The following is a 236,364-nucleotide window of genomic DNA, read 5'->3' on the forward strand; positions in this document are numbered from 1 at the left end:
CCCGATATCCAAACCCCTACAACACTACTCATCACTGTAGATCAATTTTAAACCATCACTTGAACATCCTTCACTCTGGCAATAACTTAAAGGTGATGTTCCCACGGGCACCGTCTGTCGCGTTCTTGCGTCAGACTACTTTACCTAATATACCGGTCTTCTCCAGCATCCCGAAAAGCCCTCTTTTAATTTAGCCCTTTAAGCCCTTAAATAAATAAGGGCCCTTAAAGCCCTTTAATTTTTTGTAACAAATGTGGTATGCAGTATATTGGTGAATCATTTCATTCCCTACGCGAGAGGTTCTATGGACACAAAGGAGACATCGTTCATAAACGTCCAATTCCTGTGTCCACGCATTTCAATACTATCAATCATGGTATCAGTACTATACTATTCCCATACTATCGAGGAGTACTCTAGTGGTGAACGAATTGTTGCCTTGTAGACGTTATCCTGAGATCCTTAGACGCGTTCTGTAGTTTACGTCGTACTAAATACAATTTCTTTTTGCTGCGGAACATATGCTATCTATGCGTTTCGACCATCACAGTTTGCTGGTTAATCTTACTTCAAGATACATATATTTATCAACTTTATTAATAGGCGTGTCACAAATATTATAAGGATAACAAAGAGGTTGTCTTTTTGTCGTTACGCACACATACGCTGTTTTTGTGGCAATGAATGTTACGTGTCATTCGAAGCACCAATATTCTAAACGCCTGGGACATTGACCTATGCGTTCTTGATCATTAATTGTTAAAATATGTGTAAACAAAATGCAATCATCTGCAAACATGCGTATAGAAACATCACGACCCAGAAACTCTGGCAGGTCATTTTTGTAAACCAAGTATAGCAGGGGCCCTAATACTGATACTTGAGGAATTCTGGACTTCCAAGGAGCCTGACAATACACAACCTATATCAACAAACTGCGTGCGGCCGCTCAAGTATGCTTGAATTCACTTAATGAGTTGGGATGGGACACCTATACGTTCTAATTTTAAGAGAGCTTGTTGTGGGGGGCCTTGTGGAAGGCTTTGGAGTTGTCAAGAAGAATTACGTCTACCTACCATCCTCTATCTAGAGCTAACAAACTCGTGAACCGTTGTTACGAGTTGAGCAACTGTAGGATGTCCCCTCCTCAATCAATACTGAAACTCTGACAAAATATTGTGTTCCTTCGAAAATTATGCTAGAGACTTGGCTATTACGTGTTCCAAATTGTTTACCTGTGACAGATGTTAAGGATATGGGGCGGTGATTCTGAATGTGTGACCGGTCTCCCTTCTTGAATACTGGTTTTACTCGTGCAACTCGCCAGTCGACTGAGACCGCATTGTACGTGAGAGAAGTCCGGAATATTACCATAAAAACCTTGCCAGAGCTTCAGCATACCTACGTACAACAACAACTTTATTTTGAGATGCAGAGTGGGGACATACCTACATAAAAACTAGAGATGGGACGAATCCAGAATTTCGCGAATCCGAATCCGAATCCGAATCCAAGGAAGGTTCTGCGAATCCACGAATCTTACGAATCTCGAATCTTTCGAATCCTTTCTTTATAAAGAGTTTAAAAAGCCGAGAGAAAGAAAAAGAACTTCTACTGGAGAGTGTTTTGAAGCAGAATATGATATACTTAGGTTTAATGGAATAAAAAATAATAATACTTCAGTTTCGGGAGGAAGTATACCCATATAGTTTACTTAACATATTTAACATATTGTTCATCGACTACAAGAAATACATATTCTCGAGCCTGATTTATTTCCATGAAGCTAAAGCAACAATCAAAAGCAAAACCATATTAACTTTAAACTTGTAATGTAACAGTTCCTGCCTGAACTCTTTCAGTCCAGAGCAATGTAAACAAACAAACAAGAAAACACCTGTCGGTCAATGAGGCTTTCGGCGGTCTTCGGAGGTGCCAATTTTAAAAAAGAAACGAACACACGTGGTCGGTGGATTCGAAAGATTCGATTCGCCGTTTTGGGCACTGGGATTCGGATTCCCGAATCTCGAATCCCTGCCTAGGATTCGTGGATTCGAGGATTCGCGGATTCGATTGGCACATCCCTAATAAAAACCAATGGACCAATCGATTTCTTGATATCCAAATTCAGGAGCATGGGAAGTACACCAGAATATGTGACTCTAATGTTTATGCGTGGGCCGTTTTCCTCTACGATGGGTGCGATATCTATTGCTGTCACTGAAAATACTTTGGAAATATCCGTGAAATATACCCGTTACAGTTGGTTTGTCAGCTATGATGGTGCCGTTATGTGTAATCCGTTCGGCACACTTCTTGTTATCTGGGAGGTAGTGCCAGCATTTTTGCGTGGTTTGTTCCGTGAAAGTGGAAACTCTGTTTGACAGGGACAATTCTTTCGATTGTCGCAACTTCCCGTGTAAAGCCGCTTCAAGCTGAGAAAGAACGTTTCTGTCAGCATTCCGCCTTTTACGTTGTTTTTAGTTTATGTTTTAGGTGATCCACATATTTTTCAGTCCCACTCGCTTCTTCTTTTTAGGTATAAAGTTGTCCAAACAATAGCGACAGTGCGCTTTCAATTTGTTCCATAGCGCATTAATGTCAGCGCCTGAGAATTATTCTAGTGTCTGATTTAAGTACTCAACAACCTTGATGTCTTCTCCTCCATTGAAATTTTTCGCAAGGATATGTTTACGCGGCAATGTATCATTTCGTCTATTCGCTGTACACACTAGATACGCTAGTTTGTGTGTCCGATATTCCCACATCGGTAGAAACTGGAACGCTGTTAATAGAGTTGCTAATGAATACAATGTCTAACGGGAGGACCATGTATTCGTTACTCTAGTATAGGTTCGTTAACGGTCTGTGTTAAGTCATAAGCGAATGCAACATCTAGAAGTATTTCGGAACTCTGTACTTCACTGTTGCCACTCATAAGAGCGTTCCAGTCAATTTCTCCAAGGTTAAAATCACCAACAATCAGAATTTGTTGACTTCGATAGTGGTTCACATATCATACAATCCTTGCAAAAATTGCGAGGATGACTGGAGGCCTATACAGGGGTCTTCGCCTAGCGTGATAAAAAATTCTAACTGGCGACGTACCCGCCGGAGGATTGTGGGACTTTCGGCAATTACCTTCTGGAATCTTATGCCGCCATTGAGGAAGGCTTTGGACAATTTTTAATTGCAGGGAATTTATTTTTTCAATTGAACTTTGAAAATTGCCAAGCGAACCTCACTTTTTTACAGAAAAATGAAGCCCTCCACAGATAACCGCAGACCCAGCAAGAACTATGCTCAGTATCGCAAAAGAAATAGTCGAAAAAATTCCGTTTTAGCCCCGCCTGCTTGATTGTCACAAGGAAGCGCGCGCGAAATGTGTTTCTAGAGGAGGAAGTGTCCCCGCCTTCATTTGTTTTCCCTTCTTTGTGGTAAGACGGTTGTTTTGTTTTCTTTGTGAAATTATGAGTTGACCTTTCATGTCATCTACACATCACGCCACCCTCATCATCTTATATTTGTTTTTACTTCATCTTTGTGATATATTTTGATTTAGGAATAGGAAGCCGACCTTCGGTCAGGCTGACCTTTCCGAAATAAACGTATATCCCCTCCCTGTGATAAGAAGACGGTTCTCACTAGTATCAAGGTCAAAGCCGGGGAAAGAAAGGTAAAACAAGAGGCGGGAACACTTCTTCCTCTCCCTGCACCTTCCGTGCCCTCTTCTTTGCGACAATCAAGCAGGCGGGGCTTAAGCGGAATTTTTACTTTTTTTTTTTACTATTTCTGTTGCGATACTGTGCATAGTTTTTGTTGGGAGTGTGGTTACCCATGGAGGACTTCATATTTCTGTAAACAATGTGAGGTTCCCGTGGCAATTTTCAAAATTCAATTGAAAATAATAAATTTCTCTCAATTACAAATTGTCCGAAGCCTTCCTAAATGGCGGCAAAAGTTTCCAGAAGGTAATTGTCGAAAGTCACACAATCCTCCGGCTAGTACGACGCCAGTTAGAATTTTTTATCATTTCAGGTGAAACACCCTGTATACTCCAATTATTACAAAGACATTACCTGAATAATTTATTTTACAGCACATACTTTCATGTTCAACAACTTGCTCTGGTGTAATGACCCAATTCAATGTTTTAACACGATGACAACACAACCTCCTCTAGATACACGATCTCTTCTGTTAACATTGTAGGATGGTGGAAATGCAATCTGTGCATGCCGAGTTAAGCCATGTCTCAGTGATGATAGCAACATGCTGATCATAGCATAGCAAGATATATTCAAGTTTCTCACATTTGTTCGCAATACTCCGAGCATTGACGCATACAAACCGAAGTTTTTTTTGTTTTTTTTATTCTCACGCTGTCACTTAAAATTTGAGGAAGGTGATTTCACTGGACTACGTGCATTTTTATGGTCATCCCAAACGTATAAGGCATTATCAACTTTGAGTTTGTCATGAATCAGCTTTTACTTTGCATCCATTTTTCTTTTCCTCGACGGCACTTTACCGTAAACACTTCCGTTTACGAAGTGTTTCTCACGAAAAATCATCTCTAACGTAGAACTTGGTTTCCTTCAGTTTGTTCGCATTTTTCATTACGGTTTCTTTTCCCCTAAATTACTGGAAGTAAAGAACAACCGGCCTATCGCCTCTTGCGCTCCAAGTGGTGGACCTTACCAAGAGACTTGCATGTTACTCCTAGCCTCTATTCGAAGGGCTCATTAATAACTTTTTTTTTAAAGTTCCCAGTTGACTCTGTACTACTCTCTTATATGCCGTGGACAATCAGGTTCGAACGGCGGGATCCGTCTTGAAGGGCGACTAGCATATACTCATGAGCCTTGCAAACAAGAAACAAACAACAATAACAAGCATGCAAAAAGTGCAAAGCTCGCAAACAACATACATGCATACCACATGCAAACATGGTGCAAATGTATTGTGCATGCAAATAAATATTGCGGTACTTGCATTGTACAACATGGAAAATATCTATGTCGCGGATGCTGTTTCAGAAGAACTTAGAACTCAGCAATTGAAAGCGACGTTTAGTCTACATCCTGTTTCCTGAGCCGCTGCATGCAGCTGTGATAGTCGAAACCCGACAAGTCATATCTGAACGTACATTGTACATCATGTTTTTGAAACCTAACATAAAACTCATTAACGTTTCCTTGTTAGGAGGTCACGTCCGGAACTGTGAAAGCCGAACCCAGCAAACCATAGCTAGGCATAACGATGTAATGTGAGCTGTTACGGATGGCGAATTTTGAATTTTGATTTTCGCCACGAAACAAAGAAGCGAAGAGGAGGTCGGGGACTGTACGTGTGTAGTTTGGGGTGCACGCGGCACGACCTTCGAATAGATTCATTCTTTTTCCTTTTGCTTTTACTGGTTTCAGATGGATGAAAAGTAATTCCTAGTATCATGTGCTTTGAGCCTTCTTCGTTAGTAACGTTCTTAACGTTGCCAATTGCCACTCCTTCATAGTGATGCAGAAACCCGGGAATATCAATATACCAACACATTGGATCGAGAATGTGGCAATGGAACGGCTGAAGGTAAGACGTGCGATCCTGCTGGGCAAGCAGTGTTCTACCCGTTTCCGAAACATGGTATCGCGATACGGATACCCATTACTTTAGTAAAAAGTAGCGAACTACCGATATCGATACTTTTTTTAAGGTAACGGACTACCGCTACTAAAAAAATAACGCGATACTTTGCCCGATTCCTCGCTGGAAATACGAAGATGCAACATGGGAAATATCCCTCACGTGAATACACCATTTGTATAATGGCGAATTGAGAGACGACAGTTCTGCAGCAAAAACACAGCATATTTATTATGTAGCTTAGGTACATTGGTTGACTCTTACCAATACCTGATCCTCAAAGTTTCCTTCTGTCATCCTAGCAGGCCATGGTTTCTCCGGGAACTGAGAGAGATATGACAACTACTTTAGTGTCAGACCCACATATACCATGGTCTGGAGTCCAATGACCAAAGAAATCTGTCCAATAAATTTGAAATTGAATTTGAGCTAAACAATGCCACAGAAAATGTGAGCGTGGAACGGTGCGACACGGCAGAAAAGTAAAAGTTAGAGCGCAGTGTCAGGGACATGACCTTTGTTCGCCACGGAAGTTTCAGCAGAGCCACATTCTTCTGAATCAAAGCTCTCCTCCAACGGTCAATCCCTTCAGTCTAGGAAATAAGTAGAACATTTCTCAGGTATAACAGCTGTTACGGAAGACTAGAGCATACACTCTTAACTCGGTACCCTTTATTTTAACTTTTAGCAACGTGTAACCTTTATATAACGCAGATTTCAAACCATCGTAGAAGTTACATGTCGGATGCCTCTATTTAGAGGTTAAAAACGACTTGTAACCGGACATTATAGGGGCAATAGAGGTTATTTCTGAGTATAACCCAAACCCAGTCGTCGTAACTTATAAATGTACCCTTTATACGGACGTTTTAACTTCTAAGCGAAAGCCGCGTCTGCTTTTCCTTAGTGTTTGTTTTTCTTCTTTGTTTGCAAAGTAACTTTTATAAAATGTGTTGCTCAAACGTTACTTTATAACTTCTGAAATAGAAGGTAAAATATTGAGATTTTTACCCTTTACTAAAGGTTACTAGATTAAGAGTGTATTACTGGAGCTGACTACAATTCTTTTGTTGAGTCCAACGCCGCTATTTCATTCAGGTTCGAGGAAAAAAAATAACATGCGTGTCCACATGTTTCTTGTGGAGCGCCGGGCGAGTGACCATGAATAAAAGTGAGAAATATGGCCGGCGAAGAAAGGGTGAGGTCACTGAAAAAGTATCGGTATCGGCAACGATACGGAGATCCCGTCACTGTAAATATGTAACGAAAATACTTTTCCGATATCGATTTAAAAAATTATCACGATCCGCACTTCGATACTAAGAAAAATATCGATTACAGTGACGGCGTTAGTTGTGACGGTGTTACTTACAACACTAGTGGCAAGTGCATTAGGGTAGACAGTGACGTGAAAACTCTTCTTGATGCTGACGACTCCACGCCAGAGTACCTGACACAATGCATCGATGGAGTGACGCTACTAAACGAAGCCTTAAGGCAAATGAACACAGCGTTGGATCCGCTCCTCCTTATTGAAGAGCTGGAAAAGGAATCGACAACCAGTTCTGATTATCACGAAGATGCGGTTAAGACGCATTCTCTGCTGAGCTACCGTCTACAACACCGGAACGAGAGTCAGCTTCCTCTGTCAGCGTATAGTACAGCTACAGCACAACCGGAATCAGCGACAGCTGAGCTGTCCGCTGGAACAAACCCAGCAAGGAGCGGGATTAAGTTGCCTAATCTGGAGTTGCCAAAGTTCAACGGAGACTTCCGCAGCCGCAGAGTTTGGGCTATTCTCCTTTCTATATATACTTTCTTGCTTCCACTGCGGTCTCAACAGGGGTCGTTGACACCGTGGAGCACTGAAAACTGAGCACCCGCACCCCGCTCTAGACACACTGTCCGTGCCGACTCAAGTTCATGTCATCTCCCTGTGCTCCACAGACGGTGCCACCTCTGACGAAACGTCCGTCCCAGCAGGGACGGCACGCTCAAGTTATAAACATATTATCCAGGTGCAGCCATAGAGCTTCAGGTTTTTTTCATTTGCATATGCACTTTCTGACTTGTAGTGCGACCTCCATAAGTGTCGCTCACACCGTGGAACACTGATGTCTCACCGCGACACACTCTTCGTGCCGACTCAAGAGCGTGTCGGTCGAAGCGATGGGGTAACTTCGGCTATCATCCTGGCGGTTACCGTGGTAGAGGAAGAATCCCAATTCGGCGGTGAATATTTTATGGCACGCGCGCGTTTCAGGATTTTTTAAAACATAAAATGGCTTCCAACGAGGATTGTCTCATTTTCTGCTATATCGCTTTTGCCCAAAATTCCCCAATTAAAGAATTAATTAAATGGATTTTAGGTAACTAGTCATCTTGTATTTACATACTCTCTTCGCAGGAATGTCCGCCTGTCCGTATAACCCAACTGCAAAAGCGCCACTTAAGCTGCTCTCATAGCTTTTTATAAAAAAAAATTTAAAAAATCAGCAAGGGATCAACCAACCAAGAATCAACCAAAGATTCAACCTTGTGCCTGCTCTACACATTCTTGCTCTTGAGGATAGAAAAAGCACCCTGTAGTTTTCTGAGTTGTACAAGCGCAAATAATTTTCGCTGTGTCCTTGTTTTGCTCAACTAAATGAATTTTTGTGCCATACATCATAGCAGTTTTGTTTTTGACGCAATAAATAATTATCCACGTTTGATTAAGACAGCATACATTTATGCGTGTAGATTACTGCCATTCGACAGCGTAAATAAGGGAGATAAATCCGGGAGTAAATCCGTAAATAAGGGAGGAAAAGCGTAAATCAGGTTCGAGGGCGTAAATAAATTTCACTGCTTACTTTGCACTGCAAAAAGGAATTTGCGTGCGTGGCGCAGATTATAGCTATTATGCTATTCAAGCAAGAAGTAATTATCATGCTTGTCCGCAGAGTTGTGGCACACCTACCCCTAAAGTTGGCTTCACCTGCGTACTCTCCACCATCCATTGAAGTTCCGCATTCCATCTGCTTTCGATAGAATAACCGTTGGCACAGAGAGTTAGAAACGAGTGTCCACGTCTAGGTGTGACCATAGAAGGTTTCTGGATTGTACACAAGTGGAATGGAAGCGCGAGACTATCACGTTTTTTTTTTTTTTTCCTGGGAAGACTCATTTTCGCCGTGTTGGCTTCATGGAAAAATACATTGGCATGTCTTTGTCTTTTAATTACGTCAAAACCAAGGCGTGCCCAAAAAGTGTCCACTTCGGACATGAAAGGGGCACCTGTCTTCAGCGCTCTGCAACTTTGTGCACAGATGCAGGAGGCCCCAATTTTTTTTCCCGTGACGAAGGTAGTACACAATAGACGGTTATAAGATAGACGTAATATATATATATATATATATATATATATATATATTCAATAAGGATCAGAAGTGGAGACAGTGCTTCTACAGGACAAGGTATAAAAGGGGAACTTTATGAAAAACTAAGAGGGGGTATTCGACGTTTAGACAGCAGCGCTGTCTTCAACAGGAATGGGATATTATGGTGACGCAAGACAATTCCAAAGAATGAGAGGGGAATATGTACAAGGGGAGAGGGCAGCACACGTGCTTTGTCAAACAAAGGTAAAAGGGTACAATGAATCACAGGCAGTCATGTTCTTCGCCGGAGGGCAATGATTTCCTGGGGTGACTAACCGGGGAGTCTGAAAAAGATACCAAAGAGTGTATGTATTCTGAGAGAATTAGGAATTTAGGTTGCGAACAGTTGAGAGGACGCCGGGGTCCTTTTCACTTTTATAAGTTATATAAGTTCCCCTTTTATGCCTTGTCCTGTAGAAGCACTGTCCCCACTTCTGATCCTTATTGAATAACTTTATTTTTCGTGGTCAACCGCATTCCTTTATTTCAACTTATATATATATATATATATATATATATATATATATATATATATATATATATAACATAGATAGATATAAGATAGATGGCTTTCATAACATTGTAACCTAATCCCTCACCGATGTCGTGTTGCGTTGTTGGCTCCGTGGTATAGTGGGCAAGTTCGGCATTGGGCAAGTGGGCATTCGCGTTCCAAGGTCACATTTGGTTTTATTTTGTTTATATATATTTTTCACATTTCATGTCTTATTTTGTTTTCATTTCAGTTATTAAATCTGGAATAACCGCAAATTCTGGAATAATAAGGCGCTACATCAGATGATATGCACAAGAACTCAAGCTCGCAGAGGTTAAAAAGAGCATGTGCAGCATTTGATGGCAAAACATTCCATTCTCGGATGAGACACTGTAGAGGTGGATAGAAGAAATATGCTGGTGAGCTGAACTGTGGTTGCAATTTGAGTTCATGGTAAACATAACTAGAAATAAAGTGTGATGGTCTGAAATATGGAGAAGCCGAATGGGAACAACAACGTAAGCTTTTGCTGAGCGGAGATAACATACCTTCATTAAAAATACACACATTCTTAGAATTCAGGGACACTTGCTCATAAAATTGGCGTCACCTGCCTGCACATCACTTCCCGTAGGCGCGACGTAATTAAATGGTTTAAGATATCAGAGAACACTAAAGGTTGGTTGCACTGTAGTGTCCACACTTGAAAGTGTGGTTTCGTTCCCGCCTGTCCCTGTAGACGCTGAGCAGCTGATCATGCGTCAGTATGACTCGCTTAACTTGCGTAGCTGAAGCTCCTGTGTCTCAGCGATACCCCAGCAGTTGGCGCATGCCTTACGAGCTGTTGTGTACGTTACGTTGCTCCCTTGCTGGAATCTGGTATAGACGACTCTGATCCGAGTGTGTTTTAAGGACACGTATGGTATGTGATGTCGAAAAAGGCTTCAGGATACGAACGTGGGATTCTGTCTCCAAAGGCGCGGCATATGATGCAACAGAACCTCCTCGTAATAATATAAATAATTTATTGGCTTTACGTCGCGAGACAGTTGCGATCATGAGCGACGCCTCTGTGGGTTAATTGTTGCCCAGCTGAGTGAGTCCTCAAGGTTTCTTTAACGTGCGCCGAAACCTCGATACACGGCACACCACATTTAACGTCCCTCGCGGAGTGTCTCAGCAAGTTGTACCTTTCCACTAAGTTGCCACCGTCCTCGGCCGGGTTTGAACACGCGATCTTGGGATCAACAGGCGGGCACGCTACCGACTGAGCCATCGACGGCTGCTACTAACAAGAAGCACTTCATGTATTGAACACATGTAGGCTTGCGAGAAGACAAATAGAAATACGCAGCACAGCGCGTATCCTCTGTCCAATACTCTCTCTTTCGTTGAGCATTGTGGAGCTTGTGAGAAGCTTTGCAAAACATTGGGTGTCCTAATGTGAATGGAAATACCTCAGGACGAGAGCCACCGATATTTCGAACATAATCTGTTTTTCTTAACCGTCCGCATCATTGGCATGATATTGAAAGGCTTAGGAATGACGTTTTAATGGTTCATTGGTATCGTGAGTCATCGGCGCGGAGGGTAAGAAAAATCAATTCAGTCTTTTACGACGGTGGTTCACGAATTGCGTCCGTAAGCGGCTTTGTTAGAGTGCTGAAAGGGATTACGTGAATGAAGGCAGCATTAGTTGGTTAGCACCAGACAAGTATACTTATAGTATAGCCTCAAGTATCACACAAACTGTGCATTTCTGCAAATATTGATGCTAGCTTGCCGTGGTTTCGACATAGCAGTAGACCATCATTAGCGCCACCTTTAAGATATCGTATATGCATGAATCAATCTCAAGATTTTATGACTCAGTTTTATCTGTTCATATGCTGTGCTAGGCCGCTTCAAAGGCCACGTTATCTATGGTTTCCTGAAGCTCCTCACTTATCATTGTTACTCAGCGTAAGCTATCAAAACAGGACCGAAGTGCGTAGAAGATAGTGCGCCGTGGCGTTCTGAAGTGGAGTATTCCGTGTGGAGATCGAACAGAAAACCTCACTATATAAGTGGCTCAAGGAAAGCGATTCTCTCGTTTGTGGACACAAGTTGCTTGAAATCTGTTGTCATTCTACTGAGGGATGAGTAAAGGCATCATCGTCAAAATGAAATTGATCGTATTTGCTTTCGTATCATGCTGCTTGTTAGGTGAGCGCAGCGGATACTTTTTAGAAGTTCAGTGTCATATTTTGTTAGTGTGCATGTGTTTCTTTTGTTGGTTTGTTGTAAGCGGTCGTGACGTGTACGTCGGATATATATTTCCTACACAGATGACAAGACAGAGTGTATTTGTTTCTGAAAGGCGTGTTTGTGACCGATGCTGGTAGCCACGCGGAGAATATGTATCTTCCTGTCGTCACAATCTGCCGGAGATTTCTCGCGCGCCATGAGGTCGAAATTGTCCGCAGTTCTAACTATCGGCATGTGCAGCATATTGCCGGAAAAATGTAGGCTGACTTACCTCGCATGTAAATTACTCCCAATCATATATTATTATTTATAAAAATAATACTCTGAAAGGCCTGGCTGAACATTTACTAGTATGCCTTAAAGGAGCACTGTGGTGACCCCAAAAATATTTTTCTTTTTTGGCTTCGGCATGTCCTGCAACGAATAAAATGAGCTCCTGCGAGAGAGCGACAAGCCCAGGTGAACTACAGAGCACGGGAGAGGTATCTGTTCCGCACACTTTTAAAAAATCATTCACTCATAAGAAGAGCGTATTATGCTATGTTTTGGTGAACCAGTTTTATTGTCTGATGCTTGGTTTGCAATAAATACTATCGCATTGAAAATTTATAAAAACTATTATATTATTATTTCGAGCTGGTAAGGGGGCCTGTATCACTTCCTGAAACCTTGTGTGAAAGGTGCATTTCTGCCTACGCTTAAGTATAAAGATGAAAGACACTGAAAAGGTTAGCCAGCTGTAGGACTCGAAGTCACATCTTCTGGATTACCGATCCAGGGCTCTACCAATTGAGCTAAGCTAACACGCCTTCTCAGCGACTTCCAGGGTTCGACCTCTGAAGGGACAAACCAGTCACTCTCTCTCACTCATCCTCCTTTCACACTTACTTTTTTGCACACTCATACACACATTCATACGACAGGGGTCGACACAAGCGGCAAATGTTGAACATGAGAGAACTGATGTTCTGAGGCTGGAACAACATACAAGGGACAATCACATACAAGTCCTCAAGTTGAGTAAGAAATTAACGATGAAAGATTAAAGTCACCGAAAAGGTTAGCCAGCTGGTGGACTCGGGTAATCTCCCGGTAATCCAGAAGATGTGGGTTCGAGTCCTACAGCTGGCTAACCTTTTCGGTGACTTTCATCTTTCATCCTTAAAGGGGCCGTAAACAGGCCACAAAACATTTCGGAAATAATGATACCCCATGAAAGAACGCATATCATAATGCTCAAATATACATTTCGTTCGGATTGTGCCAGCTCATTGACCCATATAACTGCTTTCAAAGATGAGTAACCAGCGAGCCTCTCTCCACCACGCATACGTCACATGGCTACGGTGCGTCTTGCCGTCCAATCGGGGGCCGAGCTGCGCACATGACGTCTCAATTTGCCAGCCAATAAACATACTTCGTTATCAGCTGTGAGTCGGAGCGCTCAGTTTGTTTGTGTGAAACGATGTTTGGCGCTCCGTGGTTCCGAAATTCAGTGTCACGTAATCTTCAACATCTCCGGCTGGCGCAAACGTGAACAGTTCGGCTGCTATCACATGACGCGATTCGAACCTGGGGTCCTCCCAGTCACGACGTGACATGGCCAGCACGCTATCCACTGTACCACGCGAGCTGGTGACGCGAAGCCGCGTGGCTCAAACCAAAGTACGACAGCCCAGTTGTCAGAACAATTCGAAGATGACGAAGATGTTCCATCGCGCACCTTCTCATAGACCTACCTAAGATTCCGGAACTGTAGTCCCGGATATTCATTCGCGCTCGTGGTGTGCTGCGTGCTACTGCCCAGAAAACGTAGTGCGCGTATGATACCTAAATTAAACGCTTTTTTTTTTCAGTTTGAGGCTGTAACTGTTTAGATTTTGAATAGAAGAGGGTTCACGTTCATCTAGTCCAATTCCGCATTTGAAATAAAATCATACGTGGTACACTCGATCGTAATTGGTGAGGAAAGCGCTACGTCAAAATGACGTAAAGTTAGAGCGCGGGGCGGAGCTAAAATGCGAAACAGTGCAGTGAATATTTCATCCGTGTGCAAGCGCCTTTTGTTTTTGAGCGTTAGTAATTGCAAGGAGTTTTCACTGCATAAGTTTCAATAATATAACACAAAGAAATGTGCACCTTTTGTACCTGTTTACGGCCCCTTTAATTTCTTAGGCAACTTCAGGCCTTGTATGTTGTTCCAGTCTCAGAACATCCCGACCAAATCCTGGTTGTTCCCCTTGTGGTAACAAACGCCGCCCAACATGTCATTTCATTAGTTGATGTACATTTATCTTGAGCAGCTCAAATTATTTTACTTTCGAAATCCGACAGGGGTTGCACTGCAACTCTTTTAACATGTGTTACCTTGTTATGTGCACTAAATGCTGTATTCAATATATCGGAGAAACTACGAACACAATGAGGGAAAGGTTTTACGACCATACGTCCGATATTGTTAATAACCATACTACACCCGTCTCTACACATTTTAACCTCCCTGGACACGCTTTGGATACAGACCTCAAAATCGTTATCCTTGAATCGAGTTATCAGGCCCACTACAATTATTTAACCCGTAAATATTATTGCTCTCGTAAAATAAAATAAAATAATGACAAACACGCACACACACAAACTGTAAAACAACTCAACATTTTTCTTTCCATACTCTCTTGGTTTTACTCTCTCCTGAGACCACCTCTGTCTTCACATTCTCACGGTCCACTGGTCACCTTTGTACTCCGCACCTGTGTCCTCATTCCGTCACCGTAGCCCCCCTTTTTATCCTTAATTCCTGGAACGTCACCTCCATGCGTTCTCGTTTCCCGGATAAGTCTTTGGACTCGCGTTATGTTGCGCTTCTGATACCCCTTCGTTTGTATTTATGTTCTTTTCATTTTTACCTGTATTTACATCCTTTCCATCACCCTGTTACCCTCTTATAGGAAAACTCCCCCGTCGACTGTATATATGTTCCTGTACAATGTTCATATTTTTTTAACCTGAAGAAGTGCAGTCTCGTGCACGAAAGTCTTGTTACCATGTGTAAATAAATAAGTTGCTCCTACCGTTTAATATCACTCTTTGATCTACTCATGATATCAGATAAGATATGATATCCGTGGCCTATAGCGCCCCAAGCAGCACAATGTACTGAAAGTCGAGTGCAATAGGGGTGGGCGGGATGTATCTTATCAATGTCCTTTAGTTTCAGGAGTCTGTTCAACCACTTCCACCTACCCGTCCACCCCTACTGCACTCGACTTTCAGTACATTTTGCTGCTTGGGGCACGTGCCTCACTTGTTGTTCAGTCATTGCGCACTCTAGATAACGAACGAAGCTAGATAAGCGGCACAAAGGGCTACTGGGGCATTTCCGAGCGCCTGTAGCTTGATACTAGTTGGCCTCAGTAACCTATCTTCATCAAAATGAAGCTCATCCTCATTGCTTTCATGTCATGCCTCTCGCTAGGTAAGTTCAACTTGTTTTTCTGTGTGTGTAAGAGCGTTGTGGCCATGAGGTGGCGGAGTTCGCTGCTGACAAATATGTGGACAAACCTTCGGCTGAGACAATTTTTTACCGGTTTTCAAACATGCCTCGCTCTGACAAATCCGTGTTCCGTTCTCATGTTGCGAGTGGGAATTAAGCACGATTCACACTGCAGCGATTTGTTGCGTGCAGATACCTGCGTGCGAATGCGTGCGACATAAGCAATCAGCCGTGCTGTCCACATACAGGATAGTCCACCAATCACGATACGAATTCATAGTAAAATTTCCAGAATTGTGGGACACGTACTCTTAGAGTTGGCTTTACCTGCATACTCGCCGCTCTCCATTGAAGCCATGCACTCCATCTTCTTTCGATAGAATATCGTTTAGCACGGACGGTTAGCAACAAGTGTCCACATCTAGGTGTGACGACGGAGTTTTTTTTTTTTTTTTTTTGAAACCGGAAGTGGAAGCGGAGATACATGCTGTCAAGGAATTTCTTTTCTCCTTTCAGGAACATTTGCCACATATTGGTACCATTTTTATTTCATATTGCTGCTGAACGCTATAAAGACGAGGACTTTAGAAGGAACACAACACACGCGCTAACTTCCAACTCTGGAAGTTAGCGAATGTGTTGTGTTCCCTCTTAAGTCCTCGTCTTTATAGCGCTCAGCAGCAGTATGGCCTCATACCAACAAGCCAAAATTTCGTCACTCTTCCATTTTTACTTCATTTCAGTTGACGAAAATTTAATTTCTTGAATTGAACTCAGAAATTACCGAAGTCGCCCTAACGTTTTCTTTGCGCAAACGGGTTCGTCGTCGCCATTTTACTCATTGTAACACCTGATAAGACACGTAACGCAACCACAATTTGAAATAAATTCGCCGAAAATCCGCAGGAATGAGTCCTTGGCTCCGCCTCTTGTTTGTCGGCTCTTGCAAAGCGCGACGAAAGGATGTTACATTCACACGCCGTACGAGGGGGCGAGTGTCAGAATCCCAACGAACAGAACAAATACGCGGGCTAAAAACCAGAGCTATTGCATCAAAAACAAGGTCAGCAGAAGTTTTGACAGGCAGGTAAGGAAATAAATTTTTGGAGCGTTGTAACTCCGGTCTCGTATTGTCTGTCAATTTAACCTCCTTTCGTCGCACTTTGGTGCTCAAACTGGAGCCGACAAAAAAGAAACAGGCGGAGTCATGGACTCATTTCCGCGGATATAGACGAATTTAGTTCAGCAATTCTCGTTGCCTTACGGTTCTTACCAGGTGCTATAGTGAGTAAAATGACCACGAAGAACCCATTTCCGCAAATAAAACGAAAGGTAGACTTTGCAAATTTTGGAGTTCAATTCGAGAAATTAAATTGCCGTCGTCTGAAATGAAATAAAAATGGTACCGATGTGAAAAAGAGTAGAAACGGAGTCTAACTGGTGGTACATGATGAAAATGACTAAACTCCGAGACAAGGAATGCACAGACGACCGCAAACGGATTCTCGATGAGTGCGCTGAGAATGTGTTTATGATCGGATGTATATTACTTGTCTCGGGCTTTAATCATTTCTATTATGGTACCGGTATGTGGCAAATGTTGCTGGCAGAAAAAAAAATCCCTTTACCGCATGTCTGTCCATTGCCTACGCTACTGACAATGAATTTATCCCGTTGTTGGCGACCCCACCCTCTATATGCATTTACCGCAAGTGTCCGCGAAGCGTTATAGTAGAATATTTGACGTACACGTTTGAGTCTGTCGTGAAAGAAACTGCTGTTAGTTCGAATGAGTGTAATGAACCGCGCATCGTGTTTCTTAACACATTCATGTGCTCCATGTTTGCAGCGGCCACCATATTGAAATTAATGTCACACATAGAACGAGAAGCACTTCAACAGACATGTGTTGAAGGCGGCGATTGATAATCCGGGTTCTCGCCCAAAGCGGCAGAAAAACTTCAGCTCGGGCGAAATCCTTGCGCTGTGTTGTTGCCACCGAATGATGAATCAAACCGAAAAAAATTCTAAGCATGCAAACATTTATCGTTAGCAAGACATTTGTGTAGCTGTCTGGCATTTCATCAGTACTAACATTACATTGATAAATAATTACATCATCAGTCCTGGACAAGATCCAGCAGATTTACCACATTGCTACAGTAATGTGGAGTAATGTGGAGTAAGCTGCTATTCAGCTAAAATGTCCTGTGGCCATTATTGTGTTTCTAGCACTGATATTTCCGTGCAATGAGGTTCGAAATGTGTCCAAAAGATGCCGAAAATGCGCAAAAAGTCCAACACGCCATCTAGCTGATGCGTACGTAACCAAGGCAGCGTTCCCTTGAGTTTGAGAAAGCACATGAAACTAAGCGAGCACAACGAAGTGTGCTTGCTCAAACTCGACGCGGTGACGCCTTTTTTTCAGAAGAGGCTGTATACTACTAAGCACCATATGTACCTTTTTTTTCATTTTTTTTTCAGGTTTTGTTGCACCAGAGTGCAATAATGAAACATTAATGGATGCCTCCATCCGGTGCGGTGAAAGATATTTTCACGATGAAGGCCTAACTACTCCAAGACCCGCAAACGAGCTAGAGCCTGAACATATCAGTCCTGAGATGCATAAAATAGCCTGCTGGTAACCGTTTTCTTATAAACAGTAATCCTACACAGCAACATCATAATTCTCTGCTTTTCGTAATTTTTGTTAATGATATTGGTAATGTCGTCCAACACTCTAAGCTTCTCTTGTACGCCGATGATATTAAGTTGTTTTTAAGTATACGGGATACTGTGGATTGCTCTCTTCTTCAGAGTGATATTTCAAACGTAAACAATTGGTGTTGGGAAAATGGACTTATGATCAATCCCGCCAAGACCAAAGCCTTGACAGTGACAGGAAAAAAGACAGTGTGAAAGTGAATTACACCATTGACGGTACTGCCATCGAACGTGTGTCTATCGTTCGAGACTTGGGTGTCTACGTAGACTGTTCTTTATCTTTCCTAGGACATGTGCGTTTGTTGGTTAGGGATTCAACAAGACTTTTTGGAATTCTTTGCCGTGTAATGAGTCACTTCCGTGACTTTCATTGTCTTGTGTATTTATACTGTACTAATGTACGCACGAAACTTGAGTTCGCCTCCGTAGTATGGAATGGATTATCGAACAGTTCTTCTGGACAACTTGAATGTGTGCAGCAGCGTCTTGTGGGGGTCGTGTATGATAGATATTTTAGGAGAAGTTGTTATTTTGACTATTTGTCAATATTGTCTAGGATCGGTGTGGGCACGCTGTATGGTAGGAGGTGTGTGCGTGACGCTATCTTCCTATTTAAAGTTATCAATGGTATGTTGTCTTCTCAGGAATTTTTATCTTCTTTGTCGTTCAAGGCTCCGCTTAGGCGTTCTCGACTGTTACTGCTCTTTTATGCGTTGATGCCGTCCATTATGTCCCCGTCGTCCAGGCTACAATTAAGATTTAACACTTTACCGTACCATGTTGACCTTTTTGGTAGTGTTACCTTGTATAAGCATTCTGTTGTTGACTACTTAGAATATTGTCTTCCATGATGATTGGTGTTTTATTTTAAGTGCAACATTTTAAGGCTTTTAGCTGTTATGTGCACTTTCTAAGAATAAAAATAAAATAATAATAATAATAAAGAATATCCCTCAGAGCATCGAATATCAATACACCCACATAATTTGTATTTCGCATAGCTTACCCTTCGCTACATCTAGACAGCTGTTCCGTCTCTACTGAGCAACACACTCTCCTCTTTATTCCATGCAACCCGCACAAAAACTGTCTGAGAGCTATAACGTGTTCGACAAGAAACCTAACCTCAGTTTGTTTCGATTAGCAACATGTAGAATTTCTCTTCGTGATGACTATAGAAATCGTTAGCTGTCACGCCTGAGTTGACTTCATGCTCATGAGTTCCTACGTTTTTTTTTTTTTTTTTTGCTTTATTCCTACCTCGACTGGCCATAGCGCCCACAGACGACCAAGCATAAAAGCATAGGAAGGCCCTTCCAGACGGCCGAAGAAATACCACGGGATGCTAACTTATTACATGAAGCAGGTTATCAGTTACCTTTATACGTTCCTCGAAGACGACAGTTAGTGAGCAGTTTTGTAGAAACAGTAATATCTGCACCATTTCCCCTTTCCTTTCTCTATCCGCCCGTTGTGTTCTCTAACGGTCATATGTACGATGCTTTCTCCAGTGGACTGGAATACAACAAGCATTGCTTGCCGGAAGTACTCAAAGGAGAAGGATGTGAAGCTGAGCTGAGTCAAATTCTTCTCAAGACAGAGAAGGACATCGAAGCTCTGTTTAAAACACTAAAGTGCAAATACGTGTGCAACAGCAACAGCGCTGCAAGCAGTATATATCCTATATGGTTTGTGGCAACTATGGTATCAGTGATGTCAATGGTTCAGGTCGCAACAGTTTAAATGTAGCGACTGGTCATAGTCCCTGCTGGCTTTAATCGTTGATTGTCTTGTCCTAGTTGACAAAATTATCGAAATAAAGGCGGTACTGCGACCACGAGCGGTATTGAGACCACGAGTGTTTTCTTGAACCAGGAGCGGGCACACAGGACACAGAAACCTGTGTTCAAACATCAAAAGAAGTTATGCGCCAATATGACGTGTTAGTGCTTGTAGACTTGGCCTACTTGTTTGTCAGATGTAATCTTGTGAAGAAGCAAGTGTGCCTCTTTTATGCCAGTTATGTCTGTTTTTTTGAACAACAGACGCAGCCTCGCAAAAGCTGCGTCCTTTCACCATGAATAATATATGTTGAAGGAGTGAGACCAGAAAGTATGAAGAGCAGAGAATTGAGCGAAGGAACGACAGTGGGATACGTGTGGAAGCAAGCGAAGCCTAGCAAGAGAAAAAGCCCCACTCAGTAGCGTGCACAAATGCTTTCTGTTTGCTCGGTTGGGCTTTCCATGTTCTCTATGATTTGTACATGATTTTGTGACTTTTACATGATATTTAAGCATTGTTTTAATGAACGAATGAATGAATGAACGAACGAACGTGTTGAATGCGCCCAGGAACGGCCGCAGGAACCTTGATGTTGGCGCGCTATCGAATTACAGCAACGTGTACAAGTGATATATACATATGATATGCAGCGACACATTAAAGTGATAAAAAGAACAAAGGTAACAATGCAATAATCGAACGCACATGAAGGTGGGAAAGAATGGGCGTACATACAGAAGATGGACATTTGGGGGACATGATAGAAGAAAATGATAATTGTGGAAGAGGCACCAAAATTGCAATTTATTTGAATCAATACGTGAGACAGTGAAATGATAACGAAAGGTCACTAAACAATAAAACTGAAGGCACCAAGAGCAAATAGGCCGGTGAAGGCAACTGAAGTTACGGTAAGGAAGATGTTACGCTTAAATTCATCATAGGATGAAAACATATCACATGAGGAAAAAAAGGAGTTTAGCAAAATTTGGCAGCCTGCGAGTGGGATTGGCAGCCTGGGATTGCGAAGGGCTCCACAAGAATAGCAGACATTTATGCGGCATATCAAGAATGGGGAGTCAAGAATAGAATGTGCACACTTGTAAAGGAATGTGGCATCACCAATTTGACGCCGCGATGTCAGGGGGAGGAGTTGAAAGTATCTTTCAACTCCTCCATGCATGTCTAGAGACATGGGTAGTCGAACGATTCAAAGCCAGGGATATCCCGGAGGTAGAAGACGTGAATAGAGTGAAGTGTACGTTTCTGAACAACAACAAGCGTTAATTTCTGAATGGTCGGCGATTTTTACGTGTTTTCTGTAACTGTTTAGGACTGTAACTGTTAGTGGAGCACATTGTCTTGTACTCCGATTGTAACATGAATTACCAAACTGAACCAATGGTAAGTCCCGATAAATTGAGTTTTCCAAACAGCTCCCCCGATATAAATAGGTGTGACCCGATGATTTTCAGACTACCTGGTATTTTCAATTCGATTTTTTAACATGTTCACCTAAGATTTCGATACAAAGGAAAATACCATCGCATACCATTTCTACTTAGATATACAGGGTATTTGATCTAACGTGTCCAGAAATTATATTTAAAACGAGTGATCAAAGAAAAGCAAGTGGTACTTTTTTGCTACTTCAGTAAGAAACAGGTACTCCTTCACCAGTAGCACCTGTTTCATAGTCAAGTAGCTCAAAAGTAGCGTTCGTCTCCCTTTTATCGCTCACTTTAAATAAAATTTCTGGACACGTTCGAGCAAACACCCTGTATATATTGCGTTGTGATTGAATTTTGTAATTTCGGGGTTGTCGTTGCAGAGGCACACCACGTTCATTGATACGAACGTGTATAAAGCCTGGTCCGCACTATTGCGTTTCCATGAGTCCGTCCGTCAGCGTTTGTGTGTAACGCACGCATGAGTTTCCAATTCACATCCACACTTGCGCGAGAGACAGCTTACAGCCGACGATATGAAGTGAAGTAAAAGAGGATAACAGCGCGCGGCGGCATGGCTAGCAACACGCCCCAGGGGCGTGTTAATTGCTAGCATCGCGTGAAGGTCGCAGCGTCGTAACGCCGTCCGTGCTCGTTTAGATGGCGGAGTTACGATGCCGCGATCTTCTGGCGATGCCAGCAACGCGCCCCAGGGGAAGCGACCGGCATTTCCTGCGTTGCTACGTCAAAAATTAAACTCGGCGGACCTATACGTCCGTCGCTTTCGAAGAGGCTTGCGTCGCAGACAGACGCAACGCTGACAGAGGCATTGACGTGCGTACTAGATGTGCGTACTAGGCTTAAGGGTGACCCACTATCACGTGACCGCGTGCTTGTCAATTCGCTACCTGATTCTCGTGATGTATTCTTTGATTCCCATTCTACCTTTAAAAAGCTATTGTGTCTGTTCTTCTGGCACTGTAACTTGAATTGAGTCAGTCTTATCTACTGTATATATCAAACTCACCTCGGGGAAACCTCCTCTTACTCCTTCAGCTTCTCTCCTGAATCTTTCCATTGTCTTCGAATGTAACATATATTCCCACCGATGGTTATAGATACATATATTGTATATTCAGTATATTCTCTCCTCGTGATATATATATATATATAGTGAGGGGAAAAAGCCATTAAAGAAACAAGTACATGACACTAGACGTGTTTGAAATTCAAAACTACAGGTTAAGATGGCTTCTATGGCTGCACGCAGAGAAACAGATACTCATGGAACGATGCGACAGCACCAGATGACACGTGTGTCGCCGTGTTTGCGGCTCGTCAGCTCTGGGTAGCTGCGCATCGTTCGCAATTGGCAAACCAGGGGTCGCTCAGCAACTTCGACCTCGTAAAGTGATGGGTCCTTGGCCACCTGACAAGAGGGATGCTGCCTTGTCAGCGCTTATAAAATTTATTCAGAGCACTGCGTTGGAGTCACTCTATTAGGACCGTATGATGCATTGTGCGCTACGGTAATGGATGATTTGGCGTTTAGCCGATATTTATGGCGAAAGCCGGCGCGGTTTTTACTTTTGCCTTCTTTCTTTTTTGTTTCATTCTTTTTTTGCTTTGGGGAGTCTGTTCATAGGAGTAGCCGAATTATTCGCGCTGAATTCAATCTCCCCGTATTATTTGTTTCGTCAACATCAACATACCTTCAAGTGTAATAGAAATATTATATAAATCAGAATAAAAATGCCCGCCATGTGCTACATTTTCTTGTTGCAATAAGCAACATGTGATGATACCAGGTTGGTTGTCTTCTATAAACACCATGGAAGAAATGCAAAGGGCAAAAACACAAATATTTCGTCCGCGTCTGAGTTATCAGTATCCTATACCTTGAACGAGTCATTATGCTATGTCCCCCTGAATGGGTGACGTGTGGTTGTCACCTGTGGTTTCTGGATGTCTTACATATCCTGGCCTCGCCATACATATCCTGTTGATGGCCTATCATGCCTTGCATGATAGGCAACAACAACAATTTTATTATGAGATGATGAATGGGGAGTTTCAGTGCTAGGGTCGATACTCTACCACATTGCTGGTGGTGATGCGGGGAATGAAACAATGAGCCCCTTCACAATAAGGATCGAAGTCCTATGGTATCCAGAAAGGTGAACAGAGCTTTGAGAACAGAACGTTGGTGGGCTGGACGCGGCCAGAGACCAAGGGATGTTGTGAGAGAGAGGGGCGAGAGTCCAGCTCGTTAAGGGATCCGGAGAATACGGTTCGGGAAGGTGGGTAGTGTGGGCAATGGAGAAGAATGTGCTCTTATCTTCTACAGCACCGCAGTGACAGCATTGGGAAGTGTGAACTTCTATCAAGCGGTGACGCAAACTGCACTGTAAAAGCCACACCGAGGCGCATTCGATGAACTAATGCGGCATTTTGACGAGAGGTATGTCGAGGCATGCGAAAAGCGAGCGCTGGATCAACTCTGCTCAGCGTGGCTAGGGGGAGAATGCCAGCGGTCCATTAGCGGGAAGCCAGGGGAGTCACGAGGCGTCGAAGTACGGAACGACGATCACCTCTCAGCAGCACAATACGCTTCCGTCTCCGAGACAAGAGAGCTGCTTCACGGGCGCTGCTGGCCTGTTCATTCTCTTCGACACCGCAGTGGGCTGGAACCCCCTCGAGAACCAGTCTGTGCCCTGCTTCGTAGGTTGTAAGCCATTAACACATCCATCACCAACGGTGCGGATGAGCTTCGGATGCAAGAATTTTCAATTACTTGCAACGCAGAGATCATTCAGTCAGTGAACACGACCCATTCCCGTGGGGTAAAATTAACGATGTGCTGCAGAAAGAAAAGTATGGCAAAGAGTTCCGCAGCTGGGGATGAGGTTTTATGCGAAAGGCGACGTCTTTCCATTACACCTTCGGATGGGATGACGAATGCCGAGTTGCGCCATGGGTGTATGCTGCGGCAGAGGTAGAAAACTTCGTGTCTACCAGAGTATAAAAATGGGCTCGAAGGACTTGAGGGAGAACCTGATCTCTTCGTTTCTGGAGGTCCGGAAGACGTACGAAGGTGGGTGGCACAGGCAGAGACCGGGGGCGTCCGGCGGTGTGACGTCCTTAGATATGAAGCCAGTGAGAGCCCGACGTGTCCTCTGCTCTACTCGACGGAAATCACTTTCAGGACGGTACTGAATTTTTCTGAGGACTGGGTGATGGGGAATGTGCACACGCAAACGTAAGAAGTGCCGAGACTTTTCACGCTCACGTAGAACATCCACCGGGAGTTGACCAGCCTCAGCCAGGACCTGCCGTGTTTCAGCCATTCTTGGGACTCCAAGGCAGCGGCAAATGCATTTTCGCATTTCGCAAATGCATTTCGAGGCATTTTTAGGGCGATAGGTCCATCCCGAGTCGCGTGAGGTACAGATGGACATTATTTAAGCCTAGCTGCAAACGGCGCTGAATGGCTGGTCGTGACTTGCCTACTGTCCAAAGGGCAACGTCATCGGCGTACACAGAGAATGCTACTTTGCGAGGAATTATCGATTTTAGGCCTGCCATTACCACATTAAAGAGTGTAGGACTCAGAATGCTTCTTTGGTGTACGCCTTGATGAACTGGATGCTTAGGGCTTTGGTCGTGGGATGTGCGGACAGCGACAATTCGGTCCGTAAGGAAATCGTGGAGCCAGCTGAAGAGTCGACCAGATACTCCAAAAAACTGCAAGGCGTGCAGCACACAAATGTGCGAAACGGTATCATAGGCGCGCTTGATGTCCAGGAAAACTGATACAACGATCCGCCGATGTGCATGATCATGTTGGACTCTAGAAACGAGGTCGAGAACTGGATCCATGGAGCTTCGGCGGCGACGAAAGCCTGCCATTTCATCAAGGAACGCACCTTGCTTTTCGATCCACCAGTCGAGACGATGCGAAACCATTCTCTCCATCAGTTTTCCCACACAGGTTGTCAAGCTCACAGGACGAAAAAAGGACAGGTCATTTGGGGGTTTGCCTGGTTTCAGGACGGGAAAAACTAATGCCTCATTCCAGGTAGGTGGTAGGAATCTCCGTTACCAAGACGTACTATAAACATGAAGGAGAGCTTGGAGTGACCGCCCATCAAGGGTTCGCAGTGCGGCATAAATGATTTTATCTGGTCCCGGGCATGAGCCCACATTCAATCAACGCTCTATTTAGCTGGATTGGAGTGAAGTCGCGGTCCTCCAGTGGACGGGGCCAGTCTTGGTGAATTTCGGCCGTCAAGCTCTGGACAAAACTGCTGTGTACCGCAGTCGTCGAAGCAGCCGTGGGTGTCGTTAGTGCAACGAAGAAATCTGTCGCTAGCGTCTTCTCGTTTATACCCTTGGCTTGGCTTGGCGTCGTCCTGGTTTGTGGGCAATATCACCACGAGCGTGCACTAATTAAAGTCTCTATGCAACGCATTGACAAGGGCCGTTCAACCTCGCGAAGATCCTCGGACCGTGGTCGACCGCTGCCCACCAAATGCAAGGCCTTCGTCTTCTTGCGGAGTACTTGTGCTCCACCGGTCTGGTGACGGCTCTCTAAAAGCCCCCATCAACGCAATAGGGCAGTGTACCGCCTCAGCGGCGGTGATTCGCCCACCCCATCATCATCCAATGTATGTGTGTGTGTGTGTGTGTGTGTCTAGAGGATTATTTTGTGGTTTACGCATCCTTCAGAGCTCGAACTGTCCTCCAGATCTTTGTGGCCTGGTCAAATGGTGAAAGGTGTTGACAAAACTTACGCCAACGCTTCCGGTTTTCTTTCTTAAGTTCTGGAGTTAATGTAGCTTTCATCCGGCGATATGCTACAATGTGAGAAAGTTGCCCTGTTCGACGAGCCATTCTTTCTGCTCGGCGACGTAACGCCCTAAGGTGGTTAATTGCTGGAGAATGGAATGACCGACGTGGCTTGTTACCCTTTTAGACAAGACCACCGCGTCCTGAATGGCGTAACGAATGGCTTGCGAGAGCGCCTATGGGGACATACCGGTGTGCACAGATGTTCGGAGGCCGGCACGAAAGAGTCTCCAGTTCGTGAAAGTAATCAGTCCAGTAGTGGGTGAGAGAGGCAGTCTATCGTCCCAAATATATAAAGGAAAGTGGTCATTACCTCGGGTGTCGACATCGGCAGCGCACGACAAGTAGCGAATTATGTCCGCTGAGCACCACGAAAGATCCAATACATCGAGTGACGTTGGTGATCGCATATAAGGTGGCTGTCGGCTGTTAAGTAGGCACATGTGAGCATTCTCCATTGCTTCCAACAACCTCATTCCCCGGCCGTCGGTCCTATTCACCACGCCGTATGATGACCATTGAAGTCACCCAGCACGAGAGCAGCGGATTCCAGTGAATTGAATTAGCGTTCGAGGTCAGTCCACGGAACCTGTACCGCAGGACATAGATAGATACTGACGACTGTTAACAGCATGTGCCCAAAGCGGATCTTGCAGGTGACATAATCATAAGAGCGATGACAAACTGACCCTATGGGTTCAGCAACGAGGTCATGACAAACGTATAGCGCTGTTCTGCTCTCAGAGGATTGATGAGAACGATACGATAGATTGTATATCCATTAACGCGGTGTGCAGCATCCATGCCATGTTCGCATACAGCTATGAGAGGGAAGCTGTACTGTTGTAAATGAGATTTAAAATCAGAGAGCTTGTTTAGTAGGCTGCAAGTGTTCCACTGCATCGCTATGGCCTTTCTATATAATTCCATCATGATAGGCCATCAACAGATAGTAAGGCAAGGACACACACACACACACACCTAAAAGCAATGATAATGTGGTGGGTCATCCTCCGCCGTTATGGCGGTACAGTGCCCCATTGCGCTTGTGGAAGGGATGACAAAGTGATGATGATGGAAAGGTGTCCTATTAGAGTTCGTCCATTATTTTAGTGCTGGAGAGGAACTCAGCAACACCTCGTAGGCCTTGCATCATATGTGAGGGGTCCGACCAAGGCAAAGACAAAGCACAGCACTGCCGCCTCTTTTACACAGCAGGCTGGTCAAACTTCTCCCCGCTGTAAAAACCCACACGCAGGACTGCCTCAACCGCTTCTCTGTTGTCATCCCGTTCTACCACCAGCTTTCCCACAACCTGAACAAGGTGGCCGAGAAACTCCGCGTCTGCCTTGTGTTTTCTAACAACTTCAAGCTCTCCCGACTGACCCCTTTCTCCAAGTCCCCAGCCCACTCCACAAAACACAGCAACCCGACATTGATTGCCAAAAATGCGATGTTTATTCGATTCCCTTTTTCATGTGAACCTGTGTCCATCGGACAGAAGTCTCGTTGCATCAACGACTGGCTCAGAGAACACAGGAGGAACATGAAGCAACAATGCTGGAGTTTCGAAGTCTTCTCCCATCTGTCGCGGTGCCCTCTAGCAACCCTCTTTGGTCCAGCACGACCACTGTCTGTCGTGAAACCGCCGACAATAAAAGACTCTTCAGCGAAACAGTCGCTATTTTAACAACCGACCGTTGCGTGAGTAAGCCCACGCTTTCTCTTGCGGGGGCGCTTCGTGACCTTACCTCTCATTCTTCCCCTCTGCCTCCGTGTCCTAAATAAATAACTCATTTGCTGGTTTTGAGCCTTCGTGTCGTGCCCTTCTTCTTGTTATACTTGTTACTCTTAGGTTTCACAATTGGGCGAAGATCAGTGAGGTTCCCGAAAAGTGCGTATTTTTGCAAATGCGGCAACTTCGCCAACTGGACCAAACGCACGGTATTCAGAACCTAGGATGCAATGCGAACCATCACCAACAGTATGCGAAGAAATTCAGTTGAATGCGTTAAATAGTGATGACTAGTGCCGTGCGAATATTCGAATTTTTCGAATATCGAAGCGAATACTTATATGTTCTATTCCAATTCCGAAGCGAACACGAATTTGGGTATTCGAATTGCGAAACGAATCGAATGCTTCTTCCATAACGAATTTATTGGAATAGTTGCCGCGCAAAAATCCACGCAAGAACAAACAATTCATCTACAGCGAAACCGCCAGAAACACTGTCTAAGCGCATTAGTACACCCGTCCTAGCTCTTTCGTTAAAGTGGGACTCCGCAACAAAATCGCCACACAGGTTGTGGTATATTCGTAACCTTTCTTGTTCCTAACATATCTCGTTCCAAAACTGCGCAGGTTTTATTCCAATGAATTTATTAACAAGCGAGCGCTTCGCCTGTGTGAAGCGAGAGGGCACTGAAAGCAACATACAGCTGACGTCATTCGGCATCCGACAATGGAGAACGCAGGTTTCCAAGCAGACGACAATGCTGAGTGACGTCGCGGCATCGTCCTCCGGACGAACCGTCCCTACGACGGTTCGTCCGTGCTGAGACCCGGGCTCCGGGCACAGAGCAGAAACCCTACGTTTCTGCTCTTCGCATTTCTGTTTGGGTTTCCTATTGTCATCATTTACGAATAAATTGGTCGCGCAAAATGAATGCGGACGTTGTATTCGGTATCGAGAGGGTGGTTCGTGTTTGGTTTGATGCTTAGTTTTTTTTTTTTTTCGAATCCTTGCGAAGTCTCTTTTTAAGCCAAAACGAGGTGACGCAGCACTCTGTTTCGTGCTCGAATGGGGCAGGCAAAGGGCCTCATACCAGAGGAATTGATAGAGAGCGAGTGTAATTCCTGCGATGAATACCTCGAGTCAGTCACTACGATCCAGTTTCTTGTGTGTTCCGCACTAGACTCCTCGACCGCACCTCGATCCTTGGCTCCGGCAAGTGACGGCGTTCGAGCTACAGGACCTCAACGATCCTTCTCAGGAGATGGCGTTAGTCTCGGAGTCACTGTACCGATGCTGCGGATCGACACCTTTAGCGGCGACCTATATAAATGGTAGGGGTTCTGGGACCAGTTCCGTGCGAGTATTCATGAAAACGAACGCCTCACTGACGTCAACAAGCTGAAGTACTTGGTTTCCCTCGTTTCTGAGTCAGCAGCTCGTGCCATTGAAGGTCTTTTAATTAGCGATGAGAACTACACGACTGCCGTGGACATACTCCAGAAGCGATTTGGGAAGGACGACCTTCCTGTGACCGAAGACATGGGGCGCCTTTTCGAGCTCAGGACTGTTCGGTCCAGTACCGACGTAAAGGGGATGCGTGAGCTCCACGAGACTGTTACGGTGCGCATCAGAAACCTGGAGAGCTTAAACGTTGCAACAAACCAATACGCCATTCCGCTTCGGCAGGTCATCTTGAAGAAGATTGCTAGGAACCTCGAAATGGACTTCTACCGAACCACTGACAAAGGCAAGGACACCAACGGCGACTTTTTATCATCCCTACTAGATTTCCTGGAAAGTGAGATTGAATGTCGTGAACGAGCCCGAAGGGAGGCAGGTGACGTTCCGAAGCGCAGGGAGCCGACCCCAGCCTCAGCACCTTGGCTGACAGCAACCGCGTCGTCTGTCGCAGATCCAGCACCTGCAGTGGCTGCAGGCCGTTGTCCTCGAATGCACCTCCTTCCCACAGAGATTTCTCACACGTTGAAGGAGATATGGCGCTTGTATACCGCTGCAAATTAAATATACCTGTTCTCTGCTAACTCCGCCTATGCTTCCAAACTGTTCCATTTTGCAGCTATACGCTTCTTATTAGTTTGGGTTCTAGAGTTACTTGCTTGGTATTCGAATATCCAAATTGGCTATTCGCTCCGTATTTTCTTCGGCGATGAAACTCCCCATTCATGATCTCAAAATAAAGTTGTTGTTGTATTCGCTTCGGCCCTATAACTATTTGCTTGGGTTTTCAAACCACTATTCGCACGGGTCTAGCTATGACGATACGTTCCGTCAAACTTCATAAGAAACGTTGTAGTCGAAACGTCTGCATCTGAATGATATGTCACTGTCAATATGTCCTAGGGACTAGGATTTAATATATATTGGAAATAAACAATTGGCGTGGTCGACCGAACCATCCTATCGGGTTCGGCGTGAAGTCCCCCTATATTTCCATCACAAGGAAGTGATGTCGAGTGCACACACGCTTGCTTGCGCACTGATCATTTCTCATGGATGGGAAATTTGACATATGTCAGTGTTGTGCGACTGGTACTGGGCAGCGTGAACTTGAACGGGGCACCTGAGCAAACCGACATCTATAAACACACGTGCGCTCGTCTTCATAAAGCAAAGTGCTGCATGATACGAAGTGTACCCGAGATGTAAAGCATCTTACCTGGAGGTGCCATGGCAGAAAATGCAGTAATTTTATTAATCTTGACGCTTATAACATCCCATTCGTATTCGACTGATGCAGAACAGATGAGAATGTGCTACAGTGGAAAAATAAGTAAGTGTGTTTTATTGCATGCGTCAACCAAAACGTAGCTTGCCACTGCGAGTCATCCCAGCCCCAAAGCCTGGCTGGGCCCGTAGCAAACAGGCTACGTCATATGTTTCTAGGTAGTCATTATTAAGTACGGACTGTAAGTGAACTGTAACTGAAATCAATGACGTCCCCTCTGAGCATGTATTTTGTAATTTAATGGAACCTAGCAGCGATTGAGTCGTCGAGATTTTTAACAATGTCACTAGCAGCATATTACAGTCTGCACATACGAGCACAATTTCTCTTCATTTTGTTTGCGCCACAATTGAACTCGGAGCGGTGTACAGACCTAAGCAGAGAGAGAGAGAGAGAGAGCACGCACGGGAGAGCAATCCCCACGAGAAATCATGTTTCGGCTAACCAAGCTCGTACTTTATACTAAAGATGGAGTATAAAGAACTGAAAATAGACGGACTTCCACAGGCTACCAGACACAGTGATGTCACTCGAGGCACTGAGAAGTGTCACTGCATAAGCTTCCCCTTGGGAGTATTGCCTGTATTGACAACTAGCTTCTATGCACCGAAACTAGAAAGCTCTGACTTACTTTAGATCATTGAATAATCAGACCAGATGTCTGGGATCTGTAACCGGTGGTCTCGAAAAGACCGTCGTAAACTTTTATTAATTACGACTGTATGTGGGTCACCCGCGCGGAACATTCGCCATACGTCTAGTGAATTGAATAACCAGCAGCCAGCAGTGCTGCATATGCAGGCTTTTTGGCATGATGATGTGGTCGTGAGAACCCAGAATCACTTGGGGACTCATATCGACTTTAGTGACGAAGGCTATCAGAAAAGGAGGATGTAAGGACCTTCGACGCGAGGAGTGGACGACGGCTGCCACCGCCAAGGCACAATATGGCCTGAAAAAAAAATAAAAATAAAAACAGTGTGTACCCCATCAAAAATAGTACAACACGTTTCTGCAATTGCTCATGTATAAGGTGTTGGACTACCATTTAGCCTAAAATGAATTCAATGAGTATCAGAGTGACTGAGGTATAGAGGGACAAACCTGGGAAATTTTTGCCAGTTCCCTTGGTTTCCTTGCATTTCAGGGCCATACCATACGCTTTACGCCGCTAATATTAGTGTCAAACGATAGAGCACACTTTAATTATTCTAAAGACAATACATTTAAGAAAATGCTTCCACCCATTTAGGGTGAACGAGAGGACATATTTGCGATTTTTTTGCAATGAGAGGCAACTGTTCATGTGCCGAATTGATGTTTTGTCGACGAACTCAAAGAACGCTGGTAGGTGCCTAGGTTTGTGAAAAAGTTCAAGGTGGGAAATGGCGCCGAGAATTTCCTACTCTCCATTTCGGGAATGGGTAATCACACGAGGTTCGTTCAGAGCCTCATTCAACATTTCTTTCTTTCTTTTTTTTTTTTGCTGAGATGAGAAATGGTCAATCTCCACCCTTGATCAATTCAAGTGGAATTCCCCGGGTGTGGATACAACGGATGCTTCGGAAACAGCTCTCGCGGCATGTTGAGCACAGATAGTGTCTGGTAGTGACACGCTGATCGCATTTCTTCTAGCCTTTGTAAAAGGTTATCCCCGGCACAACAGAAGTGGATAACTGTTTAGTGCGAAGCTTTTGTAATAGCGGGAACACTAGGGCAACGAGGTACTTGGCTATACGGAGCAGGAATCAAACTCAGGACTACACATAACACGCTGATTTCGCGCACCATTGTGGATCGTCAAGCGCACGACTCAGACAATGGGCACCATCGCTAAAAAATACGATATTGAAACACGGTATATTTATTTATTTACTCTCAGGGCAAGAAGCGTTAGAGAGGGGAGTGGATTGCCAAAAGGTTACAAGCAACATGACAGCAATAAGAACTCACTGTGTTAGGAAATTTCACATTTGGGTGACAAAATCACAGATGGCTGTTTTAAATAGATTAATGGATGAAATCGATGTGAGACAACCAGGAAGGTGGTTTCATTCCTGGCTTGTACGGGGAATAAAATAATTGGCGAAATATGTAGCATGCGAAATACGTACATGCACTTTTTGGCGATGATTGTTGCGGTGGGAGATCTATGTGGGAGGACGGATGAGATTCGTTCCCAGCGGGTCATTGTGGTAATAGATTGTATGAAAAAATCAGCCGGGAAATTTTCCGGCGCACCCGAATGTCAGTTAGCTAAGGGTTAATTTTCATAGAAGTGACACTTGTGGTACGTTGATAGTTCCCGGTGATGAAACGCGCAGCTCTGTTTGGATGGTTTCGAGTGCGTTAGTAAGCATTATCTGAGTGGATCCCAGACGGAAGCTGCGTACTCGAGTTTAGGTTGAACGATGGATTTATACAGGGTTAGCTTGAGGTGAGAACGTGCGTGATGACAGTTACGTCAAATGTAACCCAGAGAACGTTTAGCGTTGCTAGCTATAAAGTCAGTGTGATTTTTCCAATACAAGTCTGATGAAATGAACACACCTAGATATTTATAATGCCGAACTCTTTCTAATGCAATGTTGTCCACTGTGTAAGACTGGCGACATTCCTGGTTTCGTGAGATATGAATGTGCTTACATTTGTTAATATTAAGTTGCATACCCCATGTGTTACACCTTGTTAGTATATTATTAAGGTCTGTCTGAAGGAGTACGTATCAGCATTACACGAAATCTCTTTGTAAAGAACGCAATCGTCAGCAAATAATCGAATAGTCGAGGAAGAAACGCATATATATTAAGAAAAGTAAGGGACCAAGTACAGAGCCCATGGGGCACACAGGACAAAACAGCGGCAAGGTTAGAATATGTATCATTAACTGTGACGTATTGACTGCATCCAGATAAAAAGGAATCAATCCATGTTAATACATTACAATCAATGCTTAGTACACTAAGTTTCTGCAGAAGGAGCCGGTGTGAAACCTTGTCGAATGATTTTTTGAAGTCTAGAAACACACAATCCGTCTGTGATCCGTTATCAAAGGCACAAATGAGTTCGTGTACCAATGATATCAACTGCATTTCGCAGGAGAAATTCTTGCGAAATTCTTGCTGGGCGTTGTGAAAAAACGAGTTCTGTCGAAGAAATTGTGCTAAGTGTGAATAGATTATATGTTCAAGGATTTTGCATGGTATACTCGTTATCGAAATGGAACGGTAGTTATATAAGATTGTTTGTTACCTAATTTATTCATTTGGTAATTTGTATTAATGATCCACGGAACGCAACAGCGGATGAGCTATCCCGAGCCAAAGCAGGAGGTAACCTGCAATAGTCTGGGGACAGGTTGTCAATATAATTGAGCCTCTGTATGCAATAAAGGAATAAGTCGAAAAATCACAAAGCGAGAAAACTGCAAGTCAAGATTTGGCAAAGTAATTGCGGATGAGTTTCCTCGAATAACCCAAATGCAAAATGTGTAACATATATGCATGTGTCTACTCCACATGCAAGCCCCGTTAGCATCGTTTCTGGGTGTGGGACTTAGCAGAAACTGAACAAAACACAGCAGCATGACATATACCCTTCTTCTATATAACACCGCACGGGCAGGGTACGGGCGAACTTACGTTTGTGCAGTGGAACAGGTTAGATCGTGATTATCGTGCTGCTAAACACGCACAATCTTGAAAATAATGTTCTGTATGGCCAGCAAAGTATGACTTATTAGCATAGTGCTCATGTTTTTTTTTGCTATTACAACGCTCAGCAGTACTGCTGATACGGTCACGTGAGGTAGGAAGAACATGTTTTTCGAGTTGAAGACAAAATTTATTTCTGCATCGTAGCAAAATATAAGCTACACCATTTATATGCTTGTGTAGAAAAGGGGCCTGATCTTGCTGTCAGTCCCATTGACACACATGCATTTCCCGTTTCTCATCCTCCTATAGCGAGTCAATAAACTGCAATACGGTCCAAAATTTTCTTTCACAGGTACATACTGGTACGTAGATATCATTGCAACAAAAATAGTAAAAAGGGGATAATTCCACTTATCCACTTATTGCATACAGGGGTTCAATTGTGGGGAATTGTGGTGTAGTTCACACGTTAGTGGGTTTTGGGAAATGACTGTGTGGTACTTGGGAAAGCCTGTAGCGACACAATCCCTTCCTCCCAAAAGGGATGCACCAAAATTATTCGAAGCAGGGATAGCGTACATCGAAAACAAGTTGTCAGCCTGTTACCGTGCCGGTATTCACAGTAACTTGATCGATTCAATAAAGCTTAAAAGGACAGCTCTCCCCAAGCATTAATTAGTATATTTTTATTAGCACGGGGAAAGCATTTTCTAATTTACCGAATGCCTTCTTCACTATTCAGCGACTTGAGCTTTCAATTGAGCATGAGCATTAAAAGTCAAAATTTATGCGTCAGTATGATGACATTGTGAGTACAACGGAGCGTTCCGTTTCACCTCGCATCCTCCCCGTGAATGATGTGCTTCAATCATACCCGCAGCGAACTATTGGCATGACACATAACGCTGTGGAGAATGTGTGAGGGGGAGGGGGGGGGGCTCACATGTAAACATCCTAGCGGAGCGTCACGGAAATATCACGCGAGCTGCCGGGAAGATTCTCCTACTTTCTGCGGGCCCGCTGCCGGATCTCACCAGAAAATACGGATCGCTCTGAAATACATCAATGTCGTGCGAAGGGGGTCGCAAGGGAATTGTCTGAAGGCTGGTGCTCATGCCAGATGGTGAAAGAAATGCTGTAAAAAGCCTAGGACACCGGTTAATAAACATTGTAGACAGGACAACTGCAGATTCGCAACTGAAACTTTATTTGATAGACTTATATGATTAACACTGGCGGATTACTTCCGGTAGAGTGAGCGCCACACAACCGGAGTACAATACGCACAAATATTTTACATGACCCTGAACAAGTACTTTGGGAAATTTTCTTATATAGACCCTGCGTCACGTGTGTCAAAGTGGGCCAAGACAATCTAACTTCAAGTTAGTTAGCGTCTTCCAGGCATGTTTATTTCATTGCGGGAGCGAAGAGGGAGAAAGGACTTCAAGAAATTGTGGTACCGCTCGTTATGTGAAAGTTTAGGTTTGGAGCCCTGTGCTGTGTTCCCACTCGCGTTCGATATCTCTTCGGCGTACCATCCTGACACGAACCACAGGAAAGGCTGACACGAATCACAAATTGCCCAACTTGGTCAAGCATCCGATGAACCGTATACTTCCTACATTGAAGGCATGCTTGAGCTGTGCCATGGAACATACCGAAATGATCAAACATCCCGCAAGAATCAAGCGAGGTCTAAATCTCTGAGGAAGCTGTGGCGGCCCGTGGAAGACGACGACGACGCGCCTCTGCTGCCACGCGCTGCGGCGCTGGCACGGCAGTTCTACCGGCACCGTCCTAGCGTGAGGCCACGTCCATCTGCCCGCTGGGACATTCCATCATCGCCGGTCAGGACTCATGTAGGGGAACACCACCTCCTCTACATTTGGTGACCCGAATAACGAACACCATGTTCGGCGTAATTCGGCCATTCACCATCCCAAATTCTTCGGCAAACCAGCAGCGAACCACCCTCTAGCAGGCAAGGCGCACCGGTTCCACCGGGGACCCGCAGGAAGACCACAGTAAGCTGTCTTTCCGGCCTCCACCTGCTTCATGATGATCCTCCTCGGCACTTCTCTGGCGGCAACCGGCATTCACGCTGTCGTACCGGTCGCGGTACTGTCGCACACTCATCAACGCACTCACCCAGCAACAATCAGCACTCAACAACTCAATCACTCAGCAACAATCAACGCTCGGCAGCAATTTCTCAGCAAGCCCTCAGCGCAGTCAACAAGGGCTCAACGCACTCAGCAGACAATCAGCAACCACTCAAGCACCCAACTACTCAACCAATCGGCATTCACATCTCACCACTGGAACCCGCCCGGATCGCAGCACTCTTGTTCCCGCCATCCTGCTGCTGCTGCATCAACAGCCACAAGCACAAGCCGTAGCTCCAATCGTCCACCATCCACGAGTCGTCCTCATTCTCCTCTTCATGGTATCGACGCGGACCTCAACCGCATTCACCGCTCCGCGTCTGAGGGGGCGGGAGTGATGTAGCGGCCCGTGGAAGACGACGACGACGCGCCTCTGCTGCCACGCGCTACGGCGCTGGCACGTCAGTTCTACCGGCACCGTCCTAGCGTGAGGCTACGTCCATCTGCCCGCTGGGACATTCCATCATCGCCGGTCAGGACTCATGTAGGGGAACACCACCTCCTCTACAAAGCTATACAGGCTATCGTGATCAAAGCTCGGTCGGCAGTCGCAGGGATACTCGCCGTCTCCAGACTATCAGGGTACGCGAAATGCACGTGCTCTCATCGGCCTCTACATACTCGCTATAAGAGAGGCTCCTAGGCCTACTGCCCTCTCAGAAAACACGGTTGGCGTTGGTACGCCTAGTCCCACCCCAGTCAAACAATTCGTTCGTGGATATTAGAAAAGATTTTGTGACCATTAGCTAGCTCTTGTGCATGTGCTACACTCTAAACCCAGTGACGGATACGTGTCATCTGATCAACGGGCACATTCTTTTTCTTAAATGTGCCAGATGACTTCGAGAGACTCGCCGTGGCTGCGAAAGCTGTAGGCACTCCGCGCCCCCTGAAGCAACAGGTACGGCATACCTGCTGACGCCAGGAGCAACAGTGCACCGGCCGTTTTGAAGGGTTACTCGTGCCCGCTGTTATGCGAGTCGCATAGTGCCTGTCGAGCTCCCGCCTAGAAAGATGGCCTCCACGCTTAGTAGAGGAAATATAGAAAGTTAACGCACCAAGGATATCGAACATGCAACACTAAATTTTATTCGCATGTACATACATTCAAATTGATCATCCAGTACATCATCGTGTGCCGAATGGAAAGCATACACGGTTCACTTAACTCCGACGCACACATATCGAACACACGTTGCACCGACACACAACTCATCCGATGCACCAGGCAGTCACCGCAAAGCTCAATCAAGACCCCCCTTACTGACGAACACGACAGTTCCTCATAGGAAATGGCCGACGAAGGATTGTCTACGGAAGTTCCACCGGACATGCTTCGATGTGAGAAGCCGTTCCAATTTTGCAGACACATGTCTGACCGTTGAGACAGATCTGCAAAGAAACTGAAGTTAATATCAGGCTAGAAGTCTTCCACCGTGAAAGCTGGTACAGTACACCATTTTGTAACTCAAGTCCTTGCCATCGATGCAGTCCCACGGTCATCTGGAATAAAAGAGTACGATTAGCCTCAATAGTAATGTACACCGTCGCTTGTAGACGATCCTCTCCTACCACCATTTGCAATGCGTCCACCGATGTTTGCAACAGAACATACTCCGATGGTTAAGTAGAAGTAAAATGTCTGCGTCGTACGATGCATCACAGTTAGGTTGACCTACCTTTCTTGTTCTTAAGCAAACATTCTAATGCACGGTTGTCATCCTTGTCAACGGCGAGGCTGCAACGTAGCTAAGGGCGGGAAGGCGTAGAATCAAGGAAGTCACTGCGGAAGAATACGCGATGCCGTATCATTCCTCACCAGAGCGGAGCAACGTAGAACGCTCCAACAAAGGCACACATAATCAGCCGGCACACGAAATATTCAACAAGCACACGAGTACACAGCTCATGAGGCACACATATTGTTCAGCGGCTACACAAATTAATCAAGAGGCACAAAGTCGCCTCATGCAGATGTGACTGCTATGTACCGGCTGCCCTTCCGGAGGGAACTTTTTGAACTGGCACGTGTCCGTCACAGGATTTAGTGTGTAGCGGAGACTTTCTTGCGGGAAATCATGCCAACACAACTTTGAGTTGGAATACTTAGACTGCGAGATTTTACTATAATCAAACTCAAACTCACAATGCACTACAAACAAAGTAATGCAATGTCACATCTTGCTATGCAGACCCAGACAAATCATAGGAAGAGAACACAGGAAGCCATATATGCAATACTTCAGCCCGACGTCAAATCAACGAACAAGTACAAGTCGTACTTGTAACGTACAAGTATAAGTCGTGCGTTAAGGAGTGCTCCAGGAATGGTGTACATGTGCTACAGAACACTAAGCTAAGCAAGTGATGCTGGCTGAAATCAGCCTTTGTGCGGCTAATAAATCATGATTTATACTTTTTTTTTTTTACTGTCTGCCGCACGTGCACATGTAGCACTAACACCGTCAACGGGATAGGGGAGCTGTTGATTCCGCTGTATGTGACAGCGAACTCGTCATTATCGAACAGTTGACGGCGGTGATTTCCCCGCTATTGCTTCGTTTCTCACGCGTCTTCTCCGTCTTCCATATACGGCGCGTTCAGTCTGAAAGTCATACCCCATGCCACCAGGAGCCGAAGGTCTTGTCCCGATGTCTTGTCCCAATGTCGAATTTGCTATGAGTGTGGATAGGTAGATGGAGACAGTACATAACTTACTTCAGCTTGCACTATCCGATTGTGTGTTTTAGCAATAGACAGCCCACCTCATGACTAGGATACAAATAACGCTTGCCTAGAAAAAGAGCTTTGAGGTTTCTCGCCGAGTATTGCGTGTGCAATCCTTACGAGACGCTTGACCAGAAAATAAAAGGAGCTTGGCATTTTTTATTTATTTTTTTATTGTGCGACCACATGCCTCGTGATTATGCCAAGAGAACAGTAAAACAGGGACCTGAAGAATGTGAAATAATTATATATGTATTTATGTGACGTTCTAGGACATGTTTTATGACTACTTGTTTTACTGGAACTACCCATAATGTTTGGGAACCAACGAACTTTGATAGGGTTATAAAGCCATGTGCTATGCCGTAATTTGAACATTATTTTACAGCTTAGCTAGATAGGGTAGTATATTTCTTCTTCTATTACTTTTTCCTCATAGTACATATATCAATTTAAATAGAAGTTCAAAAATTGTTTAGATGTGGACAATAGAGGTAGGGGTATGAATTAAAACGGGTCTTTATTAAGCTTTAAACTGGACCTGATGGTAGCCCCAAGCTTTGTAGTCCGATTTCACGTTGAAGACTGCCAGCTCATTCCCCACGCATCGGCTTCGCAGCTTGAGCATTTATGGTAGCACGTCCAGTCTGATGTCAGCACATTTGACCTTAGAAGTAAGCCCAGGACGCATAATGTCTTGTCATCTTGTCCCAGGACGCATTGTCATATGTCTTCTTGCTGTCCTTTCTCGATATCTCTGTACGCCGCCCACAGTCGCACGATGATTCGCAGTGCTAACAAGTAATACAGAAAAGGCAAGCAAAGCGCGCTGTAGTCACTGTCTTGTTCAGAGCGTATTCAGTTGATGTGAATCTGGCAGGTATAGAAATTTGTCTACGATGCTCGTGTACATTTTAGCGAAAAATAGCCCCAGAGTGATCATAAAGTTTGTTCTGTTTCATTATCGCCCAAGACCCGATGGTACTGGCACGCATGGGTCGCGTTGCCACAGAAACCCTGATGTCTTGCAAGAATGAAATCATAGCAAACAACGTCAACTCCTCGATAGTCAAGGTAGGTGCAACCAAAAGCTTCCTTTATGCGAAGTGAGGCAGTCGTCGAAAACGACAAGGCTACTCCACGAACCCGCACTTTTTGATTGGTGGCCAAACTAGTAACCATTACCTACACTGACACCAAACGCCTTGGCAAGTGTCATCTTTTGGACGGACTGGACACGCCCGCACATTCCCCATACTGATTCCTGAATTTTTTCCGTGCTACACACTTGGTTCAACCGCGTCCTTATTTCTTCTTGAAAGTTCGTTGCCTCACTTGGTAACGACATGTCGGGCCTCAATTGGTAACGTGTCCATTCATTGACCCATAGGTAGAAACACTGGCTGAGGGCGCAAGGAATTTAGTGTCATAGTACAGGTTGCTGAAGGTTACAGTCTCGAGCGGTCCTCCTTGAAGTTGTACCGCATCGTTCATTTTGTGTAGATGTCATACGTAAAATTTCACAATAAATAAGAGAAGTACAACGAACAGCACATTCGTATCTGGTTTCCGTTCCGCGGTGACGTACGCATGACCTGCTCCACTTTTGCGGGCGTCATGTGAGTAAAATAGCGAGATGACGGTTATAAAAAACAATTCTGAGATGCGATGAAACGTAAAGAAATAGTAATGGCCCGAATGGGTGGCTCGATTGCTCGTCAGAGCGAAACTGAGAACTTAGTGAAAGTAAAGTCATGACTCTGAAAGCGCTGGGTATTGTTAATATGAATTATTCTTCGCGCGTTAAATTGTCCGTCTTCGTCTTTTGTCTTCGTGATTGTACATGTAGAGAAATAAATAAAGTTTGGCGTATGACGAGCGTGAAGCTCTGACATTCCCAGCCATCACGAGATAGAGGTTGGACGTGTCCTTGGCTTATCGTTATCTGCAACGAAGGTTATGGGCCCAGATATCACCTCGGCTATAGGTAAGCATTAAATAGGTGACCGTCAATCCTAATCACAGAAGATGGCAGAAGGATTACCTACGTCTCAATTCGAAAAGTTGGAGGGAAGCAACTACCCTACGTGGAGGTACAAGCTTACAGTCTACTTGGAGGCAAAGGGTCTATGGACCGCAATTGAAGATAACCCCCGGATGATGATGCGCAGAGAACAGCTTGGCAGAAGAAGGATCAAGAGGCCCTGAACGCAAAGTACAGATTTTATCCACAAGTCAAGCCTGTTACGTCATCAACCAAGCCACCGCGAAAGGCGTTTGGTTGAAACTGCAGGAAACGAATCGAGGTCGAGTCCTGAAACGGAACATCACCGTGAAGCGTGAGTTGAACGCCATAAAGTGGAAAAAAGATGAGACTGCTACTCAGTACATGCAACGCGTAGAGGCCATTGGTGAACAATTACGAGCACTGGGTGAGTCTATTGTGGACCCTGAGACAGCGTCAATAGCCATTCAGGGATTGCCAAGAACGTACCACGGTGTTGCCCGAGCTTTCGACATATGTGCCATAGCGGATCTCACCACCGAAAAAGTTAGGTGCGCACTCGTCCAGGGGGAGACACGGTGCCACATATTCCAAAACGGTTATGGCAGCGAGGCAGCGCATGATGCGAGACTTGGCACTGCGAGACGAAATGGTGCCAAGAGGAGTGTACAGTGCTTCAGCTGTGGGAAGTTAGGACACATCGCTCGACGTTGTTCAGAAAAATCATCTAGTCAACCGTTCAGCAACAAAGGAGGAAGCGACACGCGACCCAACCGCAGTTCCTTCAGAGGGAAATACAACGCAAGGGTTGCTTGAGTCAAGGAGAATCAGCACACAGTGACTAACCACGCATTGAATTCCTTCGCTTTCAAGGTTGAAGAGCACGGCACACACAGTAGCGGATAAAATGGTTGGTCCGTCGACTCCGGGGCTAGCAGCCACATGACAGGTTGTCGGGATATTCTGAAAGTATTTCGGCAAGATCACGAGAAGGTGGTTACACTCGCTGACGGCAAAACCATACGAAGAGATGGCATTGGAAACGTCACGTTCGAGGTAAAAAATGGCCAGGCAAGAATTTTCTGAATGCGATGGACGACCTGCATGTCCCAGGTATGGCCGATAACTTGCTTTCAGTCTCTAAGCTGAAGAAGAATGGGATGGACGTGACATTCAAAGGAGACTGCTATCACGTGTATCGTGGCAAAATTTCGTTTTCGACACTGTCAAGGAAGAAGGAATATACAGGTTGCATGCAAAAATAATTCCAGAGAGTCGGCAAGCTCAGCAAGCACGCCTACACAGTACGGAATTATGGCATCGTCGAATGGGTCACTTAAATGTTCCATGTCTTGTGCAAATGTCACAAAGTGGAATCGTTCGAGGTATCCCGAACTTGAAATCAATGCAACTGGGGTGTAAGGAATGCTCTATGGGAAAGCACATAAGGAGTTCCTTTAAGACATCGGGTCATCGACCGGCGACTGGACTATTGGAACTGATACATGTTGACGTATGTGGTCCGTTTCCAGTAACTTCGCTTAGAGGGAGTCGCTACATGCTTGTGATCGTCGATGACAACAGCTGTCGATTAGCAACACAATTTTTCAAGTATAAAGGTGAACCTGCAGAGTGTCTAATAGAGTATATTAATGAAGCTGAAGTTCAAACCGGAAGCATTCTGAAGAGAGTTAGAACAGACAACGGTGCCGAGCTCACAAATCGACAACTCGAAGTCTTCTTCAAGCAAAAGGGGGTCGTCCACGAAAGGATTGTGCCATTCTCGCCAGCACAAAACGGAGTGGCGGAAAGAATGAATCGGACGCTTGTTGAGACAGGAAGAACGCTACTGAAACAAGCTGAGCTGCCCCTGGAATTTTGGGCTGAAGCTATAAACACTGCAGCATATATACGTAACAGGTGTCCAAAAGAAGTTATCCGTGGGAGAATACTAGAAGAAATTTACACGGGCAGAGTCCAATCTGTACGATACTTTCGCATTTTCGGTTGCCTGGCTTATGCTTGGATTCCCGAACGCTACCGAACGAAACTGCAACCCAAGGACAAGGAAGCAATTTTTCTGGGGGTACTGTGAGACACAAAAAGATGTCGACTGTTCGATCCAGTCACAAAAAAGGTATTCGTTAGCAGAGACTTAGTTTCTTGAGGATGACAAGGGATCGACGTTGTTGGAACAACAAGCCCGCTCGGAATGCTACAATTCTGTAAGTTATGTCGCCATCAATACCGTCTGTCCGGACGACAATTCATTAGGATCAGAAGATGGCCAAGCAAGTAGCGGAAGCGGTGAATTCGAAACCGCAGACGACGTCTCAGATAAGGGTACGGTAGACGCATCCGAGTTAATGCAGTCCGAAGACGAAATCGAGCACCAACCCCAAGATGTACTTCGCAGGTCAGCGAGGATCAGAGCACAGCCTGATCGCCTGCAAGTGGATCCAAATAAGAAAAGCTACTGTCAGAACGTAGAAATTCAGGAACTCATCGTGGAGCTAACGACACATCAAGGCAATGTCCGCCCCTCAAGGAATTCAGTGGGAGAAGGCAATGAAAGAAGAGCTGTCCTCACATGACCAAATGAATACTTGGACACTTATCCCGAAAAAGACAGGAATGGAGGTAGTAAAATCGAAATGGGTTCATAGAGTCAAAAGAGGAGTAAGCGGAGAAATCGAAATGTATATGGCTCGTGTGGTTGCTGTAGGAAGCTCACAAGTACAGGGAATCGATTATTTCGAAACGTTTTCTCCAGTCATAAAACTCACCAGTCTACGATTGCTTCTCGCAATCGCAAACGAAGAAGGAGTGGTGATGCGCCAATTAGACGTCAGGACAGCATACCTTCACGGGAAACTAGAAGAGGGACATGAGAGAACTAATGTTCTGAGGCTGGAACGACATAGAAGGGACAAATACATACAAAGCCTCAATTTGCCTAAGAAATTAACGATGAAAGATGAAAGTCACTGAACAGGTTAGCCAGCCGCTGGAGTCGAACCCATATCTTCTGGATTGCCGGTCCAGGGCTCTTCCAATTGAGCTAAGCTAACACGCCTTCTCAGCGACTTCCAGGGTGCGTCATCTGAAGGGACAAACCAGCCACTCTCTCTCACTCATCATCCTTTCACTCTTACATTTTTGCTCACTCACACACATTCATCCCACGGGATCGACGCAGGCGGCAACTGTTGAACATGAGAGAACTCATGTTCTGAGGCTGGAACGACATAGAAGGGACAAATACATACTAAGCCTCATTTTGCCTAAGAAATTAACGATGAAAGATGAAAGTCACCGAAAAGGTTAGCCAGCTGTAGGAGTCGAACCCACATCTTCTGGATTGCCGGTCCAGGGCTCTACCAATTGAACTAAGCTAACACGCCTTCTCAGCGACTTCCAGGGTGCGTCATCTGAAGGGACAAACCAGCCACTCTCTCTCTCACTCATCATCCTTTCACTCTTACATTTTTGCTCACTCACAAACATTCATACCACGGGATCGACGCAGGCGGTAACTGTTGAACATGAGAGAACTGATGTTCTGAGGCTGGAACGACATAGAAGGGACAAATACATACAAAGCCTCATTTTGCCTAAGAAATTAACGATGAAAGATGAATGTCGCTGAAAAGGTTAGCCAGCTGTAGGAGTCGAACCCACATCTTCTGGATTGCCGGTCCAGGGCTCTACCAATTGAACTAAGCTAACACGCCTTCTCAGCGACTTCCAGGGTGTGTCATCTGAAGGGACAAACCAGCCACTCTCTCCCTCACTCATCATCCTTTCACTCTTACATTTTTGCTCACTCACACACATTCATACCACGGGATCGACGCAGGCGGCAACTGTTGAACATGAGAGAACTGATGTTCTGAGGCTGGAACGACATAGAAGGGACAAATACATACAAAGCCTCATTTTGCCTAAGAAATTAACGATGAAAGATGAATGTCGCTGAAAAGGTTAGCCAGCTGTAGGAGTCGAACCCACATCTTCTGGATTGCCGGTCCAGGGCTCTACCAATTGAACTAAGCTAACACGCCTTCTCAGCGACTTCCAGGGTGTGTCATCTGAAGGGACAAACCAGCCACTCTCTCTCTCACTCATCATCCTTTCACTCTTACATTTTTGCTCACTCACACACATTCATACCACGGGATCGACGCAGGCGGCAACTGTTGAACATGAGAGAACTGATGTTCTGAGGCTGGAACGGCATAGAAGGGACAAATACATACAAAGCCTCATTTTGCCTAAGAAATTAACGATGAAAGATGAAAGTCACCGAAAAGGTTAGCCAGCTGTAGGAGTCGAACCCACATCTTCTGGATTGCCGGTCCAGGGCCCTACCAATTGAACTAAGCTAACACGCCTTCTCAGCGACTTCCAGGGTGCGTCATCTGAAGGGACAAACCAGCCACTCACTGTCACTCATCATCCTTTCACTCTTACATTTTTGCTCACTCACACACATTCATACCACGAGATCGACGCAGGCGGCAACTGTTGAACATGAGAGAAGCCCTGGACCGGCAATCCAGAAGATGTGGGTTCGTAGGAGTTGTTGATGTTGTGAACCAGTCAACGAGCACTGAAGAACGCAATCGACATCCTTGGGAAGAAAATTGAGTTGAAGGACCTTGGAGAGCCAAAGTATATCCTAGGAATAGAAGTAAACCAAGAGAAGGAAGATCGAAGTATTTCTATCAGCCAGAAGAAATATATTGGCGGAGTTCTTGAACGTTTCAACATGGACAACTGTTAGACAATTTCGACGCCAATGGAGCACGGTCAGGTCAAAGGAAGTGAAGTTTCACGAGAAGAAGAGACCACAAGTCGGGATAATCTACCCTGCCAGAGCCTCATACACTCTAAATCGTTTTACACCTTAAAAGGTGTAAATCAAAATGTTCATGGCGCACACCTTTTAAGGTGTATTTTAACACCCTCATGGCAATTGGGGTGTAAAGGGTGTAACGCCGAATAAACTGTTGGGTTTGTGGCAATATGCTGGTAACTGTGTTTTCACAATTACCAGCATATTGCGTATAATCACAATGAGGTCCGTATATGTATGCACATCAAGGTGACTAAATATGTGTGTAAACATGCACAGCCGACATACTGACAATCATGTATGGCGTGGCAGCTGTGCATGGCAATGAAGCATGGCAGCTGTATATAGCTTTTCGTGAAACTGTAGACCTTCTCATGAGCAGGCACCTCCCCCATATGCATGTTCATTGCTTAGAACGCTGTATTTATTCGCTGCATATTTCTTCAAGGCTTTGCAGTGTTGTACCCACCGATATCTAACCCCTGTAAAATGCATTACGTTGTTCATTATCCGCGACTCATCAAGATGTTTGGTCCTTTCCTATCTGTATATGTGTACGCGTTTCGAAGGGAAACACCACCATTTTAAATGTTGCTAGAAAAAATCAACATTTTAAGAACATAACCCTTTCATTAGCCAGAAGACATCAATTTTATGAAATGTATGTGTGGTTGCAGCCCTTCATGAGAAATGCCACATCTACTAATGGTTCCAAGGAGATACTACTTCAACATGCCCCAGAAGCAATTCAGAGTTACATTCATGATTGTGATATTCACGCAGAATCTATAGTCTATGTGAAAAGTGCAGTTGATAATGATAACGCATTTGCTATTGGCTTGCCAAAAAATCTTCCGAGGGAGACTTACCCGTGTTCATTGAGATTGCAGGCATACATGTTATTAACTCTGATACAATTTTCCTCATACAAACATTAACTACAGTTGAGTATGATGAGCATTATCATGTATTTGTTCTGTCTTGCAATAAAGAGCAACGTGTTTTAAGAAATTTAAGCTCTATCTCAACAGATCTTCTAAATCTGCATGCATTACTAGATGGTAGACGTGTTGTAAATCCAGGGCATGCACTTTTGTAATGTAACTTCCTGCTCCCTGTTGTTGTATATATTTACTTTTGTTCATGTGAACGAAAACAAACGTACTCCCTTTCTACACCCAGGCGACACACTATCACCATATATTTCACCTAAGGGTGTAGTACACCATTGTTACACCCTCAGGAACTTCCAAAACAAAGTTGTAGGGTGTGAAAGGGGTGTGATCGTTGTTAATACACCTATTTTACACCTTTAAAGGTGTGAAACGATTTAGAGTGTAGGTAGTCTTATGTACCTCGTGCAAGGAACTCGTCCTGATATTGCATTCGCAGTAAACTACTTAAGTCAGTCTAACAAAGATTTCACGACACAGCACTGGAAGATGGCTAAACGAGTCGTACGTTATTTGCAAGGTACGCGAAATGCTGCAATAGCAATCGCTGCTTGTCAAGAACCTATCATCGGATATTCAGACGCGAGCTGGAACGAGGCTAACTCAGGAAGATCAAGAAGTGCTTATGTTTTCATAATGTCCAAAGGAGCGACTACTTGGAAGTCAGTGAAACAACCAACGGTAGCACTTTCGACCTGCGAGTCAGAATACGTCGCTCTAACTGATGCCATGAAAGAAGGAAAGCGGCTAAATATTTTTTTGAAGGAACTTGGTTTCGAAAGTTATGGTGCCAGCGCGATGACCATGAGATCTGACTATCAGTCTGCAATCAGGATGATTGAAAATCCAGTCCAACACCAACGGTCTGAGCATATCAACCTCAAGTACGTGTACATTAGCAACCAGGTTGAGAACGGGGATTTTGTTGAGGAATATTTCCCAGCACAGGACATGTTCACAGATGGGCTAACGAAACCAGTCCCAAGAGGAAATACTTTGTTTTGTGCGAACAGATGTGGTTTAAACATACAGTAAGGGTTACTTAACGCAAGTGGGAGTGTGTTACTAAGAATTATTATTCGCGATTTAAACTGGTCTGTCTTTGTCTTTTGTCTTCGTCATTTTCCATGTAGAGAAAGAAAGAAGGTTTGGCGTATGACGAGCGTGAAGCTCGGTTTAATTTAGTTAGGCAAACCTCGCCTACCAACCTTCTGCCCTCAAAGCTCTTTCGACCTTTTTGGACACCGCAGGACTTCGATCCTTATGGTGCAGGAGCTCTTTATTTCATTCCACCATCACATCAGCAACGGAGTAAGCTATCGCCCTTGGTGATCAAACTCCCCATTTATCATCTCAAAATCGAGTTGTTGTTGACCTTCAGAACCGGAGGCTTGTCTGGGCCGCAAATATCAGTACCTACTCCAATCATCTCCAAAGCACCTAGTCCTCTCAAGTGAAATGAATGCTGCACTTCTAGCGCTCCTAATCGGCGTGTACTTTTACTTTTTCTTTTTCTTTTTTTTTTTGATGGTGGTGATTTTAATGTTAGAAGTTTCTCGAAAGCTGTATATTCCACAGGTATCTCTTGTTCGGCTGTAGAATCCGATTCGTGATTAAAAGCGTTAAAACCCCAGTGCCGGGGAGCAAAAAAGACAGACACAGACACATGCACATGCAGTGCATGTGTCTGTGTCTGTCTTTTAAGCTCCCCGGCACTTAGGTTTTAACGCTTTTAATTATGATTCCAGAAAAGCGAACATCCCAATGTTTAACCCTTTTTGAATACGTTTTGCTAAGGAGAACACTTCCCCACAGGTGCAGAGGCTTGTATTAAACTTGACGAAGGTGCTTCGTACAACCATTTAATGTGCTCGTCCCGACCACTGTACGCAACAACAGTGAAAATGTGACCATTTAAAATGGTTTTTCCGCATGTGCGTGCCTGCGCAAAACACGGCATAACTGCGCCGCTCTCAAAACTCTACTTTTCCCTTCTTACCGAAAGGCCAAATCCAAGGTAAGATATGAGTCGGTGTCTTGGGTATTTAGGAGTTTTTATCGAGTAGTTACAGAAATAAATACAGAAAATTGGTATTTAAATATAACTATCAATACATTTTACGTATGTTTTTAGATACAAAATACAAATGCAATAATTTGTAGTTTAAATACTATTTGATATACAATGTACTGGGCATCCCTTGGCAGAAATAACCCGTGACCGTGCTAATTCATTTCCACTTATTCGCACTGCGGACAGGGATAGCTGACAGGGGAGGAACTCGAGGAAGTATGGCTGAGCAAATACAGAGCTGAGCAGGGAGTGAGTTAGGATGAGTGAGCATACGGAGAGATGGTCGGGAATGAAATTAGCATGTGTGAGTAAACCTCGAGAAGAGCAGGGAAGAAGCAGTGAGTGAGCGAGTATGAGCGCGCAAAGAAAGAGCTCCGCGACGAGTGAGTGAGCAAACAAGAAGCTGAGCGGGATGTGAGAGAGAAGGAGTAGGCAAGAGCCACAAAGCCCATCCCTGGCTTCTAGCACCACCATGTAACAATATCCAAGTTTATTATTAATTTAACAATGTCCAAGTTTATTTTTCAGAACTAGATATGTCAGAAACTGCCAGCTTAAATTTTTTAGTGTGAGGACAGTAATTTTCAGAAAATGTATGTTGAGATATGTAGAAATGAGGTCACTTGATTTACGAATATTTGTCGAGAATGTGACATTAAACACTTAGATTTATTCAGGTACAATTATGAGTGTGAATGCACAATTTCAAATTACTTGTGAGGCCTCCTGAAGACACATGGATGCCATAAACGTGACAATAATTCCCTCTGGAAGTACATCGTACAAGTATACGGAATACCTCGTATTTCTTTCCGCTCTTCCTCCCGTAGCTTAGGTTAGTTTCCCTGTTTCAACCCCAAATCTAGTCGTGAAGTATTCGTTCGTTGTGCTGCCCCTGGCATTATTTTGCAAACTATCGGATGTGCTGGTGCAATATTTCTCCTTGTTTCTCCGAGTACACACCCTTGTTGAACTTGAACACTTCTATGTGCGAGTGTAGAACCTGCAGTTTTGGTGACGTTCTGCATCCTATCCTCTGGTACACTCTTAGAAATGAACTTCACCGCATAGCACGCTCCTAGCCAACCATCATCTCGAATGATATCGTTGTCTGCACTGATTTGTTGAAAACTGGAGGCGTACGCCTTTTTTGTGACAATTACGAACAGCATAAGTGTCACAAAAAAGGCGTACGCCTCCCGTTTTCAACAAATCAGGGCAGATAACGACATCATTCGAGATTATGACTGGCTTGGAGCGTGCTATGCGGTGAAGTTCATTTCTAAGAGTGTAGGTGTGGAGAAGGCTATCAACCATTCTTTGTAATAATCTACATTGTGATTAGGCAAGATATCATTAATTACACCGTGGAAACGCATCTCTTCTTCTCTTCCTAATGATTGCTTCCTTGAATTCCTCGTCCCGCATTAATTTTTCTCACCTGGGGCCCTATCCTGGTCAAAATAATCTACCTCGATTACTTTAAATTTCTTCTGTCATTGGTGCACAATCGAAAAAGGCGTGAATATCAAAAGTGGTTGATACGTTCTATCAACCAATCGCCCCACGTGTTACCTTGGAAAGCGACCCGCCTTATCGGTGTTTCCTTCTGAGAATCTGAAGGCCACACCTGTGATCTGCCTGCCCTGCCTTGTTGATTCGGTTCTTTGGTGTCGGACACAGAAAACTCTACCGGCGTAAAACTGAATTTCGTGGAAAATGCGCGGAAAAGCACGCTCGTAATTTCATTTTTTGCTGTTTGTCATTTTTCTTGACGTACAGTTGTGCAAGACGGCAATGTTTGTGTGACACCGTGATTGTACTTGGTATTTATAATTCGGGATGTGCCCGTGAGATGGCGCTGATGGCAGGCAACAAAACGATAAAAGCGCGAAGGGCCATTGCAAAGGGTCGAACGGACAGTATGGAGCGAGCTGTAAAGGCGTTTATGAGAAATCGGTTCGTGTTTTAAATCTTGAGCTTTATTTATGAGATTTTCTTTATATTTTTCTGTCTGTTCGTGTGCTCGATATGCTAAATGATAATTCTCATTTCAGTATGCTTCTTTTGCTTGTGAGCTGTGGGAGTGGTAATGATACCGCAAATGAGCGTTGATAGTTATACTCAACGAACAGTGAACTTTGATCGATGAGTTTTTTGTGTGCACACCGCTACGTTGCAATGACATTGATTGTACGACGTACAGCTCTGGTGACGCTTCGAAAAGCCCGCCACTTTCACGCATACGATGCCGCGATCGCTGCAGAGAAACGGTGTTACGCGGTGCTTTTCTATCATTATTAAACAAAAACAAAGAAAGATATGAATTTTTTGTTGTGACGAGCACATTCAGACTTTATACAACACGATAAACGGAAATGCACATGCGGACCCATCACGAAACCCATCGCCGCTCAAAGTAATCGACCCTCTTTCGCTACATTACTTTTCAGCTTTGAAACTAATCTTTTACGTCATTGTTAACTCAAAATGACGTGGGGTCACGGTCCGAGATTAGGACCGAGAGGCTGCGAAGGAAAACTAGGTGTAGATTTCAATTGAAACGGGCGGGATTTAAGGGCGGAGTAGTTCGTGGCAGCCCCGCCATACAGTTTGTGACGTAAAGTAATCGAGGCCGATTATTTTTGACGAGGAAATGGCCCCTGAGGACCCACGGAAATTCCACCCCTGACGTTTTCCCTCTGACAGTTTTGGACACTTTTCGGGCACTTCGACGCTTCAGTATTGTGACGAAGCAAGACGCTTTGTCAAATCACTCAGCCCTATAGTTTGACATGAAGAGTTGATACGATGATATTCTTCTGTCTCAGAAGTGGCTGACACTTCGCGTCTTCATTTATCTTTTTTTTACGCCGACAATGAAGTGGTACCCCTTTGGTCGTGTTGTAGTGCGAGATAGTATCTCAGCTGTCCCGTAAGCACAGAAAGCATGGGCTCTTCATGTAGCCTCCGTGGAAGCCTACTTATCCACTCATTTTGAAGTCGCCTATTACCACGAACTTCATATTTCGCTCTGCTCTTCTGTACCTCGGGCTTCGAGAGTTCACCAGAAGGAGCCACAAACCAGATGCGGTGCCATTTTTTTCTCTTGGTCCCGCACGGGTACGCCAAAATATTCATTCTGTGAACGGTAGAAATTGTTACCTTCCGTGATTATGTGCTTAACTGAGTCGGTGCTCAAGAATACACTCAACACGTCCCAAAATGAGACTGGGTTGTGGTTACAGCCACGAGACGACGCCATCGTTAAAAGATGAAGGAAAAGCGAGAGCGCGTACGTTGCCACACCGTAATACAGCACAACAGAGAAAGAAAGTTTGTTGTTGATGTTGACCGAAAAATAATGAGGAGAGTTTGAATTCATTCATTGAGATTCGTTATGTTATATGACAGAAAGAAAGTTTAGCTGCAAGCGTGACCAGTCACGAAATGTTAATGCGATCGAATTAACGAGATCGAACTTCAAAATCAAAGTAAACGAACAAAAACTGTCTTTAGTTACATGGTGCAACGAAACGAGTCGAAAAAAAAAACGTTTTCGGCGATCGATGATACATAAAATTGCCAGCACGCAAACACGTGCACTAAGTGCAACTCACTGAACTTCCCTCTGTGCTTATGTAATATGTTGTTTAAAAGCATCCTTCGCAATACTCAAATGGCGTCGGTAGATATTTTCAAAATATTGGAGGCTTTCTGCTGCATTTGTTCCTATGAGCTGATAGTAGTCTTCCCGGTTTTGAAGACATTTGGGTTACTCACTTTTCAACGTACACGCTTAGACCAGCGCGAGAATTTATGGGTAGGCACTTTTCTAAAGTAACTAGTCTTAAAAGCAACCTACACCTGCAACACCCAGAAAAAGAGTTGTAGTATACTGCAACTGCTTTTTTGAGAGTACACCCTTGCTACATATATCACACCCTTGGGAGTATACAATTACTCTCTATCCTAAGGCGGGGTATCTGCACTCTCCCCATAGAGTGTACGGATACTCTCGTTAGGGAGTCTCCTCACTCCCTTATTAGGGTTGCCAATGCACTGTGAGGAGAGTATAGTAACACTTATGAAAGGAGTACCGTAACACCTTGAGAGGAGTATAGTAGCTCCCGTGAAGTGAGTGTCGCTACGCCTTGACGGGGATTTGCAGTCTTTAGGGATAGCCCTTCACGTGGCAGTAAACACCGTGCAAAATCGCACGTTGGTGTTCGAAAGATGTTAGCAGAACGGAAGTACGCAGTGGACCAGTCGTTGGAAGAACAAAACTCGACAACGACCGTCTTCTTTGTCAGGCATGAGACAACTAAATCATTGTATTTTGTGACAGAGAGAAAAGCACTCGTTCCACGAAATCAGCAGGTGATGATCAGTGATTTACCAGACGCGGGATATTCGTACACCAACGAAAGGCATGTACAGGACGGGGGAGTCAGCCAAGACATATGCAAATGGAAGTTGAAGAATTGAGAGTCTTAATAGGTGATACTTGCGTTTATTTAGAAGGTACACAAATTCCACAATAGATAGACAACCAGAATTAATCATAAACTTGTCTTAAACCGTGCTGCACTTCTGATAATCAGTTTAAATAGCGTTTGTCAGTTACACCATACAATTGCAATGCATGCAGGAGAACATGTGTGACCTGCAAAAGATGTAGCACAGCGGGTTTTACACAAGACTACTAGCACCACAAAACGAACTTCATGATCTGTGAATATAGTTTCAAGCGCATGAAGCAACGCGTCTCCAAAGGGCTAAACGCATGGAGCGTTTTCCCGACGTTTTCAGGACGCGCGCGCGCTCGGCGTGCGTGTGACCTCGTAAAAACCAGTTTTTCAACGCGCGCGGAGGGTGTACGCCGGAATCTGTCGACTACAGACAATCACGCGCGTCTGGGCGCGTTTTCCGAAAAGTAGGCAGAACCATGGCCGTCGTGCGGCAGACAAGGTGGCGTATGAGCAGCTCGCATAAATTTTTGGGGCATTATCCATCACACTAAATTTACGTGAACATTTTAATGGTATCTGGAATGAAGGAACGCAGGAACCACAGGAAAGAAGAGCATCTGCACGTTCTAACAGATATTTGTGGTCGACGAATATAGCAACAGTGGCGCGCGTTACTCGCTCCGTACACGTCCCATGCGTTTCGGGTGGTCGCCTCGCTGGCGTTTCTTCGCCGCGTGTGCAAGGCCATGGCGTACGCGCGACGTTTTGACGCTGAGAAAACGTCCAATGCGTTTCGGCCTTGAGAGAGGCGCCTTCGAGCAAAAAATGTCGCTTCTTGCCCCGTGTCTCATCTTGCCCCATCTTACCCTACATCCCGCGCACATGTATATTAAGTAAAAAAAGATTATATACATTAACGTTTCGTAACACACCTAGTAAGGCTTGTTTTTAACTGTTCCACAGGTGCCACAAATATGGTTAGTATGAATATTCTTGTGGGGAAAGCAAAGTGACGAGGTCTGTAGAATACAAGAGCTCCTTCCACATCTGTGCTTAATAAAGATGTCAGAGTAGAGGCGTATATCGTTTAAAAAGCAAAGTTCAAAGTGCTTTCACGATGCCCAACATACGTCCATGTATCTGAAATAGACTTTTCTGGGAGATTCACTGTTCACCGGATCGACAAATGACTAGGAAATGCTGGTCCACAGTACGTCCCCTGGATGTCAATGGCATCTGTGGCCAAGTCTGTGGGATAGCCCTATATCCGAAATGGGATATCCTGTAGACATTTTCTGGGCGCATTTGGTTTAGTGGGTCCACGTCCTTTTATGTTATTCTCATTATACAGTTGAGCTGCAGCGGTTGTAGGTAATATTTTTTTTGTAAACGAGCAATTACCTATTTACTTATTTATATACCTCAAATGCCAAGAGGCATTACATGAGTGGGGTTAACAGAGAAAAGAGGGAACAAATAGTAACAGAAACGAACATGAGACAAATAGCACGCAAGCAGTTAAGAAACAAATCATAACAAATAAAACATTTCGCACTGCTTCACGAAATGTTCATGAGATGCTGCAGCTACAACATTCGCAGGGAGGGCATTCCACTCCCGAATGGATGTTTGCATTGGGGAGTAATAAAAGTAATTAATGTGATCAAAAGCTGCTTGCAGTTTACATAAATGATCAACTCGGCTTGAGGAGTGATGAGCCATTTGCAAATAATGAGACCCATGATGGAAAAGTTGATACATGAATGAGAGTCTCCGTATTTTTCTTCGATTTTCTAACATGGCAATGAGTTGCATTTTTTTTAAATCTCTGATACCCTGCCTGTCATATTTGTTATATCTATAACGGACAGCTTTGTTCTGAATGGACTCAAGCTCATCAATGAGGTACTTCTGATAGACTCCATTTGAGCGACGCGTACAATTTAACTGCGGGTGAAGCTAAATACAACGATCTCATAGGAAACTCAATACCTGATTACCTTTGACATATTTCTGTGATATGATTGTTCGAAGTCAGGACGCTCGTAAGATGAACACCTAGGTATCTAAAACTAGCTACATTTTCAATTACTTTACTCTTTAAGTGGTAGTCATACAAAATTCGTTTCTTTGCCCTCGAAAAGACCATACACTTTGTTTTTGACACATTCGCCTCCATTAACCATTCATCGCACTACTTTTGGATCTAACTGCAATGTCGTACGGTCATCTTCAGACCTGACTGACCGAAAAGAACAGCATCATCAGCATAAAGCCTAATACACGAATGAATTGAAGAGGGTATGTCGTTTACGTAAATTAAAAATAGTAACGGCCCTAAAACCGATCCCTGGGCTACACCTGATATTACCACAGAAGAGTCCGAAACAAATTTCCCCACTTAACACACTCAGTCCTGTTCTGTAAACATGCAGATATCCAATTAATTATATTAGTGTGAAGATTAAAAGTATAAATCTTTTGAATCAGACGACAGTGAGGTACGCGATCAAATGCATTTTTAAAGTCTATAAATATCGCATCTACTTCGTTACCATTATTAAGAGACGTAAGTAGTATAGCAGTTATGAGAGTCAGCCCATAGCAACGGCCCCCCAGGCTCCTAGCACCGGCCAAGCGCGTCTGCGCCGACTTTTCCCGCGATTTTTCTCCCGTGCGTGACAGGCGGCGCCCGGGTGGAGGGCTGCTCGCGCGCTTACCGGTGGGCGGCGCGTGGCCAGAGGGATGCGCGTGCACTTATCGTAGCGTATTTTTCAGCCTGGCCGACTTTTTTCGCCATTTTTCCGTCTGGGCCGACTTCCCGCACAATTTTTTTTCGTCTACAACAGGTGTGCAGTTTACATGCAAGTATAGACATGCAAAGGATAGCCATACACAAAAGTACAAGTGAAAATATATTTATTAATGCCAATTATATTGCCAATTGTAATGCCAATAGTGCTGCCAGTTGTGATGCCAATCAGGTGAAGGAGAAAAACCCAGCCGAAAAACCTTCACGACCTGAAGCAGAAGAAATAACCCAGGACAGTACGTGTAAAGAATATACATAATTTATTCGCTATTAATATTTCATGTCATCAGATTCTGAAAGAAAACGTAATATCAACATTCATCAAATTGCTTTCCAATTGTTACGAAGCCCCCCGCACCAACGACCTGAATGATGACTTATTATTGTATGAAACTACATTCGCATTCAATAATACATTCAATACTGCGGCCACACTGGATAATCTGAAAAAGACACATTTTAATATCAACAACCATACTTGAGTCAATGGAAGACCATGGGACACGAATGACAAGAACGACACGAACACAAGATGAAATAAAATCTATAACACTACAAAGAAGATAGTCTTAATGAATATGATTACAATCAAAATTACAAGTTTCATCATAAAAAATATTCCTATACGTGACCACCATAGTGGAACTCTAACGGTACCGCCCGCTTTTGTACGCCTCCCAAACCTTCTGGAAAGAAGAGATCAGGTCCCCCCTCAAGTCCTCCGAGCCCATTTTCATGCTCTGGTAGACGACCAGTTTTCTACGTTTACGGCAGCATATACTGACGGCGCATCCCGAAACAACAAGTCCGCCTCAGCCTTCGTCATTCCATCCGAAGGCGTCGTGCACGGAAGACGCCTTTCACATCCAACCTCCTCCACAGCTGCGGAACTCTATGCCATCCTTTTCTTTCTACAACACATCGCTGATTTTCCACCCCGGGAATGGGCAGTCATTACAGACTCCAAATCTGCACTTCAAGCAATTGAAAATTCCGGCATACGAGGCCCATCCGCACCCCTAGTCACAGACGTGTTAATGGCTTACCACACAATCTACGCCGCAGGCCAGAGGCTAGTTCTCCAGTGGGTTCCAGCCCATTGTGGTGTCGTGGGGAACGAGCAGGCCGACAGAGCCGCAGAAGCAGCACTCTCGTATCGGCAACGGACCCGTATTGTTCTGCTGAGAGGAGACCGCCGTTCAATTCTGCGACGCCTAGTGACACCCCTGGCTTCCCGCCAACGGACAACCGACATTCTTCCCCCCTCTATGTTGAACAGAGTTGATCCCACGCTCGCTTTCCGCATGCCACGAAACACCTCTCGTCAAGATGCTGCATTAATCCACCGAATGCGCCTCGATGTGGCCTTTACAGCTCAGTGGCGTTACCACTTGAGACAAGTTGACTCTCCCACCTGCTGCCACTGTGGTGCTCTTGAGGATCTGGAGCACATTCTTCTTCATTGCCCTCACTACGAACCTTCCCGAACCACACTCTCCGAGTCTCTTCGTCAGCTGGACTCTCGCCCTTTCTCCCTATCGAAACTGCTTGGTCCCTGGCCCAATCCAGCCCAGCAACGCTCTGCGCTAAAAGCTCTTCTGACATTTCTGGACACCATCGGACTTCGATCGTTATTGTGAAGGGGCTCGTTACTTTATTCCCTCGATTCCATCCAGCAATGGGGTAGAGTATCGCCTGTGGCGATGAAACTCCCCACTCTCCAAGGTCGAAAATAAAGTTGTTGTTGTTGGAACTCTAATCACAAGTTCCGATAGATGTATGTAGTTAATTGTGGACAGCAGAGAACCTGGAAAACCATGGGACACGAATGACAAGAACGGCACGAACACAAGAGGAGATAAAATCTATCACACCACATTTAACGAAAGAAGATAGTCTTAATCAAAACAAGAAAGGAGGAGAATAATCTATCATTTTCAAACTCATAAAATCATCCTCGTGACACAATCTAATCGAACACTATACAATTTTCATTCTAAGACACACTACAAAGCTTAATTTGTTTCATGAATCCAACACAAAAAATAGTTATGTTAAAAATGAACTTCACCACGTAGCACGCTCCTAGCGAACAACCAGCTCTACTGATATCTACCCTGATTTGTTGAAGAGGGGTGCCCATAGATGTATGTAATTAATTTTGGACAGCAGAGACCCTGGAAGACCAGGGAACACGAACGGTAAGAACGACACGAACACAAAAGGAAATAAAATCTAAACCACTACAAAGAAGATATTTTTAATCAACATGATTACAATCAAAATTACAAGTTATATTATAAAAAGTCAAATATTGCTATACGTGAGAACCATTATTGCAATAGCCGGAAGTTCTGATAGTTGTATGTAATTAATTGTGAACAGCAGAGGCCCTGGAAGACCATGGGACAAGACGACAAGAACGACACCAACACAAGAGGAAATAAAATCTATAACACCACATTTATCAAAGAAGATATTCTTAATCAAAACAACAGAGGAAGAGAATAATCTATCATTTAACTATCATAAAATCATCCTCGTGACTTAATCTAGTCGAACACCATACAATTTTCATTCTAACCACACTTTCACACTACCAACCATACTTTGTTTTATGAATCCAACACAGAGAATAGATATATTAAGTTAATAATAAGTTAATTAGTTAATAGTTAAGTTAATTAATATGAAGTTCACCGCATAGCACGCTCCTAGCCAACAACCGGCTCTAATAATATCTGCCCTGTATTTTTTTTAAGACGGCAGGCGTACGCCTGTTTTGTGACAGCTATGAACATTCCGAGTACAATAGGGAAGATAAGTTGATTATTCCAACATTACACAACTTTTAGTTAATCAATTTCTGATTAAGTGTATAACATAGACTAGAATAGCATAGAAGGAAATAATAAAAAACAACACAATCAACAGCTAGCATTAATATAGAGCGAAACCTGTAGCTCCTAGCCAACACGCACACATCAGATACATGCAATAGTGAAACAAATTATCAAAACAAGAAGCATTACAATCTAATACTGTGAATAGCACGGACTTAACGCTGAAGAACAGAGGGACACTCTAAGCTGCGCACCGTAAACAACAACAGAGGAAAATAATCTATCATTGAACCATCATAAAATCATCTTCGTGACTTAATCTAATCGAACACGATACAATTTTCATTCTAACGAACGCTACAAACCTTGATGGGGGTATCCAAGACATAAGAAATTTGCACTGTTGTTCATCTCGGTTTTCACTCTTTTTGCTCAAAGCCGGGAGACTTTATGTCTCTATCTATATGACCAAAACGAAGCAACTCCCATGCTTTATCACTTAAAGGGTTGGGGGCTATATTCCTCCCTCCAGCAAACAAGGCGCTCTCGAAGTCAGATAAGATAGTACAAAGGCGATATATTATGAAACATGAAACATGTATATTATATATACATGAAAGAGTGCTCGCCAAAGTGAGCGAGCTAAAGCTTTCGTATTGTGAAATTACACATTCTACAACAAGATAGTACAAAGGCGATATATCTTATTGTGCAGCGCAAATAGTTGACGATATTATTCGTGGTGATCACTATCTTTTCGCATGCTCTCCTTGAAACGGAAGTCTTTCGTCAAAGTGGATAATATAGTCGGCTAAGTTTGTAGAGAGGTGTTATATTTTGTTGAACATGTAGAGGAAGTCCAAATTATTAGATTGCAACAATACTAAATCAAAAGCGAGAAACAAATTTAATTACATCAATTTTTGTAATAACTTGCAACAGAAACTTCTACATAGAAGAATCACACAGAAATACCAAATGTGAAATGCAACTCAGAGATATGAAGCATTCCCATCTTAGAGATTATTTTTACTGATGTCAATCGAGTGAAATATTGAAACAAATACAAGACAATAATTATTTCAGGTAGTAACTTCACAATTCATAGAATATTAGTCGAGTGAATACTTGAAACAAAGTCAAAACAATAATTAATTCGGACAAATCATTTCTAAGCAAGCGGCGTGAATACAGAATCATTGAAAGCACACGTTTTTTCTTGCAATAGGACAATTGTAATTTATCGGTATAAACGAGCATATGAATGAAACAATAAATGTAATCTTTGTCATCATTATAATGAATTCTACGCATCACAATGAAAAATACTTTGCATTTAGCATGGCTAGACTGAGAACAGTGATCGCTAAGAAAACGAATATTCCGCACTCTGTGTAAGAATTCTGATATGGAATGAGAGCTGACCATCACATAGGTTTTACCCGACTACACTCTGTGCAAGTTCAACACCCGAAGGATAGAATTGCCGGAGAAGGATCGGTCATTGAAATTTAGAGGCATGATACATCAGCACATGATTACAAAAAATGATCACTAATCTTTTGTGAAAACTTATCATATTTCATGAATTAAATTCCACAGTGCATGTATATTTCTCAACAGTTGCACTAGCCCAGACGTGGTAAAAGAAGAAAAGGCGTCTTTGACAAGCAACCTGATAGGAGTTCGGAATAAATATTTTCGTCAACACAGTTGTCCGTTTGTATGACTGGATAGGGAAAAGGAGCCGTCCAAGATAGGGCAAAACGGGAAATAAGGCAAGATAGCTGATTGCGGCGGGATAAGTCAAAGCGTTCGCGACACAGTGTCATCAACTTTTACAATTGCATTCTTGTTCAGTGCCTGCGAGGTGATACGAAGCCTTCGCGACAAGCGAATCTATTATCAAATGCCGCGATGTAAACGGAGGATTTTACAAGCATGAGGTGCAGGCGTAGTCTACATTTATAATCACGTATTCTTCGTAACACACGACACATAAACGTATATGAAATAATTTCCAAGTGGCAATCAGATTTTGGGACAAGCGGATCACACAACCGTCATCAGAAATGCTTAACCAATATCCAATGAAAATGAGCATTATGCATAAACACAATGGATATATATTATATTAATTATAATAAGCAGATCAGCACAGGTCACACATAAACGTAGATCCAATTCACAAAATATACTCGAGATTTCCCGTAGCCCATACTGAAAAACTACCACATTATTTTAGTGTCATAGCATCCGAGCACTACAAATGGAAAGGCCAGTTTTTAGCTCATAACGTTCTAAAACGCAAACTCTACACTAAAGATAATTTTCTTCTTTAAATTTTCAATGTGAAAACTGCACACTATTTCTTGCATTTTTTTAAAGATAAAGATTAAAAAGTTGTGCATATAGTCACACATACTATACAAGATATTTGATTGTGGCTTAAATGCTAAAATTTATCGATTCACATTCAGGAGAAGTGGTGACTACCACACATCAGTAGGAGTTTAATTAAAATTTGAACAGGTTTTGCGATTTACGATCAGTGTTGTAGAATGTGTAATTTCACAATACGAAAGCTTTAGCTCGCTCACTTTGGCGAGCACTCTTTCATGTATATATAATATACATGTTTCATGTTTCATAATATATCGCCTTTGTACTATCTTATCTGACTTCGAGAGCGCCCTGTTTGCTGGAGGAAGGAATATAGCCCCCAACCCTTTAAGTGATAAAGCATGGGAGTTGCTTCGTTTTGGTCATATAGATAGAGACATAAAGTCTCCCGGCTCTGAGCAAAAAGACTGAAAACCGATATGAAAACCGTGCATATTTTCTATGTCTTGGATACCTCCATCATGGCTTGCAGCGTTTGTTAGTATGAAAATTGTATTGTGTTCGATTAGATTAAGTCACGAAGATGATTTTAGGATGGTTCAATGATAGATTATTTTCCTCTGTTGTTGTTTACGTGGCGCCGCTTAGAGTGTTCCTCGGTTCTTCAGCGTCATGTCTGTGCTATTCACAGTATTAGATTGTAATATTTCTTGTTTTGGTAATTTGTTTCGCTATTGCAAGTATCTGATGTTTGCGTGTTGGCTAGGAGCTGCAGGTTTCGCTCTCTATTAATGCTAGCTGTTGATTGTGTTGTTTCTCATTATTTCCTTCTATGCTATTCTAGTCTATGTTATTCACTTAATCAGAAATTGATTAACTAAAGGTTGTGTAATGTTGGAATAATCAACTTATCTTCCCTATTGTACTCGAAATGTTCATAATTACGTACTAATAGGCGTACATAATAGGCGTACACCTCCCGTCTTCAAAAAAAAAAAAAAAAAGAAGAAACAGGGCAGATATTATTAGAGTCGGTTGTTGGCTACACTCTTAAAAATGAACTTCACCACATAGCACGCTCCTAGCCAACCATCAACCTGAATGACAACGTTCTCGCCCTAGATTTGTTGAAAACGGGAGGAGGAGCCTATTTTGTGCCCATTATGCACGGCACAAAATAGGCTCCTCCTCCCGTTTTCAACAAATCAGGGGCGAGAACGTTGTCATTCGGGATGGTGGTTGGCTAGGAGCGTGCTATATGGTGAAGTTCATTTTTAAGAGTGTAGGAGCGTGCTATGCGGTGAACTTTATATTAATTAACTTATTAACTTAATTATTAACTAATTAACTTATTAGTAACTTAATATATCTATTCTCTGTGTTGGATTCATAAAAGCAAAGTAGGGTTGGTAGTGTGTCTTAGAATGAACATTGTATGGTGTTCGACTAGGTTAAGTCACGAGGATGATTTTATAATAGTTAAATGATAGATTCTCTTCCTCTGCTGTTTTGATTAAGAATATCTTCTTTGATTAAATGTGGCGCTATAGATTTTATTTCCTCTTGTGTTCGTGTCGTTCTTGTCGTTCGCGTCCCATGGTCTTCCAGGGTCTCTGCAGTTCAAAATTAATTACATACATCTATGGCACCCCCTTCAACAAATCAGGGGGCTTAATCGTTTCACACGTTCAACTTAACGGCACGAGACAGCTGAACGAGTCGTTCAGGCTAACGAAACGAGCAACTTTATCGACGCTTTGCGTGGTCGCAATTTGTGCTCCTCGTGAAGCTTCTCCTTTGTGGTTATTTTGCACGTTGTGAGCGCTCACATGTTGTGATGTCACCGCCCTGAGTGAAGAGCAGGCTGGCAGCGAGGCTGCATCTTCTCTGACCAATAGGACTATTTCATTTGTTCCGACAGCTCGCATTCTCGTGCTCTCATACATGCTCATTGCGTTCCAATGTTCGTTCCCAGGCTCGTTCGTCATGTTCTTTTTCTTCCCGTCTCAATATATGGCTCGCTAGTCGTGTGAAAATAATTAACCAACATGTACGTCGCTGTAAGGATAATCGTCGAGCTATACGCAAAAAATGTAAATCATTTTCCTACCATGACGATGGTGACGGGTGAGAATGATCTTAAGTATGATACGATAACTAGTGTGTGCTGAGTTCTAGTTCACGTGGGAGTCCGAGACCAGAAAGGAAAGACGTAGTGGTATCAGAAGTATCAAAAGAAGAAAGAGGAGGAGGCTGCCCATTCTCCTCAACGTGTACTCTTATTTCATTACCTTTATGTAACTTTTTCTTTAAGCATGGAAGTACAACGCGCAGCCTTACAGTCAGGCTTCATAAACAGTGCGAAGAGCATTTCTTCCCGGACGGAACAACTTTACAAAATCGATCTGGTCTAGTTGAAAGGCATCCTGACGCCTAAAATAAAATAAATTCGCAGTGCAACAGTTTTCTAGTGAGCTTGAACAGAACGTCAGTGAACTGTTTTAATTCCATGTTAGCACCGCGAAGCAAGAGAATGTTATGAAACTATTCAAGACAATCGACCTCAGAAAATCCACAGAATCATTTGCTCTTCCTATCATTGCTACATCAACACTATATCCGCAATGTACTATTAAAGAGAACAATTCGAACACTACTATATGCATCCATTTCGCCTTTGTTGTTCATCACAACACCCGTAGCTATCAAGACGAAGTGAAGTACACGGTCACAAGTCCTCACAAACGGTGCGGAGAGCGGTTCTTGACGGACGGAAGAACTTTACAGAATCTGTCTCGTCCAGTTGAAAGGCATCCTGACGCCATCACGTCCATGGGGCACAGTTAGCTGCTTGCGTGATCGACCCAAGCGAAGAATCGTCCAGCCATCTTTCTTGGGCAGCTTCAACGTCAGCGTGTCGTTACGAATAACGAAACGAAGAAACTTATCGACGCCCTGCTGTGGCACAATCCCTGCTCCTCGTTTAGCTTCTTCGTTGAGGTTATCGTGCTTGTAACGAGCCGTTACGTGTTGTGACGTCACTGCCCTGAACGAACTACAGGTGGTGGTGGTGGTGGTGATGGTGAAAGGGCTTGCCGTTGTCGGCCTCACGTACAGCTACACGAACTACAGCTGCCAACGATGCTGTAATCTTGTCGACCAATGAGGTTGTTTAATTTTGTTTGGATAGCTCGCATGGTTTGTCTATGGCTTGTCGTCGTCACTTCTTCGTCTTCTTTCTCGTCTTCATCTGCATCTTCTCGAGAATATCTCACAGCCCTCATGTAACCACTGATGTAAATACGATGAAAGCATGTCATTTTGTACAGAGTCGTGGAGCAATACATGTTCGTTTCTGCAGAAATTCCGTACAAATCTCCAAATGAAGATGTTTCACATTCTAACGAGTGGGTAGACCCACTCGGAAGGCAAACGATCTAATTTGATCATAACTGGACCGAGAGATTACGCCCCTGTCACTTTAACGAAAAGAGAGCGTCATATACCACGTGCTCGAGCTCCCGAGTGCCTCGCGCCTCGTTAGATCATGAGCCATGTAGGCGATGAAGCCTGTGAGCACGTGAACACATTCGTTAGGCAGACGACACCGTCAGTCGTTACGCGAGCAAGAGATTACGCCTTTGTCCCGTTAACGAAAAATGCGCGTCACGTGAAACGTGTCACGTGTTCGTGTTAGCGACAGCTCCGCCCCTCGTTGGCTCGCGAACGATGGAAGTGATTAAGCCCCCAGGGTAGATATCAGTAGAGCTCGTTGTTGGCTAGGAGCGTGCTGTGTGGTGAAATTCATTTTTAACATAACTATTTTCTGTGTTGGATTCATGAAACAAAATAAGGTTTGTAGTGTCTCCTAGAATGAAAATTCTATAGTGTTCGATTAGATTGTGTCACGAGGATGATTTTAGGATTTTTAAAATGATAGATTATTCTCCTCCTCTATTGTTTGGGTAAGAGTATCTTCTTTGGTTACATGTGGTGTTATAGATTTTATTTCCTCTTGCGTTCGTGCCGTTCTTGTCATTCGTGTCCCATGGTCTTCCAGGTTCTCTGCTGTCCACAATTCATACATCTATCGGCACTTGTAATTAAAGCTCCACTATGGTGGTCACGTGTAATAATAATATATTTTTTTGATCATAACTGTAGTAGTAAGAGACACTAAAATAAAACTTGTAATCTTGATTGTAATCGTATTGATTAAGAATACCTTCGTTGTAGTGTTATATATTTTATTTTCTCTTGTGTTCGTGTCCCATGGTCTTCCAGAGATTCAAGTATGGTTGTTGATATTAAAATGTGTATTTTTCAGAATATCCAGTGTGGCCACAGTATTGAATGTATTATTGATTGCGAATGTAGTTTCATATAATAATAAGTCATCTTTCAGGTCGTTGGTGCGGGGGGCTCCGTAATTGAACAATTGGTATGCAATTTGATGAATGTTGATATTATGTTGTCTTTCAGAATCTGATGACTTGAAATATTAATAGCGAATAAATTATGTATATTCTTTACACATACTGTCCTGTGTTGTTTCTTCTGTTTCAGATCGTGAAGGTTTTTCGGCTGGGTTTTTCTCCTTAACCTGATTGGCATCACAACTGGCAGCACTATTGGCATTACAATTGGCAATAGAATTGGCATTATTAAATATATTTTCATTTGTACTTTTGTGTATTGCTATCCTTTGCGTGTCTATACTTGCACGTAAACTGCACACCTCTTGTAGCGGAAAAAAAATTGAGGGAAGTCGGCCCAGGTTGGAAAGTGGCGAAAGAAGTCGGCCCAGGCCGAAAAATACGCTACGATAAGCGCATGCGCAGCCCTCCGGCCACGCGCCGCACACCGGTAAGCGCACGAGTAACCCTCCACCCGGGCAGTGCCTGTCGCGCACGGGAAAAAAATCGCGCAAAAAGTCGGCGCAGACGCGCTTGACCGTTGCTAGGGGCCTGGGCCATTGCTATGGGCTAACTCTCATAACTGCTATACTCCTCAAGTGTACGAAGTTGGGGTAGTTGGTAGCTTGACATATTGTTGAATGCAGCAAGAAACAACACAAGGAAGAACGAAGTTGACACCACGGCTGCTTACTCACAACTAACAGAACATTTATTGCGGGATGGACAAGGAAAATAAAGCATTTACAACGAACAGGTTTGAAACACGAATAAGATCCACTATCCCCCCCCCCTGTTAACACATATGCTTAAAGCTAACCCCCGTCACTATCTAACAATTTCACACATTCCACGCATGGCTGACAAAGTACCACATCAAAGACGCGAATGCAGATATGCTATCTCTTCCAAAGACAGATCAATGGACGCCTGGCTTAGACACATATCCCCGTTCTTTATTATTAAAGATGCTTCAGCTACCTCCCTTGCTATCCTTTGCTTTAGCGTAGTTTTTTTCCTCTGTGCGTCCAAAAAGTGGCCTGCACCCGCATGTTCGACAGTGAACGGCAATGTGTCCTGAGGGCGTTGAATTGGACACCGCTGCCCTATGTTCAAGCAGCCGTGTGTTGAGGCATCGCCCCGTTTGCCCAATACATCGTCGTTCACATCATCATATGAGAGCGGTATGCTGTAAACAACTTGCTGTCGGCAACTCACAATAGCTTTGTGCTGCACTTTACATTCACCTGGGGGCTTAGGGTTGTTGACTCTAGAACACAAAACCTGAAGCTTCATAAGAGCAGTCAAAACTACTGGAACCCCGTGCCTTTTAACCACATTTTTGAAATTGTGAGACAAGGTATGAATGTATGGCATTATTATAGGCCTGCCCCTCAACTCGCTACGCAGACTTCGTTATTCCTTGTGTTGTTTCTTGCTGCATTCAACAATATGCTATACTCCTGACGTATATATGTCAGTTACAAATTCAAAAAGCTGTGTCTCGCAGGAAAAGCTACTCCTAAAGCCGTGTTGATTGCTAGAAAGATAATTACATCGAGCCAAGTGTTTCATGACAATAGAGTACAAAGTCTGTTTGAGTACTTTGCAAGACACACATGTAAGAGATATGGGCCTATAGTTTTCAACGGCTGAAGTATGAGCTGATTTAGGGACTGGTACGACAATAGATGCTTCCCGTCATTGGGAACTACAGAAGTGTCCAAAGACGGATGAAAAACGTGTCAGGATTTCTCTTCCTCTAAGGAATTCCTACGAATTAGTTTTTTTTTTCTTGCAGTACATATGCCCGGTTGGGAGTCAGTATTATTCACGGCTGAATGTAATCACATCTGTTCTGTGATCCATAATGATTTACACATTTGTTTTTACTACTGCGTGAAGGAAACGGCGAGGATATGCGTTGGAGTCCGCATATGCTACGCTGTTGCTGAACCATTTCTAAAGGTAAGAGTGCACCGTACCGTTTTCTTAGACACGGTTTATCTTAGTGTTTAGCGATTACGTTTGGGATACGAAATTACCCATCACATTCCCAGGATCGCCACCGTAGCATTCTATACCAGGTTCAGGGCCTATCAGCCAGAGGTGACAGTCGTAAATTAATCAAAATCTGAGCGAAACTTTGCAGCACCTTAGACTCGCATTCAAGTTCATATAGCTTCAACGGATTTGCGATATCTCCAGAATGAGTGGCCATGAGAGTAGTCAGATATCGGGTTCGAGCCCACCAACGCTCTGTCCTAAGATCACTCGTAAAGTTCTTCGCCACCGTAAGATGTCGCTACTGACCATAAGGCGACTCATTATTCCATTTCACCCTATTACCTTACCATTATCTTACCATTTCTTCATTATCATTATCTTCATTATCTACCATTACCTTATTAGCAATAGAGTGGACACTCCCCACTCATCATAATTTCAATAAATTTGTTGTGGTCTCTAGTTCGATTGGACAACAGGAGAATATGATGGATGAATGGCTGACCAATGAAGGCTGGACTGTGTAGAGTCGGGAACAGCTCAGCTCCTAGAACTGTAGATACCGAGTACTCGTGCATCTCGGGTTTGTCGCTTTTGACCGTACACCATATGATGACACTGTCTATGACTATCCAATTTACGACTGGGTGACGAGTATGATCGTAAGAGTGCTGAAAATATTAGGAAAAAAAACTGTTCGGGAAAACGGTCACGAAACATAAGGGTACCGAGTGAAAGCTCAAAGTCTTCCGTAAGTTTCTGTAAAAGAAAGCGGTTACAGGACATCAATTTTGGACTGTATGAGTGGACGCAGCATACGATGACGCTTTTTTTATGCGTTAGCATTAGGAGCCCCGTTTTGAGGAAAAGCCGGCATCGTAGCGGGGTGACCCTGGTGTGCGCGTACAGCACGCCAGGTGACGGAGAAGAGCGAATCAGGCTACGTTCTGCAAGCTGATTTGCTCTCCTCAGTCACGTGGAAGCGCAGAGCTCGTCAGCTAGGAGCTGGAGCCGTCGTCAGTTGCATCTCGTCTCTGGGCGTGTTCAGACGTGTCTCGTGCGTTTTCCGAAAGTTTCGCGACAGCTGAGTTTGTGTCTAATGTCGTGTTGCAGTTTAAACGGCAAAGTTCTTCAATCGATCCCTGAACCTTCTACTAGTCAAAATGTATAATGTATGATGTACGAGGGTGGTTCCCTAAGTTTCCGGCCCGACCAACTTTTAATAGTCATAGAGACGAAACAAGTGTATCACTTTTCGACATAGTCACCCTTAACTTCGATGCACTTTTGACACCTTTCAACCAGCATTCTTATACCCTTGAAAAAATAGTCCGAAGTTTTGCCCGCAGAATGTTGGAAAACTGCCTCTTGCACCTCACTATCGTTTTGAAATCTCCGTCCTCTGAGATCCCTGTTCAAGTTTGAGAACAGGAAGTAGCTCGGTGCCAAGTCTGCACTGTAGGGTGGGTGGTGGATTTCTTCGAAGCCGCACTCCTTCAGTGCAGCCTTGGCAACAGAAGCCGTGTGGACAGGGGCATCGTCCTGAAGCAACCGGACACCTCGACTCAACCTGCCGCGCTTCTTTTCCTTGATGGCGTCTCGCAGTCGGTGCAGGAGTGAAGCATAATAAGTCGCATTCACTGTGGTGTTCCTCTCTTTGAAGTCAATGGAGGATCCCGTGACAATCCCAAAATATTGTTGCCATGATCTTCTTTTTAGATTGTGTGACCTTAGCTTGTTTTGGGGGCGCTTCTCCTGGTTTGCGCCATTCCATCGACTTCTTTTTCGAAAGGGGATCATAGTAGAGCACCATAGTCTCATCCCCTGTGACAATTGACTTCAATATTTCTTCTTCGTTCTCTTGACAGAGCTCGAAAAACTCTTTTGCACAGACGACGCGCTGTTGCTTAAAGGGAGAATCCGCATAAGGTCCCTTCCGAGATTTTCGAATATTCGTCACCTTTAGCCATCAACGACCATGCCTGTAAAATATCTCCTTCGAAAACTGAGTCAAACGTGATAAAAATGATTTTCTTCTATGACGCGCTCGGTGACAAGGTAGCGCGAGCCACGAGCGCTTTTCTGCAAGCAACACCGAGCGTGATGTAAGTCGCGAGATATCCCGCGCCGTCCGCCTTGCTTTGCTGTGTGTTTTGGCAGTTTTGACGAAGGAAATTTTCCGTAGCAATTGTGTTCGTTACGTCGCACACTGATCTTACACCCGCCACGATGGCCGGTAAGACATGCTGTATAATCAGTTGTGGCAACAGGTCGGATACAACAACAGACGTAGCATATTTCGAGTTTCCGACGGCCAAACAACGTCGTTTGGAGTGGGAAATGGCGCTGCGCAAAATCAAGTGGAGGAAGACCAGCTCGAGAACGATATGTTCTCATCATTTTGAGCCGGGAATGGTCGACACGAAAAGACGGCTCATGCGGGAACTCGGAGTGGCACCTGCGGGCACCTGCGGGATGCACCGACCGCATGTGCACCTGCAACATGTTTCATATTACGCGTGCACCCGTGGCACTTATACAGGGTGTCCCAGAAAACGTGTCATTGAATTATAATAAAAAAACTACGCCACCTAGAATCATGCAGTCAACAGCATTTGTTCTTATTAGTTTTTGCCACCTCCTAATGTGAATGTCATTACTTCAAGTTTAATTATGTAAATATTTGCGAACTGAACTCAGAAATTTGCCAAGTAAAGGTCACTTTTTTACCCCACCAATATGAAGAGCGTGCCGAATACACTCAAATTCATGATAATTCACAGTGATATTCACGAGCTATTCCAACGGAAAAAATAGCCGAATATCATGCTTTTTGGAGCACCGGACAATAGCGCGCGATGACGTTTTGAGCGCAATCGCTCTCAGTGCGACGAAAGGAGGTTCCGAAGCCAGCCCACAGAGCGATAGTAGAAAAAGTAACAGTTCCTAAAATTGGGAGAGGGAAAGCAAAATCCCAGCGAAAGTCGGACATGATAAGCCGTGCCTGTTTTATCTGTTTCTGCGATGTCGGGGAGGGCTGGGTTTCCAATCTCGTTTCGTCGGACTGACAAAGATTGCGCTGAAAAATTCATCGTGCGCTATTCTGTGCGACCTCCGTAGAGTATGATGTTCGGCTATTTTCTCCGATGGGATAGCTCCTGAATATCCCTGTCAATTATCATTAATTTGACTAAATTAGACACGCTCTTCACATTGGCGGGGTTACAAAGTTACCTTTACTAGGCAAATTTCCAACTTAAGCTCGCAAAAATTTACATAATTAAACTTACGTTACACGACATTCATATGAGGAGGTGGCAAAAACCCAGTAAGAACAAATGCCGTTGACCGCATGACTCTAGTTGGTGTAGTTTTTTTATTATAATTCAATGACACGTTTTCTGGGACACCCTGTATAAGAATGTGCGACAACCTATTAGAAACTCATCATTAGTTACTCCGAGTTCGACAGTCTTCAGTGTATGGGCCCGAGGCCTCGGTTTCAAGCGACGCGCGCACTGGTACAGGGTCCGTCGAATACGGCGAGTCGTTGTGGTTTATGGTGGCGGTCAAGTCATTCTCCTCATTAGAATACACGTCTGAATCGGGCTGAAGTCCCGTGGAGTTCTATTCTGATGCGGAGTCGGTTTCCATGACTGCACGTTGAGCGTAACTTGCTTCCTGGCGTCTTCAATGCAATACAACACATGGGAATCACGGCAGACGAATCTCGCGACTGACGTCACGGCGTGGCGCTCCTCGATTCCGATGCCACCGCCTGCTCTCATAGTTTTGGTTTCGCTTTATCGTTTTCGCTGTTTATAAATTATACGGGCACATTTATACGAAACGGGGGCTGTTGTCAGCATCTGGGGGGTGGTCTCTGCTGAAATGAACTTTCACTTAATTTTGGGCACAACCGTTGCGGACCCTCCCTTTAAGAACTGACGAGAGAAGTCGTGGAAGCCATCTCGCACTGACCTTTTTCATGTGAAGGCCCTCGCCGATGATGCTAGAAACGGTTGTTTTGGAAAGCCCCAGCCTTTCTGAGATTTCCTTCACCTTCAGACGCCTGTCGCTCAACACTTCCTCCTCGACAAGATACAAATTTCCTTGTGTCACCACTTCCACTGGACGACCATCGCGTGGATCATCTTCAATGGACTCTCGCCCCAGTCGAAACTGCTTAGCCCAGTCTTTTACCGTTGTGTACGACGGAGAGGCTTCCCTGCACACGTTGTCCAGTCGCGCTTTAATTTACATAAGCGAAAGTCCCTCGTTTGTCAATAATTTTATCACAGCGCGGTACTAAATTTTTTTTCAGTTTTAACTGAAGGGTGCACCCTGGCTGTTTGAAATGCCGCTCTCCAACCGAAAAAAGCATGGAGAGGGTTGAGGGTGGTGCTCCGGCCCACCAACAGATAGCGCCACGCGTCTTTAATCGCACTGCGCGCCAATTTCAAATTCGCGCGCATTTTCTACCTCGGGCCGGAAACTTATGGAACCACACTCGTATGTACTGCATATGTATATAATGTATAATGTCAAAGTATATAAAAATAAGAAGCAGAAAAGAAGCAAAAGAGAAGCAATTAGAAGCAAGACGAACGTCTACTGCTAATGCATTCTCATCACATTAATTATATTTACCGCCCTACAATTTTCATTACTCTATACATACAGGATGTGAACCACAGGAAACCGTTGGACCAGTGGAGGGTATACGTGATGACAATGAGAAATATCTAGAATTATGATTTTGCCGGGCCAGCATCATATGTCAGAGATGCTCGTAGGGCGTTCTGGAACCGCTTGCATAAAAAGTTCATAATCAGTCTTGTGGAAACCCGGTGTTTCCACAACCTCGGGGCGTCAGTCCGTCCGTTCCGTCGCCAAGGAAGACACAGCAAACGAAAAGGGTTCAAACAACAAACAAGGTTTATTCCATACCTCTGACAACAGATACGGTCGATACTCCCAGAGTAACCCCAGCCTCAACTTCCCACCCGCTTATATCATATCGAAGCACACAATCAGCGCCCCCTTCCTGATGGGCGTACTCGTGACCGACGCGCTTGTTATCGACATAGGTCGCGATACTCCCCCCCTCCAAAGTCCAAGTAAACACAGCCCTCACACATCGGGCATGTCCAGTACAACGTCGTCGGGGATCGCCGGGACTCCTTCCTGTCTCTGGAGCAGGTCCGGGCGGTGCCACTGGAGGACAGCCACTGCCGCTGCTACGTCTGAGACAGTCCTCCTGCCTTCTCTCAGTGCGTCGATCTTGGCTTGATGGAGGGGACCACGGCGGTGGGTAGCACGATGAAGTTCAGGCACTCCGCAGACGGGGCAGAGTAGACGTTTCTCATCCTCGGTGAGGGCAATCGGGGGGTCGGCGGGGTGCCTGTCTTGTAGCGTGAGTCCTCGAAACGGAGGAGGGACCTGGCTCGGGTCGCTTCCGCGGAGTGGCCTGGGCTGGGAGGACCAGCGGGCCCTGGACGCCCAAGAGACGGGACGGTTGTACGCCACCACCGTCCAGGTGGCAACTGACGAAGACCTCGGTGGTGTGGACGGTCTTAGGTCTCGACGGTTACGACGTCCTGTCGGGGCCGCCTGGTGCTGACGAGCTGGGCCGGCCGCAACCTTCTGTGCGCCTTGTTTCGGAGCCATCACTGAAAAAATTGAAAAACAGAGACACCGTCAGGTGGAAACACCTAACTGCGAGGGTCTGGCAAGGCCCTCGTGCATATGTCGTGAGAAGCTAAAAATAGTAGCCACACGAACAAAACCCTAAATCACAAGCACTAGGTTCTAGCGATGGAGATAGTGGCAGCTACGTGCGCCGCCTGCGGGGACGCAAACTGTAGCGACTGGAAGGTCCGGGAACGGGATCCTGGTCCAGGTCTAGAGGGGGAAGCTGAACGTTTGCTTCTTCGCCCTCAGGGTCTCGGAGGTGGTAAGTCTTCAGGTCCGAGATGTGAACTGGCCCAGTCTCTTCGCCGGTGTTGCAGCGACGAAGCCTGTAAGTGAGGCCGGAGGAGCACGCACTTACCTCGAAGGGGCCATCCCACCTATCTGCGAGTGAAGCTGCAAAGCCTCGTGACGCATCACTTAGCGGGTGGGTCCGTCGAAGGACGAGGTCACCGACGCTGTAGGTGAGGTTCCGTCGCCCTCGATTGTACTGGCGAGCCTGGTCCAACCGTGCGACGTCCAGATTCTCCCGAGCCGTCCGAGCTGCATCGTCCAGTCGACTCCGGAGTTCCTCAGCGAACCTTGAATAAGGAGGCCGGGTAGCACCATCCCGGAGGCCCAGAGCATTCTTCACTGGAAAGGGGGCCTCTCGTCCCAAGTTCAGGAACGCCGGGGTGAAGCCTGTGGATCTGTTTACTGTTGTCCGTGTAGCGAACGCTAGTTCAGCCAGGCGAAGATCCCAATCACGGTGGTGCTGGCTAGTAAAAGCAACCAACATCATTTTCAGGTTCCGATTAACACGTTCGGTAATGTTAGCCTGAGGGTGATATGGGGAAGTCTTCTTGTGCCGAATGCCTAAGACAGCGCAAGAATCTGAGAACACCTTACTTGTAAAGTAGGTAGCGTTATCTGTGATGAGCTGAGCAGGAAACCCGAACCGGCAAAAGGTGTCGAGTAGTCTTTCCCACACTCTCTGGGAAGTCAGTGTCCTGAGAGGAAACAGCTCAACCCATTTCGTGAAATGATCAGTAACCACAAACAAATACTGGTTACCTCTAGGACTACGTGGAAACGGTCCCATCACATCACAAGCAACTATCTGCCAGGGCCTATTACTCTGAATAGGCTGTAAGCGCCCAGGGGGTAAACCACCACGAGGTTTTGCTCTCTGGCATACGGGACAAGTACGAACATACTTTGTTACATCCTGCCTCATTCCTGGCCATGTCGCAACCCGACATAACTTTTCATAAGTTTTCCTGCCACTGCTGTGACCTGCCAAGGCCGAATCATGAAAGTAACGTATGAAAGACTTACGCAACTTCCGTGGCACCACGACTCTGAATGGGGATGAGCCGTCATCGTCATCCGCCTGGGGTATGTATCTGAACAGGATGCCATCCTCGCCCAGCAGATAGGAGTCGTGCCGTCCATCAGTCGTTCCGGTGCCTGCCGAGTCCTGCTCAGCTAACCATTGAGACACCCGCTGACAAAGGCCGTCCGCTCTCTGAGCGTCTAGGAGCTGCTCTCTGCTCACGACCGTGCCCCAAGACGAAGATACGTCTCGTGCCACTTGTGCTGCTGCCAGGAGCTGGGAAGGCGCCTCGGTGCCTTCCTCTCCCCCCTCCGGTAGAGGCGCACGGGAAAGCGCGTCTGCTACCACGTTCGTTGAGCCCCGCTTGTACTCCACGTTGAAGGAGTAGCCTTGTAGCGTCAGGGCCCACCTGGCAAGACGTCCAGATGGGTTGTGGAGCCGCTGCAGCCAGGAAAGTGCCTGGTGGTCAGTCTGGACGGTGAAAGTGGTGCCGTCCAGGTACAGATCAAACTTCCTGAGAGCGAAGATGATCGCCAAGCATTCCTTTTCCGTGACGGAGTAATTCCGTTCTGCCGGATTCAGCGTGCGACTTGCAAAAGCCACTGGACAGAGAATAGCGTCATGCTCCTGCAAGAGAACTGCGCCAACCCCATAATCGCTAGCATCTGTTTGCACTACAAACGGTTTGTTCAGGTCAGGCAAATATAGCCTGGCCGTATTAGCGATCGCGTGAGAAAAAGCTCGAAATGATCGTTCGTGCTCCTCTCCCCACTGCCAGGGTGTATCGTTGCGCAACAACCGGTTAAGCGGCTGCGCTAACTCAGCGCAATTAGGAATGAATTGTCTGTAGAAACCAACCATACCCAAGAAACGCTGCAAGGCTTTCACGTTACCGGGAACCGGATACTCTATGATCGCCTTTAGCTTGTCATCACTAGGACTGATGGTTCCTCCGTCCACCATGAAGCCGAGGAGGCTGATCCTAGGCGATGCCAGCTGCACCTTGCGGGGGTTTATGGTTAGCCCCGCCTGCTTCATCCTTGTAAGGACGATTGACAGGTGTTCCAAGTGTTCCTGAAAGTTTCTGGAAAACACTACGACATCATCCATGTACGCCATCGCGAAGTTATACTTCGCATCTCCCAATACGGTATCCATTAGCCGTTGGAAACTGGCGGGAGAGTTAGACAGACCGAAAGGCATCCGTACAAACTCAAACAACCCCCTATGACAGGTAAAGGCTGTTTTCGGGACATCCTCCGGGGCAACTTGGATTTGCAAAAACCCTCTACTACAATCAAGCGTTGAAAACACTGTAGCGTTGCCCAGGGAATACATAATAGACTCGATGGACGGAAAGGGGTAAGAGTCCCTTACAGTTACTGCGTTAAGTCGACGGTAGTCGACGCATAACCTAGCCGTACCATCACGTTTCGGAGCCAGGACGACAGGAAACGCCCAAGGGCTCTGGGACCTTTGAACTGCACCGGTTTGGAGCATTTCATCAAGAGCAGCGTCTAACAAAGCACGCTTATGCACACTCAATGGTCTCGGATTACAACGCCAGGGCCTAGCGTTACCCGTGTCTATGCTATGCTGTAACACAGACGACTTACCGGGTTTTTCCGTGAAGACACCGTCAAACTGCCGCAGTACTTGTTCAAGCTGTCGGCGCTTCTCCTCGGGACCATGAAATGACCCCAAGACAGTCGGGAGCGGGGACGGTTCAACGGACGTTGCTGCAGCTTGCTTAGCTGGACTGCTGTCCTGTGGCACGCCGAAAGGAAAAAATCCTGACGATCCGTGGTAGACGTATCCTCCATTGGGCAGGTCCAGCACAAATTTCTGCCGGATGATGAAGTCCCTGCCCAGGATAACGGGCACTGCCAGGCCAGGAAGGTGGACGAAGCGCTGCTTTCGTCGTCTCCCATCAAAGCGAAGCCAGAGCACAACTGCAGTTTGTGCTGGAATCACGTCATTGGAAGCAAGACGTAGAGTGACATCTGTGGATTGCAATTCCACATTCCGTGATGCGCAGTGCTCGTACACACAATCGCCGATAAGAGAGACTGTAGCCCCCGTGTCGATAAGGGCGATGTAATCTCTCCCCAAAATTCGAACAGCGATGTTTGGTTCCTTGTCCTCGATGTTATCTCGGACAGAAAAAGCAAAAGGAGCTAAAGCGTCTCCTTTTATCTTGCTGCTTGCAAAGCCAGCTTCTGAATTATCAGGGTCACGGATTGTAACCGTTCGTTCGCTCTTTCGGCAGATAGCCGACGTCGCTGAGCGATTGTTTACCGGCGTCGGCTGCGACCGTTTCCCGTTGGCACATTACGGGGGTTTGGTCTTTGCTGCGGACAGCCCCGACGAAAGTGGTCCGGGCTGCCGCACGTCCAACAGCCGGCTGGCATTCTGCGTTGCTGCCGCGGAGCATACCGTTGCTCCTGCGGCCTCCTTGGGGTTTCGCCAGCTAAATAGCCGGGTTGCCCATGATTATGGGACAGGACGGGTCTGCCAAGGCTCGTTCCTGCGGGGATCGCCCTCTGTTCATAACGGAAGGGATCGGGTGCTCGGCGTGATGGCTCCGCATAATAATTGCGGTTCTGCTCATCCAGACCCACTGCAGGTGGGCGCTCAACCGAGGCTGCTCCCGCTGACCACGCACAGCGCGGTTCTAACGCCAATTGAGGCGGCGGCGGGGGCCGATACTCGAGTTCCGCTACGAGGTCTCCTTCAATTGTGCGAGCCTCTTGCGCCAGCGCTTCAAGGCTATTAAAGCGATGGGCTCGAAGATAGGGCCGGTAGCGAGGGTGACACTGACGGATAGCCCGCGTCACACGCTGCTCCTCTGTAGCAGTAGGTTCGGCTCTGCTATACAGGTCTTGCAAGGCCCGAACGAATTCTGCTAAGGTCTCATCTGGATGCTGAGTACGCTTATGCAGCTCCTCCAGGATACGATATTCGTAATCCGGTGGAAGAAATTCGCTCTTAAACCGCTTCTGAAAGTCCTGAACGGACGTAAACCTCGACTGCAGCCGAAGCCAGCGAGCGGCGTCTCCGATCAAAGCAACCTGCAGGATGCGTTGTATCAGGACTTCATCTGAGGTTCCCATACCAGTCTGATAGGCTGCAAGGTCATCCAAGAAGTCTGCGACCGACTTTGTATCGGTGTAACCTGAGAAGGTAGGGACCGGTAAATTCAGTCGCAGGGGCGCTTGTGCCTGCGGCGGCGAAACCGACCCGGCATCAAGGCGTTGTGCCACCAACGAACATAACTCCGTCATGCGTGACAAGAGTTCTGTCGTTATAGCGGAGTCCAACTGCGGCACTGCAGGCACTGCAGATACCGTAATTGACGTACCTTGGGACGGAGGCACTGCATGTGCTCCTTTGCCCCCGGCTGGTCCTTTCGGCTCCGAAGGCGCCTCGGTGCCGGAAACCAACCCTTCCTCCGTACGGGACTCCTGCTGCACCGTGCCCTTCCATCCGTTCCGGAGGTCGTATCGGCCTCGCGGCGGCGAATGCTCCATCGACTCCTGGGCTCGGGCACCGAGTGGGAGCTGCGAAGCACTCGAAAACAACTGAAACACACTCGAACAAACAAAACGCTAGCTCAGAAAAGAAAAAGTGACACCCCGGAAAAAGAACACAAACAAACCGGCGGGTCCTGACTGAAAGAAAAGAAAAAAACGTACCAAAGGAAAAATTAACAACGCGTGCTGCGTCCTCCCCGCTGTCGAACGGACGAACTGTGACCCCAAACGTTGGGCGCCAGTTGTGGAAAACCCGGTGTTTCCACAACCTCGGGGCGTCAGTCCGTCCGTTCCGTCGCCAAGGAAGACACAGCAAACGAAAAGGGTTCAAACAACAAACAAGGTTTATTCCATACCTCTGACAACAGATACGGTCGATACTCCCAGAGTAACCCCAGCCTCAACTTCCCACCCGCTTATATCATATCGAAGCACACAATCAGCGCCCCCTTCCTGATGGGCGTACTCGTGACCGACGCGCTTGTTATCGACATAGGTCGCGATAGTCTCAAACTCATCCTCGATAGCATTGGCTGAGATTTGTAGCGCCCTCTGTGGACGCCATCATGATGACGACGACGCAATAAACGCGCCGGCCAGTTGTTACCTGGCACGTGCACGGCACGGACCTATGTTCCTTATTATCTGCTAGGTATCCACAAACTTGGTGACCCGACTCATGGACACCGCCGGGACACAGAGCGGCCTAAGCGGTCAGGGTGAAGCCTCCGACGTATCGTCAGGCCCAGCTGTCCTACAAACTGTCCAGCAAGTCCGCCTCCCGCCTTTTTGGACCAAAAACCCCAAAACTTGGTTCCGTCAAGTCGAGGCACTCTTCCATGCCCGCCGGATCCAAAGTCAAATGACTAAATACTGTGAGGTACTCCCCTTGATTCCTCCTGACCTGGTCGACGACATCGACGACGTACTCTCCACGGTGCAGGCAGATAGAGCTTACGATACCCTGAAATCCGCCATCCTATCTCGTACTGAGATATCGGAGCGCGCCAGGATCCAGCAGCTCCTAACATCCGAGGAGCTAGGAGACCGTCGCCCGTCGCAGCTTCTCCACCGGATGAAGCAGCTGCTTGGACACTCCGCAGACGACCATGCACCGATATCCTGAATAGGCTTCCGCACGAGGTCAGGATGATCCTTGCTGGCAATGACGACGTGTCGTTGGATCGACTCGCCGAACTTGCGGATCGAATTACAGATTATGCTTCCGCAAGCCTTGCCCCCGTCCGTTCGCCCGCGGTTCCAGACAGCCCCTCGACGCCGGACTTGCAAGCGGCAGTGGCCCGCCTGACTGACGAGATGTCTAGGATGTCATCGCAGATGGCCGACTTGCGCACAGCGTTGAACCGCCGGTCCCGAGATCGAGGACAATCAAGAAACCGGTCTGCGAGTCGTCGACGCGCCTCGAGCTCAACGCAAGCGTCACAGCATGCTCCAGGAAGCCCTCGGTACTGCTGGTACCACCGTCGTTTTCGCCACCGATCAACGCGCTGCGAGTCGCCCTGCGACTGGCAGGAAAACCCTCAGGCCGGTCGATAATGGCGGCAACCGACCACGGCCTACGTCCTGCCCGCCTTCTGTATGTACAGGATCGTATCGCGAAGCCGCGTTTCCTTATCGATACAGGGGCCCAGGTGAGCGTTATACCGGCGACACCTTCCGATCGGAAAATTCGTCATTGCCTCACACCCCCTCTTCAAGCTGCGAACAAATCTACGATCCGCACATATGGACTGCGTTCACTAACTTTGGACATCGGCTTGCGCAGGACGTTTCGTTGGCTCTTCGTTGTGGCAGAAGTCGACCGGGCCATCATTGGAGCCGACTTTTTACATAATTTTCATCTCGATGTCAGCATTAGGCAACGAAAGTTGAAAGACAACATCACCAAATTAACCACTGAAGCTGGCATCTCGACGATCAACTCAACCGGCATATGTGCATTTATTCCCGGTTCGCGCTACGAAAACGTCTTGGCTTCCTTTCCCGAGCTGCTCAAGCCCTGCAATCTTTCAGCGCCAGCCGCGCATCATGTTACGCACCGCATTGAGACCACAGGCCCTCCCATCACGGCGACCTTTCGACGACTATCTGGCGAACGCCTTTCCATTGCTCGTCGTGAGTTCGAACATATGTTGGACCTGGGCATCATCCGTCCGTCATCTAGCAGCTGGGCTTCGCCGCTGCATATGGTGCCCAAAAAGGAGCCCAGCGACTGGCGGCCCTGCGGGGATTACCGCGCTCTTAATGCAAGAACAATCCCCGACAGATACCCGCTGCCACACCTCCACGACTTCGCGGAACGCCTTGCCGGTGCCACTACTTTTTCAAAGATAGATCTAGTAAAGGCGTATCACCAAATCCCAGTCGAGCCTGAAGACATACCCAAGACAGCAATTACAACGCCTTTTGGATTGTTTGAGTATGTGCGAATGCCTTTCGGACTAAGAAACGCCGCTCAAACGTTTCAACGTTTTATCAGCGAAGTTGTCCGAGGCCTCGACTTCGTAATTGCCTACATAGATGATCTTCTCGTTTTCAGTCCCACCGAAGAACAACATGAGAAGCACCTCCAGCAGCTTTTCAGCCGGCTCCAGAAATACGGCTTAGTGGTTAATGCCAAGAAGTGCACTTTTGGAGTCTCCGAGCTCGAGTTCCTCGGGCATCACGTGTCCTCCGACGGAATCCATCCTCTTGCGCATAAAGTGAAGGCCATCACCGATTTCCCCAAGCCAACGACGATCCGTCAACTACGTCGCTTTCTTGGCTTGGTGAACTTTCACCGTCGGTTCATTGCTAAATGTGCCGCCATCATTCAGCCACTCACGGACATGCTCCGCAACAACCCGAAGCCATCGTCAAGCGTCCCTTGGTCGCAGTCCGCTGACGCCGCCTTTGCGAATATCAAGCAGGCCCTAGCGGACGCTGCTATGCTAGTCCACCCCCGGCACGACGCCCCAAGCCGTCTCATGGTAGATGCGTCTAGCACCGCTGTGGGTGCAGTTTTGCAGCAGCGTATCGACGACGCCTGGTACCCTGTGGCGTTCTTTTCCCACCGACTAAACGACACGCAAACTCGCTACAGTGTCTTTGGTCGCGAGCTTTTGGCCATCTACGCAGCAGTCCGTCATTTCCGGTACTTCCTGGAAGGCTGCACATTTCATGTTTTAACCGATCATAAGCCCCTCGCATTCGTATTTCGCACCAACCGCACCGACTACCTCGCCCGCGAAGTCCGGCATCTGGCGTACATTTCGGAATTCACGACGGACATACGTCATGTGCACGGTGTGGACAACAGTGCCGCAGACGCCCTCTCCCGCATTGATTCCATTTCTGCGCCATGCACCGTCGGTCTCGAGGACATCCCAGCGGCGCAAGCTGACGACTCCGAACTGCAACAACTGCTAGCCACGCAAGACACGTCGCTGGTGCTGCGCGACGTCCCTATCCCGGCCACACCGACGACTGTCATTTGCGATACCAGCACAGGCGTTAATCAACCGTTCATTCCCGTCACGTTGCGCCGGCCCATCTTCGACTCGACCCACGGCCTTTCCCATCCTGGCGTGCGCGCGACCCAAAAGCTCCTGACACAACGCTACGCCTGGCCGCGCATGAACAAGGATGTCCAACGCTGGGTCAAGACCTGCATCCCTTGTCAGCGCGCGAAGGTCGGCCGCCACACTCGAACTCCACTTCAACCGTTCCTGCCACCTCGCGCCCGATTTGATCATGTGCATGTGGACATCGTCGGTCCCCTGCCACCATCTCAAGGTTTCAGGTACATTCTAACCTGTATCGATCGATTTACGAGGTAGCCCGAAGCAGTCCCGCTGACCGACATCACCGCTCAATCAGTCGCTGAAGCTTTTGTCGCATCATGGATCGCGCAGTTCGGATGCGCCTCCATCGTGACCACCCACCGCGGACGGCAGTTTCAGTGCTCACTGTTCACTGCCCTTACGCAGCTACTCGGAACTCGCCATATCCACACGACTGCCTATCACCCCGCGGCGAATGGGCTAGTCGAGCAACTGCACCGGCAACTGAAGGTGGCACTCACTGCTCACGATAACCCCGCGCACTGGAGCCAACATCTTCCCATCGCACTGCTGGGCATCAGATCCTCCGTCAAGGAAGACCTTAGCTGCAGTTCAGCAGAGTTGGTGTACGGCTCCCCGATCCGGCTCCCAGGTGATTTTCTCACCCCCAGCCCCGCCGAGCCCCATCCATCCCAGACCGCGTACATCGACAAGCTCCATGACTTGTTCCGCTCCATCACCCCGGTTGCGCCGCGCATGCCGACGCGGAGAACCGTTTTCGTCAGCCAGGACCTCAAGAACGCTTCGCACGTATTCATCAGAACCGACCGCGCCAAGCCACCCCTTACGCCACACTACTCCGGACCGTACCCTGTGCTCTCCCGCACCTCAAAGACCGTCGTCGTCGACCTCGGTGGCAAACACGACACGGTAGCCCTGGATCGCGTGAAGCCAGCGTACGTCTCCTCCGTCATCCCCTTTAACCCTTGGTGGTCTGTTTCCCGCCTATTCAGCCACACTGAAGCCCGTAGCCCACACAGGCCGAAGGACTGTGACATGGTCTCTCTCTTCCGACCGTCTCCAGCCGGACGACGCTCTAGAGGGGGGAGCCTTGTAGCGCCCTCTGTGGACGCCATCATGATGACGACGACGCAATAAACGCGCCGGCCAGTTGTTACCTGGCAGGTGCACGGCACGGACCTATGTTCCTTATTATCTGCTAGGTATCCACAGATTCATACGCGAACGCCGTGCGCGCGCTCAATGCCCTGCCAAGGACACTGAGATGGCGCCTGAGATGGATGCTGATGGCCAGTGTTTTCCCCACAGGATCATGAGCTTCACAGATAAGCACACCATGCACACATCCGTGAACTTTTGCGAATATGTGTACTTTTACATAAACGCAGCAGGTGCAGTACATGAAGTACGCGAACGCGGGCAGGTCCACGGAGCAGAGTTCCACGGCACAAGGCCTACATAACAGTTCCGCTGAGAAGCCATGACTACAACCAACTGGCACGTAGATGGTCCGCTCCTGTGCGCAGCGTGCTTCTCGCCAGTTTCAACTTGTCCCCTTTTTCCACTCACGAAACCAACAGAAAAATAAATATTTCACCAACAAGCATAAGGCTTTGCGGTCCTGGCTTATGTCTTTCTAAGTGACACACCGTTACGTCACACCGTCACGTGGTGCTCGCACTCACGAAAACAAAAAAGAACTGGAAATTCACATCTTTCTGCCGAGTCCCCGTCCGAGGCAGAAAGACATTTTTCTTCAGCATGTGCACCGACCACGCTAATTCCCAAGTGAAAAAAGTGAACGCTTAGTGAAACCACTCGGTAAGATATTAAATTCATCAAGCAGTGCGTTTGTGACAAACAAAAACCGTTCCTCAGTATTAAATTTTGCCCCCGGTTAGTCCACATACTTCAACAAATAGAGAAACCACACGAGAGCGACTGGGAGGCTTTCAGGAAGGCTGCCGGAAAACCGCTAGCAGCCCAAGCAGCACGCCAATATTGGTCCAATATTGGACCCATATGGGCTGCCCATATTGGCAAGCCCATTTTGCGCCAATATTTCTGTGATAACACCAACGGGGTGTCCGTGTAATAATAAAGCATCATGCTGTATAATATTCACCACTGATATTACTTTTGTCTGATTTTTGCTTTTTATTTCTGCAGATCTAATTGATCCACGTTCACATCACTGAAAAAAAAAGAAAGAAACACGGCAGTGCCCAAACAAACAAACAAAAAAAAAACGAAAAACAGGAGCTACTACCGCCTTGCTGAAGGACACAAGCAGTCCCACAGAACTGCCAATGCCAAAGATCCCTCAGAAGCCTTCATTGGCATCACAATATTATGTGAACTAACAATTTCCAACCCGCTCCGAGAATACAAAGCAGCTAAACACTTTCGTGGCGGTGACGGACACACGCTAGAGCAATTTACACTGCTTGCAGCAACTTGAAATCACCTAACTTTACAGAATAGCCATCCCTTCCTATCAAACATTGTGTTTTTTACTTGACCTGCCGCAATTTCGTTATCATTACAGTGCCCAGCGACATTTTAGCTCTATGAAACCTCCGTTCGGGCTGTCGCGCATGCGCATTAGTTGTAGGACGCGTGATTACGCTCAAACAACTCGCTTGTCGCTTGCTCTCAGTCGGCTCGACCGATTGGCATTGGCATCGCGAAGGAAGATGGCGGCGACTTTCAAGACGTGGAATGTTGAGGTGTCGAATTCTAGCGAACTTTACGTTGGGAATGCCAAGTACGTTGACTGTTTCGAACAATGTGTACCATCTGCGGGAAGTTGTTGAATGTAACGATGTAGTGAATTGGTTATTTCACACGCTTCAACGTTCAATCTTGCCGTGCTGCTTGGGCATTTGTGCAACACGGCTACGTACCCTGTTCAGTCAATATGGGGTGTACGCGTGCAATATGGGGCCAATATTCCCAACATTTTCCCAATATTGGCTCAAAGTGGGCAATATGGTGCCCATATTGCCAGGATTTTCCCCATATTGGCTGAAACTGGGCAATATGGGGCCCATATTGCCCATTTTCAGCCAATATGGGGAAAATCTTGGCGAAACGGGTCCCATATTGCACCCGTATCGCCAATGACCAGCCAATATGGGTCCAATATTGTGTGCTGCTTGGGAGACCACAGAGATCCCGTAGACCTTAAAACCACCCAGTCTTTAGCGTGATCTTGGAATGACCTGATTGTATTTAGCTATCAAGGCGACTATGCGGAAGAACGAGTATGTATTAAAGGCCAAATTTAGGGGCATCCTTTAGCGTTTCATTTAGAATATTATCGTTGAAAGCGAGAGTTGACTTGATGGTGGGATGACTGTTAACCAGACCTCGTAGTCGGGGATCACTCTGGTTTACACTTCGCAAAATAAACTTCGAGGATAAACTCTTCAAAATAAATCACGAAAAAATCCACGGTGTAAAGATAAAGCCGTAAAAATCAACTTTTGCGATACAAACGCTTCAGATTCAAACTTTCAAAATAAATCGTCTCTGATTGGTCGACAGGCACGGCAGCCTCAGAGCAGCGAAGGCTTTTGGCTCCCGCGTCTCAAAATAGTTCCCCGCAGGGTGAGGCTTTTTGCGGTGGGCTGGGAACGAGGGTACCGAGTCTGGGCGAATCGTTTACTGTTTACTGTATTCTCCGCCGGCTATCAGGATTCTGTTGACACTGCAGTTAATGATTTGCTCTGCTGCTCGCCTGTCAAATTTGAGTATGTCGAACTCTGAATTCGTGTGGTGTCACCGAATGAGTTCCCGGTGTTGGTCCCAGCCGTCCCAGCTATGGTGGACACCTGCTATCTGATGAACATTGTCGCGAGCATCGCCATTCTCCTGCAGCTGCCTTGGTTGTGAAGTCGTAGAGTTGAAAAGTGACGATCGACGAAAAAGCCTGATTCCGATACCGTGTGGACGTGTTGTGTTTATCCGTCTGTATGTGTTTGTGTGTGTTCCAGCCTCAGAACCGTAGAATCGTGAAATCGGAACCTGCCTGTGGTTTTCCTTGTGAGCCTACGTTCTGATTAACGCACGGAACAGGTACTGGACAGACTCTCGAAATGCATTTCTGCAAATAAGCTGCATATGAATGTGAAGAAATTGTGTGTTTGTTTGCAAGAAAAAAACTATTTTCTCTCGAATGAATAACTTGAGTCAGCAGAGGTCCTAATTTTTTTGTAACCAGCATGCGGTAATCTCAAAGTGTAACGAAATAAGATTCTAATTTCAGGAACATCCACATTGATTCGCGCACCTTCCTAGACAACGATTTGCCATGCAAAAGCTACAAAAGATGTATCTAGACATAATACTTCAAGCACTTTGTTTTCACTGGTCTTTGAATACACTGGAACCGAAGAATGCCATTTTCAAGGTATTAAAAACCATGAAATTTTCTCACAGGAATTTTTGCATCTTTTTTATTCGCGTGGACATACAGTGTAAATTCTGGTTATCAGATGTCGGAACTGAAGAAAACTAAGAGCAACGAAGTAACTGAAATCAGAAGTGTGAGAAACGAATGGCACTCTCTGTTGTATTTGTTTGCCTTCCTTTCTCTCCTATGATCTTCGCATTCAGAAATCCCCAAGTACGTTTATTAGCAGTCACTCTTTATGCCAAGCACCCACGCCAAGAAGAGGTCTAAAATTTACGGTACCAGCTACTTCACTGTATGGTACCCTTGCACCCATTTTTACAGCTTATAAATATTGTGCTGAAATATGAAATCGCTGTAAAACTTGCATCATGTACGACATTACATTAAATGTGCTGCTTGCAGTTCTGCAGCGTTGGCAATAAGAACGCTCCGGGACTTACTCTCACACAGCCATTATTTCGGGGCCATGTCCTCGCACTAAATGGTCACGAGCATACTTTGGAAAACTATAGCGGCACATAGGGAAACCAACATTGCATTTTCACCGACCTTCTATTTCTAATAATTAAACGAGACCTAATTAGTACATTCGCTTCGGATGTAGAACATGTTGTCATCCTTTATAACTGCGAACATATTATTTCTCTAAGAATAAAATATCAGTCCATGGACATGCTATATGCACTGCACCTACTAGAAATTAACCAGTGCTTGCTGAAAGTATACTGGTATTTGTGTCTTATGTGATGTATGGCCCACATTTTCTTTTTGACCAGCTATGCCAGTGTGAGAGCTCCTACGCCAGACTAGCTAATTCCTCCTCTTTGTCCTCTATGTGGTCACATATATGTTACGCTACAAGGAAGCTACGTGATACCACAGTACCAAAGAGGTGAATTTACATGAAGACAATCACATTGCAAAGTGAATAACAACCACCATTATTGACTTAGTTTGCTTGGTCGATGACAACTGAAGGTGGCATATTTATTTCCTCAGATTTTTTTTTATTGGTTTGTTCCAGCTAAAAACAGAAGCCATACACTGAGCAGCAGGGCATAATAAAACCCTCCATAAGCATCACTTTGCCTCTTTGGCTTTGGCAAGCGTGACTTTGCCTCCACAAGCATAACTTTGACATAATTGCTTTGTGCCGTGATATAGGGTACTATGACTGTGTTCGCAGTACGATTTAAAACGTTGGCACCTATAGGGCTAGATTGTAGCCCCTTATTGCGTGCAAATATTCTGATGCCTGCAGAGCTGTAAGCTGTTCTTCCGGGTGAAAGAAAGCTTGAAGACTGCATACGTTGTGGCTCACTGCCAAAGAGATGCGGTTGGAGAAGAAATTACTGGACATAAAGCACAGTGAGGCATGCTCCACCCAGGCCACAAGGAGGTACACAATTAATTTGAGCCACCTTCTGTTAATGCAGCAAAAACACCTATTTCCACTGAAAGAAAGACTGTTTTTTTTTTCTGTTGTGGTTGAAGGGCACACGAGATCATAATAAATTGTTTCCAAAAGCTGTTACGTCGCATTCTGACATGATCTGAGCCAATATGGTCAGCTGATGCTATAAGACCTACAGAAAACACATGCCAGCAGATTCTGAACATGCTATAGAAGAGGGTATGCCCTTGAAATGATGAGATTTGTTCACTTTCCAGATGACTTCAGGTATGTGAAAACAATCATAAATGTTGACAAAGCTGTTATGAAGCAGCGACTGCAATTAATCTGTAGAACTGGGCAGAACAGTTGAATGCAGAATTTGTTCAAAGTGTGCTATAGCGTCATACAGATGGGATATGAATGAGCTGACGAAACATTTTTCTTGCGTAAGAGCAAATACACCTGTAGGTTCTCAAATTATTTTTTTGTTTTGCTTCCTAGATGGCCTCAACTCACGAACAAGCTGCAGCACATTACGGTGACAATTTTTTTTTAATTTTTCTTAAAGAAAAATAAACCTTTAGATTTTCAATATGTTGCAGGAGAGGACTAGTTATACAAATAAGGGAAGATTTCTTTTAGACGACCTATATGTGAATATACTATCTGAAAAAAAATGTAATTTTTTGCAAGTGCTTGTTATTCTCAAACACATGGTTAAACAATGAATATAGATCAGCTTGATATTTTTATGTGAAGCTAATCACAAGCAATCAGTTACAAGCATAAATAATCTGGGGCTCCTTCAAGAATGCTAATGTGTCAGAAATTTATTTTAAACTTGACTCCAAATGTGTTCCTTTCTCGAGTTCTCACCACGTCACCAGATTTATTCTCGTTCTACATACCCTTTGGGATGGCAGAGCCGTGGTTCCCCTCTAACACCAGGCAAGGAAAGCGCACAAATGATGCATATGTAGATGTCAGAAGGAAGCTAGTAAGGGACAACTTCATATTTCGGCACAGTTTAATGTGCCCCCATTGTTCAAGAAAACAAAATGATGAGTTACATTCGATATATGCATCATCTAAGAAATGCACACATTTTTTTTTCAGTGATATTTAACAGAGTCAAGCTACATCTCTGGCTGGTTTTGGCTGGAATAGCCCAGGTTGACAGTTACACAAGCTGATGTATGTCAGCACTGAAAATATAAAGAAAAAAAGGCAATTTAAAATGCCTCACTCAATTTACTACTTTTCATAGCTTACACCTTGACAGGTGTTTTTTATCCTAAAATGGTTTCATTGCCAAAATCAACGAGAATGGCCGTCATCACATTAACAAGTTTCAACTGTATACCAAGTAATAACAAACATGTGCTTACTTTTTCTGCAATCAAGATGTAAATTACATCGTTGAGTTGCAGGCTTCAGTGAAAAATCACTGCTTGTGATGTCACTGCTGAGTGAGTACGGCACTGCTAGTGACGCAACATGTGATTCCAGTGTCTTTCACCCCACCCCACCTTATTTCATGAGCAGTTGGCATCAGAATCAATCAGCTTGCATGATGCACTTATGAAGGGTAATTTCATGTGTGCCAATAAACATACTGCAGTGCTAATTTACAATGTAGTTTGTGGCTGTGGAGCACACTCATATTCAGTATGCTATGTGAACTAGGGGAGCATTTTCTGGCATAAACATTAGATGAGTGAAGACCCCCAAAAAATGTAACCACTGTTTACGTGCATTTGACAACCCGCATTTTTATTGCTGAGAGGCTCTCTTCGTAGCAAGAGGGAAAGGGTGCTGGAAATGTGGCGCATGTTCATAAGATGTAGAACCAGAGACACAGAAAAAAATTGACAGCATATCATGATCTCAATCATGTCATTGTGTCCGTGTTTCTGTCTCCTGTTCTGCATTTGTTAATCTTTTTGTGTAGTTGCTGGATTTTAGCCCAACAGCAGAGGTCAGCAAATAGAGCACATCCAGAACATGCAAGGCATACATTTCCTCATTCTCCGCATTCCTCATTCAAGTAATGTTGAAGAAGTAACCATGCGAAGAAACAATACAACAGTGAAGCTGGCTTCAGTACACTACAACATGTAACAATATACATATGCCTCAGTGTTTCCCAAACCGTGTGTCAGGGCCCCCATTGAGGCCACGATAGCCCAAACGGGGCCCAAGAGAAAGCAGATGAAGTGAGGGCAATATGCCACAAAACCAAGGAAACTATCTCTCTACGACTGCATTATATTGAAGTTGTTTTACAAAAATGCAAGTTCAGTTCAGCACACAATCAGTCGGGAAACAAGCTAACTCGCAGCAATGCTTTGAATCAAGTGTGCCGCAGTATTCCTCACAGTATCATGACGAGACCGTGGACCTACATCAGACGCTACTTGCACGCACTAGTATAACATTCATATTTCTTTATTTATTTCGAGAACCCCAAGGGTCCGGAGGACATTACATGGGGGGTGGGAACTGGAGCGTAAGATACATTTACAGCAACTTGATAGAAACAAACAAGCAAGCAGAAAAGAACAACACAATTAGCAGTAAGTAAACAGGAAAATAAAGAAACGACGACAGTACAATCTTATATGAAAACAAGTATTAAAGCGTGAAACAGGGAGTTCGTTCACATAAGTACAGATAATTAACAAATATGATAAGGAGGAGGTGAAAAATTTCATAGCAACTGACATACAAGCGTGGTGGTCTTGTGGGTGGAGTGAACGGGAGAGGGTGTTACAAAATAGCGTATGGTAGATAATAGTTGCGAGAGGTGATGGGAGGTTGTTCCATTCGATGGCAGTTGAACAAAAGAATGATCTGGATAATGCATTGGTATTACAATGAAAGCATGTGACCTTATTAGTGTGGTGGATGCGAGGAAAAATGACACTCAGGCAGGTGATGGGCGATTGGTGCGGTGGCAAGATGAAAAAGAACCAATGGAAGAGGGCTAACTTGGCAAGACGGCGACGATGTCCGAGTGAGTCGAGATTAAGGTTTCATTTTAACGCGGTTACAAGGGATCGAATTTGTAGTCGTTGGAAATGAAATGGGCAGCCCGATTCTGGATGGCTTCCAGGGCGTCGCAGAGATACTTTTGGGGAGGGTCCCAAATAGGTGATGCATATTCCAGCTTGCTTCGTACAAGAGCCGTGAAGGTTCGGAGCTTAAGATGGAGCCCGCCAACCTGAGGGTGCGTCTGACAAAGCCTAGGGAGCGAGAAGCGTTAGTTATTATGTGGTTGATGTGCTCGTTCCAAGTTAGGTTGGAGGAAAGGTGGATTCCAAGATATTTGTAAGAATCTGCTCGGGTTAATGTGATATCACTTAGAGTGTAGGGGAATGGAGGAAGGCAGGAGACCCATCTTCGAGAAAACGACAAAATGCGACACTGTGCAATGTTCAGAGGCATTTGCCACTCATTGCACCAACGCCGGATTAGTTAAAGGTCGCTTTGTAAGGTTAGTTGGTCAGAAGGAGAGATGATTTGCCTGTACACTACACAGTCGTCAGCAAAGAGACAAATCGTGGAAGATATGCCTGAAGGAAGGTCATTTATATAGATAAGGAAAAGGAGAGGGCCGAGGACTGAACCCTGAGGGACACCAGAAAGCACAGGTACATCTGGGGATAGGTGGTTGTTGCAAGTAACAAATAACGTACGATTAGACAAGAAATTGAGCTATCCAATGGACGACATACGGGTCGAGGTTAAGCAGATAGAGTTTGTATAGAAGCTTAGAGTGCGGCACCATATCGAAGGCCTTGCGAAAGTCTAAGAAAGCGGCGTCAGTCTGATGATTATTGTCCGCGTGGAGAAAGATGTCGTGAACAAAACTGACTACTTGAGTTTCACATGAAAAGAGGTTTCGAAACCCGTGCTGCAAGTGATAGAAGAAGCATTTTTCTTCAAGGTACTTAACTACGTTGGAGTATGCGTTCGAGAATTTTACATACTAGAGATGTGAGTGAAATGGGGCGGTAGTTATTAACGATGTGGCAGCTGCCTGATTTGTGAATAGGGACAATCTTCGCCATCTTCCAGTCCTGCGGTATGGCAGAATCTTGGAGTGACTGAGTAAATATGCAACATAGAATCTTGCTGGAAATAGATCTCGTGTTGTATAGAACCTTCGGGTTAATAGAGTCCGGACCAGCACTCGACGACAGCTTAAGTGACTCAATGATTTTACAAATACCATGAGTGCTGATATGAATGAGGACCATAGGTGACAAGGCGATTACTGATAATGGAGTTTGGGTGTACCTGTTATTGGTGTTGAAAACGGATGAAAACAAGGAAGCGAAAGCGTTGGCGCAGTCGCTGTCGGCGGGTGTCAGTTAGACTGATACGGTGGGATTTTGGTGGAGATAAGATTTTCCAAAATTGTTTTGGTTTATTCGTCAAGAGAGACGGGAGGTCGATGGTAAAGAACTTATGTTTCACTTCCTTGATCGAGCACCTGTATTCCCGTTCACAGTAGTGAAATTTAGCCCATGATACGTTGTCGCCAAGACGCTTTGCTCTCCTGAATGGTTTATTGAATCTTGCTCTTGGTTAGCAAGATTTTAAGACTTTTCGTGAACCAAGGATTGTGATCATAAGATTTCACTCTTATCTTTGGAACATTGTACTCGGTAAGGTAGTTTATGTTGTTACGAAAGAGGGACCAGTTATCCTCAATGGAGTGAGGCAAGGTGCCATGAAATGAATTTTCATACAGAGCTTCAAGACCCTCGTTGATGGCTTGGAATTTAGCTCGAGCATAGTCGTATATGGTTTTATCGTTGAATTTATGAACATTTGGACTACTTGAAGAGATATCTTAGAAAATGGTCACTGAGACCATCAGTGACATGCAAAGAAGTGATGTGCTCAGGATGGGAGGTTAAAACCAAGTCAAGGGTTGACTGCGTGGCATGAGTTATTCGGGTAGGATGTGGAACGGCATGCGATAGATTAAATGTAAGGCATAAATCCACAAACAGTGTCTCTTGTGAACTCCGGGAAAGATTGCCGTGGAGCAAGTCAAAATTTATTGACCGTATATGTATCAGCGTATATTGAAGGTGTATATTACTGAATATGTATCAGGGCAGATTTCAAGCTTCCTGAGCGCGCACAGACGGTGATCTCAGTTGTCTCGCGACGTAACAGACGGAGAAAGACACCGGCTGACACACACAGACATCCCGAAGGCTATGCCCATCTTTGTTGATGCACCCACGAATCCACAGGAAGACTGCCGAAGCTCTCCCACTCGTATTAAGTACCTGTAGCTTGAACTACAAACAGTTTAGTGCACACTCCACGAAACGAGAACAGCTGATTGCTGCTTTCATGGGCGCGGCCATGCGAGCGGCCATGCGAGCCGAGAAGGACCGTTCAACAGAGGAGCAATTTTAGGTAAGTTCGAACGTGGCGCCAGTCGTCGGTGCAACAATTTCCAGAGTGAACCGAGTTCGATCAGCTCAGATAACGCTTTTTTTATTCTTTTTCTTTCTAGTAATATTTATCATTCTTTTTGATTCATTTCCAATTCTAATTCCAATTCCAGCTCAACTGCTCAGCGCGCTGACACTAGTGCAACGTAGAGTCAATAAATCTTTCGCTTCCTCGCTCCCCTAAGGAGAAGAGTACTTGAAGTATATTCCTGTTGTGTGATTCCTTTTTTCCCTCTCTGCGTTCCAGAAACATACGGTTTCTGAGCAGTGTTGTACCCGTTACCGAAATATGGTATCGCGATACCGATACTCGTTACTTGAGTAAAAAGTATCGAAATACCGATAACGATACTTCTTTTTTAAAGTAACGAATACCGCTACCGTTACTAAAAAAAGTAACGCGATACTTTGCCCGATACTTTTCCCGATACTGTATCGCTTACGTAAACAGTTTTGCAGTAAAAAGACAGCAGACTTTTATCAATAGCTCGTTCTGGAACTCGTCTTCTGCCATCCTTTCAGGCCGTGGTCTCTCCGGCAGTTGGCAGAGACCAGTATGACAATTACGTTAGTGTCAGGCCCACACACCCTGGAGTCCGATTACCAAGGAATCCTATCCGAAGTTAACAATACCACAGTATATGTGAGCGTGACTCAGTGCGACACGGCAGCTAAGCAGTGGAATCCAGAGCGTACTGTCAATGACTTGACGCTCAATGGCGAAGCAGCGTCGGCCATTTCCGGATTGCACCCAACGGAAAGATGCTCCAGAGACGCCCTTGAAATTCTCAAAGGTCGGCTTGGAAATGAGTGTTTGCAAATAGAGGACCACATGACCAGACCGATGAACTTGCAGCCTATGAGATCACAGCAAGATACCAGAGGCCTCAGGAAGCTTCGCGACGAGCTGGCAGCGCATGTCAGAGCGTTGACAACACTCGGGGTACCTGATGAGTCTTTTTCATCTATGCTGTACTCCCTCATGCATCGACTTCTACCTCAAGCGCTAGTTATCGATTTCAACAGAAAAGAGCTTGAAGCGGAGGATGAAGCTACAATAAGGAACAGAAATGACCGAGGAGACGGCAGAACGTTCTCAGGGATTTCGGGAACGCAACACGTAACAAAGGTGAAGAACTTCATGAAGTTTCTGAGAGTAGAAGCTCAGTGCTGAGAAAGATTGCTCGTTGCCCATGGTACAGCTGCAGCAACATCACAGTCATTTCAGAAGAACGGGGACAAGAGAAAGCATACAAGGAAGCCAAAAAGACCGTCCTCAGCGTCTGCGCTGATTCACACGACAGTGTGTCGAAAATGTGTCTAAGAGACCTCTCAAAATTTCCTGAGAGGTCTGGTAGGACCTTTCAGGCAGCACAGAGGAGTCTGAGAGGACATTTTAGAGAAAATCTGGAAGACGTTGTAGAATCATTCATGTAGCCCTGAGGGGTTTGGGGGACCTCTCAGCAGACAGCTTTGCGACAGTGCATCGTGCAACACCTCCCAGAGCAAGTTGCTACATGTTTTCCGCGCCGCGGGACATGCTACCTCGTCCGCTTTGGAAAAGACTTCGCAAGATTTCGTATGTTTGTGCATTATTCCTAAAAGGAACACGTGCCGTGATAATCTTGTACTGCCGTTCCCCCTTGAAGCTATTGTTCTTGCAATCCGTGCATTATTGCACTGCACGTAAGTGAAAGCGTTTCGGCCAGTCGCCATAGCGGTTGAATCAGTTTGTTTTGAAACGTTGAAGTGTGAGGACGTCGGCCGCGGATCTCAAGTAATTTGCGTTTTGTCTTCGGGACTCTAACTGTTTTTTAGGTATGTAGACGATGTGTCAAATATGCTTTTGTGAGTGACAGGTATTCCTGTTCACTTTACGTTTTTACCACTGTTCGCAGGCACGCATTATGAGCGCCGATGGGAAGATTACCAACCACGTTACGTTACCAACGGCGCTTTGTGCCAAACGGTAGGTTATATATTTCGATGCCTACACAGTGACTTTCACTGACATTTTGAAATTGTATTTCTTACAGATGAATCTCGTACAAAGCGACAGGTGGTGAGAACCCAATCTCGCCAGTTAGTTGGCGTTTTACGCAAGCAAGGGAAACTAGACACTGCATCGCGAGTCCCCAAGTCCCCAAGTATACGTAAAACAGACGAACTTGATCACCGAGAAGCAGAGTTCCTCAAGAATATTTTTCATCGCCGCTGTACGGATATTGCGAATATGTGTCCCACGAGTTCACGCTTTGTGGAATACGACAGTGTGTGTTGATGATGACTGTGTGCTTTCGTAGTATGTAAGTGCTAAATCTAGTTTCTGTTGCTGCTATTTACCGTTTCGTGTAGTTTCTTGCGAGCGATCCTTCAACAAATATTAGATATTCACAATCCTGCAAGACATTTGAGACAACTGTTAGATAATCTGATAGCAGTGTGCATGCCTTGAGTGTATCTGTACAATCGAAGGAACTCAATATATGTGTAGTTTTGTGACATGTGCTTGTCTGTATATATCACTGGTGTATCATAGCACTGTATGATTGTACCGCTCCGATGACAGGTGCAGCGTAGACTGCGAAATTGAACATTGATGTTCCGATGTCAGATCTGGGCATTAGCTTTGGAGAGGTCCTGAGAGGTCCACCAGCCTGAGAGGCCCTCTCAGGCTGAGAGGACCTCTCAGTCCCATAACACATTAAACCTGAGGAGTCTTTTCACTGGGGAGTCATCGGAATGCTTTTTCTGCAAGGCACGGGAACATTCGACTAAAGACTGCACTGCAGACATTCCGATGGACGAAAAATTACGGAAACTGACAGAAACTGGTAGATGCTTCAGATGTACAGGAGCAAACCATATCTCGAAGAGATGTTGGCGGAAACTACAGTGCACGAAGTGCCAAGAGAGACGCGCTTCGTCGGTATGCAACCCAAAAGCTGACAAGTTGTCCACTCAGGACAAAAAAACTCAGACAGTTCTATGCAAATGAATGCAAATGCAAGTGATGCAAATAGGGTTAGTAGAAGAGACACTGGATTCCGTGACGGTGCTGCAGAGATCCGTTGCCTGGTGCAAAGGAGAATTGGGCAAGGCTAAGTGCAAGGTTATGTTCGACACAGGGAGCCAACTATCCTTTGTGACCGAAGAAGTCTCAAAGAAACTGAGATGCAGAACTGTGGGCATAGAGAAATTGAGGGTCGGTGTGTTCGGAGGACAAGGAGCGGAAAGGCCTTTTCGACGTGTTTATCTGAAGCTACAGAGTATGAGCTGACAAAGAGTACAAGATAGAGGTACTTGTGACAGACGTGATCAGTACACAAAGGACACCAAAGCCAGGACCAGAAATCATAGGCAGCACGACAGAGAAGAACCTTTCCGTTGAACATCTACTTTGCACACAGAATAGACAGCAAGTACAAATTCTGGTAGGGGCAGATCACTACTGGGATCTGGTCGCAGGGAGGGTCGTGAAGCTGAGGAGTTGTTTACGAGCTGTAGAAACCCGTCTTGGATGGATGGTGTACTGAACCAGAGCTGAAAGTGGTAACAGCTAGCATTGTAACCAGGCGTTGGTATTCAGACTCTCAGTCGACGACGTGGAAAGAAGTTCATCGCTCGGACAGTTCTGGGATCCCGAAGCCATTGGAATAGCCGCTGAAAAGGACAGCGATGCGGAGGACTCGGTTCTACAACTTCTTAGGGAGACGGTAGAACAGAAAGATGGACGATATGAAGCGTCAGACGACGAGCAATCTGGGAAACAAACACGAAGTTGCTCTGACGAGGCTTGGTCAATTGACAAAGAGGCTTACCAGAAACGAAGAGATGATGAGGAGATACGATCAAGCAATAAGAATGTACAGCGTCATGGCTGAAAAGGTGTCGTTGACGGATGGTCAAAATGTTTAGTACATGCCAGATCAAGTCGTCTGCAGGGAGTCTAGCAGCACAACCAAACTGAGAGTGGTGTTCGACTGTTCATAAAGCTATGGCAATGCGAAGTCACTGAATCAGTGTCTAGAATATAGACCAAATTTGCACACTGACGTAGTCGAGTTGCTGGTGAATTTCAGACTCAATAAGATTGCATTGGTAGCAGACGTAGATGAAGCAAACAAGATCGCAAAAGAAGCGGAGATTCTAAGCCGGGCGCACATGAAACTACACAAGTGGGTATCGAACGACATTGACGTACGGAAGTTCTTGCGAGCCGACTTGGGAGAAAGAAATTGAGGAGATACGAAAGAGACGCAGAAAGTCCTAGGACTGTCATGGGCATCAGAATATGACATCTTAATGTTTTCTAAAAAACGATCTGTGGAGTCTACGGCAAGCCCGGAGTGAGACAAAGCGATCGGTCATACAAATGACAGCACGTGCCTACGATCCCCTAGGGATGCTGACCCCGTTTACCGTTCAAGGAGGAGCTATTTTCCAACAACTATGGAAGATGGACGTTGGATGGGGCACTCCGCTGCCCTCGAGTACACAACTGAGGTGGAACCAGTGGTGTTACGAGCTACAGTACCTGGAAGATCGAGATACTATGGAGCCAACCAAGAGACAAAGGTCGTGCATAGTGAAATGCACATATTTTGCGACCCTAGTCCCACGGCGTATGGGGCAGTTGCGTATACCAGTTATGGAGAACTCGTTACGTGACGTGAGAAAAGTGCAGTATTCTTGATGGCCAAAGCTAGGCTTGCGCCTTTGAAAGAACTAACGATTCCTCGTCTGGAATTGGTGGCATGCCTAGCAGGAGCAAGACTCGCGTCTTACTTGACGAAGAAACTTGAAGTCAGTACATGTCGACTTCACTTTTGGACAGACTCAAAGATTGCTCTTTGCTGGATACGCGGAGACGTTCAGCATTGGAAACAGTTTGTTCATAACAAATCCTGCCGATATGTTAACAAGAGGCATCCCGGCGAGGAAACTTATGAACGCTGATCTGTGGTGGAGAGGACCACGTTGGATTCTAAGCAGCGAACAAAGCTGGACTGTGTGGACTACAGAGGTCGAAGACTTTGAGAAAGAAGAGTTGGAGGAAAAGGCATTAGTAGTCACGTTACAAGTACACCCAGTAACAGTTTGTGATGTGGAGGACGTGGAAAAATACAGTTCAGCAAAGAAGCTACATCATGTGGTAGTCTGGATCCTGCGCTTCGTGGGTAAACGTCAGAAAGCAACTCAGGAACGTGGATCTCTCACAGCAAAGGAGCTCCAACGAGCAGAAGACTATTGTACAAAGGTTGTGCAACGAAGGGCATTTGCAGAAGAAATTTTTGCGATTCAAAGCGGGAAGCCGCTGCTGCAAAGTCAACTCTTAAAGGAAACAGGCTCTTTTTCGATGACTCAGGACTACTTAGGTTAAGAGGACGTGTACAGGAAAGAGGCAAGCAAGGAAAGAGCACACAGAGGCATCCCGCAGTTCTGCCAAAGAAAAACCACTATTTCGAAATTCTCATGGAATGCGGGACACACTCGAACACTTACGTGAAAGATATTGGGTAGTGAAAGGCACACTGACAGTGAAGAAGATTCTAAGGCGATGCGTGGTATGCCAGCGATTTAACGCTAGTAGTTCCCAGCAAGAAGCAGCTCGACTGCCGTCACCTAGAGTAACGAAATCTGAACTTTTCGACGTGGTTGGTGTAGATTTTGCAGGACCACTTGTGGTGAAGATGTAAAGGTCAACGAAGCAAATGTACTTCTACTGGAGAATTCAATGGCGTTACAATGCTCCATACGCTCCCTGGTGGGGCGGGTTTTATGAGATATTGATAAGGTCGGTGAAGGCACTGAAGAAGACTATCGGCGGAAAGTGTTTGAACGAAGTGTTACTCAACACTATCGTCACGGAAACAGAAGCAGTCCTCAATTCACGGCCGATCACCTTCGTGTATGAAAACGAAAGCGTACAGCCGTTGTCCCTCGGTGAGTGTCTTGCAGGAAAGAGACTCGTGACCTTCCCGGACTGCACTACAGAAAGTTTGCCAGAAAGCACAGCCACTAATTTGCGAAGGTTTTGGCAGCAACGGACGTCAAGTTTAAAATCCTTTTGGGAACGATGGTACAAGGAGTACCTTACGGAGTTGAGAAACTTTTCCACCAAATCACGGGGACGACAACTTCACGTGGATGATATAGTAATAATCGGAAAAGAACAGAGTCCGGGACAGCGCTGGCCAACAGGACGTATCGTCTGAAGTTTTCCAGGAAGTGGCGGAAGAGCGCGGGTATTCGAGGTTCAGCTGCCCAACAAATCCACGCTCGTGCGCCCGGAAAAATTACTGTATAGGCTTGAAGTTTGAAGACCTTCTCAGGTTTTAAGTCTACAGTTCGGAGTGACGAAATTGGTTTCTTCGGGGGGGAGTCTGAAGGGAAGGGAAGAGTACGTGGGCTCCGGCCCGAGGAAGAAGAAGGAAGATATGCGCGAAGGCGCGAGGGAACCTTTTTTGTTTGTTGTTTTGACTGCTACCTGTAAGCATTGAATAAAGTCGCGGTGTTCGTTAATGCAATTTGGGAGTCATCCTATTTTAAGGCCTGGGCTTCAAAAGAACTACATATGGGGAGCTGTGCGGGCCTCGCCAGTCCTCCTCAGGTGCCCGAGGATACGGCTGTAGAATATATACCACTGTGCCAATCTACAACGTTGCAAGCTCATTGGTCCAGACTCTGCGCGCGCGCCGATTGGTCGACAATGTTTTGAAATCGCATTTTGTACGCGCGCATGTGTGTGCAGTGCCCCGGCGGCCGTTTCAGCATAGTTTCGAAATAAGACGTCTCGGTCGGCAAGGCGTGCTCTTGTGTTCCGTGTTTTGGTGGTGTCAACCGACTGAACCAACGCCTGCTTTAACTAGATGCCTGTCGAGGCGAGCGCGCCATCTGCCACCTGTTTCCGCAGTTGTCCGCGGTATGGCGCAGCCTTCTGCACCGACAATGTGGTTCTATGTGGAACCGCGGAAGAAGCGCAGTTTTTTTGGGTTTTCTGTGGTTTCTTTTTTATAATTTGAGCTGTGATCGATACAGTAGCCAGATTGACCCCGTAGGACAAAATTCTGACTTCAATACCTGAACACGGAGCAGTAATAAGAGGAGAGCACAGATGAAGCGACGCTCCGCACGGCCGCAATTTGTCAACAATTTGATATAAAAAGTTTGTTTGTACCTGGAGTTCTCGTATCTTTATTTGCAGTTATCACAGGAACAGGGCTGCGCAGTGTTCCATGGACGATTTTGTCATCTGATCTTGTTGATGCGTGTAGCGGCCGCGGATAACGAGGAAGTGCACCAACGACTCGGGCCGAGCCATGGCCTGGGGCGACGCGCCGAGAAGCTTCGCACAGCTGCAACATCAGCATCGGAGCAGGACCTCCGCAATTCATCTGAACCTGGCTCTCGAGAGCATTCCATCACCATCGGTCGGCACTCGTGCGGAGGGATACCGTCGTTTCCACATGCACATTCAGTTTTCATGAAGGCGGCGCCATCCCAGTCAAATCATCGGTCTTGCTGGCGCAGCTGGCGTATTTAGAGCTTCAAAACTTTGCGGGAGAGCGGTTTTCTGTTAAAATATTTTGCCACGGCGTTTCTGTCAGTAATGTCCAGCGCATGGTTCGAAAGCAGTGGTTTCATGAATTTCCTGCAGATAAGTTCTAACAAAACTGTGCCCATCGTCATCATCATCATAATATTTGGGGGTTTACGTCGCGAGACAACCGAGATCCCATCATCATCGATTGTAAACCGAAGTGTGGCAGTACGCTTGAGTATCGGGATGCTGTTTTTGACACACGTCTCGAGGGGCCTCGCGCAGTATGAGAGAGAATAACGTCCACAAATTTCTTGAGGGCATGGAGGACCCTTATCAGTTCTGGAGTTGGGTTGGACAGCCCTCCTCTGTTTTGATGCTTGATCATGCCGTCCAAAACAGAATTTCCCTTCGCTTTCAGAACTAGATTAACACAGTTCTCACATGGGATCTTCTCGGTCACCACACGAGATGTACGAGGGGTGTTCAAGTCAAACCGGAACTTTCTGTCTCCTGAGTGTACAAGTGGCTCGCGCTACTTCTTTCTCGTCATTTTCACACGCGACAGGCCTCCGCGTTCACCACGTGGTGGTTCAAAGTTTGTGGAAAACAGAAGACACGTGCTGGACAAGATGGCCGACAACGAGGTGAGCGCACACATCGAACAGCGAATTGTCATGGAGTTTCTCGTGAATGAAGGCATAAAGTCATCTGAAATTCACACATGACTTCAGGCTCAGTATGGCCACGATACTTAGCCGCAGCAAAGAATTAGAGTGGTGCAAACGGTTCCGAGACCGCCGTACATCATTTAAGCACGATCCCGACCGGGGCGGCTCAGGGCCCAGTGTCAGAGTTCCTGAGAACATCCAACTTGTGGAGCGCCTGATCCTCAAGTATCGACGGGTAACTTGTCTCGAACTGGCTCGAAAGACGGACCCTTCTGTGGGAACGTTCAACACTATCATTCATGAACACCTCCAGTCTCGGAAAGTTAGTGCCCGTTGGGTCCCGAGGCAGCTCTCCGTGTTTGACAGGCAGAGAAGACTGGAAATCTCCCAAGAGCTAAGGTACCGTGTCGACAACGAAGGACAGCCGTTCCTTGGTTGGATCATCACGTGCGATGAAACGTGGGTGCACCATTTCACTCCTGAGTCTAAACGCGCATCAAAACAGTGGAAGCATCCGGGCTCGCCAGCTCCCAAGAAACGGCTATGATTCAGCGCATTCAAAGATTGTAAAACGGGGGATCGCCAAGTTGTGCTTGCTTAGCTCGTTGAATAAGTCATGTGTGCATTGTGTCGATAGTAGTTTCAACAATCAGGCGTTTAGGTTAAGGGATGCCGGATTCCCCTGCGGTGTTCTCTCATGTGTTGCAGATACGATTTTTAGTGGGTTGTATGGGAAGAGAGTCCCGGTTGAACGGGCGGGAACACGTCGTGTGGTAATTCCGTATATTCATACTGGGTCACACAGGCTTAAGAAGGTGTTTTCGAAGACGGGTGTCAGTGTACTATTTTCGGCCCTGAAAAAGTTACGGAAAGCGGCGGGGCTTCGACCTCGTTCTATGGGTGGCACCTCGGAGTGTGAGGTCAGACATAGGCGGTAGTTCATATCGTGTTTATCTGGTGTCGTTTATAAGATTCCCTTATCGTGCGGTAGGTGCTATGTAGGGCAAACCAGTCGGCGTGTCAATCATAGGTTGAGCGAATACAGTAATAATGTTGATAATAAGAGGGATGGATGGCTGGCCCAACATTGTAACACGTGTGGATGCCAAGCGGGTTTTTTGGAGACGGAATGTATTGGGAGACACAATGACACATTAACCAGGGAGATAACGGAGGCTGCTGAGGTAAGCCGAATGGGGGAACGGTGTGTTGCCACGCCGTCTATCGGTTTGTCCATCTAGGAACTTGTCCTTTTGGTGGCGGTTTCGTCTGATTCATAGTGGGCGTTGCGAAGACCAGTGCTTCGGTTCCTTGTTTGTGTTTCTGTGTAGTAAAGACGTGTTGGAAGTGCGCTTTGTTTGTCTGTCTAACTTCAGCTGTTTCTTTGTTTTCCGGCGCGTTGCAGTGGCTTCCAAGAAGTTCCGGAGCACCCCGTCTGCGGGTAAGGTCATTGCCAGGGATTTCTGAGACAAGACTGGCGTTGTTCACGTTGATTTTCTTCCCAGTGGTACCACAATCCATAGTGCATTATACTGCCAGGTTCCCGGAGATGTGCATAAGGCGCTGAAGCAAAAGCGGCCGGGCCTCATCACCAAAGGAGTTCTCCTGCTACAGGACAATGCACGCCCGAATACCGCGCATCTCAAGACACGCACCTTACAGGAACTTGGCTGGGAGATGCTGCCACATCCCCCTTACAGTCCAGACATCGTCACCAGCGATTTCCATCTCGTCGGGCCACTGAAGGCGTTCCTTGGGGGTCGCCACTTCAGCTGCGACGACGAGGTCAAGAATGTGGTTCGATCATGGCTGCTACGCGCCGGTAAGGATTTCCACGCTGCTGGCATCCAAGCCCTCGTGAAACGCTGAGACAAGTGCATTAGTGCAGCTGGATATTACGTTGAAAAATAAAACTAATTTATCGCTTGTAAGATCATTTTAGTCTTGCGAAAAATGAAAAATCCCGGTTTGACTTGAACAGCCCTCGTATATCCACCAACAAGTGCAATAGGTGCCATGTCTGGGCTTGGCACGAACGGACGCGACGAAGCGCACAGGTCCCGTAATACCTGTTGTGCGATCACGATGGTCTTGTCGGCCGTTGACACAGTCGCGTCAGGGACCGTAATTAGAGGCCGCGACGAACAGAATGGAGTGGGACTGCTAACGTTGCTCTTCTCGAAAGATGCCACAATTCCAGTTTTAAACATTTTCTCCATATCGCACAGCGCGCTTTTTACGTCGAGCATGTCATTGCATCCCGCGCTGCGCCTGATTATGTGGAACAGGGATTCAATGGGATCACTGGAGAATATGCGGGTCAGAACGAACTGGAAACCTCGTTCGCTTAGGAGAAACCGGATGCATTGCACGTTGGAAATCGTCCTGAAAACAAGCGCGTGGTAGGTCTCCTTGCTGAAAAAATGTCCTTGCGGACTGGAGTCCTTGATGCCGTTCAAATATTCATGGAAATTGGTTTCTAGCCAGTGAAGTCTTGGGTCTTCAGTATCAGAGAACTGCCTTGCATCTGGATTGTTCTGGTGAATGTGCTGTTAACAGTTGCTCACATCTATCATGACAAACCATCTCTACATGGTGGACATAAAATCGATAGTCGGGCCTGCGTCCGCAAACTGTAAGTCACAAGTATGCCCCGCTTGGTCCTTCACAAAGCCCAAGGCTGCTGTCACTGGAGGTGAACAGACTTGAATTGCAGTTTTGACGTCCATCTTCTCAATATTCGATGAAAAGATGTGCTTCCGGTGAGGAAGCGCACTGGTTTTAGTGTGGACCCCTTTTGCATCTTGTACAACTCCTCGAGGTACACAGATGAAATTTCCTTGTTGGCTCCCATGTCCTTGGCCAAAAACTGGGAACGGATGTTCTTCATTATATGGCTTTGGTCGAAGGCAAGCATGATATTTCTCGAGGGGTCCGCAGGGTGTGGCACCCGGGTTCAGGGCTCCCCTTTCTACAATACCTCCATGGCTGCAACGTTGACCTTATCTGTTACAAGTCTTACGACGTCATATCCTATCTCCTCTGTCCTCTTAATGACGTGCCTCACTGTTTCTGCTAGCAAGTCACCAGTGCAACCTTTTGTAAAAAAGCAACCCACTGGGATCTTAAACCTCGCGTGGAGTCCACACAGCAAGAAACGTAGGAGTGAGTTAGCGAGCTGATCCTTTTCAGATTTGGGCAAAATATGCTCAAGATCTTCGCTCATGTCAACATGCCCAAGAAAGGTGTCCCTTTGTTTGTGATATTCAAGTTTTTGTTTTATGTGCATTTCGTCCACGACGAGGCTACACATTCTGGACCCAGGTGTGTCCAGGGATTCAAGCTCAGTGCGCAGTCTTTTCGTCACCAGGTCGCTGAATCCGACTTCGCCTGCAGAGCTGCCCAGGTACTTTTGAAGTGTGCTCCTGCAGGGAAGAAAAAAAGAGGTTTTCTGCCCTCATGTATTCGTACGACTTCGCTGAAAAGTTGCGCAGGGCTATACAGTGTCGCATGATCGCTTCGGACCACTTGGGTTGCTTGGTCCATGAGAAGCTTCGCTTTTATGCCGTGTTCAGAATTCCTTGCTACAGCAAGAAACATGTCCACGTGGCATTCTTTCTTCAGGTGTTCAAGTTCTTTTTTGTAGGCATCCACCGTCGCTAGCAGTTTTTCATTCCGTGATTTCCAGGCTTGTTCTTTTTCACGGAATTTTTTTCTTTCCCTTAAAAGAGCTGGCGAATGAGCCCATGATGTCTGTGACCTCATGCTCATCATAAAATGGTACGCACTCATGAGACTGCCTCGGTATTAAGAATTGAACGGTGTGTTCGTTTTGCTTCAAGTTCGAACTTGTATTGTTGGACTTTGTACTCACAGTGCACCCATGTATCAGATCTTTGAATCAGTGCTTTGGGTCAAATAAATATTTCTTTTAGCCAAAAGAAGCTTCAGTTATTTTGAATATTGGGTAACGGCGGCAGGCGTGAAATCCAGTAGCGGTCGATGGTAGCCAGAACCAGCCGAAAGGTCAGGCAAAGGTTGAGGCTCCTGATTTGCCGACTGGCTATGCATAATTAACGTTACACTCTCATTGGTCGTGTGGCCAGTGTTGTGTGGACTACCTCAAACTATGGGCTCTATAGGAAGCCGTTGGTGCCTGCCCTGGCCGTCAGTTGCGCCCCGTCTCTGGACGTGTCGAAACGTGTCTACCGCGTTCTCCGAGAGTTTCTCGAACGGTTGAGCGGTCTCATGTCGTGTAGCAGTACTAACAGCAACGTTCTCGAATAGATCCCGAGCCTCCTACTAGTCAAAGTATATCAAAATATAAGAAGCAGAAACGAAGCATACGAGAAGCAATTAGAAGCAAGACGAACGTCTGATACTAACGCACTGTCATCGCGTTAGTTATTGTTGGATGTATGTTGTACGAACATGCACAGCAGCCTTGTCCGCGATAATATACGTGGGTCATTCCAGGCGAAATGATCCAATGGGTGCGCTCGACCCCCCACAATTTTGGTTCAAAAAATTACCACGCATTCCTTACGATACGAAAAGGCACGTCACCGAGGTTTACTCGAAAATATTTGCCCGCTCAGAATTTACGCGGGGGCAAAGTTTGTAAGAATCACGTAAACCATACAGGGAAGTAAGTAGACTAGTGGGCAGAATATTGAAGTTGGACATGTGTTTGTGGTGCAGAACCAGAGAGCAGGGTTCAAATAATGTGCCAAGGTTAAATTATTCCCGCTCGTTGTGCATTTGACCAGTCAAACGAACCCCGTTCGCGGTGCTATTTCGTCCCACTTTGGGCCTCGCTAAGGGCACTTTCCAGGCGAATAAGAAATCCAAGAAAAATTGAGCATGTTATTCACTTCCAATAGAATAAGTTCGTTTATTTTGAAGATTCGATTCGCAGTAGTGTTTGCTACATTTAATCTCAAAGTTCGAAATTTGTTCAAAGTTCGGTGACTTCGATGCCGATTTTGAAAATGAAGCGGTCGGCGGGCAACACTAAAAAGGTATGCAGATGATAGCCCGAAATGCAGAGCAAAACATATAAAAAACTAAAAAATTACTTTTCCATAAGCGCGAGAAAATATTTTTTATGTCGGACATGGTACGTGCGGACCGTGCGGGTATACTGACGGGCGGCTCGCGTGGCCGTGCTTTGCAGAAGACGCCTGCCGGCGGGGTGACAACTGTACCGTAGTAGTTCTGGACCTTTCTTTTTGAGAATCTAAACGGTCTGTGTTATACCATTTGTAATTCCCTCTTCAGCGTTCAATCGTGGCAGTAAAACAGGGGTACGGCGGTCTGTGAAGTCGTGATGGCGGTGGCTGTGCGCTCAGGGGGACAATATGCTGTTTTCGCACTTCCACAGCATCAACGTGCATTCACAGATAACGTCGGCAACATGCGTGCTGTGTGGCACTTCTACGCGACATCACACGGTAAAGGGCCATGTGATGGAGTGGGAGGAACAGTGAAAAGACTTGCTGCGAAAGCAAGCATTCAGAGGCCACTTGAGCATCAGATTTTAAATCCAGCTGACCTCTATCACTGGGCTGATGAAAACCCAATACGCAATATGGGTCCCGAAAGCACATGTGACGCAGAAACAGGCCATGCTGAGAAGCCGCTATGAAGCTGCACGACCCGTGCCAAACACAAGAAAGTATCACTACTTCGAACCTGTCAGCCGCTCTGAAATCTCTGTAAAAATTACTTCATTTTCTGCGGAATGTCAGGTATTAAAGTGTCTGTATAGGATAGAACGAACAATGGTGTCCAGGACAGTATAGTTTACCCCAGCCCAAGCTTTCTGAGGTGTTGTCCTGTCATGAAACTACTACCATTAAATAACCCAAATAAAATTGTGCCCATGACTAAGTCTTTTTATCTTTAAAAGCGGAAAGAACATTCTTCCAACTCAAGTGGAAGTAGCGTCTCAATTCCACGTGCTCAGCTTTCCAAAACGGAAAGCTTTTCACTACGCCATGCGCTCGCCTTTGCCAAGCAAGATAACGCAACGCGCAAGCCTTGTAATGCAACTCCCGTGTCACGCTGGAATGCTTTCGTGTGCAGTACAGTCTCCATTCAGTCATTTGTGCGAACGTTACATGTGAATGCGCGCTGATCAGGGACGGACTGGGGCAGGAATTGTTACCGGGAAATTTTGTCAAACCGGCCCTCTCCCTGTAGTGATTAGCACTATGCGGCTCACAAAAGCGGCCTTCCGAGCGGCCCATGTGTGTATCCAGCCCCACCGGCCCACCGGGAAATTTCGCGGTAAGTCCTATGGCAGGTCCGCCCCTGCCGCTGATGCTGTGGAAACGGGCGAAAACTGCCTATTCCCCCAGTGAGCGCAGCGCCATCGCCATTACCACTTCACGGACCGTTGTGCATTTCTCTTATTGCGACGACTGAACGCCGAGGAGGGAATTACAAATGGTATCAACACAGACCATTTAGATTCTCAAAAGGAAAGGTCCAGAACTACTACGGTACAGTTGTCACCCCGCCGGCAGGCGTCTTCTGCAAAGCACGGCCACGCGAGCCGCCCGTCAGTATACCCGCACGGTCCGCACGTACCATGTCCGACATAAAAAATATTTTCTCGCGCTTATGGAAAAGTAACTTTTTAGTTTTTTTATATGTTTTGCTCTGCATTTCGGGCTATCATCTGCATACCTTTTTAGTGTTGCCCGCCGACCGCTTCATTTTCAAAATTGGCATCGAAGTCACCGAACTTTGAACAAATTTCGAACTTTGAGATTAAATGTAGCAAACACTACTGCGAATCGAATCTTCAAAATAAACGAACTTATTCTATTGGAAGTGGATAACATGCTCAATTTTTCTTGGATTTCTTACTCGCCTGGAAAGTGCCCTTAGCGAGGCCCAAAGTGGGACGAAATAGCACCGCGAACGGGGTTCGTTTGACTGGTCAAATGCACAACGAGCGGGAATAATTTAACCTTGGCACATTATTTGAACCCTGCTCTCTGGTTCTGCACCACAAACACATGTCCAACTTCAATATTCTGCCCACTAGTCTACTTACTTTCCTGTATGGTTTACGTGATTCTTACAAACTTTGCCCCCGCGTAAATTCTGAGCGGGCAAATATTTTCGAGTAAATCTCGGTGACGTGCCTTTTCGTATCGTAAGGAATGCGTGGTAATTTTTTGAACCAAAATTGTGGGGGGTCGAGCGCACCCATTGGATCATTTCGCCTGGAATGACTGACTGTTCTGATACTTCCGTCCACGAATAAAACGAAGACGCACCAACTTCAGCGAATGCGTTCTTATGGGCACGCCGCACTGCAGGTCAATCAGTTCATATTTGTATGTGTTCATCAGGAACGTTGTCAGTAACTGCGGAAAACGGGGAGCAAAAAAAGTAATGGCAAAAGGGCAAGGGTGCAGGCAAGCTGGTACATGGTGAAAAAATTTGGAACCCGAGAAAGGGACAGAGGAGGGACGACACGACACGTTCTCGAACACAGCAAACCCTTCAATACCAGCAACACCTACGTACCCAACAACTTCCGAATTGGTGGCGAGGGAGCAACCGACGCCACACTTACACAATTTCCCCTCGTGATAATCTCTTTGTACTTTGGCTCAGCGAACACAAGAGAAATGCGGAGTCGTTGTCTGGGAATTCCGAACTTGTCGCCCATCTTAGACTTTGTAATAATTGTTCCCCGGCCTTCGACGAGACAAGTGTCCTAGATTCTGTTCGGGACCCTGTGGCCCGACTGTTAAAAGAGTACAAAGAGATTGTCACGAGGGGAAATTGTGTAAGTGTGGCGTCGGTTGCTCCCTCGCCACCAATTCGGAAGTTGTTGGGTACGTAGGTGTTGCTGTTATTAAAGGGTTTGCTGTGTTCGAGAACGTGTCGTGTCGTCCCTCCTCTGTCCCTTTCTCGGGTTCCAAATTTTTTCAGCAAAAAAAGCTCCGTTTCATGTCTCCTGCGCACGAAGAATCTTGGCCCGAATTCACACGGGAGGTCACTAAGCGTGCGGCTGAACCGGCCTGTTTGTGGTGGCATTGAAGGTACCAATATTGGCCATGTAAGGTTTGCTTACAAATTTTTGCAGGAATCTACACACGGCAGTACTAATCAAGTAAAAATCAGACGCAGGGACAGCTTTAGAGACACATCAGCGAAGACGACGAAACCAACACAGAAAAACAACTTTATTTCAAGATGATGAATGGGGAATTTCATCGCCAGTGACAGTAATGCCCTTAAAGGTTGCTTGCTTAAAGGTTGAGTATGATTGAAGGTTGAAAGTTCGACGTTCCCTAGCTGCCTCTGTGTTACTCTTGTCGTCTTCGTTGTTGTCCTATGCCAACCCACACCGCTTGTATCTTAGAGAGTCATCGGCGGTTACAAGTCACTGGCAACCCAGATAGAGCCCAATGAGAGCCCAATGATAAAGCTATGACCGTTCGTTAAAGGGACTATGAAACAATTTGTTTTCTCGTTTTCATCAGAAACAAACCATTTTCCTGAGTCTACAACCAAAATTTCACTATTTCACATGCGAAGAGTATTCCGGGATCAGATTTAAACTGAGCGGCGAAGGCGCCGCACTGTGGCGATCTGCCGTGTGAAGAAACAGCGAGCAACTTGACGCAACCACAGTCGAGTTCCAGACACGACATCCTGACGTGTCGTAGTCCCGGCGGAGCATGCGCCGCGGGATCCCGCATATGCGTTCAACGGGAGTGGAAATGTCCATGACGCCAGCTTCCGCGATGGTCGCAGTCGCATCGTCTGGTGTTCGCCGACATGCCGAGACGATGTTGGATGGTTGGTTGCCCTAATTCACATATGCGCGGCCATCCTATGTCATATGCTTCTCAGTGACGAGACAGACAGCGTTTGATGGCAAGAAGTAATCGGAACGCCGGAATGGAAAGACCATCGACTGCTTGTGTTTGTAGCGCACATTTCCATGCTTGCGATTACGAAGGGGACGCTGAATCTTCTCTTCAGGGTATTGGATACCCAGGTCAGTGTCGTTTGTAACAAGATGTAGCGCCATCACAATACCTGTCCACACCGGGGAAAAACATCCATCTAAACGGCGCAAAGGCGGGAGTACTTTTCGTTATTGGGGCTAACGAGCCAATCTCTCAATCCGAGTGGGCCAAATGCTATCACAGAATTCACGATTCTGTAAATGCGTTAATTCTCATCTGAGCGACTTTGAACGCTAAGGCAGGTTGTGCTTTCACGTTTGGGGGCAAACCGAAATAAATGAATAAATCACTTGGTTCCTGTATCTTCTACACAGAGTTTGCGCTTTGCTGACGGTGCTGTTTCTGTTATTCTCCTATCGCTTCGAATCACGGCGTCAGAAAAGTGGTGATTCACGGTACAAGCCAACTTTTTAAGGGTGCAGCAGAGACGTGAGCGTTCTTGAAAACATCTTAAATGAAGCGCAGGTCAGGGTACTTTTATCTCTTACTTTGAGGGTTGGCATTTCGAATATAGTGTAGGGGGTATTAGCCGTTTTGTAAGAGCGGAAGAAGCAGGCATGACAACATTTGGAAATGTTATAAGACACGATCCAACCGACGTACCATTGCAGGGAAGTAACATGTGCACAAGAAAGAACATAAAGACATTGCTTGAGACACAAAATTTATTTTAGTTCCTTGGTAAGATGAATAAAATGAATTAGTCAAGTACTGCGTGCTATTTAAACTATTTTTGGTCAGCCGGAATCGCCGGCGATTTCGAAGTCTTCGGTGACTTGAAGCTGCTGGACCAGGGCATCAACTTCATTCTGCGCTCTCACGTGCATCACGTAAAGACATCCACCGAAGCACAATAGCTCCACTACAAGTCCCACGAAGACCATGGTTACCCAGAAGACAACCTTCAGGTTCAGCTTTCTCACCTTCCGAGGAATATCTGTGGAAATTGGATAACACAAGTGTATATAATAGCTTGGTAAGACTACGTTAAGGTAGTGAGGTAATACTAATTTACCTCGTACCCTACAATCTGCTCATCGTAACCACCTTTACACAAATGGCATGCAATAAACATATGAAAGGCTACGTTAGATCATGCGTAATCATGTTTATGCGGGAGCATATCGAGTCAGTCACATCCGGCGCGGTATCCGTGCATTGCATCGGGTTTCTTCTGGTTTTGGTTGAACTCAATTTGCAGGTACTCTGCCTTTGAAATCAAAGCGCGACAGAGATGCACAGAATTACGGCATTCCTCAGGACCTTGTGCCCCGTCTGTACATCTACCCCGGCAGTTACGCAGCAAACCGCCCTATCACAATCGAACACTGCGGTCCAGTTTCACCAACCGGATAACGCTGAAACCGAGATTAGACAACCCTAAACTTGGTATTCATCCTCGTCCCTGTGTTACCAACGGCTCCGTGACGTTTGTTCAACAGGAAATCTCGCTATCCCGTGCTGGTGAAACAGGGTTGGCGTTTAACACCAAGTTTACCCAAGTCTGATCTCGGGTTTACGCGTTAACCCGTTTTCGTGAAACCGGGACTACGACTCGCGATACCAAGAGTGCACGCATTTTTTAATCCAGTGATGACAAAATGTAATGCCAGGTACACGAAACTCTTACAGTTGCATTCCACCCAGCTACTCCTCTCTCAGTCGACGAAATCACAAATACGGTGCAGACGACCTCTTCACTTCTGGACATCGTTCTTCAAACACAGCCGTTTCCTATAGAGAGCTCCCGAACCTCAGGTCTACCATCTTCGAAATCCGCCTCCAAACACCCGTTGCACATCAAGGAACCTTGTCAAGGACACTCTTTACCTAACGAATATTCATGATGCCCCGAACCAGCGCCCTCACATGTCGAATGGCCGGTACCTAATCTCGCAGTTGGATTCCACTCCGCTATTCCCTCCCTTAATCGGCCAAATAAAATCTGCTGTAGACGACCTGTTCACTTCTGAACACATTTCTTCAAACAAAACAGTCTTCTATAGACGGCCCCCAAGGCCGCGTCCAAACAGCGGATAAATAACATGAAACTTTTCCTTGACAGAGACCCCGTTGCCAAATATGAATGCCCATGCCGACGCAAACCACTGCAGTAACAGCTCCAAAGACTGGCATGCCAATACGTCTTGCCACAACGCATGCAAAATATGCTATCTTATGTTCAATCGTCAACCTAACCTTCTCTCGGAACCTAACATCGGTTAAGCTGAACGAAAATGAACTCCAGAAACTGAATGAAAACTTAAGGAGTAACTCTGTGAACATCGCTGACTCGTGGGTATACAAATATCTGAAGAGATAAGCAACCACCAAACAACTTTGACTTCGAAGCATTCCTCTGGTTCGGGGCTTGCTATAGATAACATTTCGCGTTGCTGTCCTCTGCGCCGGTGTCCATCCCTCAAACTCGTGAAAAGGGGAAAAAAGTCATCTTATCCACTATCTTAACACTACCCATCCAAGGTCCTCAATGAAAGACTCGTTTTAGGTTTCTAATCACTGCTTGACGGGTGTTACACATGCTGCTCTAAGAGAGCATTAATGCGAGCAAGTTGGATGCGGTTAACGACAGACATAGCGGGAAGAACGACGAGGGAGTAACAACAGTAACAAGACGGTCGTGGTATGTGTCTGTGTTTATCGTCACGCGTCATTCTTCCCGTCATGCCTTTCTTTGATGCTGCTCTAGTTTGCAGCCCCTTCATGGAGCCCCTTGGCGGACTGGCGGTATGTTAAGCAGCCTCCGTCACTGTCTTTTGTCTGGTAAGGAGCGTTGGCTCGAAACGTCAGCCTCTATTTCTCCACACACTCATCGTTTCTGTTCTTGGGGTACACCGGTGCTGGTCTTTTAGCTGGGCTATTTTTTTATGTACAGACGTATTTCTGTACAGTCGAGTGGCACAGCTGACCAAAATTACCAGCTTTTAGTGCAAGTCCGACAGAAAGCCCACGTGGAGGTCAAGCTCGTGCATACAGATATAAAAAACTCTCGCAAATGGTTCACAAGTTGTTTATGTTGTCTTTACCAACCATGTCTCAATTAAGAACCCTTCTTAAGAACAGCATAAGGTTTTAACAGCCAAATTACTTTGAAAGGTATCGTACCAGGAAAAGTCATTCGGGAAGTGTGAAGCAAGAGAGAGCGCGCGGAAGAGTTGGTGCATTCCCAAGTAGGAAACCTTGGCAAATTCTTCCAAACGTCTCTTGTGTCGTCTCTATCGGCTTGTAGAGGGGATCGTGTTCCTCTACATGAGTCCTGACCGGCGGTTATGGAATGTCCCAGCGGCCAGATATTCGTGGCCTCAGGTTCAAGGACGGAGCCGGTGGAACTGTGGAGCAGGTGGTCCAGGCGCGTGTCCATCCTCGTCGTTGTCCACGGTGCGCTACATCACTCGCCCACTCAGACGCGGAGCGAAGATAAAGCAGAACAACACGACGTCTTCATTGGAGAAGGACAGCGAGGGGGTATGTGGCGTGCACGGTTGAACATGTTCACTGCAATGAACACGTTGGCGAAGGATCACAACGACGATCCATTCGCCCGAGACGTGCGGGGTGACCCGCTGTAGAAGACGTTGCCCTGGGGTGCTACGACCGCCCCAGGGGCAGTGAGGCTGAGGTGAGGTGTGAGTCGTAGGGATATGCCGAGACGCCTGCTGAAACGTGGTGTGGCATCGGCTGCCGCGGCTGGTACGACCGCCACGTGAGCCCCAGGCTCGAATATCGCGGCCGGCAGTGAAGGTGTGGTGCCCACCGATGATGACGACGATGTGCCCCAGCTGCCATGCGCTTCTACGCTGGCTCGTCAGTTCTACCGGCACCGTTCCAGCGTGAGGCCACGACCATCTGCCCGCTGGGACATTCCATCATCGCCCGTCAGGACTCATGTAGAGGAAAACCATCGTCCTCTACATTTGGTGACCCGCACAAAGACCACCATGTTCGACGTAACTCGGCCTCTTACCAACCCAAATTTAGATAACCACCGTCATCATCACCCATCAATTCGGCCCACCTTACCACCACCAAACTCAGTGCAGACCGCAGTCAATAGGGCTACGGCACAACTCGTGAGTCCACGAGCACGTCGTTCCACCGGGGGCTCGTAATAGGACGCCACACTATTCTCATTCTGACCCGGCACCCTTCGGCTTCGATGCCTCATACCGGTCGAGGTGCGCCGTGGTTCCTCACACTTCGCCAAGCCTCCACGTACATCGCGATGGTATTCCCTGGATCCACTAGCGGCACCTGGTCGAGCAACGCGCTCGGTTGCCGCATCTCCAAGCCGCTGGTCACTCGCCCTGACGACGCGTCAGCTTGGCAACGCCAGGACACGCACGTGGCTACGGCTCACGTCGCCCCCATCGCACACGCCCTGCCTGCCTTCGCCATCCTCCTCGACGCTCCGATACTCGTGGCCACCAGCGTCCGCAAAGTTAGCCGTCATTCCTGCGTCACGCCTCTTGTCACCGTGTCTCTACCCGCTCCGCGTCTGAGGTGGGGGAGTACTGTGGTGCCCACCGATGATGACGACGATGTGCCCGAGCTGCCATGCGCTTCTGCGCTGGCTAGTCAGTTCTACCGGCACCGTTCCAGCGTGAGGCCACGACCATCTGCCCGCTGGGACATTCTGTCATCGCCGGTCAGGACTCATATAGAGGAAGACCACCCTCCTCTACATAGGAACGCCGGGATGCGGTGAATATCGGGCATGAATAAAGATTAGTGAAGCTGTGAAGGGGGGGGGGGGGGTGCCGGTTGGTCGTGCTTTGCAGGTAAGCGTCAAGCAGAAGACCACTTGCAGAGCTTTGGAAGTCATTAGGGAACGAGTACAGGATGTTGAATCAATGCGTGGATGAGAGCCGTGGGGGTGGGTCTGACCGGTAATGTTACCGGAGAGAGCATCAGGCTCGATCGGGTGCCGTGTCAAAGCGCAGCGGTCAGCGAATGGCAGAGGGGCCCTCCAGGCTGCGCGGCAGCGTGCTGTCAGTGCTAGACTTGCGGGAATGTGGCCAAATTTGGATTGCTAAAAGGGGCGAATTACGTCGAACACGGTGTCCATTGTTCGCGTCACCAAATGTAGAGGATATGATGTTCTTCTACATGAGTCCTGATCGGTGGTGATGGAATGTACAATAGGGTAGGTGTGCGTGGCCTCACGCTAGGACGGCGCCGGTAGAACTGAGGAGCGGGAGCGTCAGGCGCGTGTACATACCTCATCGTTGTCCACGGTCCGCAACAGGTTGAGTAGCGGTAGTTGAAGAAAAGGTACCAGCAGTTGAAATTTTTCTTCAACTGGCACTATTCAACTGAAGTATGCAAGTGATCATTGCGAGGTTTGTGTTGTATTTGTGTGTTTCTTACTTTCACCCAGTAGTACTACACCTCTCATCATCTACATCCTACTTATCTACTCATGTTACCTGTGGCTCGGGGTTTTCTAATTCTTTACCCGAAGTATGTCCTACAACAGCGTTGTATTGATAAGTATGTTGCGACCTATCTCCTCCCGGCACAGAGGACGACAATGAAGACGTGCCTGCGCTGCCTCACGCCGCTGCGCCTGCAACCCCGGGGCCCTATTCCGAGCCGCTGTCGAGCGCCAGCGACGGTGTCGATAGAGAAGTATCGATAGAAGGCGATAACGAGCACCGGGAACGACAGCTGTCACGTTTGGCATTCCCATGTCGCAGCAGACGACGACGCGTTGACGACGGAGAAGAAGTCTCGCGCTTCTCGCTCAACGCACGAATACTATAAAATTGTGTTGCAGTTAGTGATAGAGCACCCAATTTATTCACGAACATTTTGCTGACCCTACACGCAATTAGAATCCGCGGGCAGAATTAATCGCGATATTAAATTCTCAGCGAAAAAGCTGTCAGGACAGTTGACAAGTGGAGATATATAAGTGTTAGGCAGGCCTTTGTGCATTTTGCTGGTAATCTGGACATAGATGATAGTGAGGAATTGCCTCCGCGGTGAAGCAGTTGCAATAAAGACGTTTCATTTGATACAAACTCGTTGTCGCCCGATCTAAACACCGGCCCCAACCGGGGTGGCGTTGATAAGAGCCACGCGAAGTAACATTGCAGCCATCGTGATAGCTCTCGCTCTTGTTTGGTCCCTGGCCCCGTCCAGCCCAGGAACGATCTGCGCTCAAAGCTCTTTTGACATTTCTGGGCACCATCAGACTTCGATCGTTATTGTGAATGGGCTCGTTATTTCATTCCCCACATCCCCACCAGCAATGTGGTAGAGTATTGCCTCTAGCGATGAACCTCCCCACTCTCCATCTCAAAATAAAGTTGTTGTTGTTGCTCTCGCTCTGCTTAACGACAATATCACCCACCATAACGACAGTGTGGAGGCTGTCGTTCCCGTGAGCGGCACCGTCGCTTACGGGCGACGCGTTTGGAGCGCGGGGAATACCAAATTCTCACCGCTAGCGTTACGCTGCGTCACATGCCACGTGTTCTCCCTCCCGAACGACACGTTCGCGCTCCCGACATATATCGGAATAGGGCCCAAGTTCTACCACCACCGTCCTAATGTGAGGATACGAACATCTGCCCGCTGCGACATTCCCTCATCACCGGTCAGGGCTCATGTGGGGGAACACAACTGCCTCAAAGGTTACCGGGGCTCAACATACAAGCTCCATCATCTGCTTCGCTGTGTACGTATATCAGTGCACTCAGGAGGCATTGATCAACCTGGAGGGGGAGTTTGTAATGTCCCCATTGGAAGATGACCGATCCTTTGGTTGTGTGAAGTTATAGTCTTCAACAACGCAGTTAGCAGGCGAGGCCCGTTGTAGGACCAGTGCTTAGGCAGGAAAATATTTCGGGAATGGTTCTATGGGGACTTTACATAGGGGAGGAGGATTTACCCTCGTTTCCCTCCTCGAAATGCGCTACCAAGTGTACGATGTCGGGGGTTTCAATTCCTTAAACCACCCCTTGGCTACGCCGCTGTGTACGACTGTGTATGGACCGAATTAGCGGCGAATCAGCTTTTCTGATAGACCTGACTGTGCAAACCACATCTTTAAAGTCGCCTGGGTGGTACTTCACGTTCCTACTGGTAATGTCATACTGGGTCCCTACAAGATATAGGTTCGTGCGAGTTGGCGACTTCCTTCAGTCTGGCTCATCAGTTCGGTGACACACTGTAACGATTTCACATCCCCGGATAACAACAAAACTTCTAAATTCTTCCTTGAGACATTGAGACATGAGTGTCTGATCACGGTGCCGGTTAAAGTGGCCAAAATTTAGGGGATATTGTAAAGAAAAATTCACATTGAGAAACCTGGAGTGTGGATACACCAAGAAATGACAAAATGCTGTCCAATTGAAATGTTTCATTTGAAGTTCAGTTAGCATTGCATACTGACTATGGATTCATGTCCACATTAGGCGTGGATATTTGAAAAGTACGATTAGGTATGTGTGTATGTCGTACAGCGATGGAAGGCTTGTTGGACACGCATCGGGATCAAATACACAGGAACCACAGGTTGGTTTTGCGTTCTTTTCCTGGGTCGGTTTGCGACCAAACGCATTCTCACATGAATATCGGGTGCAGTCGGCATTAGGACGAAAAAGTCAGATTCATGAATGCTAGTTTTATACACGTTTTACCCGTTTACTGTAACCTGTATGGTGTCCTTACCTACGCATTTGAGACCTTGGAGTTGCTTGTTTTTTGGGCAGCGGCAAACGCCTCTATCTTCACCTTCCACTTCTTCGCATACCTGGCCTCCAGTTCCACAGTCTTCGTCCGTCGTACATTCCTGCTCCGACGTCTGTTCCTCTGTACATACAGAGATATATCAACGTTTTGTTTTCTCTTTTATACGTTAGCTACATGTAGATTTACAGCAGAGAGTTCTAGCGGCCTTTAATATTATTGGAGCTCTCGTACCTTGTGCGTCCTCGCTTTGCGAGAAACTTTGCGGTGCGATAGTTTTGCCAGAGCTTCCTGTGCGGTTTAAAGGCACCATAGCCACACCCTCTGGAGATCACTATGGAGCAACCAGTCCAATAAAAAAAAAAAACAACTACTGTACGGTGCTCATGTCACGGACTCACTTTTTAAGAAAGTCTATAGGGAATTTTTCTTCGCAGGGTTCCCGTAAACATAGCTAAATTTCTACACGAAACAAGTGCGGGCGTGTTCCCTTCGAGTTTATCTAGCGAATGACGTACTTTTGAAGGCCTGATGCGGTCCACTGATTTTTGGCGAATTAAAGTTTGCGAAATTTTCAGTACATGGGACTCTAGGGAAGATGTAAGAAAATCGCATCCCTCGGCACGCCCGCCTGCGTATTTGGGCCAAAATGATGTCATTTTTCTTCCGTAACAGTCAGGGAATTGATTGCAAACAAATTTGACAAGGTTACTGCAGTTTTCTATATGCCTGCGAATGAAAATAACGGCGTTGACGTTTGCTAGCATGTTCTGCACTCTGGCGCAGATTACTTCCTTAAAGCGCGACAGAAAAGCAAAGCGAAGAAAACAATTATGCGACGGTTCAGCCAACTCTCTTCTGAAGCGAAAGTTAACTAGACCGCATGAGTCCTCCTTAACAATGAACGACCCAAGTCCGGCAATCTCGCGTTGCCACACAGTAAATACACAAGCAGCACACAGCATGCACGAAAAATTATAAACGAAATGCGTGCGTACGCTGGATACAGAAATGGCTTTACGTACAGTGCAGTGCAGCAACGCTATTTACGTGCAACCCCCGAGACAGATAAATACATAGAGAACCACAACCGATTCTCGAACACAGTAAATAGTATATTCTTAGCTTGGACCTTATAGATCAAGGAAGTTCAACTCAGGGGGAGAAGGCGAAATCGAGAGAATTCTCATTTGTCATACCTGTGCACTCTTTGTACTGTGCTGAACACGCGTGTGGTGTATTTTCTCATCGGTGCGACACCCTAGCGGCGGAAGCGGGCGATGTCACGCATTCAGGGGGATTTGAGAGTGCGCTGGTTACGAATGCCACAGTTTTGGTATCGTTTGAATGTGCTCGCGAAGCGGTTGCTGTCCCCACCAGCGCTCTCCTTGTCTCTGCCTTCGAACGAGTAAACCAGAGTGAAATCCCCCGCTTCCGTTCGCCGCTAGGGTGTCGCAACTGAGACACGACTGCCGCCTCACTTTTTCCTTTTTTTGTCTCCTCTCCAATTTGCTGCTGTGCAAACCAATGGCGCGCCGAATAAGATGTGAGAAACGACGCCGTGGCCGTGACAAAAGTTTCCTCATGCAGCTATCGCTGTAATGAAGACACCAAAAGGACTACTGTCTCAATGAACACAGGCTGAAACTACTCGACTGGGTTGCTAGTCTCGGAGGAGAGAACACCAGATACTACAAAGGGGTGATTCCATTTCAACTCAGCCAGGGTGCTCCGGGCACCATCACCGATTTCCTTTGAAATATTATATGTTGTACCGCAACACGCATACACACAGGAGCAATAAATATTGTGGCTCTTTGTGTTGTGGTTCACCAGGAAAAAAATCCCAAAGAAATTGACCCGGCGACGGAGCTTTCTGACGGAGCGACTTTGACATTTTATTCCTCGCCATCGGACGGTCCCAAACTATAGATTTTTTTGCACAATTTGTCAGGTACAACGACTTTCAATGTGCATAAACAGCACGGGTCAATTCTATTTTGATCTTCAATTAAAAATCGCTAGATCTGCAACAAAATTCACATTTTGCTCATATTTGTCTTTGCGCTGCACTTCTCCTATACACGCCATCGAGATATATGAGGTACCGGCGTGAAGGTCGAAGCGTGCTCTTTAAATTTATGTCAAATTTACATGTCTGGACGTTGCAGCCTTTCGAGAAGGCGGTGTAGAGTACAACTATGTTCTAAAAAATTGGGTTTTTTGGGCTCTCGTTTCTCAAAAACCCCACCTCCGATTTCCTTCATATTTTATAGTTATACAGCCCATGGTATGACCTACGTGTGTTCGCAAAACGGAAGGTTCCCTCTCAGCACAACTCGGGATAGCCCGCAACAAACTTGAAGTGCGTTGCAGACTATGTACACAACATGGAGGTAAGAAACTAAGGAGAGGGCTATAAGATCGGAGGGCCGTGGGACCCCTCTAGCGGTCGCTCTGGCAATACCACGCCCATCTAGTTGCCCGGTCACGTGATCCCGTGATCGGCGTTATGGCGGTCTACGCGGAGGCTTGGAAGTTTAGCAAACCTCATCTTCAGCAAACGTCACCTTCAAGGAGTCCATTCGCACAATACTTTGAAGGTTATGGGTTGTTTCAACATTTTCCGCGTGATAAATCACAGCAAAAGTTGAGCAAAACAGAAGAGAAGCCAGGCAATGTCACGATGACGTACGTACGTCTTCTAGCGATTTAGTGATCCATTGCTTCCACACTGAGATTATCTATCTTGTGTTTCAACGGGTGTGATAACTCCTAACTCCAAAGATGTTATGAAAGTGGAAGCAAGTTATTCGGCCGCGGCTCGTCTCTGTATTCAGGTAAGATACGCCGCGGACATGGAGGACGCCATGTTTTATGACGTCTTGCCGTGACGTTTATGGGTCACGTGTGTGGGCAACTAACCACAATGCATGCGCGGGTCACAGCACGCTCGCTTGCATTGGGAGAGGCGCTTAGGGCACCTCCTTAGTGTCTTACCTCCATGGTACACAGCGACCCAGAGAACCACGCCGCGGAGTTAACAGGGTCAGTGGCGTCTGCTACTGCCGACGTCTCCGGCCTTGAATAACAGAGCTCAGGATGCAGACCTACCGCAATTCCCATCGTAGCAATATATTTTGAGTCTTTCTGGCTCGTTTTTCCCACAGTCGAACCTCAACGCCGTTCACTTGCAGTTCAGCGACGTTCTCAGTCGGTGGCTTGTGTTTCCGACATGAACACCAAGCAGAGTATGGATCGCCTGTACTGTGCCGGCTATGCTCTGCTATGCCATCTTAAGCCAAAAAATCGAAAGAACTACGCTTTTGTTATTGGAACTAAGTTCTCTAGAAACACACCGGACCTCAAAGAAGGAAGAACGGAAGGCAGTGCGAGCGGAATCGTCATATTTACATGTCTGTACCTTGCCGCCTTTTGACAAGGCGGTGTAGAGTACAGCTATGTTCTCAAAAATGAGATTTTTTGGGCTCTCGTTTCTCAAAAATCCCACCTGCGATTTCCTTCAAATTTCTAGTTATATAGCCCAGGGTATGACCTACGTGTGTTCGCAAAACGGAAGGTGCCCTCTCAGCACAACTCGGGATAGCCCGCAACAAACTTGGAGTGCGCTGCAGACTATGTACACAGCGACCCAGAGAACCACGCCGCGGAGTTAACAGGGTCAGTGGCGTCTGCTACTGCCGACGTCTCTGGCCTTGAATGACATAGCTCAGGATGCAGACCTACCGCAAATCCCATTGTAGCTATATATTTTGAGTCTTTCTGACTCGTTTTTCCCACAGTCGAATCTCAATGCCGTTCTCTTGAAGTTCAGCGACGTTCTGAGTCAGTGACTCCTGTTTCCGACATGAACTCCAAGTGCAGTATGGATTGCGTGTACTGTGCCGACTGTGCGGTGGGATGGTAGCCATCTTAAGCCAAAAAATCCAAAGAACTACACCTTTGTTATTACAAGAAAGTTCCCTAGAAGAATGTCGGGCCTCAAAGAAGGAAGAACGGGAGGCAGTGCGAGCGGCCGTCACGATCCAGTCTTGCCACAGGTGGACGAAAACATGGAAGGAGATGGACGCATGCTCGTTAAATTGATGTCAAAGTTGCACGTCTGCACCTTGCTCCCCTTCGGCAAGGCGGTAGAGAGTACAATCATGCTCTCAAAAATGTTTTCTCTTTCTTTCTTCTTTTTTTGCTCTCGTTTCCCAGAAAACCCCCATTTCCGATCTGCTTCGTATTTTCTAATTACATAGCTCTGGTTATGACATACATATGTCCGCGAAACGGAAGGTTCCCTTTCAGCACAATTCAGGCTAGCACGCAACAAAATTGGGAATGTCGGGCCTTGAACCGTGATACAATCAAAATGTAATAACCGCGTGTAATAAAACAGCATTAAACACCTTTTAAGCACATAATAGTCCAAAAATCGTTTATTTATATAAAATATCTTTCAGAAAAACGATAATACAGATCACGTAACTTGTAAGGTATAACCTGGCTGGACGCCGTTATGAAAGTACTCTGGTCGTTCCTCGGAAATTCTGGACATCTTGACAGTGATGCGTCCATCTCCTTCCACGTTTTTCGTCCACGTGGCAAGGCTGGATTCCGCTCGCACTGCCTTCCGTTCTTCCTTCTTTGAGGTCCGGTATGTTTCTAGAGAACTTAGTTCCAATAACAAAAGCGTAGTTCTTTCGATTTTTTGGCTCAATATGCCTACCATAGCAGAGCATAGCCGGCACAGTACAGGCTATCCATACTCTACTTGGTGTTCATGTCGGAAACACAAGCCACCGACTCAGAACGTCGCTGAACTACAAGTGAACGGCATTGAGATTGACTGTGGGAAAAACGAGCCAGAAAGACTCAAAATATATTGCTACGATGGGAATTGCGGTAGGTCTGCATCCTGAGCTCTGTTATTCAAGGCCGGAGACGTCGGCAGTAGCAGACGCCACTGACCCTGTTAACTCCGCGGCGTGGTTCTCTGGGTCGCTGTGTACCATGGAGGTAAGACACTAAGGAGGTGCCCTAAGCGCCTCTCCCAATGCAAGCGAGCGTGCTGTGACCAGAGGTGGGCAAAACTCCTCACGGTCTTTGCCCTCACCTCAATTTTCCTGGACGGAGCTTTGTCCTCACCTCACCTCACCTCAACTACTTTTCGGAGAAGTTCCCTCACCTCACCTCAAAAAAAATTCAGAGATTTTTCCTCGCCTGCCCTCACCTCAAATAATTTTTCAGAAAATTTTCCTCGCCTCACCTCACCTCAAAACATTATCCGAAAAAATTCCTCACCTCACCTCACCTCAGCCTTTCCTGAAAAAATCTTTCCTCACCTCACCTCACCTCAAAACCTTTTCAGAGAATTTCCCTCACCTCACCTCACCTCAGCCTTGCATAAAAAAATTTCCCTCACCTCACCTCACCTCAAATTCCGTGAGGTGAGGGGGTTCAAGGTGCCCTCACCTCACTTGCAGTTAGGAGGGTTCCCCTCCCTGCTCAAGGTCGACGCTTCTCACTTTTTTAAATGACGAAAGTACGCAGCGTAAAGCAAGTATCGAGACTAAAGCATCAGGTCCCGACTCTCTGCTTCAGCGGTAGATTGTGACGGTAGGTGTTTGTGGCGCAAGCGCAACAAAGGCCAGAAAGCGCCACGACTGCGGTGAGTACCTGATGAATGGCGATGATAGCTAAAATTATTTACGGATCATGTCCTACGCATTATATCATGGCCGCTCGCCATCAGCTAGTGGGATGGCAGGTGCATTGTTAATTGTCTCGTTCACCGCCTTCGCATGGCATCCGATAGGTTGAGCGCTACAGTGGTGGTCGAATCGAAGCGCAGCTTTGTGAATCATAATCGTATGAGTGTCACGTCATCAGTGCACCCAATGTCGTGCCCCCTACTTTTTGTGAGATGTGCAGCCAGAGTCTCTAGACCCATCGTCAGGACTCAGGACCAGCCAATGAGCAGCGATTATTGATAGTGAAGTGCAACGGCTCGCGTCGTTTGGTTTACAACAGTCATTGAAAAAATAAATAAAGTAAAGAAGACAGCCCTAACAACTACCTTTTGCCAACTTGCCTCATATGACCTAAAATTTTCGAACAAATTTTCCCTTTTCTTCTCTCGACACACGAAAAAAAGTCCTCACCTCACATGAAAAAGGAATCCTCACCTCAGAAAATTTTAACAAAATTTCCCTCACCTCACCTCACCTCAAATTTTTTTCAGAAAATGTATCTCATCCCACCTCACCTCAGGCTTTCTGGAGAAAAAATTTCCTCACCTCACCTCACCTCAAAAAGTTTTCAGAAAATTTTCCTCACCTCACCTCAGTCTTTCCCAAGGAAAATGTCCCTCACCTCACCTCACCTCAGCGTCTTCTAGGAAGATTTTTCCTCACCTCACCTCACCTCAACCATTGCTCCAAAAGATGCTCCTCACCTCACCTCACCTCAAATTCCGTGAGGTGAGGGTGAGGTGAAGGTGAGGGAGCCCTCACCCTCACAAGCCCTCGCGAGGGTGCCCACCTCTGGCTGTGACCCGCGCATGCATTGTGGTTAGTTGCCCACACACGTGACCCATAAACGTCACGGCAAGACGTCATAAAACATGGCGTCCTCCATGTCCGCGGCGTATCTTACCTGAATACAGAGACGAGCCGCGACCGTATAACTTGTTTCCACTTTCATAACATCTTTGGAGTTAGGAGTTATCACACCCGTTGAAACACAAGATAGATAATCTCAGTGTGGAAGCAATGGATCACTAAATCGCTAGAAGACGTACGTACGTCATCGTGACATTGCCTGGCTTCTCTTCTGTTTTGCTCAACTTTTGCTGTGATTTATCACGCGGAAAATGTTGAAACAACCCATAACCTTCAAAGTATTGTGCGAATGGACTCCTTGAAGGTGACGTTTGCTGAAGATGAGGTTTGCTAAACTTCCAAGCCTCCGCGTAGACCGCCATACCGCCGATCACGGGATCACGTGACCGGGCAACTAGATGGGCGTGGTATTGCCAGGAGCGACCGCCAGAGGGGTCCCACGGCCCTCCGATCTTATAGCCCTCTCCTTAGTTTCTTACCTCCATGTTGTGTACATAGTCTGCAACGCACTCCAAGTTTGTTGCGGGCTATCCCGAGTTGTGCTGAGAGGGAACCTTCCGTTTTGCGAACACACGTAGGTCATACCATGGGCTGTATAACTATAAAATATGAAGGAAATCGGAGGTGGGGTTTTTGAGAAACGAGAGCCAAAAAAAACCCAATTTTTTAGAACATAGTTGTACTCTACACCGCCTTCTCGAAAGGCGGCAACGTACGGTCATGTAAATTTCACATCAATTTAAAGAGCACGCTTCGACCTTCACGCCGGTACCTCATATATCTCGATGGCGTGTATAGGAGAAGTGCAGCGCAAAGACAAATATGAGCAAAATGTGAATTTTGTTGCAAATTTAGCGATTTTTAATTGAAGATCAAAATAGAATTGACCCGTGCTGTTTATGCACATTGAAAGTCGTTGTACCTGACAAATTGTGCAAAAAAATCTATAGTTTGGGACCGTCCGATGGCGAGGAATAAAATGTCAAAGTCGCTCCGTCAGAAAGCTCCGTCGCCGAGTTAATTTCTTTGGCAATTTTTTCCTGTCGGACCACAACACATAGAGCCAAAATATTTATTGCTCCTGTGTGTATGCTTGTTGCGGTACAACATATATTTTTTCAAGGAAAATCGGTGATGGTGCACGGACCACAGCGGTGGGCAACGTCACGACTCACGCTCTTCTTCGGGAATGTGCGTCCTGGGCCGACTTCTAAGGAAACTATACCAACATATGTTTGAAAGCGTGTGAGGAAAACGCAGGAAAAAATCCCAGACAGCACAGCCGGCACCGGGTTTCGATCACGGGTCGGTGTGGATTCGTCGAGGATGCCCAGTGAACTCCACGGCATGTACGGTGCCCGTAGTATTGTTGCCACGATGGTGACGATGCTAAGCAGGATGGTGACGTTGTCGGTTACGGACATCACCATTCTGCTAAGCATTTCATAAATGTTATTACTTTCAGATTCAGATTTTATTTGTGCACAGTAAACAATGTATACACAAAATACCAACTGGATTGCGAGGTCAAAGCCTGTAAATGCAATCCATCTAACACAACACAAAAGTGAAATACAAAGTACAGCGTTGTGCGGTAAAATTAAATGTCAGAATACAAGTTCCGATTGAACCTATCGAGGTGCCTCCAAGTTAGTGAAATGAATAACGTAATCAAAGGTTACGGGAACCAGCTTTCGTGGCATAGTGGTTAGGATGATCGCTTTCCACGCCGAGACTGGGAGGTGACACGGGTTCGAATCCTGTCACCGGCTGTGCTGTCTGAGGTTTCCCCTTGGTTTTCCGAACACTTTCCAGACGAATGTCGGCACAGTTCCCCCTGAAGTAGGCCCAGGAGGCACACTAACCCCCATGACCCCACTCCTTCTTGCTGTCCTCACTCCATCTGTTCACGTCTGTACGCCGCTCATAGGCAGAGTTGCTTCGCGGCGCTAACACAAAATCAAAGAAAAGGAAACGGGCATGATCCTAATGCCGCACGTGGGGGCCGACTATAGTAAACACACCCGAGGCACTGGTGCGCCACGGAGTTTTGGCTTATCTCTGAAGGAGGTTCCCGAACTGCATAATGTAGTGGCACACTTTATACAAACCTTTCCTGGCGCATGACCTCGCAATGCCCCATTTCTGGGTGTAGTCAGTCTTGCATCTGCATAGGCCTTTGTCGCATTCGGAATTGTCAGTGTAGCACACACCATAAGGACACCATCCCAAGTGTTCTGTGAGTAGTAGACATGCAACACAATTACTCAGCAAAAATCCACGTAAGGTATGATCGTGTCTGTGCCAACTAACGAAAGCGCAACTTCACCACTCACAAGATGTGACACTGCCGATTCTTACTGCACTAGTTTGCAAACCAATCCACACTTTAAATTATGCGTACTTGAACGAATGTGTGAGGGACAGTTCTTGCCCCAATGCGTCCAAGCGAATCTTGTGCGTGCATATCGAGTATCTCACCAATGGTAAAGTAAGCGCGCAGCATAACTAGAGCGTCTCGGAAACGGCAGGGACACAATAATTCCGTCGGAAGCTAACGAGGGGAGGGAAAATTATTTCCTTTGTGGACCCGCCCTAAAATTCTGTCCCAACGACGAAGGAAAAGCAAGGGAGAGACAACTCAAGATGATGGGGAGCGAGGTACGGCTTACGATTTGGAGTACAGGAGCCGTCGAAGAAAGTGGAGTTCTTAAAGCATTCACATCTCTTGAAGGCGGTGCACAACATGCTCCCCCAGAATGCACAGTCACTGTGATCGGTGCAGGCTGGAATGTGGGACATTACATCAAAATCTAGAATAGTCTACAGCAGGCACCTTGCTATATGCGCTACACGTTGCTGTCGCGCGTGAACCGTGCTGTTCGTCACTCTTAGAAGTGAATTTCACCGCATAATGCGCTTTTAGCCAACCACAATCTCAAATGATGTCGTTATCTGCGTTGAGTCGTTGAAAACGGAAGGCGTATACTTTTTGCAACAATTATGAATGGCGTAAATGTCATAAAAAAGACGTACGCCCCCCCCCCCCCCCGTTTCAACAAATGAGGGCAGATGCCCTAAGTGTATTATTATCCGCGGTGTATTAATTTTCGCGAATCACTGAGGCTATCATTTTCAGACATATTCGCGTGGACTTAATTTCGTGCTTCGAGGACAGCCCCTCACTCACTGGGGACAGCACAAAGGCCGGGTCAGAAGGCCGTGAGTTTTATTTTCTTCTTCTTATTGTGACCTGAAAAGGCATTGTCTCACAATGGAGCTCTGTTATCTACACCAGCTCCCTAGCAGGGAAAAACACTGGCACCCGCGTTCTCTCACGTCACAACACTTAAAAGAGATTAGCAAATTCCTTACTGGTCATTATATACCACAAGGCCATCGGCGTCCAGTAGTCCGAGAGCAATATCATGAAAGAGTTCTGAAACTGGTGCGAACGTCAGCCGCAAGTAGCGCCGACGCATCGCGACCAGAGCCGCAACGATGTCACGGCTTTGGTATTTGAAGCCCACAGACCAGCAACACGGACCATACGCTTTGGGTGCCATCTCCAGAAAACTGCCGAACGTCGCGTGAGAAACGCATTGATTCAACTGCCAAGCTCTATGTCTACGAGGCTGATTCATTGGCCGTTCGAGGGAAACGAAAGCGTGGCTCCTACTGTTTCTACGACGAAGAGTTCCCGTATAAGATCGGCAGGTACGCTGCAAAGAATGGCGACCTCGCTGCAGTTCGAAAGTTTTCTGAAGGCCGTGAAAAGCCACTTAGAATGCAGTGCGATCCATGACACCCATTACTTCCGTGACTCTCGCGTGGCTATGGCTGCTGGACAACAGCTCCAATCAGCTTCAACAGAGTTCGTCCCGGGACAGTTCACCGGCGAACTACTGCCAAATGCCCTAGGTGTGAATTCCTTGCTAAAGTGCGTCATGCGTAAAAATTTACAAGATGGTACGCCAAGTTCGTCAAAGCTACGATGAACAAAGGTTGTTCACCCAACGACGTCCAAGCGGACCTGCGAGTTCCTGCTGTTAAGCCTATCCATGATGCGTGGCCCGCCGGAACGTACGAGGAACTCTCCAGGCGGCCTTCCGATAGTCGTTTAGGTAAATTTAAAATTTCAATATTTATCGATAAGGATATCGATGTTACATCGATACAGATATCGATATGCATGGAACGTTGCCTGCCTACGTACTGCTGACGATGGCCCAACAAGACCGAAACAGCTGTAACGGTGACTGAACTCACGCCTTATTATATGATTGTGGTCGTGAGCTACCAGACCCGAAATTCCGAGCATTGCTGCTGGTGCTACCTGGTTTGCAGTGAAGGCCACTAACTTCTTCTTCAGTAGCTTAACTATAACTATCAACTACTTAGCGGTGGCGTAGTTTAACTAGTAGTTCAACTACTTTTCAGGGGAGTATTTAAAACTACTTGTTTAACTACTTAACATTGTTCATCAACACCAATCTTTTGTAGTGTTCTTGGGCACCTAAATATGAATCACGAGCGGTGATAATGATATTTAAAACATACTCTTCTGCCTATGTCGCTTAATTCACATACTGTCGTAAAATCCGCTGTCTGTCTCTCGTATATTATGAGCTGACAAAAGTGCTTGCTGCGGAAATATTTTCTATGGAGTGAAAGCTGCCCCTATAAAGGTACGCACAACATACGGAAGACCATGTGCGAGATTTATACTCAGGCTCCTTCGTCACAGATCAATGTTCCGCAGACAAATGTGTGTTGGGTGCCGATTGCGCCACTGTGGACCGTAAAATATTTTCGCTTAGCCACGATGATCGATCACGTAGCCATGGTATGCGGTTTCAATGCAAATTCATGCAATGAGGCTGCACTAGAGAACCATTAAATATGAAGATCTAGTGCGCATGCACGGCACAATTGCTCTGCACCTCCGCACTCATCAAACAAGTAGCTCAAGGTAAAAGTCGGAAGCAAAATCGTGCCGTAAGGCTTACAGCAAAATCGGAAGTAATTGGCGCCTGCGGTAGCTAACTACTGTAGTTAACTACTCGAAATAGTAGTTCAGCTAGCAGTTGCCACTACATTGCTGCAAGTAGCTGATAACTACTTTTCAACCGCAATCAGGTAGTTTAACTACATGTAGTTAACTACTGGCCATCACTGCAGGTTTGTACGTCTAACATTCAGCGACAATACATTATTGATCAGACTTGGTTTATCCGCATCGTTTCTCTAAGAAGCGAACTCAAATTACCGATAGCTGGTTCACAGTCTCCCAGGTTGCCCGTCTTCGTGTAGGCACCGCCGCAACGGCAGCACCCGCTAATGCAGGCGGTGTTGACTCCAACACAATCAGAGGTAGATGAACACGCTGAAAGACAAACAAGGAGTCGCGAACTGTAAGTGGTGTTCACTGTTAGTAGCGCTAGAAAAATCATCTGGCTTACAAGAGCAGTAGAGAGAAATACCTCTGACAACACAAAATCAACCACTGTTAGCAATGGCATAAGTCAAAACACTGCCCCCCTACTGTTATGCAATCATTTTTTGTCTTTTTTGCTATCCGAACGGTTTCATTTTGCGTACAAAGGAAACTAATAGTCTCTCTGGTAACTACTTCTAATAATAACTTGAGATGATAGTATGCATTCAAGGATGATCAGACGCATCTCAAGCAGCACAATGTACTGAAAGTCGAGTGCAATAGGGGTGGACGGGTAGGTGGAAGACCTTGAACAAACTGGTGAAACTAAAGAACATTGATAAGACACATACCGTCCACGCATATTGCACTCGACTTTCGGTACATTGTGCTGCTTGGGATGGCACGGGGGGGGGGGGGAGCGCATGGTATAAGAAGGGTGGGAAGCCCAAGGTAAAAGAAAATACAGACAGACGACGATATACTCCGTTCGGAAGAGCTTCCAAATAACATTCACGGCGCCCGGCAGTTCGCACTTGTTGGTAACTGAAATACTCTACCCAGGTACTCTATTTTAAATACTGTTGGGAGTTAGTTGGTATCTTACAAATACATCTGAAAGGTAGTATTTAGTACCTTGACCTAAATATTGTTGGCGCTGTCTTTTCTGTAGGGTTACACTAACTTTAACAATAAATCCTTTCAGAAAAACTCTTTCAAAATAAATGTTTTTCAATAAACCGCGTAAAATTCATCGATAAAGAATCAACCGCGCAAAAATTCCCTCCCAAAAACAATGGCTAAAAAATCTCCGTTGAAAACTAAACGTTCAGAAATATACTGTCAAAAATAAACAATTAAAATATATATTTCAAAATCTCTAATCGAGGATTGGCGCCTCCGTCACGTGGAGTAAATGACAACCAATGTCAAACTGCGCTGCCGCAAGTAGTTCCCAAGTCCTCGAATTTCATTGGCAGGTGAGTGCGTGATAGGAAAAGTGTCAGAAAATCGTTCCACTGCTGTCTGTGTCTTCTGTGTTTACAATTTATGCGTTGGCTGTGACACTTTCAATGAATGTGCGCCCGCATTGTAACAGACGATTTTAAAAAGATGCGTGCGCCACCAAGAGTGCGGCGCAAAGCAGCATGGGAACTTTCAAGGACACCGCTCTCTCATCTGCTTCTGGTATAGTTTACCCTAGCTGACGCTGCTGCTGCGCACATCGGGAGTGTTGTTGTTGTTGTTCTTCTACCTCTGGCCGACTCGTAATGCTCTGAGGCGCTAGAAGTTCCCATGAGCCCTTGCGCGCCACAGGTGGCGCTTGCATTTCTAAAAAGGTGTATTCTAACTAGCCACGGCTAGCAGTAACACTACCACCACCGTAACTGGAAGGCTGCCACTTGACCACAGGCGCTGGCAGGGGGGTTATTAGGAGTGGCAACACCAGCTAGACCGAGAAAGCCTGTTCACTCGTCGACGTAATGTAACGACCAAGAGTCAGCCAACCGGAATCGTGTTTTCAACGGCCGTAGCCAATCACGAGCGTGCTTTCAGCGGTCGTAGCCATGGAGACGAACCACCGTGGTCTGCGAGTAGTGATTGAACGTCGCCGCGTACTAAATGGGACAACTTTAAAATAAAGCGCAAAACGGTCCCATATGTTTCTCAATGTTGATTTTCTGGAACGCATGTTGCACTTTTTGTCTACAGATTCAACTCAAGATAGCTGCAATCATTTGAGAGTTCTTGGATTCGCAATGCGGCCAATCGCTGTAGCAGACGAATTCTGACTTTATGTGTCCACGTAGCGAAGGAGGGAGAGGAGGCAATAAGCAGGCCTTGTGTATCTAGGTGGCGTTGGCAGTGGTCACCGCCGCCAGCGACACAGCAGTGAAACGAAGAGAGAGAGAGAGAGAGGAAAGAAAGAGAGCAAAATCGGGAAGGTGTGTTTGGTTCAGCCGTAACTTTATTCGCTTCCAAAAAGGCAACAAAAGTGCGCTCGGACACGGTAGCAAAGACACTTCTCAATTTCGCACTTTACCACGTTTCCTTCAGTATGAGGGGCTAAGAGGAGAGATAATGCACAGCGACTTCTCTGGTCTGGGTGTAGGCGATATGGAACCATTAAAATTAAACGCTCAAGAATAAACGGCAACAGTCTACCGTTAAAAATAGAACGTCCACAATATAGCCTGAAAGAAATCCACGGTAAAGATAATCTGCAACACTATTCAACTTGAATTACAAATCGCCAAAAAGCTACGCTTAAGAATATACCTTTAAAAAGTGAGGTGAAATCGGCTCTCAGTTTTATGCCCGCACCTCCCAAAGCATGGCGAACTCCAGGCAAGGGAATTCAACGAACCTCACAAGAGCAAACGAGCCTAAACTAACCCGTACTAACTGAAGCTAAAGTAAACTAATCTGCTATAACCTGATCTAACCCAACGCAGAATACAATAAATCTGCCTCCGTGCTAGAAGGGTGGCTTTCCAATCCGTTTGTTTTTAATGGTGGATTCGTAAGCTTTGATCTTTAAGCGGGTATTTTAAGCAGTTTATTTTTGGAGATTTATTTTGAACAGTCAAGACGCTGCATTAATTCATCGAATGCGACTCGATGTAGTCTTCACAGCGCAGTAGCATTACCGCTTGAGACAAGTTGACTCTCCCAGATGCTGTCACTGCGGTTCTCTAGAAGATCCAGCGGACATATTTCTTCATTGCCCACACTACCTACCTTCCCGAACCGCACTCTGCTGGACTGTCCCCCACCTCTCTCAAAATCGCTTGGTTTATGGCGAAATCCAGCACACCAGCACTCTGTCCTCATAGCTCTTTTGACCTTTTTGGACACCATAGGACCTTGAAAGGGCTCATTATTTCTCAGGGGCTCGTTATTATATTTGAAAGGGGCTCATTATTTTGAAGGGGATTATTGTTTCATTCCCCACATTACAACCAGCAATGGGGTAGAGTAACGCTCTCGGCTATGAAACTCACAGTTCATCAGCTCACAATAAAGTTATTTTTAAGAGTGCGAATTTAAGTGTTTTATTTTTAAGCGGTTTATTCTTAATGGTGGATTCCGGGCACATCCCTCTCGTCTCAGCTTCAACGTCTAGTGGCACCAATGGCTTCCCGCCAATGGACAACTGGCATTCTCTCCCCATTTTTGCTTGCAAGAGTCGGCCTAACGTTCGCTTTTTGGATGCCACAAGACACCTGTCGTCAAGACGCTGTATTAATCTATCGGATACGACTCAAAGTGGCTTTTACAGATCACCGCAGCCACCGCTAGCGACAAGGTGACTTTCTTGCTGGGATCTAAAAGATCTTGAGCACACTTACCTTTAAGCAGCACGAGGACGACACGGACAGAAAAATGAACAGGAGTAACGCTTTTCTTACAACCAGAAGGTAGAGAATTCATATTTAAGAACTTGATGTGGAGAATCTTGAACCTGTTCTCATTGAGGAATGTTGATCTTCTAGGAAGTCTAGCTATCTTATCTCCGAAGACAACAAATCAGCAGAAGGTCAGCTTACACACAATCCTTTGGCCTCCTTTCCTATTCCATGTGCTTCTTGTATCCCCCTTGAACGTTGATCTTTAAAATGTGGTTTTGCAACCGAGTCTCTGAATTGAGGCGCGCACTTGCAATCCTTGCAATTTAGAGCCAGCAGTCCTGATGGTGTGGACTTCTTTATCGTGTATTTGTGTTCCTTTAGTCTAATGTTTAGGCATCTCCCTGTCTGGCCTAAGTATATTGCCTCGCACTCAATTCAGAAACAGAGTTAGAAAAGCACGTTTTAAAGTTGAGCTTTCGAGGGAGATAGAAGAATTATATTGATTGTTGGCTGTTGATTTGTTGTCTTCAGAGATAAGATATCCAGACTACCAAGAAGATCAACATTCCTCGAGAGGAACAGGTTCAAGATTAGCAGCACAAAGTTCTTAAGAATGTATAAAAATGAGAGTTGATTTGTTTACCCTTTAATTGTAAGTAAAACTGTACTCCTGTTCAGTTATCTGTCCATGTCCTAGTTGCTGCTTCAGGATTACTGTGGGTTACCAAATACCCCACTTCAACAGTTTACTGATCTAGAGCACATACTCGTTTATCCAATTGCACGCGCTACCAACCTTTCAGAACCACATATTCGACGTCTTCAAATCAGCTAGACACTGCCTTCTCACTATATCAAAATTAATTGGTCAAATCCAGCCTACCAATGCCCAACTGTAAAGGAATTTCTCAAGTTTTCTGACACTGTGGTACTGCGCTACACACTGTGAGGCGACACAGGGTGTGATTATACAGGGTGTTTGCTCTAACGTGTACAGAAATTATATTTAAAGCGAGCGATAAAAGAAAAGCAAGTGGTACTTTTCTGCTACTTGAGTAAGAAACAGGTACTGCTTCACTAGTAGCACCTGTTTCCTAGTCAAGTAGCTGAAAAGTAGCGCTCGTTTCTCTCTTATCGCTCGCTTTAAATACAATTTCTGAACACGTTAGAGTAAACACCCTGTATATGTAACCACATTACCGCAAGCGAAGGGGTAGAGCACCGCGCTTGGTTGTGAAACACCCCAATCATAATCATTAAAATAATGATGTTGTTGTTGTTGATTGAGTCAGCAGGCAACTGCACACTGCGGTTCACGCATGATTGATACAGGGTGTCCCAGTTAAATGCGAACAGATTTTTAAGAGATATATAGATATCACTTTTTCGAGATGAAGTCAATATCAATATAGCATGTGCTGAAGGGCACTCATTAAGAGGGCACCAACAAACTCCTAAGGCAATGTCCTATAAATAACTTCTTAATTATAAAATATACGAAGTTGTCCCAATGAGAACATCTGGTCCCTTCGGTCACCTGATACCGTAACCGTTTTCAGCATAAAAATCCGTTCGACAGATCGTCCGCAAAAAATTCGAGGAGGAACACCATTTTTTTTTCTTTTGTTTATTGCGCATCTTCGGAGACACGTCTATGGTGGCGAGGGTGACAGAGCACACTATCTCCTCGCTCTCACCGGAGCTCTGAGAGAGCTCTTGCATCCTGGAAAAAGATAAGGGTAGTTGCGATAGCGTCACCCGATACGAGCCGCGTTTACATGAACTCGACAGGAGCGGGTTGAGTTGAACTGTCGAGTTAACTCTTTCATGTAAACGCTGTCGGGTCGAGCTGACTCTGCGTCGTGTCGAGTTAAGTCAACTCGACAGCATGCGATGTGTTAACGCGCTCGACTCGACGGGCGAAGTGCATATAAACGCTGTCGGGTCGAGTTCGCCGGACTCGAGGAACTGTGAAATCGAGTACAGCCATCGCTCTACGCAGGCGACGGCAGGCCTGAGCAGAAACGGGAACCGGAAGACGCTCTTACTGCGCTGGCAGCTCGACTCGATCCGCTCTGTCGAGATCATGTAAACGCGGCTACATTTTTTTCCCGCAAGATACAGCTCATCTTCGAGGCATGAGGCGGCATTGTGCTCCTTCACCCTCTCACATTGGGAGTGAAGGTAAGACGCGTCCCTAGAGACGCGCAATGAACATAATAAAGAAAAGAAAAACGTGCTACTTCACGACTTTTTTTTTGCAGACGGTTTATTGGACGGACTTTTGTTTTGAAAACGGCTACGATATCAGGTCACCAAAGAGATTAGATGTTCTCATTGGGACAGCTTCGTAGCATTTTATAATTAAAAAGTTAATTCGGACAGTGCATTAGGAGTTTGCTGGTGCGCTCCCAGGGAGAGCCCTTCAGCATATGCTATATAGCAACTGACTTCATCCCGATAAAGGTGATAGATATATTAGAAAAAAATCTCTTCGCATTTAGCTGGGACACCCTGCACATAAAATTGAAGCGCGCTAGAACCTGAGCCGCTTGATGCCAAGTTTTGCGAGAATGGACATCTACATCCACAGAAATGAAGCGTTGAAATGGCGAACAAATTTTTTTAAATGTTACACAACATGCTATCACATGCGCGACCAAATTTACGACTGTTGCACTCGGTGTATACAAAGGTATGAAAAAAAGCACAAGAATGCCTTTTAAAACAACATGCGCGACATACGAGGACGAAAACGGTCAAAGTGGAACATTCAAATTCAGGGTCGAGTACTTTCACACCATCCGATGCATTACCGTTGTTCATCATAATTTTGCACGATATTCTAAACACATAAAAGCATTGGATATTCAAGGTGTGACCTCCCTGCCTCTGAATACGTGAAATAGGCCCCAATCAAGTTTAATTACCGGAAGACTGGCAGGTCCCGCCCACCGGCTTTTTACCGGGGTAGCATGAGCAGACTCCTACCCAGCAGTCAGCGGATGCAGGGCATAGATTGGTTTGTGAGCAGTCTGTAAGTAAACGAAAAGACACTTTTAATAACCTGTAGCACGCTTTGCAATATTTAATTCAATGCATAGTGCACTATAGTGCACTAGAAATCTAGTAGTCCGTCTACATACGCCGTTGGAGATAAGGAGACACAACAGCGTGCCAGGAGAAATACTGCAGAGCCACAATGGGGAAGGGCTCACGTAGTGTCATGCGACCTGTCATAAAGGGACCGAAAAGTGAATATAAACCTATCGAAACTTTATGTTCAGCGAAAAGCTTGAACCTTCAAAAGTTCAAATATCAAAGAGCTCCGCTGAAATCGCTGTAGTTTTTCTGAAATCGAATTTTTCATAATTGCATGTCCAGGGACCTAGTAGGAAACCGAGCAGTCTGTCAACAATTGCATGACCCCGCGCCATCTGTCGAAGACGCATGTAATACGCGCACTTCTGGGCGCTAATGCGAAAATGGCAGTAGGCATTTGTGACCACTTTCTACGTCGAGAATGTCGAGTCTCTTGAACATGAGTGCGCTGGAATTCCGCATTCGACAACTGTCGCTCACACAGAACTGTTGTTCGTGCGTTAGCGTGGTGGAAAGTGTGTTCTTCACAGCAGAAGATTTCTCGTCCAGAGATTAATCGGAGTCACATTCGTCCTCAGCAGTAGCTCACCGTGCCGTGAACATGCACTGCTTTGTGAAATTTCCGTGTATCAGGGAGAAGCACTTGTGTAAGCCGAAGCAAGCGCTGTTTTTTCGTCGTGCAGGTGTTCGTGTGTGAAATGCAAACCGACGGATACTATGGATGGATACTACGGTCTTTGCTGCCGACAGGTAGAGAATGCGTGTGGAAGGCAGACAGACAATTGCATCAGAACTAACGAAATACTGTGCCTTGACACCGAAGTGAGTATACTGCAAGTGTCTTTTACATGCATCCGAGAAACCGAAGAGCAACATACACGGCAGCGCCGTGTGGTCTTTACGCGCTACTTGAACGGCAAACTGGACGGAAAACCCTTATTTCTGCAGGAAATTCCGTTATACCACCTGACTTCCATTCACAAGAAGGATATGGGGTGCTCCGAGAAAATACAATAGAAAGTACTCCACTGGATCTCGATCTGCGTCATGCATTCAATTAGAGATGCTTTCCCATCAGTGCGCAGACTTGTAGAAATGTTGATGTCAACATATTTTCATTTCGTGCTTGCTGCAAGTTTTTCTCATTGCTTTTTCTTTGCTGTTACAGCATATTATAATTTCTAGTTTGTTCCTGAAGGGTTAAGTAACCTGTGGGCATAGATGTATTTGTAGGTTATACTGATGTCTCAATTGTATATGTGAGGAGTAAGTAAGATAATTTTCATCAGTGTCATTCAGCTGAACTGTGTTCATAACCTTTTAGTATACTTCTTAGTGACCACGTTTCGAAATGTCAATTAACATTTGAACCAAGATTGGGATTTAACACTTAATTAACTCTGTTTTGCTAAACGGAGTACTTGTAACTGATTCATTATCACGTCACGAACTAACATTTGTAAAGAAGGATTGAGGGCTGACTTCAATTGTTATTAACCCTTGATCTGGGTTCAAAGTTAACCATGCACCATTGGTGTGCATAGTACTCGAAAATGGCTAAATAATTTATTGCATAAGTTCTCTGTCACTGTAATTGAGATGTACTTTTGTAAAGTACTTTTGACAGCCCTGCAAATTGAAACTGGCTTCAGTGTACACCACAAATGCATCGTAACATTTGATTGAAATATAATATAAGAGCAGAAGCAACGTTTTGTCACAACTCAAACTATATCTTTCTTTTTTTATTGTCCAGGGATTTAGGAAACAGAGTAGGACTTCCTGCCCTCTGATGTTTTGACGTACTTGATAGAGTTGTAAAACCTGCAACAAAATAAACAAGAGACGTATAAACAGTTTTGCCTTTTGTTTTTGAATTTAACAAGCTAGTTATATTTTACCATTTGTTCACTTTTGTGTTCTCTGTTGGTGAAAAGATTACAGGAACAATAATGCTGCAGATCAAACAATGACCTGTCATCTTGATGAAGATGAGAACATTTCTTCAGGCATGCTAAGTGAAACAAAAGAAATGCACAATGAAGGTTGTACAAAAACAGCAATCTCCGTCGACTAAAACTATATATCTATGTGGATGTAACCACATCGTGTAGTTTCCTTTCAAAAGTAGGACTAGGCAAGGTTGTTTGGTAGTTGTTGGTAGGTTGTTGGCATGTTGATGTGCTATACCGTTATAGCACATAAATATAGATGAGGCTCAAACACAGTAGACAGCGTGATGGCTGCAAACTAAAGTGAAGATTTATTCAACAGAACAAGAAATCGAAAGCATGAGTAGAGAAAGGCAGTGCCCATGCAGTGTATGGTGAACCACACTAATCTCTGAGAAGGTAGGATCGGAAGAGCAATAAAGAGAAATGACAGCTGCGTTCGAGACATGGGAACTCTGCAAATTTAGGACCAATATGATGTGGTAACCTTGCATGGCTCACTACAGCTCTTACACACATTGAACAATTCCAGTAGTGAGGCTTCAAAGACAACGAACGTTCGCTGTTTCATGGGGCATTCAAGTGTAGAGGATGCATCTCTAGAAAATTAATTAGCGTTCCTTAGTCATAAAGTCATAACTACACCTCAACAGGAAGTATTCTTGTACCCTTCAAACAAGCTATAGTAGTACTCATCGGTTTCTTCTCCTATTGTTGACGTCATACTAATGTTCTGCACTTGTCCAAAGACTCCAAAAAATGTCACAAAGTCTGCAACACGTAACAAATCTAGTGCTTCCATCTGTGGACTTTGCATACCTTCTTTCAGCTATTTCTGTCAATTCAACTTGAGTGCCTGGATCACACACACACCTAAGCAGTCTTGCGCCACTTCAACACTGGAAGGCCCCTAAAATTAAATTTGTTGATGTTGACACTGTTGAGTACGGGACAAGTAGAATAACGCAAGTTAAATGGAATACGTCATCGCTATATTATAATTTATACATGTGTGACGCCTGTACGTACCTAAGACGTTGTGTTGAACTCGTCACCTCGGTGAACCAAAATCACTGGGTACTGAGCATCAGTGTGCTTCGTTACGTCTTCGCAATTCGCCTTCTACGGCATATTCGTAGTCATCGGCAGCAAGAGGAGCTCAGCACACACGACACGACTGCTACATCTAATAACCGAGTGTTTCGAACCACATTCGTTTTCGCGCACTCTCCTGTTGAATCTTGTGGTAGAAAACGCCCGCCGCCGATGGTGAACGAACATGATTTTTGCATCCCTCAACACCAAAACAACACCAGGCATATGTAGGTCTGTGGAATAATTGACACAACAGCCACGAACATGTCATTCACTTATACCTTAGTTACACTAGCGCTCTCAACCACGGTTGAGTCGACCACGGTTGAACTCCGGTTGAACTCCGGTTGAACCGTGGTTGAGAGTGTTACACTGCAGCGCCAACCGTGGTTGACTGCACAACCACGGTTGAGTTTCGACCGACCTCCTCAACCACGGTCGGGTCAACTGAAAAGCAGATGGCGGACTCCACTTCAGCTACTGTAGTGCCGTCGGAAGCAATAAGTGAGCTGCCGTGCAGTAAAACACACTTCGTTTGGTCAGATGCCATGACGATGAACTTGATAAACCCCTGGGAAGACAATGTAGCCGTATCGGGGACCAAAGAGGCCAGAAAAGAAACGCCGCCGATTACGACCGCGTCGAGACAGCTACTGCGGTTTTCGTCGGCAAGCAAGTGTGGGTTAAAATAGAAAACCTGACGATCGAATACTGGTAGGAAACTCAGTTACTTCACTTCTTGTTTCTGCTTGCTTTGTTGTGTATGTCATAGCTACGTCTATTTTATCCAGCTACCACAACATGTTGGTAGATGATTCTGTGCGATCAGTGGCGTTTTCGTCGCATTCCTGCGAGCGCGTATGATGTACATGCTGTTCCTTTTCGATGTTTCATACTATTTGGTACAACTGATAACATGTCATACTTGAATTTCCAGCTTCACCTATGAAAACTACAGCCACACTGCACGGTTTCGCACTGCTATAAGACGACTACTTCAGAAACAGTGATGTGATGTCATGATTGGTGAGCATAACCACAGCTGCAATCTGAATCTGTGTGCTGATATGATGTGTGGAACTCTGCATCTGACTGACCTGCTTCAGGATGATGAGGGGATATGGAAATGGGGTGTGTACGTCCTCTTCGCTGGAATAAGTATGTGTTGTAGTTAGTACATCACTGCTTGTTCTGAACTCGTGTGAACCAAGCATGTGCTTAAAACATGTAATAGTTTGTAAAGGCATTATTATGTGGTAAAAAATAAAGTCACTAAAATGATAAATATGGATGAGCATTTACTAAGCTGGAAATCAGTGCCAGTGCTGGCAATGCTGCATGTAATCATATGCATATTACTACTAAGCATAGCAAGGCAACTAGCGGGTGGGGATTCATAGTCAGGAGATTTATGTGCAACAAGAAAATACAATAACAGAGCTTGTGTGTATTGTATGTCATTTGTTATGCATGCTATTTATCCCCTGTGTATGTGTTTGTGATCCCGGTGTCGGGAACTTGGCGCCCCCATCGCCCGGCAGCAGCCGCAGTAACCGTAGCAGTAGCAGTAGCAGCTGCATTCACGGTTGGGTCGCCGCAGGAGGGAGACCCTCACGTATAGCTGTGCGTGGCTTTCTCGTGTCTGGGGAAAGGGGGATCCTGGCAGTTGAGTGGACTCGAGGTTGGTTTGGACCCTTCGGGGCCCCTCCGGGAAAACAACACACTGCGTTGGCCCCTGCTTCCCATAGACGGGTGGTCCTGGAAGGCCCGGCCAGGACTATTCAGCCAGTCGCCATCTCACTTTTCATTGCTTTCTCTTTATCCTCTCTCCTCCTCGCTCCCTTCCTCTTTCACCTTCTTTGGTGGCAAGGGTCAACCTTGGGCAGTTCTTTTCACTCTCCAGAAAGCTGCACTTGGGTATCATTCAGAGGTACCTGCTACTGCGTGGTGTGCGGTCCCCTGGTTGGGCACCGTGGTGGGCGGCAGGACGTCTGCACCAAATGCCATTCATTCTTCTTATGGACAAAATCAGCTAAAAAAAATCCGATCGGCGCCTCAAGAGGAGCCGCACCGAAGAACAAATGTCGAATTTCTTTCATCTAAGTTGTCCGGAACCTTGGTTTGCCAAGTTCCTGGTTCTCCACTCCGATGACGAGGCTAGACAACTGTCTAAAGTATCTCCTTTCCTTGTTGCTAGGGCATGCGAACACGAAATAGGAAAGTCGTTTCAGGCCAAGAAACTCAGCTCAGGAGACATTCAGGTGGAGGTCAACAGCAAAGAACAAAGTATAGCACTGCAAACTCTAAAGAACATCGGGGAGATACCTATCTCAGTTAAAACACACCGAACACTGAACACCGTTAAGGGAGTAATTTCCGAAGAAGAGTTAATCGAGTGCAGCGAAACTGTAATCGAAGAGGGCTTGAGAGAGCAAGGCGTCGTCTCTGCCAAACGTATAATTATGCGGAGAGATGGCAAGGAGATCCCGACCAAGCATATCATCCTGTCGTTTAAGCTGCACACACTTCCTTCTACTATCAAAGCCGGTTATGTCAATTGCCATGTCAGGTCATTTATTCCAAATCCTCGTCGCTGTTTCAAATGCCAGCGGTTTTTTGCACAGCTCCCAAGTCTGTCGAGGACAGTTGGTGTGTCCCAGATGTGCTGGCAAAGAACATACTCCTGAGTCGTGCACAAAAGACTTCCACTGTGCTAACTGTGAGGGGGGACACCCGGTCTATTCTCGGTCCTGCCCACGATGGAAAGAAGAAAAAGAAACATGGAAAATAAAAACAGAACAGAACTTAAACTGCAACGCAGCACGAGCACAGCTCGAGTTCAGAAAGAAAGGAAGTTTTTCCGACGTGATGCGTAGGGGAGTGGCGTCACCGAGGAAGTTCGTGGAGACACAGACCTGTTTTTCGGGTACTGAGTCCCCACTCTACACTCCCCAACCTCAGAAGGCTGGAGACACTCCGGTGTCTTCTACCGTGACGGAGGCCAGCCGTTCAACTGGCCACAAAGAAACAGCCACGGCCTCCTCTAAGGTCGATGGTCAGTTTGGGACGGGGTCGTAAAAACCCCTTCCCGGAAAGGCACCCAAAGTATGGGGGTCGACGATGACGACTCGCAGAAGTCATCGTCGAGCCTCCCCAGCATTCCTTCACAAGGGAAGGAAAAACGAGAAAAAGGACGAGGAAGGGGTTTCAAAAGGAATGAACAACAGAAACAACCCCCGCGAAGGGTCCAACCCCCTAAATGGTACAAGTCTTTTCTAGTAGGTGTCACCAAGTGCTGCGCTTTCTTTTCCTCCTTTTTAGTGTGACCGTTATGAACCACTTCCTCCAGTGGAACTGCCGTAGCTTACTTTCTAACTTAGACGACATTAACGATCTCTTCGACAAGTACAATGCAGCATGTTTCTGCCTCCAAGGAACATATTTAAACACACACACACCAAATCCAATTCGTAGACACAGTGTATCTCGAAGAGATCGAACAGACGCCACTCGCGCATCTGGCGGCGTGGCTATCGTCACACGAGGAACTGTTCCGTCCAAAGAAGTCCACTTGGTTACAGACTTGGAAGCCGAAGCCGTGCAGATGTGTCTGGACAGAATTGTCACCATCTGCTCGGTCTATTTGCCACCATCAGGAAGTATTGCACAGAAAGATATAGAACACTTAATCAGCCAACTTCCAACTTCATTTATACTCTTAGGCGACTTTAATGCCCACAATCCGCTTTGGGGCTGTACAAGAACCGACGGCCGAGGGAAAATGTTGGAAAGGGTCTTTATCAACCTCCATCTGCCTTTTAAATACAGGAGCACCTACGTACGTCCACTGTTCAAGTCAGTCTTTCTCGGTCTTAGATTTATCACTTTGCAGTCCATGTCTATATCAAGATATAGAATGGAGCGTGGAAGAAAACCCACTTGGGAGTGATCACTTTCCAGTGATCCTGAAATATATGTGTGCAGTCAATAGTCTGACAGCATGCCCCCCTAGATGGAAGCTCCAACATGCTGACTGGAATGCTTTCTCTAAAAAATGTGACCTGTCGTTAATCCCTGTGGAGAGGATGACGATTGAAGAGGCCAACAATGTAATTACCAACGTCATCCTCGATCCAGCAACACAATCCATTCCCCAGACTTCCGGTCGTCTACCGAAACGACCGAAGCCATGGTGGAACAGCGAGTGCAAGGAAACTCGTAAACTTTAAAATCGTGCGTGGGGTACATTTCGGAGGTACCCCACATCACAAAATCTTCTTTTGTTTAAAAAGGCGAGAGCCAAGGCCAGATGGACGCGGAAACAAGCAAAGCGGTCATCTTGGCACAACTTCGTGTCTTCTCTATCTCCCTGTACCCCATCCAAAGTAGACTTCGCAAAATCAGAGAACACCGCAGTTATACAATCCCTCTTTTAAAAGTCAACGGGCAGGTGTGCGGAAGCCTACAAGAACAGGCGGATGCGCTCGGACAACATTTTGAATGCATCTCTGATTCATCCCATTACAGTCCCGAATTTCTTAGAGTAAAAAGAAACGCTGAGAAACGAAACATTCCAATGAGTGGTGGTGATGAGTACGTGTACAATCACCTGTTCACGATGGTGGAGCTTCAGCGATCCCTATTCGCTGCTAAAGCCACTGCCCCAGGCCCAGACAGAGTAACCTACTCTATGCTGTGCCACTTGTCTGATGACTCAAAAAAATTGTTGCTCCTTTTCTTTAACCGCGTTTGGGCAGAGGGAACGTTACCATTATTATGGAAGACTGCGACTGTCATTCCCCTTCTCAAGCCAAGAAAGGAAGCATCGAATCCAGCCAGTTACAGACCTATCGCCCTTACGAGTTGTATTGGGAAGACGTTTGAGCGAATGATCAATAACCGGCTGGTTCATCATCTGGAAGAAAATAATTGCCTTTCTGAATTTCAATGTGGTTTTCGAACAGGGTGCTCCACTATGGATCACCTTGTTCGGCTAGAAACCACTATCCGTGAAGCCTTCGTCAGAAGACAACATTGCTTATCCGTTTTCTTTGATTTAGAGAAAGCATATGACACCCCGTGGCGACACGGTATTCCACAGGATCTTTACTCTTTTGGCGTGGAGGGCAGACTCCTTAGATGCATTTCAAACTTCCTCCAGCACAGATCCTTTAGAGTGCGAGTGGGAACCACTCTATCCCGCCCTTTCGTACAAGAGAATGGTGTCCCGCAGGGATCCGTTCTCAGTGTTGTTTTATTTATTGTGAAAATCAACTCTGTGACCAATGTCATCCCACCCTCCATATCTTTCTCATTGTACGTGGATGACATTCAAATATCTTGTTGCTCCGCGAACCTGTCAATATGCGAACGACAGATGCAGGTGGCCATCAACAATTAGGCCAAGTGGCCTTCATCAAATGGGTTTAAATTCTCAGCTGAGAAAACTGTGTGTGTCCATTTCTCCAGGATTAGAGGACTGTTTTCACCACCTACGCTGCAGCTTAACCGACAAGATATCCTTGTTCAACCAGAAGCCAAATTTCTTGGCATTACTTTCGACTCGAAGCTGACCTTCAAGGCTCATATCCAAAACCTAAAGATAAAGTGTGTCAAGTCACTAAACATTTTAAAAATCATTTCTCACAGATCTTGGGGTGCACACCAGGAAACACTTCACCAAGTGTATACATACTGCATGTATTCGTTCCAAAATGGATTATGGGTCCTTTGTCTACGGTTCTGCTCGAGAGTCGGTGTTGAAAGCCCTGGACCCTGTCCATCACCAGGGGCTCAGGCTCGTGCTTGGCGCCTTCCGAACGTCTCCAGTACAGAGTCTATATGTTGAATCGAAGGAATGCTCCTTGAAAAGACGGCGTTCTTACCTCGGTACGTCGTGCGCGCTTAGAATACATAGTCTACCCCAAAATCCAGCCTCGACTTGCGTCAAGCACACACGCTTTAAACAGCTGTTCATTAACAAGGCCTCTGTCGTCCCTCCATTCTCTTTCCGAATTGCATCAGAGTTTGATTGCCACGGTTTCTCGTCCTGTGACCTACAAGTTGTAGAATGTAGCAGAAAGCTCCCACCCTGGGAACCACCTCCAAGGTGTGACATCTCTTTGGCAAAATACAAGAAACAAGACAGTGCCTCATCAGTACTTCAACAAGAGTTTGCACACTTGAAAGACAGCTTTGATAACCATACTGAGATTTACACAGATGGGTCCAAGTCTAGTGCACGAGTGACTTGTGCCATGATTTGTGGCGCGCACACAAGGTCTCATCGTATAAAAACATTTGCATCAATTTTTACTGCCGAGGTTTACGCCATTATCTTGGCTCTCAACTACATCCTTCAAGATTCCATAAAGTCCTCTGTTATATATACAGACTCCTTGAGTTCCATTAACGCAATTTGTAGTCAGCATACAACAAAGAACTTTCTTGTGCAGCGAGCAAGATCTTTAGCCAGTTTGATAACAACAAAGGGGTACTCCCTCATCCTATGCTGGGTGCCCAGCCACGTGGGCATCAAAGGCAATGAGTTAGCAGATCAAGCAGCTGCAGCTGCTCTCCAAAATGACATCACACCTTTTGAGATGTCCGTGCAAGACATGAGATCCGCACTCAAGAAATCACTGCACAGAATGTGGCAAGCCTTTTGGAACACACAAGCAAATAACAAGCTCCACTTAATTAAACCTCACATTCAGGATACAGGAGACCGGTTGGAAAACCGCCTGTTGTGCACTTTACGAGCAAGGTTACGTATGGGCCATACGTACCTTACACACGGGTTCTTACTTCGAGGAGAGGAGCCACCTCAGTGTGCGCACTGTGGTCAGCTCCTGTCTGTTGTACAAATACTCATCACATGCACACATCATGAAATCCATCGCAAACATCACTTCAAGGTATTTTATAAATACTTCTTACCTCTTCACCCAGCCCTATTGCTTGGGGACGAGGCTCTCGTCCCTTTTAGAAGCGTCTTTGATTTCCTGAGAGACGTTGGCGTTATTAGCCTTCTGTAGTCTTACACGTATACACTCATCTTTTCATCGTGTTTACTCTTAAATAACCATAACATCACCACCGTCTCAATCATACCTCAGTTTATGGCGCATTATGATCTTTGTTGTCAATGCGCCATTAAACTCCCAATCATCATCATCATCATCATCATACACACCACACCACCAAACACATGTTGGAAGTAGTCCCGATAAACTTTGAAGGAGTGACAAAACAAATAAAAAAAATACACAGGAAACATCGAGTCATCTTCCTCAGTAATATGTCGGCTCACTGCATGCTTCACACATTCTTGTGTATCTTCTAGGTTCCAATTATACACGAACACCCAGAGGGAAACCATTGTTGCAGCATCCCAGCCTGAAGAACAAACAACTGAGCAACAAGAGACAAGTTCAGAACCTGCACAGAGCTCACAGAGAAAGTAGCCCAAAAACCAGACTGTGATGATGCAGGTCCTAGAGCTCTAAAAGCTGTGGAAATGACAGCTACAAAAACTGAAAAAAGGAACGAAGGTTTCAAAGAAAAGTACTGAGGCTGCAGGAAGGAGTTAATAGAATGCAACAAGAAATGCTTCGATAAGCAAATTAAAATGGTGCAAGCGAGATGGTGTACTGTGGAAAGAGCAAACATTTTCTTCAGTTCATATTGTGTGTTCCTCAAACTCAAGGAAATGTTTCATTCGATGCAGACTTATTTTCAATCACCGCCACCACTGTTAGCGCTGCGCAGGTATGAGTAGACAGAGGCCACAGCAAGAGTCGAACAAGGAACGACTTTACTCGTGAAGGAAAAGGGAAAAAGTGAAGGAAAAGCGTGTTACGCGAGACACGCAGTGTGCGCAAGATGAAAGTGAACAAACACGTGAGCATACGTCAGACGAACACGAAAACGAAACTAGACAACACATTGTGTAAATATATCTAACACCCTCCCTCAATGTGTCGTCGCAAAAACCCTTGTCGATGGTATCGGAGTCTGATGTTTATGAAGACCCAGATTCTCACAATGCCGGCGTGTCTTGTTCCCATTCAGAGCCTTGGTCATGATGTCCGCGTAATTTTCCGATGTTCTGATGTACTGGAGTTTCAATTGTCCATTCTCGATATTCTCACGGAGAAAGAAGTGTCGCAACTCTATATGCTTGTTGCGTTCGGATACCACTTGATTATTTCCGACCGCAATTGCACCCTGATTATCAACGAAGAGGGTATGTGGCTCACCGATGAATTCACTCGCTCCCACTTCCTTCGTAAAATGTTGCAACCACAAGACCTCTTTAGTTGCGTGGCACATTGCGATATACTCCGCTTCGACTGTTGACAGTGCGGTTGACGTCTGCTTTTTGCTACTCCAGGATACCGCTGCACCTGCTAGCGTAAAAACGTAGCCACTGAAAGAACGTCTGTCAACACAATCAGTCGCCCAGTCTGCGTCGCAGAAGGCTTCAATTTGCTTCCCAGTCTTTGAAAACGTTAACGCAACGTCTTTCGTTTGTTTGAGATAGCGTAGCATGTGCTTCAATCCGCTCCAATGCTGTTCGGTAGGCTTCACATTAAACTGACTCATATATGACGCTGCGAATGCCAAGTCAGGTCTCGTCCCTCCAGCTAAATCAAGTAGCCCTCCAATCGCTTGACGGTACTGATGAGACAATGCATTCGCTGCCTCGTCGTCATCACACGCTTTCTTGTACTTCATTCCTGGATCTAGTGGTGACGAAGCTCCCCTCGCATCTTTCATGCCAAAGGTTTCCACGAGCTCCTCAGCATACTTCGTTTGGTCCAGGATCAGGCTTCCGTCTTCATTTCTTCTGATGCTCATAGACAGTATGTGGCTCGCTTCACCAAGGTCCTTTACTTCGAATGCACTTCGCAGTTTCTGCTTAAAGTCTTCAATTTTCCTCTCCGTCTTCGCAAGGATGAGTATGTCGTCCACATACACACCTATAATGAGGTCTTCACAAAAGTAAACGCAGGGATCTGCTTTTGACCTTGTCATGTCTTCGTTCTTTAGGAGTTCGTCCAATCTTATGTTCCACTCCCTCCCTGATTGACGGAGTCCATAAAGACTTTTCTTTAACAGGCAAACGTTGTCCTGGTCTTCTTTACACAAGATAGTGGGTTGCTCCATATATATGGTTTCCTTTAGAATTGCGTTCAGGTATGCTGCTGTAATGTCAACCTGATGTATTTTCCAATCTCTCTCAATTGCAACCGCAAGGAGTATCCGTATTGACTTCATCTTTATAACGGGTGAATAAGTTTCGTTGAAATCAATTCCTTGGACTTGAGAATAGCCACAAGCGACAAGTCGTGCTTTTTACCGTTGTAGATTCCCGTTCTCGTCATATTTCTTTCGAAATATCCACTTGCATTTGACAACTCCTTGATCGCGCGGTCTTGGGACAATTTCCCACGTACCGTTCCTCTCTAGATTTCCCAGTTCTTCATCTATGGCCTCCTGCCAATAATTGCCATCAGGCATCGACAATGCTTCTTCCAGAGTGATAGGATCGGGGATAGCGTCGGCTTGTGTGACCGTGTAACAGTAGTTTGGCCGTGGTTTGTTCGCTAGTCGTTGAGATAGTCTTGGTAGCTGTTCTACTTCGTCCTCCACTTGACCTGCTTCATCGACGAGCTCTTCGTCTCTGTTTGCACATTGGCATCTCACTTCTTGTTGCTCGGGTTCTCGTATAGGAGTCTCCTTTGGGGCCTCGTCTTCGTCGTTGACTACGATTCCGTCGTCGTTACATGACTCCGCAGTCACTGGCTCCGTGACTGTTTCGACAGTCTCGGGGTTGCAGGGAAATGCGCCTTCGTCGAAAACAACGTCACGGCTCAAGAAGAATTCATCATTCTTCATGTCCCACAGTTTGTATCCTTTGACACCTTCAGGATAACCTACAAGAATGCATTCGACCACTTTGGGGTCCAACTTCGTCTTTCTGCGTTGTCTCCGCTGTACTGCCCAAGCTCGACATCCATAGACTCTAAGGTAGTCTATTTTGGCCTCTCGGTTGAGCCATAGTGTTTCCGGCAATTGATGGTTGACGGCTTTTGAAGGACACTTGTTACGTATGTGCGCTGCTGTATCGAGCGCATCTGCCCAAAGTGTTTTAGTCAGGCCGGGCTCAATCAACAGACATCTCGTCATGTCCATCAGCGTTTGGTTGTATCTCTCAGCTATACCGTTCTGTTGCGGTGTGCCAGGCACTGTCAACTGTCGTGTTATCCCGTATTTCGTCAGGTATTGTATAAAGTCTTCTCCAACATATTCGCCAGCGTTGTCGCTTCGAAGGGTCTTGATGGTAGTGCCGTGAAGATTTTCCCACCATCCGTCTATACTCATCAAACTTTTTAAGGACTTCGTTCTTCCTTTTCATAGGGTACACGACTGCGTATCTGGAGTAATCATCAATAAAAGTTACGAAATACTTCGAACCTCCTTTCGAAGTTGGTGTCACACTCCCCACGTCTGAGTGGATCAGTTCTAACGGCGCTGTAGCTCTCACTGTGACGTCACTGCTCGGAAAACTACTTCTCCTGAGCTTGCCTTCCACACACGTCGAGCATCTTCCTTCATCGCTCCTGAAGCTTTCTGGACAGAGCTGGTATACGGCATCCAGGTGGAGATGGCCGAGTCGACGGTGCCACAACGATGCATCTGCAGTACAACCACGTTTCGATAGCCTCGATGACGAGCACAACTCTTCTACCGTGTATAATCTTCCTGACCTTGTTGCCGATAAGATGGTCTCACCGTTGCTCCGTCGCACTTCTGCTTTTCCATTGTGGAATGTTACTTTGAAATTAAGTTCCTCAATTTTCCCTACAGATAGGATGTTGCCGTCTAGCTCGGGTACGTGCAGCACGTCCTTGAGAGTTAAGAAATTCCCACCGTACTCTTCTTTTAGTTGGAATTTCACCTCGCCAAGTCCGAGGACTTTCATTACGTCTTGATTCGCTGTGTGTACAGTAGATTCATATGGCTGGAACTCCACGAATTTCGACCTATTTGATGTCATATGGTCTGTAGCTCCGCTGTCCATGTACCAAACAGCATGACTCCCAGATCTTGTATCTGACACCGATAATGATGCGTGAGTCACATTTTTCGCTTGTCGTCGTCCTGTTGATTTCTGCGATGTGGCGTCGTCATCAACCTCTTCACAGTGTTTGGCGATGTGTCCCAGTTTCCCGCACGCGAAGCATCTCACACGTCGTCCTCCAACATCGTATCTTACTTTTTGAAAACTCTTCATTCCACGGCCTCGAGAGGACGGTTTCCCTTCAGACATGTTGGACATGTTGTCGCCTACTGACTTGTTGGACATCATCTCAGCTTCCCGTTTGGTGAACAGAGCTCTTGCTGTACCATCACTCTCCGTCGTCTGCCCTTCATCTCGACGTTTCTTGCGTTTTTCCTCGACCAAGAGTCTTGCCTTCACTTCCTTAGCGGTGAGTGTGGCTTCGTCCTGCTCCAACTTGAGGATGAGGGCTTCGTAAGATTCCGGCAGTCCCATCAGCATGACAAGCGCAACCTCTTTATTAGTGAATCCGTATCCACCGTTAGTCAACTTGCGATGTAGGTCCATCAAGCGGCTCAGGTACTCCTTCATCGGTTCATCGTCTTTCTTCTGGACATTCACAAAATCTCGCAGGAGTTGTAGGACGTGCAGCAATCCGTATTTCGTGTGAATTTCCCGAAGGATTTCCCACGCTTCCTTCGCGGTTGTGCAAGTGTCAATGTCGTCCAGATAACTGTCCTCTACCACAAGGAACAGGAAAGTGAGGGCCTTGTTATTGTGTTTCCTCTCCTCGTCTGTCATTTCTGAGCCGGAGTATCCAGGATCCACTGCTTCCGAGCAATTCTTTTGTACGAGTGCAGCTTTCGTCCTAATCGACCACGCATGGTAGTTCTCTGAATTCAGTTTCGTGATCTTGAATTCGTCGCTGAAAGCCATGACTGCTGAATCTTCTCTGGTTTGACTATCGCCCCGTCTCGGTATGCGTCGCTCAGAATCGCTTTGTCGTCCCAGGCACTACTTCTGTGTTCCTGGCGTCTGGCTTCGCTAACGTCGCTTCGGGCTTCGGTCGCTATCTTCACTTGCGTCCTGGACTGTCCTCTTCACTTACGTCCTGAGCTGTCGTCTTCTCTTGCATCCTGACCTGTCGTCTTCACTTGCGTCCTGGGCCCATAACCTGTTAGCGCTGCGCAGGTATGAGTAGACAGAGGCCACAGCAAGAGTCGAACAAGGAACGACTTTACTCGTGAAGGAAAAGGGAAAAAGTAAAGGAAAAGCGTGTTACGCGAGACACGCAGTGTGCGCAAATTGAAAGTGAACAAACACGTGAGCATACGTCAGACGAACACGAAAACGAAACTAGACAACACATTGTGTAAATATATCTAAGAACCACAATAATTTTCTTTTTTCCATAACAGAGAAATTTTGCATACGTAGTTTGGTTTTTTAGCTTTATAACAGTGCATTGTCCTTGCAAAGCCTCATTAAATGTATATGTGTAATGTATTATGTCAGTGATTCTCGGCTTTTGTTACTTAAGCTGAAAAAAAGTCATTGCGTGAAAAAAAAACAAGAAAACATAGGCATATTACCGTAGTTATAAAATCTACATATAAGGAAACATGACAGTAAAATTATCCACTTTATAGAAATGCACTTACCCGCAATAAATATGCTGTCATAGTGTTGTAAAACGTTGTTTGATTGATTGAGATTTTAAAAAATATGAGGTGTGGCGACCTCCTACCGACGACGACGACGATGTCTACCGCAACAGCGGGCATGCGTTATGCGCCCGAATAAACAGTTGACCTCTGGGCTTCCTCCTGTGTGGCTGTCTGCTAGCTAGTTCCCACAGAGGTGTTCGGGTCAGCTACTGCAGAACACGTGAATAGAAAACAGTAGAAAAACCAACCTCAAGATGACGAAGAGGCAAAGAAGAAAAACCATGCAAAACAAACAGGGTCCACCTGATGGATGTGTCCAGTAAATGAAATAAGAGTTCAAATAAACATAGACTGTAAAATGTCATTGGTGTTGCTTTCTTCATTTTTTTTTGTATTTGATAATGTGGACATTTGTTTCTTATGATGGACAGTTTTTGCTTGCTAAACTAGCAGCTAAGTGCAACGGACATGACCGAACCTCATACAACCGGACACACAGTTGCCCTCGGCTGCAACTTTAACAAGTACACGTACACAATCTCCCAACTCGTAGAGCTAGGGTGGCTTTTCCTGATGAAGGAGGGGAATCGTCGATGTTATTGAAGCATGATGGGCGCTTTCAGCACCTCTCATTTAACATCATTATTTGCTGCGGCAAAAATTTTCAATACTGCGCCGTTTTGCTATGCTAATCAATCTAATAGGTTTATGGGCATTTTAATAATTTACTTCACAAGCAAAGGCTTAGCGTTTAAGCAGGGTTTGTTTAATGCTGAGATGTCCTTTGGTGGAGACAATTGTGTTGGTCTTTTCGAGGCCCTTTTTGGTGTGGGGGTGACGCGCTAGATGTCGATTTAATGAAGGCGATGCTCCATAAACGTGCAATGCGATGGCATCCTGCACACATGCCCCACCTTCAGTGGAAACTGGTGTCGAATGTTGTGGAATTTCCCTGACGTGATGGGAGTAGTCCTGCATTCAGTCCTGCACTGTCATTCATGCCTTTGCACATGTTATGTAGAATGCAACCTCTATCATGATTATCATGTCACAGTTATTGATGTCACATTCAATCCCCTTTAGAAAGATGCAGGGTTGTGCTTGCACTCTCCCAAATGCATTTTCAACCACGTGTCTTGCATCTGACAGTCAAGCATTAAACTGCCGTCAGAGTATAGCTTGATCATATACGGCTGCAAAGGAAACACTTTTGGTCACATAGGATGACTAGACCCACGATGAACCCTTGCATTGTCTCTATGTACCAGCCCTTGTAGTTGTAATAGCATGAGCCTTGGTTCTTTGAGAGCACATCTCAATGTGGCATCCGTCCAAAATCTTGAGAGAGTCCTGTTACTCCGTCAAACCGACGTAGGTGGCTCTGCTTGTCTTGTGAGCTTCACGAACTGGGATTGTAGTTTGTACAATCACTAAGTAAAAACTCCCAGTACACATAATTCACAAAATGCCTGCTGACACCAAAAAGGCTGTTCTGCAGAAGCTAATAGGCGATAAAGGGCACCTGCCACTCTTTTGCAAAGGCACAGCCTGCCTCATGTCCGTGTCTCGCATAGCTATGCTTTGGCAAACGCCCACCATGTAGCTGAACGTTGCACAGGTGACGCGATAGTCCCATTTCGGTTTAAAGAAGTCGTCAGCGAGGTTGGGCAGTGGGGTATCCGACCAAGACGCTGGCCGTCAATAGCTGCGCAGTTGCTTCTCCCTTGTGTACAATCGCAGGGCTATTGCTGTCAGAATTTTCACCTGTTGCCGTGCTGGTTTCCGCTTTCGTCGCTTTTCTATCGCGCGCGCGCACAGCATCCAGCTCACACTCTGTTTTCCTCAGTCGAGACTGGAAGTAGGGGAGGTACGGAAAAACATTCCTGACCCTCTCTCGCACCACGTCGTTCTTCGGTTTGCTCAAACACATCGCTTGTCCAACAGAACGTACACGCACAATACAGACACGGCAGCACAAGAAATATTTACACGAAATATGTAGAACTCAACGAGGACAATGACATGTACAACAAAATAAAAGACTAAATAACGCGGATAAGAAAAATGCACGCCGACGCACGAAAGAGCAAGAGTACAGCAGAAGCGTTCGCGCGAATTAGTGTTGTGAACATATTTCGCGATTCGGCTGAAATGTACAGTTGGAAATGCGAAACTGTAGTAAAAATGTAGAGTTGCGTACGAAATCCTTCCAATACATAGTAGCACACATTCTTGGGGCATTATACACCTCTGGAAAGCGTCCAAAGCGTTATCTTTTTCTGACGACGTAATATTTAAAATTGTTATGTGTTTTGGGGGTTCTCTGTTTGCTCATCAGGCGACGCTGCTAGCGCTACTCTCAACTGAGCTCACAGAAGCCCGTGTAACTGATTTCGTTGCTCAGTTCACCCAACCGTGGTTGAGCCATTCGACAGCAGTCGACTCAATCGTGGTTGAGAAAGCTAGTGCGACTAGGGTATTACACTTTCTGCTACGCGCGACCAGCGTGACCACCAACGACGTAAACAATAAACGCGATAACACAGATGGCCTTGCAGATGGCGCGGCGGATCGTAGCTCGTAGCGGCGAAGTAGCTGAATGCTTTATTACCGTAAAAGCTATGGAAGTGAGAGTCATTTTTAAAATGGCGTTTAGCTGTAAGATAATGTGCGTCAACTTTGTTCTCTACAAAATTAACTCTGACGTGGTAAGGGCTGACCAATCCCTGGGAGCCCTGGACCCGAAACCCAAGTTGCTCTTTTTCGCCGTTCGCTAGCAGCACCGTCCATGTTCCGGCAATCTTCAAAATATTTATACGTAAAAAATATGCCGAATTGAGAAGTAATGCTTTCTGTGATGTTGCTCACGACAGTGGGCAAAAATATGGGGTTATTTTTCACTTTTCGGTCCCTTTAACAGCCAATACGGAAGCAGAGTGAATGTGATGGACTACACTACCTGGCGGAGGGGAGAGAGTGAAGTCGCTGTGCCCAGCAATCCTATATGCGGCGCAGTAATATTTTGAGAGCTGACGGACTCCATTTCTTTTCCTTCTTAAGTTGAACACTCACACTATACACTATATATACCTGGTGTTTCAGTTAAATCCCCGGGCTAAATAATTCGCGAACGGGTGCACCAATCCACGAACTTTCTTTTTTACAAGTATCTGACCGATACCACCTACAAGCTGCACACCGTGTGAATGAGTGCGTGGCGCTCATTATTAAAATAAAAATGCAAATGAGTTTCGTAAAAAAGCGTAACTTCTGAAGCAGGGCGCTGTCGGCATTAAAATGGGTACTACCCCTTTTGAGACCTGCAATGGACACCTTTTAGAGAAAAATCTGCCACCGAAGCGGGTCATTTGTTGCAGTAATTAATTGGTTTCGGTTTCCGTATTTTTGTCGCGGCTGGTCGCGGCGCAGCGCAAAAGGACGCACTTTCACTCCCTTATCCGTCGATAAATTACGTCCTTACATTAATGAACTACACCAATGAATTACACCAATGAAATATGCCCTTTTGCGCTTCGCCGCGACCAGCCGCGACAAAAATACGTAAACCGAAACCAATTAATTACTGCAACAAATGACCCGCTTCGGTGGCAGATTTTTCTCTAAAAGGTGTCCACTGAAGGTCCCAAAAGGGGTAGTACACATTTTAATGCCGACAGCGCCCTGCTTTAGAAGATACGCTTTTTGACGAAACTCATTTGCATTTTTATTTTAATAATGAGCGCATCCCACTCATTCACACGGTGTGCAGCTTATAGGTGGTATCGGACAGATACTTGTAAAAAAGAAAGTTCGTGGATTGGTGCACCCGTTCACGAATTATTTAGCCCGGGGATTTAACTGAAACACCCGGTATACATACACTATATATATATACACTATGCGCTATAGAATGCGCATTCAAACCTCCACCAGAAGAAACAAACATTTGGAAAGTTTTGAAAAACCTGTAACGGCGCCAGAGCCCTAGCGACGGGGGTGCGAGAGGGGCAGCCGCCCCATGCGCCCTCGCGAGAAAGGGCGTCGAACGGCAGGCCCTGGCAGGTTGGTTGGACAGGATAAAGCGGGAACGAAGCAAATTGGAATTTACGAGCTCGACAATGCAAATAAGCGTTTTCATTTCTTTGTTTACAAGGCTTCTGATGGCGGTAGGGGGGGGGGGAGGCGGCTTCAGATTTACTCTGCCCTGGACGCAAGCTTGCCTTGCTACGGAGAGAGCCCATTCCAGCAAACCAGGCTAACGACTTACACGGCAGAGTTGACATGCAACACGAGCGGTGTGCCATGAGCCCCCTTCCCAATGGGTAATGGTCATAGAAGCAGCATTGAGCTCCCTATTGCTGGAAATGCGAAATATCGGTGACGCAGGGTATCGTAGAAATAACAGCGAGGGTTTCTAATGAGTGTGTGTCGTCTTACCTTCCAGTTACAGCGTTTGTAGCGGAATGTGCAAGTATTCTCAGAGTGAAATTCTAGCATCGTTCGAGCAGTATGGTTGCTGGTTCACACAGACAGACAGACAGACAGACAGACAGACACAATGGCAGTTCCCTGTTGTTCCGTTCCGGGTGCTACATAGTTTGAGATCATTCACGAAACGCAATTCAGATGTTTCCGCCAGGGATCATTCCAGGAACCATTGATTCGACGCATCTCTAATGATGACGTCGTGCACAGTTCCATTCGTACGACCGCTTAGACACAGAAAGAGGTCTCATGTCACTAGTTATATCGGTTTAGGCGACCACCGTATAACATGCCTCCCCCCCCCCCCCGCCCCGCAGTAAATATTTTGTGACAAATAGGATCACAAGCTTCACGTGCTGACACGTACGCAATCAGTATTTTTACTATTCCTCTGTGGCATGCACGTGACTGGAACGCTTTCGTTCTCATAGATGGCCAGAGCAACGGCGTCAGTGGTTTCTTTGTGTCGATCATGCAACCACATCCTGCTGTACACACCGGGAATCGGCATTGGGCAACGTCTCTGACAGAATAATCATGTATTCGTTTTGGTAGGCGCGCAGGCTTCGCCGATGTCCTGTCCAAGGTTGCGGAGAAACCATCCCAAAATTGGTACGATTCCGGAATCATTTCTCTTTTATAGATCTGAGAATGGAATGGGATTGGAATTGCAACAACGAAATTATAACTGGAGTGGAAATGGAACCGTTCCGCTCTTTTCAATTCGATGCAATGAGAATGGAATGGCCTTGGTGGCCATGTGAAAGTCATGAGATCAACGCTGCGTCCTTGTGCCCCCTGAACACACGATTGGAAGGGTGGAAGGATGGCGTGTTTCGGACATATAGGAAGACACAAGAGAACGGACGTGGCCTGCTCCCAATGGGCTCCTCCATAGAAATATTACGGAGAGAGGGTAGAAGGAAAGGCGGGGAGGAGGATCGGATGAGAGCAAAGAACTTGAACGGGGCTCTTCCCTCTCTCTCAATGCACGCGCCAGGAGGCAGCATACTGAATCAGCCGAGGGAACGTTGCGTACTTTTAGCCCGTGAAAACAGGCGCAATTCCGAAAGCTGTTGGCAACACTTGCTCCGCTGGTTCTGTTGGCTATGGCTTTTGTCACTGTCTATCCCTATCCAGGTTTGTAGCCAAGGCTGGTTGGGCTGGTCGAGGGAGCGAGCAGCAGCGGTAGCTCACCATAGCAATGGGACAGCGGCGGAGACGGCGTCTCCACGTGGCCTCCGTGTCGTGTCTATGTTTCTTGTCTCTGTCTATTTTTTTTTCATTCTTCCAAATCATAGGGTTTCATAGGGTTAGGGTGTTGCTGTTTCAAAAAAAATTCTTGACGTTATGTTTGGTGTATGCTTACCAGATTCTTTTTCTGCATGAGACGCGGCAGCGGTACCTGATTCAATATGGCGCTCCCCTTGCCCGTACGTCCCAGTTCCGGAGGTTTCCTTCTAGCGTACTCCTTAGACTTTTATGGACTCCTCCTATGCCAGCCTGTGACCGCCCGCAAGCAGCTATCCTTTGGCATGGACAGTGCCCGTTGACGAGTTCGTCTCCCCTAAATACAGCCGAGCTGATCCGTTTGCGAGCAACCCTGCGATGTCACGTGTCATAACAGAACAGCGAAACGCACGGATGGAGGGAAGGTGGAGACTGGAGACGAGACAAGCTCTGTGCATTGTGTTGCGTACGTACGACCCTTCTCAGTACCCGTGGAACTGAGTAGCGCGTTCGGAGTCAGCGTAATTGTTGCGGATCATATCCCATTTGTGAGATCGTCTACGACACCGATAGCTACCTGTAGCTATTTCCTTCTCAGCGGCACAGGTCAGCATCTTACCGTTGTAGGACTGAAAAGATAGTCTTCCAGGCGACGACTCACCCGTAGACGTTGGGAGTGAGAGCAGGGTGTAAATAGGCACGGAGCCTCTACGTTTGAGCACAGTGTTCCGGAGGGACCGTTTGTCGCTCGACGCTTTGTTCAAAGGCGAATAAGTTTTGGATGTTGTTTGATTGTTGTGCCGCTTGTTCCTTCGCGTGCGGAACGGACGGGCTGACGCCCCGAGGTTGTGGAAGCATAGGTTTCCACACGGCCTATAACGTGTTGAAGCAGTGATATGAAGTGCTGTACTAGAAGAACAAAGAAATCGCAACGAATGACGAACGTAGAAAGTCCTTACGAGTACAAAAGCAATAAAAAATAAAAAAACAGCAATCAGTTCTCTCTCTCTGCAAACCAGTCCATAGCGCATTGACGGAAACCGAAACCATCCACCATTCCTGGCTCAGGTCTCTCGAGTTTACGTAATAGAGCGACGTCCAAACGACAACATACAAGCAAGAGACCTAGTGCAAAATATATGTTGGGTATGTATTTGTCATATACGTGTCAGATGCGCACATATGTGACATTAAACGAGCAAATCAAAGAATTTAGCAAAATGAGCAAGTCAAAAGCTGTTTTTTGGCCACCCCTATGTAACTCTGACTTGTATTGAAATAAAGATGAATTGAATCGAATTGAATTGAAATTTAGCGGAGTGAAGCAGCCAACGGAAGGCAACACCTTCCGTGCCAAAGGTACCAGCTCTGTTGTGGTAACGCTCCCTCGAGCAAATCCGAGGCCCCTGATTTCGAAAACAGCTGCCGTACATAGATCAGAAGGTGATACTTAATGAGTTATGTAGTGATACAAAGGCATACGTCGCCATCCACGGGGTGAAATACTCTTCCTTATCTCCGTACGCGTTGCGTTTAAAGGGACTATCACAACCAGAAAGGAGCGTATAAGGTCGATACGGTAACCTTCGGCATGGTTTCGCAATCTACTTGCCCAAGTTTCGCTTCCAGAAACAGCCTACTTATTAATGAAACGCGTTTTACACCTTCTGGATTACCGGTCCAGGGCTCTTACCAATTGAGCTAAGCTAACACACCTTCCCAGCGACTTCCAAGGGTGCGTCATCTGAAGGGACAAACCAACCACCCTCTCATTCATCCCCCTCACCGGTAATCTGGACCGGTAATGCAGAAGGTGTGGGTTCGAGTCCTACAGCTGGCTAACCTTTTCAGTGACTTCCTTCTTTCATCAGTAATTTCTTAGGCACCTGAGGCTTTGTATGTATTTGTCCTTTCTATGTGTTCCAGCCTCAGAACATTAATTGCCATCGCGTTTTACAGATTCGCACTCCCTCTGTAGCTAAGCCAGAATAACGTAAGCCGGGCACACGAATGGGAGTGCAGCGCAGGTGATTGTCTCCGATGTCGTCTGCTTCGCACTCGCACTGAGACATAAATAAGTGTGGAGACCACGGTAAGTACGCCAACTTTCGCTTACCAGGGTGAGTGCTGACATGACCATGTTCCGTAAAACATGGTGTTACGCTCCTGGCTGCACAAACATGTACGACGCTAACCAGAAACAGCATTCCACTAGCCGATCGATCTCGGATATCTCCGCGACAGGTAGACGTCATCATCATCACTCCCGCCCGGCGGTCGGACACCAAGGTCTCTCAGCCGCTCCCTGATTGGCCTTGTCCACGTCAAAGGGCGCTCACTGATTGGCCTTGTTCCAAGTGACGCTTCCAGAGAGGAAATTCCGGAATACCCTCAACATCCGTCGTCTGGTCTTGTCATGCATTACATCAAATTGCACAGAAACAACTGCACGAACGGGAGGATAGAGAGGTAGCAAGCGAGCTGGTGGTATAGATCCATAACTTAAAAACCCGAGACTGGGGGACAAAAACGACAACACAGACAAGGTCTCAAAATTTCGTGGTTTCGAAGTAAAAAAAACAAGGCTTTGAGACCTTGTCTGTGTTGTCGTTTTTGTCGCCCAATCAGAGGTTTTTAAATTGTGGGACTTCACTAATTGGCGTAAGATTTTTGACGCAATTGTCGGTGATGAACGAGGACTAAATTGGCATTAAATTGTAGTTTCGGAATGGAAGGCGACGGATGCGATATTCCCTTTCATGGGCGAGTGACTTGTATATTGATACCTAGGCACATGAAATCCGTGGCTTACGACGTCAACGCGATAGTGCCACAAGGGCACTGTTCTGAAGTGACAGCTGTAACTCTAACGCTTCTTCGAGTTCATTCTTGATTCGCGTTCCAACGCACATCGAGTAACATTCATGGACGTTGCTTCCTTCCATACTGATATTATATTATATTCATCAAAACAAGTGCCATCATCAAAACAAGTACCCCACATATCAGGGTGAACGAACTCTGCGCCCGCGCAATTACATACACGTTTATTCCCTACTTCCTGCGCAACGAACGAAATTTCGTATGATGTGCTGCGAGATTTCGTATGAGCCTGTGGACATAGGCTCGCTCTCCAATGGGTTCCCGCACATTGCGGTGAAACGGACGCGTATTGCACTGCTGAGAGGCGATCCCGTAATGAAAAACACCTCTCAGGCCTGGTGTGCTAAGGGACCTCTCAGGCTGGGGGTACCTCTCAGGTTGGCGGCTTTCAGGGTGTTCGGCGGCACACGCACAGCATCAGAGACAAGACAGCAGTACATTTGAGCAACCCACTTTATTTTTTTGGCTGCATTGCTTTCCTTAGATCGTTACATTTTTCGCTCAGAAATTTTCGGATACAACGTGATCTCGTCAAGGCATCCTGCTCAGCGACACGGTCTTCACCCTGAGTTAGTCGATGGATGAAGAAGTCTGAAAAGAACAAAAAAAAAATTGTAACAATGGAGTGGCAACTTAAGCTGTCGTGACCTATCTTCAGTTTTATACCCATTCCCAATGGTTACACATATGTTATTATATGCATATATATCACAAATTGGGGGAAATTATGCACACCCTGTGTTCCGTCAATACCAAGCCATACATGCATTATTTGTATGGCAGTGAATGCTTGCTAATTCATACGAAATTTGATGCCAACTGCGTAATTCAAACTTCATGATGGATAATTGACTGTCACTACCACAAAAAATTGAAGCACATTACCAGCTCTCATCAAGAGAGTCTTCCCACTCACTCCTTCCGAAAACAGGGATTTGCACGCAGACTATATGGACATTACGTAGTTTATACGGCAAATTGTTAAGTTGTATAAGGGCCCAACGCTATGCCACTACTTAGTCCTGTTCAATTAGTGCATGTGTTGGCAGACAACAGCAATGTGACATTCACAGCATGGAAATTTTGAGAAAAGTGGTACAACAGAAAACAGTAAAATTGATTTCCATCTCAATACATTGCAAAGATTACAACTTACGTCGCAGTGCTTCCACCTTTTCGGGGCTCAAGCTGGGATAAGCTTCTTTTTTACCTTCTTGTTTCGCACGGTTTGACAGCGTGCCTGTCACGGACCGTTTCCTCAGGACGTCTGTGCCCCACACAACTGCAGCCGCCTCTTTCACGAACCGGCTATCTACCTTTTGCGCAGGCAACCTTTCCCATTTCGGTTTTGGGATTTGCACATTGTTGCCTATGTCGACCTCGTGAACACAAATAATTCCTAATGAGGTCTACAGAAATTAATAATACAACCACGATTACCAAATGAGTGAGACTAAGCAGATGTACACAATTAACGTGAAATCAAATTAGTACTACACTTGAAGGCAAGCTGGAACAATTTGAGCCAACATTTTTTTTTTTTAAGTCTGAAAAGCAAAAGCTTCTCCTGGCCTTACTTAAAGTATTCGGAGTCCTTACCATTTCAACATTCTCCTGGCTGTTGAGGGTAATACCTGTTGTAGGCAGGTTCGCTCCTGCAGGTTGTGGTTCCTGCACTGGGGAGGCAGCCAACTGCAGCTCGTCCCTGGACAAGGCACGCTGCATCTCTTCCTGTGCACTGCTGTGGCCCACAGAAAATGTCACCTCCTGGACTGGTTGGAGGAGGTTCCTTTCCAGCTCTTGCAATGCATTAGTTGGCACTGTCCATGACATTACTCCTTCGTCATTTGTGCACTGTGGAGGTCGAGCCTCCTCCACAGCTTTTCCGGCACAGCGGTGGCACTCTAAGTGGAGCAAAGAACAAGTCACTCATGCATACTGTGAGCAGCAACCATGTACAGAGAGCGACCAGCAACTGATCATTGGTATTCAAAGCTGAAAAATTTACAACTTGCCTGCTTTTACAACTTTCACAGCGAGTGCTTCTTGCAGCTGTGTGTTTAATAGCTGAACCCTACATAGCTGCTCTTTCAGCTCTGCTACCTCGTTGTGCAATTTCTCATGAACATGCCGAGGTACGGTATCCTCAGCTGGTTCCAAGCTATCCATAATGGCCATCTGTCGCTCTTGGTTGACGGCCTTCAGGGTATCTTTGCTCTTCTTTTTCTGCGGGGTGAGAAAAACAAAATACTTCGTTGAACCCCTACAGTACTTCCCTTTGAGTCAACAGTAATACAGCTTTATGTCGTAGAGTGGGAGCACCCACATCCTGGCTATACATTAGTATTGGTGACAAATAAAAAGTTTACGCGGTTAAAAGCATGAATTAATTTTAAGTACAAAACTTTCATGCAGCAGTATGCACTTGTTCATTGTGCGTGCATTGCAACTTTTGCTCTCTACTGTTTTTCGTAGATGTCGTCACCCTAATTCTGCATCATATGTTGGAGTGCTTTTTTTTTAGGTCATCTTGTGTGTATTTGTCTTCCATCCTATTTGACCCCTGCACCTGTTTTGCGGTGCACTATCCTGTGTGGCATCGCCACGTCTGCAAGTTGACATTGAGGTTGGGTTGGTTGGTTGGTAAAATAACCTTGAAAAAGTCTGCAAACAAGGGGAGGTTGAATTCGCGCAAGCGAATTCTGCTACCCCAAAAAAAGAAAGCCGGTAGACCCCAAAGCAGAAAAGAAAAAAGAAAGGAAACGGTACGATTGCACCACAGAAAGTGCGAGCGCACCGCAAAGTTGACATTGAATTCCTTTGAATATGTACTATTTTTTTCCTTGTTCAGCTTCCTATTCCCCAAATATTTTTCAGCCCATACTTGGGATGTTTAGAACATCTTGTTTCCTTATGTATGCAGAACGGCTTGTTTCCTGCAACTGGACTTCTTGGTGCCGTCGCTCTAACTCTGAACCGTACTTTTGAGCTCATTGTATATAACACTGTCCACTTTTTCTTTCTTTCTTTTTTTTGGTGACCACAGCATATATGAATGTATGCTGCGCAGTGTAACACTTGTTACCTAAAGAAGTGCAGACTTTTTCACGAAAGTCTTGAAATTACAATTAATTCCTGCTTCTAACTGGGTAAACTTTTATTTGTTAGCCTTATTCTCATAGGCTTGCCATTCTTCATCTCTCTTCTACCTTGATACAACGATTGTAATGGGGAAGAATGTCACAATTATGCCAACTTTCAGCTAATGGTGCCTTGATATCAATGGGCAAACTGGCTACGAATACAGGACAACTTCTACCATTTGATATCCACAAAACTCATTCATTCGTGTCCTTTTGCCAGGCGGTTAAAATATATCTCCGCTTCACCCTGCACTTGAGTGCATAAAACACACACCTTTGGTTTTGTGGATCCGGAAGCTTCGTTAACAGTAGTTCCTAGCAGTCTCTGTCTCTTTCGACGACAGACTTGAAGGCCATCTTCTGTCTCTGTATAGCGGTGCGAAAGGACATAGTTATAACTGACAATAATAGCTTTCGTCATAATTGACACAGCATAGTGAACAATGCATTTGTCGCGTATGTCTCGGCTGCTTACCAGATAACCGGATGATCTGCGCCTCGTAATATCCGCCCTGCGTGCAATCGTCGCCACTCCAAAAAACTTCATAGAGAATGTCCGGGTTGAAGTCATCAACGTCAGTCGCGCTGAGGTCCTTTATGTACGACGTGGGAACGACAGACTTGGCATCGTCAATTCGATATCGGATGAGCGCGAACATCTTCCTCCAGGTATGCAGGAAAAAAAAAACGAGTGACAGAATGGAAAAAAAAGTGAGACACTATAAAAGTTTAGACGGAGCGAACCAAAACACGTGCAAAGATGACAACACACGGCCGGCAAAAGGGACAAGCGTGGTTCAACAGCAGCGCACCAACCGCACTACCGTATAATGAAATGTTGAAGCATGTGTTCAAGCAATTCAGACAGGGTGATAGACTTCGTAGAAATATGCGATAAAGATTTACAATTCTAAGTATATTCATTTGCAAAGAGTTGGTGTTGCGTGAATATATATGTTGCGTGACTAAGAAAAATGCACAAAATCACGTTGTGGACAGCAGCGCTTTTCGGAGTCTTGGAGATGATGAATATTCAAAATAAGGAACCGCTCAAACAACATAAAATTACCATGAACAATAATGTGACATTTCCCATTTATTTGGCAAACTCATGTTATTTACACAAGCGCAAGCGATTCACCGCTGTCGACATCACTGTTCACGATCATCATCATCATCATCATATTGTGGTTTTCGCGCGACCGTTTTTTCTAGTTTTCTTTGTGTATCTGTAAACTCAGCATGTCTGCAAACCAGCGGCGAACAAGAAAGCGGTATCTGGAACCGGGAGAGGAATATGTGGTCCCGAAGCAGACGCTTTCTGGACAGAGAAGGCGGGCTGCGATTTGTTCAACTGCAGGTACCAGCAATGAAGCTCCTAGTGACCCACCCCTCCCTGAAGACAACGAACCCGTACTTCCTAGCAGTGCAACAACTGGAATGATTTCAGACGACAGTGACCTACAGTCTTTGTCAGATGACGACGATGACGGCGATATGAACGAGTTCGTTGCAGAAGCAAGCGATGACGGCGACGATTCACCCGCTCACGGTAGCGGCGGTACGGAGCAACAGCGAAGTCATATAGAATACGAGGACGATATGTACGGCAGATACACCTTGCCAGGGCAACGCACGACGCAAGCACTCTTGTTAATTCTCGCATATCCTGGGAGCAAGTCGATGGGCCTTTGCGGCTCATCAATGCCTTGTTTGGTGAGATTGTTGCACCAGGAAGATCTGGAAGCGCACACGGAGCGAGATGGTTAATTTCTACTTTTTCTGCAAGGAATGCCACGAGATACTGACGTTACAGAAAATGTCCTGTAAAGACGTGGAAACAGTGTGATCGCTGCAAGCTTTCATCATCCACCACGACTCTTATTTCGGACGGATCATTTTTCATTGTCTTTCATTTGGAGATGCAGCTGAGGGCCCTGGTGAATCGTTTTAACAAAGCCCTACAAGAAAACCTGGAAAAGATTGCACGTGGCTCTGTGGCTGATATTTTGACTCATCTGTCAGATGGTATCCTCATCACGGAAACACGAAACAAGTTTTGCTCTAGTTTGTATGACATCACTGTGAGTTTCAGCACGGACGGATCCACAAAATTTAAGTCTGCTGCGATGACCATGTGGCCCATTCACATCATGCTCAATGAACTTCCCGTTGTTCACCGCGTTCAGAACCTACTTTTATGTGGGCTCGGGAAACACAAACCAAACATGTTCATGTTCCTCAGCGAATTTGTCAACCGACTCTTGGCTACAGGGCCAATCATGTGGAAGTGTTTCAGGACTGGACAGACACTCTCCTCTATGGTACATGCAGTATGCTGTATGGCTGACGCTCCGGCTAGGGCAACTGTACTCAATAGGAAACAGTTCAACGGCTACTTTGGTTGTCCGTGGTGCTACCAGAAGGGCACGCTTGTAAACGGTATGTATTCATTTTCTTTATTAAAAGTTAAAACTTATAATCATAGGACAGTATCTGCATGTAGAGGGCATGCCATAAATCTTGTTTTTGGGCAGCTAATTTGACAATAATATTCGTAATGATTTCAACAAGTGCCGATGAGGACTACCCATGAATTGTCGGAGGGTATCTATATAGTTCATTGCATTGGGACCAGTGCACATTACGTGTGATGACCTCCACTGTGGCACATGTCCCTGAGATGCTCTGATACTGATTTTAGCACACACAAATTGTCTGCAAAAGCACAGACTTTTGCCTTTACATGTGCCATGGATCACATTACTAAAAGCATTCCTTGCGTGTTTTGTAGCCATAGGTGGTTTCCCCGTCCCATTGCACATGCAGAGATGTTTAGCATATACTCAAGGAAGCAGGATTACTTGTTTTGATCCATTTCGTGTTGCCATTGTTGTTAATGTGTGGTCACCAATGTTTCTGACTGTGCAATCTCTTCCAGGTGTGCTGAAGTATCCATTCTCAGAGACTGAGCTAGAGAGGACACATCGTGGTGTACTACACGACATGAGGGCAGCAACAAGAAGTGGTGAAACAGTGCGCGGCCTGTTCGGGGCCACTCCAATTGCAAGAATTCCTACCTTGGACCTCGTGTGGAGTGTTGTCCCAGATTATATGCACTGTGTTCTAGAAGGCGTGGTGAAGCAACTAACTGAGGCTTGGATGACTTGTACAGGGTCACCGTACTATATCGGAGTACTCATCAGTGTTATTGCTGACAGGCTAACGAGGATAACACCACCAGTCTTATTTTCACGTTGCCCGAGAGGGTTAAAAGTCCAGTACCTCGCTCACATGTCGTTACTTTCTGAAAGTATTTTTCTTCTGCTAAAAAAAAGGTACAGCGGAACGACATAGCAGCCTCTGAAAACCTCCTTCAGTGCTTCGTGCGACAGGTGTCTAGCCTGTACGGTGAGGGTGCGGAAACACCAAACATGCATCTCCTAATACATTTGCCCAAGTCTGTGATGAAACTTGGGCCTCTGTGGGCTACATCAATGTTCCCTTTTGAGGGTGCAAATGGAACACTTCTACAGCTCATTACAGCACACAAGGGGGCGCCATTACAAGTCGCTGAGGGGTGGGTTATGCGGCAGAGCCTTCTCTTCACAGCAGGAATTTCAGCACTTCCACATCACATGGAGATGCCCTTCATGAGCTTCATGAAGAGGGCAACCAGTCACAGAGAAGGCACATTGGGTTCACCACAACATGGAAGGTTCTCAGCTGCCGAGGAAGTTGCATTGGCTGCATATTTTTCTTATGCGGTTGCACTTCAGAAGTTCCACAGGGTCAGTGTTCATGGATTGGACATTCACTGTGCTGCATACAAGCGGTGCAAGAGGACGTGTACACGTTATATAAAGGTGACGGACGGTACATATTGTGAGGTGTTATGGATTGTCCGACCTGTTGGACGGGAAGGATTGTTCTTCCTGTGCAGAAAACTAATCGAGGAACACTGTCTGTGCAGCACAAGTTACATCCACAAGTGCATCGTCCCTCCAACTGGAGAACCTCGGGGTCTACCCGACAAACGACTTTGAAGGAATCTGTGTGTGTGTCAAGGTTCTTCAACAACTGTATCTATGTGAAATGCCGAACTACTACGAAAGGGAGTAATGTTATCTTATAAACAGTACTACCTTCTCAGTTCTGTTCGTTATTAGCATGCAAGTTCTGCCTCTTGCTGAGTGCTGCAGCAGAATAAATTATCCTAGCAACGCATGTAATGTTGCAAGTAACAGAAATGAGAGTCATGGTTTTTTCACAGTCAGTCAAGCACCTTGCATATATTTGGGAAGATGCAAAGTGATGGCATCTTTCTTGAGAGTGGCATCGGATCAGTGAGTTTCACGCTTTCTACTCAATGGTTTGGAAGCAACGTGAGTAAAAACCACGGTCCTGCTGCACGGGTCAGAACTCAACTTGTTAACGACCGTTAATGGTACCTGTGGGTGACAGGGCAATTTGCAAATAACAGAAATGAGTGTTGCGGTTCTTCGCAGTCAGTCAAGTACTTTGCATGTGTTTGGAAAGTTACAGAGCGGTAGCTCCGTGCACCTTTCTTGAGGGTAGCCTCCGTTCAGTGATTTTCGTCCTTTTGAGCTTATCGGTTTGGAAGCCACGCGAGTAAAAACCACGGTGATGCTGCACGGGTCAGTCAGAACTCAACTTAACAGAAATGAGTGTTGCGGCATGTTAGTTTCCGAAACATATTCCAGAAACGTCAGCAGGTATGGCCAGGGCAGTAAACGCTGCTCTTTCGCTAACTCCAAACAATGCAAGTAAAAACCACGGTCCTAATCGGTCAAACGCTTTGCGTATATTTGGAAAGATGCAGAAAGACAGCTCCATGCACCTTTCTTGAGAAAGGTTCAGTTCCAGTTCAAAGGTTCACGATTCAGTTCAGTGAACTTCGTCCTTCTCAGTCTGCAGTCAGTCAAGAGCTTTGGCGATATGTATAGTGTAGTTTCTTATGCCTCTTTTAAGTAGCCTATGAACATATATGCGACAATGTTTTGGCACTTTGCAGGTTATGCCTGCAAAACATTTAACAACAAGCATAACCATATTTCTCATTCTTTGGGAGCTTCGGTCACTCAGTTTTATGGCTGTAGCAGCAACAGTCTGCGAAGAGTGGAGATAACGAGCATGTTGGCAGTGGGCATGGCCATCAACTACATGAACGAAAGGCATGCAAAATATATTCTGCCTTTCTCGGTTGTATTGACCTGGAATGTTTTCAATTTCAGCAACACGGTCAGCAAATAGTGCAAGCAACAGACGTAGAGGAAATAATGTGGAAGGTGCAACCACACAAAAGTAAAAGAAGGCATGCACATATGAAACACATTTTTTACAGGTTTGAGAAATGTCTTTAAATGTTTGGGATAAATTATCTAAAGAGAGACCACTGACCGCAGATGTTCATGCAGTTGTATCGCGACATATGAAGCTACGAATTATGAACTGTCTTATTAAATACCCCACATCTGTTGAACTGCCTTTTTTGCTTTCCACATTAACTTTAAGGTGTCTGCTGTGGAATAAGAGGGGCCAACTGAGCACATCGTGGCGTCCTCTCGGTACTTTTCGAAAGTTTACGCGTTCATCGAGCGGCACGCGAATTTTACGTCATCATGTGTCACGTACAAGAACGACGCTATACTCAGTGCCGCAGGTGTCAGGATCGAGCGGCGGGTGCAGCGACTGATTAGTTAAAAAAATATAGAGGAAGATGAAGTTTGGCATTGTTCCCGCTTGCTGCATTTTCGTAGCAGTTATTTGTATTTGAGCAATGTCTTTCTCAGCGTTCTTGGCATGGTGAGTGGGCTAGGGTCCGATGCGACAGCGAACGACAATTCTGGTAGTGCACACATATTCCATGTGCTTGAGGTGGCATTTATTAATTGTGGAGGGCCGTACGGCATGGATCATACGAAGGGCAAAACAATGTTAGAATCCGTACATCAGCGATATAATAGTCATAGGAGGCATAATCGAGCTTTCATGGCGCTTGCGATGCACTGCGAGGCCTTTCACGGCAGTTTGGGAGACATCACAGACATTTCACGGCACTTCAGGAGGCCTTCACATATCCCTCACAGTCGATTGAAGGGTCGCACACCTCTTACGTTGACTTGAGAGGCCGTTTCAGACCTCTCACGGCCGTTTGAGAGGTCCCCGGGCCTCACAAAGGGTTTGAGGGGTCCCCTGGGACCTCTCACGGCTGCTTGGAGGGTCCCCTCAGGTCTCTCACAAGCGCTTGAGTGGTCCCCTCAGACCACTCACAGGGGCCTGAGTGATCCCCTCAGACAATCTCACAGAAACTTGGAAGGTCCTCTCAGACCTCTCACAGAGGCTTGAGTGGTCCTCTCAGACCTCTCACAGGAATTTGAAAGGTCCTCTCAGACCTCTCAGAAAATCCTGAAAGGCCTCTCAGACAGATTTTTACTAGGGTCGGCGATCCATACTTCGAAGCCCTGTGACTCCTCTGGCTACCCGCCAACGGACCGCTGACATACTACCCCCCGCCATGCTGAGCAGGGTTGACCCAGCGCTCGCTTTCTGCATGGCAGCACATATCTCTCGTCAAGACGCCGCATTTGTTCATCGAATGCGCCTCGACGTGGCCTTCACAGCCCAGTGGCGCTACCGCTTGAGAGAAGTTAACTCTCCCCACTGCAGTCACTGCGGTGCTGTTGAAGATCTGGAGCACATTCTCTTCCGTTGCCCACACTTCCACCCTTCCCGCTCCGTACTCTCCGCCTCCCTCAACGAGCTAGACTCCCGCCCCCTCTCCCTCGCAAAATTGCTTGGCCCCTGGCCGCGTCCAGCTCACGACCGCGCTGCCCTCAAGGCTCTCTTCGCCTTTTTGGACGTCACAAGACTTCGATCCTCATTGTAACGGGACCGATTCCTTCATTCCCCGCTTCACTTCCAGCACCGGGGTAGTGTATCGCCCCCGGCGATGAAACTACCCACCCGTCATCCTGAACTAAAGTTGTTGTTGTTTTCGTATGATCTTAGCAAGTCGCAGGCCACATCAGTACCCACCATCATACTTTTTCTATTTCATTGAAGGAAAACATACGTACTCCAGTCTGGGGAAGTCCTGGGAATGAAGCACAAGCTTCACAAGCTTTCGTGCAGAACCTGCACTTCATCAGGTGAAGACACAAACAGCGTACAGCAGAACCGGGCTATTATAGCCTCACACATGTCTAGCTTACGCGCCTCTTTATGTTAATCATCTACCCACTCCCCCCGTGCGATGGCAGTCCAGTGTTGTACCCGTTACCGAAATAGGGTATCGCGATACCTGATAGTCTTTACTTGAGTAAAAAGTGTCGAAATACCGATATCGATATTTCTTTTTCAAAGTAACGAAGTACCGCTACCGTTACTAAAAAAAGTAACGCGATACTTTCTTTTTTCTTAATAAACATATCCCCCCCCTTTGTTTGAAATACGAAGGGGTGCAACATAGAAATCTCGCTTACGTGAGCATCCAATTCGAAAAGCAAATTGGAAGAATGTAATTTTTCCAAAAAAAAAGGAGCTAGTTTATTATGTAGCTCGGACAGTTTGCTTAACTTTTGTCAATAGCTGGTTCTTAAATCTTCTTCTGCCATCCTTCCAGGCCGTGGTCTCTCCGGCAGCTGACAGAGACCAGTGTAACAATTACGTTTGTGTCAGGCCCTCACGCCCACATATACCCCGGAGTCCAACGACAAAGAACACTTTTCCGAAGTTAACAATAACAGAGTATATGTGAGCGTGACTCAGTGCGACACGGCGGCTCTGGAATCCAGAGCGCACTTGTCACAGACTTGACCTCTGTTCGTTGACCTCAACTCTTTTGTTAAAACTGGAGGTTATTTCCACCAGTTTCTAAAAAAAACAGTGAACGATGTGTTTGGTATAATTCCAGAATTCCGGTCATGGAGCACGTAGGCGTGTCCACAGGCTTCTTGTCGAGGGCAAGGCGGTTCGTTAACAATTAATAAGGGTGAGAAATATGGTTGGTGAAGAAAGGGTGGGGCACTAAAAAGTATCGGTATCGGTAACGATACAGAGATCGCGTTACCATAAATTTGTAACGAAAATACTTTCCCGATACCGGTTTAAAGAAGTATCGCGATACGCACTCCGATACCGAAATAGTATCGATTACTGTAACGGCGTTACTTGTAACGGCGATACGTACAACACTGGATGGCACACTTGACAGGACCCCAAACACAGAATTTATTACCCACCCTCTGTGTCCCCAAGAACACAGGAAATGCCGCACAATCGTCTTTCCCCCGCCACCGTCCTTGCGCCTCCTATTGACTCTGCTTTCTGGTGACAAGTTAACAATCTCCCTTCACTTGACAAAGAACAGACCTCGTTCGAAATGTTGTGATTGTGTAACTGCTTTCTTTGTATGTCCATACGTACAGTGGAACTCGTGGCATAGTAGACAGGTACAGTGGGGAAAAAGGTAATGATACAATCCGGTGTCAGTCAAGAAATGATGAAACTACTAAAATTACAAACCCCTAACATTGAACAAGTACAGTTGTTTCAGCATAATTGAAAAAAAAAGAAAGTGGTGGTCTAGCGTTTTTTATACAATACAATACAAAGGGAGACAGATATAAAGGGCACAGGTGTGAGAAAACGAATTAGGTTTAGCATTAGCTGGAGAGGTATTATGTGTGACCTTCTACATTATCTGGTAAAGCGGCCCTCTAAAGACATTAATACCACGATGTGCTTACCAGTTAAATTTAGCAATCAAGAAGGACTTTCTCTTTTTGTGTTTAGAGTCATTCACGAAGCCGTATTCTACAAGAATAATTTTTAGACCTGCAATAAAGTCATGATTAGGGAGCCTGAAGTGCGCAGATACAGGGATTGAACGTTTATGAATTACATCTCCCCCCTTGTGCCCATAAAATCTTTCTCGCATACAATTGGAGGATTCGCCGACGTACTGAATTTCACATGTCTCACAGAAGATCATACAATATATATATTAAAGGAATTACAGTTCAAGGATTGTCCTCTTTTCAAATTAAAATTGCTGGCATTGCTATATGGACTGATGTGGACGGAAAAATAAATTTATAGGCTTGGCATCTCATTCTGCTGCAAGGGCCATATCCTGGAGATTGTTTCTGTACATTCGGACGAAATAAGCAGGTTACGTATGTTGCGCTGACGCCGAAATGCCGCAGAAGGTGCGTGAAGGAACACGTCTTTTAATTTACTACGTGTGTAGGATATTAATATGGCGATTTATAATTAATTTGCAGTTGCTGGGAGCTTTGGAATACGGATTAGCAGAAACTATGTTGGAGCATTCAGGTTTTGCGGCTGGCCTAAGAAGGGGATTTCTGTCTCTGTCTTTACCCTTTCCAAGAGCGTAGGAAATTAGCGACTGTAGGCAGCCTCGTTTTAAAAAAATCTGTCTACATCTCGCGAGCGTGTCTGGAGAAGTCGTCCTGATCAGAACAGACTCGTTTTAGTCTCAAGAGCAGGCCGTAAGGAGTGTTGTTCTTTCGTGCGTGGGGAAGGTAGCTGTTGAAATGTAGGTATTGCCGCCTGTCTGGGGGTTTCTTATAAAGATCTGTAATCAGTTTCCCAGCATTCAGAGACGCCGTAACATCAAGGAAATTAACGGAATTGGTGAGAAAATTTACACGAAAATTTAATAGAGTTGTGTAGAGAACCAAAGTGGTTCTAAAACCGCTTCAAGGATGTTTCATCACCAGACCAGATATTGATTATATCGTGTATATATCTGTAATAAACCAAAGGGCGTATGCCGAAACGTGTTATTTGTGTTATTTATAACGGTGTTATTTCAAACGACCCTCTTAAATGATTTGCATGATTTGGGGACACACGTGAGCCCATAGCGGTCCCGTGGATTTGTGTGTAGTGCGTGTTAGAAAAGACAAAGTTGTTGTAGTTTAAAACTAGTTCGAAACAGGCATTATGGCAGCACTTCCAAGAATACCGGATGGATATAATTGAAGAAATCTCTTAACATATTTCAGACCCTCAGAGTGTGGAATATTAGTGTACGGTGAGGCCACATCCATCATATCTAGAATAGCGTAACTGAGTTCAGTTCAATCTTACAGAGAAGATCATCAGTGTCCTTTACATACGAAGGGAGCTAGAAGGGGTGGGATGTGGCTAATGCGCCTGACGAAATTTTTCTGTAGGGGTGTTGATGAGGGTAAAGTGGGGCTACTTTGAAGACAAGTTGAGGATAGTTTGTGCTTTTCGCGTGGCATTTTCTTTAAAATTTCTTTCTGTCGTCTATGACACCAGGGTGAGCACAGTCGTTGTCTGGACTTTGAAGTAACGAGTTGACGTTCTGCACGTGACTTTTTAGAAAGACATGAGACGCTGTTTTGCAGATGTGGTCGAGGTTTGAGGGGCCATTTTGTCCCATCTGTAACTTTCGCGAGCATTGACTTCCAGTTTGCTCATTTCTGCTCCTCGGCTAATAAAATATGACCTCACTGTTATGATGCTGCGTCTTCGCTCTGTGTTTCCATGTGCACTACTCGTGGCTGACAGTTTCGGCTGGCCCAAACAAAGGACACAATTTAAACTCGGCATTGATTTTTTGATGTCCTCAACTTACCCATGGGGTGGGGTAAGTTGATGAAAATATGTAGCCAGTCATTTTTGGCTCGTACGACGTAAATATCTGGTTTAGCACCACAGTAATTTGTGGATCATTTCTCAAAGGTTCGGGGATTCAATTAACGAATTATGGTACAATTTATGCGATTATTCTGACTGCTATTAACGAAATAGTTCAACTGTCTTCAACATAGACTACCTCACCCTAATTGTCCTCCCTGGTTGGATTTCCTTGTGAACGTTAATGAGGAGGCAAAAACACCTGGTTTCAGCTTCGTGGGTCTAATAAATTTGGAAATGTCGGGAGAAATAAAGTTACGGCTAGAAAGGGTATCGATTACTTTGTTGATACTTCCACAGAAAGACGACATAGGGCCATCATCTCAAGGTAAGAAAATTTTGGTTTCGCTCAATTGCTTCTCGGCTTCTGCTATATAGTCTGAGGTTGTAAGGACGACGATACATCCAACTTAATCTGCAGGTCTAATTATGACATCAGTACGGGAGCTCAAACTATTCAACGCCGCTTCAACGAGGATAGTGTCTCAATCTGCTATATCGCTTTTGCCCCGAATTCCCCAATTCAAAAGTTAATTAATGAATTTCGGGTAATTAGTAATTTGGCAGTTCGATAATCCCTTTCAAAAGCTGTCCGCCTGGCTGTAGAACTCAACTGCAAAAACAGCATATACGCTGCTCTCGTAGCTTTTTTATAAAAAATATATAAAGGCTAAAAATGAACACCCGTTACGTTCCCGACAGGCGTGCTGCTCATGATGACTACGTAGGCGACACGTAGTCGACTTCCCTCGTCTTTGCACAGTGTTATGCGCATGCAATGTACTTTTCAATTTTAATTCTATGAAAAGCTACGAGCAAAATTGCGACGAAAATTACGACATAAGAGTACTGGGGCTCAGGCGGTCGAGTAGATAGATTTTCTAAAGTCGTTTTGTTTTAAGATGCCGTGTTAGCAACTATGGCTATGAACGGCGTACAGACGTGGACAGATGGTGAGAGGACAGCAGGAAGGAGTGGTGGACAGGGGGGTTAGTATGCGTCCTGGGTCAACTTCCTGGGGAACCGTGCCGACATTCGTCTGGGAGGTCTAGCGGAAAACCCAGGGAAAATTCCAGACAGCACAGCCAGAGCGAGAATTGGAACTCGCGTCATGCACCTGCCAGTCTGTAGGCAGTTATTTTCTGAGATTGCAGCTCTACTGCTTTACAGTACCTTTGGTGCAGTAGAGAAGCTTTTTCTAAAGACAAAAGGCTGGGGACAGAAATTTATAGCTAACCTATAGCAGCACAGTGAAATTAAATGGGCTCTGAGTAGGACTTGCAGGCAAAACGTAATTCAATTGCGGTTACTAATTTTCAATAGTTGGGAAATAATTAATCTTGACTACCGCGTCTAAATAAATAATCGAATGAATTAATACGGAGGTACTTAATTACTGTGACGTAGTTACTTCTGAATATTACAGAGCCCCGGCATTGAGCAGCTTATCCCGACACCGAAACGGGTACAGGCTTCGACGCAACATAAAACCAGCGGACGAATGACTCGTCGATGTCAAGATACGTACCCGTGTGGTTCACAGTTACTCTACATGAAAGTGGCTTTGCACTGTTGAAGCATGGAGTCAACTTGTGTCAACACCTTTGACTTTCGAGAGCAGTGACAAACTGAGTGAGGCATTCTTATATTCTCCCTTCCCACGCTAGCACCTACTACAACACTTTGCAAGCTTGTCACTGCAATCTGTACTTGCCATGTTTTCCTGTAACACTGAGATTACAATTTTTCTTTGTATCGTATTCTGCGATAGGTTACGGCTCGTCTGACTGATATTATGGCATAAAATATTACTGCGTGCTCTTTGTTGAGCTCTTTGATATTATAGTGGGTTCAGAATAAATATATCGGCGCATTATTTAACATTGTGTCATCTCATTTTTTCCTGTTGTTTGCTAATCTTGCCATGTATCTTACACAGTTGTTTTGTAGAAATAAACTGACTGTCTTTCACTCTACTGTGCCTTATGTTTTGATGCGAGATATGTCCACCCCATTACGTAATGCTGTCTCTGGTGTTCTTTATCATACAAATTAATGAAATTTCAGTGCTAACATCATAAGCGCATATTGAGGAAGATAATCTGTAACCGACATTAGTCATTTCTTCCAGTGGTTCCTAAACTGTGGGTCACGACCCCCTTGGGGGAGGGGGTGTGCGACGCGGTCCGAGGGAGGTCATGAAGCGGCCCACAAATGCAAAAAAAAAAAAAAAATTCCAGACACCACTCCGCAGGTTCTCTTCGATATGGGAAGCATCGTGTATGAAGACTCAGGAAGCCACATACAAGAAGAGGCCAGATTGTGTTACGATGCCAGATAGCCGCATTGCAGCTCACCAAGAATACAAGAACGCAACCGACACCACCGATACGAGCGCTCTAGAATGTCTTTGAATTATTGCCGGCAAAGTTACCGTCGTGTTTCAGTGTTGGGTTGAGGATACGAGTTTCTCTCGTGGACCAGAACGGTGCATTGAAGCGACACACATACGTATAGTCTTGTGCCGTTGCCGTGCGCCGCGAGGAGCTCCTCTTCTGTGGGTGGAGGCCGCTTGCGAAGTCCCATCTCACCTGACACGACGAGTGCCTCAAGATCGGGTTGTATAAACGGTTTAAGACGCAATCATTGACGCCAGCGCCAGTGCAGCGCGCCACTTAGAAATTGCGTTTGCATTGGTCTGCAGGTGCGAATGTGAACGACTGTGTACTACCGCTCCCTGTACGCGCGGCGCGTGTACACCTCCTGTTTTTGTTACGTCCCACACCGTCTACGTCTATCGTCCATCGTGGCGTACACGAACGCCCTGCGTTCATGGTGCCACGCGCAATGGCGTCTTCTCGAATAAAAGCGGACCACAAAAACCTATGCCGGAGTTCACACGGGCCAACTTCCTGCACCAACTCGAACCCATGTCTTATGAGGAATTTCAAGACGGTGCCGTCTCCGCGTTCACACGTACCAACTCAGTAACTCCACCGACAGACAACCTTCCGTTGACCGGAGTAGATGGGTTCACATCCAACCGCTGGTGACATTGTTCGACTGTCATTAATCCAAGCGAGGTCATTTTATTTCGGCAGAAGATCGCCAGTATCTCCATAAAATGCTTATTGATTTGTATGGCGCTAGTAAATAATAATAAAAAGAAAAATCACGAGTACCCCTGTAGGATTTGAACCCATGCTAGGTTGTACGGCAGGAACAAAATTGCTCGACGCCCTCGAGGGTCACGTGGCAATGCTCCTCTCCCAAGTTTTCGGTCGCCGACCAATTCAGGAGACCAACTCGAGTTGTTCGTGGTTGGTGGAGAAAGTTGGCGCGTGTGAACACACCCTAAAAGGTTTCGCCTGGGTCGTCGGTGAGCGAAGCATGCCGTTGTGCAAGACGTTTTGGCCCAGATATTAAAAGTCGCTATGAATGTAGTTCCCTCCAATGAAATGACAGTGAATCGCGACGACAAAAACTGGGGGGGGGGGGGGGAGTGGTGACGAGGTCGTCCATATTTTGATTGACAGCGGCAAAGTTTAGGAACAACTGCAGCAGCAACCATGTGCGCACGTGGCTGCAGTAATATGTTGAACGGACGCACACCTCACGGATTGCGTGCAGTGAAAAGGAGTTCAATCGTAAAAGGTTAACAGAGAGGCAAAAGCATCGTGGGTATGTGGTGATCTGCACGCTGTCAGGGTGGGGTATCATAATCAGAAGGTATGGAAGTGCCAGCTATCCAGCTGCAACAAAATCGCTGAGCGAAATAGAGGCATTGCTGTCCAGCGAAGACAGTAGACACACACCATAAATTTATCTCTTCCTAGGAGGAGATATGCAGCTTCCCACTGTGATTACGCTGTACAACCACATTCATTAAGTAAACTACCGTGCGATATATTTCCATAGCCTCAGTGCACTATAGTGTTCACCTATCTCTCGATACTCTATAACAAATTTTGTTTTACAGCTACTGTAGCCATGCTGCCGCTTTCCATTCCATATCCTCTTCCCCAAACAGAACAAAATTTCCCGTGGTGTCCCTAGGGATATCCTTTCCCGGAAATTCGGATCTCGATGGGAGACAGACATTTTTCTGACGGGCGTCCCTCGCATCACCGAGTGGCCACCGGTTTGGACTTCCCACAAATACACGTCGTTTGTCCTCGCAGGAAGTTACAAGGAGATGCCGGGAGATGCGTACGCGCTAAGGGCCCTGTCTTTTCTCATTATTATTGATACTGTTTATTGAGGTGATGCGAAAGTGGACAGATTCTTACTAGGCCTCTAGGTGTTTTTTTCTGCCGTTTTGTTTCAGCTTCAGCCACTGCATCTTTCTTTCTCTATTGCTCCTCTTTGTTTGTTTCTGGTATTTCCGTTACGGACAAAGGGCACAAAGTTTTAAGAAACAAAAACTCTTAGAACCACGAAGATCACTTAGAAAGGCAGTGGTATAAGTTTCCAAGTTTCCACTAATATTGCGTGTCTACCGCGATTCCACGAATTCGAGAGTCCTGTTTGCCTGCGAGTCGAACTGAAGGGTGAGGTGTAAAGGGTGAGTTTAATGCGATTGCGTATACCGATAGCACTGGACTGAAGAACTGCTTTGCGTATTAGCTCACTATAACGATAACGTCTATGTTTCTTACTACTTTTGGTTTGAGACGTTCAGTTTGTTCAACAAAAGTCGAACTCATGCCGCCACACACCTTGCCACGTTTCTCCCTCTCCTGTGATAATGCTCCATCCAGCATCCCGTCAGGGACTCTATTCGGACAATTCTTCAAACGGCCGTTACGGTACATCCTGCGGATGTACGGTTAGAGACATTCATTCATATAGCTGCCAGAGATGTCCACCTGATACCCATTTCAGGACATTGACGTGGGATCTATTTCGAACGTCCGTAGGAGATAGTGTTCTGTCTGGGTCGTGCCATGTGGTATGTCATCCGCACGACATAGAACACTGTCACCAAGATCATTTTCACTGCATGGCAAAGAACCCTAAGTAGGGCTACATTAGCTGTTTGGCGAAGCTCGTGACAAAAGTTTTCTGGTGACGTAAAGCCACGAATTATCACCATATCACGTGACATAACCGTAGTCACTCGTGGTTGCGATGTTCCTTTGTATCATTGCACAACTCGCTCGCTGTTTCATCAAGATTCACAGAAATCACGAAACAGACGCGCGTTAATGCGCAGCTTTGCGGCTCGTTCAGACTGACGTGTAGACTGCTTGGTTTTTTATGATTCTGAAAAAGTATCGGCACGCAAGACACCAATGTTCATGTCTGTTACATGACATGTATCGGAACGATAGTCTAAAACGAGCTTCCAGAAGCATACGAGTGATATCCCAAGCAGCACAATATATACTGAAAGTCGAGTGCAATACGGGTGGACGGTATGTGTCTTATCAACTTTATTTGGTTTCACGAGTCTGTTCAAGGCCTTCCACCTACCCGTCCACCGCTATTGCACTCGGCTTTCAGTACATTGTGCTGTCTGGGGTAGTGGTCACTTCCGAACTGAGATGATTACGGTACCATACCACGATCACATCACGGCTGTGATGAGCCTTCTGACATTACAGAAGCCACTCATTCTCCCGTTAAATATACCTCACACGTAGACAAGAAGAAATCATTCCCTTGATGCGATTTGCCCGCGTATCATCACGCAATTCACTCATCTGAGTATTATCCAGGGATGGGCATAAATATATTTTTGATGTATTTTAACATAAACACAAGATACTTTGCTCAAATACGTATTTAGACGCTTCGAATACATACTTTGTAACTTCAGTATTTGAATATGAAATATAAATATTGTATTTAATTTAAATACCCTAAATATTTTCACAAATACATTGCATGAGCACACAATTAAGGTCAATGTAGACTGCCATTACGAAGTAACAGCGTCCCTTCATCATCATCATGATTTTAGTGATCAAACGATTTAATTACACGATTCTGTGATTCATGCATCTGCTGTTTGATGGGTTCATGTTTGTTCGTGAAATAAACGAACCTCACCAGAAGTGCTCAAGAACAATACGCACACCCAGAAAGTCCGGAGACATCGGTGCAGACGTTTTGGAGCCAAAGGCTTTGGTACTAGAAAACGAGTAACATTGATGTCATTCGATTGCTGAGACAAGTGCAGTATCCATTTTTGGCCGAGATGAGCTTCTAAAGCTGCACTCATGCTTCAAACCAAGTGAATAACCTCTAGCCTCTAAGCAAGGCCTCATTCTAGCCTAACTGCGAAGACGATAGCAATGAATCGGAAGCAACAACCCATTTACGAATTACGAGCACTCCTGTGAACTTGCGAGGTATGTGGCAGCCCACAGTCACGTGTAAGAATTCGACCAATAGACACCGCAGCGGTGAAGGTAAAAGGGTGGCGGTACTCGGAAAGTTGTTCTTCTAGCGCTGGGCCATTCCACGCGAAATGACCCAGAGGCGCCGCTCAACCCCCCCCCCCCCCCTAGAATTTTGTGAATTTTTTTGGTGGTTCCTTAGGATTACAAAAGCAACGGAACGTTCGTCTTTTCTACAAAATTGAAATTTATGGGGTGCAGAGCCCCTCAAAGATGCAGTTCTTGGCGAAATCATCTGTAGTTTTAAGCTTGCATTACTGCCCACGTAAGGCACACAGCGCTTAAAAGAGTGTCTCATTTGATAAAGCAGAGTACATTCTATCGTATGTAAGCATTGTTTTTACCATCGCACTCGACGGGCTCGACGCTTGTGGCGCGCACGAAATTTGCAAAGTTTGCACAACTTTAGGTACGATTCTTTGTTTTTTTTTTGCAATATAAAGCTCTGGCACTTGTTCCTCAAAATTTTTTGTTGTATAGCCCCCATGCTATACTTTAAACGCAAAAAATCCAACCCCCACAGTGTACTGTAAGCTGCAGTAAGAAATTGGGAAGTTGCGAAAATTCGACAAATTGCACATTTTTTACAAAAAAATCGGTGTGAGGGGGTCGGGTTAGAAGCGTGATCAAGGTGTCATTCGATGCATCGTCTTCCTAGCAAGACGTAGCAAAAAAAAAAAAAAAAGAAACTCAGAGGTACTTTTTGTTAAACTGAAACAGTAATTTTTTAATTGAAGGTAACTTCGCAAGCGTGTATGCGCGCTGCGGCGCATCGTACCGAATGAACAACTGAGCGGGTCACTCACAAAACACTAGATGGAAAGAAAACACTTGGCAGTCGCATTATTGAAGAGCAAATAACGATTGCAAAGACGTGTTTCCCTACTTCGAGACCCGACAGCTGAAGATCGACAGAACAGCGACAGATCAAGCTGGCCATCTTGTTCACCCACGAAACTTTTAGCCAGCTCGCGGTGCTGGTAAGTGAGAGATAAGGAAGGACGTGAAGATAGGAGTCCATTCAGGCTTCATGGTACCATGTGGCTGAATTTTGGCCGTGTTGTATCCGGCATACGTCAGTCGAGTGGTTGACACGGGTAGAGTAATCACAACATGGACAGTCATCAAGTACTGCCTGCACCGTAGGGATGGGCATAAATACACTTTAAGGGTATTTAAATATAAATACAAAATACTACATGTCTTCATGTATTTAAATACTTTATGATGAAGGTAATTAAATACAAAAATATAGATACATTAAGGAAGTATTTGAATACTTTGAGCCGTCCAGACATATTATTCTTTAAATTAGTGTATAAATGGAGCCACCTGTGGATGCATGTCTTCTGCACACAATGCCCACATATTTCTTTATTTTTCCGTGATGCAGGGTGGTGATTTCAGCATCTTGCGTGGACCGACTTTCCATTGAACGGAAACGTTTCCTTGAGTCTCAGGAGCAGCGAGAGGGGTACTAGACAGGACGAACACGGGACAACCGACGACGACTCAAAACCAGGTAATGAACTCGTTATCGCTTCTTCCACTTTCTCTATGTTGAATTAAATGTTCATTTGTTCATTTGCTGGTTTTGAGCGGTCGTTGTCGGTTCTTGTCCCACGTCTGTCCTGTCCAGCCCCCCCGCTGCAGCTCGGATCGTATACACCAGCTTACTTGCCTTCTCTACTTATGTTCATCGACTTTCCATCTTCAGCGACGACAGTGAAAAACTCCCCGTCAAAAACAGTCTGGTGCGCTGCAGCCATTGTCCTGATTTCCCAGTTAATGACTGAGTAGAATTGCCGCTAACGGTTGCATTTTAAGGATTCCCTTCAGACACCAGGCTTTGTCAAGTGATGCAAGAGGGTCACGAATCACATTTTTCCCAAATTGGTGTTCTCATTTCTCTCCCCGCTTCCAAGACTGAAGCAACGGGGGTGGCGATGCCCTCATTCGCACATTGTGCTGTTTTCTAGAAGGACGGAAATCCCTGAACACACGGGATGATTGACTTGTAGCCTCTAACCAAGATACCCTATAATAGATAATGGAGCTCGAGAGAAGCCCACAAATACGGGAGGATGAGATACGTGTATTTAAGTGTATTTTAAATATAAATACGCCTAAAACGGTATTTAAATATAAATATAAATACATTTTGCTTGCTTGTATTTAAATATATATATATTTTATATTTTAAATACTATTTTAAATACAATGTATTTAAATACTGCCCATCCCTGCTGCACCGAACACAAGCGGAAAGTGCTTTCACCAGTAAATTCCTGGAATGTGCCATTGTTCCATTATTGTTAACTCATTCCAATATTAGGAACAGAACCTTTTTTTTTTCTACTCGTCTTGCACGTATATAAAACATACTTCGTAGCTGCGGCGTACGATCTTTTCGCTTTGTGCGCCAACAGTTCAGACGTACGTATAAGAGAAAAATTTTGCCAGTCACGGCTGCTATCACTTTTAATATGGGATAAGCTGTTTCCTGACATTTCTGTTGTGTACAGCGATGGACAAAAGTTTACGGAACACGCTCTCCTTCCTCAGAGTGACACGATAGCAGAGAATGGTACTGTAAAGACTTGTAAGCAAACATGTGACTGGGTTACCTAGGTCTATGTCTGTAAGTCCGTACGGTACCTTTCGCTTCTAGCATGTCTAGGAAGGCATGCGCTAGAGCGTCTTCCGTAAACTTTTGTCCAGCACTGTACAAAGCAGTAAGGTCAGGTATAACATTTCTGTGATAGTCATCTTCCATACGGGGGATGGCAATTTCAGAGAAACATGGGCGAGCGTACGAGGACAGGCACATTTATACTACTTGCCGTGTGAAGTCTAGTGTGCAAGCCTGACCTTAAGGCGGGATCACTTCTTCAGCAATCTATGGGCGATTTTCGTTCGCACAAGACACGTGAACGCTCTAAACGATCATCATAACATTGGTACTGCGTGTTCTCTTAGCGTTTCTCTAGTCAATGACGTTTTTTTTAGAGGACAAGGTTGAGCCGTTGTTTTTTAATAAATTAAAGTTTGGTCCGTCTCGAACATGTGCTGCCATCTGGATAGAGTGTCGAACACTAAAATATTTGCGAATTCGGGCTCAATACAAATCAACGGATGGTCCTGGAATTCTACAAAATGCGGCATTGACAAGGGCAATATAAGGAAAACACGCCTATACTTCTATTTTGACGATATTTCACGCCGTTTCTGAGCGCTGTGCGAACAAACTTTCTCTATCGTCTTGCGAAGAAGTGATTCCCCCTTAAGAATGACTTCAGAGAAATCGGTGATTTTTCGCAAGGGAAAGGTAACACAAATGGTAACAGAAACGGAAACGGTATTATACCGGAAATATAGCAGGTAACGGTAACAGAAACAGAAACGGATATCGCACAGTTAGAATACGTGAAACAGAAACGGAAACGACAATAATATTGCAGTTCTTCACCATATCATGTAGTTAAATTTATGAAAGAAACCTCAATGAAGCAAAGTAAAATTAACTGAAGAAGTAAAACTAAAATGAACTATCAAACTGGAGCATATAAGTAAGTAGCATACAGTAAATAGAAGAAGCATAGTTGCAAGCGTGAGTAGCATTCCTGGAAACCATTCATATTAGTCGTTCACAGAAATCACGTACTTGTTTGTGTATTTTCAATAAACTTTGTCTCTTCTATGCATGTATCCCTGGAGTCCTCAAAATAGAATTCAGAGCGCAGAGGGACTGGGTTTTGTCACGGTCTGAATGCTCTTCTTTAATAAAGAAAAAAAGAAGAAAAACAAAAAGCTCGAGGTGGGGCGGTAGCGAAACCGAAACGGAAACATAACGGAAACGAAAGGAACAATGGTGGTAACCGAAACCGAAACGGAAACAAATAAGGGCCAGTAACGGAGGTGGTAACGGAAACGAAAAAGATTCCGTTACCTTTCCCTGCTTTTCGCCTTGTTCCTTGGAGCCTGATCACTGTCATGAAACAACGGTAACAAAGAATCAAGTTAACGGTTTTTTGTGAGTTGAACTGCGCAGGACAAGATCTAAGCGAAGGAACAAGGCGAAAAGTCCCAGATTTCTACGAAGTAATTTTTGATGTGTTGCTTATACACTAAAGTGTCTTCACATGGCAAGCAGTGTAAATGTGTCTGTCCTCGTACGCTCATCCATCTTTCTCTGAAATAACCATCTCCCGTATGCAAGATGACTATGGAAGAAACGTTAGACCGGACCTCAATAACGCAGTATGTATGTGTATCATAGCCTCATACACAACAGAAATGTCAGGAAATAGCTTAGCCAATATCAAAAGTGATATAGCACAAACAAAGTTTTTCTCTAATACGTACATCTCAACTGTTTATATATGTAAGTAAGTAAGTTTTATAAACGTGTAAGCGGAGTGGACAGCTAGAGGGATCTGCTTTCAATACTGGAATGTGTTAAGACGCACATGCAAAAAAAAAAAGTAAAGGAACAATGGCACATACCAGGAACTTACGCTTGTATTCGGTGCAGGCAGTACTTGATCACTGGTCATGTCGTGATTACTCTACTCATGTCAACGACTCGACTGACGGATGCCGATTGCTTCATGGCCAAGGATCCACCATATGGTACCATAAAGTTAGAGTTACCATAGTAGTATTAGAGTACTATAGTTTCGTTAGAGCGAAAGATGGCCAGCTTGATGAGCGCTCCCTGCACAATCTTGCGGATCTTGAAGGAGGCAAACACGTGTTTGCAACCGTTATTTGCTCTTCAATAATGCGACTGCCTAGTGTTTTCTTTCCATCTAGCGTTTTGCGAGTGACCCGCTCAGTTGTTCATTCGGTACAATGCGCAGCAGCGTGCATAAACGTTTGCGAAGTTACCTCCAACTAACAAACTATTGTGTGAGTTTAACAAAAAGTACCTCTGAGGTTGTTCTGCTTCGTCTTGCTAGGAAGACGATGCATCGAATGACACCTTCATTCCGCTTCTATCCCGACCTCCTCACAACGAATTTTTCGGTAAGATATGGGCATCTTGTCGGATTTTCCCAATTTCCCAATTTTTTTACTGCGGCTTACAGTACACCGGCGGGGTTGGATTTTTTTTGTGCTTAAAGTACAGCATGGGGGCTAAAAGTAAACAAAATCAATGAAGAAATTCCACGATTTTATATTCGAAACAAATTCGTAAACTTGCACAAGCTTTACAAATTTAGTGCACGCCACAAGCGTCGAGCCCGTATAGTGCGATGGTGAAAATTGCTTACATAGGGTAAAATGAACTTTTCCCTATCAAATACAGCTTTTTTAATGTGCTCCATGCCTTGCGTGGGCCGTAATGTCTGATTAAAACGACATGGGTTTACGCCAAGCACTGCATCTTTGAGGGACTCAGCACCCCATAAATTTCAATTTCGTTTGAAAAGACAAATCTTCCGCTGCTTTCGGAGTTATAAGGAACCACCAAAAAAATCCACATATAATTTCTGGGGAGGGGGGGGGGGGGTCGAGCGGCACCTCTGGATCACTTGGTGTGGAACCGCCTTGCCCCATTCCGTAGGGCTTGGTCACGTCACGAGCGGCGATGGATCGTGGTCATGGAGTGGTAGTCGCAGAGATTTTAAACTTTTGTTATTTGAGGGCACCCGTGATCGTGCCAGCACAACGTCAAGGAACCTATTATACAGGGCGCAGCTACGTAGGTGTGGGTAAGCAAACTAGATGTCGTACATGGCGCAAATTTTTGTTCAAATTTAATTAAATACTCAATTTTGCTGTAGTTAAATAATAATTTGAGGCCCGTTAGTTTTACTTATTTTTACTGCATTTAACGCGTATTATAAAAAATATTGAATTGTTTATGGCTTCGTCGCAAGACATCGCTGGAGGTTTGTCGGAGGTTTCGCAACACCCCACAGGTTCGGTTCAAGTTCCGGTTCAAGGTCATCGGTTCGGTTCGGGTTCAGCGCAACCGAAATAACGGTTTAAGCCGATAGTAATCGGTTCGAACCGGTTTACGTCTGGTGTGCTAATCGGTGTACCACATGTGAGAATTGGTATCAGGTTCTTTCGATGGCTTGTTCCTTCTCTCTTAGTCTTGCTCCCTCGCCTCTACACTTTATAGGTACAAAGAACCGCGCAGTTCACAGCAGATAATCTTTTACTGTACCGAAAAGTGTCGGGAAATGGCGAACAGCTAGCATATGATTGAACTCCGGTGCAAAAGGCTATCGCTAAAGAAAAAAAAAAGCAAGAGAGAAGAAAGCGGCAATGTGGTAGATAGGTGTATCCCACAGTCCCATGCACAGGCCGACATGGTGCTCCCCGTTGAAAAGAGGGCGCCTCTCCTGTGTTTCCTTCTTCTATTCTCTACTACACGCCAACCTCTTTCCTGTAGCCGCTTCGAGGTCTGCGTTGCTTTCGGATGTCACTCTCTGAAGTATTAAAATGTACGTCGCCTTCACACCGCGACGCTGAATGAATGCAAGCAGCCGAGGCAACAATGCAAGGTGTAGCTGTCGTATAGCGCATCTTTTTTTTTTCTTTCTTTTTTTACACCTTGATTCCTAAAAATGTACAGGGATGTCGTGAACCTTTTGGAGGGGAGGCTGTAGAAAGTGCATGGACTCAACACAGCTTGGCTTATCAATTTGTCCGCTCTATGAATTCGACAAGATTCCGAGAGATGCAGGGAGCTGGTGCTCGGCAGTGGAGTGGGAAGGTAGACGTAGGTTTAGGTAGGTTTAGGACGTAGGTAAAGGTAGGTTTACCATCTGGCGAACCGGTTACCGCATCGAATTTTTTCGGTTCAGTTCCGGTTCGTTCAAGGGGAGAGAAAAAATGTTTACGGTTCGGTTCGGGTCCGGTCCGGCAAAAAATAACGGGTTTTTGCGGTTTTCGGTTACGGCTCGGTTCCGGTTTCGACCCCTGCTTGTACGTCCCAAGTACACACAGGAAGGAGAGTAGCTCCGCAGTTTATTTGAAGTAACTCCGACTTCCCAAGTGCTTGTAATATATGCTTTCGAAACACAGGAGAAAAGCAAAAGCGTACAGAAATTGTAGGGTTGAGCTGGGCTTGATGAGCCAATGTCAGTCTTCGCAAAGAAGTATTTGAAATGACCACCAGCTGCCGCAACCTGATCCTGCAATCTCCATGTCAGTGCCAATGCTAAAGATATATCAAATGTTCGTCCCATAACAAGGCTGTCCGAAGCGAACCTTTGTAGGTGGTCAGGTTACACCCATCGCTTCCGAACAGTGTGCCGAAGACGTTCACGGTAGCCCAGAAACTTGGTCTATCAGATGCTAGTTAGCTTTCACGCAAATTCCAGGCAGTACCACGTGCGTACTTAATAGATAATGTTCTCGCGTAAGACAAGTGTCCCACGAAAAGATGTCGTTGTAATGGAACTTCATTGCTGGGGCAGATGCTGGCAAGCTCATGCTCCAGTGCTTCACAGTTTCCTAGACAATAGACCTCTACCCGAGAAACGTCATCATGACGTTGGTAGACAGACTGAAACCGAAACAAACGGAAATGGAGGGATGGGTTCCACGAATGGGCACTTGTTCGCTGCCTCCTATTTAAATAAAAATACACAGCAAATCTTTTTGCACCCTTTAGGGTGTAAAAGGGGTGTAATTTGCGGATAACACCCTTCGCTACACCCTTGTCAAGCTGCAAAGGTGTTCCATGGGTGTAAAATGCGTGTACATTAGAAATACACCCTAGTAACACCCTAAAAACACCTTCTGACTATGTTATACTGTCCGCGGTTGTCTGAATTCCCACGTTTGTTGCAACCCGCATTTGGATACCGGGAATGGGATTGAGGGGGAAAATATAAGTTTGTTCTAAAAAAGAAAAAGAAAAGAGGAGGGAAAGGATTGAGGCTTTTGAACGTATTCATAGGTAAGGTTGCCGTCATGTAGTATATGTAGACTCTGAGGTTTCGGTGTCGTGATGCGTCCCCCCAAAATCAGGGTTCCGTCATCGATGCCAGTTCACCTGCGCTGACAGTCTTATATGCGTGTTCCATGCAAATTTCGTACTAATTCATCCGTAGAATGAGTATACTATAATCAGGGCCGCCCGCACGAGCGTCGGTAGCTCAGTCGGTAACGTGTTGGCTTGCCGTTCTCAGGGTCGCTGGTTCGATCCGCGTATGACACGAGGTGAAATTTCTTCCAGCATCGGTGTCGGATATGGGCTATGCATGTCGGAAGAACATCAGGTGGTCAAAATGCAGCATAACGCACTATAGGCTATCATCTATTATTAGTATTCCATACTGAAAGGGTGTTTTTCCGAAATTACACCCTTAAAGGTGTTCGCCATGGGAAAGCTCAAAAAACACCCTTAAGGGTGTTACTGTGTATAGGACCGCGTCCCTTTCAGGGACCATCGTAATCCCCTCAAGACCGTGGCACGACCTTGTTCGCCCCCCTAGCTTCGAGCGTAGTTCAACACTACCAAATTTGTGGTGCTGTCGAACACTATGAGGTCATTTGTTCACAAACAGGGAGATGTCCATAGGTGCCTCCGTTTCAGTGACGTTCGGTAAGCGTTTACTGGCTGAAAATATAGTGGCGATTTTCTGAGGCGCCATTTTCATTTTCAGAATCACAGACACTACTGCTTTAACAACATATTAGTGGGAATTGGTAGGCTGGAGTCCTAGAGGGAATGCCACTCGTTGACACAACTACATGGTGAACAGCGTTTTGGAGCAGCAGATAACCACCTGTACTTAAACTATACTGCCGAAACAAGATTGTGGTAGTTAAAGAAGTATTCGAAACTATTCATGGAAGTGTAGTTAGATTCACTAGCTAAACTAAACGAAATTTTGCTGTAGTTTACCACAACGCGTATGTTACTGCAAGCTACTGCTACTTTGCCTTCTGCTCGTTTCACGGTTGTCTTTGTGGCTCATTGACACTCACAAAAAAAGCAAATTCTACAAGTTCATTCGGAAGCTTATCAGGACATACATAGCCTCCGGCGTATGAGACCGACACCAACACATAATGAATCTCAAGAAGGACGTTGCTTCAACGTACATTTCAAACACGATGCTACGTATAACGTCAGGTCACATTATCGCTTCCGTGGCTTTGCGCCATATTAGAGCTGAGTTTTGTTACGTCGGTTTCGTTTTCGTTTCGCTTCTGAGCTCATTAATTCCAGACAACATTCACTGGAAACGCGTGTACCTGCGCGCTATACGGTGAAGTGTGTTGTGTCTAAAAGAGTACTTCCTATGAATTTTGTAGTATCAAACGCCAAATGTGTTGTTTTACACACAAAAAAGAGCGAAAGAGCATAGTGCCCTCCACTATCTGCAAGCTTTTACGGATTCCGATAAAGTATGGCATTTTATCGTGGGATGCCTACAGCACAGGAGTGCATGGGGGTCCATTTCATATGTCAATATTACGGGTTGGTATCCGATCGGATGTAGATAAAGGACAAGAAAGTATTATACAATTCGAATCCCCATTTGCACAATACATCGACATTCTAATGTGGCATATATTTGAGGACGTAAGCGGAACTAGAGAACCCATTCATGTAGGTACGTAAGAAGCTCATGCACGCAGTAAAGTGAGCTCAGAAGAAAGGTCCACGATACGAATATGAGCTTATTACTAGGGCCTGGAAATGTAAGCACTAAAAACGATGGAAATAGGCAGGCAATTAGGCCCTGAAAAAATGCAAAATAGGTAATAAAATATAAAAATAGGCCTGTCAATCTGGTACATTCTTTGACTTTGTTGATGCTTCAGAATGCTCCACACAGGAAAAAAGGCACCATACAGGCTTTGTCTACTTCTTTAGGAATGCCAGGGCGGCCTAGAACCATGCGATAGTGAGTACTACTTTTAGTTTTCAGCCATCAAATCTCTGGAAAGTCCAAGAGAGTCCAAATATGTTGATGAAATATAGGCGAGCTGCGCTACAGCTCTGGAGCGACGCGAGCGCCACGCTGTGGCGGGAGCGCGCATATATCTGCTGTCGCGGCGGCGATAGCTCTCTTCTGTTTCGCTGGCTCGTTAGCTGTCACATTCTCTGTTTGTCGAATTCTTTGTATGTTGTGCCATGAAAAACGAAAATCCTAATCGAAGGTCGTCGAGAGGCAACTATTGCTACACAACAAACAATAGATACGCGATGATATCCAGGCCTCGTGTAACCCGTTCGGAAAGCCACACGGGAAGTATAGGAGAGAACGTTGGATCTCAACAGTTCATTGAATTGAATAAGCTCATCTACGCCTAGAAATTTACAATGTGCGGCACATTTTATTTCACGGTGAGGAGAGTGCAAACTTTTAAACGCGTGTTGCAACGAAGTGAAAAGTGGGTACCAACGAAGAGAACTGTCGTATGTCGGTAGCAAGACGAGCGATTTTGCAAATAGCCCTTTTTATATATCCACGGCCTCTCCTGATGCATACTGCCAAGCACATGACGACGTGGACGCGGCTGACAGGAGGCATGCTACTACTCATTTCGAAAACGTAGGGTGGCTGGACTACATATTTCTAAATCATTGTGAACTCTGGCTTCCTGAAGCATGCGCAAAAAAAGGCGGTGTAATTCTCGGTGACAAAGATTTAAGGGGACACGTGCAGACATGGAATCAATGATCCTCCTCCTCTCAATGACGTCGTGTTAGTCATGCCACCCTTCTTGGTGGGGCACCTCAATTTAGTGGAGATAATATGGACCTGGCGTGCCATATATCACAACTAATTACACGTATATAAATAAAAATACGTAAATACACGTAAATATACGGAATACTCGAATTCTGGTCACACTTGTGCCCTACATGGGCGACATATTCACGTGTGTTCCGTTTTGATGAATTTGCTTAGCCTTGTGCCAAGGCAATATTTTTGTTCAGTATTGTAGTGTAGGGAATAGGAGTTGTTAGTATGATAGATACCCAATATGCGGAACGCTGCATGATATGGATCTTTCCATTTCGTACAGAGCCGGTCTCGATAGCTCAGGTAGTAGCCTGTAGGCTTCTGCTGAGCACCCCAGGTGCCCAAAATTGTCCGCAGCCCTATACTTGACTACACGTGCAGACCCCCCTTACGTGTAAATTTCCCAATTATTAATAGTGTAACTCATGCAAGCTAAAAAAAAAACTCAGCATAGAAGATTTCAGCCATACCTAAGCGCAAACACAACACACTCGCCTCGTCACTCTACAGCACGACTATGCGCGCGCTTTCCGCGAGAGGCGCTGTAGCACAATACCTAGTGGCGCCTCTAGCGAAGCACAGGTCGCCTATACATGAACCACATCTACAAAACCAAAATACTGAAGAACAAAAGGTGCAAGCACGCAGAAACGAAAACAAAAATGCAGCATGAGCCTTAAAGGCGCACTGGCCTTTTAACCTCTAAAAACGGCTGTTATGGCATCTCAAAATGTTCAAAAAGGCTACAATGCAATAGAGTCGATAAAAAGGCAAGGATTTATTTAAAAAGGCAATTATTAAAAAGGCAAGCAAGGCATTTATAGGCATTTTTAGGCAAATGCCTAAAATTCCGGGCCCTAGACTTAGTACGATATAAGACGTGTCTTGATGAACGGCAACATATTGATCTTAAATCCACAGGGGTGACACAAACCCGCCATTGTTGTAACTACCCTCAAGCGGGTGCTTTTGGCAAAACTGCCATCTTGTCCTGGTCGCACGTCATTGGAAACGTCATTTTGAGGTCATGTGACTTTGTTTACATGTCGTTTTGCCGCTTACCGACATATTTTCACCGTCATAACACCAACGGATGACCGTAATTTGCCAGCGTAAACTATGCGGTGCTTCTTCCGCAACATGGTAGTCCATTTCACCTTAGTTTAAGTACATCGCATCGGCTCGGGAAGTCTTAACGCGTGGTCGTCATCACATCTTTGGAAGTTGTCAACAATACGAGGCTTTATATGTAAAACTGCGCGTTTTATTGCGAGATTATCGGATAAAAATAATTACCGTAATCGAAAAACATCCAAAACGTCGTCCAGAAACAACAACCGCATTGTTTACAAACGGTTTGGCCACCGATCACGGGCGCCGCCATCTTTAAGGTCACGTGTGCCTCGACGTTTGCTGTGACGTGCGACCAGGACCTGTCCAGGATGCATTGCGTTCGCCCAGCACGCTTTCGTCTACGGAGCAATACACTGGATGCCACCCCTGTGCTTAAATCATTGTGTGTGTGTTTCTCCGGGGACTGATGCACATAAAATACTACATTCAGAAGTGAAATACTACGAAGACTGGTCACCTTCGCTATAGCTAATTGTCGTCTTGTGGGCATATTTTGCTAACTTCCTGTACTAGAGCGTCGGGACCCAGAAACTCACAAGCAGTAAGTGAAGGAAAGGAGTATTATTAGAACGAACCACGGAACAGCACGAACTATGCTGGTATTATGTTCATACCCTATAAGGCCCCTCAGAAGGTGGTATGAATTATTGGAGCTAAATTAAAGGAGCATGGAAATGATCAGAATAAAATATGAAGATCTTCGAACTCCACAGCTTAATGACCCCGATCTCGCTCGCATCATGAATCACCTCGATGGAAATCCAATTTCTTCCGATAGAAAATTTATACGGAAAGCCAAGAACTTCGTCCTGGTGGACGGTGTGCTCTACAAGCGGAACTACAATCCTGATGGTCAGCGCCATCTCCTTGCAGTACCTAGGAACCTTCGGCCACAGGTGTTGCGGGCTCTTCACGATGACCTTACCGCGGGACATTTAGGTTTTTACAAAACCTACGCCCAAACTACTACTTCTGGCCCCGAATGTACTCTTCGGTCCAGCGATACGTCACCTCTTGCCTGCCCTGCCAATCTCGAAAACGTCCTCCCGCTTCCCCTGCCGGCCTGCTTCATCCAATTCAACCTCCTCGCCGTCCTTTTGAATGTGTCGGCATAGATGTCTTCGGACCTCTCCCGGCAACGCTTTCTGGGAACCGCTGGGTCATCGTCACCATCGACCACTTAACGCGTTACGTTGAAACATGTGCATTTCCATCCGGATCTTCGGAGGAAGTGGCCAACTTTTTCATCCGGAATATTCTCCTTCGCCATGGCGCCCCTCGAACGCTAATAAGTGATCGAGGTCGCCCCTTTCTCGCCCAAATCCTCCAGGACGTCCTCGCCGCCTGCTCAGTTGCTCATCGTCCCACGTCCGCTTACCACCCGCAGACTAACGGACTCATAAAGCGATTCAACCATACTTTAGCCGATATGCTCGTCCTGTACATCTCCGGCGAGCAGACAAATTGGGAGTCTCTACTTCCGTTCCTCACATTTGCGTACAACACGGCTGTCCAGTCGACGACACAGTTCAGTCCTTTCCACCTGGTCTATACGGCCGTGAACCAATGACCAAGCCACTTGACTGTGACTGACAACTCTTACCCCCTACAAAGAAGAAGAACATCGACACCATCCTTCCTTACCAAGAGAGCACGGACCGAAACCTCACACTTGCAGAAGCCATCTCACGGACGGAAGAATGCCGCCAGCTAGCTCGCTTTCGTACGCTCGAGTCACAGGCAGCGTCTAAACTTAGCTTTGACGAAAAACGCAGAGCGTTAACGTATGCCCCTGGCGAGCTTGTGTGGCTTTGGGTGCCCGTTCGCAAGCTGCACGTCTGCGAAAAGCTTATATGCCGCTACCTCTGACCTTATCGCATCGTGCGCCGCATTTTCGAAGTCAGCTATACTGTCGAGCCCCTGGACCCTCCCCACGACAGGCGCCAACGAAACGTCGAAACCGTCCACGTGTCGCGCCTCAAACCCTACATTTCGTCTTCGCCGCCCGAAACCCCTTCCTCCTCAACCCCTGTCCAAACTGCTTTGTGGCTTGTCGCGGAGAGAAGTAGACAGGCAGACAGCTTAGGAGGCAACAGAATCAGACTGCACTCGGCTCGCTAGGAACTCGAGCCCGTGAGCGCGCGTCAACGTTTATTTTTGGCGCGTATCTACCGGTGGCGCCGACCTGCGGCCGCTACAGGGCTCCCCCCCCCCTCAGAGTGGAGGCGACGTGGGGCTGGGGACACGAAGTGGAGCTGCCCAAGTAACTCTACGACGAGGCTTCGGAGGCGATAAGGCGGGGGAAGAGTCCTCGAGAGCGAGTGGGGGAGCGGGGGCGACGGCTTCAAGGTAGGCCGGCTTGAGGCGGTCCAGCGAGACGACTTGGCGCTGGCCCGCGATGTCGATGGTGAAGGTCTTGCTGTTTCGGGAGAGAACACGGTACGGGCCATCGTAGTGTGGCGAGAGCGGCTTCCGCACAGCATCATGGCGCAGGAACACGTGGGTGCTCGTGTTGAGGTCGGGGTGGAGGAAAACTTTGGAGGGGGGCGGCGTCCTGGAGGGAACCGGCGCCAGGCCACGAAAGAAACGCCGGAGCTGCTGGACGTACTCGGCCTGGGGAAGAGAACGTACGCCGTCGGGATCGCTCCAAAAGTCACCAGGAAGACGCAGTGTCGTCCCGTAAACCAGCTCGGCTGCGGTGCAGGAGAGGTCCTGCTTGAAGGCCGAACGGATGCCCAGCATGACAACAGGCAAGTGATCCACCCAGCTGGTTTGGGCCTCGCGAGCGATGAGCGAAGCTTTCAGCTGACGGTGAAAGCGCTCGACGAGGCCGTTGGAGGAAGGGTGGTATGCCGTGGTGCTGATATGGTGAACACCGAGGAGAGCCATCAGGTTCTTGAAAAGGGCACTCTGGAATTGTCGGCCCTGGTCTGTGGTGATGCGCGTGGGACAGCCGTAACGGGCGATCCAAGTTGAAACGAGGGCGCGGGCTACGGTATCCGCCGTGATGTCACTGATGGGGACGGCCTCGGGCCAGCGGGTGTAACGGTCGACAATGGTTAGTAAGTAGCGTTGGTCTCGGGACGGTGGTAAAGGGCCCACAAGGTCGACGTGGATGTGGCGGAAGCGACCGTCGGGTGGGGGGAAGTGGCCAGGAGGGGACTTAGTATGGCGAGTGACTTTGCTCTTCTGGCAGGCAGTGCAAGATCTTGTCCAGCGCCGGACATCGGTGTTTATACCAGGCCAGACATAACGTGAGCACAATAGCCGCTGCGTAGCCCGAATGCCAGGATGACTAATGTTGTGCAGCGCCTCAGACGCGGAGAAACGAAGCGTAGAGGGCAGGTACGGACGAGGCGCAGAACCGGAAACGTCACAAGCGATACCGCAAGGTGCAAGAGGCAGGGAAACATACTCCAGGCGGAGGGAAGATTGGGTTGTGCCAGGAGACAACAGGGCTTGAAGCTCTTGGTCGCAGGCCTGCGCAGCTGCGAGAGCATCGAGTGTGAGAACAGGAGCAGAGATAGCCTCGATGCGCGAGAGGGCGTCCGCCGCTTGATTGTCGGTCCCGTGAATGAAGCGAATCTCCGTGGTGTACTCGGAAATGAAGGAGAGGTGACGAAGATCAGTAGAAGGATAGGTCGTGCGGTTGGTCTTGAAAACAAAAGTCAAAGGCTTATGATCTGTAAGGACGTGGAAAGGGCTTCCGTCTAGGTAGTAATGGAAATGCTTGATGGCGTAGTAGATGGCGAGAAGTTCGCGGCTGAAGGTACTGTACTTCTCCTCAGATGGTTTCAGGCGCTGGGAGAAGAAAGCTAGTGGCCTCCAGTCCGTGGAGGAAGATTGCTGGAGCACAGCACCGACAGCGTGTGTTGAGGCATCGACCATGAGCCGAAGCGGGGCCGAAGGAACGGGATGCACCAACATAGTGGCGTTGGCCAAAGCATTTTTGGCTTGGAAGAAAGCTTCTTGAGCTTCAGTAGGGAGGTCGAAGGGCTGGTTAGGCTTTGTGGAAGCACGAAGCAGGTCCGTGAGTGGCCGGAGGATGTCGGCGCAGTGCGGGATAAAGCGACGATGGAAATTTATCAATCCCAGGAACTCCCGGAGCTTGCGAAGGGAGGTGGGTATGGGAAAATCCTGCACTGCGCGAACCTTTGAAGGCAGGGGACGGATGCCTTCCTGGGAAACCAGGTGCCCCAGAAACTCCAGAGAAGACTGGCCGAAAAGACACTTCGCGGGGTTGAGGACTAGGCCATGCTCGTCCAGCCTTTGGAAAAGTTGACGAAGGTGGTGCTTGTGTTCTTCCGGGGTCTTGCTAGCAACCAGTATGTCGTCGAGGTAAACGAAGACAAACGGGAGACCCCGCACCACTTCGTTCATAAACCTTTGAAATGATTGGGCTGCATTGCGTAGCCCAAATGGCATGCGCACGAATTCAAAAAGGCCAAACGGTGTAATGATAGCTGTCTTTGGAATGTCTTCCGGTGCCACAGGGATTTGATGGTAGGCCTTTACCAAATCAATTTTGCTGAAGGTGGTCGCGCCGGCGAGGTCGAGGGTGAAGCGGATACTGGTCCGGTACGGTGGCGGCATTAAGGGCTCTGTAGTCGCCGCACGGGCGCCAGTCTCCGGAGGCTTTCGGGACCATGTGTAGCGGGGATGACCAGGGGCTGGAAGAGGGTCGAATCAGTCCAAGCTGCAACATGTGGTCAAACTCCCGACGCGCTATATTCAGCCGCTCGCCAACGAGACGGCGCGGTCGAGCAGTTACCGGCGGACCAGTGGTGATGATATGGTGCAAGACGGCGTGCTTAGGGGGAATGGCCAAGTTGCAGGGTTTCGTGATGGCCGGAAAGTCGAGCAACAGCTCAGCGTAGGAGCAGGTGGGGACCACAGTGCGAATGCCCATACTTGGGTGGGTGGAAGGCACGCCGGAGATTGTAAGGCCAGTTGTCGAGTCAGCGAGCTTCTTGCGGGAAATGCTGATGTCAAGTCCGAAATGGTGAAGAAAGTCGGCCCCCAGGATGGGGTAGGGGACATCGGCTATGACGAACACCCATTGAAAGAGGCGCCTAAGTCCTATGTCGATGGCGAGGGAACGCAGGCCGAATGTCGAGATCTGGGAAGCGTTGACAGCCTGGAGTTTCGAAGTGGACGGTCCACGGGCGCGGTCAGATCGCGTGGGAGACTGACCTCAGCTCCGGTGTCCACTAAGAAGCGGTACTTCGCAATTCGGTCGGTGACAAAGAACAGGTGGCTTCCTGGAGGGCCGGAGTCGTAGGCCGCCACTATCGACCGGCCTCCGCATTTCCCGACCAGGAGCAAGGCCGTGTGCATTTGAACGCGTTGTCGCCGTATTTTTGATGGTACCAGCAAATATCGCTGGGAGGGCGCAGCTCATCGGCGTGAGCAGAAGGTGAACGGCGGCGGGTGCGAGAAGGAGAGCGTCGAGTGCGGCGTCGGCGAGAAAAATCAGAGCGCAGACTCTCGACGGCATCCGACAGTCGTGCGACTTGTTCTTGCAGCGATGCAATAACATCGTCAGCGGCGCAGGAAGAGGTAGCGGGAGTTGCACGGGAGACAGGCGCGATAGATGGTGAGGAATGCTCGATAATCCTGTCCGCAAGCTGAGCGAGGTGCTCAAGGGAAACCTCTTCTGAGCCCGCTAGCACCATGCGCACTTGCTCTGGTAGCCTCTGGAGGAAAAGCTCCCTCAATATTGGAAGCTGAGTGTCGGCTGCGCTGCCAAGCAGCTGCCGCATGCGATGGAGGAGCTGCGAGGGTCTGCGGTCACCCAATTCCTCACCGGAGAGCAGTTGGCGAATGCGCGACTGTTCTGAGCACTCGGTGCGGGTTAGAATGGCTTCTTTGAGTTGCTCGTAAGGATTATCGGGCGGAGGGGCGGCCAGGAGATAATCCACTTGATCAGCGATATCCGGAGGAAGAGCAGACACGACGTTTAAGTACTTCGTAAGCGGCGAGGTGATGCGACGAAGAGCAAATCGGGCTTCGATTTGCAGGAACCATGCCCGAGGGTTCTTTGTCCAAAAAGGGGGCAAGTGAACTTCTACGCCAACCGTGCCGACGGAGGGGTTCTCGAGAAGCTGAGCGGAATGGGGCGACGGTGGCTCCAAAGGGGCGTCGGGGGGAATGTTCATTGTTCGGGTCACCAGTTGTGGCTTGTCGCGGAGAGAAGTAGACAGGCAGACAGCTTAGGAGGCAACAGAATCAGACTGCACTCGGCTCGCTAGGAACTCGAGCCCGTGAGCGCGCGTCAACGTTTATTTTTGGCGCGTATCTACCGGTGGCGCCGACCTGCGGCCGCTACAGCTTCATCACCTTCGCCTGCTGCCACTTCTTCGTCTTCGCCTGCCGAAATTCCTCCCTCGGCCCGGAGCGCCTCGACCTCGGAGGGGGGAATCCGCATCGTTATCGGACTGATCATCTTCATCCTAGGCGCTCGCTACGCGCGCGTCAATAAACCTGTGTTCCGTCGCTAACAGTGCTTCTGTCTCCTAACAATATCAGTTTTTTTAGATGTAATCAATTTGAATATAGCATATGCTGAGCAGCACCTCCTTAGGAAGGCATTAGCAAACTCCTAAGATAATGTCTAAATTAACTTTCAATAATTAACCTTTTAATTATAAAAGCTACGAAGTTGTCCCATTGAGAACATCTGTTCCATTTGGTCACGTGATATCGTAGCCGTTTTCAGAACAAAAATCCGTTCGGTAGATCGTCCGCGAAAAATTCGTGAAGGAACACGATTTTTTCTTTATTTTGTTCACTGCGCATCTTCGGAGGCGTGTCTTTTCTTCACCCCCAATCTGAGAGGGTGAAGGAGCACAGTGCCGCCTCATGCGTCGAAGATGCGCTTTAACTTCTGGAAACAAAACAAAAACAGATGTATCCGGTGACTCTATAGGAACTGCCCTTATCTTGGGTTGCATTTTCTGTTTTCTTTTAATCTCTTCCCAGGACGCAAGAGGCGATAGGGTGCTCTTTCATCCTCTCACATTAGGGGGTGAAGGAAGGACTCATCTCCCAAGATGCGCAATGAACAAAATAAAGAAAAAATCTTGGGTCCTTGACAAATTTTTTGTGGACGATCTATCGAACGGATTTTTGCTATGGAAACGCCTCCGGTATCAGGCGACCCAAGGAACCAGATGTTCTCGTTGGGACAACTTCGTAGCTTTTATAATTATACAGTTAATTATTTAAAGTTAATTAAGACATTGCCTTAGGAGTTTGCGAATGACCTCCTGAGGAATGACCTTCAGCATATGCTATATTACAATTGATTTCATATCGGAAAAGTGATACGGATATATATTTAAAAGATATGTTCGCATTTAGCTGAGACATCCTGTATATATCGTATAGTATATCCAACGTTCGTAAGAGCTGCTCTTGCGTTGAAGAATGTCAGGTTTTGCTACGGCGGCAGATCCTAATGCACAGGTAGCATTGCAATCGACGTCGATGAAATGTGCTATGAGCAAATGTCTACATACTCTTGAAGCAGGTATTGACCTTAGGACGCCATACGTAGTCCGGCTTGCAAAGACATTTAGAATTCTTGCATTCCGTGCCCGTGTATGGACAATCTTCAGGTTTTGTGCAAAGCATTTCTTGTCCCACTGCAAAATATAGCGAAAGCAATCGTGCTAAACAATGCTGACAATTGACAGAACAGAAAAATCGTCGTTGAAATCTGTCATGTGCGATAGAGGTCCATAGCCTTGTTCTAAAGGGACGGCCGTCAATCTCGATCGGCAGTCGAGCTCTGCGGACGTCCTTACACAAATGTGTTCGTATTTCACTCAGTAATGTCTCGCAGTACTACGCGACAAACACAAATGTACATCAGATTTCAGCTAATATCGAAGTCACGGGGGTCGCGGTGATAGTGCCTTCCATTCTTGAGCATTCTACATGTGCATGTCAGTAGTAACCGTAAAACTGATCACTTGGGGTGTGATACATGTGCCAGTACTATGCAATCCGCCGCTTCAAATTTTGTTTCAGGCATACGAATAAGTGGAGTAATCCACAAGGCGCGATATCCACATAAAAACATCAAACACCATACACAGGTCATCTGTTTTTTGCACACCCCCTGAAGCTCAAAAAGGATATAAACTCTACCAAACTAGCATAATAGGAGCGGCGGCGAAAGAAGGATGACGCTGCGAGCAGGGATCGGATTTTTTTCGGTCCGATTCGGGTTCGGGTTCAGGCATATTGGTTCAAGTCATGTTTAGCTCCGCTGAACCGAAATTATCAGCTTGAACCGGTTCAGGTATATCGGCTCGGCTTTGGTTCGGCTCATAGAGAAACCCCTTCCCCCCTAACACACACACACACACATACGCAGACAAAAAAAAAATCGGTCAGCGGTCGGGACATTTACAGGGATTGGAACCGTTACTTTTTTCGGTCCCAGTTTAACCGGTTCATGGGCAGTAATTTTGCTACATGAAAGCGAGCCTACGCTCCCTGTACCCGGTTGAGAAAGTTGTGAGATAACCGTTTCGGGTGAGTCAAGAAAAGGTCGGTCAATAGTACAATTATTTCACCTCTGAACCGATTCCCGAACCGGTAACCGTATGAATTTTTTTTTTCGGTTCAGTTCCGGTTCGGTTCCGGACACGCGGAAAAATTGTTCTGCTTCGGTTCGGTTCGGGTTCGTTTTTTTTCCGGTTTTCGGTTCGGGTTCAGTTCCAGTTCCGATCCCTGGCTGCGAGACGACGCCGCGAGGCTGAATCAGAGGAAGTACGAGAGGCTTGTTTGACTGCGGATGCTGTCTTGAAGCCTTTACTCAAGCTAAAGGAGATTCAAGTGCGGGATGATTTCCAGTACGACCCCTTTCTAGAGTCTACATTTAGAAACGTTGCGATGGTACTCACAGACATATGGATAAAGCTTGTATGTAACGTTGGCATAGAGCGTGGTTCCATCATGGCTCGTCAATTCAATCACTAAATCATGCTCTTGCTTGGTCAAGATCAATGTGTCACTGTCGATTTTGATTGACCTGAAAGGGAGGGCGGTATTTTTGTTAACTTCGCTGGTCTGATCATCCTTAACCTCTGAAATCCAAGTGGGGATCCCTGTTTTTAGGTAATTGTAACATCAATATTAGTAATAATAATTTATCGAAAGAAGTATGAAATGAATCTGAGAAAAAAGTCACCGGATACGATTTGATGAGGCCAGTCATCAGTACAGCGGTGCTGCAGTCAAGAGAACATGGTAATAACAACGAAATTGCTAGCGTGACTCACGTGGGTAATAAAAAAGAAACACACACAATACAAGGCGAAAAACTGCTATCAACTACCATTTCGGTTAGTGTGCACACTAAAGCCCAATTGCGTGTACATATACAAGGAAAAAGAAATGACTCCAGTACGCCAAAACAGAGAAGAATATCACAATATAAACCACGTCAATACGAACGTCTTCAGTTGATAAAGAGACGCACAATGAGTTCAGATCTGGGGAATAGCCGAGCTGATGCGAAGACAATACGGATGATAGTATGTTGAGTACGACTTGTGAATTACTGATGAAATAATTGTGTTAATTGCTGCGCGGTATGTCATATAACGTGTAATTCTATCGGCTGTATACCGAAATAAACCGTCGAAAAGAAAACCTTCCCAATACAGATCGTGTTAAAACAAATCGTTTTAGAATAAATGGTGCCAAAATAAATCCTATAATACGAGAGGAAGACGTAGAGGCGGCTTTTCGTGGGGGATTTCGAAACTGGTTGGTGTCGGCATAGCTGCCGACGATTGGCTCGTCGGTGGGGGGATTTTGAAAATCGAAGGACTATTAATACGGTTTATTTTGGCACGATTCATTTCACAACGATTTATTTTAGCACGATTTATTTGGGACGGTTTGTTTCGGCAACCTCCAATTCTTATCACCTCCAGGAATTTTTCTCAAGAGCCATCTCCTACTATAGTGAAAGATCTTCTAGCAGTACTCTAACCTGGCTAGAAGTAGAGTTAACTTCAACGCAGCCACCACAGACAGAATAGGAGTAGAGCCACCGTGGCGGTGCATACACTCTAAGAAAAAAAGGAGTAACTTTACTCCTTGTGGGGACTAAATGTATTGCCACAAAAAATAGTCCCTTTCGCGAGTAAATGCACGGGAGTAAATGAATGTCGCAGCGTGGAGCCTGCATTTCATGCTCTGTTCTAACAGTTCTAGGAGTTCGTGTGCATGCATGAAAATACATTAAATCAAACCGTGATGCATCGAGTGAGATAAAACCTTGCGACATACATTGGGCATAGTTGGCTGAGGTATACAGCCTTATGCCATCAAATTGACCAAGAGCACAAATTTACGTATACTGTTGCATTCGGAAGACCATTCGCGAGGTTTAGTCACAATTTGCAGTCCTGGGGAGTAAATGTCCGGGTTAGACGGCTAAAATAGGGAGTAATTGCAATCTAGGGGACTTGAAGCTACAATTGCTCCTGATTTTACTACTTTTTTCTTAGAGTGGAGCTGCAACAAAAATGGCATGTGTTTCGGCATTCCCATTCTAGTTAGAGTGGTGCGTGTTGTGTGCGTCAGAAAGTGCGCAAGTGAGCTGGTGCTATCAACGCTGTACTTGTGCTTTTTTTTTCTTTTTGCGATTGTGCCTGATGAATGCTAGTGGATGTAGTGATGTCGTGGAGAATCATTGTCGTCCCGTTGGCGCAACCACTGAGTAAGTATGTACATTCGAACCTGTCATCCATATCTTTCCCTGGTGTGAGTAAATGGAACGAATGACGATAACTAAATTTTATCTCAATTTCGTTCAGCTCAGAATAAATCAGGATGCAAAAACCTCGGCAATAATTAGGGACGGTGTCGACACGCCTGTGCCGTTGCGCATTAAAACGATAAAAATAACGACCTTCACGGTGTCACACCTCACGTCATGTTTTCGCGGGATATTTTAAAGTCCAGTTCGCCGTCGAAAGATATAGTACCTGTATGCTGACACACAATCAGTCACGCAATTTGTAAACACGTCACCTGTAACACCTTAGTGGGAACGTGAATAGGGTAGAAGAGTAGGTCCCTCTCGTTGGCGTGAAGTATACTACTCGCAGTTATGCTTTAGTGAATGCTCAGGGCCTCCGAACTCGTCGTTACGCTCTTGGACAGGGACGCTACAGCTGATTAGGTAGGGCGTTGATGGATGGTTGTATGATATTTTGCTGGATGATCAGGCTGAGAGATTCCACAGTCTGCACTGTAAAATTCTCAGCACCCTTCTGGGTGCATATGGGGTGTAATTTGGTTGTAAAGCGTTTTGCACACCCCTGTTACACTCTTTTGGGCAAAAAAAAGTTTGCATGGGGGGCGTTCTATGGGTGTAATAGTTACAGAGTCTGATCTTGAGGGTGTATCTGTGGCTACTGCTACTGCTGTGAAGAGGGTCTAACTAAGGAAAAAGTTTAACATTGTCCTAGAATATGAATGCCGCGTACGCTGCGCTGAGTCTTAATTTTCACTCATACTAAAACCAGTAATAAACATTTATCTTGATGGTGAGTTGATATTCCAAGGAATGCCTCACTTCAGTGTTTTTTGTGTATATAATCAAATTTCACTTAGACATCTCACCCTTCGTTTTGACTGGGAAGCGAGCAGGGCTATTAAATTTGCAGACGCGCGCAAGACCAGCAGTGTATATGGTATCTGTTTTCTCTTAAAAGGGAAACGCCTTTCTAAGCGAGCTTTTGGTTCGTTATGCCATTTATGCGATGTTCCAAATTTTATCATTAACTCTAAGCGCGTACATCCTTATCTGCATACCAGACCGTATATTGGTCCAATATGGGACCAGTTCGGAATTGATATATTAGGAGAACCCTGCATTACATGTTCATGTTATGCATTTACTTGTTACACTGTAACGCCAGGGTTCAGCAAGAAAAGGGAGCAGGCAAGTCGAAGCTGACGGTAACGGCCACCGAGGTTTAACGATGAGAGAATGTGAACACGAGACATGCGGTGGTATGCACTAGAAGCACGTGAACATAGAAAACGAAACTGAAAGTAGACGACATATTGTCCATCTTTAACACTCCCCCACGCCTTTTCGAAGGCCCAGGGAGTCGCATAGTCCACGAGTCCCCTCCCCGTTTAAAGCTTTCGTCAGAATATCTCCTGTATTCTCCGATGTCCTGACGTACTGCAGCTGTATTTTGCCTTCTTCGACCTTTTCCCGAAAAAATAAATGCCGCAGTTCAATGTGTTTTTTCCGCTCAGATGTTATCTGATTGGTCGCTACTGCGATGGCGCCTTCATTGTCAACGTATAGCAGGTGCGGTTCCTGGACGAATCGAAGTGGACCGAGTTCCTGAGCAAAATGTTGCAGCCACAACATCTCTTTAGCCTCTTCGCACATCGCCAGATACTCGACCTCCATAGTGGATAGTGCAGTTGATTTTTGCTTCCTGCTGCTCCAGGAGATCGCCGCGCCTGCCAAAATGAATGTGTAGCCGCTAAAAGAGCGCCTATCAACCTTGTCACTCGGCCAAACTGCATCACAGAGGGCCTGCACGACGTTCCCGGTCTTCGTGTACGTTAAGGCATACTTCTTTGTCTGCTTGACGTACCGTAGGACGTGCTTTACTCCATTCCAGTGTTCTGTTGTAGGCTGTTCGTTGATTTGACTTAAGTAGGAGGCAGAGAAAGCAAGATCGGGTCTCGTGCTCCCCGCAAGGTAAAGTAAGCCACCTACTCCTTGGCGGAATCTGCGAGACATGTCTTCTGAAGGGTGGGCCTCTTGAGATGCTCTGAACTTCATCCCTGGATCCTGTGGTGTGGACGCCCTTAAGTCTCTCATTCCAAAGAGGTCCACAATCTCTTCGGGATACCTGATCCAGAGTCAAGCTCCCATCACCATGACGTCGGATCCCCATAGAGAGAGTATGGTGCGCTTCTCCGAGATCCTTGACCTCGAATTCAGCCCCTATGCTTCTCTTGAACGTGTTTATGTCATCCTCACTTTTCGCACCAATAAGGATATCGTCCACGTAGACACTAACGATGACGCCTCTTTCGTTGTCGAAATAGACGCATGGGCCTGCCTTCGACCTCGTCAAACCACCTCTCCTTAGCAATTCGGCAAGCCTCATGTTCTATTGTCTTCCGGACTGGCGCAGACCGTAGAGGCTCTTCCTTAATAGGCAGACGTCATCCCTGCTTCCCTCATGGAAGAGAGCTGGTCGTTCCATGAAGATAGTTTCCTCTAGTGACCCACTTAGATAAGCAGCTGTGATGTCGACTTGATGAACAGGCCAGCTTCTTTCGACGGCCAGTGCCAGTAGTATGCGAAGTGACTTCAGCTTTATCACCGGCGAGAAAGTCTCCTTGAAGTCAATCCCCTTTCACCTGGGATTACCCGCGCAAGCAACCAAACGGGCCTTGTACCTCTCTAGTACGCCGTTTTGCTTATACTTCTTGCGGAGTACCCATTCAAGTTGGTCAGCTCCTCCTGTATGGTCTCTCGCCATTTGCGGCCGTCTGGCGCTGAGAGCGCCTCTTCTACAGTCTTGAGGTCGGGGGGAAAATCTGTCCTTTTAACGACACAACACGAGTAGTTCGGCCTTGGCTTGGAGGCTAACCTATCGGAACGTCTGAGTAGGGGTGTGGCATCCTGCAGTGGCTGTTTCACGTCCGAAACTTACTGCTTCGGGTAGTCATCAGAGGGATCCATGTCGCCCCCTTTTGGCGTGTCCTCTTGTTGTGACGCCGTTTCGTTGTCTTCGACAAGGTCGTCAAAGCTCAATGCGAAACCTTGGTCACGCTCGGCCGGAACCATTCCGTGCGAAGTTTCCAGCTTGTCGACTGGGTTGGCGTTTCGGCACGGAAAGCTGTTCTCGTCAAAAACTACGTCGCGACTGACGAAGAAACTGTCGTTTTCTTGTCCCAGGGCTTATAACCTTTTACACCATCTGGGTACCCGACGAAAACGCACTCCACAGCCTTAGGGTCCAGCTTCGTCTTTCGATGTTGCTTCCGAGCGGCCCAGACCTTGCAACCATATACCCTCATATGGTCGATGGTGGCTTCTCTCCCGGTTCATAGCGCTTCCGGCACTTGTTGGCCAATTAAGCTGGAAGGACATTTGTTTCTTATGTAGCAGGCTGTTGCCAAAGCGTCGGCCCAAAGCGTTTTGGTGAGTCCAGACTCTATCAGTAAACATCTCGTCATGTCCAGTAGGGTCCTATTCATCCTTTCGGCTACTCCGTTCTGTTGCGGAGTACCCGGTACCATTAGCCCTCTTCGTATGACGTACTTTTGCAGGTACCGGACGAAATCCTTCCCGACATACTCCCCACCATTGTCGCTACGGAGTTGTTTAATGGTTGACCCATGGAAGTTCTCTGCCATGCGCTTGTACAGAATAAATTTTTCTAGTACTTCGGCTGTTTTCTTTTCTTTATTGGGTATACCACTGTATACCGCGTGTAGTCATCGATGAAGGTTACAAAAAAGTTTGACCATCCCTTGGAAGTCGGGGTGACACTCCCAACGTCTGAGTGCACCAGTTTCAGTGGTGACTTGGCTCGCAAAATAGCGGCAGTGCTTGGAAAGCTCTTCCTCGTCAATTTCCCTAGTAGACACACTGAACATCTCTCGTCGTCTGTACCGCGTATGATGTACGGCGTCCAGGTGTAGGTGTCCCAGTCGTCGATGGAGAATGGAAGTGTTAACAGCCTTTGAGAGTTTCGATACTGGGCGCTTCTCGCTCACCATATACAGGATCTCCCAGAAAACGTGTCATTGAATTATAATAAAAAAAACTACACCACCTAGAGTCATGCGGTCAATGGCATTTGTTCTTGCTGGGTTTTTGCCACCTCCTCATATAAATGTCGTGTAACGGAAGTTCAATTATGTAAATTTTTGCGAGCTTAAGTCGGAAATTTGCCTAGTAAAGGTCACTTTTTTACCCCACCAATGTGAAGAGCGTGTCTAATTTAGTCAAATTAATGATAATTGACAGGCATATTCAGGAGCTATCTCATCGCAAAAATAGCCGAACATCATGCTCTACGGAGGTCGCACAGAATAGCGCACGATGAATTTTTCAGCGCAATCTTCGTCAGTCCGACGAAATGAGGTTGGAAACCCAGCCCTCCACGACATCGCAGAAAGAGATAAAACAGGCACGGCTTATCGCGTTCGACTTTTGCTGGGATAATGCTTTGCCTCTTCCAATTTTAGGAACTGTTACTTTTTCTACCATCACTCTGTGGGCTGGCTTCGGAAGCTCCTTTCGTCGCACTGAGAGCGATTGCGCTCCAAAAGCCATCGCGCGCTATGGTCCGGCGCTCCGAAAAGCATGATATTCGGCTATTTTTTCCGATGGGATAGCTTGTGAATATCACTGAATTATTATGAATTTGAGTGAATTCGGCACGCTCTTCATATTGGTGGGGTAGAAAAGTGACATTTACTTGGCAAATTTCCGAGTTCAGTTCGCAAATATTTACATAATTAAACTTGGAGTACATGACATTCAAATTAGGAGGTGGCAAAAACGTAATAAGAACAAATGCCGTTGACCGCGTGATTCTAGGTGGCGTAGCTTTTTATTATAATTCAATGACACGTTTTCTGGGACACCCTGTATAGTCGCCCTTTTCGACTCTGAACCCGAGCTCTTCAATTCGTCCAACTGACAGGAGATTTCCATCTAGTGCTGGTACGTAGAGGACGTCCTTCAAAAGGATTGACTTCCCGCCATTGCCGGTTACAAGCTCGAACTGTGTCTCGCCTTTCCCTACGATTTCCACGACGTCTTTATTTGCCATCTCCAGCGTCGATGGTGCTGATCTGAAGTTACGAAGCTTGGTCCTGTCTGACGTCATGTGGTCGGTAGCGCCGCTATCCAGATACCAGACTTGACTCCCTGGCACGACACGGCTGGTCGCACACAGTGCTTCGTGAGTTACTTTCCTGTCGGATAAGACGGGACCTCTCTCTGCATGGTCACTGGCTTGATCGTCAGAGTCTTCTTCGCAATGCCTGGCGATATGCCCGCACTTGCCGCACGCGAAACATCGGACAGGTCGCTTCGTCGTGGGGTGAGACCCGCGATTCCTCCTGCCCACGTTGCGGTCCTTTCTGTCGTCCTGTCGTGACCGCGCAGGTTTCGGAACTGACTTGTTCTTGGTCAAAAGAGCTGTTGCCTCGCCGTGCGGATCTGTCGACTGTTCCTCGTTACGCCGGATCTTCCTCTTCTCCTCGACAAGTAGTCTGGCTTTCACTTCCTTCGTGGTAAGGGTGGCTTCGTCCTGCTCGAGCTTGAAGATGAGGAGTTCATAGCTTTCGGGTAGACCCAAGAACATTACTTGTGGCACTTCCTTGTCCGTAAAACCGTATCCTGCATTGAAGAGCATCCTGTGCTAATCCATGAGCCTACTCAAATACGCCTTCATGGGTCTTCACTTTCTTCATTCGAACGTTCACGAAATCACGTAACAACTGCAAAATGTGTAGGAGTCCGTATTTCGTGTCCATCTCACGCAAGATGCCCCATCCTTCTTTTGGCACAGGCACCAATGTTATCTAAACAACTATCTTCCACCACCAAGAAAAGAAAGGTGAGTGCCCTGTTATCGGATTTCTTCCGTCGTTCGTCATTTCAGTGCCTGAGCATCCTGGGTCGACAGCCTCCCAGCAGCCCTTCTGCACGAGTGCAGCTTTGGTCTTGATTGGCCAGGCATGATAATTCTCCGACGTCACCTTCTCAATCTTAAATTCATCTGCGGACGCCATTAAAGATCGTCATGCGACAAACGTCTTACTGACTGACAGCGTAACCACGGGTACTTGCCTTGCTGGTCCAATGCTAGTCGTCGTAATGTTCTGGGCCCATAACCTGTTACACTGTAACGTTACTTTGGTTGGTATGCATGATACACTCACTATGGAAACAAAGCTGCACACGTTACGCCATTGTTTAAGTGTCTTGATTTACACCGAAAATGAATTCAGTTATGGTACTATTCAGTTAAACCCGAGATGGTGTCCAATTAGCACCTCTCCTGGAGGGCGTACTTCCATTTTAAGGGGTAGATTTACACACAAAAAGTAATCAGTTATGGTATCATCCAATTATACCCAAGAAGGTGCATAAAATTTAAGAGTGTGAGCTCATACAGCATCGTCCGTTGCGCTCTGTCTCTTGAACGTTGGCCATACGACTAGGTGGCTCACGAGGCACAACCCTGATCCGATCATTCCATTCTAAATGCCTGTATTACGTGGTTCACTACTGGCAAAGAACAACCTGTCCTATGGACAACCAGAAGCCGGACAAAGCTAGCCCGGGAAAGCCATAGAGCTCAAGAAATGCTTGAATGCTTTAATTTGTGTATGTTGAGTATACTGTATGATGTGCTCCGGCTGTAGGTGCCAGAGGCCTTTGCCAAGGTCTGATAGAGCTTTGTGTCTCTGGCTCCGCCACGTTTGTGGAAATAAATACTATTATATATATTATATATATATAAATATGCTACATGGACGTGGTGCTCAGTAAACTTAACAACGAGGCAGCCCTTTCTTAACGCTACAGGTAAAGCAGACTACAGCACTGCTGGACACAACTACAGAGTTCTCAGCACGTATTGTCTGAACGGACTATGCTGAAGGACTACGGACTACGTCTCTCAAGCAAGGTTTCTACATTTGCAATTACTAGACTGTAGATACTGGTCATCCTCGAATAAAGTTGCTATTGTTGTTGATCCCATCGACACATCAATGGTTTTCGAAGGCCATCAAACAATAACATAATATGGTGAAGCCGTCAGACACAAGACATCCTTATAGTCCATCAAGCCATCACCACTGATGGTTTGATTTTTCTCAGATTACAGGTTCTGATGACCCATCAGGAAGTTACGTGGTGTTTTCTTTTCCTTTCTATAGAATCATCGTTGGTTGCATTTCGAACTGCACAATTTTTGCATAGGAAACAGGTATAAGTCCTTGCATGGCTTTTCTCCTTTTTTTTACTTTTGCATTGGGAGAAGAGCAACTCATTGGTCCAGTGCAGCTGTGCTTTCCAAGGACAGAAGAAAGGGTGGTGGAGATTGTGAAGCGCCGCCACTACGCGCCGATAATCAGTTTTCATCAAAAAGATAAGTAATCACCTCCGGCGTTGGTATCTCAGCCGGTACGTAACCAGTTGGCTCGCTGAGCACGAGATTCCAATTTGGCAGAAAACGCGAATTCTACATCTGTCACACACTCAGAGACACTGCAGAAGCAACGCCAGATTCTCATATGTTTTTATGTAGTATTGGAGCCCCGGGTAAATTTTGCAGACCGCAGATTGGGCGATTTTTTTTACTAATACCGGGATACTACCGGGAATTATGTAACACCGAAACAGCAGGCATGCACATCCTTTGTGTGGTAACTCTGACGATTCCTGTGTGCGTGTTAATCGAAACGTTCATTTTTATCCAAAAATTGAGCCTCTGTATGCAATAAGGGGAGAAGTCGAAAAATCCCAGACCTGGAAAACTGCCAGTGAATATTTGGTAAAATAATTGTAGATGAGTCTCCTCGAATAACGCAAATGCAAAATGTGTAACATGTATGCCTGTGTCTACTCTACATGCACGTCCCGTTGGCATCGTTTCTGGATGTGGGATTTAGCAGAAATTGAACAAAACCCAGGAGCGTGACATATTTCCTTTTTCTATATAACACCGCACGCACAGGGTTTTCGTGCAGGGCAAAACAGTTTTCACGAGTCTGACTTTCATGGTGAGGCCAGGACGGCCTAAGTTACCTTTGTGCAGTGAAGCAGCCTAGATATTGATTATCGTGCTGCTAAACGAGCATAATCTTGAAAAATAATGTTCTATATAGCCAGGAAAATATGACTTGTTAGCATAGTGCACACGTTTTTCCGATTACAACGCTCAGTAGCACTGTTGACATGGTCACGTGATGTAGGAAGAACATGTTTTCAGAGTGGAAGTCCAAATTGATTTCCACATCGTAGCAAAATTTAGGCTACACCATTTATATGCGTGTGTAGAAAAGGAGCCTGATCTGGCTATCCATCCCATTGACACGCATGCATTTCCCGTTTCTTATCCTCCTATAGCGAGTCAATAAATTCCAATACGGTCCTAAATTTTCATTCACAAGTACATACTGGAATGTAGATGTCATTGCAACAAAAACACTAAAAAGGGGATGATTCGAGTTATCCCCTCACTGCATACAGAGGTTCAATTGATAAGGCCCGTTTATTGGTCTCCATGACAAAAGGATCGTCTTTATTCCCAGTTATCGTGCATAGTGCCCACAGATTTATTTCATATACTGTCACGGAATACGAAACAAAGATTCGACTTCCCAAGGTGAATCACTGATGCATCAACAGAGGGTAGGTGCCCCTGGATGCTTCATGTTGAGAAAAAGGCGCGTCTTCGAAATTCCTTGTTTCTTTATACCTTTATATGTGCTGTTGTCCATGTGCGCGCCCCCTATAAAAGCAGTTCGGCGGCGCCGATGCCCCTCAAACGACAAAAGTAACGCACTGAGTTCAGGCGCATGTATTTCATACGTCAACCAGGGTGGCCTGCATGCCGGCGTCCCGCAAGGAATGACATGAGACGCGTACGCCTCCAGAGTGTTTGAGATGCAGCTAGGGTTAATCAATTATCATTCGAAACGCCTGCTAGAAATTAATGAACTCGGAATTCTTACACTGTTCTGCGTCGCGACGGCGCTAACATTAGGTGTATGGTATTCACCGCAAATTCCGAATTTCCACAATTTTTTTTCTCCAAAAATTTCGAAATTTTGGGAAGTGAAAAACAGCCGGTATCCTGGTTGGATTCGGGATATCCGGGATCGCAACACTAGCGCAATGTGCTGTTTTGGACACGTTTGTCTAAAATCTCCAGTCTGTGGCGGAGCGATCCCCTATCGGCGATGTCGCGCACGAAGGAAGTAGACCAATACAGTCTACGAGGCAACAGAGGCGTATATTAAAAGGGAGTCTGGCCATTCGGATGAGTCACAAAAAGAGGCTCGACCTGTCAATCACAGTTTCGCTCCTCTGATTAGTTTGCTTTTTACCAAGGGGGTCGCCATGACACCATACTGCCACCCAAAATGGCGACGAAGACAAATGCAGTGAAGCGGGGCTTTCGTGACAAAAATTTTTCACGGACTTTCCTGATTTTACGCTGCAAATGTACATCCTAATATAAGTTTCTCGGAAATCAGTTTCAACGTATGCTCATCTATCGATATCTAACTAAGACACCAATGACTTTCTCCTTAAGGTCAATTGGATTAATAAGCAGAACAGAGATTTGAGCAATGTCATCTCGGCTTCTATGGATGTTACATCCCTTTATACAAACGTACCACACGATGAGGGTCTCGATGCGGTGAAAGTTTTTCTTGAATCTTTCCCGTCTGAAGTTCTCCAGACATGATAGGCACGCCATTCTGTAAATTCTCCAGACGTCAGCTGTCCTCTCGCTTCTTGAGCTTGTGCTCATGTATAACAACTTTATATTTAACGAGAAACATTCTGTCAAAATTCAACTTTGAAGAAAAAACATTAGCATCCTTCCCGATCAAACCTTTAGTCTTGTTAAGGAACATTGACGACATTTTCATCGTATGGTCGAGTGATGAACCATCCTTAATTGCGTTTTTCGAGCATTTTAACTCCGTACATCAGGCCATCAAGTTCACGTGTAACCTTTCTCAAGCATCAGTGAATTTTCTAGACGTGACTGTCTCTATACAGTCTGGTAAGCTGGTCACGAGCCTATACAAGAAACCCACTGACATACGCCAGTACCTTCATTTTGTCAGCTACCATCCTAGTACTCAGAAAAGGAGCACCCCATTTGGCCAATTCACACGTCTAAAACGGATATGCTCCAACCCATTTTGAGGCATGCGCTGAAGAAATGTCGAACGATTTTACAAAACGAAATTACCCCCTCCCCCAACCTTTTAAACAATGCTCTCTCCAAGTGCAAATCTCTAGATCGGGATAAATTACTTTCACATGAACCGCGGCAACCAGAAAATCTCTTATCATTCGTTACCACCTATAACAAAGCACTCAGTGGCGCAGGATCCATCTTCACCCTCCATCTCAACATACTTCACACTTCACAGCGACGAAAGACTCTCAACACACTGTAAAACAACTCAACATTTTTTCTTTCCATATTCTCTTCGTTTGACTCTCTCCTGAGACCACCCCTGTCTTCACGTCCTCATGGTCCACTGGTTACCTTTGTACTCCGCACCTGTGTCCTCATTCCGTCGCCATAACCCCCCTTTTTATCCTTAATTCCTGGAACGTCACCTACATGCGTTCTCGTTTCCCGTGTAAAAGCCTTTGGACTCGCGTTATGTTGCGCTTCTGATCCCCCTTCGTTTGTATTTATGTTCTTTTCATTTTTACCTGTATTTACATCTTTTCATCAGCTTGTTACCCTCTCATACCAAAACTCCCCCGTCAACTGTATATATGTTCCTGTACCATGTTCATATTTTTGTAACCTGAAGTAGTGCAGTCTCGTGCACGAAAGTCTTGTTACCATGTGTAAATAAATAAGTTGCTCCTACCGTTTAATATCACTCTTTGATCTACTCATCACCGGCAACTTGACATCGCCTGATTTTCTGTCGTCCTATCTTCTCGAAAATAATACGTTTTGTCGCCGGTGTTAGGCCTAGTGAACACGGCGATCACAACGAAATCATAACAAAAACGGCGCTGTGCTGTACAATCGTATGTTTAAATCTGGATTTCATGGATATAAACATTCTTGCCTCTTATAATCCAACTATTCATGTAGATTTGTTTACGAATCATACCGACAACGGAATGCGTCCCAGCAGGTGGTTCTGCCGGCAGCGGTACAACGACGGAAGCCGACAACAATTCCCGACATGCGCAGCCTAGGTGGCGTACATCAAATTTGCACCAACAATCCACTACTTTGCAGATTGCGTGAGGTATCCATTTCAATCCCCTCCAATCCACTTGCCACACAAAATGGCGCTGCCCAAGTAGTAGACGTAGGAGGATTAAATCGACGTGGGTACTTTCGACCATCGCTATCGTCTGATATCGGAGGATATTTGGAGCAGGATACTTTCCGCCCAAGGAGGAGCGCGAGCCAAGACCGCCCCGCGCGTTTCGCAGCCGGGCGCCGCGTACAGAGGGCTTTCCTTCTCACATTCGAGCATGCATGAACATGCAAAGTACATAACCACCAACCAAAATGTTATTGCCCGCCCATCTTATTCCCTCTCCGGCCCAGTTCCACATACAATACATCCTGAGTGAGGAAGTCCACTCCATGGAAGAGTGTTTCATCTCCCCATGCTTCCCCTTAACATAGCGTACTTTCCTTCTCGCGCCCAGACATGCAAGCAACAGACATACACATTTGTACAAGTGAAACTATTTTATTAATCTAAAGGACTAGCAATCAGCATAGAGAGGTGAAAAGTTGAAACGAACAATTTCTGCAGGCAACATTCACATTCTACACACACACACTACAAATTTTATGATATTGTAATATCTGCAGTTAAACCAATTTAATATCAAATGGATAGATTCGATAACTCGACCGGGCAGAGAATCACTTCCCCAGAGCAGATATTTATTAAAGAACCTTCAGGAACACAACTTTTAATTAAGGAAGGGATTCTTAGTTCATACAATAATAATTAAAATTAAAATTTCTACCATAACAAGTCTGAGCTTCTTCTATGTGACCTCCATCTTCTTGTTGTAAATCAACATAAAAAAATCATACATGTAAATAATTAATTATTCCATGCTCAAATCATTTCAGTGCTATTAAATACGAGTCTTTTCGATTGAAGAGCACAACAGGGGGGACACACCGCACCATCCAGGAAAGCACTAATTAAACAAACAATAGTTAACACTGTCAGAGGGACATCATTAGCACAACTTTTAATTAAAGAATCTTGAACTTCGAAGCTTGCTATCAATACGACCTGAGCTAGGACGAATGCCGAGGAACGCGAACTATATAGGGAGGACAATTTTCTTTGATATGAAAGATGATACAGCCCTCACTTTCTTGTGCATTCAGAATCATTACATGTACACACATTAAATACAATTCCGACTCACATTTACGCATGTTGCCGAACATTTCCATGAGAAGAACACAGTGACACACACACGCACACACACAAGCTCAGATAAACTTATTTCCTGACCCCAGTCCGCTAGAACCGGTTTCACCTCTCCTTTCACACGTCCCTCTTTCACTCTTTCCCCGAAACGCGCGGGAGATCTCCCTCAACCCCAATCGACGATTCCCTCCCAAAGTCAAAATACATATTTGGTGCCATCATCATTAGAGTGAAGGATGATATCAATCCACAAGTAACACCATAAATGCAACGACTGATCTTGCTGTTATATGAAGGCGATATTTTTTTATTATCCTAATTGAACAATATACAATGATCACAAATAGTCTATATGTAAGCATCTTCAGGGTGACCAATTCGACTTTTGTTGTAACTCACACCCCCGTTTTGTTTGTTTGTATGTTTATCAGATCACCATCACAAATAGGTGTAAGTAAATAATAATTAACTGATTATATTAATCGAAAGCTACCAAATACGAATCTACCAAGTGAAGAGCAAAACGCAGGAACATGTGGATAGTTGGAGAAGTAGAATCAGACACACGATCACAGCAACAATTATCATTAGACAACACTACAAATATTATGCTTAAAAGAGGAGCACAAGTTAAGAACATGTATATAGATGGAGAAAGTATAGAGCAGTAAAATCAGACACACAGAATCTTAGCAAGAATTAGCAATAGTCAATGCTTAAAGAATTAATAATAATGATCTACTTATACTCATCGAAGGCTACCAAATACGAATCTATCAAGTGAAGAGAAAACAACAGGAACATATAGACAGATGGAGGATTTATATCAAGCACGCAGAATCGTAGCAACCATTATCGTGTGTCATTGCTTGGAGGAATAATAATTCTCAACTTATATTAATCGAAAGCTACCAAATACGAATCTGTCAAAAGAGGAGCAAAACACAGGAACATGTAGATATATGGAGAAAGTCTGGAGGAGTAGAATCAAACACACAGAATCGTAGCAGCAATTATCAATAGTCAATGTTAGAAATAACATGCTAACAGGGGAACATCGAATAATCATTAAATGGATATAATCACGGCGAGCAGTCATAGAGATAAACAATCAATAGTCAATGCTAAAAAGTGTCAGAGGGATATTATTAACACAACTTTTAATTAAAGAAGAGTTAACTTTTATGCATGCTGTCATTGCGACCTTACCTAGGGCAAACACCAAGCAACACGAATTTCTATAGCAGGACAGTGTTCATCAATCTGAAAGAGGCTACAAAGCCTACATTCTTTTGCATTCGGGATCATTACATGTGCACAGATTAAACGCAATTTTGACTCACATTCTCGGATTTTGTTGAATATTTCCATGAGAAAGACAAAATAGCATACACACAGAGACAAGTTCACTGTCCCCCAGTCCCTACAGAACCGGTTTTCCCCGTCTTTTCATTTGTCCCTCTCCATTCTTTTCTGGAAACCTACGGGAGAGGTCCCCCACCGCAACCTACGGTTTCCCCATGGCCGAAATTCCTGTTGTATGGTAAATCAGTGGACTGAAGGATGACATCAACGCACAAGTAACGTCATAGATTTTTCAACAATACAATGGGTAAAAGCAAACGGCATGCTTTAATTGAACGTAGAATCCCCAAGTGAAGAAGTTGTAACACAAAGTAAACATCATCGCTTTTCTTTGCTTTTTCTCTCTGTAGCATTCATTATCACTACAAATTTTAAATATACTCATACCGTTTTTTTTAACATTATGGATAAACAACCGCTTCACATGTATCGAATCATTATTCTCTCCCTTAAAGGTGTTGCGACACTTTCTCTGATGTGTTGAAGCATAATATATATGCATCGTACTCATTATGAGAACACAGTGGGAAAAATAATTTTTCTTCTCGCTAGATTGGCTCGGAAAATAGGCGCAGCCACAAAACGACGACCCACGGTGTGACCTCATGGACCCCTCTCCCCCATTTGGCTTGGGAGACGCGCGTCTTCCCTCGCTGCTCCTGTGTGACGTCAATGATGTCGCTTCTTCGGGGCCGTTTTTCTCCGTACCTGTTACGTCATGGACCTGAAAACTTGAATATGGGATGATGTCGGGTGATAGAATAGTTTTTCTTATTTATCTGGGAAAGCTCGAAACCAACTGTCACAACACCTTTAATCAGGAGCATAAATTTGAAAATGAAAGAACATATGGTAATACATCTATAAGCTTACTTTTATTTTTTATTTTTTTGAGAAGTTTCATGGCTTCGAAGACTATTTCAAGACAACTGCCAAAATAGTCCAATGCATAATTGAAAGAACGAGCATGACCTCATTTATCAACATATAATTTAAGGATCACTGTCCCAAATTTACATCACGTGACACAAATGCAACGAAAGCAGATAAAATGAGAACAACGAACATGACCATTTAGTGATGGGAAGCTCTTTTTTGTATACTTAGACAGTCATAAACAGCCTATGTCAGGAACTGATTTTCTGGCGGTGAAATGACAAACAACAAACAAACAAACATATATTTTTCATTGACCTACAAGAACGAGCTGGGCTGGAAATATTCCTGCAAAGCCCACGAGTTCTCTCAGGTATTCCTCTCTGCATGCAAGCAACCTTTTCTCAGGTGTGAGAAGGCACAGACAAAACCTTTCTAGCTGGCTACAACACAATTGACCATAAGCTCCCAATCCCGTCAACAATAGAACGTGGAGATGTAGGGTCTTTTTACGACTTCAAACGCCCCAAGGATGGAAGTAATTGATGTTGGGGGAGAATCGGTACACAGGATGACGATAAAATTCTCTCCAGACACACCTCAAACCAACGCTTTTCTTCTTTACACATTACTGTCATGTTTCAAACTTAACAAAATAACTCAATCGAAAATATTTTTGAGTGTCAAAACAGACCAACCAATGCTATATGAGGACGAACTGTTTACATCAGCATATGGACTCAACAAGACAAACAGGACGAGCGAAAGCTTTGTGAAGCTTCTAAAACAGCCGTGAAAATAAACAATTCCACAGATGAAAAAAAAAAAAAAGAACGAGTATAGATTATTTTCTCTACACATAGCAAGTCAATGAATGTTCAACTGGAATCTTGTAAACTACTCCACTTCTTTGCCAATCAACCAAACGAATTTGATTACATTAGAAGGAGAAAACATAATTATTAATCATCTTTTCCAAATCGTACGGAGATTCATAGAGATGCTCCCCAAATGCCACAGCCGAGGCCTCTGTTGGAATTAGCGCGCAGACGAAATAGTGTTCTCACATATATTTCGTGTAAACTGCTCTAACTTTGCCCATCATCCAAATGAATTTGATTTCATTAGAAGGAGACAATGTAGTAACTTTAGACAAACACGCAGAATGGCTTAATTTAGAACTCGTGAAAATAGATGATTATCATCTATAACGGTCTTTCAAATTCAAAATAGTATGCAGATACACATAAATACCCTAAATACTGCAATTGAATCCGTTTTTCCTTTTTTTTTACTTTTAGAGAATCAGCATTCAGAGGGAATAGTGTTCCTACACAAAACTATTGTCACATGTTAAAATTGTCGTTAAGGCATTTTTCATCCTAGTAATCTAGTTTTGACATTAGAACATTCTCACTTTTTTGTGTGCGAAAACTTGCAACAATATGTAATCTGGATGTCTGAAAGCAACAACAATATAGCGGACGGAAAAAGTGATTTCATGGTCGACATCCAATCTCATTCATGACAATCATTTCAATATAGTGAGCATGTCAAAGGATGTGTAATCACAAAAGGCCTTTGCATCTCAATTGTCTCGCGACGTAAATCCACAGTTATTATTATTAAAACGCCTCTGGCCAAGTGTTCCATGTTACGAATACATTTACGAAGAGTGCGATTTTAGCAATATACAAGCTTTAGTCATGTGACTGATACGTCGACGACAAGAGGACACGAAGGTTGCGAAGGTCACACTGACATAGAATTTTGTCGATAACCGACGATATGATTAAGAAGAAGCTTGATTAAGAGGGTATGATTAAACAGAAGCAAACTTGAAGAGGCAACTGCATTGGAATGATGTGCGTTCGTGAAGACGTTATACCTCCGACGATGACGAAGACGTTTCAGGAGACAAGCAACACAGTCGGGATACCGCGTTGGGCTTGCGTTGCGCGTTGCGATTGCGCGTTTGTGGGGGGTTTGGATGCGTCGTGCGTGACTTGCACATGTTGCCACATGGGTGCCCGGCATTGCGCATCGGGGATTCGGGCGCATCGCTGAAACCGTGAGTGTTGCTTTGAAATCGCTTTCTTCATCGTCGGAGGTATAACGTCTTCACGAACGCACATCATTCCAATGCAGTTGCCTCTTCAAGTTTGCTTCTGTTTAATCATACCCTCTTAATCAAGCTTCTTCTTAATCATTTCGTCGGTTATCGACAAAATTCTATGTCAGTGTGACCTTCGCAACCTTCGTGTCCTCTTGTCGTCGACGTATCAGTCACATGACTAAAGCTTGTATATTGCTAAAATCGCACTCTTCGTAAATGTATTCGTAACATGGAACACTTGGCCAGAGGCCTTTTAATAATAATAACTGTGGATTTACGTCGCGAGACAATTGAGATGCAAAGGCCTTTTGTGATTACACATCCTTCGACATGCTCACTATATTGAAATGATTGTCATGAATGAGATTAGATGTCGACCATGAAATCACTTTTTCCGTCCGCTATATTGTTGTTGCTTTCAGACATCCAGATTACATATTGTTGCAAGTTTTCGCACACAAAAAAGTGAGAATGTTCTAATGTCAACACTAGATTACTAGGATGAAAAATGCCTTAACGACAATGTTAACATGTGACAATAGTTTTGTGTAGGAACACTATTCCCTCTGAATGCTGATTCTCTAAAAGTAAAAAAAAAGGAAAAACGGATTCAATTGCAGTATTTAGGGTATTTATGTGTATCTGCATACTATTTTGAATTTGAAAGACCGTTATAGATGATAATCATCTATTTTCACGAGTTCTAAATTAAGCCATTCTGCGTGTTTGTCTAAAGTTACTACATTGTCTCCTTCTAATGAAATCAAATTCATTTGGATGATGGGCAAAGTTAGAGCAGTTTACACGAAATATATGTGAGAACACTATTTCGTCTGCGCGCTAATTCCAACAGAGGCCTCGGCTGTGGCATTTGGGGAGCATCTCTATGAATCTCCGTACGATTTGGAAAAGATGATTAATAATTATGTTTTCTCCTTCTAATGTAATCAAATTCGTTTGGTTGATTGGCAAAGAAGTGGAGTAGTTTACAAGATTCCAGTTGAACATTCATTGACTTGCTATGTGTAGAGAAAATAATCTATACTCGCTCTTTTTTCTTTTTTTTTCATCTGTGGAATTGTTTATTTTCACGGTTGTTTTAGAAGCTTCACAAAGCTTTCGCTCGTCCTGTTTGTCTTGTTGAGTCCATATGCTGATGTAAACAATTCGTCCTCATAGAGCATTGGTTGGTCTGTTTTGACACTCAAAAATATTTTCGATTGAGTTATTTTGTTAAGTTTGAAACATGATAGTAATGTGTAAAGAAGAAAAGCGTTGGTTTGAGGTGTGTGTGGAGAAAATTTTATCGTCATCCTGTGTACCGATTCTCCCCAACATCAATTACTTCCATCCTTGGGGCGTTTGAAGTCGTAAAAAGACCCTACATCTCCACGTTCTATTGTTGACGGGATTGGAAGCTTATGGTCAATTGTGTTGTAGCCAGCTAGAAAGGTTTTGTCTGTGCCTTCTCACACCTGAGAAAAGGTTGCTTGCATGCAGCGAGGAATACCTGAGAGAACTCGTGGGCTTTGAAGGAATATTTCCAGCCCAGCTCGTTCTTGTAGGTCAATGAAAAATGTATGTTTGTTTGTTTGTTGTTTGTCATTTCACCGCCAGAAAATCAGTTCCTGACATAGGCTGTTTATGACTGTCTAAGTATACAAAAAAAGAGCTTCCCATCACTAAATGGTCATGTTCGTTGTTCTCATTTTATCTGCTTTCATTGCATTTGTGTCACGTGATGTAAATTTGGGACAGTGATCCTTACATTATATGTTGATAAATGAGGTCATGCTCGTTCTTTCAATTATGCATTGGACTATTTTGGCAGTTGTCTTGAAATAGTCTTCGAAGCCATGAAACTTCTCAAAAAAATAAAAATAAAAGTAAGCTTACAGATGTATTACCATATGTTCTTTCATTTTCAAATTTATGCTCCTGATTAAGGGAGAGAATAATGATTCGATACATGTGAAGCGGTTGTTTATCCATAATGTTAAAAAAAAACGGTATGAGTATATTTAAAATTTGTAGTGATAATGAATGCTACAGAGAGAAAAAGCAAAGAAAAGCGATGTTGTTTACTTTGTGTTACAACTTCTTCACTTGGGGATTCTACGTTCAATTAAAGCATGCCGTTTGCTTTTACCCATTGTATTGTTGAAAAATCTATGACGTTACTTGTGCGTTGATGTCATCCTTCAGTCCACTGATTTACCATACAACAGGAATTTCGGCCATGGGGAAACCGTAGGTTGCGGTGGGGGACCTCTCCCGTAGGTTTCCAGAAAAGAATGGAGAGGGACAAATGAAAAGACGGGGAAAACCGGTTCTGTAGGGACTGGGGGACAGTGAACTTGTCTCTGTGTGTATGCTATTTTGTCTTTCTCATGGAAATATTCAACAAAATCCGAGAATGTGAGTCAAAATTGCGTTTAATCTGTGCACATGTAATGATCCCGAATGCAAAAGAATGTAGGCTTTGTAGCCTCTTTCAGATTGATGAACACTGTCCTGCTATAGAAATTCGTGTTGCTTGGTGTTTGCCCTAGGTAAGGTCGCAATGACAGCATGAATAAAAGTTAACTCTTCTTTAATTAAAAGTTGTGTTAATAATATCCCTCTGACACTTTTTAGCATTGACTATTGATTGTTTACCTCTATGACTGCTCGCCGTGATTATATCCATTTAATGATTATTCGATGTTCCCCTGTTAGCATGTTTTTTCTAACATTGACTATTGATAATTGGTGCTACGATTCTGTGGGTTTGATTCTACTCCTCCAGACTTTCTCCATATATCTACATGTTCCTGTGTTTTGCTCCTCTTTTGACAGATTCGTATTTGGTAGCTTTCGATTAATATAAGTTGAGAATAATTATTCCTCCAAGCAATGACAAACGATAATGGTTGCTACGATTCTGAGTGCTTGATATAAATCCTCCATCTGTCTGTATGTTCCTGTTGTTTTCTCTTCACTTGATAGATTCGTATTTGGTAGCCTTCGATGAGTATAAGTAGATCATTATTATTAATTCTTTAAGCATTGACTATTGCTAATTCTTGCTACGATTCTGTGTGTCTGATTTTACTGCTCTATACTTTCTCCATCTATATACATGTTCTTAACTTGTGCTCCTCTTTTTAGCATAATATTTGTAGTGTTGACTAATGATAATTGTTGCTGTGATCGTGTGTCTGGTTCTACTTCTCCAACTATCCACATGTTCCTGCGTTTTGCTCTTCACTTGGTAGATTCGTATTTGGTAGCTTTCGATTAATATAATCAGTTAATTATTATTTACTTACACCTATTTGTGATGGTGATCTGATAAACATACAAACAAACAAAACGGGGGTGTGAGTTACAACAAAATTCGAATTGGTCACCCTGAAGATGCTTACATATAGACTATTTGTGATCATTGTATATTGTTCAATTAGGATAATAAAAAATATCGCCTTCATATAACAGCAAGATCAGTCGTTGCATTTATGGTGTTACTAGTGGATTGATATCATCCTTCACTCTAATGATGATGGCACCCAATATGTATTTTGACTTTGGGAGGGAATCGTCGATTGGGGTTGAGGGAGATCTCCCGCGCGTTTCGGGGAAAGAGTGAAAGAGGGACGTGTGAAAGGAGAGGTGAAACCTGTTCTAGCGGACTGGGGTCAGGAAATAAGTTTATCTGAGCTTGTGTGTGTGCGTGTGTGTGTCACTGTGTTCTTCTCATGGAAATGTTCGGCAACATGCGTAAATGTGAGTCGGAATTGTATTTAATGTGTGTACATGTAATGATTCTGAATGCACAAGAAAGTGAGGGCTGTATCATCTTTCATATCAAAGAAAATTGTCCTCCCTATATAGTTCGCGTTCCTCGGCATTCGTCCTAGCTCAGGTCGTATTGATAGCAAGCTTCGAAGTTCAAGATTCTTTAATTAAAAGTTGTGCTAATGATGTCCCTCTGACAGTGTTAACTATTGTTTGTTTAATTAGTGCTTTCCTGGATGGTGCGGTGTGTCCCCCCTGTTGTGCTCTTCAATCGAAAAGACTCGTATTTAATAGCACTGAAATGATTTGAGCATGGAATAATTAATTATTTACATGTATGATTTTTTTATGTTGATTTACAACAAGAAGATGGAGGTCACATAGAAGAAGCTCAGACTTGTTATGGTAGAAATTTTAATTTTAATTATTATTGTATGAACTAAGAATCCCTTCCTTAATTAAAAGTTGTGTTCCTGTAGGTTATTTAATAAATATCTGCTCTGGGGAAGTGATTGTCTGCCCGGTCGAGTTATCGAATCTATCCATTTGATATTAAATTGGTTTAACTGCAGATATTACGATATCATAAAATTTGTAGTGTGTGTGTGTAGAATGTGAATGTTGCCTGCAGAAATTGTTCGTTTCAACTTTACACCTCTCTATGCTGATTGCTAGTCCTTTAGATTACTAAATATTTTCACTTGTACAAATGTGTATGTCTGTTGCTTGCATGTCTGGGCGCGAGAAGGAAAGTACGCTATGTTAAGGGGAAGCATGGGGAGATGAAACACTCTTCCATGGAGTGGACTTCCTCACTCAGGATGTATTGTATGTGGAACTGGGCCGGAGAGGGAATAAGGTGGGGGGGCAATAACATTTTGGTTGGTGGTTATGTACTTTGCATGTTCATGCATGCTCGAATGTCAGAAGGAAAGCCCTCTGTACGCGGCGCCCGGCTGCGAAACGCGCGGGGCGGTCTTGGCTCGCGCTCCTCCTTGGGCGGAAAGTATGCTGCTCCAAATATCCTCCGATATCAGACGATAGCGATGGTCGAAAGTATCCACGTCGATTTAATCCTCCTACGTCTACTACTTGCCCATGTTGGATAAGAGGGCAAATAGTGAGGATAGGCTGATTGATAGCGCCCCATATTTCAAGACTTCATTGGTCGGAAAGCTGAAAAAGTGGGTGGAGCTTCAGGTATAGGCATGACCCATTAATGGCCAGACTCCCTTTTAATATACGGCTCTGCGAGGGAAGGCAGCACACCGCCACCTGTCGGATGGAGAGAACCCCTGGATATTTAGCGTCGTCTGTAGGGAGAGCAGTTGAGGAGGACCTCCCCTCGGGAGGCGTATTGGTATAGTTTAGTCGTGCACGGCATCATCGATAGGATGTAGATAGGATAGGTTAGGATGGTAGATAGGATGTCGCTCCGCCACCGGCTGGAGATTTTAGAGTACCGTGTCCCAAGCAGTACGGCAAAAACACTGACACTCTGACAACCGTCTACAAGACCGTTGATTACATATGCACTAAAGGAGTACTTACGGATTAGGAAGATTGTCGCATAGCTGTAGCAGTGAACCCCGTTTAACCGTGGGACCGTAGTGAGCGCTGGCCGCACAATCTCCATTGAAGTTGTTGAAATCAAATTCAAGAAAAAACCTGTTCTGATGACTCAGTGGTAGGCGTTCTTCATAAGGAGCACTGTTCAGGGTAAGTATTTGGCGGGTGGATAATCGTAGATGGTTCCTCAACAAAATCTTCTTATTTTCTGCAAATATTTCAAGTAAAGTCGGTCAGTCCCGCGTACACCGGGAGTGGTACGACAACTCCTACAACGCCCTAAATAATTTGCGGTGCCCAAAAGGAAAGGAAGAGCCATCAAAAACGCTGTACAGTCATGTGGACTGGCGTTCCAAGACTCCGTTTCACAGTTGTCCTTGTAGCTTTTTCCGTCTCATCAATACAGCATGTCAATATACAGCTCAAAGTGACCGCCGATTTCGGGAGCAAAATTGTGGGATAAAAACAAATTAACCAAGGTCGCACAATATATTTCAGAAGAATGAAAATGGTCTTGTTTCCGTTCTAGTGTTTCCCGCCAACTGGATATAGTCGCGGTTGTCGTGAAAACGCAAGAATCGACTTGAGTACTCGAAATGGCCGGCCCACGTGAACGCAATTCTGCGGAAGTCAAACACTGCGTGCGAACTGAGTTTTGTCTTTCGTCGTGTTACAACGTAACTGCAGGTATAACACCACACTTTTAGGTACGCTCCATAACTTCTGCTGCTCGAATGCTGCTACTGTTATAGTGAGATGCGGGTCCCATGCACTTCAAGTTACAAGGGCAGTGTACCTGCTGTGGATTCTATCCAAAACGGTTAGCTTGATCTGCAATAGAACTCTACCCGAGAAACGTCATCATCACGTTGGTAGACAGACTGAAACCGAAACAAATCAGAATGGGAGGGCTGGGTTCCACGAATGGGTACTTGTTCGCTGCCTCCTACTGAAAGAAAAATAGAACCGAAGGTCGCGTCTCCTTCAGGGACATTCGTAATCCCCTCAAGACCGTGACTTTCAGCTGCGTGACTAGCTTCCAGCGCAGTTCAACTTACCAAACTGGTGGCGCTGTTGAACACTATGACGTCATTTGTTTACAAACAGGGTGAGGTCTATTGGTCAGAGCACGCCGTGAAGAGCGTACGGATCAGACAGTCTCATGTTATTTGCTCGCGGCGAAAACATTGCACGTAGATATATAAGGAAACGTTGCATACAACGATCAAGAACATCTTCTGTGGCGCTGTCACTCTATTTATGACCACTAAGCCGAGCTAGATGAAGTTCATTTAGTAGACTCTAGCTGTACACTGAGAGGTTAGATTGATATGTCCAATGAGTACGCATAGCCAATGAGCCCGTTCCATCCGTCCAATGAGCCAATGCCCAATGAGTACGCAATGAGGCCGTCTAACCAGGACTTATCCTACCGGCACGCTTGAATTTCCTAGCCTTCTTTCTAAACCCCAACAAACCAAAACACAACTGAATATGAGAGCCGGGACCACTTCCTTGCCACGCTGCAGCCGCAATATTAAAAAGTATAATGGGCAACATCGATCTCATACAGCTCCTAATATGGCGGTAGCCGCGGGTGCGCAGTACCTTGTATCGGGTCAACTCTCTTCGAAACGGGTCCAAATGCCGATGTGCCCCTGTTCCGATCGTTGCCCAGGGCTGCCATGACAAATATGGCAGCTACAGTCCCTAGTTTCATTCTGCGAAGGATGATATTGGAGACGAATCTGTTCTGGCCCGTTCGTTGTGCGTGCGCACTATCACGTTGACAATGGTGACACTTCGTCGTTGTCCAGTCACATTTCTAGGAGCATGGACGTCCTCACATTTCGGGTGAATGTTACACGATAGATTTTCGACACTGGTTCCTTATACCATGGTCTTCTATAGAGGGTGTCCCAGCTAAATGCGAACATATTTTTTAAATATATATATATATATATATATATATATATATATCACTCTTTCCGAGATAGAAGCAATTGCATTATAGCGTTGGCTGAAGGGCACTCCTTAGGAGGGCAATAGCAAACACCTAAGGCAATGTCTTAGTCAACGCAAAAAAATTGTGAAGGAACATGATATGATATTTTCTTTATTTTGTTTATTGCGCATCTTCGGAGACGCGTATTTCCTTCACCCGCAACGTGAGAGGGTGAAAGAGCACACTATCGCCTCTTGCGTCCTGGAAAAAGATTAAAAGAAAACACACAATGCTACCCAAAATAAGAGCCGTTCCGATAGAGTCACCCGATACATTTGTTTTTGTTTTGTTTCCGCAAGTTAAAGCTCATCTTCGACGCATGAGGCGGCACTGTGCTCCTTCATCTTCTCACATTGGGGGTGAAGGAAATAGGCGTCTCTGAATATGTGCAATGAATAAACAGAAAAAAAGGTGTTCTTTCACGATTTTTTTTTGCGGACGATCTATCGAACGGCTTTTTGTTCTGAAAACGGCTCCAGTATCAGGTGACCAAAGGGTCCAGGTGTTCTCATTGGGACGACTTCGTAGCTTTTATAATTCAAAAGTGTATTATTGAAGGTTAATTAAGATACTGCTTTAGGCTTTTGCTAATGCCCTCCTAAGGAATGCCCTTCAGCCTATGCTGTAATGCAATTGGTTTCATCTCGGAAAAAGTCATATATATATATATATATATATATATATATATATATATATATATATATTATAAAATATGGTCGCATTTAGCTGGGGCACCCTGTGTATATACGCAGTAAATTCAAAAACACCCTTTCTGGGTAAAAAAGGTGCATGGGAAAATACACTCTTTATTACACCAAGTGCTGTATCAAACAGGGTGTTTTTATGCGTTTACACCTGTCTCTTCCCTTTTTACGCCCTTCAAGTAACACTGGTGTAGAAAATGGTGTTTTTATGTAGCAATAAGGCTGACCGCTCTCTGGTCTAACATGATGTGTGCAGGTGGTCATGTACAGGAAAACGCAAATAGCCACTGACTGTGAAATTTATCACGTGGTGTCCAACAAGTTTATTTTACACTTTTGAAACACGAGCCCGTAGCAGCAAGCTGACAACAATGTGGTTTGCAAGGAACCAAGCCGACAAAGCTAGTTCTAAGCACAGAGATCAATAGGATGACAAAACCGAAAAAGTAAAGGCAAGGAAGAAAAAGGCTGGTGTGAACAAAATTTCTGCACATAAGACCGGTACGCACAGTATGACTGTATTGCCTCTTTCCTTGTATGGTGGAGCAGTCACACTGAGATGATGAGGATGGACGCCACAGGTATATAGAGAAATATCACTATCTGGGACTCTGAACAACTGTATGATACGTTCAAAACCTTCAGTGTAAGAGTCATTCTACACAAGAAACATCTGCTACAAACCTGCGTTATAATAGTGTCATCCTATTGCTGTTGACGCTTAGAGAAACAAAAACTATGTATCATCATTGTGCATACATATATATGCTGTGAAGCCTCTTTAGTCAGAAACGGGGAGTAGATATTTATGCTTAGTTCAAACAAACTGTGCTGCATCATATACTGTAACTCAATCATAAACTGCCATGGGCCAAATTACTGCTTAAGTCAAACAAGCCGCCCTGGAGACTGAGCGTTTGAGTTGATAGTACATGAATTAGGTGGCAAGGAACATCCACAGAAATTTAAGAGCTTCCGGGAAGGGGCTGCCCTTCTTCAGGTGTGTGCCCCCACCCCATCACCTGAACAAGGGCGGTCCCTCCCCAAAAGATCATCAAAGATTTCCTTGGATGCTTGTTGCCGTCTCACTCACTTGTTAAGCATGTAGCATTTCCTCATCGATTTGGTGGAATCACTCCACAACTCTTTCAAACATATATGGGTACACCTAGTTGTGAGTATTGTTACTGTTGGTGAGAGAGAAAAAATTTATACACCTACAAGTACACACATATTTTGACATACCCCAAGTGGCAGTATGGCACAGAGGGTCCAGTTGTAATTTCTACTTAGCAAGTGCAACCCAGCTGTTTTGTTCTATTGTGGTATTTGAAATATGGCATCCAGGTAATGACGTGAAGGAAAGAGATGCTTAGAACATGAATGTTGAGGTCCCACTGCTCCGCTATGTACTTCTGTTGCATTTTGGGGCTACATCTTACCCCTGGTCTACACAAGAGCACGAGTATTAATTATGATGTGCCTGTTTCCCTGTCGTGTAATATACAAGGGCTCTGATGCAAGAGCCAGGTTGTCACTCACAACAAAGAAACTGTCTGTAGGTGAAACAACATAAACATGGAAATGCCTGTCAAACTCAACACTCAGCATTGCACTTACTTCGAAGATGATCTCTCTGTCGATAGAGTAGATGTTTCAGACCTCCACGAACTTGGGTAGGTCATCGTCACCGATGCAGGACGGCAATGTCATTCCAGGCTTGTAAGTTGCCGCTTCTCATGGAAGTTAGCGTGGAAACATTTGCAACTTCCGTACCCTTCTGTGTCACAAAAGATCTGACCACTTCTGGCAGATGTTCCGTCAAAACCGGCCGACTTCCTGTAGTGAAAACATTGTTCTCCCGTGAGGCTTCATACAGGATGTAGGCATGAAGGTATTGATGCCTTACTGCCAAAGTATATGTGATGTTCTTGAAGTTGTGCAGTTTTCGTGCAAGGTCTTTGAAATATTGATGTTTTGACTCAAAGCGCATCGCCCAGACGTGAATTAACGGCCCATACTTATAAATGTTTGCCGGATAGTGAATCAAGTAATGTACTTTACATGGCACTTTCACTTGTGGAAACAGTGCTTGAAAGTCAAGACAAAAGAAATGAATGAGCCGTTGCATGTAGGGCACGTAACCACTGGGTAGCTTGCGGATAACGAGGAGCTCCAGCTCACGCAGTAGTAGGTACAGTTCCCACACGCTATTTGCAGGCGGCACGGAGTCACCCACGCACAGTGAAAAGTGTCGGAAAAAAACAAAATATTTGTGAGGCACTGCCCTTCACTCATTTTTTTCCTTTTGAGGGCATCTTGGGATACCTTCTCTGGTTTATTTTTCCTGTCACTCACTTCATAGTTGTAGCTTTCGATACACTTGTTGAGGTGACAGAGGGAAAAGAAGCCATTGGACATCAGTAATCAATTATGTGCATCATCACAAATGAGATCACGCCTTCCAAAATGTCATGCATGATGTCAGTTGGAAAGTGTTCCGTTGGATGAAACCCAGTGAAGTTGAAAGTGCAGGGCTCCCGAACACCATACAATGACAAAGTAGGTATGCCACTCTTGAGCATATCGAGATGATGCAGGTGGCCTTCCGGAGTCATAGATACAAAGTCGGCTTCAAGGTGCTTATTACTGACCTCATACCGTAGTGCCAAACAAAAGCGGCATATTCTTCCTCCGCTGAAGTTACACTTGAAGCCTCCGAGTCTGTGGCATGAGACATTGTCACCTGTCACTATGAAGACCGTTCCCTTCAGTGTTTGTCCCTTCACTGTCAGCCCCTGATTTTCCAGTGACGCAACATCCTCCATCAAGGGAGCAAAAACTTTGTCCAGGTCATAGGCTGAGATATGCGTGTCATTTACAAGTAGCACAAGGTGGATCTGCGAAAGTGAGGACCTTATCCTTTGGGGAAGGTTCAGAATGGAAAAGTAAACACCAAGGAGCTTATGCTTCCCCCTCTTGCTTCCTAAGGGATCGCACACCTCGAATTCATCTGCGTACAGCTGTATGCAAATCATTTCTTCATCGCCGTTGAAGTATGCGTGATCGATGAATGCTGTCCCGTCAAAAGCTGTTTTGAGGTAGCCATCTTCCTCGTCTGGACAGCAAAAATTGCTGTATATATCCGGGACTTCAAGCAGGTTTTTCAGGACTTCAAGTATCGGAACGTAGCGGAAAACATTTCGTTTTCCACGTTCATCAGTTCCAATCACTATGGTTCGAGGTTCCACAAATGGCAGGCAGGTGCTCCAGTAGTCAGTTCTGTCTCCTTTTGTAAACAGCATCTCCATGCCATCACCAACAGAAGACAAAATGTCTACCCATTGTTGTGTTGGTTTTCTTGATAAGTCCTCTGTGAGACCCTGGACGTAAGAGATGACATCATTGGCGATCTCATCACCGGTTGCTTCTGGCATGCGCTTGCTCTCCTTCCACTTTAGAAAGAGTAGTGCAAACTGCTTCACACGATCAGGCTCTCCAGCAGCGGAGCTGCTATCATGGTCACTTTGAAGGCTGTGTTGCTGCTGTTCACCGTCATTGGCCCCTGTTGTCGTGTCATCTGATATGTCGGCATCAGCTGATGCATCCGTGTGTGTGTCAACTGCAGGTGTGCCATGGCAGGTTTCAAGCTCTGTTGACAGGTCTCTTGTTTCTTTATGGAGGAGGTCAAGGTGCTTGCGATAAACATGCTTCCTATATGAAGGGAAGTGGGTGAAGGACTGCACGCATCCAGATAGTCCGCAAATCCAATTCTTTTCATGGCCATGGGAGCCATGGAGGTGGCGAAACAAATCCTTCAACGAAAGCACTCTCCAGTGACATTTTGGGGAGGTGAACTGATAGACGGCTGGCATCTAGAAGAGAAAAATTACCAACGGATTAAAAAGAAAAGCAGAAAAGCAACAATATTTACTGGTGACAAGCTTCCCAGGTGAAAAATGTCTGCAATCCCAAGTGGTTTATGAAAAGATTTCCGCTTGAAACCACCTTGAACCACTTTGTACGTAAGTGGTTTCAGGTGGAAATCCTTTCATAAACCACTTGGGATTGCAGACATTTTTCACCTGGGTTGGGATGGCTATACTGGAGGCTGTGAAGGAAGGGCACGGCAACTATTTCAATAGGATACAACAGTGCTTACCATAAATAACGTTGTCCTATGAAGTGACCTATGCAGAACAACCACAACGGATTAACATGTTGTTGAAACGGATTCTATTGAACGGGATTCTATTTGAAAGTAGTGTCCGCGTTCCTGGAGAGATACAAATCTTTAGCTGATGTGGTAAGAGCTGGGCATGTAAGTACACTTACACAAATATTGCTATTGGCTATAGTCAGAGGGTCACATTACGGGGGTATGGCCAATGAATAGCACGCACATGCAACATGCGGTACATTTCTGCTGTGTTTGGAAATGTCTTGTTGAACTATCTGCCTACATGTCAGTTCTCTATTGGTCTCTGTTTGTTCTTATATATTTTGTCATGCAGCAGTAGCACAGGCAGAGAAAAATGTTCCAGGGTTATTTGCTATGGAAGACAGTCGTGTAGCAGAGAAAGGTTTTGTCCTTTTTTGTGTGTGTGTGTGGCTGCCATCTGGTGAGCAGTACCTGAAGGCATTGTCACCTGTGTCTTCCCACATCTTCAAGCCTCCTTATCTGCCGTATTTTCACTCTTTGTATGTGGCAACTGTAATGTTCAACAAAAGTGGAATTTGTTTAATATTTGCCTGTGCAGGGTACCAGTAAACTACTTGAAATGGAAGAATCCAGAATCCTGGATCTCTGCAATGTACTGGAATAGAAATAGGCAAAGTACGCATTTATGTGGAGATTTCACATGTTGAAGCCCAAAATTCGCCACAGGGAGGTTGGCTGGAACAATAAACACCATACCAAAGCGTAGGGCAGTTCCTACTCTAAATCACATTAATAGTTCGTGAAAGTGCTTTTTGATGCAATTGAGACGTTTTTTGTTGTTTTCTCCGGAGGATGGTCAGTCAGCCTTGCCACTGTGGTTTCTTTAGAACTTCAGAACCATATTTCCTGCCTTAATTTATTTGTATTTGTAGTGAGTTCTGAAATGGTCTGTACACTAATGGCACCACAGTATTCATTTTAAACTACAGTGTATGGGGTTCCTCAATCTCTGTGATCCCGATTGCTGTGGTTGTGTTATGAAGCTTGCAATGGTGGTTTTACACATAACATGAGCGAGTGAATCAGCTGTAGGGATTTAACCTAGTCCAAGGGAACAAAGGAAAAGGGGAGCACTAGTGACCTTATTGCCTTCTGTGACGTCCACATATTTGCACGTTGGCTGTAATCCTTCTTGGTAAGATTCAAAATAGTTACAATTCACAAATCGAGAACACATGGCCTGGGGTTGGGAAAAGAAAGGAAATATGCGGACACTGGCACACACACACACACACATCCACAAAAATTGGGACAGCTACCTCAGACGCTTCAGTGTCTCATCATTTCGTTGAGGGCCTTGATGAATGCAATGACTGTGCAGAATGCCACATTGTGATGTCATCTGAGAACCCATAACCAGCCTCGGTGGCTCAGTCGGTAGCGTGTTCGCCTCCTGATCCCGAGATCGTGGGTTCGAACCTGGCCCAGGACGCCAGCAACTTGGTTGCAGGGTACAAGTTGCTTACACACGCCGTCTTCCGCGAGGGACGTTTTTATCAAATTTTATCAAAAACACCTTCAAGATTTTTTAATACGATCTAGGGGAGGATCTCCTCGGCGATTTGGTGCTGGGCTTATTGTTCCAGCTAACTTCCTCATGGTCAATTTTGGGCTTGAATATGTGAAATTTCAACAAAAATGCTTACTTTGACTATTTTTATTCCTGGAAGTAACAGAGATGGCGGTGGTTGGAAAGAGTTCTCAGGAGTGGGGCACGATCTTGCAACCTCTCGGCTATGTTTGTGGTTCTCCCGCTATGCGTCCCCCAGCCTCAGAACCTTCCATCGTGTCAGAGTAACTACTATGTGATCATGAGAGCAGGCTACCCTGCAGGAGGTTTCGGAGGCATCACAAGCGGCATGCGTGCTTGCATGTTGGGTGCAGACGGCGAAAAATGAACACTGCTGACACAAAGGAAGTTGTTTCTGAGCACAAACTATGGAGTTTGTTGTCAGTTGGTATTTTTTGGGAGCAGCTCCTCTGGACATTTTGAATTGCCCTGGTATGAACTATGTAAATTTCTTCGCCCTACCAGAAAGTATCCCAGAACATTTTTGGAGCTTTGTGAGCCTTTGTGCCTTGTGTGCTTGGGCAGTGAAACTTCAATGGGGGTATTGTCTTCAACAAGATTGGTTACATTGTCGATAGAGTGTGAGGCTACCAAATGTATTATGATCACCTGCAGGAAAAGGGTGCCCTTGTGCTCGAAGGGGAAGATAGTACCAGTACCCAGCATCACGAGAGCTGGCTCATTAAGGAAAGCAAGAGCGACTTCCCGAACGAGGAGCTAATTGACACCAGGATGAGTGTGACTATGAAGCAGAGAACTGCCGCCATCGTTAGGCTTCCTGTATCAGAGACCAAGTGCACATACCCATACCTAATGGTTGCAAACAGGGTATGTCTGCTGTGGTAAACATGGTCGCCATCACATTTGTGACCTTTTCTTTTGTATCCAGTTCTTCAAGGAATTTGGACGGCGTTATGGCCTGCATCCGCTCCAAGGGACTGCTGCAGCTTTACAGAAGATCCGGGCACTTCTGATGAGACACAGGATAAAATGCAAACGAGGGCTTCTGGACCACCTGCTTGCAAGGGAAGAGGAGGGCATGTACGAAAGACGTCGCAAACATAAGTTATTTTTATATTTGGTAAGCTTTGTTACTGCAACATACCATTGACATTGGCCGAGAATAAACAATGCCTTGCTGCCAAGTACTATACAGGGTGTCTTTTGTTTAGACGACACAGAGCAGGTCACAAAGAAAGCGATAAAAGAAAAAAATGAGCGTTGCTTTTTTCCAACTTGAGACACAAACAGGTGCTACAGCATAAATCTAACCTGTTTGTCCTAAAATGGTAAAAAGTAGAGCTCGTTTTTTTTTATTTTATCGCTCCCTTTGTGACGCTCTCTGTGTCACCTAAAAAAACACACTGCATGTGTGCTGTGATAACCCCACTTGGGTTCCATGTGTCGCACAATTTCCTGCTTAGTATTTCTCTAGGTAACTTTCTCTTTCAGATGTCCTTCAGATTGTCCTTTCAGATCCTTTCGGACACTACAGATTCTGAGCACGTGCGTGAAGGAGCCAGACTCACTGGAGCACATGTTTGTCAGAGAGGTAAGTAAAGTGTGGTTCACTAAGACAGTCAGCTGTGAAACTCAATTTCGCGTCAGTTTAATTTTACAACCCATTCCCTG

General features: G+C 45.7%; 3 protein-coding genes and 1 pseudogene across 4 annotated transcripts; 2 read left to right on the forward strand and 2 right to left on the reverse strand.

Annotated features, from left to right (window-relative positions):
- The first annotated feature begins 15,135 nt into the window (after positions 1 to 15,135).
- Positions 15,136 to 19,868, forward strand: LOC135378658 (uncharacterized). Its single transcript, XM_064611743.1, has 3 exons — positions 15,136 to 15,280; positions 17,783 to 17,939; positions 19,534 to 19,868. Exons 1-3 carry the CDS (start codon positions 15,238 to 15,240, stop codon positions 19,763 to 19,765), a joined length of 432 nt encoding a protein of 143 aa, XP_064467813.1. The 5' UTR covers positions 15,136 to 15,237; the 3' UTR covers positions 19,766 to 19,868.
- Positions 19,869 to 111,203: 91,335 nt separating this feature from the next.
- On the reverse strand, positions 111,204 to 228,001 carry LOC135370129 (uncharacterized). 2 transcript variants are annotated; one of them, XM_064603819.1, is made up of 10 exons: positions 227,840 to 228,001; positions 226,214 to 226,439; positions 202,212 to 202,339; positions 200,817 to 200,942; positions 136,621 to 136,725; positions 130,170 to 130,286; positions 127,573 to 127,686; positions 127,012 to 127,137; positions 118,254 to 118,394; positions 111,204 to 111,489 (listed from the first exon to the last, which is right to left on the reverse strand). In XM_064603819.1, the coding sequence occupies exons 1-10, from the start codon at positions 227,949 to 227,951 to the stop codon at positions 111,290 to 111,292; spliced, it is 1,395 nt and encodes a 464-aa protein (XP_064459889.1). In that variant the 5' UTR covers positions 227,952 to 228,001; the 3' UTR covers positions 111,204 to 111,289. The 2 variants fall into 2 exon arrangements, with proteins under 2 accessions (XP_064459889.1, XP_064459897.1); XM_064603827.1 differs by lacking the exon at positions 127,573 to 127,686.
- LOC135379087 (uncharacterized) lies at positions 167,322 to 168,361 on the forward strand (annotated as a pseudogene).
- A 3,359-nt stretch (positions 228,002 to 231,360) lies between the features above and the next one.
- On the reverse strand, positions 231,361 to 232,815 carry LOC135386119 (uncharacterized). The gene has a single exon (XM_064615875.1). It carries the CDS (start codon positions 232,813 to 232,815, stop codon positions 231,361 to 231,363), a length of 1,455 nt encoding a protein of 484 aa, XP_064471945.1.
- Positions 232,816 to 236,364: the final 3,549 nt, after the last annotated feature.

This window comes from Ornithodoros turicata, chromosome 1, assembly GCF_037126465.1.
Source record: "Ornithodoros turicata isolate Travis chromosome 1, ASM3712646v1, whole genome shotgun sequence".
Classification (NCBI taxonomy): Eukaryota; Metazoa; Arthropoda; class Arachnida; order Ixodida; family Argasidae; genus Ornithodoros; species Ornithodoros turicata.

What these genes read in the sequence shown, in the direction of transcription:
- LOC135378658 (XM_064611743.1), top strand. Translation starts at nt 15,238, where the DNA reads ATGAAGCTCATCCTCATTGCTTTCATGTCATGCCTCTCGCTAG. An exon ending in CATGTCATGCCTCTCGCTAG is followed by an intron (nt 15,281 to 17,782) that starts GTAAGTTCAACT and finishes TTTTTTTTTCAG; the next exon opens with GTTTTGTTGCACCAGAGTGC. An exon ending in ATGCATAAAATAGCCTGCTG is followed by an intron (nt 17,940 to 19,533) that starts GTAACCGTTTTC and finishes TGCTTTCTCCAG; the next exon opens with TGGACTGGAATACAACAAGC.
- LOC135370129 (XM_064603819.1), bottom strand. Translation starts at nt 227,951, where the DNA reads ATGAAACTAGGGACTGTAGCTGCCATATTTGTCATGGCAGCCCTGGGC. An exon ending in CGGGACCTGCCAGTCTTCCG is followed by an intron (nt 130,287 to 136,620) that starts GTAATTAAACTT and finishes TTTGTCTTTCAG; the next exon opens with CGTGTTCATCTACCTCTGAT. An exon ending in CCAAGGTCTCAAATGCGTAG is followed by an intron (nt 111,490 to 118,253) that starts GTAAGGACACCA and finishes CAATTTCCACAG; the next exon opens with ATATTCCTCGGAAGGTGAGA.
- LOC135386119 (XM_064615875.1), bottom strand. Translation starts at nt 232,815, where the DNA reads ATGCCAGCCGTCTATCAGTTCACCTCCCCAAAATGTCACTGGAGAGTG.